Below are 287,493 nucleotides of genomic sequence, written 5' to 3'. Positions count from 1 at the left end.
GCTGTGAACCGCAGACACTAGTGGTGATAATATTTTTTACATTATTCTATTTGGTGCACAGACTAAATATACAAAAAAATACATCATCATCAGTTACACAATTAAAATAACTGCTGACAGAATCTATTTAAAACCACATTGCGGTAAACTCTTGCGCCCCTCTAAGTGGTAGCTAAAAAAAACAACTTTATTATTTAAAGGGCTGGTCCGAAGCTAAAATTAATTTTAATCCTAAATCTCTATTCAATGCTAACAGTTAATCTTTTTTTTCTAATGTACTTTTATTAAAAATTCCCTCACTGCGCTGTCTAGCTGCACAGTGACAATGCACTCCCTCGTCGGCTCTGATGAGAAGTGACAGAGCTGGTAAGAGAGTGCACTGTCAGTGTGCATTTTAAGGAGAAAAGTCGATGTGCAGGAAACGCAGAGACCAGCGCCACCACCGCAAGTTACATTCTCTTCTTATAATGCACAGTGCGTTCTCTTGAGGGCTCATCATTTCTTATCAGAGCCGGTGATGGAGCGCACTGTCACTATGCACTGAGAAGAATATTGCACTGAGACAAGATTATAATGAGCATCCATTGGAATTGACACCGGACATATGCTCAGTACAGCAGCCCCTGAAACGGACATTACTAATGACGGTTGTTTTAGAGTGAGGGGAAGAGGCTGCATCAGTGATTGCAGCCTTTGCACCCTCATGTTGACTCGTTTGATTATCCCAGCATGCACTGGGATTCTCAAGCAAACCGTTATCATACAGTAGTAAAAAAAAAAAATTTTAGAATTATTTTCAGTAACAGCACGGTTATCTGCTCAGGTTCCCCTATACCCATGATGAGGGTTCACCACCATAGATGTAAATATGGTGACCTATTTAGGGGCCCACTCAGATGTTTCCCCCTCTCTCATCCCAAACTGAACCCTTAGCTGCGCCTCTGCCTGTCCCCTAGTGTTATAAGCCAAGCACCTCATTCCCCTCATACAGGCCTGGTTTTATAGCCTAAGTTCCAAGAACAAACTAGTGGAATGTACAACAGTCTTCTATAATTAAAAATATTAATTGCTTCCAATATTAATGAGCTCCGGGCCATCGGGGGACATTGACATTCATCATGTACTTTGAAATGTTAACCGAGTCGCACTCTTCTGTAAAATTGCTTTGCGTTAAATCAAGCTGTGACCGCTGATGGAGCAGAAGAGACATCTCGGAGATGCTCAGCCTTCTGTGAGATTATTAATGTATTTTCCATAGATGTTGGAGGCAACAGGTGGAACTAGAAATGACAATGTGCCCATGTTTCTAGGTGTGTCTGTAGGATACTTATGATAGACCGCATTGTGCAGGCAGCGATATAAAAGGCAACTGAAGAGAAGCTAAAATTATATCTGATCCATGTACTTTTAGATAGGGACAACTATTGACCGCTGCAGTCAATCAGTGGCTGCAGCATTGACATTTTCTCTACCGTTCAGGCAAATGATTGATTGTAAATCGCTACAGAAGATCTGTAGGTGAGTATGGATTGTTTTATTTTCTGTGGGTGAGTATAGATTTTATTTATCATCTGTAGGTGAGTATAGATTTTTTATCATCTGTGGGTGAATATAGATTTTTTATCATCTGTAGGGGAGTATAGATTTTTTTATCATCTGTAGGTGAGTATAGATTTTTTATCATCTGTGGGTGAGTATAGATTTTTTTTATCATGTGTGGGTGAGTATAGATTTTTTATCATCTGTTGGTGAGTATAGATTTTTTTATTATCTGTAGGTGAGTATAGATTTTTTTATCATGTGTGGGTGAGTATAGATTTTTTATCATCTGTTGGTGAGTATAGATTTTTTTATTATCTGTAGGTGAGTATAGATTTTTTTCATGTGTGGGTGAGTATAGATTTTTTATCATCTGTAGGTGAGTATAGATTATTTTTTCATGTGTGGGTGAGTATAGATTTTTTATCATCTGTTGGTGAGTATAGATTTTTTTATTATCTGTAGGTGAGTATAGATTTTTTTCATGTGTGGGTGAGTATAGATTTTTTATCATCTGTAGGTGAGTATAGATTTTTTTTTCATGTGTGGGTGAGTATAGATTTTTTATCATCTGTAGGTGAGTATAGATTTTTTTATCATCTGTGGGTGAGTATAGATATTTTATCATCTGTGGGTGAGTATAGATTTTTTATCAACTGTAGGTGAGTATAGATTTTTTTTATCATCTGTGGGTGAGTATAGATTTTTTTCCCTCTATCGCTTCATTGGGTATAGATTTTTTTATTGCAGCCCTTTAGAGAGGACCTGTCCCTTGCGATGTTTTTCTTCTGTAGCTGTACCTCTTTATTCCTGAGATATGGCCCCTTCTTCCCTGAATATAAATTTTATCTTGTTAGCGAAGTGGGCGTGATCATCAACTCTTCTCTTTGGGAGTCTTCTTGAAGTCCAGGCACACTTGATTAAAAAACAGACTGGATTTACGTACAGGGAAGATAACGCCATATCCCAGGAATGGAGAGATCCAGGAGCAGAAAGAAAATAATGCCAGATTCAGGAGAACGTCATTTACACCAGGTAAAAAATTATATATTTATGGCAAGTGACAGGACCTCTCTAAGCCCCTTCACGACATATGACGTACATGTACATCATATGCAGTATCCCTGTTGTTAACACACAGAGCCCATATCTTTCCCGGTAGATGATGCCTGAATTATTCAGCCATCATCTGCCTTTATCAGCCATCGGTGGAGCAGAGAATGCAATAAGAATGCAAAACATTGTTTCTACACCATAATTGTATCAGTAAAAACGTAAGCTCAGGTTACAAAAATAAGACTTCACAATGCACTACATCCAGAAAATTACGGGTCTCGTAAAATGGCGACATAAACAAAGGTGGGAAGTTTGTTTTACAATTTTCTGTATTTTTTTCACCATTTAAATTCCAAAAAAAACTATTCATGTTTGGTATATGTGTACTCGTACCGACCTGGAGAATCATATCGCAAGGTCAGTTTTACCATACAGTAAAAATGGTAAATAAACAAAAAAAAATTGTGAAATTGCAACGTACTTGGACTTTTTTTTTTCCACTTTCCAGTGCATCAAATGATAAAATGAATGATGTCATTCGAAAGTACAACTCGTCCTACATAAAACAAGTCCTCATACAGCTATATGGACGGAAAAATAAAAAAAAGTTATGGCTTTTGGAAGAATGGGAGGAATAAAACAAAAATGAAAAAAAGAAAATTTTAAATTGCCCGGTGAAGAGGTTAAACTGCAATAACAGTTTTTCTAATTTCATAAATACCCTAAAAGGAATATCTGAAAGTGATCAAAATTAGGATAAACTTATAAAAAAAAAAACATTTCTCACCAAATAAGCTCCTCTGATCCGGCATCGCTGCTCTGGTGGTCCCCAATGGTCCTGTAGCGATGGTGTCATGTCAATCGTTTTTTTTTTATCACTGCAGCCAATCATTGGTGCAGTGCTCACGAACGCTATGGGGATGCTACGGCAATTGATTTTCTGCCGCAATCAAATAAATGATAGACATGATTTCATTGTTGCAGGACAGCCGCACAAGAACAACCTAGGATTGACTAGTTAAACTATTTATTTTTTATGCTATTCACGGCGTTTACTCCGGTTTTGAAAAATCTCGGAATATCAAACTAGTAGAAAAACGGAATTTTCTTTCCATATACTTCATATATGAGTTTTGGATGACTGCTTTGGATCTTCTGATTTCCTTCCACTGCTTGTTGTGTATTTTCTCTATTTCTCCATCAGGATATAAGAGGATTGAAGATTACCGTCCAGCTGTTGCAGACAACCTAAGAGATTCATGAATTGCAGCGTAGCAAGAGCTTACCGTGATGCTGGAAGTGTGAAATGTGCATTATGAGACATGAATCCATCTCTTGGTTCGAGCACGTTGAACTCAGCCTGGGGCAGATACTCCGTCCAGCAGAAACCTTTGTAAGCATCATTAAATATATATTCTACAGTGTGGAAAGTAGACAGGGCTTGAGGCTGAAAGCCATGGCTGACAACTTGCCAAAAATCTCCAATATATTTCATTTGATTTGGACACCATGATCAAGGCCGTAAGGAAAATGAACCATATAGGACGGTACGGGGTACTTGGAGATGTAACGTCCAACATTGGAACGGGTGGCCACCTCGCTGGACTAGGTTGTCTCCATCAGTAAACAAAGCTATTAGACAATTTGCATGGAACAGAATTCAATATTTCCAGTCTTTCCTTAGCAGAGTACAGTTAAACGTTTAGTCAACAGCTCAACACTTGGATTAAATTCGATCGTCCACTACTTATGGTTGTCTCAAAGTAAAACTATATATACTCGCCTACTAGAGCCCAACTGCTGACCATGCACCGCAGCAGCCTCCTCGCTTCCTCTTTCAGTGGGAGACGTCGAGTGAGCACTGCGACTAATCAACAGCTACTGATTGGCAGCAATGGTCATGTACTATCTGAGCTGGAAGAAACAGTCACCTGTAACTTCCAGTTTGGACAAAACGTGATCACTGGGGTCAAGTAGTGGACACTAACTGGTCACATCTGTCACATGAGAGCTCCCACCAGTGAGGAAGTGAGGAGACTAGCGGGGGACACATGCATTCGTATAGAATAATCGCAGGGGTCCAATAGGTAAGAATATGTGTGTTTTTTATAACTTTAAGCCCACTTTTAAAAAGTAGCAGACAACCGTCTTAAGATTGGAGTAAGTTTCTCTTTGCATGGCTCTAAACAATAGGCAACACTAAAACTTAGAGTGCTTTCACATAGCATTTGTGGGTCCCGTCCGGGCATATGTCTGAACCACCCGTGTGGCACCCCAGGAGTTCAGGTACCACAGTGGTATTGGCTTCCTCTTGGGGAGGGTGATGCCATGCCTGGAGACGAGGAGGATCCCTTTGACAGGTAACCTGTACATGCAACATGTTCTGACTCCAGGCCAGAAGGGGGAGCTCTGAACCCGGTTTTAGGGGAGCTTCCCTGAATATACATTCTGGTCTGGAGGACAAGTTAGTTAGTCCGTAGAGACAGGGAAAGAGGAAGGAGCAGAGGAGAAGTGAGGAGCTGGAGGAGAGCTGCTATTGGGCTCCCTCCAAGCCGAAGCGCAGAAACCAGGCACCGGGAGCCTGAGGCTGTGTGGAACTGCATGTCCCACGGCAGAACCGGAGGGCAGGAAACTGAAAGTGACTTGCCCACATATACACCCTGAGGTATGGCAACATCCAGAGCCCGGAGTCACCGTGGATAGAGACCACTATGAAACAGCTCGCGTTGCCTACCATGCAGGTACTGTCCCAGGACAGAGAGTGAGAGAGGACCTTGAAGGAAGCCATAGGAAGCAAGGGACTATTATTCAGCGCCTAGTGGAAGGCTCCCAATCTGACCTGCAAAGGGAATTAAACTCGTCCTCAGGCTGCCTGGACTCCATCGTCACCTGTTGCTGGTACCCTGGACTGTGGCTGTCTACTGTCATGATTCCCAATGGCAGGGACTTAGGCAAAAAACGGACAAGCTCTAGGAAGGATGGTATCTTAGGTAACCGCGATACTGAACCTAACACGCAACTAAAAGTAGCCAGGGGGTGTGCCTACGTTGTCTCTAGACACCTCGCGCCAGCCGGAGATCTAACTACCCCTAATAGAGGAATACACAGACCTGACTTGCCTCCAGGGAAACCCCAAAGGTTATAGTAGCCCCCCACATGTAATAACGGTTAGGTAAGAGGAAAACACAAACGCAGTATGAATATAGATTCAGCAAAGCGAGGCCCTCTGACTAGATAGCGGAATATACAAAAGAGGACTTCGCGGTCACCTCAAAACCCTGAACAGCCATCCTGGAATTACCTTAACTCCGTTGTCAACTCATGACACTGGAGTAGCAATTCCAGATCACTAGAGTTTCCAGCCGCACGAGATATGTAAATGCATGCTGGACAAAACAAACACAAAAAGCCAAAGATTCAACTTAGCTGACTTGCAGACTTGGAGCAGGAAGCAAGCAACAAGGTGCTCTGATAACATTGATTGCCGGCACTACAATGACTGGGAAGCCAGACTAAATAGGAGACTCCCAATTTCCTAATGGAAACAGGTGCACTGGAAAAAACAAGACACCAGTCAACCAGTACCACCAGTAACCACCAGAGGGAGCCCAAAAACAGAATTCACAACAGTACACCCCCCATAAAGAGGGGGCACCGAACCCTCATGAGAACCACCAGGGCGATCTGGATGCGCCCTATGAAAGGCGCGAACCAAATCAGAAGCATGAACATCAGAGGCAGTCACCCAAGAATTATCCTCCTGACCGTATCCCTTCCATTTAACCAAATACTGAAGTCTCCGTCTGGAAATGCGAGAGTCCAAAATCTTCTCCACAACATACTCCAATTCACCCTCCACCAGCACAGGAGCAGGAGGCTCAACAGAAGGAACAACCGGTACCTCGTACCTCCGCAACAACGACCGATGGAAGACATTATGAATGGTGAAAGATGCTGGTAGATCCAAACGAAAAGATACAGGATTAAGAATCTCCAAAATCTTATAAGGACCTATAAACCGAGGCTTAAACTTAGGAGAGGAGACCTTCATAGGGACAAAACGAGAAGACAACCACACCAAGTCCCCAACACGGAGATGATGACCCACACGACGATGACGATTAGCAAACTGCTGAGTCCTCTCCTGAGACAGCTTCAAATTGTCCACCACATGACTCCAAATCTGGTGCAGTCTATCCACCACAGTGTCCACTCCAGGACAATCCGAAGATTCCACCTGGCCAGATGAAAAACGAGGGTGAAACCCTGAATTGCAAAAGAAAGGAGAAACCAGAGTGGCAGAACTGGCCCGATTATTGAGGGCAAACTCTGCCAATGGCAAAAAGGCGACCCAATCATCCTGATCAGCAGACACAAAACACCTCAAATAAGTCTCCAAGGTCTGATTAGTTCGCTCCGTCTGGCCATTAGTCTGGGGATGGAACGCAGACGAAAAAGACAAATCAATGCCCATCCTGGCACAGAACGCTCGCCAGAACCTGGACACAAATTGAGATCCCCTGTCAGAAACGATGTTTTCCGGGATACCATGTAAACGAACCACATTCTGAAAAAACAAAGGAACCAACTCCGAGGAAGAAGGCAATTTGGGCAAGGGTACCAAATGAACCATCTTAGAAAAACGGTCACACACCACCCAAATAACAGACATTTTCTGAGAAACCGGGAGATCCGAGATAAAGTCCATAGAGATGTGCGTCCACGGCCTCTTCGGAATAGGCAAGGACAACAACAATCCACTAGCCCGAGAACAGCAAGGCTTGGCCCGAGCACAAACATCACAAGACTGCACAAAGGTACGCACATCCCGAGACAAGGAAGGCCACCAGAAGGATCTGGCCACCAAATCTCTGGTACCAAAAATTCCAGGGTGGCCTGCCAACACAGAAGAATGAACCTCTGAGATGACTCTACTGGTCCACTCATCTGGAACGAAAAATCTCCCAGGCGGACAACGATCAGGCCTATCAGTCTGAAACTCCTGCAAAGCACGCCGCAAGTCTGGGGAGACAGCAGACAAAATCACTCCATCCTTAAGGATACCCGTAGGCTCAGAATCACCAGAGGAGTCAGGCTCAAAACTCCTAGAAAGAGCATCTGCCTTCACATTTTTCGAGCCCGGCAAGTATGAAACCACAAAATTAAACCGGGAGAAATACAAAGACCAGCGCGCCTGTCTAGGATTCAGACGCCTGGCAGACTCAAGGTAAATCAGATTCTTGTGATCAGTCAAGACCACCACCTGATGTCTAGCACCCTCAAGCCAATGACGCCACTCCTCAAATGCCCACTTCATAGCCAAGAGCTCCCGATTACCGACATCATAATTTCGCTCGGCGGGCGAAAACTTTCGAGAGAAGAATGCACATGGTCTCATCACTGAGCAATCGGGACCTTTCTGCGACAAAACCGCCCCTGCTCCAATCTCGGAAGCATCAACCTCAACCTGAAAAGGGAGCGAAACATCAGGCTGACGCAACACAGGGGCAGAAGAAAAGCGGCGCTTAAGCTCCCGAAAGGCCTCCACAGCCGCAGAGGACCAATTGGCAACATCAGCACCCTTCTTAGTCAAATCAGTCAGAGGTCTAACCACACTTGAAAACCCAGTTATAAATCGACGATAGAAATTAGCAAAGCCCAAGAACTTCTGAAGACTCTTCAGGGAAGTAGGCTGCGTCCAATCACAAATAGCCCGAACCTTGACAGGATCCATCTCAACAGAAGAAGGGGAAAAAATATACCCCAAAAAGGAGATCTTCTGAACCCCAAAAATGCACTTTGAACCCTTTACAAACAAAGAATTGGACCGCAAAACCTGAAAAACCTTCCTAACCTGTTGAACATGCGACTCCCAGTCATCCGAAAAAATCAAAATATCATCCAAATACACAATCATAAATTTATCCAGGTATTTACGGAAAATATCGTGCATAAAGGACTGAAAGACTGAAGGAGCATTAGAAAGACCAAAAGGCATTACCAAATACTCAAAATGGCCCTCGGGCGTATTAAATGCAGTTTTCCACTCATCTCCCTGCTTAATCCGCACCAAATTATACGCACCCCGAAGATCAACCTTAGAGAACCACTTTGCCCCTTTAATACGAGCAAATAAATCAGTCAATAGTGGCAAAGGATACTGATATTTGACTGTAATCTTATTCAACAAGCGATAATCAATACAGGGCCTCAGGGAGCCATCTTTTTTACCCACGAAAAAAAAAACCTGCTCCTAAAGGGGATGAGGATGGACGGATATGTCCCTTTTCCAAGGACTCCTTAATATACTCTCGCATAGCAGCATGCTCAGGCACAGACAGATTGAACAAACGACCCTTGGGAAACTTGCTGCCAGGAATCAATTCTATAGCGCAATCACAATCCCGGTGAGGGGGAAGAGAACCAAGTTTAGGCTCCTCAAAAACATCACAAAAATCAGACAAAAATGCCGGAATTTCAGAGGGAGTAGATGAAGCAATGGAAACCAAAGGTACGTCCCCATGAGCCCCCCGACATCCCCAGCTTAACACAGACATTGTTTTCCAGTCGAGGACTGGATTATGAGTTTGCAACCATGGCAATCCAAGCACTAAGACATCATGCAAGTTATGCAACACAAGGAAGCGAATCACCTCCCGATGGTCAGGAGTCATACACATAGTCACTTGTGTCCAGTATTGTGGTTTATTCCTAGCCAATGGTGTGGAGTCGATACCCTTCAGAGGGATAGGAACTTCCAAAGGCTCTAGGCTAAACCCACAGCGTCTGGCAAAGGACAAATCCATAAGACTCAAGGAAGCGCCAGAATCCACATAGGCATCCACAGTAATAGATGATAATGAACAGATCAAAGTTACAGACAAAATAAACTTAGACTGTAAGGTGCCAATTGAAAAAGACTTATCAACCTTTTTTGTGCGTTTAGAGCATGCTGATATAACATGAGCAGAATCACCACAGTAGAAGCACAACCCATTTTTGCGCCTATAATTCTGCCGTTCACCTCTGGACAGAATTCTATCACATTGCATAATCTCTGGTGCCTGCTCAGAAGACACCGCCAAATGGTGCACAGGTTTGCGCTCCCGTAAACGCCGATCAATCTGAATAGCCATAGTCATGGATTCATTCAGACCTGTGGGCGTAGGAAACCCCACCATGACATCTTTAACGGCGTCGGAGAGACCTTCTCTGAAATTCGCCGCCAGGGCGCACTCATTCCACTGAGTAAGCACAGACCATTTTCGAAATTTTTGACAATATATTTCAGCTTCATCATGCCCTTGAGAGAGGGCTATCAAGGCCTTTTCAGCCTAAATCTCCAAATTAGGTTCCTCATAGAGCAACCCCAGTGCCAGAAAAAACGCATCCACACTGAGCAGCGCAGGATCCCCTGGTGCCAATGCAAATGCCCAATTCTGGGGGTCACCCCGCAACAAGGAAATAACAATTTTAACCTGCTGAGCGGAATCTCCAGCGGAGCGAGATCTCAGAGAAAGATACAATTTACAATTGTGCTTAAAATTCAAAAAACGAGATCTATCTCCAGAAAAGAACTCAGGTATAGGAATCTTGGGTTCAGACACAGGAGCATGCATAACATAGTCTTGGATATTTTGAACCTTAGAAGCGAGAGCATTTAGGTTTGAAGCTAAACTCTGGATATCCATTTTTCAACAGCAGAGATCTGAGCCATTCAGGGGTTAAGAGGAGAGAAAAAAAAAAAACAGCAGACTGCAATTATGGCTAGACAGAACTTCTGAGTTAAAAAAAAAAAATGTCAGAAACTTCTTTTTTTTTCTCTCTTTCTTCAGCCAATACTCTCAATACATTGGGCCGGCAATACTGTCATGATTCCCAATGGCAGGGACTTAGGCAAAAAACGGACAAGCTCTAGGAAGGATGGTATCTTAGGTAACCGCGATACTGAACCTAACACGCAACTAAAAGTAGCCAGGGGGTGTGCCTACGTTGTCTCTAGACACCTTGCGCCAGCCGGAGATCTAACTACCCCTAATAGAGGAATACACAGACCTGACTTGCCTCCAGGGAAACCCCAAAGGTTATAGTAGCCCCCCACATGTAATAACGGTTAGGTAAGAGGAAAACACAAACGCAGTATGAATATAGATTCAGCAAAGCGAGGCCCTCTGACTAGATAGCGGAATATACAAAAGAGGACTTCGCGGTCACCTCAAAACCCTGAACAGCCATCCTGGAATTACCTTAACTCCGTTGTCAACTCATGACACTGGAGTAGCAATTCCAGATCACTAGAGCTTCCAGCCGCACGAGATATGTAAATGCATGCTGGACAAAACAAACACAAAAAGCCAAAGATTCAACTTAGCTGACTTGCAGACTTGGAGCAGGAAGCAAGCAACAAGGTGCTCTGATAACATTGATTGCCGGCACTACAATGACTGGGAAGCCAGACTAAATAGGAGACTCCCAATTTCCTAATGGAAACAGGTGCACTGGAAAAAACAAGACACCAGTCAACCAGTACCACCAGTAACCACCAGAGGGAGCCCAAAAACAGAATTCACAACAGTCTACCATCAGTAAACCAGGTAAAGAGACTGCAACCTTGAGTCATCTATTTATTTCTGGCACCACACCATCTTTGCCAAACACACCAGGACCCCTGGGGACCCCAGTTTCACCTGTGGGAAGCCATACCATCTTTGCTGCAGTGCCATCACTCCACAGAGGACCCCTTTCAGGAGCGTCGGTCACCTCTGACCGAATACCACAGGTGGCATCACGAACATTTATTATTTTACAAACCCCTTTAAAGACATTCCCTTTAACTTGGGAGCCCAGGGCCATGGACCGGGTCGCTGCCACTGTGACAACCTCTTTAATGACAACCGGACCCGGTACCGAGTAACCCCCTAGGCCCTGGCGGGTGTTCCACCCACAAAACGGGGTTTGGACATATACGCCGGTGGGCCATAGACTGTAATGGTGAAGACAGAGAGAATGTGCGCTCTGACATGCACCATTTTCTGGAGTGTACGCCTGCAGGTGGCGGACACTCAGACATTGTAGACTGCGTCAGGGTGTCCAACTCCTGTAGCCGTACACTCCAGAAAATGGTGCATGTCAGAGCGCACGTTCTCTCTTCCTTCACCATAAGGGCTCATGCTTACTTGCGATGAAATCAGACGAATTCAATCAGAAAAAAAATCGGATTGAATTTGGACCAATGTTAATCTATGATGTTGTGTTCATCTGCGTTTTTTTGTAGCACCTGGTAGCCGCCCGTACCCTAAGGGACTGCCTTTACCCATGCTACCCCAATAGAACAAAGGAAATTTGAAAATGACTGTAAATAGTTCACTATTAAACTCTTTTCTGCTAAAGTTTATTGAACCCTGCCAGGGTTATTCCTTAAAGGGGTCCTCAGTTTTTAAGAGGATCCTAAGTTTGAACAAGTTGTCTGTTGCTTTAAAGACACTGGAGTCATGGACTGTGAAATGCTCACAAACTGTCTTGTAAATAGTTTGCACCTTCTTAAAGGTGCTTCCTACTGGTTTTACAAAAAGTAGCTTTAAAAGAGACTGCTTCTAAAGAGACTGTTTTTAATGTTGCTAGAAAATGTTTTGTTTTCCAGAGACCTGAAGAAAAACCCATTTGGCGCAGCAGGATTTCAGGTCTGGATACACGCCTTGTAGCCCGCCCAAGGCCAACGATGGGGGTTAATGACGGGTCCCTCGCATCGTTCCTGCTGTTCTAAACTTTTGATTGACTTGAATATTAATGTGATTGATACATTTGCACTACCTCAGTATTAAAACAAAAGGACTCGAATATTGGTTGAACCCTTAAAGGGAATGTTTAATCGTTGCACTTTGATAGAATATATTAAAGAGTCAATATAGTTGATAGTAATGAAAGCTGAGATTTCACTTTAGGTAGGATCGTGTTTTAGGTAGTTGATATCCTGATGCACTTTTGATAAAATGGAGAGAATAAAATAACCCGCGGGGGTTGGACGAAGACTTTGCACTTAAGAGATAGTATACCTGTGAGGGTCATGGCACTTAATAGTTAGTTAACAATCATATTGTTTATTAAAGTTTCCTATCCGTGAAAGCAGGCCTACAATGTAAATAGTTAATGCAACGTTCAAGTGTCCTCACCTCCCATAAAGGGAAGCTTTAGCTATAGTAATAATAATTATTATTATTAATGTTTTATAAGTTTATAGCATTTCAAAAATTTGTATGTCTTTTGCTAACCTGTAACTGTTGTTTTTCTTTTCCCAGTCCGGGAGTACTGGATTTAACGGGGGGGGGGGGGAGTGCGGCGCCCCAGGGTCCTGGTCATCGCAGTGGTATTGCTTTTGCTCTTGGGGAGAGTAATGCAACGTTTGGAGGCAAGAAAGGATAACTGCATCCAGGTATCACAAACATGCAACACATTCACACTCCAGGCCACCAGGGGGAGCTTCTGCTCCTACTTATTAGGTCACTCCCCATATATATATATATAAAACTGGTAGTCTGTAGGGAAAGTTAGCCAGTTCCTGGCAGAGCTCCAGACAGGAGTTCTGTTAGTTCCAGACCAGAGGACAGAAGGTTAAAGGAGCTGTGCATGCCCTCAGAGCTACAGCTTTCAGAGCCATTGAAAGGCAGAACTGTATTGCAGCGAGCGTGAAGGAAGTAGAAGCAAAGGAGAGGATACCAGAAGGGGACCAGCCCCGCTCAGGCTGCCTCCTTCTGAGGCGCAAAATCCGGGTAGCCGGAACACCGAGAGAGCAAGGACCTTTACGCCTTATTTCCGAGACCGGCAGGACAGCTAATTGCAGGTTACCTGTCCGCACCTACACCCAGGAGGCACAGTGACACCCACAGAGCCGGGTTATCTTAGAGACCCTATAAACAGGCTCAAGTCACCGTCATACGGGTTTTGCCTATCCTATATGGGGGACAGAGAGAACGAAATACCACATTTGTGAGACCCTTATGTGAAGCCATAGGCAGTAAGGGACTACACCACTGCAGCACAAAGGCTACTGATTTCCACCTGGACAAGGGAACTCTGGACTTGCCTCCAAACCGGCCAGACTCTGCCTACCCTGTGATCTGGTGCCCTGGACTGGGGATGCTGAAGTCTTCAGTAAAGGTAAAGAGACTGCAACCTTGTGTCCTCGTTCTTCTCTGCGCCTCTCATCATACCACCATCTATACACCGTTAAGCCCTGGGGACATACTTCACCTGTGGGAAGGTATACCATCTATCTGCCATAACATCACCCCGGCGGACAACTTAAAGCAGCGTCGGTCACCCTGACCAAATACCACAGGTGACGTCACGAACATAAACTCTATCCCTTTAAAGACCTTTCCCTTTTGCACGGATGTCCCAGGGCCACAGACCGGGTCAGCCACCGTGACATTCCCCTGTGAACTGCAGGACCCGGTACCGAGTACCCCACGGCCCTTGGGGGGCGATTCATATATATATAGACACTGCTCAAAAAAATAAAGGGAACACTTAAACAACAGAATCTAACTCCAAGTAAATCAAACTTCTGTGAAATCAAAACTGTCCACTTAGGAAGCAACACTGATTGACAATCAATTTCACATGCTGTTGTGCAACTGGAATAGACAACAGATGGAAATTATTGGCAATTATCAAGACACCCTCAATAAAGGAGTGGTTCTGCAGGTGGGGACCACAGACCACATCTCAGTACCAATGCTTTCTGGCTGATGTTTTGGTCACTTTTGAATGTTGGTTGTGCTTTAACCCTCGTGGTAGCATGAGACGGACTCTACAACCCACACAAGTGGCTCAGGTAGTGCAGCTCCTCCAGGATGGCACATCAATGCGAGCTGTGGCAAGAAGGTTTGCTGTGTCTGTCAGCGTAGTGACCAGAGGCTGGAGACGCTACCAGGAGACAGGTCAGTACACCAGGAGACATGGAGGGGGGCGTAGGAGGGCAACAACCCAGCAGCAGGACCGCTACCTTTGCCTTTGTGCAAGGAGGAACAGGAGGAGCACTGCCACAGCCCTACAAAATGACCTCCAGCAGGCCACAAATGTGTATGTGTCTGCATAAACAGTTAGAAACCGACTCCATGAGGATGGTCTGAGGGCCCGACGTCCACAGATGGGGGTTGTGCTCACAGCCCAACACTGTGCAGAATGCTTGGCATTTGCCACAGAACACCAGCATTGGCAAATTCGCCACTGGCACCCTGTGCTCTTCACAGATGAAAACAGGTTCACACTGAGCACATGTAACAGACATGACAGAGTCTGGAGATGCTGTGAAGAGCGATATGCTGCCTGCAGCATGACCGGTTTGGCAGTGGGTCAGTAATGGTGTGGGGTGGCATTTCTTTGGAGGGCCGCACAGCCCTCCATGTGCTCGCCAGAGGTAGTCTGACTGCCATTAGGTACCGAGATGAGATCCTCAGACCCCTTGTGGACCATATGCTGGTGCGGTTGGCCCTGGGTTCCTCCTAATGCAGGACAATGCCAGACCTCATGTGGCTAGAGTGTGTCAGCAGTTCCTGCAAGATGAAGGCATTGAAGCTATCAGGGCCGGCGTCAGCACCCGGCGTACCCGGGCAACTGCCGGGGCCCTGAACAAATGGGGGGCCCACTGGTGGCCGGGACAGGACACCAGGGAGCCCTGGCTGCTCCCCCAGCAGCTTCGGCACCACTTGAGCTCAGCCATCACTTAAACAAACATGGTCGCGCACAGTGCACTCTGCAGCTGTAGTAATGACACGGCTGGGCAGACACACAAGCAAAGTTAAAGGCACAGTGCCAGCCCAACTGCATCATTTACTAGCAGACACAGCTGTAGGGTGCACTGTGTGCGGCCATGTCTGACTGCCATAAAACAGCGTGCTCTCCATAGCCACATGCCAGAGCAGCCTGATGAGCGACAAGCCAGGGGGAGGTGAGTGAGGCTTGTGTCTGTCTGTGTATGCATGTGTGATGTGCAGATCAGTGTGTATGACTGTATACATTTATGTATTTTTGTGTATTTGTCTTCAAATATATGTATGTAAATATCTGCGTTTTGTGTGTGTGTGCATGTCTGCGTATTGTATGTGTATATCTGCGTATTTTACTGTATGTGTGTGCTGTGCATGTCTCTGTATTGTGCGTGTGTGCATGTCTGCGTACTGTGTGTGTGCATGTCTGCGTACTGTGTGTGTGCATGTCTGCATACTGTGTGTGTGCATGTCTGCATACTGTGTGTGTGTGCATGTCTGCGTACTGTGTGTGTGCATGTCTGCGTACTGTGTGTGTGCATGTCTGCGTACTGTGTGTGTGTGCATGCCTGCGTACTGTGTGTGTGCATGTCTGCGTACTGTGTGTGTGCATGTCTGCGTACTGTGTGTGTGTGCATGTCTGCGTACTGTGTGTGTGCATGTCTGCGTACTGTGTGTGTGTGCATGTCTGCGTACTGTGTGTGTGTGCATGTCTGCGTACTGTGTGTGCATGTCTGCGTACTGTGTGTGTGCATGTCTGCGTACTGTGTGTGTGTGCATGTCTGCGTACTGTGTGTGTGTGCATGTCTGCGTACTGTGTGTGTGTGCATGTCTGCGTACTGTGTGTGTGCATGTCTGCGTACTGTGTGTGTGTGCATGTCTGCGTACTGTGTGTGCGCATGTCTGCGTACTGTATGTGTGTGCATGTCTACGTACTGTAAGTGTGTGTATGTCTGAGTACCATATGTGTGTATGCGTACTTTGTGTGTGCGAATGTATGAGTACTGTATGTGTGTGCATGTCTGCTTATTGTATGTTTGTGCATGTCTGCGCACTGTATGTATGTGTATGTTTGTGTATGTTTTTATGTATGTCTGCGTATTTTGTGTGTGCAGATCTGCCTATGTGAAGGATGAGGGGGAAGGCTAGGCCCTGTGTAGTATATCTATATTTCTGCTCCGTATCTGTGCATCATGAATCGTGGTATGTGGGCCCACTGAGACTCTTTTGCCCGGGGCCCACAAAAACCTGGAGCCGGCCCTGGAAGCTATGGACTGGCCCGCCCGTTCCCCAGACTTGAATCCGATTGATCACATCTGGGACATCATGTCTCGCTCCATCTACCAACGTCACGTTGCACCACAGACTGTCCAGGAGTTGGCAGATGCTTTAGTCAAGGTCTGGGAGGAGATCACTCAGGAGAACATCCGCTGCCTCATCAGGAGCATGTCCAGACGTTGTAGGGAGGTCAAACAGGCACATGGGGGCCACACACAATACTGAGCATCTTTTCCTTGTCATGAGGCATTTCCACTGAAGTTGGATCAGCCTGTAATTTGATTTTCCACCTTGATTTTGAGTATCATTCCAAATCCTGACCTCCATGGGATATTCATTTTGATTTACATTGATAATTGTTACGTTTTATTGTTATGAACACATTCCACTATGCAATGAATACAAATTTCCAACTGGAATATTTCATTCAGAGATATCTAGGATGCGGTATTTTAGTGTCCCCTTTATTTTTTGGAGCAGTGTATTTTGTGTGTGCGTGTTTTGAAGAACATTTAGTTTGAAAACGATGTATAAATGACATAGAGAACTGCTATATGTAAACGCTCACGTTAAATTCTCATTGCAATCAGATAGCAATCACACTGCATTCTGATGTAAATCGGATGCTAAGTGTGAAAAATCGGATTGTACTCGCAGAAAAAAACGCATGACACTTGCATTACACTCGTCCGACTCTCCTGCATCAAAATCGGACCGATTTTTAAATCGCTAGTGTGTCTCCAGCCTTACAATTTATGGCCATGTCGCCGCATACTGTATGTCCGGACCCTGTTTTGCCGGGGATTTCATACATATGCCCTGACAGGGACACAGAACGCAATGTGACAGCACCTGAAGTCTCAGCAGCATGCAAATTTTCAATCCTTTCTTCAGGTCACCATAAAGGCAACAGGTGGAACCTGGCACAACTGATCCCAATTCTCATGGTTGCAGAACAATTTGGGAGTCAATTCTCACTTCTCTGGCAGTAATATCTTTTGCCTCCTACAGCTACCTCTCCACGTAAATGGCGCATGGGTCAAATGTCCATTGAAAACGCCCCATTATTCTATGTACATTATTTCCATTGTCATCGTAAATGGATCCTTTGTGTAAGTTTAAGTAAAACAAAAATGAAAAAGAAATTCCAAAATAACTGAAAATATCTGACAAAATATAGATTTGAGTTGGAACATTTTGTAAATAGATGATCATGTGAATGATTGGGGATAAAGACGAGCTCACCTTATTGTGAAGGTTGTGTGCCGTGTTCCCTAGTGCAGGGCCCGTTACCCACCTACTGTACAATACACTGTAATATTGCAATGGATTGTAAAATGATTTACCTCCTATGAAGCCAAGACCACAAGCTTCGATTAATAGGTATACAAACATGGCAGATGAAAATATGAGTTGCTCTTGATCTTGTATTGGGTGAAAAATCACCTATTCCTAAGGAAAGAAGAGCCAGCTGGGAGGTGACAGAATATCTATTCTACATAAACTACTTAGTAATTCAATCACGGTACCTCTTTCCATCATTTAATGAATAACAGACAGTCTCATAATAATATATGAGGAAGGTTACCTTTTTGTCCGCATTCTCTCCATCACAGTTCAGACTGGTTAGGAATAATCTTGTGCAATTTAGTTGGTACGTAATACCATTTTGTTAATGTTTTGTAGTATGATTCATGATGGCTTGCATTGGAAGAGTTTGTGTAGGAAGTTTTATTGCTTTTTTACCATTTGTCAAGTGGAAGTTGAGTATCCCATTATTTTTCCCAATTAATCATAAAATTCTGCTTAGAAAATGTATGCTCTTTGTTAACAAGGGAATAAATTTGCTTGGTATCGAAAAGTACAAATGCTCATTACTCAATTTCCCATAGAGTGCTGGGGTATGCACCGAGAATCACGGGTGACATGTTCGAGTCCCCGCAGCCGCATGTTTCAAGGCTGTTAGACAGACACAAAACATACGGGGATTGCCAATGAATGTAAGGCAATCCCTGAATGTATTGGTGCTGTCTAACAGACGCAAAATACGTCACCCCCGATACTTGGTGCATACCCGAGCACCCTAGGGAAACTTAAGTAACGAAAACTTGCGCTCATCACTAATACTTGGTGTTACAAATGGCTTTATTTTCAGGATTATCAATATGGTAAATTATTTTTCCCGGTAATTAACTTCTAAGATATTACTTTATTTCCAGATATGTACAGTATATATATATATATATATATATATATATATATATATATATATATATATATATATATATACATTTTTTTTTTTGAAGATTATATTTTAGTATAAGATATTGAAACAAGAAGAAGTCTTCTTTATTTTATTTTTTTCAATATTGTAGCCAAGTCTCCAATTCCATTTCTTTCCCATAATTTAGAATCAAAATGAGGACTAGCCATTTTCAGAATAGAAATAGGGATTTTTTCCAATATAGCTGGATTAATTTGGAGTTTAGTGGCTTAAACTTATATAAAATTTTCCATGTTAGGAATACAGAGTTAGTTATCAAGTAAGATGGAAGATTTAATGACCGGTCCAAAAGATGGCTATTATTAATTAGTTTATTATTATTATTATTATTTATTTATATAGCACCATTAATTTCATGGTGCTGTACATGAGAAAAGGCGTTACGTACCGGGTTATAGATAACGTTTACAGTAAATAAATTTATGGGTGTGTTTTTGTTGATAGAACTCTTTAATTCGGTCCAACAAGGGTGGACCTAAATTGGTGCACGTATAGTTAGGAAATTTCCACGATCAAACATGTAGGGATATATGTTATTGGCAGTTTATTCATACACTTCCAGGAGGAATATCATAGGAAAAGCTCAAAGCAAAGGAAGATTTATCAAAAGTGTCTGTTTGTTGCTCATAGCAACCAATCACGGCACAGCATTCATTTTATCAGAGCAGGTTACGGAATGAAAGCTGAGCTCTGATTGGTTGCTAAGGGCAACAAAGATTGTTTTGAAAAATGAGGCCTAAAATACTAAGATAAGATTTGTTATTTTATGGGAAAGGCAAGTGTTTAGTGAAGGAGGAAGGAATGAGGAAGGAATTGCAATATATGCACCATTTCTTAACAAGTGACCGACCATAAGTTCAATTTTGGTTTTCCAAATATGAACTTATATTTTATGAACGTGAATGTACAACTTGTGAACCCTCTTTGGCCTTATGAAATGTCCAGACATATGATTCAGGGCTGTCAAGCTGTGCACAAAATCAATGTCATGCTAGAAGAAAATACAAGCTGATGTACCTACTGCTAACTAGGGCTGAAGAGATCTGTCACAAGAATATCGAAAATCTAATAACAACCTTCTTAGGAGGAGATCGATGAGAATTATTAAAAGCCTTCACTTGCCTCCATTGTTACAAGAGCTACAATCTGAGCTCAGGTCCTTCTAGATGTAATCCATGTCTACTTTTCTGAAATTGTGACTTAGACATTTATGGCATATCTATCACCTATACAAAAAAAACTCCTCGTGATATCTTAAAAAACAACATCCCCAACCTAAATACAGAGCCAAAGTACCTGACTCAAGATATCGATCAAAAAACACCACCCCAACCTACAGTAAATACAGAGCCAACGTTCCTGATTCAGGATATCTAACACCTTCCTAAAACAATAAAAATAAGAGATGAACATCTCAGAGTCAAATATATAAATCATACAAAATGTCCTGAATTTATAATGGATAGCCAGTTACAAAAAAATTATACCAGTAAGGGCATGACCAAAAAAGATGGCAAATGGTTAAAAAACAACCTAAGGTTTCATTCTGACGTTCGTGTACATCGGTCCAAGATCAGATCTCTAATGTACAAAGTGGACGAAGCCCTCCCGAACCAAGCGTAATAGTTTCATTTATTTATGAGGCTAGCACTTCCGGGCCAGGAGAGCTGCGGCAAGTCTGCAAACCAATTTGCATGGACGTCTGAATGAGACCTTACTGTGTAGCAATACCCCTCTGTAAATGCTCTGAGTCTTATAATAATACTGGTATCAGGGGCAGACAAAGACAGAAGAGGGCTCATGTGCAAGAGCAATATATGGGGGCTCTTTGCAGCCCAATATGTAAATCATAATGCACAATGCCACCTGCTTTGGCGGTGGAAGTGGGGCTCCTTATATCAGGGCCGGACTGGGACTAAAATTCAGCCCTGGCATTTGAAGTTACACAGGCCCACTTGTCACATGGTGACTGTATAATATCTTTGTACACTTGTAGGCAGGACCGGTTTTAGGCAAAGTGGGGCCCTAGACAAAGTTTAAAATGGGTCCCCAAATGCTAACATATTGCACATCACACAGAAGCCTTTCTGTTGTATTTACGTGCGCTGAGTTCAGGCCGCTAAACGAGTTTGATCGACAATACTGAAGTTGTTCAACGCTTGTTTCCCGGCCTCTTTCCACCAGCTGAGTAATAATGATGAGACAGAACGATCACTAATAGATCACTAACAGATCACCATACAGTATCATGTTTTCAGCAGCACATCTACAGTTTACACTGGCAATGTGCTGCTGACAACAAGGCTTTTTGTTCCAGCAAAAACAATCCGAATATGCAGCATTTTACTTGTTTAGTAAAATACACCCCATAGTCCTCCATATATTATAATGTGCTCCATAGTCCTCCATATAGTATAATACACTCCCTATAGTCCTCCATATATTAAAATACACTGCTCAGTCCTCCACATAGTATAATACACTCCTCATAGTCCTCCATATAGCATAATACAATCCTCATAGTGCTCCATATAGTATAATGCACCGCCACAGTCATCCATGTAGTACAATTCACTTCCCATAGTATAATGCACCCCATAGTTCTTCATATAGTATAACGTATTCCCCATAGTCCTCGATACAGTATAATGCAGCCCACATATAGTATAATGCAGCCACCCCAGAGTATAATGCAGCCACCCCAGAGTATAATACACCAACCCCAGAGTATAATGCAGCCACCCCAGAGTATAATGCAGCCACCCCACAGAGTATAATGCAGCCACCCCAGAGTATGTAACCCCCATAGAATATAATACAGCCCACCTCCCCATAATATATAATGTAGCCCCCCATAGAATATAATGCAGCCCCCCATAGTATATAACGCAGCCTCCCCCATAGAATATAATATACCCCCACAATAGTATATAACACAGCCACATAGTACATAACATGGCCTCCCCCATAGAATATAATATACTCCCCATAGTATATAGCAAAGCCCGCATATTATATAGCACAAACCGCATAGTATACAGCACAGCCTGCATACTATAGCACAGCTCGCGTAGTAGATAACACAGCCCACACAGCAGTATTCAGCACAGACCACACAGTAGTATACAGCACAGACCACACAGTAGTATACAGCACAGCCCACGTAGAAGTATACAGCACAGCCCACGTAGAAGTATACAGCACAGTCCACACAGTAGTATACAGCACAGCCCACAGAGTAGTATACAGCACAGACCACACAGTAGTATACAGCACAGCCCACGTAGAAGTATACAGCACAGCCCACGTAGAAGTATACAGCACAGTCCACACAGTAGTATACAGCACAGCCCACAGAGTAATATATACAGCACAGCCCACAAAGTAATATATACAGCACAGCCCACAAAGTAATATATACAGCACAGCCCAGAGAACTATATACAGCACAGCCCACAGAGAACTATATACAGCACAGCCTACAGAGAACTATATACAGCACAGCCCAGAGTACTATATACAGCACAGCCCAGAGTACTATATAAAGCACAGCCCAGAGTACTATATACAGCACAGCCCAGAGAGTACTATATACAGCACAGCCCACAGAGTACTATATACAGCACAGCCCACAGAGAACTATATACAGCACACAGTAGTATACAGCACAGAGCACAGCCCACAGTAGTATACAGCACAGAGCACAGCCCACAGAGAACTATATACAGCACACAGTAGTATACAGCACAGAGCACAGCCCACAGAGAACTATATACAGCCCACAGTATACAGCACAGAGCACAGCCCACAGAGAGCTATATACAGCCCACAGTAGCATACAACACAGAGAACAGCCCACAGAGAGCTATATACAGCCCACAGTAGTATACAGCACAGAGCACAGCCCACAGAGAACTATATACAGCCCACAGTAGCATACAGCACAGAGCACAGCCCACAGAGAACTATATACAGCCCACAGTAGCATACAACACAGAGAACAGCCCACAGAGAGCTATATACAGCCCACAGTAGTATACAGCACAGAGCACAGCCCACAGAGAACTATATACAGCCCACAGTAGCATACAACACAGAGAACAGCCCACAGAGAGCTATATACAGCCCACAGCAGTATACAGCACAGAGCACAGCCCACAGAGAACTATATATAGCACACAGTAGTATACAGCACAGAGCACAGCCCACAGAGTACTATATATAGCACACAGCCCACGGTAGTATACAGCACAGAGCACAGCCCACAGAGTACTATATATAGCACAGAGCACACAGTAGTATACAGCACAGAGCACAGCCCACAGAGAGCTATATACAGCCCACAGTAGTATACAGCACAGAGCACAGCCCACAGAGAACTATATACAGCACACAGTAGCATACAGCACAGAGCACAGCCCACAGAGAACTATATACAGCCCACAGTAGTATACAGCACAGAGCACAGCCCACAGAGAACTATATACAGCCCACAGTAGTATACAGCACAGAGCACAGCCCACAGAGAACTATATACAGCCCACAGTAGTATACAGCACAGAGCACAGCCCACAGTAGTATACAGCACAGAGCACAGCCCTCAGAGAACTATATACAGCCCACAGTAGCATACAGCACAGAGCACAGCCCACAGAGAACTATATACAGCACACAGTAGTATACAGCACAGAGCACAGCCCACAGAGTACTATATATAGCACACAGCCCACGGTAGTATACAGCACAGAGCACAGCCCGCAGAGTACTATATATAGCACAGAGCACACAGTAGTATACAGCACAGAGCACAGCCCACAGAGAGCTATATACAGCCCACAGTAGTATACAGCACAGAGCACAGCCCACAGAGAACTATATACAGCCCACAGTAGTATACAGCACAGAGCACAGCCCACAGAGAACTATATACAGCCCACAGCAGTATACAGCACAGAGCACAGCCCACAGAGAACTATATACAGCCCACAGCAGTATACAGCACAGAGCACAGCCCACAGAGAACTATATACAGCCCACATCTCTTCTCTTCCTCCCCTCCCCTCCTCCGAGAATGGCCCCACAGTCCAGAAAAAAAACCAAACTCTCCTCACCTCTCCTCTTGCCAGCGTTGCTTCCGCCTTCCTGCTCCTGTCTCAGCAGCGTGCAGTCTGCCCGGGACACAGCAGGTGCGCGATGATATGATGTCATCGCGCACCCGCAGTGTCAGAGGCAGAGCGGGGAATGATGGGAGAGGAGCGTCTGTAGACGCTCTCTCCTCCATCATTGCATTCAACTGTACCGGCGTCTATACGCCGGTATAGTTGAATGCGACGGCGGGGGCGGTGGATCGAGCGGCCCACCACTGGCACCGGCCCTTCTGGCATTTGCCAGAAGTGCCCGATGGCCAGTCCGGCCCTGCCTTATATGATGGTCCTTGGCCGGCTGCACAGGTTGCACCAATGGTTTGTCCGTCCCTGACTGGTGCTATTATGAACCTTCAGGATGCGCCATAAGTAACTAGTAGATACAAGATTGTCTGTAGGACCTGTCTTCAGAGCAGGGCCCCATGCAATGCAGCCAAGAATGGAGAAGTACATTCCCCCTATAACGTCCTGTATCCAGTGGCACAGTCACAGATTTGGAGGCTGTCCCACTTTAAACTATCTAGCTGTATACTAATTTTGCATGAATTTTTTTTATAGAGCCAGGAAGAGCTTAAAATAAGAAAAAAAAGTATTATATTCACCTATCTTAGGCGTTCACTCTTTACACCGCCAGTAGTGATGGGCGAGTGTACTCGTTGCTTGGGTTTTCCCGAGCACGCTCGGGTGATCTCCGAGTATTTGTAACTGCTCGGAGATTTAGTTTTTGTTGACGCAGCTGCATGATTTACAGCTGATAGACAGCTTGAATACATGTGGGGATTCCCTAGCAACCAGGCAACCCTCACATGTACTCAGGCTGGCTAGCAGCCGTAAAATCATGCAACTGTGTCAACAAAAACTAAATCTGCAAGCAGTTACAAATACTCGGAGACCACCCGAGCATGCTCGGGAAAACCAGAGCTCATCACTAACCGCCAGTACTCCATGTGAGTCTCCGATTCTTCGGCCACTGAAGTTGCTGCATTCACATAGGAGAAGAACTACGGTACATCATTGATTTCAATGTTGTGTGTCAGTCCACACCCATATGACCGCCAGCTCATGTGACTTGACGTAGTAATGGTAAAAACAATTATAGAATTGTAAAAATAAAAAGTTTATCCAATTACTTTGAATTTGGAACCTCCTGTAATGGGGGCATGTTTTGTCTCTATAGGATTCCTTGGTCATAGTTCATTGAGTTGCCAACAATTGGTAGCAGTATGCTGTAGGAATGTTTAGATAGAAATTGGAGTAGAAATGAACCAAGGGGACATAACCAGATAATGAGCCAGGGGTGGAAACCTGCTGGTCAATCTACAAGTATCAAGTGAAAAATTTGAAAGGTGCAGAAAGTTAAAATGCGGAAGTCAAAACACATTTTAACCTATAAAGTGCCTTAACTCACAGGCAAGGGTTTATTTAGCCACATCTTCACTTTAAAGTCAGACGATTGCATGACCAGAGATGACCTGTCATGAATCCTGACATGAGCCATGGTTCTGTGCATAGAGCCAGCGACCACAAGCAAAAGAGGATATCGAGGGTCGAGGTGAAATGGGTAACAGTCATAATTTAATTTCCATTTATCCAGGGAAATTACATCCATTTTGCCCCTTACTTAAGAATACAAACATGAATGTTGCTTTCTGCAATCATTAATTCTAAACATTCTCTTTTGCTAAAAATAAATAAATAAATAAATAAAAACCATCTTTCCGTGGATCAATACAAGTAATCAGGATTTTCTCCCGCTAGATCAGTCTTAGGCCGGCGTCACACTGGCGAGTTTTACGGACGTAAGAGCGCAGAAATTACGTCCGTAAAACTCGCAAAATAAACGGCACAATTATTCTCAATGGGGCTGCTCCTATCAGCCGTATATTACGGTTCAGTATTATACGGCTTTCTACGGCCGTACAAAATCGCAGCATGCTGCGTTTGTCAGCGTATTGCGCAAAAAAATCGCCAATGAAAGTCTATGGGGGCGAGAAAAATACGGATTCCACACGGACCAGCAGTGTGACTTGCGAGAAATACGCAGCGGTGTTAGTGAAAAGTCGGTAATTCAATTGCCGGCTTTTCATTTCTCCTGCCTAAACCCAACAGGATATGAGACATGGTTTACATATAGTAAACCATCTCATATCCCCCTTTTTTTGCATATTCCACACTACTAATGTTAGTAGTGTGTATGTGCAAAATTTCAGCTCTGTAGCTGCTAAAATAAAGGGTTAAATGGCGGAAATAATTGGCGTGGGCTCCCGCGCAATTTTCTCCGCCAGAATGGTAAAGCCAGTGACTGAGGGCAGATATTAATAGCCAGGAGAGGGTCCATGGTTATTGGCCCCCCCGTGGCTAAAAACATCTGCCCCCAGCCACCCCAGAAAAGGCACATCTGGAAGATGCGCCTATTCTGGCACTTGGCCACTCTCTTCCCACTCCCTGTAGCGGTGGGATATGGGGTAATGAAGGGTTAATGCCACCTTGCTATTGTAAGGTGACATTAAGCCAGATTAATAATGGAGAGGCGTCAATTATGACACCTATCCATTATTAATCCAATTGTAGGAAAGGGTTAAAAAACACACACACATGATTTAAAAGTATTTTAATGAAATAAACACAGCGGTTGTTGTAATATTTTATTGCTCTCTCAATCCATTTGCAGGCCCTCGCTTGGCAACATAATAAACGCACAAGATACATACCCTCAGCTGAACCGTCACGTCCCACGATGTAATCCATCTGAAGGAGTTAAAATTATTTACAAGCAGGAGCCCTGCTAATGCAGCTGTGTGCTCGTGCTTGTAATTCCCCGGCGAATGAATGAAATGTAGATCATTGACCTACATTTCCTTCAGTCGCGGTGATGCGCCCCCTGGTGGATGTCCTCATATGACCTGGAGCGTGGGAAAAAGTTCCCAGGCTGCAGTTCATGAGAACATCCAGCAGGGGCGCATCACCGCGACTCAATGTAAGTACAGATCCAGCTTTCCTTTCAGCACCCGGGGATTACAGGCACCAGCGAGTGGTTTATCGCAGCTCGTGCCTGTAATATTAGTTAACCCCTTCAGATGGATTACCTCGTGGGACGAGACGGTTCAGCTGAGGGTATGTATCTTGTGCGTTTATTATTTTGCCAAGCGAGGGCCTGCAAATGGATTGAGAGAGCAATAAAATATTAAAACAACCTGTGTGTTTATTTCATTAAAATACTTTTAAATCATGTGTGTGTGTGTTTTATTAACCCTTTCAAACAATTGGATTAATAATGGATAGGTGTCATAATTGACGCCTCTCCATTATTAATCTGGCTTAATGTCACCTTACAATAGCAAGGTGGCATTAACCCTTCATTACCCCATATCCCACCGTTACACGGGAGTGGGAAGAGAGTGGCCAAGTGCCAGAATAGGCGCATCTTCCAGATGTGCCTTTTCTGGGGTGGCTGGGGGCAGATGTTTGTAGCCAGGGGGGCCAATAACCATGGACCCTCTCCTGGCTATTAATATCTGCCCTCAGTCACTGGCTTTACCATTCTGGCGGAGAAAATTGCGCGGGAGCCCACGCCAATTTTTTCCGCCATTTAACCCTTTATTTTAGCAGCTACAGCGCTGAAATTTTGCACATACACACTACTAACATTAGTAGTGTGGAATATGCAAAAAAAAGGGGGATATGAGATGGTTTACTATATGTAAACCATGTCTCATATCCTGTTGGGTTTGTGCAGGAGAAATGAAAAGCCGGCAATTGAATTACCGGCTTTTCAGATATCGCGCTGAAAGAAATCTAAATACAGAATATATATATATATATATGTGTCTCAATGACATATATATATATATATATATATATATATATATATATATATATATATATATATACTGTATATATGTTTTCCTGAACATTTGAGCACATAAATCCATTAGATGTCGGTTTTGCAAGCCTGCGTGAAAATCTCGCAGTACGGATGCCATACGGATTACATACGGAGGATGCCATGCGCAAAATACGCTGACACACCCTGACTACGGATCAATATTTTGGGAACATTTCTCCGTATTACGGCCGTAGTACGGACGTATAATACGTGGCGTATTGTCTTACGCCGAGTGTGACGCCGGCCTCATAATGAGCCGTACTGGAGAAATCTGTCTAATAATACAACTAATTCGTTCAAATAAAAATAGACTAAAACATGCCTATTTGCTCCTAGTTAAAAATGTACATATAGTAACATATGTGACACTGTGATTAATTAAGGAATAATATCATACTAGACCCTAGATTTATAGCAGTGTCATCCGATGGGAAATCTATGGCTTATTAAAAATCAGTCACGGAAAGAGAAATTGCGATGAACAGAAAATATTACATCCAACCCCTAACCCTACCATCATGACACCAGTATTTTTCTATTTTCCTTCATGTCACACTACTTAGGGTCATAATTTTAAAATATGCATGCACATGCAGACTTGTTTCTTTTCAAGTTGTTTTTTCCCATTAATTTATGCCACTCATCTTTCTGTGTAAAATTGGAATAAAACTTGAAATGGGGAAAAAAGCAAAGGTGAACATATCCTCAATGTGCTGAAATCAAGCACGGATAGAACAGATTTTTTAATAGCCATTTTGTAGTAGTTGTAGTTTCATTTCTCCCAGAAACCATTCACACCCTGAGATATAATGGTGACAAGTCATTGAGTTATTGCATTGTGAGAGGATTACACATTATTGTTAGAATGACAGGACTCAGAAAAAAAATGGAAGGGAAGCTTAGAAGAAGAAAGCAAAACAACCCGGCTCAAAAAAGGGATGGGACATGCACAGGCTCGGACTGGTCCATAGCGTAACAGGGGGATCCCCCGGTAGACCCTTGTGAAGATCTGAGCTCCCAACCCCACCGTATGGGGAGTACTTGGAATAATTCTACCCAGTTTGTTTTTATACTAGATGGTGGCCCGATTCTAGCTCATCGGGTATTGTAAAATATGTATGTATGTATGTATGCCGTGCTTAGCACAGCCACGTAGTATATAGCACAGCCACGTAGTGTATAGCACAGCCACGTAGTATATAGCAGCCACATAGCATATAGCAGCCACATAGTATATAGCAGCCACATAGTAATAGCACAGCCACGTAGTATATAGCAGCCACATAGTATATAGCAGCCACATAGTATATAGCAGCCACATAGTATATAGCACAGCCCACGTAACACAGACAGCCACGTAGTATATAGCAGCCACATAGCATATAGCAGCCACATAGTATATAGCAGCCACATAGTAATAGCACAGCCACGTAGTATATAGCAGCCACATAGTATATAGCAGCCACATGGTAATAGCACAGCCACGTAGTATATAGCAGCCACATAGTATATAGCAGCCACATAGTAATAGCACAGCCACGTAGTATATAGCAGCCACATAGCATATAGCAGCCACATAGTAATAGCACAGCCACGTAGTATATAGCAGCCACATAGTATATGGCAGCCACATAGTATATAGCAGCCACATAGTATATAGCACAGCCCACGTAACACAGACAGCCACGTAGTATATAGCACAGCCACGTAGTATATAGCAGCCAAGTAGTATATAGCAGCCACGTAGTATATAACACAGCCCACGTAATATATAGCACAGCCCACATAATATATAGCACAGCCCATGTAGTATATAACACAGGCCACGTAGTATATAACACAGCCCACGTAGTATATAACACAGGCCACGCAGTATATAACACAGCCCACGCAGTATATAACACAGCCCATGCAGTATATAACACAGCCCACGTAGTATATAGCAGTGTGGGCACCATATCCCTGTTAAAAAAATTAAAATGAAAAATAGTTATATACTCACCCTCTGGCATCCACCGAAGCTGTCCTGATGCGCGCGATGCTGCCGCCAGCTTCCGTTCCCAGTGATGCATTGCGAAATTACCTAGATGACTTAGCGGTCTCCGCTAAGTCATCTGGGTAATTTCGCAATGCATCACTGGGAACGGAATCTGGTGGCAGCATCGCACGCATCGGTGCACGGCGGAAGGTGAGAATAGCACTATTTTTTTTTTTTTTATTATTTTTAACATTATATCTTTTTACTATTGATGCTGCATAGGCAGCATCAATAGTAAAAAGTTGGTCCGGGGTGGGGCGACACACTGGCGCTGTAGTAGGGAAGGGGGGGCACTGATTGGAGGAGAGTAGGGAGGGGACAATTGGCGGCCGGACTAAGCCTGTCGCTGATTCAGATTTCCGTTACAGACAAACAGACGGAAGTACCCCTTAGACGATTATATAGATAGATAGAGATATAGTTAAATTTGTGAATGAGGGTCGTGTAAAAAGTGGGTGAAAAGTGGGTGAAAAGGTGAAAAGTGGGCCCCCCAAAGTCAATGTCACTGGTGGGTCTTTGGCACCCAAGTGCGACACTGGACATGCAAGTAGACTATATATATATTCAGACATTCGAAGAGCCCTACATACATCTTTAGGAATAAAACAAGAGAAGGAAATTTCATAAAACTACTGACAGTGAACCAGGAAAAAATTGGAAAAGCTAAGGGGATACCAAATACAAAAACTTTCACTTTAACACTGCTATGTGCAGTATGGCCCATTAGGCAGTATTTATTCAAAAGTGCATAGTGCTTGATAATTTATCCTAAGAGCAAAATCATACTGATTCCTTGCAGCCAGTTATAAAATAAAGTGTCTAGTGCAGAAAGAATGCTTCAATCAGCATTACCCCCTAGCCCATGTAACTTCTTACTCACATAAGCATATGTCCTGTCCTGGATACTTGTCAGTGACCCCGACAGCGCCATTTCGCCAGATTGGCTTCCTCTGTATAATTTCTGCTACACATTGCAGGGCTGAAACACTGCTATGTATAGCGCAGGAGATCGGACGATTGCAGCTCGAAGTCTCCTAAGGGGACTATTAAATAAAGTTAAAAAAAAGTTTTTAAAAATCTGAAAAAACCCTCAAAAGTTCAAATCACCTCCCTTTTGCCCCACTGAAAATAAAACAAATATATATACACTCACCGGCCACTTTATTAGGTACACCATGCTAGTAACGGGTTGGACCCCTTTTGCCTTCAGAACTGCCTCAATTCTTCGTGGCATAGATTCAACAAGGTGCTGGAAGCATTCCTCAGAGATTTTGGTCCATATTGACATGATGGCATCACACAGTTGCCGCAGATTTGTCGGCTGCACATCCCAAAGATGCTCCATACAAGGCAGGATGGATCCATGCTTTCATGTTGTTTACGCCAAATTCTGACCCTACCATCCGAATGTCGCAGCAGAAATCGAGACTCATCAGACCAAGCAACGTTTTTCCAATCTTCTACTGTCCAATTTCGATGAGCTTGTACAAATTGTAGCCTCAGTTTCCTGTTCTTAGCTGAAAGGAGTGGTACCCGGTGTGGTCTTCTGCTGCTGTAGCCCATCTGCCTCAAAGTTCGACGCACTGTGCGTTCAGAGATGCTCTTAGGCCTACCTTGGTTGTAACGGGTGGCGATTTGAGTCACTGTTGCCTTTCTATCAGCTCGAACCAGTCTGCCCATTCTCCTCTGACCTCTGGCATCAACAAGGCATTTCCGCCCACAGAACTGCCGCTCACTGGATTTTTTTTCTTTTTCGGACCATTCTCTGTAAACCCCAGAGATGGTTGTGCGTGAAAATCCCAGTAGATCAGCAGTTTCTGAAATACTCAGACCAGCCCTTCTGGCACCAACAACCATGCCACGTTCAAAGGCACTCAAATCACCTTTCTTCCCCATACTGATGCTCGGTTTGAACTGCAGGAGATTGTCTTGACCATGTCTACATGCCTAAATGCACTGAGTTGCCGCCATGTGATTGGCTGATTAGAAATTAAGTGGTAACAAGAAGTTGGACAGGTGTACCTAATAAAGTGGCCAGTGAGTGTATATATATATATATATATATATATATATATATATATATATATATATTTACACATATATTTGCTATCGCTGCATTCAGAAATGTCCAATCTATTAAAATATAAAATAAAGAGAAAAAAAAATCAAAACCCCAGAATTACCTTTTTTGGCAGCCGCAATATTGCAATAAGAGGTAATCAAAACATTGTAACTACCTCAAAATTGTATCAATAAAAACATCAGCTCAGGGAGCACAAAACAAATCTTCATCTAGTCCCATATCCCCAAAAATGAAAACATTACAGGTGTTGGTAAATAGCATCAAAAACAAATTATTATTATTTTTTTTTACAAATTTCCACATTTTTTTTAACCACCTAAGTAAAAGAAAAAAATATATATACATGCTTGGTATCTGCGTACTCGTACTGACCTATAGAATCATAATGTCAGATCAGTTTTACCATACAGTGAACATGGTAAAAAAAAATCCAAAAAACAATTGTGGAATTGCACTTTTTTGCAATTTCAACGCACTTGGATTTTTTTTCCAGTTTTCCAGGACATTATATGGTAACATGAATGGAATCGTTCAAAAGTACAACTCGTCCTGCAAACAACAAGCCATCATACGGCTATATTGACAGAACAGTAAAACAAAATTATGTCTCTTGGAAGAAGGGGAGGAAAAAAGAAAAGAAAAAGAAAAACAGAAGATCACTGGGTAGAGAAGGGGTTAATGATTATGAATTTTGATCCTTGATTAATATAAAAAAAATCCTGTTTTCCGCTGCCATTGATCCTTTTGCTACACTTTAAGAATATGTCACTCAATATTCTCCCTCTCGGATGTTTAGAGCCTGCACTAAAACAAGTTCTAATTCTGCTTATCATGCAGTGAGCTAACGGGTATTTTCACATGAAAATGCACTTGAAGAATTGGTTTACACTTTTGACAATAGCCCCAGAACTCGCCTACAGAGATTTGTTTGTCTGTTGGTTCTTCACCATCTGCTTTGATATTTAGATACGTGTAGAATAAACCCTTATCACTTACTTTCAGATTTCCTTCAGAAATTGCGCCATCCCCTGGGTAGAGCCGGAGATATTTATATAATGTTGTCTTAATTAGTTTATCATTTATAGACATATGTTAGTTCCAGTTATAATTAACTGCAAATAAAATGCTGCCTGCGAATCCTGGATGAAGAATAGATTTCTCCAAGGAATCTCACACTTGAGTAAATTATGTCATTTCTAAGACGGAAATTGAAAGCTTCTTTGAGATATTCCCCTTTGATGAATACGTCTATCATCAATGTCAATTCGTGTTCTTATACCGATACTGCTGATTTTGGCATATCTAAGCCTTAATGAAAAGACGATCTTCCAATTCTAGGAACGCAAATATGATATGCTCAGGCTTTAGAGGACGTCAAGCAACCGTGCATTACACAAGCCGTCATTGACTTTCTGCCTATTGTTTAAAAAGATACCAAAGTTTATAGAAAGTATAAGTATATCTAGATAGTACATAAATTTGTCTTAAAGGGAATCTGTCAGCAGGTTTTTGCTATGGAATCTGATAGCAGCATGATGTAGGGGCAGAGACCCTGATTCTAACGATGTACCACTTACTGGGCTGCTTAGTGCAGTTCTGCTGTTGATGTAACAGTGCTATGAATGCTGAGCTGTGTGCAATGCAAGCTACCAAGCAGTGCTGGGGTCGGGGTCTTATAGATTAGCTGGACTGTCTGGCATGTGACAACCAGTCCTGCAGTGATAATCTCCAGCTGATAAAACGCTGATTGAAAGTTGTCATTGGTGTGTCAGGTGTGACAGTCATCCTGGATCCGGCTGTAGAAGGTCATTGTGATTAGCTCTACAAGCACCTTCTTGATTTTTGCATCTCTGTTATGGAGGGATATCCTTCTCCCTCTAGGACCCAATAGTTACCTCCACTTTCTGCTGCTAATTAACTCACCCTTGCTGAAGGTTTAAATGCCTTCAGTCTCTTCAGCAAGGTGCTGGTGTTAGCTCAATTTCCCTCTGTCTGGTTGGAAGTACTAGCAGTCGGCTAGTGTTTCCTTGTAGTACCCTTAATTGGCAGAAACATTGCTGATAGATTCCATTTAATGCTTGCAGATGATGCCACCACTATGTTTTAACCTCTTAGTGACCAGGCCTTAAAGGGCCATAATGACCCGGCATTATTTTAATTTTTGACACTCCTCTTTTTAACAGCCATACTTTATTATTATTATTATTATTATTATTATTATTATTATTTTATTGACATGGCTACATGAAGCTTTGTTTCATTCTTTTGTTCCCCCATCCCCTTTATTAGTTTTGTTGCCCTCCTTTGCACTCACTCTAGTTATATTATATCCTTCCTGAGCACCGGTGCCCAAAACTGGACACAGTACTCCATATGATGTCTAACCAGGAATTTGTACAGAGGCAGTATAATGCTCTCATCGTGTGTATCCAGACCTCTTTTAATGCACCCCATGATCCTGTTTGCCATGGCAGCGGCTGCCTGGTACTGGCTGCTCCAGGTAAGCTTAGCATTAACTAGGATCCCCAAGTCGATCTCCATGTCAGATTTATCCAATGGCTTCCCGTTCAGTGTGTAATGGTGATATTGATTCCTTCTTCCCATATGTATAACCTTACATTTATCATTGTTAAACCGTATCTGCCACCTCTCGGCCCAAGTTTCCAACTTATCCAGATCCATCTGTAGCAATGTAGCTGGCAAAGGAGAAGACAGAAGTGGTATCTTCAATTCAGGGTCCCTGACTGTATCTAACAACCAAGATCTGCAGTAGCTTTAACCATGAACTGTAAATTTACAATGTGTTGGGGGTTAAAACCCTGGACGAAAAACCATTTAGGTCGCTTAGTCATAAACTGATTAATGATACAAAGTTTTGCTCTGGTAGTGTTCTAATTCTGAAGGGTTACAATTTCAATACTTCTTCTGCCTATTTACGTTGAATTTCATGCCCTTTTTTAACAACGTAATTGCTCATTGTCTTCACACACTATACAGATCTGCTACTGAAACATTTCCCCATTAAATTAAAACTGCTGCCCAGCATGTGAAACATGATACCTCATTGGGAAGGAGAAAGCCAGCAGACAGTGAAGATAAGGAATATGTAATTTGTTGTGAATCTGGAGTCTGGAGATAACCATATGTTCACAGTAGAGGACATTATACAAGCAGGAGATAAACTCCAGGAGTGTTGTCATATGGCAGCAAGTCTCTTTTGTAAGAGACTCTGCTGAGCCACAGCAGTTTACCTAGCTGTCTGAGTGCTGATTACCTTTTGCCTTTGTCCATTCATTTTGAACAGCAGGTGTTTAATTTGTTAATTAGCCTGTCCTATCACACCGCGGGTGCAATTATTTAAACAGTCAACCATCAGAGGTTATCTCCGTTGACTTGAAGCCGCCAGGTCCTGCGTTACTGGATACTAGTCTGTACAGGAACCGGGTGGAGTTTGTGCTTTCATAGTTAGATCCTTTTACCCCATGCTTACTGACATGTGTGCATAACATTATCACCAGCCCATCTCAATTTTGTGTGTGCTGAGACATTTTTATGAATGTTATGGACACCTTGGCCATGGAGCTACAGTCTCGAGCCTTGGAGGTGGCGGCTATCAAATAAAAACAGCAACTGACCATCTCCACCATTGCTGAGGATTCAGTCATTTCAAAGTATCCTCCCAAACCTAAGGTAACATTTCTGGATTGCTTTGACGGGGACAGAAGTAAGTTTTAAATTTTTCATTCATCAAGTAAGCTGTATTTTCGCCTCCGTCCTGTTTCCTTCAGAGGAGAGAGTCAACGAATGGGTATTGCTATGTCCTTGATCCATGGGAATCCTCAGACTTGGGCATTTTCTTTACCTGGGGATTCTCCAGTGTTTCTTCAGTTGCTACTTTTTTTCTGCTTTTGGATCCATTTATGATGATCCTGATACGGTCGCGGTTGCTGAGTCCATGATTCGTAGGTTCAGGGTAATCGTAAAGTGTAGGTTTTCTGCTCGCAATTCAGATGTTGGGCAGTGGAGATATCATGGACTGACCGAGTATCCGCATACAGGAAAGAAATATATCTTGGTACCGTGTTAGCCAGTAGATAGAAACTAGATTTAGTCTTTGCCTGATGAAGAGACGTATGTAGTCTCGAAAGCTTGCAATTTGTTACCATCTTTTCAGTTAGCCATTAAAAGGTATCAACCACTGAGGACACTCAATTCTAAATATTTTTCGAGTATCCGCAGACAGTTTTGCCAGGGACTTTCTAATTAGCTTAGAGACGTGATAGTTTACAGCCCTTCTTTGATGTCCATGGAGGAGGCAATGTCACTGGCTGTCCGTTTAGACAGATGTCTGATTGGTAAAGACACATTTAATCCTGTGTCAGTTACTTCTTCTTTCTCCTTGGTAGACATGGGCGAACCTTAGTAAATTGATGTAAATCACCGAAAAACTATATGAAATTAGTGTATAATATTCAGTACACATTCACAGGATATACACTTCTAAAAACATTTCTTTAATATTATTCATTAAAAAAAACTAATGTTGTACCCCAATAAGTGAAGACAATAAGAACAAACAGTGATATAAAATATAAATTTATAACAGGTAGTCGACAATATGCTAGTGGGTAGTCACCTTGTTTTACCAGTTAGTCTTGTTCCTACCTGGTCATGGAGGTTAGCACCCTACAATTGCGCAAATGGTGCCCCCCGCTCACCGTCGACTTACCCTGGTATTCCCTGTTGTACGCTGTAGGAGTGACAGCTTAAATGATCTAATAATTTATACAAATAGATATATCATAATCCAGAAAACTTGTCACGGGACACAAATAATAATTGGTTCAACAGCCCCTAGTTTCCTCAACCGGTAAGGTTGCTACATGCCTAGGTATCAGCCATCGTAACCCTAAATAAAGTCAATAATGGACTATCTGTATATTAGACTGGTGTTCAGGAGAACTCATAATCAATCTGGAATATAATAAACAGGGTACTCTAGATAATTCTACCAGTTAAATACCAACACCATAGGTAGTAGTATTACCACAGAGTTTGCCAAATATATCATTAAGCAAATTATTATCAGACTGATGAGTACCGTATAACTGATATCAGAATAAATCCGAAAGTTAATGAATGTATAAAATATGTTGGGACTCAAAAAGTTTTCATATTGTGTCCCAAAGTAGATATGTTTGTTCTTATTGTCTTCACCTATTGGGGCACATAAGAGATTAGTTCATTACAGCCAACATTAAGTTTTCACAAATAATAATAAAGAAATGTTTTTAGGAGTACCGTATCCTGCGACTGTATAAAAATTGGTGCTTGCCGATATCCCAATGAAGGAATTGAACACCTGCTCGTTTTTGTTTGTACGGTGGTCATTCGGTTCACATTATAATTCAGTGCTTCAAATATAAAAAGGATAAAAAAAAAATTGAAGGTGTAACGACGTGAGTTCCAAGAGTCTGAAATTATCTCTCACACATGCATGAACTGTTTTTTTTTCCTACAAGTATCTTTGGAGATTCTGGATCTGCCTGAGATCTCAGCGACTGTGAGTTTGCTATTGAATGTGGTTACAGTCTTTCTACACTTGGCTATTCTCGTATTCAAGTATCAGCAATTGACAAATCTCCCCTTGCCGAAAGTCATGTTACCGTACATCTAAGGTTGAGAAAATATGCACGAGAGTGGGGGAATTACACACAGAATCCATTTCATTAATGGCTAAACACAAACCTACCATTGATTGGGAGACTCATGGGATTACATCTTGGGGAAGTTTTTGCTAATCTACTTACTTATCGAAATCCTTGGCGTCTGTGAGAGCTCATCTTCCAGGGTTTATTCGGGATTTTGAGGATGTGTTTTCTGAGACCGAGTGTGAAGTCCTTCCTCCACATAGAGCGTATGATTGCGAGATCAAATTGATACCTTTTGCCAAAATGTCTACGTCTCGTCTGTTTAACCTTTCTCTTCTAGAAAGAAATGCATTAAAAGGGTATATTCAAAAGCTACTGAAAGTTCATTAATAATTTTGAAGTCATCGTTAAACCCCTTACCGATATGACCAGGAAGGGGACTGACTTTTCCCTTTGGTCTAATGAGTCTGTGAATGCTTTCACTGCTCTGAAGGCAGCCTTCTCAAAGGCAGTGTCCTGTCCTCAGTCAACCCGAGGTTGACTTGCAGTTTATGGTGGAGGTAGACGCCTCTTCTGTGAGGATGGGTGCCGTTCCCTCACCAACGATAGATAGTCACTTGCATCCTTGTGATTTATTTTCTCAGACATTTTCACAAGCCGAGTCTAAATATGATATTGGGAACTGAAAACTCTTGGCGGTCAAGAGAACATTTGAGGAATGGAGACATTGGTTGGAGGGGGCCATATATAAGGTAAAGGTCTTTATGGATCTTAAAAACCTGTTGTATATTGACACCACAAAAAAAAGCCTTAATACTAGACAAACCCGATGGGCTCTTTTCTTTGCTCGGTTTGACGTTTCAGTGACTTATTTCCCTGGATCTAAGCATATCAAAGCTGATGCTTTGTTCTGGAGTTGAGGGACAAGAATCCTGTTAAAATTCTTAGTGCAAGGATGGTGGTGGGTGCTTTGGAGATCGAGCTCAGACAACACATTCAAAATGCTCAGGGTGGTACCCCAAAGGACTTACCTTTGAATGAACTTTTTGTACCATCTTCGTTAAGGACAGATATTGTTAATGAAGTACATGATTCTGGGTTGTCTGGACACCCGGGTTCTTCAGCCACCTGGAGAGTTATAGCTAAGTCCTTTTGGTGGTAAAAGACTGGTAAAGATGTAAACAATTATGTCTGGAAGTGCAGAGTTTGTGCCAGAGCCTCTTGTTAAGCCACGGCTGGTTTTCTCTTGCCTAACGAGATTTCGTCTCAGTACTTGTCCATGGACTTCGTCACCAATCTGTCTAGTTCGGGGTAATACAGTAGTGTGGGTGGTGGTCGAACGCTTCAATAAAATGGTGCATTTGGTCCCGCTGAAGAAATGGCTGACGGCTAAAAGTCTGGCTGCAATGTTCATCTCGCACATCTTTAAATTACATGGTGTTCCTAAGAACATTATTTCTGACAGGTCCAGCTTCTGGAGTAGTTTTTGCTCCAGATTAGGTTTAGTTCTCCTCAGGTTACCACCCAGAGATTAATGGTCTGATGGAGAGAGCGAGTCAAGAGTTTGAACAGTACTTAAGATGATTTGTTGCATCTAATTAGAAGGATTGGGTTACATTTCTACCTCTTGCTGCATTTGCTCTCAATAATCGCACCTCTACAGCTACAGGTACCTCGCCTTTTTATTGTTGTGGAGGTTTTTATCCTGTTCTTGGCAATTTCAGGGTTTCAGTCCTCTGTATCAGAGGAGGAGAAATTTTCTTCATGCTTAATTAAGGTATGGAAGAAGGTTGAAAATGGTCTTTTGGTGACTTGTGACGGTGCCAAGAGAGCTGCTACCTGTAGCCGTAGGAGGGCTCCTGTTTTTAAGGTAGGAGAATTTGTGAGGTTATCCACCAAAAATGTAAGGCTCATAGAACCATCTAGAAAATTTGCTCCCAAGTTTGTTGATCTGTATAAAATAATTAAAATCCTTAACCCGTGATGGTCAAATTCTAGCTCCCGGGTGCATAGATGATCAATAATTCCTTTCCTTCCACTCTGCATAAAAGGTTTGATGGGACGCCAAAGCCTCAGGACACTATTGAGATGGATTTAGAGGAAGATCAGTAGAGCAACATTTTTGAAGTAGAGCAAGCTTTGGGTTCCAGATGTGTCAGATGCCGGCTGCAGCACTTGGTTACGTGGAAGAGTTATGACCCGGAAGAAGTAGAAGATCTGCATGCTGATCATCTAATAAAGGAGTTCTGGTGGAGACGTCGGAGGTGGGGGTCTCAGCGTTTCCAGTGGCTCCTCGTGGATGGGTGGTAGTGTCATGCCTCGGATTCGACCCGGCGGCCCTGTGCTCTTCTGTTGGAGTCTCTGTCTGCTGAAAAAGTTTCTAATCTCACTGCATGTGAGCCGTTTGCCCATGTTATTTTAGGATCAAAAAAATATTTAAGGTACCGTATGTACACACGTTGAGTTTTAGCAGCAGATTTTTCTGCACCAAAAAAAGCCTCAGCACATTTTACAGACCAGTGACCGGAGGGAAAGCTGCAAGATTTCAAGAATAAAAGGAAAAAAGTAGCATATACCGCAAATTTAAAGAAAACACTGCCTTTGCAATGGGATGTTTTCTGACAATAGATTCCCTTTAAAGGAGGCACAAACAAGTTTTAAGTAAAAAAACGAAAACAGCAAATGACACGTAACCAACATAAAATAATATCTGAGCTCTCCACCAAAACAAAGCAAGGGAAACATTTTAATGTATTTTATTGGAAAAGGTTCTTATGGGCATTTCTTTTGCAGTGATCATAGAAAATTTTCTAAAAATTCTAGTAGAAAAAAAGGAGAAGGTAGAAAATTAATTATTGTAGAAATATCCAGCAAAGTGTCATTTACACCCATGAAAATGACAAGGGAGGTGACACACATGGCTTACACTTGTCTTCCTTGATAGATTCCTTATTGCAGCATCTTGGGAAATCATGAGGTCATGCCCCGTGTTTCTGAACGTTTTATTATGAGGGATGGTGACATCTGATAGGAATTACTCATGTGTATGTGTAGGTTTCTATGTCATCAGTACCAGCCTTATTCATTTATTCCAACAGTGAAAATGTCCTTTACGCAAATGTTCTGATAAGTCGATATTACCTTATTATGTTCAATAAAAACCCTGCCCCATTCCCTGAGCTGCCAAGTTCTGGTCATTGATATTGCTTCATCATAACTCCTCTTTTTTCTTCAAGATCAGTTTCCTCACCAGCTCCGTAACATGAGGCTTCACCTCTTCTACCGACACAGTGGGACCCCACGCATTCACAACTTTTCCATCAGGTCCTACAAGAAATTTCCAGAAGTTCCAATCCGGCTCTTGACCAAAGGATTCTAACAAGTAGGAAAAAAGTTGCAAAGATGAACATAAAAATAAAAAAATAAGTATATCAGGCAAAAAAAAAACAACTAGATACAATACATTGTTATTTTTTCATTTTGTTAATGGGCCGGAAAAACATTTAAATAAATATAAATAAAAAAAATTAAAAAAAATCTTATTCCCGAGAAATCCTCTTTTTTCTTAATATGTAATTGAGCTGTTAAGATCTACGGGCCGGACATAGATCTCCCTGAGAATCTGCCTCCAGAGCTCATTTTAAATTTTAGGGGCGTTACAGGTAATGACTGACAGTCTGCTCCCCTGATATACATGTTTCACACTAACGCCACCTTTCATTTATAATAAGCTCTGGAGGCAGATTCTCAGGGAGATCTTTGTCCCTCCCATAGATCTTAACAGCTAATTTACATATTAAGAAAAACATGGATTTCTCTGGATTAAGACATCAGATTGCAGATCTCAAGGTATCTTTGTTTTCAGCTTCCTATGACCTACGTGCCCATATAGACGGCTTATGGGGCTTGATCCCACTGAAAGCTTCCCTTTAAATCAAGAATGGCTGACATCAAAATTGACATATTGGACTTTGTAGGGATGGAGTTCCAGATATTTACCCTCTGCTCATCTTAAAAGAAAAATGTCATCAGAAAAAAAGACCTGTTTAACCCCTTAAGGATTGGGCATATTTCATTTTTTTTTGTGATTTTGTTATTGTTTCTTTTTCTACTCCAAGAGTCATAGCTTCTTTTATTTTTTTATTTTTTGTCAAACTATGTCAGGGCTTGTTTTTTTAAGAGCAGTGAGACTAAGGATTCTGTAATGTAAGAGCAGTGAGACAATGGATTGTCTACTGTAAGAGCAGTGAGATTATGGATTCTCTACTGTAAGAGGAGTGAGACTGGATTCTTTACTGTAAGAGCAGTGAGATTATGGATTCTCTACTTTAAAAGCAGTGAGACTATGGATTCTTTACTGTAAGAGGAGTCTATGTATTCTCTACTGTAAGAGTAGTGAGACTATGGATTCTTTACTGTAAGAGCAGTGAGATTATGGATTCTCTACTTTAAAAGCAGTGAGACTATGGATTCTTTACTGTAAGAGGAGTCTATGGATTCTCTACTGTAAGAGTAGTGAGACTATGGATTCTTTACTGTAAGAGCAGTGAGGCTATGGATTCTCTACTGTAAGAGCAGTGAGACTATGGCTTCTCTACTGTAAAAGCAGTGAGACTATGGATTCTTTACTGTAAGAGCAGTGAGACTATGGATTCTCTTCTGTAAGTGCAGTGAGACTATGGATTCTCTACTGTAAGAGCAGTGAGACTATGGCTTCTCTACTGTAAGAGCAGTGAGACTATGGATTATCTACTGTAAGAGCAGTGAGACTATGGATTCTCTACTGTAAGAGCAGTGAGATTATGGATTTTTTTACTGTAAGAGCCGTGAGACTATGGATTCTCTACTGTAAGAGGAGTGAGACTGGATTCTTTACTGTAAGAGCAGTGAGACTATGGATTCTCTACTTTGAAAGCAGTGAGACTATGGATTCTTTACTGCAAGAGGAGTCTATGGATTCTCTACTGTAAGAGTAGTGAGACTATGGATTCTTTACTGTAAGAGCAGTGAGGCTATGGATTCTCTACTGTAAGAGGAGTGAGACTATGGATTCTTTACTGTAAGAGCAGTGAGACTATGGATTCTCTACTGTAAGAGCAGTGAGACTATGGCTTCTCTACTGTAAAAGCAGTGAGACTATGGATTCTTTACTGTAAGAGCAGTGAGACTATGGATTCTCTTCTGTAAGTGCAGTGAGACTATGGATTCTCTACTGTAAGAGCAGTGGGACTATGGATTCTCTACTGTAAGAGCAGTGAGACAATGGATTCTCTACTGTAAGAGCAGTGAGACAATGGATTCTCTACTGTAAGAGCAGTGAGACAATGGATTCTCTACTGTAAGAGCAGTGAGACAAAGGATTCTCTACTGTAAGAGCAGTGAGACTATGGATTCTCTACTGTAAGAGCAGTGAGACTATGGAACGCTCTGCCGCATGATGTTGTAATCGTTGATTCACAACTAAAATTCAAGAGGGATGTGGATGTATTTCTTGATAAATGTAATATGACAGATTAAGGGCACTAGATTCTATCATGGGGAATTGATGCTGGGAACTAGTCTGATTGCTGTATGGAGTCGGGAGGGAATTTTTCCCTTAATATGGACATATTGGTTTTGGCCCCATGGGCTTTTTGCCTTCCACTGGATCAACATGTTAGGCTATAGGTTAAACTCAGTGGACCTAAGAGACATTTGAGAATAAAAATTGGTTTTGTGTCTCCAATTATTACCATTATGTCGCACATACAACAATTTGACCACTTTGTTTTTCATTTTTCAAGGGGACTGAAAAACACCTATTCTGGCTTTTCAATGTTTTCCTGTTTCAGTGTTCATCGCACGGAAGAAATATTTGTATATTTAATTTGTTTGGACAAATATACACGCAGCATTACCAAATATATATATTTTTTTTACATGTCGCTATTTATGTTTGGAGAAAAACTTTTTGAGAAAATATATTTTTTTAATAATTTTTCATTTGTAATTAGTTTCCTTTAGGGGAGTTGAACCGGCGATCGTTTGATTACTTCTGCAATACTCTGCAGTATTATAGGACTGCAGAATGATGTGAAATAGACGATGTCTTATGAATCACTGAGATCCGGTTGGGCTTCTTAGGTCTTAGGACTTTTTTTTTTACAAGGCATGAAGGTCTTCAGAATGATGCTCTGGGCTGCCAGATGCAACCGATCAGCGCCCCGTCACTGTGTCGTGCCGGGTGCCCTTGGCCATCAAATATGATGACTGCCATCTTGAAGACTATTAAATGCCACCGTCATGTATCACAGTAGCATTTAACTTGATATGATCGGACCTTACTCCAAGTGCATCATTTACTGTCAGGCGCCGGCAGTGTAACACAGCCGGCACCTGCAGTGTATTTCACAGTAAAACATGGATAATTGTAATGTCCGACTTGTCACGACAATGGGGATCTATGGGAGTGATGGACGTATCCTAGTACATTTCTGATTCAGGGTGTAACCCTGAAACCATTAGTAGATACAACCTTATAGTCATGCCACCCTTTCCTCACCTGTCAGATATTTATAGGCAGCGTTGGCTCCGACACCAGTCACCGCAATCTTGCTGAACATGGGGAAGGTAACGCTGTAATTCTTTTTGACAAAAGAGTCAATTTCACGCTCACTGGTCGGCTCCTGATGCCCAAACTGGTTACAGGGGAAGCCCAAAACGTTGAAGTGGTAAGGTCCCAGGTCCCGCTGGAGCTTCTGTAATGCCTTGTAGTGGCCATCGGTGAAGCCACACTGACTGGCCACATTCACAACCAACGCCACCTAGAAAGAGAGAGCAAGGAAATGGTGCAGCGATCAGTTATAATATTATCACAGCATATAAATCTGTATGGCAGGAAGGTAGAGGGCTTGTTAGCTAATAAACTGCATGTAGCAGGATACAGCCTGACTGGAAGCCATAGGGGCAGAACGTTCGCTGCAGCATGGCAGCCCATACAGAATAAACATTCTACAACTTTCCATCATACTTTTTGCTTTAATTCCTTAACATTTCCAAGACATCTGCTTACTTGTATTCAGTCTAGACCAGAAGTGGGCGATTCATTTTATCTCGTGAAGTCACGTAAGAGACCATGGCTTTTGTGGAGGGCTGAACAAATGGGCTGAAATTAATTCTGCTCAATATTAATATTGATTGTGTCAGGTAATATTGAGCAGATTTAAGTATGCTGACACCCCATATATACAGTATGATCCCACACACAGCCCCACTATATACAGTGTGAGCCCCCACATAACCCCCAATATACAGTATAAGCCCCACATAGTCCTCCTATATACAGTATAACCCCCACACATAAGCCTCACATAGCCTCTTTATACAGTATGAATCCCACAAACCCTCCATATATACAGTATGAGATACCACAAAGCCCTCTATATACAGTATGAGCCCCCACATAGCCTCCTTATACAGTGTGAGCCCCACTTAAATACCACTTAGATACAGTATGAGCGCTCACATAGCCTCCCTATATAAGTATGAGCCTGCATTTAGGCCAATTAAATACAGTATAATCCCCCACATAGCCTTCTATATACAGTATGAGCCCCCACATAGCCTCCTTATACAGTGTGAGCCCCACTTAAATACCACTTAGATACAGTATGAGCGCTCACATAGCCTCCCTATATAAGTATGAGCCTGCATTTAGGCCAATTAAATACAGTATAATCCCCCACATAGCCTTCTATATACAGTATGAGCCCCCACATAGCCTCCTTATACAGTGTGAGCCCCACTTAAATACCACTTAGATACAGTATGAGCGCTCACATAGCCTCCCTATATAAGTATGAGCCTGCATTTAGGCCAATTAAATACAGTATAATCCCCCACATAGCCTTCTATATACAGTATGAGCCCCCACATAGCCTCCTTATACAGTGTGAGCCCCACTTAAATACCACTTAGATACAGTATGAGCGCTCACATAGCCTCCCTATATAAGTATGAGCCTGCATTTAGGCCAATTAAATACAGTATAATCCCCCACATAGCCTTCTATATACAATATGAGCCCCCACATAGCCCACTTATATACAGTATGAGGCCCCACATAGCCGCCATATAAACAGTGAGCCCTCACATAGTCCTTCTATATACAGTATGAGCCCCCACATAACCTCCATATATACAGTATGAGCCCCTATATACCGTATGAGCCCCCACATAGCCCACTTATATACAGTATGAGCCCTCACATATCCACCATACAGTATGGACCCCCACATAGCCTCCTATACAGTATGAGCCCTCACATATCCACCACACAGTATGAGCCCTCACATAGCCCTCCTATACAGTATAAGCCCCCACATAGCCCAATATATACAGTATGAGCCCTCACATAGCCCTCCTATACAGTATAAGCCCCCACATAGCCCAATATATACAGTTTGAGCCCCCACATAGCCTCCTATATAAAGACACACATTCACACATCTAAAAAAAATATAACTTGCTCTACTAAGTTTACCAGTACTCGGGCTGACACATTGTAGCAAACTATTACAACATGATAGATACATCTGGAGGTAGCTCACAGAAGATTGCTAAAACTTGAAGCCATTGATACAAATTCTCAGCTGTGACAAGTACTGGTCTTGAACAGGACTTTTATGTCTCTGGATATAAACAAGCTTGTTCCCTTATGCTGACAGCAAACAGAGATGAAAATAGGAGAGAAATGAAGTGCAAAGTATATACTGTATCAACCTTTAATCAAAAAATGGTGTGATCCAAAAGTACTTTATGCCGAACACTAAACATTTAAATCCGAATTCCTCTACTTCAAGAGGGAAGTGCAGAAAAGCACAAAAATAATTAATCTTAAAATACAAGCTGCAATTTTTATTAAATATACACACATTAAGAAATTAAACAATAGCATAAAAACAAATGCCTCCAATGTGAGGAACTGGCTAGTGGCCAAGGACACCATTACACACATTTTACTGATCTTTATACATAGTAAATTATTGTGAAGGACATGACTATATCTCATCCAAATATATAAAGCAAGGAGGAAAAAGCAGCTTGCCTAGAAAGGCCCATATATAATGCCTAAGGGGATGTGCTGAAAAAAATAAAGTGAGTAGAGCTAGAATGGCTGCCCACGTGTTATATGTTGTATGTCAATATATCAAGTGCAGGGCACCTTACTCCAATTTCCACTAGTCTACTATGATAACAGTTTTAACAGTGATTCCTCATTAAGAGCTATACATGATGATCACATGCCATTTCCTACATAATTAGACATAGGCTAAAAGTCTATACATCACGACTTACAATGTGTGTGACGTCCGAGCTGTGTTCCTCCACCCCGACGCACGTTTCTTCCACACTTCTTCACATCTTCTTGAAGTAGAGGAATTCAGTGACAGACGGGATTTAACTGTATCAACCTTGCAGAACTTTTTATTATATGATCATATAAACTTTGCGGTGGCGCTCAGGTTAGTGCATGGCCCCCTCTCTCACTCAAACAACGGGGCAGAACCATTTCGCTTATGCATGAGTGTGCATGGTGATGTGTAGACTCTATGGGTCCTTATACCACTGTGAGTGTGCTTGTTCATAAGCTTCTTCTCCATCTAATGCCTGGGAGGGAGATAACGCTGATCTTGACCATTCAGTCCCTTAGATGACACCGACAACAACAATTGCAGCATCTAGGGGGTTAGACAAAGTGAAGGGGCTCCCTTTGTCAATCCATCATTACCCCATTATTTGCAGTCCTGTTGGCATAACTTTTTAAACAAAATGTCCTTAAAATCATAACTATATACAATAAGTCATTAAAGGGGTTTTCTAATATAAATACTAGATCAGTGGGGGCCGTGATGTAACTTGAAGCTTGTGGGCCCAAATGCCAGATCTCCAACAAGGCCTCGAACTATCACAGGTCTTTAACAGCATTGTTCACATATGGGCCGAAGGGAATTTATGGACCCAGGGTTGGACTGCAACACCTGAACCCCCTATAGTTACGCCTGTCAAATTGCTAATTAATTGGGGTGTCAAGAATCTATTGATTGCCAGAAGTCACAGGGGTCCTGACCCTCAAATCAATGTTGTGGTGAGATAACTCCTATGAGATTAGGACAGGGTAAGGAGAGTCCTTTTCTACATACTGGGCATCCCAGTGATCATTCTGTATATCTGTTTTAACACCTATAAACATCCTGTTACAGGGGTCTCTCCATCGATTATCTAATGACCTTATGATTGAGATCACCAGGGATCCAGCTTCTGGGATCACTATCAGTCCTTAGGCTGGCATCCCACATACTGCTGCACACAGCCACCGCCATGATTGAGATCACCAGGGATCCAGCTTCTGGGATCACTACCAGTCCTTAGGCTGGCATCCCACATACTGCTGCACACAGCCACCGCCATGATTGAGATCACCAGGTATCCAGCTTCTGGGATCACTACCAGTCCTTAGGCTCGCATCCCACATACTGCTGCACACAGCTACCGCCATGATTGAGATCACCAGGGATCCAGCTTCTGGGATCACTACCAGTCCTTAGGCTGGCATCCCACATACTGCTGCACACAGCCACCGCCATGATTGAGATCACCAGGGATCCAGCTTCTGGGATCACTACCAGTCCTTAGGCTGGCATCCCACATACTGCTGCACACAGCCACCGCCATGATTGAGATCACCAGGGATCCAGCTTCTGGGATCACTACCAGTCCTTAGGCTTGCATCCCAGATACTGCTGCACACAGCTACCGCCATGATTGAGATCACCAGGGATCCAGCTTCTGGGATCACTACCAGTCCTTAGGCTGGCATCCCACATACTGCTGCACACAGCCACCGCCATGATTGAGATCACCAGGGATCCAGCTTCTGGGATCACTACCAGTCCTTAGGCTGGCATCCCACATACTGCTGCACACAGCCACCGCCATGATTGAGATCACCAGGGATCCAGCTTCTGGGATCACTACCAGTCCTTAGGCTGGCATCCCACATACTGCTGCACACAGCCACCGCCATGATTGAGATCACCAGGTATCCAGCTTCTGGGATCACTACCAGTCCTTAGGTTAGCATCCCACATACTGCTGCACACAGCCACCGCCATGATTGAGATCACCAGGGATCCAGCTTCTGGGATCACTACCAGTTCTTAGGCTCGCATCCCACAGAATATGGACTGCAATCTCAGGACTGCCAAGGGGTGTCCTGACCTGAATTTACAGCCTCATAAATACCTACAAGGCTGAAAAATTCAGTTTAGGAGACTTGCAGTCAATCCGTGCAATCCGTTCTTTACAAGGACTGTGAATTATGGCGCTTTCACGTGTTTTTTTTTCAGCATCTTTCATGAATATAACTCCATAGTCTATGGGGCTGTTCACATGGCCATGCTGTTTTGTGGCCCGTGTGTTTGAAAAAGAAAGATGGAGTAATGACGGATTTTAAATGTAATCACAGATTTTACTCGCTGATCCAAGTCTATGGGTTTGTGAAAATAATATAAGCAGCACTTGGACGCCATTTGAGGGTTTCCCATTTTTTAATGTTCAATGGGCAGGAGAAAAAAATCGACTCACATGAGAAAAGCAGATGCCGCAAAAATGGATGTAAATTCGGTCCAGCAGACTGTTGAAATCGTTTTCTCTTCTTTTCATGTACCAGTCCCTATAGAGGTCTACCGGGACCAAAATCCACTCATTATTAGGATTGGGGGGGTCTCATCAGTTTTTTTTTTTAATGCTCCTATTAAGAATAAAGGGTATGTGCCCACGATCCGGACGGAATAGCAGCGTTTTGGACGCAGCTCACCTGTGCTGTGTCCTAAAAAAAACGCTGCGTTCTACGATAGGATATAGGACTTATAGAAATCCCATGCCCGCTCTGCTTCTATTTGACGAAAATGCGCTGCGTCCACAGCCCTGCTATTTCCTGATCGTGGGCACATACCCTGATGAGTCTGATCAAAAAAAAAAACCAGATCAGACAAGGGCATGCTGCAATGGTCCGCGTGTAAAAATGTTCACATGCACTACACCACCATCGTGCACTGGTCCACGGGCTGTCTGCACACTATGCGCTCTGCACATTGATCGATCATACGTTTGTCTGAACACAAACACATATATGTAAATATTTACAACTAAATGACATTTTGTATGATACAGGATCATTTATACATGTTGCAGTGCTGGCAGCTAGCCCTTTGATTAGACTACATGCCACGTCCGCAGCCCCCTTGTAAGGAGCTAATAAGGGGAGGGAGGCTTCATTCCATTGCGAGTTAACCCCTGTGCGTCCAAACAAGAGCAGACACGCTTCCTCTGTCCGCCATGCCATGTCTGACTGTTTTCTAAAATATTTAGAATTGAGAGTCCTCAGTGGTTGATACCTTTTAATGGCTAACTGAAAAGATGGTAACATATTGCAAGCTTTCGAGACTACTCAGGTCTGTTCATCAGGCACAGACTAAAAGAAATTCTGGAGAAGAAACCTTTGTAGCCATGTAGATGGAATATATTGGTGTTAGTTGACATGATTGTGTGATCGGTTACATGTAAAGAGCCGGCTATGACTATAGGGCGGAATACACACAACTGGTTACTAGGAAACAGCGAGATGTCACATTTATAGGCAGTAAAATACTCCCAGAATGATTACTATAGCAACACAAAGCAGTAAGTCACATCCAGGTTCTAGCTAATTACAGGAACCCTCTATGTCGCTATTAGAAGATTAACTCATGGAGATATGAGGCTCATTACTATTTGTCAGAAACTTCTAAGGACTCGCTGATTTAGACGTCTGCTTTTTATTTTTACATTAAAAAAATTGTTTCGATCAGGTTGACGAATCCGAAAAAAAGAATTATTCTTTGCTTCTCCTTACCATAAAACAGTAAAAACAGACAACATACTGATGCCCCCTACCCATTCTGTCTCACTGACCTATTGATTTGAAGGTGTAAATTTGATTCAGAAATCGGATCAAAAAATGGACAAATCTCAGTATTTGCTCTCTTTATTTATTTTTCAATTTTTGGTGACACTCTGCCTGCAAAAAATAAAACAAGCATGTGAACAGTCCCATAGACGGTACTGGGGATGTTTTCTATCTGTGAAAAAAGGCAAGGCGAACACATACAGGGAAAAGGAACGACTGAATGAGGCCTAAGGAGTAGACGGTCTGTGCAGAGTTCAGCTGGCCGTACACATTAAACTTATGTTGGCCGAAGTCGCCCGTATCGACGGGTTTGGCTGATGGTCTAATGTGCACGGGAGCGCCGGCCAAATGATGGTTGGGATAGATGTCGGTCATGCATGTTTAATTTCAGACTGCCGACCAAATTGTTCTCCCTGAGATAAGTCGTGGTGTTCCGAAAAAGTTCTAGATGCGGTAGGAAAGATATATGCACTGATCTGGAAGTTACATAATATTCTATGCCACGATTAGAGGTTCTGTGCAGGTAATATGTCAGTTCTGTAGGGTACACGTAAGGTTACATAAGGTTCTAGGACGTTACAGAAATGTTCTATACCGTGATTAGAGGTTCTATACAGGTAATATGTCAGTTCTGTAGGGTACACGCAAGGTTACATAAGGTTCTAGGACGTTACAGAAATGTTCTATACCGTGATTAGAGGTTCTATACAGGTAATATGTCAGTTCTGTAGGGTACATGTAAGGTTACATAAGGTTCTAGGACGTTACAGAAATGTTCTATACCGTGATTAGAGGTTATATACAGGTAATATGTCAGTTCTGTAGGGTACACGTAAGGTTACATAAGGTTCTAGGACGTTACAGAAATGTTCTATGACGCTATTACAGGTTCTATAAAGGTAACATGTCAATTCTGTAGGGTACATGTAAGGTTACATAAGGTTCTAGCATGTTACAGAAATGTTCTATGACGTTATTACAGGTTCTATAAAGGTAACATGTCAGTTCTGTAGGGTACACGCAAGGTTACATAAGGTTCTAGGACGTTACAGAAATGTTCTATACCGTGATTAGAGGTTCTATACAGGTAATGTCAGTTCTGTAGGGTACATGTAAGGTTACATAAGGTTCTAGCACGTTACAGAAATGTTCTATGACGCTATTACAGGTTCTATAAAGGTAACATGTCAGTTTTGTAGGGTACACGGAAGGTTACATAAGGTTCTAGAACGTTACAGAAATGTTCTATACCGTGATTAGAGGTTCTATACAGGTAATATGTCAGTTCTGTAGGGTACACGCAAGGTTACATAAGGTTCTAGGACGTTACAGAAATGTTCTATACCGTGATTAGAGGTTCTATACAGGTAATATGTCAGTTCTGTAGGGTACATGTAAGGTTACATAAGGTTCTAGGACGTTACAGAAATGTTCTATACCGTGATTAGAGGTTCTATACAGGTAATATGTCAGTTCTGTAGGGTACATGTAAGGTTACATAAGGTTCTAGGACGTTACAGAAATGTTCTATGACGCTATTACAGGTTCTATAAAGGTAACATGTCAATTCTGTAGGGTACATGTAAGGTTACATAAGGTTCTAGCATGTTACAGAAATGTTCTATGACGTTATTACAGGTTCTATAAAGGTAACATGTCAGTTCTGTAGGGTACACGCAAGGTTACATAAGGTTCTAGGACGTTACAGAAATGTTCTATACCGTGATTAGAGGTTCTATACAGGTAATATGTCAGTTCTGTAGGGTACATGTAAGGTTACATAAGGTTCTAGCATGTTACAGAAATGTTCTATGCCGCTATTACAGGTTCTATAAAGGTAACATGTCAATTCTGTAGGGTACATGTAAGGTTACATAAGGTTCTAGCATGTTACAGAAATGTTCTATGACGCTATTACAGGTTCTATACAGGTAGTATATCAGTTCTGTAGGGTACATGTAAGGTTACATAAGGTTCTAGGACGTTACAGAAATGTTCTATACCGTGATTAGAGGTTCTATACAGGTAATATGTCAGTTCTGTAGGGTACATGTAAGGTTACATAAGGTTCTAGCATGTTACAGAAATGTTCTATGCCGCTATTACAGGTTCTATACAGGTAATATGTCAGTTCTGTAGGGTACATGTAAGGTTACATAAGGTTCTAGCATGTTACAGAAATGTTCTATGACGCTATTACAGGTTCTATACAGGTAGTATATCAGTTCTGTAGGGTACATGTAAGGTTACATAAGGTTCTAGGACGTTACAGAAATGTTCTATGACGTTATTACAGGATCTATACAGGTAATATGTCAGTTCTGCAGGGTACATGTAAGGTTACATAAGGTTCTAGGACGTTACAGAAATGTTCTATGACGTTATTACAGGATCTATACAGGTAATATGTCAGTTCTGCAGGGTACATGTAAGGTTACATAAGGTTCTAGGACATTACAGAAATGTTCTATCCCGTGATTAGAGGTTCTATACAGGTAATATGTCAGTTTTGTAGGGTGCACATAAGGTTACATCGAGGTTTTCGCTCGGTTTAGGAAAGTTTTCTGCATGTAGATACAGATCTAGTGGAAGTTGTAATTCCAGGAAAGTTCTGTGCTGCAGATGTGTCAGTTGGATGTCACTCACCGAGCCCCTGTATTTTTCCAGAGAGACCAGTTTGCCCCTGATGTTGATCACTTTGAAGGTGTAGAAGTCCCTGTTCTTCTGCAGGGAGGGAGCCAGGAAGAGCAGCAGGAGCAGCAGCACATAGGAGGACATGGTGCAGTCACTGCTGCCAGCTGCACAGGAACTCTGCGATTAACTCTCTGTGAGCTGGGCAGCAACACTACTTCACACATGGAAGACCCCCGGATGCAGACATCACCCCTCCTCCAAATATCAGGAATAGGAGGAGTGTGCTAGTACTTAGGCTGCAGAAACCCCCCAGTCCTCAGCGCAGGCTGGTGTGATGGCGCCCCCTGTCCTGCAGTACTGCTCTTCCATAAATATAGGGACGTTTACTTTAGGCAATTTAAGAACTTCAATCTACAAATAAGGTTATAATATTCTAAGACTAGCAAGAACCTTATATCCAAAGGATAATGATAGATAAAATATTTCATTTTTATTTGACATTTATTAAAACCTTTAACCACACAGCAAAAAATACACACAACCGTGCTCACTGCAACTTACCCTGCCTATACAGCGGAGGTTGGCACCCTAATCAAATTACGAGAGAGGCGCCCCCGCTCCTCGACGACCGATCCTAATGCTCCTACTCAATTCACTGGGAAAAGTGATACAACTACACCCCAGTCTCACGCGGCAGGAAAGTGGAAAATAGGCATGGTAGTTGCTTGATGGAGCATTTCATGAACAGTGTGAAGTAAAGTGATGCCGTTCCTTAAGGTGCAGACATACAGTGCATAAAATACAAAAACCTGACTAGAACTGATCCCTGTTCTGTAACAACCTACCTAGCTGTGGAGGTTGGCACCCTACTGTACAGCGGAAGTGGCGCCACCACCCAACCTAAAAGCGCCAAAGTTACGTGGCCCCTGATTATTGCAAATCTTTAATAGTAATGATCCTTTCATAAAGGTCAAAGTGACCTCTTGGGCCCCCTAGGCTCCAGGGCCCGAATGCGATGGCAACTCCTGCACCTATTTGTGCCCTGTTCCTAGGCAGTCACTGGTATTCAGAACCATTGAAGTGAATAGGACTGAGCTGCAATACCAGATTCACACCACAGAGTGGCGCTGTTTCTTTATGACATCTCCTACCACTCCCTTATGCTTACATCTCACATAGGGGGGAACTTTCAAAAATTGGGGGGTAGAAAATTGGTCTTGTTTCGAGTACTTTATTCACGTCTGCTATTTTATAGAGTGGTTTGAGCCTGCTTTAAAGCATTCTTGCCATTTTCTTTGCCATTGTGGGTGTACTGTGAACATAATTTTTTCAAACAGATTTAAGTCTTGCAAATTTTTAAGCCCTTAAAGGGGTTGTCCAGGACTTAAAGGTGCTGTCCCATTTCAGAAAATTTTGGTCCCAGGGTTATACAAAAACAAACCTTGCTTTACTCACCATAACTGGGTGCAGCGCTGAGCCTCCGATGTTTCTCCCGCTGTCCGGTATTGGATGCAACACACTGACAGCGCAGCAGCCAATCAATGAGCTCAGCAGCTCTGTCGGTGTAGATGGAATGCCGCGCTCTGAGCCGATAAACCCACTGATTGGCTGGCCACATTCCAAGTAGACATGTGCCTGCAATAGTTAAATGCCAGTCAAACGCTGACAGCGGCATTAAACGCGCGCTTCTGGCCATCGGGACGGATATATGCGCACCGCTGACCCCTGTCACGTGATCGGGGATCAGCGGTGCACAAGCATGACAACCAGAGGTCTCCTGGAGACCTCTATGGTTGTTGATGCCAGATTGCTGTGAGCGCCACCCTGTGGTCGGCGCTCATAGCAATGCTGCAATTCAGCTACATAGCAGAGATCTGAGCCTCGTCTCTATGTAGCAGAGCCGATCAGGCTATGCCAGCTTCTAGCCTCCCATGGAGGCTATTGAAGCATGCCAAAAGATTAAAAAAAAGTGTTTAAAAATATGAAAAATATAAAAAAAACATAAAAATTCAAATCACCCCCCCTTTTGCCCCATTCAAAATAAAACAATAAAAAAAAATGAAACCTACACACATTTGGTATTGCCGTGTTCAGAATCGTCCGATCTATCAATAAAAAAAATGATTAATCTGATCGCTAAATGGCGTAGCGATAAAAAAATCAAAACGCCAGAATTACGTTTTATTGGTCGTCGCGACATTACATTAAAATCTTATCTGCACAAAAGTGGTATCATTAAAAACGTCAGCTCGGCACGCAAAATATAAGCCCTCACCCGACCCCCAGATCATGAAAAATGGAGATGCTACGGGTATCGGAAAATGGCACAAAATTTTTTTTTAGCAAACTTTGGAATTTTTTTTTCACGACCTAGATAAAAAAGAACCTTGACATGTTTGTTGTCTATAAACTCATAATGACCTGGAGAATCATAATGGCAGGTCAGTTTTAGCATTTATTGAACCTAGCAAAAAAGCCAAACAAAAAACAAGTGTGGGATTGCACTTTTTTTGCAATTTCACCGCAATTGGAATTTTTTCCCGTTTTTTTAGTACATGACATGGTAAAACCAATGGTGTTGTTCAAAAGTACAACTCGTCTTGCAAAAAATAAGCCCTCACATGGCCATATTGACGGAAAAATAAAAAAATGTTATGGCTCTGGAAAGAAGGGGAGCGAAAAACGAAAACAGCTCCGGTCATAAAGGGGTTAACCACTTGCAGTTTTTAGAAACCTGAAATGGTTAATAGATGCTCAAGAGCCTGAACATAAGAACAGCGAGTGGTTTTTCCATAGAGATGTATACATTCATTCTTCGGAGCGGTTTTTCAGGCGGCTTTTGGAGAACTTTGAAAGTCATCCCTGTATCGCCCGGGTGCTGTCTAATCGTCACGAGCAGCTTGGAAATGTGAGTTACTTTTTTTTTTGTATACAAGAAAATGGTAAAAATGGATCCAAAGGAAAAATGGATTAAAATCAGCACGCTGCCTAAAACAGACATTTTTTTTCTTATACACAGTAAAAAAAAAAATGAATGTGTGGAACAGGAATTGGGCCTAAAATGTTTCATGTTTAACCCTTTTGTGACCAGGCTATTTTTAATTTTTACTGTTTTCTTTTTTTTTCTGACGAGGTGTCACGAACAGTTTCCATATGACTCGGATGTGACTGCAAAGAAGGATTCCGCTTCTTACACTCACTCACCCACTCACCTATCGCGATAGGCATATCCAACTTTCCCTAGTACCTGATAGGTACTTTTCTTGGACTCTGGATTACGCAGCGTAACACAATGAACCTCTACTTTCCCTCTTTGAGGTTGTGGGTACGTTTAGAGCAACAAGGAACAAACTTATTAAGTTTTAGATTTAATATACAAAAAAGGTACAGTGTTTACAAAAGTTACAAAAAGATGAAATAACAAAAAGACGCAGAAGGCAAAAACAGCATAAAACAGAAAGGTATAAAAACGGCTCTTACGATCAGAGCGTGGAGTAATTATTTGCGGAGGAGATAACAGAAATTAGGACACATCTACAATTCACATTGTCTCTCCTAGATCTGACCATGAGTTGTTTTTTTTGGATGAGATAATATAAAGGGTCTTATCTACACTCCTCCTCCTGGTCAGGTAAGAGGGCGATGGTTTATTGTATGCAAGGAAAGATGGTGCATGTTATCATTCCAATTTACGGCACATTTTCACTCAGTGGAATAAAATGACCGCCATGTTTTGGAGCATATTTGTACTATCCTAGACACACCAAACACGACTATGATATATGCATACATAATTTGGGATGATACATTTCTGGGTTTCCCAATGCCCGAAAACCTTTGCGCTTGCAGCCATAGAAGTGATTATGTTCCCTGAAGACAGATCTATCCATGGATTGTTTGGACTTATTATTATTGATATGGCAGGCAAATTTGTCATTTCTATTTCTGCCATGTGATGTCCCTGGTTGAGTGTGGAGAGAAGACCTGAATAGGTCGGACTGGGGCGCCAAGGGCCCACCAGTAAGGCCGGGGTCACACTTTCGAGTTCAATGCGCGAGTCTCTCGCATCAGGTCCTGGCACTGCCGCCGGCACTCGGGACCGGAGGATAGAAATACATGCGGCAGTGCCGGGTATTTTTGAACTCACAAGTGTGACCCCGGCCCAACAGTCTCAGTATTTCCCGTTCCTCTGTTGCATGGCTCTATTTTGCAGATTGCAGCAGTGACCACTAGAGGGCGATCCTTAACCAACTATGATAATTTCCTCTTCAGCTTTGCTGAGGGTTTTGATGCAGTCACATTTTTTACAGGTTTTACCAGTGAACGCCACCTTACCATCATTCTGAATGGCGGGACTGCTTACTAAAAAACACATAAAGAACGTGCAGATTTACCAGAGACTCGGATTTGCAAAGCCGCTTTTGGCCACACGATTTTACAGGTGAAAAAAGTTCATTTTACACTTTTCACTTGTAATAACCACACGGCTGAAACTCGTATCACTGAACCCACCAATGCTCACAACTCCCTGTACTAACATCATATTCTCTGTACTCACTGAGCCTCCTCATACACTACACCCTGTACTCACTGAGCCTCTTCATACACTACACCCTGAACTCACTGAGCCTTCTCATACACTACACTTGTACTCACTGAGCCTCCTCATACACTACACCCTGTACTCACTGAGCCTCCTCATACACTACACCTGTACTCACTGAGCCTCCTCATACACTACACCCTGTACTCACTGAGCCTCCTCATACACTACACACTGTACTCACTGAGCCTTCTCATACACTATTATTATTATTATTATTATTTATTGTTATAGCGCCATTTATTCCATGGCGCTTTACAAGTGAGGAGGGGTATACATAATAAAAACAAGTACAATAATCTTAAACAATACAAGTCATAACTGGTACAGTAGGATAGAGGACCCTGCCCGTGAAGGCTCACAATCTACAAGGGATAGGTGAACACACTTGTACTCACTGAGCCTCCTCATGCACTACACCCTGTACTCACTGAGCCTCCTCATACACTACACCCTGAACTCACTGAGCCTTCTCATACACTACACTTGTACTCACTGAGCCTCCTCATACACTACACCCTGTACTCACTGAGCCTCCTCATACACTACACCTGTACTCACTGAGCCTCCTCATACACTACACCCTGTACTCACTGAGCCTCCTCATACACTACACCCTGTACTCACTGAGCCTCCTCATACACTACACCTGTACTCACTGAGCCTCCTCATACACTACACCCTGTACTCACTGAGCCTCCTCATACACTACACCTGTACTCACTGAGCCTCCTTATACACTACACCCTGTACTCACTGAGCCTCCTCATACACTACACCCTGTACTCACTGAGCCTCCTCATACACTACACCTGTACTCACTGAGCCTCCTCATACACTACACCCTGTACTCACTGAGCCTTCTCATACACTACACGTGTACTCACTGAGCCTTCTCATACACTACACCTGTACTGACTGAGCCTTCTCATACGCTACACCTGTACTGACTGAGCCTTCTCATACACTACACCCTGTACTCACTGAGCCTTCTCATACACTACACTTGTACTCACTGAGCCTCCTCATACACTACACCCTGTACTCACTGAGCCTCCTCATACACTACACCTGTACTCACTGAGCCTCCTCATACACTACACCCTGTACTCACTGAGCCTCCTCATACACTACAGACTGTACTCACTGAGCCTTCTCATACACTACACGTGTACTCACTGAGCCTTCTCATACACTACACCTGTACTGACTGAGCCTTCTCATACGCTACACCTGTACTGACTGAGCCTTCTCATACACTACACCTGTAGTCACTGAGCCTTCTCATACACTACACGTGTACTCACTGAGCCTTCTCATACACTACACCTGTACTGACTGAGCCTTCTCATACACTACACCTGTACTGACTGAGCCTTCTCATACACTACACCTGTACTCACTGAGCCTTCTCATACACTACACCTGTACTCACTCAGCCTCCTCATACACTACACCTGTAGTCACTGAGCCTTCTCATACACTACATGTGTACTCACTAAGCCTTCTCATACACTACACCTGTACTGACTGAGCCTTCTCATACACTACACCTGTACTCACTGAGCCTTCTCATACCGACACCCTGTACTCACTGAGCCTCCTCATACAGAACACCTTGTACTCAATGAACCTCCTCATAAAATATTCTGTGCATTCTTAATATTCACTGTACTCTCTGCGCCGTTTAGACAGGGACAACACTCTCTGTCCTTTTACTACACCGTGTTCCAAATTATTATGCACATTGTTTTTCAAATAAACTCATGGATGGTAATGTGTCTCAGGGCTCAATGGATCACTGAAATCAATCTTAAACACGTGATAATTAGCTTTCCAGGTGATTCTAATTAAAGGAAAACTACTTCAAAATGATGTTCCACATTATAAAGCAGGCCACAGGTTTCAAGCAATATGGGAAATAAAAAGGATCTCTCTGCTGCTGAAAAGCGTTAAGTAGTGCAATGCCTTGGATAAGGTATGAAAACATTAGATATTTCACAAAAACTTGAGTGATCATCATACTGTGAAGAGATTTGTGGCTGAAACAGAGCACAGACAGAGTTCATGCAGATAAAGGCATAATGAGGAAGGTTTCTGCCAGACAAATTCATTGGATTAAGAGAGCAGCTGCCAAAATACCATTACAAACCAGCAAACAGATATTTGAAGCTGCTGGTGCCTCTTGAATCCCTCGAACCTCAAGGTGTAGGATCCTTCAAAGGCTTGCTGTGGTGCATAAACCTACTATTCGGCCACCCCTAAACAGTGTTCACAAGTAGAAACGGTTGCAGTGGGCCCAGACATACATGAAAACTAATTTTCAAACAGACTTGTTTACTGATGAGTGTCGAGCAACCCTGGATGGTCCAGATGGATGGAGTAGTGGATGGTTGGTGGATGGCACCATGTCCCAACAAGGCTGTGACGTCAGCAAGGAGATGGAGGAGTCATGTTTTGGGCCGGAATCATGGAGAAACAGCTGGTAGGGCCCTTTAAGGTTCCTGAAGATGTGAAAATGACCTCTGCAAAGTATATACAGTTTCTGACTGACAACTTTCTTGACCATGGTATAAAAAGCAGAAACGTGCCTTCAGGAGCAAAATCCTCTTCATGCTGACAATGCACCATCTCATGCTGCAAAGAATACCTCTGAGTCATTGGCTGCTCTGGGCATAAAAGGAGATAAACTCATGGTGTGGCCACCATCTTCCCCTGACCTTAACCCTATAGAGAACCTTTGGAATATCATCAAGCAAAAGATCTATGCGGGTGGGAGGCAGTTCACATCAAAACAGCAGCTCTGGGAGGCTATTCTGACTTCATGCAAAAAAATACAAGCAGAAACTCTGCAAAAACGCACAAGTTCAATGGATGCAAGAATTGTGAAGGTGATATCAAAGGAGGGTCCTATGTCAACATGTAACTTGGCCTGTTAGGATGTTTTGGAGTTAAATAGCTTTTTTGTTCAGTGAATGTGACCTCCTAATGCTGCAAATTCCACAAATGAGCAGTTTCAGTTCTTTAAAACAGATCAAATGTTTAGAAATTCTACTGTGCCTAATAATTTTGAGCAGTGCATTTTGAGTTTTTATTCATTTTGGAGTTTAAACTATCATTGGGAGGTTTCTTCAATATAATTTGATGTATAATCTAACGGGTGAAGACTTTTATTAGACTGACTGTCACTTGCACCGAACATTTGGGAAAATCCGAGAAAAAAGAGATTTTTGTGTACTCACCATAAAATCTCTTTCTCTTAGCCTCTAATTGGGGGACACAGGACCATGGGTGTTATGCTGCTGTCCACTAGGAGGCGACACTATGCATAATCTGAAAAAGATTAACCGTGGCTCCTCCTCTGCAGTATACACCCCTGGACGGCGTCAGCCTTCTCCAGTTTTGTGCAAAAGCATTAGGTGGAACGTAACATGAATAACATAACCATGCCTGTAAGAAGGCAACTATGTATGAGCTCAAGAAAACAATATGAGAACTCAACAGTAACAACGGCCCAGAAAGGGCAACAGGGTGGGAGCTGTGTCCCCCAATTAGAGGCTAAGAGAAAGAGATTTTACGTTGAGTACACAAAAATCTCCTTTACTCTGTCGCCTCATTGGGGGACACAGGACCATGGGACGTCCCAAAGCAGTCCCTGGGTGGGAAGCAATGGACGACTATTGTGTAGACAGGCCCCTACACTTGGGGCACTGCCGCCTGCAGAACACATCTACCCAGGCTCGCATCCGCAGAGGACTGGGTATGAACTCTGTAGTGTTTAGTAAACGTATGCAGGATAGTCCAAGTGGCCGCCTTACACACTTGTTGTGCCGAAGCCTGGTGCCGAATGGCCCAGGAGGCCCCTACCGCCCGTGTAGAGTGTGCCGTAATACCGGCTGGAAGAGGAGAATTCTTAAGGCGGTAGGCCTCTTGTATGGTGGATTTGATCCACCTGGCAAGGGTAGCTTTGGAAGCTGGCAGACCCTTGCGGCCGCCTTCCGGAAGAAGGAAAAGAGAATCAGACCTCCGGAAGGACGCAGTCCGAGACACATATATATATGCAATGCCCGGACAATGTCAAGCGTATGCAGAGCCTTCTCCACTCTATGAACCGGGACCGGACAAAGGGAAGGCAGAGTAATGTCCTCATTGAGGTGGAAGTTGGACACAACCTTCGGAAGGAAGAGACCGTACGGAGGACTACCTTGTCCTGGTGAAAAAGCCAGAAATGGCCGTCTGCAGGAGAGTGCTGTCAGTTCAGACACCCTGCGTAGCAAGGTGATTGCCACCAGGAAAAAAACACCTTCTGGGATAGAAGGCAGAGTGGGACCTCCTTAAGGGGTTTGAAGGGTGGTTCCTGCAATGCTGTCAGGACCAGGTTGAGGTCCCACGTTTCTAGTGGTCTTCTGTAGGGGGGAACCAATCGGGAAACCCCCTGAAGGAATGTCCTTACTTGCGGCTTGGTAGCAATGCGCCTTTGAAAAAAACACTGAGACGGCTGACACCTGACTCTTAAGCGAGCCCAGAGACAGCCTGGCCTCCAGACCCGATTGGAGAAAACCAAGTAGTTTGGGGAGGGAATAAGGGAATGGGGTCTGGCCACAAGATTCGCACCAGGTAAAGAAAGCTTTCCAGGTACGGTAATAGATCTTGGCAGAGGCTGGCTTCCGTGCCCTGATCATGGTCCTAATGACGTCCGTCGAGAGCCCTGCCTGGGTTAGAACCCAGGTTTCAAGGGCCACACCGTCAAATTGAGGGCCCCTGAGTTCTGGTAGTAGAACGGGCCTTGTGATAGAAGATCCAGGCGGTCGGGGAGGTGCCAGGGGGCATCTGCTGTAAGTTGTACGATGTCGGCGTACCATGTACGTCTGGGCCAGTCCGGGGTGATTAGGATGGTTGGAACTCCCTCTTGCTTGATCTTCCTCACCACTCTGGATATCAGGGGGAGAGGTGGAAAAATGTACAGAAGCTGGAACTGGGTCCAGTCCTGAACCAGAGCATCTGCTCCGAGCGACTGCGGATCGTGTGTTCTGGCCATGAAGTTGGAGACCTTGGCATTTAAGTGGGATGCCATTAGGTCCACATCTGGGGTCCCCCAGCGATGGCAGATCTGGCGAAAAATTTTGGGATGGAGAGACCACTCTCCCGAGTCTATTCCTTGTCGGCTGAGGAAGTCTGCTTCCCAGTTGTCAACACTTGGAATGTGGACCGCCGAGAGAACCGACCCAGTGGAGGATGTGTGACACTTCTCGCATCGTCTGGGTACTGCGGGACCCCCTTGGTGATTCACATATGCCACAGCTGTGGCATTGTCCGACTGTATTCTGATGTGAGGCTGCCAGTAAGTGATGGAAGGCCCTCATTGCCAGGAGGATGGCACGAATTTCCAGGATGTTGATGGGCATGGTCGCTTCCACTGGGGACCACTTACCCTGTGTAGGTGCACCGCACCCCAACCCGTCAGGCTCGCATCGGTGGTCAGAGCCTTCCATTGACCTGTGAGAAAGGATTTTCCCTTTGCTAGGGAGGTTGGCTTGAGCCACCAGTGCAGGGACCTCCTGGTTGACGTTAGCTGGAACTCCCTGTCGAGAGAAAAAGGATTCCTGTCCCAGGACATGAGAATGGCTAGTTGGAGAGGCCTGAGGTGAGACTGGGCAAATGGGACCGCTTCTATTGCAGCTCCTATCCTGCCGAGGACTCTCATGGCAAACCGGAGAGATCGAGGGGGTTTGCGGAGGAGGGTGCAAACTCCTAGGCGGAGAGCCAGTGCCTTGTCCTTGGGAAGGAGCACTAGACTCCTGGAGGTGTTGAATAGCATTCCCAGGAAGGTCAAAGACGGAGTCGGGGATGGTGATGGCTTTCGTAGGTTGACTAACCAGCCAATGCGACTCAAGAGTGTCGGTTGTGATTGAGACGCTGAGGTTGACTAACCCGTGTCGGTTGTGATTGAGACGCTGAGCTCGCAGTCCTTGAATTAGGGAGCCTTGATGAGTAGATCGTCCAGGTATGGAACGACTACTATGCCTCTGTAGTGCAGGACGTCCATGGTGGCTGCCGTGACTTTGGTAAACTCTCTGGGAGATGTGGCAAGTCCGAACGGGAGAGCCACGAACTGGTAGTGGTCCTGGTTGATTGCGAACCTGAGAAATCTCTGATGGGCGGGTGCAATAGGTATATGCAGGTATGCGTCTTGTATGTCTATGGAGGCGAGATATTCTCCTTTCTCCATGGACGCAATAATGGACCGAAGGGACTCCATGCGGAAGTGACGGACCCGTACATATTTGTTGAGCTGTTTTAGGTCCAGTATGGGCCGTACGCTGCCTCATTTCTTGGGGACTACGAATAGATTGGAGTAGAACCCTCGGAAGAGCTCGGCCGTGGAGACCGGTACTATGACTCCTGCTTGAAGAAGCGAGGAGACCGCTTGGTGGAAGGCACGAGCCTTGGCTGGTGGTTTTGGGGGGGACAGAGAGGAAGAATCGGTCCGGTGGGTTGGAGGTGAACTTTATCTTGCATCCGGAAGACACTAGTTCCCTGACCCACCTGTCTTCTGTAGTAGGCAGCCAGACTTGATGAAAGATCAAAAGTTGGCCGCCTACCGGTGTGGTGTCTTCCGGAGTCCGTGAGTCATGATGAGGAGAAAGTCTGAGATCTTCCTCCTCTGGGCTTAGACTGGCCTGCTTTTGACTGCCAGGTCTTGTCCGACCTTTGCGTCGATCGTGAGTTGTCCGTGCGTGGGGAACAGTTACGATTTTGTGCTGGACGCGAGATGGACCAGCCCGAGGAGTTCTGAAAGGATCGGAATCGAGTTTGGTTACGCTTCTTGTAAGTCTGTTTAGGTTTCAGTTGGGGAAGAGAGGTACTCTTACCCCCGGTGGCGTTGGATATCATCGTGTGCAACTGTTCACCGAAAAGTCGCCCACTGAGGTAGGGAAGGTGCGTGAGGGACTTCTTTGAGGCTGCGTCCGCTTTCCATTCCCGCAGCCAGAGGATACGCCGAATTGTGATGGCGTTTGATGCTAACCCCGCTACACCCCTTGCTGAATCCAGAGCTGCATAAAGCATGTAATCTGCTACAACTGCTATTTGAACCGCTTGGTCCGACAGCTCATGAGTGGATGCTTGGAGGCCAGCTTGTACATTTTTGGCCCAGGCCAGAATGGCCTTGGCAGCCCAAACTAAAGCGAACGCGGGAGCCAGGGATGACCCTGCAGCCTCGAAAATTGAACGAGCCATGCGTTCTACCTGCCGGTCTGCTGCGTCCCTGAGGGTTGAGCTATCTGGCAGTGAAAGGAGGGACTGTGCTGCTAGCCTAGAGACTGGGGAGTCCACTTCAGGTGGATCTGTCCATTCCATGGTGTCCTTCTGTGAGAAGGGGTACCTTGCCACCAGATATTTGCGATTAGCAAATTTTTTCTCAGGCTGTGAGAGTTGCTTTTTAAGGATCGCCTTGAACTCTGGGTGGTTAGAGAAAACCTTAGGCTGGAAGAGATTATGTCCTCAACTAGCGCTGTATTGCTAGGGGGGATTGGGATCAGGGACCCCTCCGTTTCCTTGTCTGAGTCGGAGTCACAGATGCCTTCCGACTCCTGTGTATCACTGAGGCGTCCCCTGCTGTGTGAGCTGGGGCGGAGGCCTTCTCTGGTTGGGGACTGCGGAGATCTGCATTGTCTGCCTCTGGAAGGGGACGGTCTAGATGACCTGGAACTACGGTGTCTCTCCCTAGAAGGGGATGACCGTGTGCTATGGGATAACGCAGATGGACTTGACCTATGGGTCCGCTTGCATCCTGACCTAGACGTGAATGTGCCAAGGTCCTCTTGAGTCAACCTCTCCCTTTGCTAGGTAACGGTCGTAGCTGAGGCATGACTCTGCAGAGCCTGAAGCAATGTGGAGGTTATCTATAGACTGCATCATAGATAGCGACATCTGAGTGACCCATTCCTTTGTGGTATTAGACACCGAAGCATTGGCAGGGGCTTCTTGGGGCTCTGACACAGTAGTCTGGATGCAGTCTTGGCAGTGCGGGTACGTGCTGCCACTGGGGAGAGCAGTCCTGCCGGCTGTGCAGAATGCATAATAGCAGTCCTGCCTGGTTCTCTTGGACGTTGAGCCCGGCATAGTGCACAGAGTGCAGAAGGGCTGGCTATGCAGAGGACCCTACAGGGGTGGCTATGCAGAGGAACCTATAGTGGAGCCTTATAGGGAATATGGATTCACAGCCGAGTAAAAAACCCAGCTGTGATCTTACCCCACCAGTTTGCCCCTAGGTCCAGCGCCGAAGATCCATAGTCCTGTGCCCCCTGGTGATTGGCTCGCCTGGTCCTGCTGACCGGGAGATGCAGGGTTAATCGTTATACTGCAGCAGAAATGGCTGCCGAGAAGAAGAAGAAGAGGGAGAAGGGGGCGGAGAGCTAAAAAAGGCGGCAGGGCTGTGTAAAAAACATGCCCTTTCTGTCTCGATCTGCCCCCTCTATGACACTTCAGCTAGGCCGAAGCCGCAGCCTAAATTAGATGTCTGATGCCCAGAAAGGCTCCAGGCAAGTGCGAAAGTCCGGGAGGGGGTCAGATCTGAACCGGACCCCCCACGGATTTAAAAGCAGGATAGCGGTGGGGCTATAAGCGGAAGGGGGCCCTGTGAAGGGTCCCCCTGAGGCACTATAGAGCTGGTGCTGCTGCAAAGACAGGGGTGCAGGGAGCCCTGTGTCTCTATTGTGCAATGCCTGCACTCCCCCCGGCCCCGACAGGAGCCTGCAGTTGGGCTCAGTCCCTGGATGTAGCCGCAGTGGGCTGGCCCATGCTGGGAGCTGGAGAGCGCTGCCTGTACAGGCCCTACCTGAGGCGTCTCAACCTAATGCCCCTAGAAGGGGATTAGGGAGGGTGCTGCTGTCGCCATTAGGGGGCTTTATCCTCGCCTCGACCTCAACCCAGAAACCAAAAGGAATTGGGGAACGAGGGGGGTCTCGACTTTGAACCAGCACCCGAGGGACTGGGGAAGGAGCGACATGGGGAATAGCCATCTCTACTTCAACCGGGCACCCCGTAATAGGGGGCCGAGGAAGCAGCCATGCCGGGAGTCTCACAGGAGACCCACTTTTCATCATCTGTAATCCCGTCGGGAAAAAAAGGAGTAAAAAATTTTTTAGGTGTGCCTCTTATGCGACACTAAGCAAAAACTGGAGAAGGCTGACGCCGTCCAGGGGTGATACTGCAAATGAGGAGCCACGGTTAATCTTTTTCAGATTATGCATAGTGTCGCCTCCTAGTGGACAGCAGCATAACACCCATGGTCCTGTGTCCCCCAATGAGGCGACAGAGTAAATATAATTTGCATAATAATTTGGAACATGGTGTACTCACTCATCCTCTCTACACACAGAACTCACCAAAACTCCCAGTCCCCCTAGTTTTCTCCCCTGTAACACCTGATCCTCATAGACTACTCTGTAACTCCCGGTCCTCGCAGTTTTCTCTCCTGTGATCTCTGATCCTCAGTCTTTTCTCCTGCCTGTAACCGACCGTACTTGCAGACTTTTCTCCAGTAACCCCCTGTCCTAGCAGTCTTTTCTCCTGTAACCCCCGGTCCCCGCAGTCTTCTCTCTTGTCTTGTGACCCCCGGTCCCAGCAGTCTTCTCTTCTGTAACCCCTGGTCTCCGCAGTCTTCTGTCCTGTAACCGCAGGTCCCCGCAGTCTTCTCTCCTGTAAACCCCGACCCCGCAGTCTTCTCTCTTGTCTTGTAACCCCCGGTCCCTGCAGTCTTCTCTCCTGTAACCCCCGGTCCCTGCAGTCTTCTCCCTTGTCTTGTGACCCCTGGTCTCCGCAGTCTTCTCTCCTGTGACCCCCGGTCCCCGCAGTCTTCTCTCCTGTAACCCCCGGTCCCTGCAGTCTTCTCTCCTGTAACCCCCGACCCCACAGTCTTCTCTCGTCTTGTGACCCCTGGTCTCCGCAGTCTTCTCTCCTGTAACCCCCGGTCCCCGCAGTCTTCTCCTGTAACCCCCGGTCCCCGCAGTCTTCTCTCCTGTGACCCCCGGTCCCCGCAGTCTTCTCTCCTGTAACCCCCGACCCCGCAGTCTTCTCTCGTCTTGTGACCCCTGGTCTCCCCAGTCTTCTCTCCTTTAACCCTCGGTCCCTGCAGTCTTCTCTCTTGTCTTGTGACCCCTGGTCTCCGCAGTCTTCTCTCCTGTAACCCCCGACCCCTCAGTCTTCTCTCGTCTTGTGACCCCTGGTCTCCGCAGTCTTCTCTCCTGTGACCCCCGCAGTCTTCTCTCCTCTAACCCTCGGTCCCCACAGTCTTCTCTCCTGTAACCCCCGGTCCCCACAGTCTTCTCTCCTGTAACCCCCGACCCCGCAGTCTTCTCTCCTGTAACCCCCGACCCCGCAGTCTTCTCTCCTGTAACCCCCGACCCCGCAGTCTTCTCTCTTGTCTTGTGACCCCCGGTCCCTGCAGTCTTCTCTCCTGTAACCCCCGTCTCACAGTCTTCTCTCCTGTTATCCCGGTCCCCGCAGTCTTCTCCCTTGTCTTGTGACCCCTGGTCTCACAGTCTTCACTCCTGTAACCCCCGACCCCGCAGTCCTCTCGTCTTGTGACCCCCGGTCCTTGCAGTCTTCTCTCCTGTAATCCCTGGTCTCCGCAGTCTTCTCTCCTGTAACCCCCCGTCTCACAGTCTTCTCTCCTGTTATCCCGGTCCCCGCAGTCTTCTCCCTTGTCTTGTGACCCCTGGTCTCACAGTCTTCTCTCCTGTGACCCCCGGTCCCCGCAGTCTTCTCTCCTGTAACCCCCGGTCCCTACAGTCTTCTCTCCTGTAACCCCCGACCCCACAGTCTTCTCTCGTCTTGTGACCCCTGGTCTCCGCAGTCTTCTCTCCTGTAACCCCCGGTCCCCGCAGTCTTCTCCTGTAACCCCTGGTCCCCGCAGTCTTCTCTCCTGTGACCCCCGGTCCCCGCAGTCTTCTCTCCTGTAACCCCCGACCCCGCAGTCTTCTCTCGTCTTGTGACCCCTGGTCTCCCCAGTCTTCTCTCCTTTAACCCTCGGTCCCTGCAGTCTTCTCTCTTGTCTTGTGACCCCTGGTCTCCGCAGTCTTCTCTCCTGTAACCCCCGACCCCTCAGTCTTCTCTCGTCTTGTGACCCCTGGTCTCCGCAGTCTTCTCTCCTGTGACCCCCGCAGTCTTCTCTCCTCTAACCCTCGGTCCCCACAGTCTTCTCTCCTGTAACCCCCGGTCCCCACAGTCTTCTCTCCTGTAACCCCCGACCCCGCAGTCTTCTCTCCTGTAACCCCCGACCCCGCAGTCTTCTCTCCTGTAACCCCCGACCCCGCAGTCTTCTCTCTTGTCTTGTGACCCCCGGTCCCTGCAGTCTTCTCTCCTGTAACCCCCGTCTCACAGTCTTCTCTCCTGTTATCCCGGTCCCCGCAGTCTTCTCCCTTGTCTTGTGACCCCTGGTCTCACAGTCTTCACTCCTGTAACCCCCGACCCCGCAGTCCTCTCTTGTCTTGTGACCCCCGGTCCTTGCAGTCTTCTCTCCTGTAACCCCTGGTCTCCGCAGTCTTCTCTCCTGTAACCCCCTGTCTCACAGTCTTCTCTCCTGTTATCCCAGTCCCCGCAGTCTTCTCCCTTGTCTTGTGACCCCTGGTCTCACAGTCTTCTCTCCTGTGACCCCCGGTCCCCGCAGTCTTCTCTCCTGTAACCCCCGGTCCCTACAGTCTTCTCTCCTGTAACCCCGACCCCGCAGTCTTCTCTCGTCTTGTGACCCCTGGTCTCCGCAGTCTTCTCTCCTGTAACCCCCGGTCCCCACAGTCTTCTCCTGTAACCCCCGGTCCCCGCAGTCTTCTCTCCTGTGACCCCCGGTCCCCGCAGTCTTCTCTCCTGTAACCCCTGACCCCGCAGTCTTCTCTCGTCTTGTGACCCCTGGTCTCCGCAGTCTTCTCTCCTTTAACCCCCGGTCCCTGCAGTCTTCTCTCTTGTCTTGTGACCCCTGGTCTCCGCAGTCTTCTCTCCTGTAACCCCCGACCCCTCAGTCTTCTCTCGTCTTGTGACCCCTGGTCTCCTCTGTCTTCTCTCCTGTGACCCCCGCAGTCTTCTCTCCTTTAACCCTCGGTCCCCACAGTCTGCAACCCCCGGCCCCCACAGTCTTCTCTCCTGTAACCCCCGACCCCGCAGTCTTCTCTCTTGTCTTGTGACCCCCGGTCCCCGCTGTCTTCTCTCTTGTCTTGTGAACCCCAGTCTCCGCAGTATTCTCTCCTGTAACCCCGGGTCCCAGCAGTCTTCTCTCCTGTAACCCCCGACCTTGCAGTCTTCTCTCTTGTCTTGTGACCCCTGGTCCCCGCAGTCTTCTCTCTTGTCTTGTGACCCCCGGTCCCCGCAGTCTTCTCTCTTGTCTTGTGACCCCCGGTCCCCGCAGTCCTCTCTCGTCTTGTGACCCCTGGTCTCCGCAGTCTTCTCTCCTGTTTTCCCCGGTCCCTGCAGTCTTCTCTCTTGTCTTGTGACCCCTGGTCACCGCAGTCTTCTCTCCTCTGACCCCCGGTCCCCGCAGTCTTCTCTCCTGTAACCCCGGTCTCAGTCTTCTCTCCTGTTATCCCGGTCCCCGCAGTCTTTTCTCTTGTCTTGTGACCCCTGGTCTTACAGTCTTCTCTCCTGTAACCCCCGGTCCCTGCAGTCTTCTCTCTTGTCTTGTGACCCCCGGTCCCCGCAGTCTTCTCTCCTGTGACCCCCGCAGTCTTCTTTCCTGTAACCCCCGGTCCCCACAGTCTTCTCTCCTGTAACCCCCGGTCTCCGTAGTCTTATCCCGTTTTCCCCCGGTCTCGGCAGTCTTCTCTCTTGTTTCCCCCCAGTCTTTTCTCCTGTTTCCCCCCGGTCCCCGCACTTCTCTCCTGTTTCCCCCCCGGTCCCCACAGTCTTCTCTCCTGTTTTCCCCCGGTCCCCACAGTCTTCTCTCCTGTTTCCCCCCGGTCCCTGCAGTCTTCTCTCCTGTTTCCCCCCCGGTCCCCACAGTCTTCTCTCCTGTTTCCCCCCCGGTCCCCACAGTCTTCTCTCCTGTTTCCCCCCCGGTCCCCACAGTCTTCTCTCCTGTTTCCCCCCGGTCCCCGCAGTCTTCTCTCCTGTTTCCCCCCGGTCCCCGCAGTCTTCTCTCCTGCTTCCTCCCGGTCCCCGCGGTCTTTCCTCCTGTTTCCCCCGGTCCCCGCACTTCTCTCCTGTTTCCCCCCGGTCCCCGCACTTCTCTCCTGTTTCCCCCCGGTCCCCGCACTTCTCTCTTATTTCCCCCCAGTCCCCACAGTCTGCTCTCCTGTTTCCCCCCCGGTCCCCGCACTTCTCTCCTGTTACCCCCCCCCCCCCCCCGGTCCCCGCACTTCTCTCCTGTTTCCCCTCGGTCCCCGCACTTCTCTCCTGTTTCCCCCCTGTCCCCGCAGTCTTCTCTCCTGTTTCCCCCGGTCCCCGCAGTCTTCTCTCCTGTGACCCCCGCAGTCTTCTTTCCTGTAACCCCCGGTCCCCACAGTCTTCTCTCCTGTAACCCCCGGTCTCCGTAGTCTTATCCCGTTTTCCCCCGGTCTCGGCAGTCTTCTCTCTTGTTTCCCCCCAGTCTTTTCTCCTGTTTCCCCCCGGTCCCCGCACTTCTCTCCTGTTTCCCCCCCGGTCCCCACAGTCTTCTCTCCTGTTTTCCCCCGGTCCCCACAGTCTTCTCTCCTGTTTCCCCCCGGCCCTGCAGTCTTCTCTCCTGTTTCCCCCCCGGTCCCCACAGTCTTCTCTCCTGTTTCCCCCCGGTCCCCGCAGTCTTCTCTCCTGTTTCCCCCCGGTCCCCGCAGTCTTCTCTCCTGTTTCCCCCCAGTCCCCGCAGTCTTCTCTCCTGCTTCCTCCCGGTCCCCGCGGTCTTTCCTCCTGTTTCCCCCCGGTCCCCGCACTTCTCTCCTGTTTCCCCCCCGGTCCCCACAGTCTTCTCTCCTGTTTCCCCCCCGGTCCCCACAGTCTTCTCTCCTGTTTCCCCCCGGTCCCCGCAGTCTTCTCTCCTGTTTCCCCCCGGTCCCCGCAGTCTTCTCTCCTGCTTCCTCCCGGTCCCCGCGGTCTTTCCTCCTGTTTCCCCCGGTCCCCGCACTTCTCTCCTGTTTCCCCCCGGTCCCCGCACTTCTCTCCTGTTTCCCCCCGGTCCCCGCACTTCTCTCTTATTTCCCCCCGGTCCCCACAGTCTTCTCTCCTGTTTCCCCCCGGTCCCCGCACTTCTCTCCTGTTACCCCCCCCCCCGGTCCCCGCACTTCTCTCCGGTTTCCCCTCGGTCCCCGCACTTCTCTCCTGTTTCCCCCCTGTCCCCGCAGTCTTCTCTCCTGTTTCCCCCGGTCCCCGCACTTCTCTCCTGTTTCCCCTCGGTCCCCGCACTTCTCTCCTGTTTCCCCCCGGTCCCCGCAGTCTTCTCTCCTGTTTCCCCCCGGTCCCCGCAGTCTTCTCTCCTGTTTCCCCCGGTCCCCGCACTTCTCTCCTGTTTCCCCTCGGTCCCCGCACTTCTCTCCTGTTTCCCCCCGGTCCCCGCAGTCTTCTCTCCTGTTTCCCCCCGGTCCCCGCAGTCTTCTCTCCTGTTTCCCCCCAGTCCCCGCAGTCTTCTCTCCTGTTTCCCCCCGGTCCCCACAGTCTTCTCTCCTGTTTCCCCCCGGTCCCCACAGTCTTCTCTCCTGTTTCCCCCCGGTCCCCACAGTCTTCTCTCCTGTTTCCCCCCGGTCTCCGCAGTCTTTTCTCCTGTTTCCCCCGGTCCCCGCACTTCTCTCCTGTTTCCCCCCGGTCCCCGCACTTCTCTCCTGTTTCCCCCAGTCCCCGCACTTCTCTCCTGTTTCCCCCCGGTCCCCGCACTTCTCTCCTGTTTCCCCCCGGTACCCCCACTTCTCTCCTGTAACCCCTGACCCCGCAGTCTTCTCTCCTGTTTCCCCCCGGTCCCCGCAGTCTTCTCTCCTGTTTCCCCCGGTCCCCGCAGTCTTCTCTCCTGTTTCCCCCCCGGTCCCCGCAGTCTTCTCTCCTGTTTCCCCCGGTCCCCGCAGTCTTCTCTCCTGTTTCCCCCCCGGTCCCCGCAGTCTTCTCTCCTGTTTCCCCCGGTCCCCGCACTTCTCTCCTTTGACCCCCGGCCACAGTCTTCTCTCCTGTTCCCCCGGTCCCCGCAGTCTTCTCTCCTGTTTCCCCTGGTCCCCGCACTTCTCTCCTGTTTCCCCCCGGTCCCCGCACTTCTCTCCTGTTTCCCCCCGGTCCCCGCACTTCTCTCCTGTTTCCCCCGGTCCCCGCACTTCTCTCCTGTTTCCCCCGGTCCCCGCAGTCTTCTCTCCTGTTTCCCCCGGTCCCCGCAGTCTTCTCTCCTGTTTCCCCCGGTCCCCGCAGTCTTCTCTCCTGTTTCCCCCCGGTCCCCACAGTCTGCTCTCCTGTTTCCCCCGGTCCCCGCACTTCTCTCCTGTTCCCCCGGTCCCCGCACTTCTCTCCTGTTTCCCCCGGTCCCCGCAGTCTTCTCTCCTGTTTCCCCCCGGTCCCCACAGTCTGCTCTCCTGTTTCCCCCCGGTCCCCACAGTCTGCTCTCCTGTTTCCCCCGGTCCCCGCACTTCTCTCCTGTTCCCCCGGTCCCCGCAGTCTTCTCTCCTGTTTCCCCCCGGTCCCCGCACTTCTCTCCTGTTTCCCCCCCCCCGGTCCCCGCACTTCTCTCCTGTTTCCCCCGGTCCCCGCACTTCTCTCCTGTTCCCCCCGGTCCCCGCACTTCTCTCCTGTTTCCCCCCGGTCCCCGCACTTCTCTCCTGTTTCCCCCCCCCCCGGTCCCCGCACTTCTGTCCTGTTTCCCCCCGGTCCCCACACTTCTCTCCTGTTTCCCCCCGGTCCCCGCACTTCTCTCCCTTTCCCCCCCGGTCCCCGCACTTCTCTCCTGTTTCCCCCCGGTCCCCACACTTCTCTCCTGTTTCCCCACGGTCCCCACACTTCTCTCCTGTTTCCCCCCGGTCCCCGCACTTCTCTCCCTTTCCCCCCGGTCCCAGCACTTCTCTCCTGTTTCCCCCCGGTCCCCACACTTCTCTCCTGTTTCCCCCCGGTCCCCACACTTCTCTCCTGTTTCCCCCCGGTCCCCACACTTCTCTCCTGTTTCCCCACGGTCCCCACACTTCTCTCCTGTTTCCCCCCCGGTCCCCGCACTTCTCTCCCTTTCCCCCCGGTCCCAGCACTTCTCTCCTGTTTCCCCCCGGTCCCCACACTTCTCTCCTGTTTCCCCCCGGTCCCCACACTTCTCTCCTGTTTCCCCCCGGTCCCCGCACTTCTCTCCCTTTCCCCCCGGTCCCCGCACTTCTCTCCTGTTTCTCCCCGGTCCCCGCACTTCTCTCCTGTAACCCCTGACCCCGCAGTCTTCTCTCCCTTTCCCCCCGGTCCCCGCACTTCTCTCCTGTTTCCCCTCGGTCCCCACACTTCTCTCCTGTTTCTCCCCGGTCCCCGCACTTCTCTCCTGTTTCCCCCCGGTCCCCGCAGTCTTCTCTCCTGTTTCCCCCGGTCCCCGCACTTCTCTCCTGTTCCCCCCGGTCTCCGTAGTCCTCAGCCTACTCCTCAGTGTCTGACAGCCGCGGACATCCCCCTCCCCCTCAGTGACAGTCGCGGCCACGCCCCCGCCCCACAATGCAATGCGCGCTGGACATGGCGGCGGTGTGAGCTGTGTGTTCGGGGCCTGCACACTGGTAGGAGCCGAACATGGCGCTCCCCTCGCAGCGACCTCTGGAGTAAGGGCCACAGAAGGCAGCGCATCCCTGCCGGGGCCTCCGGGCGCCACTCTGCGCAGGGACCTCAGGTAGGTGACCCCCGCGTCCTTCGGGGTCCGGGGCCTGGACTGTGTGAGGAGAGGGTCGGCCCGGAGCGGTGTCACTGTGTCGGGTGTGTGACAGCAGAAGACTGCGAGGACTGCAGCAGAGCGGGGTGCGCTCCGAGTGTGGCAGGGGGTGTGTCTATGACGTTACCATGTTTACATTCCTTCTGTGACGTCACCGGTGATGTGACAGGTGCTGCCTGCTCTGCACTGTCTGCACTATGCTCTGCGTTGTCTTCAGTGCACTGTGTTCTGCGCTGTCTGCAGTGTGCTCTGCGCTGTCTGCAGTGTGCTCTGCGCTGTCTGCAGTGTGCTCTGCGCTGTCTGCAGTGTGCTCTGCGCTGTCTGCAGTGTGCTCTGCGCTGTCTGCAGTGTGCCCTGCGCTGTCTGCAGTGTGCCCTGCGCTGTCTGCAGTGTGCCCTGCGCTGTCTGCAGTGTGCCCTGCGCTGTCTGCAGTGTGCCCTGCGCTGTCTGCAGTGTGCCCTGCGCTGTCTGCAGTGTGCTCTGCGCTGTCTGCAGTGTGCTCTGCGCTGTCTGCACTGTGCTCTGCGCTGTCTGCACTGTGCTCTGCGCTGTCTGCACTGTGCTCTGCGCTGTCTGCACTGTGCTCTGCGCTGTCTGCACTGTGCTCTGCGCTGTCTGCACTGTGCTCTGCGCTGTCTGCACTGTGCTCTGCGCTGTCTGCACTGTGCTCTGCGCTGTCTGCACTGTGCTCTGCGCTGTCTGCACTGTGCTCTGCGCTGTCTGCACTGTGCTCTGCGCTGTCTGCACTGTGCTCTGCGCTGTCTGCACTGTGCCCTGCGCTGTCTGCACTGTGCGCTGTCTGCACTGTGCGCTGTCTGCACTGTGCGCTGTCTGCACTGTGCGCTGTCTGCACTGTGCGCTGTCTGCACTGTGCCCTGTCTGCACTGTGCCCTGTCTGCACTGTGCCCTGCGCTGTCTGCACTGTGCCCTGCGCTGTCTGCACTGTGCCCTGCGCTGTCTGCACTGTGCCCTGCGCTGTCTGCACTGTGCCCTGCGCTGTCTGCACTGTGCCCTGCGCTGTCTGCACTGTGCCCTGCGCTGTCTGCACTGTGCCCTGCGCTGTCTGCACTGTGCCCTGCGCTGTCTGCACTGTTCTCTGGCTACTTGTTCTCCTTTATGGCCTCCACGTTGATCTCCTGTACATTTTCTAGGCTGCTCCAGTATGTGGCTGTCTTGTGCACCGCCTCTTACAACTCTTATAAGTTGAGGATTGCACCCCTGACATGTAGGATGGGGAATAATGTGCTGATTTTGCCAGGGGTTTTGCCAACTAGGAGACCCTAAGATCGGGACTCTCCAACCACGGCTGCTGAGTTCCAAATATTGGAATCGCTGGCGGTCCCGTCTGTCGGACCCCCAGCGGTCAGCAAGCTGTTCCTTTTTGTACTCATAGCAATCATCTTTTTTGTAGAGGTGGGGTGGAAATACATTTCCAGGAGTAATAACAGATGAATGTCTTGACTCAAGAGTTATAAGGAAAGATTTTCCAGAAATAGCCCCGTTAACAATTTGGGGTGGAGGTGTCCCTGAACATATTGATATTGTCCAATCAAAGATGACCCATAACTGACATAGAAAGGCACGGCACCACCCAGTTGTCAATTTATTCAGACATCTCCAGGAAAATAGCCAAGTCACGGCCCAATGCAGAATTCTCTCTATGACCACAGAGAGTGAAAATCGGGTCCCACGCTCTAAAAACAGAAGACTGTAATGTAATCCTAATTGAGATTGTTGGGTTCATACCAACTTCATGGTTTTCGGAACCAAGAGAGGGATGTCTGATCTGTTCTCATCATCTTTCTTGCACATCCTCATATTTGCGTGGAGTTATACTTGGTGCTTAGGATCTGTATTGCACTGACAATTTTTTAAAAATTTTGTTTATGAATATAACTATTTTCTTCCTGACCATAGTTATTGTTATGGCACTTGTGCAACATTGCACTTTATGTGGACGGATCTGACCATTTTTGATTGATGATTCTGTATTATTGGGATCATGGTGGTTATTAGGTTTGATCCATGCTTGTGAGTGTCACAGAGCTGCGACACATGCAGTGCCGAACAGCTGATTATCAGGAGCGCTCCAGGTTACCGAGGCAGCTATTCGGGAAGCGCTATAACTATTCGGATAAACAGTTATCCGAAGGTATTCGATCAACCCTAGTGGTTATCTATTTAGTGTCCTTGTCTGTTGTGATAGAGCATCCTGTAAATATTATGCACATTTGTGTACTTTTATGTTTTTAAACCTGGTTTTTGTGGCAATAAAATTGTTAATTTATTCTGAAATCCTCGCCATTTTTATCACATTTTTTTCCCTCTTCGTGTATTATGTATTTTTGATTCGATGCGTACGGTTTTAGTGCATTTTCTATGGTTTGCAAGACCCAATTTTTTTTTTCTTACCTTGGATGGAAATGATGTTCAGAGTGGGAATTGCACAGCTCTGTGTAGTTATTCACGTCTCATTCACTTCATAAGAAGCTGAGCAGCGTTATCCGTGAATGGCAGCTAGGGATGGTGCTCCTGCTGCCCTGTAAACAGCTAATTGATGGCGTGCCGGGTGTCGAACCCATATGATCTGATAATGATGACCTGTTCTTAAACTAAGTAATCATTAGACAAGTCCGGATAATCACCTTGATAAGTCTTCTTCATCCCCCACCGCCTCCCTCTCCCAGGCTCACACAGATCCTGCAGCTCCATCCCCCTCCTCTGTTTACTGATTATTAACATTAGAAGAACTTTCCTTTTAGCCACATTCTGATGAATATTGCAGGCAATAACAAATCAATCATAGAAATGTCTCCTCGCTATTTGCTGTCTTTTAAAGTTGATTGCAGAACGCTAGCACTGTTGATAAATTTGACAAGCGGGCGTGGTCACACCCCATCCTGGCTCCACCCATTATGCCGAGGCTGATTCTAACTGGTGTGAAACCACCAAAAGTTGCAATTTTTTTTTTTGTGCAACTCTGTGTTGTGCAGACATTTTGCAACTTTATAAAGCTTTTATGACACTTTTCTGGCAGAAAAGCTATAATGAATTTGGCCCAAACAGGAAGTGAAAATAAAAATTCTATTAAACTAGCCTTCTTCACCCCAGGTTCTGCCAGGTTCCTCTTTGCAAAAATCTGGTTTCTGTGGCCAACAACGTCCTAGGAATCTTCATTGAGTTTATCAGCAGCCAAGTGTTTGGGATTGTGTATTCTTCATTGCAGAGGAATGTTTGGCAGTGGGGACAAGGCTGCCGTCATACAACACAATTGTGTAATCATAAATTAATTTAAAAAAAAAAGAATCTCTGATTGACTCCAGACCAGTTATGGATCTATACGAGTATTGGCTCCATGCTGCCCCTTGACGATTGGAGGGTCAATAAAGGCTCCGTTCGTTCTCGCTCCATATTTACTCTGCTGCAGCCATAAACGTTTTGATGGCCATCTGTGACAGCAGCGGCCGTCATATTAAAGGGGTTGTCAAGGCAGAATCTATTGATAACTTGTCCTCGGGTTGGCTGTCATACGTTTGGAAGTGTTGGCACCCTTGAAATTGTTTCAGACAAAGAAGTATTTCTCCCAGAAAATTGTTACAATTACACGTTTTGTTTTACACATGTTTATTTCTTTTGTGTGTATTGAGATATCACAAAAAACAAAGAAACAAAAAGACTAATTGGACAAACGATAATTTCATACACAACCCCAAAAATGGGCCGGACAAAATAGTTGGCACCCTCAACTTAATATTTGGTTCACACTCTCTGGAATAGATAACTGCAATCAATCGCTTCCAATAACCATTAACGAGCTTCTTACATCTCTCAGCTGGAATCTTGGACGACTCTTCTTTTGCAAACTGCTCCAGGTCTCTCATATGTGAAGGTGCCTTCTCCCAACAGCAATCTTAAAAGAGTTCTCCTGGGACATAAAAAAATATCATAGTGCTCCTACCATCATAGACTATTAGGATAACATGAATAGTGCTGTTTTCCATCCTCACAGTAGCTGTAATTCTGGAGCTGCTCCTCGGTGCTCCCTCTCCCTTATGGGACGTTACGTCACACATCGGGGGCGTGGCCTGCTAGCAGAGCTCCGCCCCTTTATACTATCTGCCTGTATTCAGCTTGATATCAGGGGGCGTGTTGTGGGTGTGGCCTGCGCCCCACTGCTAGCAGCAGCCAGCCCCCTGATAATATCTCCTTCCGTGCAGTCCTAGATCATGGAGCAGGCCACACCCCTGGATCTAGAACTAAATACAAGCGGATATTATCAGGGAACTGGCAGTAGCAGGCCAGCCCCCTGATATCGGACTGAATAGAAGATCATCAGGGACTGTCAGCAATTAGCAGGGAGCAGGCCACACCCACGCCACGTGCCCCGATATCGGACATATGAGCATTAGGATAGTTTGGATCTTCTTGGAGTGTCACTTTCAGATTCAGATCCGGACTCATTGCTGCCACTTCAGAACGCTCCAGAGCTTTGTTTCCATCCATTTCTTTGGGCTTCTTGAAGTATGTTTGGGGTCATTATCCTGCTGGAAGACCTAGGATGCAAACCCAGCTTTCTCACCTGATCCTGGGCACTACATTGCGACCCAAAATCCTTTGGCAATCTTAAGAGTTTATGATTACTTGCACACAGTCAAGGCACCCAGTAGCCGCAAAATAACCCAAAACATATTAGAACCTCCACCATATTTTACAGTAGGTACTGTGTTTTTTTTTGTAGGCCTCATTCTGTTTTTGGTAAACAGTAGAATGATGTGCTTTACGAAAAAGCTCTACCTTAGTCTCACTTGTCCACAAGACTCTTTCCTAGAAGGATTTTGGCTTACTCATGTACATTTTGGCAAACTGCAGTCTAGCTTTTTTATGTCTGTTAGCAGTGGAGTCCTCCTTGCTATAGAGTTTCATTTAATTCAAATGTAGACAGATAGTTCACGCTGACACTGATGCACCTTGAGCCTGCAGGACAGCTTGAATTTCTTTGGAACTTGACTGGGGCTGCTTATCCACCATCCAGACTGTTCTGCGTTGCAACCTTTCATCAATTTTTATCTGCCGTCCACACCCATGGAGATTAGCTACATTGCCATGGGTTGTAAATATCTTTTTTATGTTGTGCACCATGTACAAAGGAACATCAAGATCTCTGGAGATGGATTTGTAATCTGGAGATTGTTGATCAACAGTTTTGGTTCTCAAATCCTCTTTCTGTTCTCCATGCTTAGTTTGGCACAGACAGATACACAATGCAAAGATTGAGTCAACTTCTCCCCTTTTTTATCTGATTTCAGGTATGATTTTCATGTTGTCCACACTTGTTACTTGCCACAGGCGAGTTTGTTTGAGCATCACATGCTTGAAACAATTATTACAATTATTTTGGAAAGGTGAAAGCAATTTTGTTCATCTCATTTTTGGGGTTTTGTGTGAAATTATGTCCAATTTGCCTTTTTTGTGTGTTTTTTTTTGTGTTGTTCCAATACACACAAAAGGGAATTACACATGTATTGTTATATACATTTAATTGGTGTGTGAACCATTACGGCACCTTCTTATTTCGAAGAAGGGGTCCGGTTCCCAATATCCTTGGCTAGGAAGTTATTTTTTTCTTTGAATTGTCGCTACAGAGAAAATGTAGTAGTACGTGGCAAGCATTCAGACAACTGTGGCCTGAGCGCCTATCCATTCTAGCTCATGGAGGGTACCCCAAAAGGAGAGATGTCGCTCTTGACATTCATAAGACAGTATCTGCACCCTCTATCTGCCTAGCTATTGTCAAACAACAAGTCCTGCATGCATTTTATGCAAACTATTAAGGAAAAAAATAATAAAGTGCAATACACGTGGTTGGGGTTTTTCATAAAACCCGCACAGACTTTTTCAGGTTGCAGAATTGCTGCTAGACTCACTGCAGAATTTGTGAAATCTTTTGTAAATTTGCAAAAAATAAAATTGAAGCAGAAAAACAAACTGTGCCATGCAAAGCATAATCTGTCTGTGAAGATAAGTATAATTTTTGGCATGAAGAAAGGCCTGAACGTAAGATTCAGGAAGCTCGGTGGTTTCGCGTCGTCTGCAGTTTGGAGAGTTGAGTTTCATTTCTGTCACATGAGTTGTCACCAGCTGATAGAGGAGGTTGTGTGTGTGTCACAGTGTTTTTCCACCCTGGTCCTCTGCAACTGTGGATGTTAAATCGCCAAGTTATTGTACTTTTTTTATTTGTCAGCTTTTTTTTTTTTAGTTAACCTTATTACAAATACAGTGAGTATATGAATCCGAGGAAGGTGCGGGACCAGCACCGAATCACAATGCTGTCTGAGCATGTTATTAAGGGTATGTGCACACGTTGCAGATTCATTTGTGGATTTTTCTGCGCGGATTTTGCAGAATCCGCAGGTAAAATGACCTGCGTTTTACCTGTGGATTCCCTGTGGGTTTCCTGCGGATCTTGCTGATTTTGTGCCGATTTCACCTGCATTTTCACACCTGCGGATTCCTATAATGGATTAGGTGTAAAACGCTGCGGAATCCACACAAAGAATTGACATGCTGCAGAAAATAATCCGCAGCATTTCTGCCCGGAATTTTCTGCAGCATGTGCACTGCGGATTTGGTTTTCCATAGGTTTACATAGTACTGTACAACGCATGGAAAACTGGGCCAAATCCGCTGCGGATCCACCGTTAAATCCGCAACGTGTGCACATAGCCTTAAAGTTTGTAGGATGAATGGCCGGTCTTGTACTTTTAGTATAGGGTATGTGCTTGGCAGAGAGGTCACAATATGGCAGACAGACGTAGAACAGATTTGTTGTGTGATGCCCCTGATTGCTTGGAGATCGGCTTATTTGGCTGATACCAGAGAGTATAGAATACAATCTGGTGGCTCTTCACAAAGCAACTTCTGTTGATTTTGACAAAAAAGAAGGGATTATCCAATACCTTCCACAGCTGATGACTTCTGGATCGGATGTTAGACCTCCGCACACCTGCCAAGCTGCATGCAGGATCAGCAGATGTCGCTTGTCTTGTTCATTACTATAGGACATGTGGCTGAAACCTGACTGTTGTGCTCTTGTCTCTGTACGGGCGTGCAAGTTGTTAAGCCATCACTTTTGAGGAGCACGTGAGTGGCCCTGGAGTAAAATGTGGCAAATTTTTTACATGGTGCAGTCGTCTTAATAAATTTGGTGCATCTTTCCTCCAAAAATTGAAATCTACACCTAATAAGAATTTTAATACACCTCCCCAATAAATCCTTACACATGGTATTATTGTGCAGTGTTTGTTTATTAATGTGGATAGGGGGTATTACGAACCTCCCCCCCCCAACAGTAGACATCGAAGCAGAGAATTGGGCATATTGAATCCCAACATGCCTCATCCTATAAGGCTGGGGCTACATATTGACTTTAGCTGATACACAAGTTGCGCAGGCAAAGATTGTTGAATAATGCTGCATAATGTGAGTGTATGAGGACCCGATTGCCTGTTTGTTAGGCAATCCCTGCATGTGTTACGGCTGTCGAACCGCCACGAGACATGAAGCCACAGGGTCCTAACATATTATTCGAGCACGCCGAGGTCACTCGGTTAGCACCAGAACATTCTCAGATAACACCTTATCAGAGAACGTTCGCTCATCACTAATGTACATATATTATGAAGTTTAAGCCCTTTTTTTTGGTGAAAAATTAAAGCTCTCCATTGCTTTGCTTATTCGTGATTGATATGATTGGATCATGATGATGTAAATTGATTGATCTCCTGTCTTCAGGCAGAGCATCAGCGCCCTCATCTGACGTGGAGGACTGAAACCCCTGCAGTGAGTTATCCAATGGTGTGAGAACAATTGTGGAATAATGGATGGTCTCTCCAAACCTGTGAACCACGAGTCAAGGAAACCACTGACCCGCACTGGTCGCGTGCGTGTGGTGAACAACCAGAAGCATAAGCATCGGGGGGACGGTAAACCAGTGAGAGATAATGATGGCAGCTCTACAATTATTGTGAAGAAGGGTAAATCGGCAGAGCCCTGTGGGGGGATCGCAGACGATGCAAAGATCTGTAAAGAGAACTCAACTAATTGCACTAGTAAGACGGGAGACTTGGGACCGGGCCTCCAAGACTTGGGTCACACAAGAGCTAAGAGGTCATCTCCGCTGCTAGCAGGAAGCGGTAAATCATCCCGAGCAAACAAGCAAGAGAAAAGCGGTCCAAAATCCAAAGATGCTGGAGACACCATTGGGAATCGGGACACTGCTCGTCCCAAGGGCTCTTCAGAAACGAATGCAGAACGTGCCCGCTCAGAGGTCGTACATCAGAGGTCACCTGGAGATCCGCAGACATCTGCTGCAGTAAGACCACCAGGTGAGCGTGCTAGAACTTACTTGCACAAGTGGGAGAGGTGACAGCATCCAGCTCCATGCACTTGGTGCATAATGTGAACTGTTCCCTCTGGACAGGGTTTCGTCTGCAGAAGTACACAGTTTGGACCAGTGGCAATGTCATGCCGCTGGCCTGATCTGTGTGCTCTCCAATGTTTGACGCACAAGCCACTTTGCTTCTGCAGCATCGGAGAAGACAAAGCTGGCTGGATCCAACTTCACATGGTGCTTACAAGTGGAGTTGGGTGGATCAATTCGTGAGACTCCGGTCCGTCAGCCAGGTCGGTACTCTCTTACCTTAAGGAAAATAGAAAAAATTGGAGTCCGTATCAACAGGACTGGATTTTCCTTTTCTTTTTCAAAAGAAAATATAGTGCTTACAAAAGAAAAATTTACGTGGTCGACATGACCCAGTCGACGTGTTTCGACTGCACTAGGCAGTCTTAATCATGACTTATGAGCAAGATTCATGAGTAGGACTGTCTAGTGCAGTCGAAATGCATCGACTGGGTCATGTCGACCATGTAAATTTTTCTTTTGTATGCACTATATTTTCTTTTGAAAAAGAAAAGGAAAATCCAGTCCTGTTGAGCCGGACTCCAATTTTTCTATTTTCCTTGATGTGAGGCCAGGGCGAGGCCGGTGTCTGAACCCCAGGTGGTTGAGCATTGAGCAACTGGTTGAGCTGGAAATAAGTTTTTATAACTCTTACCTTCTCGGATCCCCGACACGGCCTTTGATTACCTGTGCTGGCACAACGTCATCTGTGCGCCAAACCACAATGATGGCATCACCCCAGCCTGGCTAATCAAAGGCCACGGATCCCGGAAGGTAAGATCACATTCGATTAGGATTAGCCGATGTATCTATCCACTATAGTAACCCCACACGCCTTAGATAAAAGTCAACCGACCATCTAGCGAGTATAAGGACTTCCTGGCTCCCCTTACCACCTACAGAAGATGGCCCTGACAGATGATGTCGGGGGACAAGAAGGTTCAGCTGTTGGAATTTCAGCACCTGATCCTTTTGTTCTCCAGGATTCGGGCGATTCTGGTAGCGACTCAAAGAGTAGACGAGTGCTCAAGTGAACGTTTCCGTGTATGGGGAATTCGGGAGAGATAGTGGTCATCTGGACAATAGTTTGGCTGACAGCTGTCTATCTTATATGAGCAGATTTACTCTCCGGCTCGTTCCTTGTCCCCCAGAGCATCATTAGTGGCGTTCAGGATGCATCATTAGTGGCGTTCAGGATGCTCAGGCGTAACGAGCAGTCTCTCCTTTATGAGGTCGGGGGACACGACTTCTGGATGTCTTTTTGGCCAACATCGGGATTATTTACCGTGCTTGGATACCTTACATCTCCTTACTAAGACCCATTTGCTAACCCTTTTATCTGCTTTTGGCAAATTTACAGAGAACGGTCCTACCACAGAGCCAGCGACACCAGACAGGACATCTACAGAGGACGACAACCTAGCAGACCAAGAACTTGGCCTGAAACAAGCAGAAGAGCGTCTGGAGAGGGATTATATCCACCGCTTGGAGAAGGTATCGCGTCTGACTATAGTGTCTACATGATTGTGAACGCTTGTCCGGCTGACAGCTACGGTATTTTTCCAAACTTCTGCATGCAAACCAACGTTCTGCTCAGCCAAATATTCATGTTGTCCTCTGTGGGGAGAGAGGAGATGGGCGCTGCATGACCCTCCTGATGTATATATGCAGCTGTGTGCCCAGATTGGTATTAAAGCGTAACGTGTATGACCAGCTATATAGAAAAGAAGGTTATTAAGACTGTAATGGGAACTCATTGACAGTCTGCAGAATTTTTCCTTTTCAGAGCAGATTTTTTTTTTACCCTAATATTAGTAAATTGCTAAATTTGAAACATTTTTGCAGCTTTGTACAATCCCTATAATGCAGAGACCCCCCAGCTGTAACCTTTAGGGAAACCTGGCAGTAAGTTTTTCATTTCCCTGCAGCGCCACCACAGGAGAAATGAGGCATTGCACAATACTCATTCATATCAATGGGTTGCCTGTGTAATAAAGGACAGGTCTTCCAGAGTAAGAAACACTTTCGATTGTTTCTAAGGTCTTTTTTTTATCAAAATGTTCCATAGAAACTGATCTCCTCTATCAAGCAGGGTGGAGAGGGGAGTGGACTGCTTAAATAAAGAAGCCCAAGGCCACCAAATGTAAAACAATGTACTTGATATGACTCTGTTGTCATTGTCATTTTGCCTTCTCACGCTTCTTCCAGAGATCTCCGGACTTCTCCAACTGCCTGTACCTATGCAAGCTGTGCTCCGTACACATCGAGAACGTCCAAGGAGCCCACAAGCATATAAAGGAGAAACGACACAAAAAGAACATACTGGTAAATTATCCTATGTAGCCTTGGTAATCTATCTTTGTTGATGGTTTAGGTCTAGCAGTATCTGATTGTTCTCTCTCTGTTACATTCGTCTTGTATCAGTCTTGCATGCAAGTTGCTGCTTGGAAAAGTTATGGCTGCAGTTCTATCTGATCGAGGGCAACATGTACAAGGAGTTTATATGTTTTCCTTAGGTTACTGGGTTTTCTCTGGGTAATCGGATCTCCTTTTACCTTCCGAAATACTACTGATAACTGAGTTCTTTAACCCCTTCCCAACGAGGCAATTGTTCTCCCCTTCTTTGAAGAGCCATAACTTTTTTTTTTCATTTTCCATCCAGTATATCCATTGGAGGTTTTGTTTTTTGCTGAGTGAGATCATCCATTTCATTATTTATTGTACTAGTAAACAGGAAAAAAACATTCAAGTGCAGTGAAATTACAAAAAAATAAAAATAAATAAATAACTATGTATTGTATATATATTTTTGTGGGTGGTTATTTTTACAGCATTTATTATATTGGTAAAAGTGACCTGGTAATTTGATTCTCCAGGTCTGTATGATTACAGTGATACCAAAAATGAATAATTTTGTATTTTTTTTTTTTTATTAATGCAGAAATGATGTCGCCAATTTCCGAGACATGTATTGGTTTCATTTTTCATTTGATGGAGCTGCTTTTTTTGCTCCCTGAACTGATGTTTTTATTGATTCCAATTTTATGTAGATAACATGCATTGTTCTCTTCTTACTGCATTTTTTGCAGTCTGGCAAAAACAAAAAACAAAAACACAATTCTGGTGTTTTGATTTTTTATTCTCATTACTGTGTTTACCGATTGGGTTGAATCATTTTATATCTTGCTAGATCAGAATTTTAGAGGTGTATTTTTTTTTAATATGGGGAAAGAAGGCGAGTTAAATTTTTAATATATATATTTTTTTTCCATATTTATAAAACACTTTACTGTGTTTTATTTTTCCTTATGGAACCTGATCCTGTGATCATCTGATATCATGCTATAGACATCAATACCCCAGTACCACTGTGTATAGCAAAAATCAGTCTCCTATGAGCATCAGCCCCAGGCTGGCTAGCATAGGAGTGCCGTCATGATATGCACAGACCACCAGCTGTCATGGCATCCCATTGGCACCCTGAGATTGCATCATGTGGGCATCAATGGGGGTATCTCCCGATTTCAGACTTCAGATTCTTTTGTCTGTCTTCCGACAACTTTGTAAAGTATGCGTTGGCGGTAATCGGCAGTTTTCTCAGAGAGAACACAGGAGCTCAGACAACCGAGTTCTCCTGTGTATGGGAGAGATATCTGGCTGTCGACAGAACAATCGGCTGAAGCATTCTTCTGTCAACAGCGATCTAACGTGTTTGTCCGGCCTTAAGGCCCCGATCCACATAGCGATTAACCAACGATCACGACCAGCGATACGACCTGGCCGTGATCGTTGGTAAGTCGTTGTGTGGTCGCTGGGGAGCTGTCACACAGACAGCTCTCTCCAGCGACCAACGATCAGGGGAACCTCTTCGGCATCGTTGAAACTGTCTTCAACGATGCCGAAGTCCCCCTGCAGCACCCGGGTAACCAGGGTAAACATCGGGTTACTAAGCGCAGGGCTGCGCTTAGTAACCCGATGTTTACCCTGGTTACCAAAAAAAACAAACAGTACATACTCGCCTTTCGGTGTCCCTTGCCGTCTGCTTCCTGCTCTGACTGAGCCGCCGTACAGTGAGAGCGCAGCGGTGACGTCACTGCTGTGCTGTGCTCTCACTGTACGGCGGCTCAGTCAGAGCAGGAAGCAGACGGCAAGGGACACCGAAAGGCGAGTATGTACTGTTTGTTTTTTTTGGTAACCAGGGTAAACATCGGGTTACTAAGCGCGGCCCTGCGCTTAGTAACCCGATGTTTACCCTGGTTACCAGTGAAGACATCGCTGGATCGGTGTCACACACACCGATTCAGCGATGTCAGCGGGACCTCAACGACCAAAAAAAGGTCCAGGCCATTCCGACACGACCAGCGATCTCGCAGCAGGGGCCTGATCGCTGGTACGTGTCACACATAGCGAGATCGCTATGGAGGTCGCTGTTGCGTCACAAAACTTGTGACTCAGCAGCGATCTCGCTAGCGATCTCGCTATGTGAGACGGGGCCTTTAGTCTGACCTGTATATAAGAAGGGATGAATGATTTGCTTAAGGGTCATCCTAAGGCCAAGAAATTAGGTGGTTATTGTACTCTAAGGAGAGCAGATATCCAAAAGCAGACTGGAGCCTGGTCCCAACCTGAGCGGCAGGATCAATGTTCACCATACTGGGAGACAATGGCGTTTGTTGATCCATGGCTGTACAGTGGTAAATAAAGGATCAAAGGTCTCCGGTTGGGACCAGATCTTTTTGCATCCTTTATTTACCATTGTACAGCCGTGGATCAACAAACGCCATTGTCTCCCAGTTTGGTGAACATTGATCCTGCCGCTCAGCTCTCCACCGTTTCAAGGTCTTAGGTAGACGCCAGCACTTGGCTCTTGTGCCAGATAGCTGGCACAAGGGTTTAATATCAATGCATTAAACCCATTCTTGTGTACCCTCAATTTGAGGATTTTGCAGGTGCATGATGTACGAGGGCACAGATGTCATTACTTACTAATGTGAATTAATTTGCAGGAGAAGCAGGAGGAGAATGAATTGCGTTCGCTTCCACCTCCGTCAGCGGCTCAGATCGAAGCGTTGGGTGCGGCTTTGGTGAATGCAGCAAAGGAGCATGGGATATCTCAGGAGGACTTCCTGTCTAGGAAGGAAATCGTTATCGAGATGGAGAAAATTTTACAGATTAAATTGCCCGGTACGTATTTTTTAAATGGTGCCACCGGTGGAAAATGTAACTTAATTTCCCTCTTGGGTTGGGAGATGACATGGAAGTGATCTTTTTGTTTTAAAAGAAATGTGTCGTCAAAAAATTACGTATTGTTTAAATAAGGCTTTTGTGTTCTATGGATTTAAAAAAAAAAAAAAACAAACTTATTTTTGCCATTTTTTTTTTTCCTATCACAATCTAGATTAAAAACATTAGGTTTGCCGTATATGTCAAAGGCATTCCTGAAAAAGATTTCCCTCCACTTCCGGCACTGGCACTCCAGGTCCTTGTGTGACAGGGTTGTGCCACATGAACACTGCAGTCAATCAGTGTATACAGACATATACAAAGGAGTATACAGACATTACAGCACGGGACCACAGCTGATTCTTCCTGTGGGGTAAAACATTTCACTGCCTGTTTATAAGCAATGTTTTACCTGAAAGAAAGAATCAGGTGTGCTCCCGTACTGTCCTGTCTGTATACTCTGTTTTGTTTCCTCCCCTGCCCATGAGCTGTGGTATGATCAGACCATGTTCCTGCATGGTCGGACACGACCATTACACAGTACACAGCAGGGGCACATACAGTGGGGCAAAAAAGTATTTAGTCATTCAGCAATAGTGCAAGTTCCACCACTTAAAAAGATGAGAGGCGTCTGTAATTTACATCATAGGTAGACCTCAACTATGGGAGACAAACTGAGAAAAAAAAATCCAGAAAATCACATTGTCTGTTTTTTTATCATTTTATTTGCATATTATGGTGGAAAATAAGTATTTGGTCAGAAACAAAATTTCATCTTAATACTTTGTAATATATCCTTTGTTGGCAATGACAGAGGTCAAACGTTTTCTGTAAGTCTTCACAAGGTTGCCACACACTGTTGTTGGTATGTTGGCCCATTCCTCCATGCAGATCTCCTCTAGAGCAGTGATGTTTTTGGCTTTTCGCTTGGCAACACGGACTTTGAACTCCCTCCAAAGGTTTTCTATAGGGTTGAGATCTGGAGACTGGCTAGGCCACTCCAGGACCTTGAAATGCTTCTTACGAAGCCACTCCTTCGTTGCCCTGGCGGTGTGCTTTGGATCATTGTCATGTTGAAAGACCCAGCCACGTTTCATCTTCAATGCCCTTGCTGATGGAAGGAGGTTTGCACTCAAAATCTCACGATACATGGCCCCATTCATTCTTTCATGTACCCGGATCAGTCGTCCTGGCCCCTTTGCAGAGAAACAGCCCCAAAGCATGATGTTTCCACCACCATGCTTTACAGTAGGTATGGTGTTTGATGGATGCAACTCAGTATTCTTTTTCCTCCAAACACGACAAGTTGTGTTTCTACCAAACAGTTCCAGTTTGGTTTCATCAGACCATAGGACATTCTCCGAAAACTCCTCTGGATCATCCAAATGCTCTCTAGCAAACTTCAGACGGGCCCGGACATGTACTGGCTTAAGCAGTGGGACACGTCTGGCACTGCAGGATCTGAGTCCATGGTGGCGTAGTGTGTTACTTATGGTAGGCCTTGTTACATTGGTCCCAGCTCTCTGCAGTTCATTCACTAGGTCCCCCCGCGTGGTTCTGGGATTTTTGCTCACCGTTCTTGTGATCATTCTGACCCCACGGGGTGGGATTTTGCGTGGAGCCCCAGATCGAGGGAGATTATCAGTGGTCTTGAATGTCTTCCATTTTCTAATTATTGCTCCCACTGTTGATTTCTTCACTCCAAGCTGGTTGGCTATTGCAGATTCAGTCTTCCCAGCCTGGTGCAGGGCTACAATTTTGTTTCTGGTGTCATTTGACAGCTCTTTGGTCTTCACCATAGTGGAGTTTGGAGTCAGACTGTTTGAGGGTGTGCACAGGTGTCTTTTTATACTGATAACAAGTTTAAACAGGTGCCATTACTACAGGTAATGAGTGGAGGAAAGAGGAGACTCTTAAAGAAGAAGTTACAGGTCAGTGAGAGCCAGAAATCTTGATTGTTTGTTTCTGACCAAATACTTATTTTCCACCATAATATGCAAATAAAATGATAAAAAAACAGACAATGTGATTTTCTGGATTTTTTTTTCTCAGTTTGTCTCCCATAGTTGAGGTCTACCTATGATGTAAATTACAGACGCCTCTCATCTTTTTAAGTGGTGGAACTTGCACTATTGCTGACTGACTAAATACGTTTTTGCCCCACTGTATATAAGATAATCTCAGCACTGGAACATTTTATTTAATCACATCCAATTGTGGAAATTATTATTATTCCAAGATCTATTGATTAAAAATGTTGATTAAAATTAACTTTGTTCATGGGAAAACCTCTTTAAATTTCCTAAATGTTTTGTTTTAGAAATATTCAATAGATATTGATGACTTATTTGTAAAACTGTTTCCTGCATCCTCTCCTTCTCGTTTCTAGAGTGCTCGCTGAGATTGTACGGATCTTCACTAACTAGATTTGCATTCAAAACAAGCGATATTAACATAGATGTAAAGATTCCGCCTAAGGTATGTGTGATGGTAAATGGAAATAATGTCAGTTCATAGATAATTGCATTCCTCATCTTCAGAATGGAAGCCCTATTGAATAAAGGCCAGTTTTAGAGGGGTTGTCTGATGAGGATAAATCCCAGCCATAGACACTATTAGCCCAGCCTTTGAGCCAGAGCAGAACATTTTGTATTTATTAGGTACTTAAAGGGATGTTTTTGTAAATTAGCTTTAAAGTAGGGAATGTGATAAAAATACCTGTATTCACCTGGTAATTCCTCCCACCGCTTTTGTGGTCCAGCTGGTCTCTGTGTGCTATACCCATTTGTCCACTGCTGCAAATCACTGGTCTCAGCTGTTTATCTTTTAAGTTCTAAATGAGTGTTATCAGATAGTTTTCAATGGGGTCGTGCACTTCTTCTCCCTGTATGACGTTGCCCAATCATAAGCAGACAGCAACACAGCAGAAAAAGAACATGCCCCCACTATCTCTCAGATTTCTCATTGTGTAAGATGTAATGATACGGCTCTGATCTCTTGGTCTAAAGGCCCCGTCTCACTAAGCGAGATCGCTAGCGAGATCGCTGCTGAGTCACAAGTTTTGTGACGCAACAGCGACCTCCATAGCGATCTCGCTATGTGTGACACGTACCAGCGATCAGGCCCCTGCTGCGAGATCGCTGGTCGTGTCGGAATGGCCTGGACCTTTTTTTGGTCGTTGAGGCCCCGCTGACATCGCTGAATCGGTGTGTGTGACACCGATCCAGCGATGTCTTCACTGGTAACCAGGGTAAACATCGGGTTACTAAGCGCAGGGCCGCGCTTAGTAACCCGATGTTTACCCTGGTTACCAGCGTAAATGTAAAAAAAAACAAACACTACATACTCGCCATCTGATGTCCGTCAGGTCCCTTGCCGTCTGCTTCCTGCTCTCACTGACTGCCGGCCGTACAGTGAGAAGTGAGAGCACAGCAGTGACGTCACCGCTGCGCTCTGCTCTCACTGTACGGCCGGATCTCAGTCAGAGCAGGAAGCAGACGGCAAGAGACCTGGACACCGAAAGGCGAGTATGTAGTGTTTGTTTTTTTTGGTAACCAGGGTAAACATCGGGTTACTAAGCGCGGCCCTGCGCTTAGTAACCCGATGTTTACCCTGGTTACCCGGGTGCTGCAGGGGGACTTCGGCATCGTTGAAGACAGTTTCAACGATGCCGAAGTCGTTCCCCTGATCGTTGGTCGCTGGAGAGAGCTGTCTGTGTGACAGCTCCCCAGCGACCACACAACGACTTACCAACGATCACGGCCAGGTCGTATCGCTGGTCGTGATCGTTGGTAAATCGCTTAGTGAGACGGGGCCTTAACCTCCTGCATAATTAGAAGGTTCAGGGAGATTAGAGCACAGATGACTGGCATCTTTCAGATAAGGTCCCTGCGAGGACAGGGGCAGCACAGCTGAGTTTACCTCTGTCACGTTACAAATCCTTATTCTACTGAACATGTAATCCTTTTTGTTTCAGATGAGCCAGCCAGACGTTTTAATCAAGGTTCTAGATATTCTGAAAAACTGCTGTAAGTCATTTTATCTTTCTTGATTAATTTGTTGTCTCTGTGGGCTCTATTTAGGATGAGAATGAGATCTTCTCTTTTAGACTACTGTTAGGGTACCGTCTCACAGTGGCACTTTGGTCGCTACGACGGCACGATCCGTGACGTTCCAGCGATATACATACGATCTTGCTGTGTCTGACACGCAGCAGCGATCAGGGACCCCGCTGAGAATCGTACGTCGTAGCAGATCGTTTGAAACTTTATTTCGTCGCTGGATCACCCGCTGTCATCGCTGGATCGGTGTGTTCGCTTGTAACCAGGGTAAACATCGGGTTACTAAGCGCAGGGCCGCGCTTAGTAACCCGATGTTTACCCTGGTTACCATTGTAAATGTAAAAAAAACCACTACATACTCACCTTCTGATGTCTGTCACGTCCCACGCCATCAGCTTCCCGCACTGACTGTGAGGGCCGGCCGTAAAGTAAAAGCAGAGCACAGCGGTGACGTCACCGCTGACGTCACCGCTGTGCTCTGCTTTACGGCCGGCACTGACACAGTCAGTGCGGGAAGCTGTCGGCGAGGGACGTGGCAGTCACCGGAATGTGAGTATGTAGTGTTTTTGGTTTTTTTACATTTACAATGGTAACCAGGGTAAACATCGGGTTACTAAGCGCCCCCTGCGCTTAGTAACCCGATGTTTACCCTGGTTACCCGGGGACTTCGGCGTCGTTGGTCGCTGGAGAGCTGTCTATGTGACAGCTCTCCAGCGACCACACAACGACTTACCAACGATCACGGCCAGGTCGTATCGCTGGACGTGATCGTTAGTAAATCGTTTAGTGTAACGGTACCCTTATATTTATGCTTAAAGGGGTCATACAGCATCTCGCATTTATGCACCCGGAGGCTGCTCATGTTGCATTGACTCCTATCTTGCCCCATCTCGTGCACAGTTTACAGATACTATGCATTTGTGCTATTATAATTAATAGGTGCAACAGGTGCATGATGCCTGGCAGGCTTGCATCAGACTTGCCATAGACGCCACGTGGACAGGCCCTCTCGCCTCCTGGGGCGGAAGTAAGAGGTGCTGGATGATCCCTTTAAACTGTGTGTAAATCAGGATGCCATTTTCTCATGTCATGTTTTTCCTCTCGCTGATTCCAGCTGACTTTGTAGAAGTTGAATCTGATTTCCATGCAAAGGTTCCTGTTGTGTTTTGCAAAGACAAGAAGAGGTATGTTTCTGCCCCTGATGATTGATGCATACCATTAATTAATGTTACTTTAACATCATTTTGCTTTTGGTTCCAAAATGCTGTGCTCTGTAGACATATATTTATGGTAGTGGGAACATTTTTTGTTTTGCTATTCAGTTACGTGTATTTTCCGCAGCAGAATCAGGTTTAACCTGTCATTTTAACTGCTGAAAATACACCTCAGATGTGTAAATCCGCCCAGTGATTAACGCTACTGCTATTCAATGAGACCATTTGTTATGGTTTTCTCTCCACTGGCAGATAAAGGCAGATACAATTTTGAAGCGAATCCATCAGAATACAAGCTGAGTCTTGTATTCCTAGGTCTGATATGGATGCTACATTTACTTTGAATGTCCATGCCACAATAGCTGAATATTCCTATATGAAAGTTTAGCTCAATGTCTTTCCACCTAGTCTGATTGACAGCCCCTCAGTGTCCCTCCTCCCTGCTGCTGCTAAAATCTCACACTGCTCAGTATGCTCAGCTGAAGCCTTTAGTCAGGCTGGGCAGGTGGGCGGGCGGAGACTGCATACATTAGGACTCACAAGCAATTTTTTTGTATGGCAGAACTAATAAAATGTTTTCATCTTAATCCCTTCCTATCCCATGATGTGCTTGTACTTCTGAGGACGGATATATGGAGCAGGCTCAGGAGCTGAGACTGCGCTTCAAAAAAGGCAAATGCCGGCTATGTCATACAGCCAGCACTTACCTGAGACAGCTCCAGTCATTGCTGTTTAACCATTTAAATGCCTCTGTAAGAGGCACGATAACAGACTGCCGTGGGTTGATAAATGTCCCCATTGCCAGTCTCAGGCTGGACTTCATAGGAAATCTTGAATTTTTATTTTATACCATCTACTGCACTACTACAGCAATGGATGACATATAACAAATGATCACAGGTTCAAGTTCCCTAGGAGGGACTAAAAAAAAAATAGATTGAACAGAAATGTAAAATACATTTAATATGTATGTATGTGTTTCCATCACCCACCTTATCCCAAATCGAAAATAAAAAATTTAGCATGCTTGTCTTTGCATTGTGATATGTGTATCTATGTGTGCGTATATATAATATTGATGATATATATATATATATATATATATATATATATATATATATATATATATATATATATATATATATATATATATATATATATATATATATAATTTTTTTTCCACCCCCAGTGGATTATTTTGCAAAGTGAGTGCCGGAAATGACACAGCGTGCCTTACCACTGAATTATTGGCAGCAGTGGGCAGACTGGAGCCTGCCCTCATCCCATTGGTGTTGTCTTTCCGCTATTGGGCAAGGGTAAGTAATAATCTCAGGACATTGTAGAAACGATAGAATTGCAGGATCAGGATTCATATTTATATGTGATGTCCCTCGTCTTTTACAGCTATGCCACATTGACTGCCAAGCAGAAGGTGGGATCCCATCTTACTCTTTTGCCTTAATGGTGGTATTTTTTCTCCAGAAAAGACAGCCACCAATCCTTCCAGCATACTTAGGATCCTGGGTAAGCACTCAGTATATATGTATACATTCCTTATACTACACCATGTGCAGTTGTGATATCCCCATCTCTATCGGTTCTCAATAGGTAGATGGCTTTGAGACCAAGAGGCTTGATGATTACCACTTAAAGGGGGTATCTGACGAGAAATACGCGGAATGGGAATACAGACCGGGAAGCAGCGACGGCAAAAATATGGGAATGGATGGACGGGGAAGGACTGAGAACCACAGGAGGAATGCAGGATCTGAAGCCGAGAACAGGAGGAATAAAGAGAAGCATGGAAAGGCAAGTGGTGCTGCAAAGGGGAGTGAGTTAAATGGACGGCCTTTTGATCTGTAGCTCATTTACGTCCACATTTGATGGCAGCGACACACAGCGTGAATGGCTTATCAAAGAATTGAAAGGGTTGTTGGGCTCTCTGGAGCAGCACAGCTCCACCTTTGTGTATTCAGATGCAGTGGCTTGTAGGATAACTCATAGATGTCCAGTAGATGTGGGTCCCACCACTGGGACCTGCATCCATGTTGAGAATTTGTCTCGTCTCTGGTCATTGGGGACAGAGAGTTTGGCCTCACAAAAAGCTCCAAAAATTTTTGAGCATGCTTACCGTACAATTTTTTGAGCATTGCATCCAGACATAGGATACACCTTTTCCCTACCCTCGATTGCAGAGCACAGGAGCTATGAAAGCCGGTCTTTCTGCAAATAATGCAATATGTGCTGTAGTTCTCGATGGTGTTGATGGGGGGAGGTAATTCAGAGGATGGAAGACCTGTTTAAGCTATATATATGTTAATGTTTAGAGAATGCTCTTGGATCCATCCTACAGTGTAGATGATGTCTAGACTAGGTGATCACTTCAAGATGCACGATCTATTTTGACTTTTCTTAATGCTTTTTGTCTAGAGCCGCTTGGTGTTTGAACAGTCTCACCAGGTATCTCTCGGGCAGCTGTGGTTGGAGTTGCTTAAATTTTACACATTGGAGTTTGCAATGGAAGAATATGTGATCAGCATGCGAGTACAAAGCATGCTAAGCAGGGAAAACAAGAACTGGCCAAAAAGACGGATAGCCATAGAAGGTAAATACTCATCATCTCATGTCTTGGTCTTTCAGTTTATTGGTTCACATCATGTTGGATCCTACATTGGCGGTACATGTCGGGAGACTCTCCAGACTTATACCTCTAAGGCCAGGTTCACACAACCATGTTCCACTTTCTGAGTACGGACCACAGTGTTCGGACGGGCAACAATCAACTCAACATCCTTATATATTTGGCTGTTTAGTTTGGGTCAGGAGACCCGTGGGCAGTCCGTACATAGTTATCTCTACTTGGACTATGAAAAACAGATGTGTGCAACCAGGGTAACAAGCATTTTCCTGCATATACAACAAGACCCAGGCTCCAAGTATGATGTGAAAGTAGCATAAGATTGATTGCCTTTTATTTCTTTTCCCTTAAAGGAACAATGCAGGTTGCAGTCACCCTGGCTGAAGTGAAGATTTAGAAAGGGAGGTTGTGCAGACATATCTCTGCTTTAAAAAAGTTGTACCAAGTTTATAACGTATTTCCTATTGATAGGTTATCTATAGCCACGTGTCGGACCGCCGGGATCCCATCAGTATCATTCATTGACACCAATCAGACATCTTGAAAATGGCGAGGAACTGAAACACAAAATACAGTATAAAATTGCAGAAAATTTTCTTTATACAATGAGACAACTTATTGTACCTTTACTTGCTAGCCAGGAAAATTGGCAGCATTTTTTTTATTTTTAAACCACATGACCCCATCCTCAGCCATGGTTCCCTGGAAGTTATTCATGGCCACTGCAGATTATGACTCCAGCACTATTTTCACATAAGCTCAGCATGAGGCAAACCGATGCCGTAGATGACAAAACTTCATACATTTCTGTTTTCTTTAGATCCTTTTGCAGTAAAGAGGAACGTCGCAAGGAGTCTCAACAGCCAGATGGTATACGAGTACATACTGGAGCGTTTCCGTGCAGCCTACAGATATTTTGCTCGTCCACAAAGAAATGAGAAGAGCAAATCCAAAACCGAGACTAGAAAGAGAGGAAAGTCTCACAGCCAGAAATCTGAGGATCCCGTGGATAATGGTAGTCTCCAGGAGGGTGAAAGTGATGGAGGTGAGGTAGAAAGCAATGACTCGGAGACCAAGGGTTGCAATAATTCTGAAAAGGACATCAGGGACACCATGGAAGGACTACTTGTGAGTGACGAGGAGGGAGATCATTCCACCTCTTCTCAGGAGCTGGGTATGGATTTGCTTTGTTTGTCAGAGACAGACCAGATATCTGAAGCTTTAGGGGTTACGGGAAGCAGAAAATATAATGGAAAAGACTCCCCAGCAGTTATGGATGGTGATGATGATGATACTACTACTACTGAAGGAAATTGTGCATCAGAAGCGGCATGTTCTCTGCAAAACGGGCTTGATGAGTGCACCTCAGCTACCTCACTTCATCACGAAACCTTGAAGAATGAAGGAAACATTGCTGACGACGAATTGCATTATATCTTTGATAAGCTTATATTAACTTCTGGAAAGGTAAGAAAGTGTAAACAAAACAAAAAAAGCCGTACAGTCCACAGAAGCGGGTGCAAAAAAAAAAAAAAAAATCCTTCAAAGATATTAGTCAGACAAAATCCACCTCGTATGCGAAAAATAGAGGCAATATTATAGGGGTCACTTATGCAAAGTGTTCATAGTCAGAAGAATATTGAAAAAAAATGCAAAAAAAAAAAATATAGTTACTGGCCAGAACAACCTACAGAGGCAAGTATGCTGCGTCTGCACTACATACCTATAGCTACCAATTGATAAAAATGAAATACCTTGTTTCAGAGGGGGATGGACACATTGGTGTTAATAAAAGTCTGTATTTGTAAAGCTACACAACATATGGATTATATCTGTGTGCGAAGTGGGTAGATTCACCCCCGGTACAATCCGCCTGTCGGAGTATGAGTTGCTCACCCTGCATATGGGGTATGGTGTCAGACGAGTATGATAACATTTCAGGAACCTGTTGCGCTCCGATGCCTATAAAAATAGGGATAATAGTAGTTAGTCAGACTCCTGTTATTATACGAGGCTGGGATGTCACTCTGACATACACCCAGCCGACATCAGCGGACAGTCGGAGTGGTGCAATACATGAGCCATCCTTATGGGAAGTGGTAGGAACTCAATAAGTAGATTGTTTATTGTGTTTTTATGCTGTTTTGTAGTAATTTTCGCTGTAGACATTTTTTACTTTTTCTTTTTTAAACATCTAGGCCTTCTAGTTATGCCAGATTTGCTGTGACTTGTGATTGACCCTATTCACATCACATTCATGACACACACACTAAACATTTCCATAGGGCTGTATTGCCAGGTGAAGGACTCCATCAGTACACTGTAAAAACAACCATAAACATAGAATTACATAGCAGACCATATTATTGCATTACATGTTTTACCTATGCCATAGCCTCCAGTAGCCATCACGGCAATGAAGGTGGAGGTCTCAAGTGGCCTGGTGCCTGCAGGGTCCCTGCCCTCCTTCTTTTGCTGATGCCCAATGTCCGGGGGTGATCGGGTACCGTGAATGTCTGGTGGTGTTCGGTTTTATGCTTTGTGAGGTTGATGCCCACCAGTGCCAAGAGGGAGCTGAATATATTGACATCTTAGTACTGCTCCATTCATTGTATGTGGGACAGATGGATATGGCCAAGTACAGCTCTCAGCTACGGCCGAGTCCCATTGACAGTGAACGGAGCGGAGGCCGAGCATGCATAATTCTGCCCCACTAAAGACGGGAGAGAGTCCCATTCTCAGGTTCACTGGGGGTCCACTATACTATCTACAATTGGTTTGCTAACTATATAGACAATAATGGAAATAGTTGGGGTTAGTGAGCTCTTACTTCCACAGGTGGGACGTCTGAGCTCTCGGGACCCCCACCAGTGTCACACGCCAGATAAAGTTATTTCTGACCAATGGGATGCTTGCTTCTAGTGTCCATACGCTGGGCAGTGACAGTTGGCAGCCAATTCTGCCGCTGCAGGCAGTCGTCTTTACTAGGGAGAATACACGTGATAGGTGTCCAACACTTTTGTTTTCGTCCGCCTCTTAGTGGCAAGAGTCTGTACCCCACCAGTGTCATCTCCCCCCCTATGACACCAACGAGAAACCTCAAAAAAGTGATATCTGTTATAATCTAACTGGCAAATGGTTTCCTGAACTGTAGGATGTGACTGGGCGAATATGTCTGGACAGTCAGACTTTGTAGCTTAGCACGCTACATGAATTATATATATATATATATATATAATTTTACTATATCCTTCTAATCACAGCCGCCCACCATCGTCTGCAGCATCTGCAAGCGCGACGGGCACTCCAAAGATGACTGTCCTGAAGATTTCAAGAAGATCGACCTAAAGCCTTTGCCCACCATGACCGCCAGGTTTCGGGATATATTAGACCGAGTGTGCAAGAAGTGTTACGGTGGGTTTCTAATTCATAACTAAGTATCACTGCACTTTGGAGATAGTATCTGGGATCGGCAAAGTTTACACCTGCGTTTCTTAAAGGGGTTGTATCCTTCTCGTACTGATGATCGATCTTTAGGATAGCCCAGCAATACGAGATCAGTGGATGTTTGACCTTGGCATTACAACCGATCAGCTTTTATCACCTCCATCAGCAGTCAGATGTAACTAGTGTATGGAGCGGTACAGCACAGCCTTGAACAGGGTTTACCTGCCGCTGCTGGGTACTGCTGATCATCTATGGAAGCGAATGGGAACTGAGCTGCAGAGCCAGAGAACGGCTCCCAAACAACATACAGGCCTGTGTTTTTCCGCTCCGCACACTGTTTGCATCTGATGACGCCAGAGGGGATACCAGCTAATCAGTAAGGAGTTTGGGGGTCTGACCCGCACTTGATGACCTATTCTAAGGATAAGCTATCAGTAGATAGGTAGTAGACAACCCCTTAAATTCTGTTGCAGGAGTACAACATTTAGACAAGATGACTCCATTAACTACAATGGTGCATTTTGCTAAACATGTTGGAAACTTTTCTATTTTCAGCTTCGCTTTATACCAGTGTTTTAACCAAATTAATGACACATTTCACTAATAAATCTGCTGCGTTTTCTTTTCCTAGTCATGCTGCCTTTTCTAGACCTTTTTAAAAAGTGAGGATCTAAAAACGCACAATAAATCTGGATGAGCAGCACATATTCTAATTATTTGCTCAATTTGAGCCGGGATTCTGGTGCATTTTGCTTAAACGGCTCATATTGTGATGTATTCTCACGTCCGCGTCGCTGCTTACAAACCTGATAGAAAAGAGCTTGTAAGCACTGAGCATGTTCTGCTGTTTAGCAGCGGTGGTCGAACGAAAGGGTAAAAAAAAAAGGTAAATATCTCCAGAACGGCTGACAATTTTAATAAATAGTTTTTATTTGCAAGCACCAATTTCTAAAGCTGGGAATAACCCTTCAATAACTCTTACCCATTGTGTATTCTGCACGGCTTTCCTTACATTGGTATATTTTAGAATCCAAGGTGGAAATGTTTCTTACGGAAAGTTATCATTTTTTTTTTGCAGATGAATTATCTCCTAGTCCTGCAGAGCAACACAACCGGGAGCAAATTCTTATTTATCTAGAGAGATTTATCCGAAAAGAGTTCAACGGTGAGGCTACCAAACTGCATGTAGGGCCCTTACCTACTTGTTCTGTTGATCGGTGGGGAATGCCATGTTTGAGACCCCCAGCACTGATTATATGTTGATAGGTCTTTCCTATTGATAAGGCACAATGTTCAGTAAAATCTTCTGTTTTCATTTATCATAAGATGTAAAAGTATACCCAAAGACCAAATACAAGTTTACTGATCAACTAAATCTTCCATATAGGTAATGCCAGACTGTGCTTGTTTGGGTCATCCAAGAACGGATTTGGGTTTCGAGACAGCGATCTTGACATTTGTATGACCTTAGAAGGCCACGAGAATGCGGAGGTAAGACTCCTTGGTACTAATGAAGGCGTTTGCAGTCACACACCTACTAATGAAACACATGGCAAATTGTAATCAATGTGTCATAACTGTATAGCTGTATCCCTTGACATTTTTACTTCAAGAAAATGGGCCAGAAATGAACTACTAAAAAATTCAGATTCAGAGGTTTTCTGCTCTGCAGCATTGCGTGCATTTGCAGCAGTTCTGTATACATATATTTTCTGTACTGTACTTTGTGTATGTCATGGAAGCTAAGGTGCCTTTCAGATGTCAACTGTGTAGGCGTATTTTACCATTTTGGTCTGATATGAGACCTGGACCCCCAGTGGTTCTACTGTAGGAAACTTAGATTACCTGTGATGCCTCATCACAGAATGACCTATTGTTTAAATCAGGCTTTTATCACAGGGCACTAGGCCTGATAATGGACACATGCTTCATTTTTTGTGCATAATACTTTTCAGCTGTCTCATTATCATCACAGGCAGGATTACAATGAAAGAGAACAACTCTATATACAGTAGATAACACAGGATCCACCATTCTCAATAGGTGATGTCACAGATCACCTCCTCCTCCTGTACAATGACTGATAACACCTCTATATACACTAGATAACACAGAATCCACCATTCACAATAGGTGATGTCACAGCTCACCTCCTCCTCCTGTACAATGACTGATAACACCTCTATATACAGTATATAACAAATGATCCACCATTCACAATAGGTGGTGTCACAGCTCAGCTCCTCCTCCTGTACAATGACTGATAACACCTCTATATACACTAGATAACACAAAATCCACCATTCACAATAGGTGATGTCACAGCTCACCTCCTCCTCCTGTACAATGACTGATAACACCTCTATATACAGTAGATAACACAGGATCCACCATTCACAATAGGTGATGTCACAGCTCACCACCTCCTCCTGTACAATGACTGATAACACCTCTATATACAGTAGATAACACAGGATCCACCATTCACAATAGGTGATGTCACAGCTCACCTCCTCCTCCTGTACAATGACTGATAACACCTCTATATACAGTATATAACAAATGATCCACCATTCACAATAGGTGGTGTCACAGCTCAGCTCCTCCTCCTGTACAATGACTGATAACACCTCTATATACAGTAGATAACACAGGATCCACCATTCACAATAGGTGATGTCACAGCTCACCTTCTCCTCCTGTACAATGACTGATAACACCTCTATATACAGTAGATAACACAGGATCCACCATTCACAATAGGTGATATCACAGCTCACCTCCTCCTCCTGTACAATGACTGATGACACCTCTATATACAGTAGATAACACAGAATCCACCATTCTCAGTAGGCGATGTCACAGCTCACCTCCTCCTCCTGACTTTACAGAGTACAGTGAAAAGAATGGAAATTAATTTGTATTTTTATCATTTTCATTATTTGCAGAAACTTAATTGCAAAGAAATAATTGAAGGATTAGCAAAGGTTTTAAAAAGACATCCAGGTACGTATGTACATATGTATGTAGACTGTGTACAGTAACCTTTTTACATCATTTATAGAGTCATAATTGTTTTTTTCAGGCCTAAAGAACATTTTGCCAATAACCACAGCCAAGGTGCCCATTGTGAAGTTTGAGCACAGGGAGAGTGCAGTAGAAGGAGACATCAGTTTGTATAACACTTTGGTATGTGGTGGTGGTCGTTCTTCTCTATAGATATAGGGGTATTACCAGCATAGCCATGTGGGAGTGTAGAACAGCTGCAGGCTTGTGCTGAGTGAACTAAATGGTGCTGTGTTCACTGTGTATAGTTGCATTTAGTTCCCCACCATGCTGTGTGGTATGGCCTCTCTGGTTTGTATAAGTTCTCCTGTAATCCTCCATGTTATTGATGATGAAGATAACAGCTGCTGTATGTAAGTGCCAAGTAATCTGGTTCATTCTCCCACAAAGTCTGACAGTTATCAGCAATGGAAGTTTAAAGGGGAAATATTACTGACCAGAGATGACTTATGGGAGAGACCAAAGATTAGCGATGGGACAAGAAAAATGGAGACAAGAATAGCCATTATAGTCTGATTTAATGTGGGATGACCATCTCTAAAAGCATGCGAGGTACAATGCAAAAACTGCATGTGAGATCTAGTGTGCACAGCAAGTTATTTCTGCTAAGTAAACTACAAAATGAGACTCGGCCAAGCAAAGGGTATGCAATGCTGCAAGTCTTCACACAGCTGGAATAAGTGGGTGAGGATATAAACAATAAAAAAAGACACAGCCCAGAATGTTAAAACAATGCGCTACATTGCTGGTATTGTAAAAAAAAATACAAGAAGCGTGTGCAGATCATGTATTTCAGAAAATATTATCAACTTTATTAGATATAACACATGAACAAGTCGCATGCCAAGCGATAGAAGCTTTCTCACAAAACTTGACTTAACTAACAAGGAAGTAAATTATCTTGTTAATGGAAAGCGAATAAATGTAAAAGTTACCGGTGTGCCCCTGTAAAATGGACCAAATTTAGCCATACCAGTCAAAGACGTGTAAACCTTTTATATATGTTGTGTCCTTTCCAGGCTCAGCATAACACCCGGATGCTAGCTACATATGCTGCCATTGACCCAAGGGTAAAATACTTAGGATACACAGTCAAGTTCTTTGCTAAGGTGAGTGATCCTGAGTGATACTGTTTGCAACCTACTTACCTCTGCGTCGGTGGCGATTACACGCCAGGACACATGCGCGCATCCTCAGGCTGAACCCGGTGTGATTAGCGCCTCTCACCTGCCGATGCTGTTCTGTTATTGTCTTATGTGTATGCAGAGAGCGCCCTCTGGTGGTGGCTAAAGGCAGACAGAATCTTATACAATTACCTATGCAGGGGATTTGTGGCTGTGTTGTATAAACATGGAGCAAGAATGATGATATATTGGTCACCCAGGTGTCCTCTCTTCTATGGTATCTCCCAGCCACAGAGAGGGGGGATTCATATGTTTAGAGCTATCTATCTTGTGGATCTCTCAAGTCAAAATAAAAAAATTAACTCTAATTCTTGCTTTGTTTTTTCTTTTATCTCCAGCGCTGCGATATAGGTGACGCATCAAGGGGAAGTTTGTCCTCCTATGCTTACATTCTTATGGTCCTGTATTTCCTCCAGCAGAGAAATCCACCCGTCATACCGGTGCTACAAGAGGTAAGAATTGGCCGAGATCTAGGTAAACACAAGTCTAAGATGGGGATATGAAGATTAATTTATGACCATTCTGACCCTGCACTGATCACTGGGAGCAACTACAATCACGACGAATAGGGCGGCAAGTGCTCAATTTCCCTGCAGTGCCCCCAATGGGCAAATAGAGAATTGTACCATTTTCTAATAGATTTGAACCATGTAAATGAAACACATGAACGTGTCAGGTGCCATACAACCCTTTTTAGCCAATCTAAATGTGGGGCGCCTTCATCTATAAACTGTGACTTATCTACTAAAATATTAAATAGAGTTTTCTGGTTTAGGAATTCTATTTTATAAGGGGCTTCTTTCTGTATTTCTCAGATTTATGACGGGCATATTATTCCACGGAGGATGGTGGACGGCTGGAACGCCTTTTTCTTTGATAACACAGAAGAATTGGTGAGTGCTCCAATCCATAGATGTCTAGGTCATACTGTTAGGCTGTGTTCACACTTTCGCTGGAGCCTTTGTTGCAGATTTCATCACACTTGGCATTACTATGGCCAGATTATCACTATGTTTTAAGGCTATGTTGTTTTGGAAGCACGTCTTTCCTGGCATAAGTAATGCTGAATTTCTGACAGTTTTTTTTTTAATTTTCTTTATTTTTCTTTGCAGAGAAGCCGTTTTCCATCTCTGGGACAGAATAATGAATCTGTAGGGGAGCTGTGGCTCGGCTTCCTTAGATTTTACACAGAAGAGTTTGACTTTAAGGAGTACGTCATCAGCATCAGGCAGAAAATATTGCTTACGACATTTGAGAAGCAGTGGACGTCCAAGTGCATCGCCATCGAAGGTTTGTATTATACAGCATCTCAAAGATTCTATCACGAATGTCCCAAAATCGTATAACTGGCACTTCTAAATACACTATAATCACCAATAGTCACCCTAAGAGTAACCACCATGAAGAGATCCAGAGTATCAATAATTAAAGCTTTTATTGGAAAAATATATAAAATGCATAAAAATGCCCAAGCACCCTAACATAAGGTGGAGGCTAGGTGCAGTATATCGTATCAATTACATCAATTGCCAGGTAGTGATATCATCATAATATACCTATCTCCGTACACATAAGCTGCCTAAGCATGCTAATAGTATTTAAACAATACCAATGTACATGACAAACAATCCTAGTAATATATACCTGTAGGTTGCACCGCTCTCCACCTCAGGGGTGAGGTGGAGAGCGGTGCAACCTACAGGTATATATTACTAGGATTGTTTGTCATGTACATTGGTATTGTTTAAATACTATTAGCATGCTTAGGCAGCTTATGTGTACGGAGATAGGTATATTATGATGATATCACTACCTGGCAATTGATGTAATTGATACGATATACTGCACCTAGCCTCCACCTTATGTTAGGGTGCTTGGGCATTTTTATGCATTTTATATATTTTTCCAATAAAAGCTTTAATTATTGATACTCTGGATCTCTTCATGGTGGTTACTCTTAGGGTGACTATTGGTGATTATAGCATCTCAAAGATAGGTAATAAATTATTATTTATTTTGTTCTCACGTAACAAGATAACTGGATGTTTCTCACTCCCCGTTTGCTTTGTTTAGATCCATTTGATCTTAATCATAATCTTGGAGCTGGAGTCTCAAGAAAAAGTGAGTATATTATTTTGGGAAGCTGTTTTAATTTATTCCTGCATTTTCTTTACTTTCTATTTTATTGTTTTTTTACTAAAGTTCTTAAAAATGATTCCCATGAGATTTTTGCAAATAGAGACCTAAAACGCATCATTAAATGTCTGCACCCACCTTCCTTCATCACTAAAGTCTTGAAAGGGGTATTAGCAGCTTAGACTTTGGCAGATCTGCTAAATGCGGGTCCCTGGGAAAGGCGCTTGCTTGTAACTATCATAGCAGTCTAGATACAACAGATGGCTGTCGGCATTGGGGACCACGGTTATTCAGATAGATCTGTGCCCCACAACTAGTATTCAATTATGGGATATTCTGTATATCCGTATGGCGTATCCTGTCTTTGTTGACATTTTCCCTTTCATATTAGCTTCCCATAATATCTGCAGTGTCACAAGTGAAGGTGTAGAGGCAGTGATGGCCACAAGAACATTGGTGATGATCGCAGGAGTCCAAATAAAACATTGTACCTTGTCAGCAGCAGAGATGTGTGAGCTCGATATTACTTGTGTGGGGTTCACACATTCCAAGTACGGATCTCGGTGACCGACCCGGATTCAGGTCAGGAGACCCATCTTCTGGTCCTTGCATCATGATCCGTACTTGGACTGCAAAACACAGATCTGTGAATTCGGCCTTAGTGGTTCATCCACCTGAAGTCCTAATTTGCTGTCCCTTATTTTTTTTTAAAGGAGGTGTCTCAAGTTCATAAATGGGTAAAATTGCAAATTGTTTGTAAATACAAGCAACTTTGTAATTAACCTTTTTATTAAAAATCTTGGGGGAGCATCCAGTTTGGACCAGCAGCATGATCATCTTAATGGCTCTGGGTTCCTCCTGGTCAAGGATAATGCCTAACCTCATGTGGATGATAAAGTAATTGATGCCACTGACCGCTCCTCACATTTTCCAGATCTCCTGGACATTATGCATCCAGGAGCTCACTGATATCCTGCTCCAGATCTGGGAGGTGATCCCTAAGATCCCATCTGTTGTCTCATCAGTTGCATGGCCAGACATATTTGGGAGTATATACAGGCACGTGGGGGCCATGTACACTACTTGGTCATATTATGAGTTGCTATGATAAAGTTCACGCTAATTGGACCCAACTGTGATTTCAGTTTTTCTCCTACGCCTCATTGGGGGACACAGGACCATGGGTGTTATGCTGCTGCCACTAGGAGGACACTAAGTAAACAGAAAGATTAACTCCTCCTCTGCAGTATACACCCCTTCACTGGATACAATTTCAACCAGTTCTTGCTTAGTGTCTGTAGGAGGCACTTGGGTCTGTTTTCAGGCCCCAACTTTCTTATTTTAATTTTTATTTTAAAGTTTTTAGTTTTCTGTAAATTTTTAATTTTTTACTTAACGGAGTGAAGGGGGCGACGGGTTCCTTTTTTTTATAGGGTCCGCTCTCCCCCGAACCATCAACAGGCGAGCACGGCGAGTATACCTCCCCGTCCCTCTCCTGCGACGTATGGGGCACGCCTAATCTACGCTAGGGCGACGGTTCCTATACAGTCCCGATCTCCCCCCTGTAAGATGGCGAGCACATGGAGTTTACCTCTTATGTGCATCTCCCGGGCTCCACCGCACTCAAGCCCTCATCTTGGCGTCTCGTAGTCCCCACAGTAGCCGTAAGCCCCCTGTGGCAGGCGCAGAAGAACCCTGCAAAAATCTCCATGCGGCAGGCACAGCTGTAAGTCCCCTGAGAAGGCAAGCATGCTTCAGGAGGCTCTCCGTCCCCCGACACAGGGAGGATCGATTGAGCTGGAGGTGGTCCCTCCTTTGGTGAGTACTATCTTCCTCACACTACCGGCGTGGAAAGAAGCGGTCCGGGTCCCTGGGGAGAGGTACCGCTGGCTAGATGCCAGCGACGAACGTTAGGCGCGGCGTCGCGGCCGCCAGAGCGCTTCGTCGGCCGGCTCCACTAATTTAGTCCCCGGCTTCTCCAGCCGGACTAGGCCGCAGTTCAAAAAACCCGCCCACGCCGGAGCCCCGCCCACTGTTCAGGCGCTTCTCGTTTTGAATGAGAAGAGCCCTGAAAATCTCGGGCGCCATCTTGGGACTCCACTGCTACAGGGAAATACAGCCGAAAACGCTACCTCCCTCTCTTCCTCCCTGGAGACACCAGTTCAGGACCGTGGGTAAGCTGCTCCGCTACATAGGGAAAAGCTTAACCCCTTCCCTGCTCACATAACTGCTACTGCGGTTTATCGGAGATAGACATTCACTATGTCTCAATCTATGGAAAAAAGGGGACAAAAAAGCACACTGTATTTTTTACCATTTGTGCCACTTGCAAGTCTGCCTTGCCAAGTACCCACAGTCCCCCCTTGTGCCAGAACTGTGACCTGGCCAGCGCGCAGCCGCCTTCTGCCGCCACTTCCTATGTCGTCTCCTGAGTGGGCCGCGCACGTTCAGTGGAATCCTGGGTCCTCCTTAAACCAGAATTCACCTCCGTCGGCTGCGACGGAATCTGATAACGGCGCGGGGCTGTCCGACCACAGGGGGCGCACCGTTGTACGGGACTCCCGGAGTTCCAGGAAAAGGACCTTTTCCCCATCTCCCGTACACGCTTCAGCTTCTGCAAGCTCGTTTTCTCGCTCCCCCTCCCCTGAGGGTCGCAGCGTACAGGGCTCAGTATATGAGTCGGAGGAATCTTTAACCCAGACTTCTCTATTGGTCAGGCATTAATGGTGGACGATGAATCTGCTTCCTCTCAGGAACACGTTGTATCTTTTAAGAAGTCTCCATAATCACCCTGAGTTTCAGGATATTATCCAAAACACAGGGAGCAGAAAAGCGCTTTACGGCTCAAAAAGCCACGGAAGCTAAATATCCTTTCTCAAGGGATCTGGTGAAGGGCTTACTTCTTTCTCCTTCTGGATCCTGCCGTGTCGCGGCTTGCATCCAAAACAATCTTCTCTCTGTCAGACGATTCATCAGTCAAAAAACCTTCGGACCGCCAGATTGATTATTTGGCTCGCTCAGTCTTTGAAGTCTCAGGAGCAGCCCTCCTTCCATCCTTTGCAGCTACCTGGGTAGCTAAGGCAATGGTGACCTGGGCTGAGGTGTTGAGTAATCTTCCCCCAGAGACGGCCAGACTAGCTAACCAGTTTGCTCAGGCCGGAGATTTTGTCGTTAGCGCCTCCATAGATGCGGCTAATTGCGCAGCGCAAGCGGCTGCTAACGCAGTTTCCATCGGGGGGGGGGGCCCTATGGCTCCGCGATTGGCGAGCAGACTCTGCTTCCAAAAAGTCGCTGACCTCTCTTCCTTACCAAGCGGGTCGTTTAATTTGGGGGAAAACCTAGACCAAATCATTTCTGACGCTACCGGATTTAAAAAAAAAAAAAGTGAATTTCTTCCCCAGCACGGAATCAGCAGCAGTTTCGATTCCAGTCATTTCGTAACAACTCCAGTTTGTCGTACTCTTCCCCTGGTTCGGGACGTCGGGACAACAGAACTTCCCAGGTCTCATACAGACCAAACCGTTCCTGGAAACCCAGACCCAGGCCGTCTGCCCCTGAGCCGTCCGCATCCCTTAAACCTTCACAATGACTCGTTGGCGTGTCCGGCTGACACCGACAACGTAGGCTGACGCCTTCTTTCGTTCCGTCAACAGTGGCTCTCGGTCGTTCACGACGAGTGGGTCAGAGAGCTCGTGTCTTCCTGATACAAAATCGAGTTTTTTCTCTTCACGCCATACAGGCGCTTCAAAAGGACGGTGTCATCACTCCAGTCCCTCGTGACCAAAGGTTCACGTGGTTTTACTCCAACCTTTTCGTGGTCCCAAAGAAGGACGGGACTCTACGGCCCATACTGGATCTCAAAATGCTAAAACAAATTCGTACGGGTCCGACACTTTAGGATGGACCGCCTCCGTTCCGTTGTCGCGTCCCTGGAAAAAGGAGAGTGCCTTGCATTCATAGACATCAAAAGATGCCTATCTACACATCCCAATTTTTCCCTCTCATCAGCAGTTCCTGCTCTTTGCAGCCCAAGAAGTACACTTCCAGTCTGTGGCCTTGCCCTTCGGACTTGCCACCGCCCCCAGAGTCTTCACAAAGGTCATGGCGGCTGTCATGGCCATTCTTCACGCTCGGGGAGTGGTAGTCCTGCCATATCTGGACGACCTATTAATCAAAGGTCCGTCCCAGTCTACCTGCGAGGAGTCGGTGAACATCACCGTGGATTCTCCTTCTCGCCAGGGTAGTAAGATCAACTTCGAGAAATCATCTCCAGTGCCGGCCCAGCAAATCTGCTTCCTGGGCATGATTTTGAACTCTTCCCGTGGGCTGGTCATTCTCCCTCCAGAGAAGGTTCTATCCTTACAACAGGGAGCGCGCAGGCTCTTCCGCCCAGTCCCTCACTCCATTCGCTTTGCGATGCGCATCCTCAAAAAAAAAAAAAAAATGGTTGCGGCGATGGAAGCCATTCTGTTTGCGCAGTGCCATCCCCGTCCCTTGCAACAGGCGCTCCTTTTAGCCTGAGACAGAAGCCCGGTTCCTCTCGACTGTCGCTTTCATCTACCCCCACAGGTCAGGCAGACCCTCAGGTGGTGGACACTACAGTCTTCCTTGAACCAAGGGAAATCCTTTCTTCCTGTGCGCTGGTTAGTGGTGACTACCGATGCCAGCCTTTTTGGCTGGGGTGCAATTTTTATTTACCACACGGCACAGGGTCGTTGGTCCACGAGATAGTCACGTCTCCCAATCAAAATCCTGGAAATTTGAGCGATCATTCTCGCTTTACACAACTTTCACCAACCTTCTCGCAGGTCATCCCATCAGAATTCAATCCCACAACGCCACAGCCGTGGCGTACATCAACCACAAGGGGGAACCCGCAGCAGAGCAGCCATGCGCGAAGTCTCCCACATCCTGCGCTTGGCAGAGACCAATCACTCGCTCATATCGGCGATCCACATACCGGGCGTGGAGAATTGGGAAGCGGACTTCCTCAGTCGCCAAAGTCTTGCTTCGGGCGAGTGGTCCCTCCATCCGGAAGTTTTCCAGCAGATTTGCCTTCGCTGGCTGATGCCGGATGTGGATCTCATGACCTTGAGGTTCATTGCCCGTTCCCACGATCCTCGCGCCATCGGGGTAGATGCCCTGGTTCTGTCGTGGCATCCGTTCCAGCTGCCATACATTTTTCCGCCCCTTCCTCTGCTTCCGAGAGTCATCAAAAAGATCAGAGCAGAGGGGAGACCGGTGATTCTCGTCGCGCCCGACTGGCCGCGCCGAGCATGGTACGCGGAACTCGTCCAAATGGTCGCCGACACCCCCTGGCGCCTTCCAGATCGCACGGACCTTGTCTTCCAGGGCCCAATTTGCCATCAGAACTCTGGGACCCTGTCTTTGACGGCGTGGCCATTGAATCCTGGATTTTAGCCCAAGCCGGATTCTCTCCGGGGGTCCTTCTACCATGATTCGCGCTAGGAAACCCATATCCATGCGCATTTATCATCGCACCTGGCGTATCTTCTTTTCATAGTGCAATACCCATGGACGTTTGCCCTTAGTCTTTTCCATCCATTCTGGAGTTTCTCCAATCAAGTTTAGAGTCAGGCCTTGCCCTAAGCTCGCTCAAGGGACAAGTGTCCGCCTTGCCTGTTCTATTCCAACGAAGGATCGCTTCCAGACTGCCGGTTAAGATGTTCATCCAAGGAGTCTCCCGGGTGGTCCCTCCCTATAGAATGCTTTTGGCGTCATGGGATCTTAACTTGGTTCTCGGAGTTCTTCAGGAGGCCTCTTTCGAACCATTGCAGGACATCTCTCTCACCCTCCTCTCATCGAAGGTGGTCTTTCTAGTGGCAATTACGTCAATTAGGAGAGTTTCTGAGTTGGCGGCTCTCTCTTGCCGACCCCCCTCCCCCCCCTTTTCTGAATTTTTTTACCCAGATAAGGTGGTTTTGAGAACCTCTCCCGAGGACATTGTCTTGCCGTCTTTCTGTCCTGCACCTACTCATTGTATCGAGAAAGCTCTCCATACTCTGGATCTGGTTTGAGCTCTTCGGAGGTACATATCTCGCACGGCTCCCTTCCGTAAGTCAGATGTCCTCTTCGTGCTTCCGGAGGGACATAGGAAGGGTCTACCTGCCTCAAAGGCCACTCTAGCCAAGTAGATTTGTTCCGCTATTCAGGAATCCTATCGTGTCAGGAACACTCCTATCCCACCTGGGATTCAGGCGCATTCCACCCGGTCGGTCGGTGCTTCTTGGGCCATTCGGCACCAGGCGTCCGCACATCAGCTTGTAAAGCTACGACTTAGTCCAGTCTGCATACTTTCACGAAGCACTACCTCATCCATACTCAGGCTTCGGCAGACGCTGCCCTCGGCAGGCGCATTCTGCACACATCGGTACCTCAGTAAGCTGGTGGTACATGGGGTATTAGCATATTGCTCCCCACCCAGGGACTGCTTTTGTACGTCCCATGGTCCTGTGTCCCCCAATGAGGCGTAGGAGAAAAGGAGATTTTTGTGTACTCACCGTAAAATCTTTTTCTCTGAGCCACTCATTGGGGGACACAGCACCCACCCTGTTAGCCTGTTTTGGCTTGTTGTTACTTCTTTGGTTTTGACATAGTTTGTCTTTGTTCATGCTCCTACTGCTTTACTACCGAACTGGTTGAAATTGTATCCAGTGAAGGGGTGTATACTGCAGAGGAGGAGTTAATCTTTCTGTTTACTTAGTGTCCTCCTAGTGGCAGCAGCATAACACCCATGGTCCTGTGTCCCCCAATGAGTGGCTCGGAGAAAAAGATTTTACGGTGAGTACACAAAAATCTCCTTTTCTATTGATGTATTTTATACAGTCATGGCCAAAAGTATTAACACCCCTGCAATTCTGTCAGATAATACTCAGTTTCTTCCTGAAAATGATTGCAAACACAAATTATTTGTTATTATTATCTTCATTTAATTTGTCTTAAATGAAAAAACACAAAAAGAATTGTTCTAAAGCCAAATTGCATATAATTCCACACCAAACATAAAAAAGGGGGTGGACAAAAGTATTGGCACCGTTCGAAAAATCATGTGATGCTTCTCTAATTAGTGTAATTAACAGCACCTGTAACTTACCTGTGGCACCTAACAGGTGTTGGCAATAACTAAATCACACTTGCAGCCAGTTGACATGGATTAAAGTTGACTCAACCTCTGTCCTGTGTCCTTGTGTGCACCACATTGAGCATGGAGAAAAGAAAGAAGACCAAAGAACTGTCTGAGGACTTGAGAAACCAAATTGTGAGGAAGCATGAGCAATCTCAAGGCTACAAGTCCATCTCCAAAGACCTGAATGTTCCTGTGTCTACCGTGCACAGTGTCATCAAGAAGTTTAAAGCCCATGGCACTGTGGCTAACCTCTCTAGATGTAAATGGAAAAGAAAAATTGACAAGAGATTTCAACGCAAGATTGTGCGGATGTTGGATAAAGAACCTCGACTAACATCCAAACAAGTTCAAGCTGCCCTGCAGTCCGAGGGTACAACAGTGTCAACCCGTACTATCCGTCGGCGTCTGAATGAAAAGGGACCGTGTGGTAGGAGACCCAGGAAGACCCCACTTCTTACCCCGAGACATAAAAAAGCCAGGCTGGAGTTTGCCAAAACTTACCTGAAAAAGCCTAAAATCTGTTGGAAGAATGTTCTCTGGTCAGGTGAGAGAAAAGTAGAGCTTTTTGGGCAAAGGCATCAACATAGAGTTTACAGGAGAAAAAAAGAGGCATTCAAAGAAAAGAACACGGTCCCTACAGTCAAACATGGCGGAGGTTCCCTGATGTTTTGGGGTTGCTTTGCTGCCTCTGGCACTGGACTGCTTGACTGTGTGCATGGCATTATAAAGTCTGAAGACTACCAACAAATTTTGCAGCATAATGTAGGGCCCAGTGTGAGAAAGCTGCGTCTCCCTCAGAGGTCATGGGTCTTCCAGCAGGACAATGACCCAAAACACACTTCAAAAAGCACTAGAAAATGGTTTGAGAGAAAGCACTGGAGACTTCTAAGGTGGCCAGCAATGAGTCCAGACCTGAATCCCATAGAACACCTGTGGAGAGATCTAAAAATGGCAGTTTGGAGAAGGCACCCTTCAAATATCAGGGACCTGGAGCAGTTTGCCAAAGAAGAATGGTCTAAAATTCCAGCAGAGCATTGTAAGAAACTCATTGATGTTTACCGGAAGCGGTTGGTCGCAGTTATTTTTGCTAAAGGTTGTGCAACCAAGTATTAGGCTGAGGGTGCCAATACTTTTGTCTGGCCCATTTTTGGAATTTTGTGTGAAACGATCAATGTTTTGCTTTTTGCTTCATTCTCTTTTGTGTTTTTTCATTTAAGACAAATTAAATGAAGATAATAATACCAAATAATTTGTGATTGCAATCATTTTTAGGAAGAAACGGAGTATTATCTGACAGAATTGCAGGGGTGTCAATACTTTTGGCCATGACTGTGTATATATCTTATATAATTTTTTTTTTTTCATTATTCTTATTTTTGCATAAGTATCTGCCTCAGTAGATAGAAGGATCAGTAACGCTTTTCTTGTGTGTTTTTTTTTTCCACTCTCCCTCAGTGACTAATTTCATCATGAAGGCGTTCATTAACGGACGGAAGTTGTTTGGGACCCCGTTCTATCCACAGCCTGGTCTTGAAGCAGTAAGTTTTGTAAACTCTTTTCATAAAATCACAGGATTCAATACAATATTTTAATGCCATTAAAAAAAGATTATGGTCATTGCATTTCCAAGCCGTAATTGAGAAAAATGTACAGCAGCTTGGGTTCATACTGCAGAAAATAAAAAAACATTGTTCCCCCCTGTCATGAATCCAGAAATAGTTCCTGACAAGTTTGGGGGATTTGCTGGCTTCTCACCCAGTTTTATTCCATCCATCAGTATTACCGGACCCCTGTTCACATGCACGGCCTGACCCCAGTTACTTTAGATGCCATAGCTTAGCCTTTTGGCATATAATATGGGGGGTCGCCACTATAGAAAGTTTCTTGGAAGTGGTAAAGTTTGTTGAGTTGTGCTGACACCACTTCACTTTCTTGGTCTTCTTGCAAGCTGCTAGTTATGGCTGCCCACGACTTCTGCAGTCAATCATTGGCCTCAGTAGTCACACGGTTTGATACTGGCAGAGAAAAGAATAGTAGAGGGTGAAGGATGCCTTGTAAAAAGTTTTGAACATGAGGGAAGAATAATCTTCTGGACCTTTTTAGCCTGACACTGAAAAGTGAAGGCGAAGTGGGTCTTTACTTTGTATAGAACTTGTCTTAAGTTTGTTTTGTTTTGTTTTTTTGGCAGGAATATTTTTTTGATTCCAAAGTCCTGACAGATGGGGAGCTGGCTCCTAATGATAGATGTTGTCGTGTATGTGGGAAGATTGGCCATTACATGAAGGATTGTCCCAAACGAAGGAGGTAAGAACCACATAGTCTTGTGTTTGTGTCTTCTTGCAATCAAACAAAGGTGCTCCAGGACTGACGTATTGATGGCCCCTGTCCTTGGGGTAGATCAGTATGAGATCTGTGGGGCTCTGACCCCGCCACCGTACAGCTGATATATTCTCTGATAATGCCCACATGTAAGGAGTGGAAAATCGCAGCTCCGTACATTTAGTAGTGGCTGCTAATAAAGATTGGCTCCTATTCACTTCAATGGGTGATAAACTGCAGTACATGGCAGCAGCCACAAAATGTACAAAGCCAATGCCGGAGCAGATATCCGCTGATTCAGTGGGGCGTCAGGTGTCAGACCCCCATTCATCTTATATTGATGATCTCTCTGTCCCAGATAACATCTTTAATGTGATAACATTTTAGTACAGAACACACAGGGTTAATTCCTAAAAGGGACCATGTATATCCACATCAAGCTTTCAGATATTCACTCCCATTTCAGAGTAGTTTTGTATCCTTTCCGAGTATTTATATACACCGTCACAATTAAATTTGCTTTTGTAAAAATAAAAAACAAAGTACTCTGTATTAAAAATTGGCCGCCGTTTATGTCTCCATCTCTGGTGCTGTGTCCAAAGTAACAAACCCCTTTGTAGGTCAGGTTTTTGCAATCGCGCTCCTTCTTACTACCGTATTTATCCCCTACTTATATGTTATAATTCTCCATGGTTTGGATTTTAGGGTGAAGAAGAAGGAGAACGAGAAGGACGATGAAAAGGACAATAAGGACGACGAGCGGGAGATCAGAGAGAAGAGGTGCTTTACCTGCGGGGATGTGGGCCACGTACGGAGAGACTGTCCTGAACACAACGCCGCCCGGCAGAACAATAACAGCATTCTCGGTAATAATGGACACAATAGATAATGCTGTAACTCCGTAATACCTGCAGAGATGGATTATGACTTCAGGAAGAAGGAGTGTCAGTACCATTTGCTGTGTAAAGAAAATGTTGATACACAAAAGTAGAAAACTATACAACAGATACTTCACTTATCAGGAATTAATGGTTTGGGGTTTTTTGTTTTTGTTTTGTTTTTAAGCATCTCAGATCTTGAGCCTCATTGTCCCTCAGCCCGTTCTCACTCCATTACAACAGATGGAGCGGCCCACGCGCACACGACAGGCCTCAGAATCGGTACGTAAGAGAATATAGAAATATGAAATGTAGTAAGGGGGTAGCACTCACCGGTAAAGCAAAAACCTTTATTATCGTCAAAAAAGTGTAACACAAACAGAGACGGTGCAGGTTGGGGGTTGCACAGATTGGCTTCGTAGGGCCACAGGATGATCGAGAACTTTAGACTTTAATTTGTGGCTCTTCAGCTGCTGGGAAACCACAAGGCCCAGCATGTCATGACAGCAACAAAAAAAGTCATAGGTTGGAGTCCACAGGTCCAAGAGCAATACAGTAAATGCCTGAAATTCACATATGCTTTTGTATCTAATACAAGGGACTGTATACTGTATTTGAATTTTCAGCATACTAGAAGAAATGAAAACTTACAGGGGTTTTCCATTTTGTTTAATTAGCAATTTGTTTAAAAAATAAAAATAATAATAATTAAAAAGACAATTTGCGCCTTATTCACCCTCTCTCGGTCCAGTGTTGCTCCATTGTCCAACAGCTCAGCACAAAGTGAGAGCACGAGCCATCAGAGCCGCTGAACTCAGTAATTGGCAGCAGCTCTGTCAATATGACGTCACCACTGCAGACAATGACAGACATTTAGAGCTGCGGCAGAGACTCAGTCTGGACCTGGGGAGGATGAGTAATGCAAAATTATGTTTAACAAAATGCTGTTGCAGAACAGGAGTTTTCTGAAACCAGAAAAACTTCTTTAGTAAATGCTATCAACTGTTTCATTACATCGTCTTTATTAAAATGGATTGACCAGTTTGCGAGAAACTGCACCACTGTTGGTCTTGGGCTGCATACAGTACTGCATCATATTGCCAATCACCACTTCCCATTCACTCCAATGGGGCAGAGTTGTAATACCATACATAACCTAAGGACAAGGGTGGCGCTGTTTGTAGAAATAGAGAAACTTTTATGTTAAGTAACCCCTTTTAAACACTAGTGACCAATAAGTTGACACTTGGATCTCTGAAATGGAAACTTGTAGATGGTAACTGGACATTATTTTCAGTATATACATGCTCATCCCTAGTTTTATCTTCGGTTATAAAGCACATTGTTCCTCTCTTTACAGTCTGAATCCCATCACTCATCGTATTCACCGCAACCTCAGCCGTTTCCACAAAACATTGGCCAGACGCAGCCTCCGACCAAGCTGAACCAGCCGTCTACGCAGCCAGCACCGAATCCGCACCAGGTTCAGCGGCCCATGTTTAACTTTCCACACTCTCCCCCCACTCACTTTTCTCCTCTGCACAATCTGGGGTTACTCCCGCTGCCTCCACAGATCCCTATTCCCAACAACTCTTGGCCCATCCACGGGCAGATAATCCGCTCTTCTGGGAATCCCTCTCACTCTAGTGGTGTCGCCTATCCAGCCAGACCTGGCAGCAGCAGCGGCGGCGGCAGCAACGCTTCCACCACTAATCAAAGTGCAGTTAATCTGAACGACCCCAGCATCATCTTTGCAGGGCCTGCTGCCAGGTCTGTAGGCATTGCTAACTCTTCTCACGATGGACATTGGCACAATTCTCCGGCACCTAACGCACTGGTGAACAATGGAAGCGTGGGTGGCACAGGTAAAATTCTCAATTGTTTTAGAAGGTTAAAATGCATGCTCGTGTCATGGGAGAAGCTTGTAGATACAGACATTGCCCGGGTTTAGGAAGAAAAACTATTTTACTTAACACTTTTTTTCAGGTGTGGCACTCTTTTTGGAACAGCAGTTTATTTTTTTAATCCTGGATACCCTTTTAACCCCTTCCCGAAATGCGCCGTGTATATGAGGCACCGCGGAAGCTGCGTTCTCACAAACCGCCGTGTGTGTATGTATGTATATATATATATATATATATATGTATGTATATATGTATGTATGTGTATATATATATATATATATATATATATATATATATATATATATATATATATATATATATATATATACTCTGCTCAAAAAAAAATAAAGGAACACTTAAACAACAGAATATAACTCCAAGTAAATCAAACTTCCGTGAAATGACACTGTCCACTTAGGAAGCAACCCTATTTGACAATCAATTTCACATGCTGTTGTAAAAATGGAATAGACAACAGATGGAAATTATTGGCAATTATAAAGACACCCTCAATAAAGGAGTGGTTCTGCAGGTGGGGACCACAGACCACATCTCGGTACCAATGCTTTCTGGCTGATGTTTTGGTCACTTTTGAATGTTGGTTGTGCTTTCACACTCGTGGTAGCATGAGGCGGACTCTACAACCCACACAAGTGGCTCAGGTAGTGCAGCTCATCCAGGATGGCACATCAATGCGAGCAAGAAGGTTTGCTGTGTCTGTCAGCGTAGTGTCCAGAGTCTGGAGGCGCTACCAGGAGACAGGCCAGTACACCAGGAGATGTGGAGGGGGCCGTAGGAGGGCAACAACCCAACAGCAGGACCGCTACCTCAGCCTTTGTGCAAGGAGGAACAGAAGCACTGCCAGAGCCCTGCAAAATGACCTCCAGCAGGCCACAAATGTGCATTTGTCTGTACAAACGGTTAGAAACCGACTCAATGAGGATGGTCTGAGTGCCTGATGTCCACAGATGGGGGTTGTGCTCACAACCCAACACCGTGCAGGACGCTTGGCATTTGCCACATAACACCAGGATTGGCAAATTCGCCACTGGCGCCCTGTGCTCTACATAGATGAAAGCAGGTTCACACTGAGCACATGTGACAGACGTGACAGAGTCTGGAGATGCTATGGAGAGCTATCTGCTGCCTGCAGCATCTTTCAGTATGACCGGTTTGGCAGTGGGTCAGTAATAATGTGGAGTGGCATTTCTTTGGAGGGCCGCACAGCCCTCCATATGCTCGCCAGAGGTAGCATAATTGCCATTAGGTACCGAGATGAGATCCTCAAATCCCTTGTGAGACCATATGCTGGTGCGGTTGGCCCTGTGTTCCTCCTAATGCAGGACAATGCTAGACCTCATGTGGCTGGAGTGTGTGAGCAGTTCCTGCAAGATGAAGGCATTGAAGCTACGGACTGGCCTGCCCGTTCCCCAGACCTGAATCCGATTGAACACATCTGGGACATCATGTCTCGCACCATCCACAAACGTCACGTTGCACCACAGACTGTCCAGGAGTTGGCGGATGCTTTAGTCCAGGTCTGGGAGGAGATCCCTCGGGAGACCATCCGCCACCTCATCAGGAGCATGCCCAGGCATTGTAGGGAGGTCATACAGGCACGTGGAGGCCATACACACTACTGAGCATCATTTCCTTGTCTTGAGGCATTTCCACTGAAGTTGGATCAGCCTGCAATTTGATTTTCCACTTTGATTTTGTGCATCATTCTAACTCCAGACCTCCGTGGGATATTAGTTGTGATTTACATTGATCATTTTTAGGTTTTACTGTTCTCAACGCATTCCACTATATAATGGATAAAGATTTACAACTGGAATATTTTATTCAGTGATATCTAGGATGTGGGATTTTAGTGTTCCCTATATTTTTTTGAGCAGTGTACATACATACATACAAAACCAGATCGCGCGGGCTAACTCCTTTGATGCCGCTGTCAATAGTGACAGCGACATTGCACAGGGAGGGAGCTCCCTCTGTGCTCCCATCTGCACAAAGGGATGCAATAGCGTTAATGATATCCAAAAGATGGCCATGGGGTCACCCAGGGACGGCCTGTCAGTTCATTTTCAGAGCATGAGCTGGCACTCCTCCCTGCATGTCAGACACTGCTCTGATGCCCTGCGGTGCAGAAGCATTGCAGAGTATTAGATTAGTTATATGTCAGTTTGTAGTTGATGTCCCAACCTGGGACAATGTTAAAAAGAAATAAAAAAGTTAATTAAAATTGTATAAATATTTTTTAAAAAAATCGCAAAGAAGCAAAAAAAAAAAAGCAAAATATGAATTCACTAAATACATTTATTTGTGTAAAAAAAGAAGTACACGTATTTGGTATTGCCGCGTCCGGAACAACGCAACCTAAAAAACTGTCCTAGTAGCTAACCCCTTCACCGTTAAAAATAAATAAATAAATAATTAATGAATGAGGCAAAGAACTATGCTTTATCATCATACCATCGAGTAGAAAGTGGAATAAACGCGATAAAAAAACAAAAGTTGTTAAAAATGGTATCTCTGAAAACAAGCCCCATACAGCTCAATCAGCGGAAAAATAAAGTTTTAACTCTCAATACAAAAATAACAATTTTTTTCTATAAAAGGTTTTTCTTGTGAAAACATAAAAAACTATATAAATGTGGCATCGCTGTAATTATACTGACACGAAGAATAAAGCTGCCTTATCAGTTTTACCACAAGCAGAATGGCATAAGATGAAAAAAAAAATCCCTGAATTGCTGGTTTTTGTTCAATCTGCCTTCCAAAAATCGGAATAGTAAGCAATCAAAAAAGAGGGATTTTTGGTTCTCCCTGTAAAATCTCTTTCTTGAAGCCTTCATTGGGCTCACCGGTAACCATGGGTGTATGCTGCTGTCACTAGGAGGCTGACACTAGGCAGAAAAGGAAAATCGCTCCTCGTCAGCAGTATACACCCACCGACAGGCACCAAGTACCTCAGTTAGTGTTAAAGCAGTAGGAGAAGCAACCAAAACTCAACATATGTACCAACTCAACAACAAAGGCAATTAGGCCCAAAAAGCGGTACAAACAGTTAGGGAGGGTGCTGTGTCCACCAATTAAGGCTCCAAGAAAGAGACGTACAAACAGTTAGGGAGGCTGCTGTGTCCCCCAATGAGAAGGCTCTAAGAAAGAGATTTTATGGTGAATACCAAAAATCCCGCTTCATTGGGGGACACAGGTAACTATGGGACGTCCCAAAGCAGTCCCTAGGGCGGAAAACAAAGAATGCAAAGAAAAACCGGACTCAGGTCGGCCGGTGCGCAACCACTGCCTGCAGTACCTTCTTACCCAGGCCCGCATCAGACGAAGCATTGGTATGAACTCTGTAAAACCTCACGAAGGTGTTCAAAGAAGACTAGGTCGTGGCTTTACAAATCTGTAAAGTTGTGGTCTGGTGACGAACTGCAAAGGAAGCTCCCACCGCCCGGGAGGAGTGAGCCATTAGCCCTTTATTAGAATGCTTCTAATATTGCGGAACGAATCCAACGGGCAATAGTGGATTTGGAAGCCTCTTACGACAACCTTCACAGATGACAAATAGGGCATCAGAGAGATGAAAGGAACCGGTCCTTGAGAGGTAGACTCGGATAGCGCTGACCAGATCCAACTTGTGGAGGGACGTCTCCAGGAGATGGACTGGAGGGGGACATAGAGAAGGAAGGACAATGTCTTCATTAATGTGAAATTAAGAGACCACCTAAGAAAGAAAGGAAGGAACGGGTCTGAGAACTACCTTGTCCTTATGTAGAATCAGGAACAGGGAAAGGCAGGATAATGCCGCTTACTCAAAACTCTCCTGATGGACGGAATGGCAACTAAGGCAACTTTCCATGGCTGGAGAGAAAATGGAATATCTTGAATGGGTTCAAAAGGAGGGCGCTGTAATGCACCAAGAAAAAGTTTAAGATCCCATGGATCTATCGGAGGACGGTAAGGAGGAGCCAAGTGGGCGACTCCTTGAAGAAAAGTCTTTACCTGAAAATGAGAAGCCAGATTTCATTGGAAAAGAACTGACAGAGCGGAAACCTGACCCTTTAGGGTACTGAGAGACAGACCAGCATCAAGACCCGCTTGTAGAAAGCCCAGGATGGAAGGAATGGAAAAAGACAGGGACCAAATTGTTGTGCTCGCTCCACCGAAAGAAGGCCTTCCAGTATGTGTTATAGATACTCGAGGAAGCTGGTTTTCTCGCTCTAATCATGGTCTGAATGACCTGCTGGGAAAAACTGGCATCCTTTAGGATTGTGGCCTCAATGACCATGCTGTTAAACTCAGAGACTGTGAACTCTGGAGGAAGAGGGGACCTTGTGAGAAGAGATCTGGACGGTTTGGAAGCCTCCCGGGAGCGTCCATGAGCATGTTCACCAGCTCCACGAACCAGGCTCTTCTTGGCCAATCTGGAGCTACGAGAATTTCCTCCGCCTTTATCTTTTTTACGACTCTCGGAATTAAGGGGAGAGGCGGAAAAAGATAAGGCAGCTGGAATTGAGACCACGGGATCACCAGAGCATCGAAGCCGATAGCTAGTGGATCTCGAGAAATGGCCACGAACCTTGTGGTTCATCCAAGACACCATTAGGTCAACGTCCGGGGTGCCCCACCTTTGACATCTGATTGACGACGGCGGGGTTGAGAGACCACTCGCCCGATGCGAGGCCCTGACAATTCAGAAAATTAGCTGCTCAATTTTCCACCCCTGGAATGTGCATGGCTGATATGACTGGAACGTGATTCTCCGTCCATCACAGAATTCTTGATACCTCTGCCAACACCTGTTTGCTGCCAGGGCGGTGGCATTGTCTGACTGTATGCGGACCGGCTGTCCCGCGAGGAGGGACTGGCAGTGGCAAAGGGCCAAGAAAATTGTTCTGATCTCCAGGAGATTGATGGGGAGAGCTGCTTCTAGGGAGTTTCAGCGACCCTGCGCTGTGTGATGGAGACTGGCACCGGTGTAAAAACCTGCCAAAGAGGAAGGAAGGATCTTCTGCGCAGGACGGAGGCAGAGAGCGTCCACCAAGTCAGGGACGGTCTCACCTTGAGAGACAGTAGAATGGGTTGGTCCAGGGAAGCGGTCCTCTTGTCCCATGCAGACAAGAGGGCCAGCTGAAGGGGATGGGTATGGAAATGGGAAAAAGGCATGGTTTCCATGGCGGCAATCTTCTTCCCTAGAACTCTCATGCAGGACTGTAGGGGGAGAGGAGTTGGTCACTTTAGAACACGGATCCCCTGGTGGAGAGAGAGAAACTTTTCCTTTGTAGGGGGAGAGGAGTTAGTCACTTTAGAACACGGATCACCTGGTGGAGAGAGAGAAACTTTTCCTTTGGGAGAAAGACATGGGCTCGGGCCGTGTCGAACCTCATGCCCAGATATACCAGGTGCTGAGCTGGGGTCAGAGAGGACTTCTCTCAGTTGACAATCCAGCCGAGAAGGACCAGAATGTCCAAGGTGATCTGAAGACTCAGGTGGCAGTCTCGGCGGGACAGCCCCTTGATTAGAAGATTGTCCAAGTAAGGGATTATGAGAATCGCCTTGGAACGAAGGATGGCCATGACTACTGTCAAGACCTTTGTGAATACTCTGGGTGCAGAGGCCAAGCTAAAAGGGAAGGGCTGTGAACTGATAGTGGTTCTCCTGGATCGCAAACCGTAGGAATCTCTGATACTGAACACAAATTGGGATGTAAAGATAAGCATCCCGAATATCTACAGAGCAAAGAAATTCTCCCGATTCCATGGAGGCAATTACCAAAAGTAAGAACTCCATCCTGAAATGATGGATCCGAATGTGATGGTTCAGATGCTTGAGGTCCAAAATCGGATGGAGCCATCCTTCTTTCTTCGGGACTACGAAAAGATTGGAGTAGAACCCTGAAAAGCGTTTGTTCCGGAGAACGGGCACAATTACTCCTATGCGTAGTAGGTAAGAGACGGCCTGAAGAATCCCTGGGCCCTGAGACGGGAGTCTTGGCGGGCAAGACAAAAAGAAACATCTTCCTGGGGGAAATAAAAGTCGATTTTGTAACCGAATGTAACTATCTCTCTGACCCAGGCATCGTCGACCACCGACAACCATGCGTCCCGGAAGAGAAGAAGCCTGCCTCCCATCCTGGAGAAAATTCCAAGTGGGGGTAACCCGTCATGCTGAGGAGAGCCTGTTGGCATGTGACCCTGAAGGCCTGGAAGAACAACCCTTTGGGCGGAAGAGCGGTCCTGTTGGGAGGAGGTCCCCGAAGAGGAGAAGGGTCAAAAGTAACTAAATTGAAGCAATCTTTTCCTATTGAAAAGACATTTAGATTTGGACTGAGGAAGAGAGGTACTTTTCCCGCCGGGAGCATCAGAAATGATTTGATCCAGTTTGGACCCAAAAAGTCTAGAGCCTTCAAAGGCAAGGGTAAGTGAGAGACTTCTTTGAGGGTGGATCTGCATTCCACGCTTTCATCCATAGAATACGGCGTATAGCAATGATGTTGCTGTCTGCCCTGGTGGAACAACCGGTCGCATCCAAGGAAGCGGTCAGAAGATATTTGTCGGCTTGGGCAATCTGGTCTGCCAAATCTGCCAGCTCATCAGGAGGAGCTGCTGCCAGGATACCTTGGCAAAGTATTTTTTCCCAAGCCGACATGGACTTTGCACCCAAGTGGAGGCAAAAATGGGGCAGAGGAAGGCACCAGCTGCTTCAAAAGCTGATTTAGCTAAGGATTCAATCTGCCTATCTGTAATGTCCTTAAGAAATGCACCATCCGGTAGAGACAAGACTGTCTTGCAAGACAGGCGAGAAACCAGCGGGTCCACCTTAGGGGACTCTGCCCATCTACGAACAAGGTCTGAGCTAAAGGGATAAAGAATGTCAAGCTGCTTCCTTCCCAGAAAGCGCTTTTCGGGATGTCCCAGTGTTTAGCCAAAATCGCTTCAAATTCCCTTTGATTGGGAAAAGTCCGGGAAGGACGTTTTTCCCATTTGAAGAAAGCAGAGTGCTCCTGAGCAGGAGCCTCGTCCTCCTTTAGGTTAAGAGTTTGGGTAATAGCCAAGATAAGGCTATTGACCATATCCTGCATTTTTGAGATCTGGTCCGCATCCGACCCAAAAGCTGCCTCCGAGGAGGGGCATGGGGAGAGGAGGGCATCCTGGATGATGCAGAGGGACTCGGGAAACTGGATGAGGAACTAAAAAGCCTGCTTCCTTTGCTTTGTACCCGATCTGTCCCTGCAAAGGTCGTGGTTAGGTGCGTGTGAATCACTGTGAGAGTCGTTTTGAGCACTGGTGGCGGTAGATAGATATGGAAGACGCTTCAGGACCTGGAGCAGGAACTGTGATACCTTAGTCAGGTCAGAGACTGACTGTGACATGGCAACAGCCCACTCCGGAGGAAGGAGTGTGCTATCATCCCTGGCATTAGGGTGCTCCTGTGAGGCAGACATGGTGGAAGGACTGCAGGATGGACAGAAAGGGGAAGACTGGCCTGAAGACAACTTTGTTTTGCAGAGGGCATAGGCATAATGAATCACAGTAGGCTTAGAGGGAAGACGACAAGCTTCTGCAGGGTTGGGCATAAGTCGAGCCTTGGTGATACTGCTGAAAAGGGCTTTATAGGGGAACAGAAGAAAGGAAGGAGAGAGGGTAGAGCCTATCCGATGTCAGCGACGGTCAGCAGATGAGGTTAGCTGTGTCCCCCTTGCCAGATGTCCGCAGGTAGATGCAGTGAGGTCTGATGCTGAATGCGCAGGAAATGAGCAGATAAAGGCAGCGTCTCAGACTGGACTCACGATCTGCTGAGGCACAAGATCCGAAATAGCATCGGCTCTGCTGAACACAGCAAGCACGATGCAGTGAGGGGGTCATGGCTAAACTGCCAGCAGGTGATACAGAAAGTATTGCTCTGATTGGCTGACACGCCAGGGGGCATGAACAGCCAGGAGGATCTGCCGGCCGGGAAGAAACAGAAAGCGCCCCTCTGATTGGAGAATCGCCAGGGGACGTACACTGACAGGGAGAGGGAGCTCCATGATAGGAGCAGAGAAAAGGGTGCAAATCGGGGGGCATGTCTCTGATCCGGCAAGACCTCCTATTGGCTCAAAAGAGCGTGAAATTCAAACGCGTGGTGGTAAGTGGCCGGGAAAGCCGGAGAGGAAGTGTGGCCAGGAAGAAAGGAGGTTGTCCCAAGGTCTGGGACCGGTCACATGGGAAAAATGGCCGCTACTGTGCAGGGAATAATGCCTCATGCCGCCCTGTCCCCTGTTAAGAGACTGAAATGCTGACTAGTCCTGCCATGTGCTGCTGCGGGGGAGGAAACATACTGTACCTACCTGCAGGGTGGGTCCACTGTTCCTCTTCACTGATGAGGATCACATCAGGAGCCCTCAGGTGGGTGAGGGTCGCTGGAATCAGGGATCCTCCTTCCCGCACCGGTTCCAGACTGTGCAGAAGACGGCGTCAGCCCCTTACGAGAAGGGGGGAGGTCACCACGGGATTTTGGAATATTTAGCTTGCAAACAAGAAGACTGAGAGGAGACTTAATAGCTGTCTACAAATATCTCAAGGGCTATCACATTGAAGAAGGATCATCTTTATTCTCATTTGCACAAGGAAAAACTTGAAGCAATGGAATGAAACTGAATGGGAGGAGACCCAGATTAGATATTAGAAAAACGTTTTGACAGTGAGGGTGATCAATGAGTGGAACAGGCGGCCACGAGAGGTGGTGAGTTCTCCTTCAGTGAAAGACTTCAAACAGAGGATGGACTGACATCTATCTGGGATGATTTAGTGAATCGTGCTTTGAGCAGGAGGTTGGACCAGATGACCCAGGAGGTCCCTTCCAACTCTACCATTCTATGATTACTCCCAGCCCTCCCTGAGGAGAGGGGTGGGGAGAAAAAAAGGCTAGGACCGGCCACCGGGAATCAGCCTGAAGCACCCGTAAGGGTGACAGAGGATTAGGTCCTGCCTTCGGGTCTGAGAGTGGGTGATGTGGGTGACACCACATTGCTCTATCAGTCGCATAAGTACGGGAACACAGGGTGAGAAATTACACCCTGTTACCCTAAGGAAGAAGAACCTAAAAGAGAAAAGATTAATAAAAACACACAAGATTACCTGAAAAGGAAAATGCGGATCTGGGATCAGATCCAGGTCCAGCTCCTACAGACACTAAGCTTAACCTGAGGTACTATTTTCCTTCTTTGCCTGGGTTCAGCCTCCTAGCAACAGTAGCATGCACCCATGGTTACCTGTGTCACCTAATGAAGCGATAAAGAAATGTCTTGTGCCCAAAAATGATACCAATAAAAATGGCAACTCGTACTGCAAAAAACAAGCCCTCACATGACTGTGGGCCAAAATATGGGAAAATTATAGCTATTAAAATATGGCATCTTTTGGTTTGTAACAGCTGCCAAATATAAAAAAAAAACGCAATAAATCAGGTATCGCTGTAATAGAATCAACCCGAAGAATAAAAGCTGCCTAATAACTTATACCGCACGAGGAACAGTGTAAAAAAAATAATAAAACCAATTCTTCACCTGCTGTTGATTTGTTCATTCTGCCACCCAAAGATCGCAGTATGGCTCGGTGCACATTTATCCTGCACTCTACGCTAAGCGCTTACATCGAGGTTTCCGTATAAATCTTTGAAAAACGTGATTCAGACGGAACCGCCCGGCGGAACATTCCCTTTAATGAGGCTGATGGAGTCACTGCGGAAGCTGTCTGGCCTATGATCCAGCAGTGTCCGTCTTTTTAGACGTTCATAAAAGCGGTCGACCACATTTGGTTTTTTTTTGTGTGTTTTTTTTTACAAAGAAAAATGGTCAAAATTAAAAAAACCCACAGTGCTTTCACACCTCAAATAATGCAAAGAAAATAAGATCATAATCATTTTGAAACAACAATACTAATGTTTTAACTGAGGAAGAGTTCAGAAATCAATATTTTGTGGAATAACCATGATTTTTAATCACAGCTTTCATGCGTCTTGGCATGCTTTCCACCAGTCTTTCACACTGCTTCTAGTGCAAAAGTGTAAGCAGTTCTTCTTTGTTTGATGGCTTGTGACTATCCTTCATCCTCTTGATTACATTCCAGAGGTTTTCAATGGGGTTCAAGTCTGTAGATTGGGCTGCCCATGACAGAGTTTTGATGTGGTGGTTTCTTAATTTTCGCCAGAGCTGTATATTAATAGGCACAAAATTGAAGCCCCTAAATGGGGAAATAAATGGTTGTAAAGGGTAGACATTCTTATAGGTTAAGCATGTTGTAAAATAATACGGCAAGATGACTGATATTTAAGTGGAGTAGTAATGCAAAATTACTGCAGTAAATATTGCTCCTGTGAAGGTGACTATTGCAGGATATCCATATGGATGTAAGAAGCTTTATGTGGATACATTTAATAATTGGACCATATGTTTTATGATTGTTTTGTGAACTAGAGCCGGGATTTCAAGGACAGTTTGGGAAGCCCTCTCTTCCCTGGGAGCGCGCTGCGCCTACTCATTATCCATTGATTCCTGGATCATGGCCTTACAGCTTACACCAGAATTTCCTGCAACAGGCACCGGCCGGCTTTCATTCCAAAACCTACTATCCTCCAGGTAATGTTATGGGCTAGTTTTAGGAAATCTGTATATTGGATAAATTAGAATATGTTTCCTATATGTTCTCGCATGAACAAAAGTAACCAGAGATTATGTATTCATGAGTATTAAAGGGGCCATCATGTCAGGGACTTGTAGAGCTCAGCGAGGGGAAGCCACACACTTTTGGCATTTTGCGGTGTCCACATTCATATGAATGGGCAACTAATAACTGAATTGGTTGTATTACGTCCTTCTAAGTGATTGTGACAGATCTCTTATACATCTATTAATGTCCTGAAGAAACCATGCCATTAACAGAAGAACTAAGAAAGCAAGGATCCAAAGAGACTGAACAGTCAGAACATCAAAACTCCATTGAGCTGAAACCCCTTTGGCTCTACTAACACTTCTATTTCCGAATACCTGGCAATATTCAAAGCAAACATCCATTCATATCAATGACATTGCTCCAAATGGTGAGACAGATTTTCTGTACTCTATAGGCAGTGCCAAAAAAAAAATTCAATTTTTTCGTTAATAGCATTGGGTGAAACAGGACCGTGGGACATCCTAGACTAGTCCCAGAGGGTGCATAATAACTTACCGTAATGGACCCCCTGTGCATGGTGGCCCGCATTACCTACAAAACCGACTGTTTTCTGCAGAAACCCTGGTGAGAACAGGGGTCTAGGTGGTAACCGTGTAGAGCTGGGGAAGGAAAAATGACAATGCCCCACAGACAAACTCAAACTAGAAAGAAATAGCTCACAAAAAATGTCACGATCCAGGAAGAGATTAGAAAGGGCAACACATAGTACTTTAAGGCCATGTGCACACGTTCAGGATTTTTAGCGTTTTTTTCGCGTTTTCTCGCTATAAAAACGTGATAAAAACGCGAAAAAAACGCTAACATATGCCTCCTATTATTTACAAGGTATTCCGCATTTTTTGTGCAAATGTTGCGATTTTTTCAGCGAAAAAATCGCATAGCGGAAAAAAAAGCAACATGTTCATTAAAAATGCGGAATTGCAGGGATTCCGCACACCTAGGAGTCCATTGATCTGCTTACTTCCCGCACGGAGCTGTGCACACCATGCGGGAAGTAAGCAGATTATGTGCGGTTGGTACCCAGGGTGGAGGAGAGGAGACTCTCCTCCACGCACTGGGCACCATATAAGTGGTCAAAAAATAAGAAATAAAATAAAAAATAGTCCTATACTCACCCTCGATGTCCCGCGCAGTGTTCCCGCCTCACCGCTGCACGCTGCCGTTCGGTTCCTGTAGCTGATGTGCGGCGAAGGACCTTGCCGATGACGTCACTGTCCTGTGATTGGTCGTGAGCGGTCATGTGACCGCTCACGTGACCGTGACGTCACGCTAGGTCCTGTGCGCACAGACCAGCTATAGGAAGACGAACGGACGCCGCTGATGAGATGTCTGGGTGAGTATAAGCATTTTTTTATTTTTTTTATTATTTTTAAACATTCTATCTTTTACTATAGATGCTGCATAAGCTGCATCTATAGTAAAAAGTTGGTCACACTTGTCAAACAGTATGTTTGACAAGTGTGACCAACTTGTCAGTCAGTTTTCCAAGCGATGCTACAGATCGCTTGGAAAACTTTAGCATTCTGCAAGCTAATTACGCTTGCAGAATGCTAAAAAAACGCAAAAAAAAACGCAAAAAAAAAATGCGGATTTCTTGCAGAAAATTTCCGGTTTTCTTCAGGAAATTTCTGCAAGAAATCCGCAACGTGTGCACATACCCTAAAGGAAAACCTGCAGCTTAGCGTAAACTAAGATAGGGACCTTAGCGTTATCCCTGGAAGATGGTATAACTTACTCATAGAAGAGATCACTGGAAGAGGCTACGAAAGACCCTACTCTAGCCCTTAAGCCTGAGGATTAAATCAATCCAAACCTTTAAAAGAAGAGAAAATTCCAAGTGAAGATCTTGATGCACACATCAAGAAGTGAAGAGACATTAAGCGAGGGGGCAAACATCTGATGTACTGAGGTCCATGATTTGGAAGATGGTCTGGATAACAACAGGAAAAGACACAACTTCAATGTCCTGGTCTGAATAGTTACAGAGGAATGAGGTCCATGGAGTGACTATGACAAATGGAAGAGCTTCACAATCTGTCAACAGGTCTGGGGCCAATAGAGTGGTCAGGAGCAGACCTTCCAAGAAGACCAGTCTGCATCACGAACGGTTGCAAGTTCTGTATCTACAACAAAGGCTAAAGACAGGACACAAGGTGGGCCACACCAGGAGTGTCTCCAGGACAGAACTCGGGAAGATTCCTGAAAAATACCACCCGCTAAGATTTGAGAGTGAGACACAGTTTATCACAGTGGAGGATTTAACCTACGGGCTCCAGAATGTCCAAATAATTGTCATGAACAGGGCCTTTCCTAGAAGACCAATTAGATGGGGGATTACCGCCATCTCCTTGGCACAGAGAAGTACCCTGAGAGGAGCGTGGATCGGATATTGGACCTTGAAGGCTGTTGCGAGCCCCCAGACTGCAGCATGGTGTCAACCTCCTATGGACACTGGGCTAAAACTGGGGATAAAGTTTGGCATTTTTTTTTCTACCTAGTGCTAGGGCCTACACCCATGGTACTATGTCCCGCAATGCTATTAAAGGGAACCTGTCACCCCAAAAATCGAAGATGAGCTGCGGCCACTGGCATCAGAGGCTTATCTACAGCATTCTGTAATGCTGTAGATAAGCCCCCGATGTAACCTGCAAGATAAGAAAAACAGGTTAGATTATACTCACTCAGGGGCGGTCCGGGTCCGATGGGCGTCCCGGTCCGGGGCCTCCTATCTTCTTCTTGTCTTCACGCCGCAACTCCGGCGCAGGCGTACTTTGTCTGCCCTGTTGAGGGCAGAACAAATACTGCAGTGCGCAGGCGCCGGGAAGGGTCAGAGAGGCCCAGCACCTGCGCACTGCAGTACTTTGCTCTGCCCTCAACAGGGCAGACAAAGTACGCCTGCGCCGGAGCTGCGGTGTGAAGACAAGAAGAGGACGTCATCATAAGAAGATAGGAGGCCCCGGACGCATCTGCTAGCTCTATCTGCGCTGGCGCGATGGCATGTCGGCACTTGCGTTAACGCAGCCCGTTTAACGCATGTGTTGAACGGGCTGCTGTTAACGCAATGTGAACCTAGCCTTACAGAATGCTGTAGATAAGCCCCTGATGCCGGTGGCCGCAGCTCATCTTCGATTTTTGGGGTGACAGGTTCCCTTTAACTAGAAATATTCAAATAAAACAAGCCCTCACAGGACAGTGTTGTTGAAAAAATAAAAGTGAGAACTGTTAGAAAAAGGAGCAAAGTAAAAAATAAAAAAATTGGGCTGCGACAGGAAGGGGTTAAAAATCTGCTGAATGCCTATACTTTCGAGTCTTATTAGAACTGATTCAAAGTGAACTACCAATGTATTGGTCCACTCCTAACCTTCATTTTTTTTTCAGCTCCCTCATTAATCCAGAACGGACCCCATTTCCCAGTTTTATCACAAGGACACCCCCACCTGAACTCCAGCTACATCCAGCAAAAGAAATGAAAAGCAAAAAAACTTTGCGGCCATCGTTTTTAAGACTTTATTTCCAGGAGACGCTAGAACTTTTATGATGTAACATTTGTAAATATACAGCTTTAGTTGTACTGGAATCATTCCTCTGAGTGATGCAAATTTCTTTTATTTCATTGCCCCATTTTGAGGGGAGCCTTGAGTTCTATCCAAGTAAAATGTTCAAATGAAGAAAAAAATATTTTTTTTTAATTTTTTTTTTTTTAAAGCAAAATTAGTAAAAATTAAGTTCTTTATTTTCTACAAAAAAGTGGCTGCTTCAAGCTCTGTAAATGGATATATATTTTAGTTATAAACAGATGATTTTAAGAGAAAGGAATGTAATTTTTTAAATGTCTTATTATTTGAGCCTGAAGCAGGTGCCAAAAATCTTTTAAAGCTAAAGTTACTTCTTATTTTTGGTACCAATAAAAAAAAGGCCATTTAATCAATTTGTGTGTCCCATGAAGTGTAAAGAACTTTTTTTTAAAATAATAATTATTGAAATTCTCAAACTGAAACTGTTATTTGATAAGTTGGTTTCTTCATTTTTAATAAAATTAAGAAGACCAAATCAAGTGGTTAAGTTCTAAATGATTCTACTAAAGAATATAGAAGTTATCTGTTGCTAGAAAGCTATTTTCTGGCCCTTTTTTATATTGATGTGCAAATGGTGCGCTACTCCGTTTAAAAGGAAGTTCAGCACATAATGACTGTTCAAACCAAGCACAGGCACTTAGTGCACCCTTGATGTGGCAAAGCAGTTTAGTGCACCTTTCCACCTGCTTGTTTTGCATCTATCCTTACTTTCGTCTGGATCCTGTAAAGCCAAAGCTGTCAATCAAGAAATAAAATGGCGGAAATAAATGGGAAACATAATGGGTAACGTCATGCACTGAACTATTCGGCCACACTATGGGTGCATGGAGCACCTGTGCTTGGTTTTAAGTCATTCTGCACTGACTGACCCCCTTTGAGATACATGCCATTGTGGCGCATATGCTCTTTGCATTACACGGCCGGCCATCCTCCAAAATAAATGATCTCTTACACCGTACAGTGTATGTGGGCTGTGCGAACAACTTACCTTACCAGGGATGTCAGGGTAAGTTGCTTTATGTTATCATGACGATGCAATAAAAAGCTGGAAGGAAAGTAAATGCGCATTAGGGTCTTTTCTGGGTATTAATAGATACCTCTAATCAGATTTTACTCACTAGATAGAGCCCAAACACAGGCTCACAGAAATATTAGCTGCTGCAGATCCACCGATCTCCTCGTGGCCAGCCAGAGTAAGAAAAAAAAAAATGGGATAAATAGGTGGATTAACTCTGCACTGCTTGAAAGATAGAACTCGGATATTCGCCAATCCAGGTGGGCCCACTACTTCTTCCCAAGACAGGCTAGATCTCAAGGATCTAGGATCCAAATAAAAGGACAGGAAAAGTAAGACCAATCCTGGACCTCAAACTTCTAACAAATTTGTCAACATTTTCATAGGGGGGTCCTTCCATTTCATCATTACCTCAATGAAAAAAGGGTGGTGTTGCTAGCATTCGCCTACATTCGGGCTGCTTACCTCCACTTTCTGATGTTTTCCCCCTCGCCAAAAATTCCTGCGCTTCGCCACTCAGGAACAGCATTGTCTGTTCACGATTTTGCCTTTAGACCTTGCTACCACTCCCAGAGTGTTCAAGAGTCATGACGGCCGTCATGTCCATTTCATACTCTCGGGGCGTAGTCGTCCTGCCCTTTCTGGACGACTTTCTAGTCAAGGGACCGTCCTTCCAGGACTGCGCTGAGTCCGTCTGTATCACTTGCGATACCCTTTTTCGCCTGGGCTGGCTGATAAACTTAAGCAAGTCTTCTCCTTTTCCAGCCCAGCGGATATCCTTTTGAGGATGGATACTGAACAACTCCAGAGGCTTGCTGTTATAAGGCCTTGGCCCTCCAACAGGGAGCTTGCACACTTTGTCACTCGTCCCCTCATTTCATCCGATTTGCTATAAGGGTTCTGGAAAAATGGCGGCAATGGAAGCAGTCACATTTGCTTCGCTTGGTTCTGTGGTCAGACAGGCTCTCAGACGATGGACTGACCCCCTCCCTCAACCAGGGGAGCTCCTTTATTCTGGTTTAACAGTTAGTAGTGACTACCGATTCCAGTCCTCTGGGCTGGGGAGCGTCACCGCACTGCTCAAAGCCACCGGTCAACTCGGGAACTCCCGATCAATGTTTCTGGAGATTCGAGCACTACGGCTAGCCCTATGGCAGTTCACAGTCTTCTGGCGGGTCACCCTATCCTAATTCAATGGGATAGTGCCACGGCCGCGGTGTACATCAATCATCAAGGGGGTACCCGCAGCTAGGCGGCCATGGCCGACGTCGATCACATTCTCCGATGGGCAGAGATCAATCACTCGGTGATCTTGGCGGTGCAGTAAAACTGAGTGGCAGACTTCGTCAGCAGCCAGGGGTTTGCCTCTGGCGAGTGGGAACTTAATCCGGAAGTCTTCCAACAGATCTGATTTCACTGAGGAACTCCGGATGTAGATCAAATGGCGTTCAGACTGAATGCCAAAGCACTCGAGTTCACAGATGGCGTTCAGACTGAATGCCAAAGTACTCAAGTTCATAGTTCGGTCTCCAGATCCAAAAGCCAACGCAATGCATGCTCTGGTTCTCCCTGTGGTGCTTCCGGTTCCCCTCTTCCGCTATTTCCAAGAGCCTTTAAGAAGCAGAAAGGATCCCAAGGGCGATCCGGACTGACCACGTCAGGCATTGTTTGTGGAGCTAGTACAATTCGTCGCCATCTTTCTCTGTCGATTGTTGGATCGTCTAGATCTGCTCTCCAAGGACCGTTTTGTCACTAGATCCCAGTGGTCCTGTGTTTCTCAACTTGGCCTTTGAATCCTGGGTTCTGACCCAGGTGGGACTAGTGCTTGTAAGCCCGCCTCAGTACACATTTTGCTTGGGGCAGGGATTTCGGACGCCTTCTCCATTTTTTAGTTTCAAAACAATCTGGGTTCAAGCAGGGGGCTCAGCTCGCTGAAAGTCCAGATTTTGGCCTTATCGGTCTTATTGCAACAAAATGGCAACTAAGGAGTTTCACATGTGGTACTTCCCTATCGTATACCGCTAGATCTTGGGGACCTTAACTGTCCCTGGGGATCTTACAGGAGTCTCTTTTTGATCCATTTAATGTTGCTGACTTTACGGTCATAGGAGGTCGCCTTTTTTTGCGGCAGTCACGTCATTCAGGCGAGTTGTCGGAGCTAGCCGCTGTGTCCTTTCAGATGCTTTTCCTTTTTTCTGTCAAGACAAGGTTGTCCTCAGCCGTTCCAGTCCCTTGTTGCCAAGGTGGTATCGTACTTCCACTGTTAAGAGGACATTGTTCTTCCTCGTCTTGTTCGGCTCCAGTCCACAAGGTGGAACGAGTTCTCCATGCTCTGGACGAGGTGAGAGCTCTGAGAAGGTACGTCTCGAGGACGGCATCCTTCCGAGGGTCGGACGCTTTAACCGGGTTTTCTGATGGTTACAGGAAGGGTTTAGCCGCTTTATCAGCTATGATAGCTAGGTGGATTTGTTCCAACATCCAGGACTCCTTCCGTGTCAGAGGTCAGCCTATTCCAGCGGGGATCAGGGCACACTCCACTCGGTCAATTGAGGTTTCTTGGGCCATTAGGCACTAGGCATCGGCAGAGCATGCCTACAAGGTTGCGGTTTCGTCCAGTCCGCACGCATTCTTGAAACACTATAATTTTCACACCCAGACTTCCGCAGAAGTGAGTCTGGGCAGGCAGACTCTGCAGACCGCGGTAGCGCACTTTTAAGTAGCGGTTACGCATGGCCTGATCTGTTATGTTGTCCCCACCCAGGGACTGCTTTGGGATGCCCCATGGTCTGTGTCCCCCAATGAGGCGAAGGAGAAATAGGGATTTTTGTGTGCTCACTGTAATATCCTTTTCTCCGAGCCAATCATTGGGAGACACAGCACCCACCCTCTTAATAGCTTTGTTCTTGTTGTGTAATTTGACAGGTTATACTTTATATGTTGTTATTGATCTCCTACTGCTTTTGAACTGGTTCTCTGGGAGCCAGCAGGAGGGTGTATACTGCAGGGGAGGAGCTAACTTTCTTTGTAATTCTTTCTTTGTGATACTAATGTCAGCCTCCTGGTGGCAGCAGCATACACCCACAGTCTGTGTCACCCAATGATTGGCTTGGAGAAAAGGATTTTACGGTCTGTACACAAAAATCCCTATTTTTTTTTTTTCTTATAACGAAGATGCAGACAAAAAGATTCAGGACTTGAATTAAGTCCATTAACTCAAGGTTCATGTCTTCTCTGATTTAATTGTTCACTTTCTTTTTCCGTTCGTCATAGAGCTACAGACATTATCAAATTGACATCCTTGGCTCCATCCTTCTACAGCATATGACCAGTCTCTGGTGGCTCCAACTTCTACTCCCTCCACAATGGTTTTATAAAGAGACAATACCAATAATGTGTACAGAGCCTCCGGCTGGAGCGTCCCCACCCCATGTACAGAGCCTCCGGCCAGAGCGTCCCCACCCCGTGTACATCGTGCCAGTCAGAGTGTCCTCACTCCGTGTAAAAGGCACAAGCCAGAGCGTCCCCACCCAGTGTATAACTCTCCAGCTTGAGCATCCCTACATTTTGTACAACATATCAAACAAAGGCAACAAAGGGATGCTTACTGGTGGCAGGGTGTCTATAGGTCTATAGTACTTAGGTGAGATTACAGTGTAGAATCGAATAGAAGTAATTTCCCTGCGACCAAGAAGCCGGACCTCAGTGATAATATGTGGACAGTCGGAAAGATACAGGGAGAGTAAAAAAGCCACCATACAGTCCAAGGTGTTGTAAAGAGAAAAATCAATTTATTAAGTTAATCAGGTAAAAAAAATAACAGAAAAAAAAAATGAATTGGGTAAAATTTTCCAACAAGGACGCACACCTGTTGTATTCCACCTGATGGAGCCATGGTGCCTTGGGCTGTTTCTGATGAGACACTTGGGAGAGGGAGCCAGAGACTTCATACCCATAGCTCCCATTCAGAACATTCCTCCACATGATTGGGGAAAGGTGGAGGGAGGTAATCATTCACTGTTCAACTAACCTGCATATTTCTCCTAAATTGTGTAGATTTGTAAACTACAGTGATGCAATACGTACTCAGCAGGCATTTACAAATTAACATACAACAGTCAATGTGCAGTCTCGTGAAACAATAAAAAACAGAGCAAGGGGGGGCGCTCCTCGGATTACACCTGATGGTCAAGAGGACGGTACAATAAATCGGAGATCCACTCACCTGTCCGGGTTGTGCACCCCTGCACAACCACAGGAGGAGCCTGCGGTGAGTAGAGAGCCGTCCGTCAAGCTGTGGGGCGTGGAATCCAAGCTGACATGTGACATGACCACAGGTCCCGCGGATCTCCAAATGGTAATGCCTGTGCTGCTCCATCCGCAACTCACAACCGAGTGTAGGTAAATGAAGGAAAGAATGTGCGGTCAGGCGGAGCGCTGGGCATATGGATAAGGACAGAAGGTTATAAAATGTACAAACCTTTATTAAAATGCTGATCACAACGCGTATCGGCGGCTGAATGCCGCCTTCATCAGGCCCATCACCTGATGAAGGCGGCATTCTGCCGCCGATACGCGTTGTGTGTTCAGCATTTTAATAAAGGTTTGTACATTTTATAACCATCTGTCCTTATCCATATGCCCAGCGCTCCGCCTGACCGCTCATTCTTTCCTTCATGTGAAACAATGGCTCAATTTACGCTTCTGAGACACTAACAGGAGTAATGGAATGATTGCTTTACCCAATTACTAGTCTCGTGTCTGGCCTTACGCATGTGTGCATATATAAGATCCAGCCTGCACGTCTTACTCTGCTTACTGCCGCTGAATGGAAACCACAATACCTGAGGCTGAACACTCTCCAGGAGAGACCTGTGCACTCCAATCTGACGAGCAAGCAAATCTCCAATAAAAACACAAGAAGATCGACATAACCAGTACTCTGTGTTGGATAAAATCAGCATCCCTTAGAGCTGTGGACTCTGCTCTACGTCCAGTGGTAAAATAGTCTTTAGTCCATGGCGAGCTCCTCCACAGTCCTCCACAGACCCCCTTCCCATGCAGATGTTTTCCAAGCTATTTCCTCACTTCTCCTGTCAGGTGCCATTGTTACAGTTCCCTCTCAAGAATGATTCAAAGGTTTTTAATCAAACCTTTTTGTCATCCCCAAGGACAGTTCTGTTTGTCCCATTATGGACCTAAAATTGCTGAACAGTTGTGTACGGCTTCACCAGTTCAGAATAGAGAGTCCCTTTGCTCAGTTGTTTCCTCCATGGAACCAGGAGAATTTATTTTCTCTGTGGACATTCAGGATGCATATTTCCACATCCCTATTTTTCCAGCGCACCAGAAGTTTCTCTGTTTTGCTGTGAATCAGTCCTATTTTCAGTTTGTGGCTCTACCCATTTGGTTGGCCTGGCCCGCAGGGTGTTCACAAAGGCCATGGATGCAGTCATGGCTCTTCTGAGTGCCAGTGGATAGTGGTCATCCTGCTTCGGATGGATAGCCAAAGTCGACTCTGATCCCTGCTAAGCGAATCATCTTCCTGGGAATCCTTTTCAACATTAGCAAAAGTGAAAGTTTTTCTTTTAGGACAAAATGTTGGCTTTACAAACCAGCATTCCATCTCTGAGCTGTCCATCTCCCCTTCTGCACAAGAGTTCTAGGCAAGATGATGGTGGTCATCGAGGCAATCCCATTTGTTCAGTTCCATACCAGGCCTCTACAGCAGGCTCCGCTTTCTGATTGGAACAAGTCTGTCCTCGTACACATTCACCCTATTCTTTTGACCCCCACCACCTCCTCCAAGTCAGACAGACAATCTCTGATCTGGTGGCGAGACTTTCCCCTCATTTTCTTCTCGGTCATTCCTTCCTCCTGATTCATTGGCAGAGTGTAATGACAGACACTAGTCTTCTATGCTGAGGAACAGTCCTCCGAAAACTTACAGTGCATAGTTGGTGAAAGAGTATCAAAGTCCTTTTTCCTCCATTAATGTTCTAGAACTCAGAGCAATTTGTCTCTTTTACATTAGCATTTGGGTCTCTGTAAATTTTTATTTTTTAATTAACGGAGTGAAGTGGGCGACGGATCCTTTCAAGGTTCCGATCTCCCCCGAATCATCAACAGGCGAGCACGCAGAGTATACCTCCCCGTACCCTCTCCTGCGATGTGGGAAGCCATGCCTGAGCTCACATCAGGGGCGACGGTTCCTTCGTGTCCCGATCTCCCCACACCAGCAGCAGGCGACCACATGGAGTGTCACCTCCATGTATCCTCTCCTGGAGCCAGGCCGAATGCCGGAGAACTGGCCCTGTCCACCCGAGTGCTTGAACTCCGTGAATGTACAGAGGCCCCTTTCTATGGCGTCCGAGCAGCCCCCACTGTCCCACCACTGTGAAAGCGGATGGCACAAGGAGGCGGACGGTTCCTCTCCACCTCCCTAACAAAGGGATGGTGGATTGAGGTTTATCCCTGTATCCCTGCACCTGCAGCAGAACAGTAGAGTGCGTGCGCTTTCCTCGGCGCTGAAACCCAGTCATCGCTGCGGCTCCATGCCGGGACGTGCACAGATGGTGAGTGGATCCAGTCAGCGATGGGCCTCTGCAGGGGGATATTCACATGCTGACAACCTCAGCTTCCCTGTGGCCCACCTCCCTGAGGTAACGCTCCGGCCGGCTGCAAAAATTTAGCCCCTGGCTTCGGCCAATGTGTAGGCCGCATCCCGGAAGCCGCGCCCGCACTATGGCGCCGCTAAGGCAGCTTCGCACACCTTTTCTGGCGCTTCTTCCCTGGCACGGGAGTGATCGCTTCCCTTGGCAACGCTGATATTGCTCACGCCGGCTGCAGAAATTTAGGCCTCAGCTTGGGCCTATTCATGAGTCATGAGGCTCTGCCCACATAGCGTATGTGGCTCCGCCCCCAAATTGGCACCTCTCGCTCTCTGCGAGACTTTACCACCTCTGCAACTCCCGGTGGCCATCTTGGTCCACCCTGCCGGCACACACATACACACACAGGGGATATGGTTTTTGCATTAAAGGGGCACAACAACTCTGCAACCGAGTAAGGAAGTACTGCACTATTATTATTATTTATTGTTATAGCGCCATTTATTCCATGGCGCTTTACATGTGAGGAGGGGTATACATAATAAAAACAAGTACAATAATCTTGAACAATACAAGTCATAACTGGTACAGGAGGAGAGAGGACCCTGCCCGCGAAGGCTCACAATCTACAAGGGATGGGTGAGGATACAGTAGGCGAGGATAGAGCTGGTCATACAGCGGTTTGGTCGATCGGTGGTTACTGCAGGTTGTAGGCTTGTCGGAAGAGGTGGGTCTTCAGGCTCTTTTTGAAGGTTTCGATGGTAGGCGAGAGTCTGATGTGTTGTGGTAGAGGGTTCCAGAGTAGAGGTGATACGCGAGAGAAATCTTGTATACGATTGTGGGAAGAGGAGATAAGAGGGGAGTAGAGAAGGAGATCTTGTGAGGATCGGAGGTTGCGTGTAGGTAAGTACTGGGAGACGAGGTCACAGATGTATGGAGGAGACAGGTTGTGGATGGCTTTATACGTCATGGTTAGGGTTTTGTAGTGGAGTCTCTGGGCAATGGGGATCCAGTGAAGGGATTGACAGATAGGAGAGGCTAGAGAATAGCGAGGGGACAGGTGGATTAGTCGGGCAGCAGAGTTTAGAATAGATTGGAGGGGTGCGAGAGTGTTCGAGGGGAGGCCACAGAGCAGGAGGTTGCAGTAGTCAAGGCGAGAGATGATGAGGGCATGGACTAGGGTTTTTGCAGATTCTTGGTTGAGGAATGTACGGATTTGTGAAATATTTTTGAGTTGAAGTCGGCAGGAAGTGGAAAGGGCTTGGATATGTGGTTTGAAGGATTACCCCGAGGCAGCGAGCTTGTGGGACTGGGGAGAGTGGGTAGCCATTTACTGTAATGGATAGGTTTGTTGGGGGGGTCGCGTGAGATGGGGGAAAGATGATGAATTCTGTTTTGTCCATGGAAAAATATTTAGAATTGAGAGTCCTCAGTGGTTGATACCTTTTAATGGCTAACTGAAAAGATGGTAACAAATTGCAAGCTTTCGAGACTACATACGTCTCTTCATCAGGCAAAGACTAAAACAAATTCTGAAGAATCACATATTTATGCACAACATAGTATAGAAAAAAAAAAGGGAGAGGGGAAAAAAACCATGGATAAGCCAGGTGACATGAAGCAGAATTACCATGGGTGATAAACAGCTACGTCCATAAATATTGGGCCAATTCTTAGATAAGGATTGTTTTATTGTCCTGTGATTAGGGTCTCTGTTGTGATGACCCCACATGGTCTGATGGGCAAGTTCCTTAGTTGTAGTTAGTTGATGTAAAAAGACATAAATCCGTGTGACACATTCATTCCTGCATTTAGAGTGTCAAAGGTCGTCATCAGTTTATATTCCCAGACTCTCCTGTCTTTCTGCGATTTGAAGTTACCATTTAATACAAGTAATTTCATGTCCATAATGTTATGATTTGGGAGACAGAAATGTATTGCCACAGGTATATCCATTCTTTTTTCTCTTATTGTATGGTGGTTTTGTCCATGTTAAGTTTCAGAAATCTAGCGGAGAAGAAGGATGAAATAGCGGACAGACATTGAGGGATTCTGGTTAGTAGGGAGGTGATATCTGGTCCAGAGATGTAGATCTGTGTGTCATCAGCATAGAGGTGATACTGAAAGCCATGAGATTCTATGAGCTGTCCCAGGCCAAAGGTGTAAATGGAGAAGAGCAGGGGCCCTAGAACTGAACCTTGTGGGACTCCGACAGATAGGGGGCGAGGTGAGGAGGTGGTGTGTGAGTGGGAGACGCTGAATGTCCGGTCTGTTAGGTATGACGAGATCCAGGATAGGGCCAGGTCTGTGATGCCAAGGGATGAGAGGGTCTGTAATAATAGGGAATGGTCCACTGTGTCAAAGGCAGCCGACAGGTCGAGGAGGAGGAGGACAGAGTAGTGTCGCTTGCTCTTGGCGGTTAAGAGGTCGTTGGTGACCTTAGTTAGGGCAGTTTCAGTGGAGTGGTGTGACCGGAAGCCAGATTGTAAGCGGTCAAAGAGGGAGCAAGAAGAGAGATGGGAGGACAGTTCAAGGTAGACGTGTTGTTCCAGTAGTTTGGAGGCATAAGGGAGAAGTGATATAGGGCGATAGCTAGATACAGAGGATGGGTCAAGAGAGGGCTTTTTGAGGATAGGTGTGATGGAGGCATGTTTAAAGCTTGAGGGGGAAACACCAGTTGTTAGTGATAGGTTGAAAAGGTGGGTTAGGGTTGGGATGAAGACTGTGGTGAGGTTTGGGATGAGGTGGGATGGGAGCGGGTCAAGCGCACAGGTGGTGAGATGCAATCTTGAGAGTAGAGTGTTCCCCTGCATCTTCCCCCTACCTGCCTGGTCTTAAAGGTACATGACAAGTATTCCCTAGTCTTAAAGGCACATGACCCGTATTCCCTGGTCTTAAAGGCACAGGACCAATATTCCCTGGTCTTAAAGGCACAGGACCCGTATTCCCTGGTCTTAAAGGCACAGGACCAGTATTACCTTTTCTTAGGGGCGCATGACCAATATTTCCTGGTCCTAAAGCCGCATGACCAATATTCCCTGGTCTTAATGGCACATGACCAGTATTCCCTGGTCTTAAGGGTAGATGACCCGTATTCCCTGGTCTTAAAGGCACAGGATCAGTATTCCCTGGTCTCAAGGGCACATGACCAGTATTCCCTTGTCTTAAAGGCACATGACCAGTCCGAAGCTGGTCACCCTAAATGAGCTCAGGAGCTTTCCGCTGCCGATCCCAGCTTATCCAAGAGTACCTAGTTCCCCGAGTGGGCTTCGTCACTGCCGCAACCCATGGATTCTCTGACAAGAGATTGAATCCCTCCGTGAACCCTCTGTGGCTCGGAGTGCTCGCAGGACCAATATAGATGTCCCTTTCCTTCATGCGAGCCGTCGGCTAGCAGGAGCCCCAAGTTTTCTAGAAACGTACAGGCATCTAGAAACGTACACGCACCTAGAAAACGGAAGTTTCATTTCGTGATCCCTCACCAATGATTTGCTGAGAACAAGTCTCTGAATATGGATCAGATATTGCCTTGGTTCTGGACTCACCAAAACTTCAGAAAAGGATGGATTCGCCTATTTATATCAATCATTTTCTGTAGATTAACGAGGACTTCGGTTCTACTCTAGGTTACGCAGTGTCTCTCATGAGGAAACTAAACTCCCTCGCAGAGCATTTGCCATTCACCCGGACAGGTAGCGTCCTGATAAGCGATCCACTGGACAGAAACCTCTGCAAGCGCGGTATCCTTTTTTTCAGCCAATATGCAAACACGCGAGGTGTCCACTCCACGTATACCCACCTAAGACTTGAGATGTCATGCTTGGTCTGATTCTTAAGGGCGACGGGTCCTTTTAAAGGGCACCGATCTCCCCACACCATCGATAGACGAGCACATGGAGTGTCGCCTCCATGTATCCTCTTCTACAGCCAGGCCTAATGCCGGACAACCAGCCCTGTCCACCCAGGGACCTTAATATGTGCACACTTGCGGATTCTCTGCGGATCCGCAGCGTTTCTGGCAGTGCAGAAATGCTGCAGATCCGCAATTGATTTACAGTACAATGTAAATCAATGAGAAAAAAAAAAATGCTGTGCACACTTTGCGGAAAATCCGCTGCGGAAACACTGCGGTTTAAAAGAAGTAGCATGTCACTTTTATTGTGAATCTGCAGCGTTTTTGTACCCATTCCATTATAGAAAACCGCAGGGGTAAAAACCGCAGCAAATCCGCAAGAAAACCGCAGCAAAAACGCACAAAAAAACCGTTGCGGAACCGCACAAAAAACCGCAGGTGCGTTTTCTACCAGGAAAGGCAGAATCCACACCAGAAATTCCTAAGCCTTACACCTGCGGTTTTCTATAATGGAATGGGTACAAAAACAATGCAGATTCACAAAAAAAGAAGTGACATGCTACTACTTTTAAAACGCAGCGTTTACGCAGCGGATTTTCCGCAAAGTGTGCACAGCATTTTTTTTTTCTCTCATTGATTTACATTGTACTGTAAATCAATTGCGGATCTGCAGCGTTTCTGCACTGCAAAAACCGCTGCGGATCCGCAGAGAATCCGCAACGTGTGCACATACCCTAAGAGGATGGTGGATCGAGAGTTCATTTTATCTCCGCACCGTCAAAAGAGAGCGGCGACAGTAAGAGACTGTTTTTTCCTTACCTTCTGCATGCAGCCGTGCATTCTGCCACTTGGCATATTAACCAGGTAGAATCTCCTGTAATATACCTACCAGTATCCCTACCCGATGGGTCATCAATTAAAAATACAACGGACTGTCAGATAGCAAATCTAGTTTGTTCCGTCTTGCGGCCTCCAGTTCAGCGCTCTACCCTTCCTTAGCCGCCACATGTGTTGCTAGAGCAATGGTCTCTTGGTCAGAGACCTTAACTATCTTGATTTCCTATAGACTCAACCAGCAGTGGATCAGTTGTCCAGGACGGTCTAGATCTAAGGGATCTTGGTTCCAAAATGGGGACCGAAAAGTAAGACCGACCCTGAACCTCAAAATTCTACCAAGCTTGACAAGGTCCCCCTTCTTTGGATGGAGTTCCTCCACTCAGCCATTACTTCAACGGAAAAAGGAGGAGTTTCTGGCATCTGACATTTGGGATGTTTACCTTCACATTCCTATGTTTTCCCCTCTTCAAAAATTCCTTCACTTTCCCTTTCGCAAACCGCATTTTCAAATCACGACCTTGTCCTTCGACCTTGCTACCGCACCCAGAGTGTTCGCAGGGGTTATGGCGGCTGTCACGTTCCTCTTGCACCTAGAGGCATGGTCGTCCTGCCCTATCTGGTCAACTTTCTAGCCGCTCTTCCAGCCCTGCGCTGAGTAGTCTATATCTCTTGCTATACCCATTCTCTCTCCTGGGCTGGCACCTAAACTTAGACAAGTTTTTTCCTCATTTCCAGCCCAGCAGATATCCTTTTTGAGGATGATCCTGGAATCTTCCAGAAGGTTGGTGATTCTCCCTTGAGACAAGGCCGTGGCCCTTCAACAGGGAGCTTGCGCACTTGTCCACTCATCCCCTCATTCCATTCAATTTGCTAGGAGGGTTCTGAGAAAAATTGGTGACGACAATGGAAGTGTTTTTCCTTCGCTCCTCTTGTTTTCTGCAGGTCATTCAGGCTTTCAGAGGGTAGACTCAGAGCTCCTTCATCCAGGGGAGATCCTTTCTCCCGGTTCAATGGTTATTAGTGACTACCGATTCCAGTCCTCTTCTCCTGATCATTGTTCTGGGAATCGGAACGGTACGGCTAGTTCTACGGCAGGTCCACTGCCTTCTGGCGGGTCACCCCATCCGTTTCAATCGGACAATCCCATGTCTGTCCCATACGTCAATCATCTAGCAGGTGCTCACGGTCAGGCGTCATGGCCGAGGTACCTCACATTCTCTGTTGGGCCACGATCTATCATCTGGTGATCTCGGCACTACACATCTCAGAAGCAGAACTCTGGGCGGCAGACGCCGTCAGGGTCCCGCCTCATGCGAGTGGCAACTTCACCCGGAAGTCTTCCATCAGATCCGTCTTCTCTGGAGCACTCCAGATGTAGGTCGGATGGCATCCAGACTGAACGCCAATGTACTCTAAGTTCATGGTTCGGCCTCCAAGTCCAAAAGCCTTCGCAGTGCAAGCTCTGGTTCTTCCATGGTACCAGTTTCCTTCACCCCCTTCCACTACTTCCGAGATCTTTTCGGAAGCAGGAAGGGCCCCAGTGATCCTGGGAGATCCGCACTGACCATGTCAGGTTTTTCTCGTTTGCGGAACTAGTATTTTTCCGTCTTATTGCAACAAAACTGCAAATATGGAGTTCGTCGCAAGGAGTTTTCACATGTGGTTCTTCCCGATCGCATACCGTTAGATCTTTGGGACCTTAATGATCCTGGGAGTCTTACAGTAGACTCCTTTTGATCTGAACAGACTTTACTATCAGGGAAGGTCGCCCCTTTTTTCTCTGCTATCTCCTCATTCTGACGAGTCTTTGGACCTAGCCACTCTTTTCTTTCAGACCTTTTTCCCTTATTACCATCAAGGCAAGGTTGCCCTCAGGCCATCCCCGTCCCTTGTTACCAAGGTGGTATTGTATTTCCACATTTGAGGGCATTGTTCTTCCCTCATCTCTTTCAGCACCAGTCCACATAACGGAATGGGTTCCCCATATTCTGAACGTGGTGAGTGCTCTGAGTAGGTACGTCTCGAGGACGGCATCCTGCCGAAGGTTGGACACTTGATTTGGGCTACCTCACTGTAAGAGGACGGCTTTCTGACAGTTACAGGAAGGGTTTAGCCGTTTCATCAGCCATGTTAGCCTGGTGGATTCGTTACACCATCCAGGAGTCCTTCCGTGTTAGATGTCAGCCTATCTCCCGGTCTATTGAGGTTTCTTGGATTCTAGGCACCAAGCGTCGGCACAACACGCCTGCAAGGTCGTCCAGTCCACATGCATTCCTGAAGCACTATAATTCCCAGACTTCCACAGATGAGAGTCTGGACAGGCGGACTCTGCAGGCCGCAGTGTCGCACTTGTAAGTAGCGTTACACACGGCCTGATCTGATGTTGTCCACACCCAGGGACTGCTTTGGGACATCTCACGGTCTGTGTCCCCCAATGAGGCGTAGGAGAAATAGGGATTTTTGTCTACTCACCGTAAAATCCTTTTCTCCGAGACATTCATTGGGGGGGACACAGCTCCCACCCTATTATTAGGTTGTGCTTGTTTTATAATTTGACATGCTATACTCATATATAATGTGACATGCTATACGCTCATATGTTTATTCATCTCCTACTGCTTTTGCACCGAACTGGTTAGCTGAGAGCCAGCAGGAGGGTGTATACTGCAGAGGAGGAGCTAACTTTCTTTGTATCACTTAGTGTCAGCCTCCTAGTAGCAGCAGCATACACCCACGGTCTGTGTCCCCCAATGAATGGAGAAAAGGATTTTACGGTGAGTACACAAAATCCCTATTTTTCTTTAGGGTGCGGCCCATTCCCACATCTTATAGGCCTCCCTTACCCTGGGACCTTAACTGGGGCTTAGCGCATTACACCGTCATCACTTAGCACCAATCCACAGTATTTACCAACTCTGGCTTTCCTGGAAGGTGGCATTCCTTATTGTCATGACATCCATCAGTCAAGTATCAACTTGTGGCCTTAGGCTACTTTCACATTTCCGTCTTTCTGCTACCGTCGCAATGCGTAGATTTTTGAAAATGCAGGATCTGCATTTTCCCATAGACTTGTATTAGCAACGTGTGGACTCACGTTTTGTCCGCCGTGCACTGGATCCTGCAAAATGTGACGGCCCGTCTTTTGCAAAAAAATGTTCAAGGGAACATTTTTCTGTACGTTGTATCCTGTGTTTCCGACTGCGCATGCCCGGCATGAAATCTCGCTCGCTCTCTCTCCTCCCCGGGACTTTAGACTGGACAGCGGACCCCGTGAAAAACTGTGTCCGCTGCTCACGACATACACTATTTCTCAAACGTCCGTCGGTACGTCGCACCGACGCTTTGTGACGGCCACTTTCCTTTTCTTGCCTTCATTCTTTCCACAGTAATGAATAATCATTCTGCATTTGCTCTGTCCTTCTCATTCTAATTTGGTGAAGAAATTCTTACACTTCCTTCAGACGGTCAGATTTCCCATTTGTCATTTCAGAAAGACCTTGTCGAGAACTCCAAAACAGCCATTGCCCGCTGCTTTCAGTCTGCCATTCTAAAAACTTATATAGCCAAGAACAAAGTGACCCCTATGGGTGTCAAGACTCATTCCACTTGGAGAGTGGGAGCTTCTGGGTTGTCCACCATAATGCCTCGACTTGGCAGTTTTGTTAAGCTGCTACTTGGTCTTCCGTTCAGTCAAAAAAAAACAAAAAACAACTTTCTAAATAACTCCGTAAAGTGAGGAAAAAAGTACATGAAATACCACAAGGCTGAGAATATACCCAATGTCAGGGTATGACAAAGCTAATTGAGAATCAAGGCTCTAGAGCAGAGGTCCCCAACCTTTCTGACATTGAGAGCCACATCCACCTATGAAAGAGGGTGGTGAGCCACATTCAGCTCAGAGAGGGTCGCGAGCCACAACCAGCTCCCTCCCCACTCTCAGTAGAGACACCAAGAGCCTCCATTACTGGTATAATGACAGCCAAAGATTTTCCACTGAAATCACACCAAGGCAGTATGCCAAGCTCCACGGTTTTCTATCTCACCCCCATTCAGATCTGGTCTTCTGTACAGGGCTACACACAAAAGTCACCATTTAGATTTCTGCTCTTAATAGTTATTTACACCTGGAGCTAATGCACCAAGCTGGCAAGCAGCCGCAAGCCACACATCACGGGCTCGCGAGCCACATGTGACTCCCGAGCTACAGGTTGGGGATCCCTGCTCTAGAGCATGTATGTGCTGAAGGACCATATATTTTTCTCATGCCATGTGCAGTGACCTCAGAAGTCTTTGCTAAACAGAATTTGCTTGTTTTCCTAGTTTGGGATTTCTTTAACCCCTTCACCCCCATGACTTTTTTCGTTTTAGCTCCCCTTCTTTCCAGAGCCATAACTTTTTTATTTTTCCGTCAATATGGCCATGTGGGGACTTATTTTTTTGTGGGACGAGATGTACTTTGGAACGATACCATTGGTTTTACCATGTCGTGTAACAGAAAATGGGAAAAAAATTCCAAGTGCAAAAAAAGTGCAATCCCACACTTTTGTGGTTTGGCTTTTTTGCTAGGTTCACTAAATGCTAAAACTGACCTGCCATTATGATTCTCCAGGTCATTACATAGACACCAAACATGTGTAGGTTCTCTTATCTAAGTGTTAAAAGCGCAATTTTCTAATAAGGGTAGCGTCTCCATTTTTCATGATCTGGGGTCGGTTGAGGGCTTATTTTTTGGTGCCGAGCTGACGTTTTTAATACCGTTTTAGTGCAGACACGTTCTTTTGATCGCCCGTTATTGCATTTTAATGCAATGTCGCACGACCAAAAAACAATTTTGGCGTTCTGCTTTTTTTTTTTTCGCTACGCCGTTTAGTGATCAGGTTAACTTTTTTTTTTTTTTTTTAAATTGATCGGGCGATTCTGAACGCAGCGATACCAAATATGTGTAGGTTTGATTTTTTATTGTTTTATTTTGATTGGGGCAAAAGGGGGGTGATTTAGACTTTTATATATATTTTTTATATTTTTAAACACTTTTTTTAATTTTGGCATGCTTCAATAGCCTCCATGGGAGGCTAGAAGCATGCACTACATGATGGCCTCTGCTACATAGAGGTGATGCACACATCACCTCTATGCAGTAGAATTGTAGGCTTGCTATGACCGCCGACCACAGGGTGGCGCTCATAGCAATCTGCCATCGACAACCATAGAGGTCTCGAGGAGACCTCTGGTTGTGATGGCAACGCACCGATAACCCCCGATCAAGTGATGGGGATCAGCGGTGCCAGTACTTCCGGCCACGCGAGCGGCAGCGCTTGTTAAATGCCGCTGTCAGAGTTTGACAGCAGCATTTAACTAGTTAATGGATGCAGGCAGATCGCGATTGCGCTCGCACCCACTGCGCGCACATGTCAGCTGTTGAAAACAGTGACATGTCGCGGCTTTGAGGTGGGCTCACCGCCGGAGCCCACCTCAAAGCGGGGGATACTGCGAGCTGACGTACTATTCCGTCAGCTGGCAGAAAAGGGTTAATGCTAAATTCTGTAGATATGTACATTTTAGCAATTTTTTTTTTTTAATTGCTCCAATAAAATGAAGAAACTTTGCAAATGTACTACAACTAATTTACCACCTTACATCTCCAGCTTCTGTGCAGACCGGTGTCCGGAATTAAGCCCCGTGTAGTCTGAACTTACAGTCTGGAGTCACTCCTGTACTTATTTTAAAGACTATAGAAGAGGGGGCAGATGGAAAAGTAACATGACTGGAGAACCAGACTAAAGGAAGGGTTAGATTTGAAGCCTGTAACCATAGATCTGCACAAGAGCTGTAGGTACAAAACATTTTTTTTAAAGGGGCATCTTCTTGTCTATACGACTTTTTAGGACATATGGACGCTGAAGGCTTAGAGCACAGCGGTGCTTGCTTCGGAGACTCAGCCACACTGGTAGTTAGATCTCTTCTCACCTCCTGCATTGATGACAACTGTACAATTTATGGAACAGTGAAAACAATTTTTTATTAAAAATTCCTTAAGAAAACAATTGAATGAATGAATGACATTTGACATAAGGATAGGCTTCTAGTATATACAAAAAGTCCTGGATAATAGAACAATGCGATTCCAATGTCCTTTGGTCACTCATTCCCACGTCTGCTTTTTTTGTGACTCTTCTTTGACCTACGGAAAAACACAAGAAAACATTGAAAAATCAACCTGTGTGTTACTGAGTGGTCCTGGTCGCAAGATTCTCCAGCTGTGATGGCCGAATTATCAAAAAAGAAAACCACATTAAACTTAAATTTACCAAAAATATTCATTTCTCTATTAAAAATCCTGAAATTGGTCACGGGAACAGCAAATCCATGTTTAAATTGGCATGTCACAGGTTTCTCTAGAGCCACTGTGGATCAAAGACCCCTGACAAACCGAGCACCATGTATATTTTGTCTTATTTCACAGCTGAGCAACCGTCTAAAATTATTTGCTCGGAAAGAAGCAGCATCCGATCAGAATTAGTCGATATTAGGATAGACTACACCAGTGATGGCGAACCTATGACACGCGTGTCAGTGCTGACACGCGTAGTCATTTTCAGTGACACGCCGGCCGCGGCCCCATAGAAATTGCTTCTTTCCCAGGGTCTGAAGGAGAGGAAACTCTCCTTCAGGCCCTGGGAACCATATTAATATGTAAAATAAAGAATTAAAATAAAAAATATTGCTATACTCACCTCTCCGACGCAGCCTGGACGTCCGCGAGGGAACCGGCAGCGTTGTTTGCTTAAAAATCGCGGTTTTCCTTCCTTCCTTGAAGTCCCGGCTTGTGATTGGTTGCGTGCCGCCCATGTGACCGAGACGCGACCAATCACAGCAAGCCGTGACGTAATTTTAGGTCCTTCAGGATTTTAAAATTACGTTCCGGCGTTGTGATTGGTTGCGTCGCCCATGTGACCGCACGCAACCAATCACAACGCCGGAACGTAATTTTAAAATCCTGAAGGACCTAAAATTACGTCACGGCTTGCTGTGATTGGTCGCGTCTCGGTCACATGGGCGGCACGCAACCAATCACAAGCCGGGACTTCAAGTAAGGAAGGAAAACCGCGATTTTTAAGCAAACAACGCTGCCGGTTCCCTCGCGGACGTCCAGGCTGCGTCGGACAGGTGAGTATAGCAATATTTTTTATTTTAATTCTTTATTTTACACACATTAATGTTGTTTCGATACCGATACCACAAAAGTATCGGATCTCGGTATCGGAATTCCGATACAGCAAATATCGGCCGATACCCGATACTTGCGGTATCGGAATACTAAACAATGGCATCCGATCCGATTTTTTATCGGATCGGATGCCATGCAGGAGGTCTGTGGGTCCAAACAACAGAGCTCCGGTGCAGAGCGTCTAGGCCTGGGTCTTCCGGTAGGCCAGGCGCAGCTCCCGGAAGTCCCAGGCCTCTGCGTCGGATCTGTGTTGTTTGGGCGACATTGCGCTGCTCCCTGCTGCGCCGACCAGAAGTCCCAGGCTGCACTTCTGAGGCCTGAGGTGATAGCTGTCTGGACTCAGGCCCTGTGATAGCTGTCTGGACTCAGGCCCTGTGATAGCTGTCTGGACTCAGGCCCTGTGATAGCTGTCTGGACTCAGGCCCTGTGATAGCTGTCTGGACTCAGGCCCTGTGATAGCTGTCTGGACTCAGGCCCTGTGATAGCTGTCTGGACTCAGGCCCTGTGATAGCTGTCTGGACTCAGGCCCTGTGATAGCTGTCTGGACTCAGGCCCTGTGATAGCTGTCTGGACTCAGGCCCTGTGATAGCTGTCTGGACTCAGGCCCTGTGATAGCTGTCTGGACTCAGGCCCTGTGATAGCTGTCTGGACTCAGGCCCTGTGATAGCTGTCTGGACTCAGGCCCTGTGATAGCTGTCTGGACTCAGGCCCTGTGATAGCTGTCTGGACTCAGGCCCTGTGATAGCTGTCTGGACTCAGGCCCTGTGATAGCTGTCTGGACTCAGGCCCTGTGATAGCTGTCTGGACTCAGGCCCTGTGATAGCTGTCTGGACTCAGGCCCTGTGATAGCTGTCTGGACTCAGGCCCTGTGATAGCTGTCTGGACTCAGGCCCTGTGATAGCTGTCTGGACTCAGGCCCTGTGATAGCTGTCTGGACTCAGGCCCTGTGATAGCTGTCTGGACTCAGGCCCTGTGATAGCTGTCTGGACTCAGGCCCTGTGATAGCTGTCTGGACTCAGGCCCTGTGATAGCTGTCTGGACTCAGGCCCTGTGATAGCTGTCTGGACTCAGGCCCTGTGATAGCTGTCTGGACTCAGGCCCTGTGATAGCTGTCTGGACTCAGGCCCTGTGATAGCTGTCTGGACTCAGGCCCTGTGATAGCTGTCTGGACTCAGGCCCTGTGATAGCTGTCTGGACTCAGGCCCTGTGATAGCTGTCTGGACTCAGGCCCTGTGATAGCTGTCTGGACTCAGGCCCTGTGATAGCTGTCTGGACTCAGGCCCTGTGATAGCTGTCTGGACTCAGGCCCTGTGATAGCTGTCTGGACTCAGGCCCTGTGATAGCTGTCTGGACTCAGGCCCTGTGATAGCTGTCTGGACTCAGGCCCTGTGATAGCTGTCTGGACTCAGGCCCTGTGATAGCTGTCTGGACTCAGGCCCTGTGATAGCTGTCTGGACTCAGGCCCTGTGATAGCTGTCTGGACTCAGGCCCTGTGATAGCTGTCTGGACTCAGGCCCTGTGATAGCTGTCTGGACTCAGGCCCTGTGATAGCTGTCTGGACTCAGGCCCTGTGATAGCTGTCTGGACTCAGGCCCTGTGATAGCTGTCTGGACTCAGGCCCTGTGATAGCTGTCTGGACTCAGGCCCTGTGATAGCTGTCTGGACTCAGGCCCTGTGATAGCTGTCTGGACTCAGGCCCTGTGATAGCTGTCTGGACTCAGGCCCTGTGATAGCTGTCTGGACTCAGGCCCTGTGATAGCTGTCTGGACTCAGGCCCTGTGATAGCTGTCTGGACTCAGGCCCTGTGATAGCTGTCTGGACTCAGGCCCTGTGATAGCTGTCTGGACTCAGGCCCTGTGATAGCTGTCTGGACTCAGGCCCTGTGATAGCTGTCTGGACTCAGGCCCTGTGATAGCTGTCTGGACTCAGGCCCTGTGATAGCTGTCTGGACTCAGGCCCTGTGATAGCTGTCTGGACTCAGGCCCTGTGATAGCTGTCTGGACTCAGGCCCTGTGATAGCTGTCTGGACTCAGGCCCTGTGATAGCTGTCTGGACTCAGGCCCTGTGATAGCTGTCTGGACTCAGGCCCTGTGATAGCTGTCTGGACTCAGGCCCTGTGATAGCTGTCTGGACTCAGGCCCTGTGATAGCTGTCTGGACTCAGGCCCTGTGATAGCTGTCTGGACTCAGGCCCTGTGATAGCTGTCTGGACTCAGGCCCTGTGATAGCTGTCTGGACTCAGGCCCTGTGATAGCTGTCTGGACTCAGGCCCTGTGATAGCTGTCTGGACTCAGGCCCTGTGATAGCTGTCTGGACTCAGGCCCTGTGATAGCTGTCTGGACTCAGGCCCTGTGATAGCTGTCTGGACTCAGGCCCTGTGATAGCTGTCTGGACTCAGGCCCTGTGATAGCTGTCTGGACTCAGGCCCTGTGATAGCTGTCTGGACTCAGGCCCTGTGATAGCTGTCTGGACTCAGGCCCTGTGATAGCTGTCTGGACTCAGGCCCTGTGATAGCTGTCTGGACTCAGGCCCTGTGATAGCTGTCTGGACTCAGGCCCTGTGATAGCTGTCTGGACTCAGGCCCTGTGATAGCTGTCTGGACTCAGGCCCTGTGATAGCTGTCTGGACTCAGGCCCTGTGATAGCTGTCTGGACTCAGGCCCTGTGATAGCTGTCTGGACTCAGGCCCTGTGATAGCTGTCTGGACTCAGGCCCTGTGATAGCTGTCTGGACTCAGGCCCTGTGATAGCTGTCTGGACTCAGGCCCTGTGATAGCTGTCTGGACTCAGGCCCTGTGATAGCTGTCTGGACTCAGGCCCTGTGATAGCTGTCTGGACTCAGGCCCTGTGATAGCTGTCTGGACTCAGGCCCTGTGATAGCTGTCTGGACTCAGGCCCTGTGATAGCTGTCTGGACTCAGGCCCTGTGATAGCTGTCTGGACTCAGGCCCTGTGATAGCTGTCTGGACTCAGGCCCTGTGATAGCTGTCTGGACTCAGGCCCTGTGATAGCTGTCTGGACTCAGGCCCTGTGATAGCTGTCTGGACTCAGGCCCTGTGATAGCTGTCTGGACTCAGGCCCTGTGATAGCTGTCTGGACTCAGGCCCTGTGATAGCTGTCTGGACTCAGGCCCTGTGATAGCTGTCTGGACTCAGGCCCTGTGATAGCTGTCTGGACTCAGGCCCTGTGATAGCTGTCTGGACTCAGGCCCTGTGATAGCTGTCTGGACTCAGGCCCTGTGATAGCTGTCTGGACTCAGGCCCTGTGATAGCTGTCTGGACTCAGGCCCTGTGATAGCTGTCTGGACTCAGGCCCTGTGATAGCTGTCTGGACTCAGGCCCTGTGATAGCTGTCTGGACTCAGGCCCTGTGATAGCTGTCTGGACTCAGGCCCTGTGATAGCTGTCTGGACTCAGGCCCTGTGACTACTACAGCAACCATCATCCAGTGAACTGTGGGGTGTCATTGGCCATTACTGAGATAAGTGAGAGGGAGGCATCAGTGATGGCGAACCTGTGGCAGTCCAGCTGTTGCAAAACTACAATTCCCATCATGGCTGGCCATTCAAAGCAAAGGCTTTGGCTGTAAAGACATGATGGGAATTGTAGTTTTGCAACAGCTGGAGTGCCACAGGTTCGCCATCACTGGAAGAATTCCCCCTCCCCCTCACTTATCTTAGTTCACGGCACCCCACACAAGTTAAATAATAGCAAGACCAACAAAAGAAACCAACTGACAGATGAACAAAGAAGTCACTAAGCAGGTAAGTTAATTCTAATTATACATATTTGTTATTTAAACTATACATGTCGCAAAATTATGTTTTTTTATCAAGGTGACACCACCCAAGTTATGCTCGGTTTTTTGGCGAATTTTGACACACCGAGCTCAAAAGGTTGCCCATCACTGGACTACACTTGTCCCATTTACCTCTCTGGAGATTTTGAGTGGCTTCTGTGTCTGTGACTTCGATGATGCCCTGTTGATAAGATTTAAAAAAAAACAACCTTAATTTCTTAAGTAATTTTTTTTCAAGAGCAGAAACCATACAGCAAATCATTTCTATGTGGAAATAGACCAGCGGATATTTCAATAAGCAACATCCATTATTTCTGCAGATTTTACTTTGGATTTCATCCTTTACAATTCAGATATTGAAATCTGCAACAAATCTAAATTGATTCACTCCATCACGTGTGAACACTCCCTAGGTGATTCCTTACATAAAGATTAAAAATAAAAATAATAAACCTGGAGATTTAGATTTTGATCGATGTCGTCTCTCTCTTGATCTGCTGCGGTGTCTCCTTGGACTCTTGCTTCGGTGCCGTTCTCTGTAGGGTAGAGAAAGACAAATTACATACTATCCCGGCTTGTTCGTGTGGGTATATAAGATATATTTTTTTCTTTTAGGGGAGGATCATTCATGTGCTAAAGGAAAATACATTCTTATTTAGGCCTATGAACTTTTGAGTCCTGGGCCATTTAGCTATTTCTACAATCTTGCAATGGAAAGAATCATGCCGTTCCGAATGTACCTTCTTCTCTTAGGGGAACGGCTTCTCCTGAAAAAAAATAAAAAAAATATTCAATATCTTTTTAAGGTTCCTCTTTGTAGAATCTACTTTGTGGCTCAATATCCAACCATTACCAATCAATGATCTGCTTTGCATTACCTTCTTGGAGAACGGCTGCGGCTCCTCCTGTATCGGGGTGAAGGAGATCTCCTTGGTCTGTCTAGGTCTCTGTAGCTTCGTCTGTGATGATCTGGAGTAGGATCTCTGCCCTAAAGCCAAAAGAGGCATTAAAAAAAATAAATAAAAAAAAAAAAAAGCTGCTTACTGATAAACTTATATAACAACTCAGCAACCACTTATATAGCTCAAATGTATTTTCCCACCAAACATCTTTTGCAGCACTTTTCAGCCTTGGACAATCACATCCTGATAGATGTATTCCCAGACTATGAACTGATAAAAACTTGGGTGTAAAGTTAATATTTTAATCTTGCATTTCTTCATTACCAGCATCGTGTCTCACATACCTTTTCGTCGTCGTCATCATCTTCCTCGCTAGACTCAACGTCATCCATATCTTCCTCCAAAGCGCTGACACGAGGATCCAGCTGCTCAGTTTCCTCGAGCACATAGCGTTTCTAATGAGAATTAAAATGTAATTTATAGTGTTAAAAATGGACCCTAAAAATGGAGGCAAATGATCATTAATGTCTGCAAAATATAAAAGGAGAATGGCTGTACTCTGCCATCGCCGACAGTCCCATAGAGAATAAAGAGTAGAGGTGCACATGCTCTGCTTCATTTAGCGATTGACAGCAGAATTCAAGTGGTTCCCAGCTGCAGCCGCTGCAATTAGAAGCAGATCCAGGCTGTGTGGCACCCATTATCTGCCAGCAATGATGCAAGCTCAGTTTCTGGGAACATAACATATGACGTGACAGTGTGTCAAGTGTCAGGAAGGGGTTAACACTCGATGTATAAAATTAGTTAACTTTTATGGTTAAATTCTGTACTGAAAAAGGAAAAAAAAAAAAAGATTTTTGGTACTCACCATAAAATTTGTTTCTTGAAGCCTTCATTGGGGGACAGGCAACCATTGGTGTGTGCTGCTGCTGTCACGAGGCAAAAAAAGTCAGCTCTTTCTCAGCAGTATACATCCACCAACCGGCACAAAGCACCTCAGTTAGTGAAAAGCAGTAGGAGAAGTAACAACAAATAACTATAACTAGGCCCAACCAAGGCACGAAACAAGGGTGGGTGCTGTGTCCACCAATGAAGGCTCCAAGAAATAAATTTTACGGTGAGTAACCAAAAATCCTTCTTTAATCACTTCATTGGGGTACATCGGTACCCATGGGACGTCCTAAAGCAGTCCTAAGGGAGGGAACAGACTATCGTGCTCAAATCAAGTCGGGCGACCGCTGCTTGCGGCACCCTTCTACCTAGTCCGGCATCAGCCGAGGTGTAGGTATGTACCTTGTAGAATCTTGTGAAAGTATAAAGGGATGACCAGGTAGCAGCCTTGCAAATTTCAGTTGCAGAGGCCTGGTGGCGAATGGTCCAAGAGGCCCCCACTGCACAGGAGGAGTGAGCCCTCACTCAAGGAGGGTATAGTCTATTCTTAACTCCAGTATAGCCAAGTGGATCCAGCGGGCAATAGACTTGGAGGCAGGGAGTCCCTCACAACAACCTTCAGGAATGTCAAACAAGGCATCTAAAAGTCTGAAGGATGCTGTCCTTGAGAGGTACAGATGTAAGTATCTGACTAGATCCAGCTTGTGGAGACTTTTCCAGGGAAAGGACAGAGGACAGGCAGAAGGAAGGAGAGACAATGTCGTCGTTGATATGGAATGGAGAGACTACCTTAGGCAGGAATGAAGGAACTGGTTGTAGGATCAAGAACGAGGAAAGGAGAGCTGCTTAGTCCTCTCGAGCTGAGCAGTAAACCGGTCTTGCTGAGAGGAGGTCCCAGGGGATGAGAAATGCAAAAAGGACGAAACTGAAGAGAGCATCTCCTGGTGAATGAATGTTTAGGCTTAGGCTGAGAAAGAGAGGTACAATCACCACCGATGGCGTCAGATGAACTGGTCCAGTTTAGACTCAAATAGTCGTGATTCTTGGAAGGGAAGACTGGTAATGGACTTTTTGGAATTCTGCATATGGCCACAATATTGCTAGTAACACGGGCGGAACAGCTGGCGACATAAAGAGACGCAGCGAGTAGATATTTACCTGCATGGGCAAATTCGTTGGGCGAGGCCGCTGATAAGATGCCCTGCCAAAGGAGTCTTCTCCAGGCGGAAACAGACTTGGCTATCTATGTGGATGTGAAGGCGGGACAGAGAGAACGGCCCCAGCAGCCTCAAAGGCGGACTTGACTAAGGCCTCAATCTGTCTGTCAGTGGAATCCTTGAGAGAGGAACCATCAGGGACTGACAGGACCATTTTAGCAGACAGGTGTGAGACTGGCGGGTCCAAGGCCGGTGATTCTACCCATTTGAGAGAGCAAGAGCATATAAAATATTCAACTGCTTTCTACCTGGGATACGCTTTTCCAGGTGCTCTCACGTGTGGTGGAAAACACCCGGGCGGGGGCTGCTTTACCTTTTGAATGAGACAGTGATCCGGAGGAAAACACTCCTCCTCCTTAATATAGAGGGTCTGATTGATGGCAGATATGAGACTGTCGATCATATCCTGGAGTTTAGAAGTTTGGTCAGTGTCAGGATCAGATTCTGACTCGATATCAAGGTCGGATCCTGGGGCCACCTCAGGGAAGGAGGAGTGGGATACCGAGGGCATCCTGAAGGATGTGGAGGGAGACGGGCGGGTGACGGCGATTTGTTCTGAGAAACGATCGGAGCACTGGTGGCGGCTGAAAGGTTAGGTAAATGTTCAACAACCTGCACCAGGGACTGGGACACCTTGGTTAGTTCAGATACTGATTAAGAAATAGCAACAGCCCACTCCGAGAAAGGGGGGCTCCAGTGAGGTCTGCTTGATGCAATTTGGGCAGTAATCCGAGGGCTGACCTGTGGGCCACTTTTTGCAGAGGGCACAGGCGTAATGAATGACAGTGGGGAAAGGATGGAAGGGAGACTCCCTAGGTCTGGGCATATGTGTAGTTCTGGGGCTGCGGGGGTGGGCTATGCGTAGGAAGAAAAAAAAAACCCACAGTCTGGACAGAGCCTAACCAATCTTGGCTGGATGCGGTGAACCTAGTCTGAGCGGTCTGGATGCCTTTTATTTAGTATTAAGAAGCAGGTAATGCAGAAAATGACGGCATGGAGCTGCGGCTGGAGATGTAACACCCCTGAAGGAGAAGGAAGGGGCGGGCTGTGGAAATTGAAACAAGAGCTCCCATAGGAGGGATAGTGCTCGGGCGCTGACTGCCTGGTGCGCATGAGGGGGCGTGAACAAGGCAGTCATGCAAAGAAACAAGCGCTCCCATAGGAAAGAAAGCGTGCGTGCAACCCCTCGCGCTGACTGGCTTCCGTGCAAGAGTCGGAGATGAACAAAGGGTGGAGGCCTTAGAAAGCCGGGGACTATATGTAGTTTTCGGTGGGCTGGAAATCTCGGGCTGTAAAGAGGAGATGAGCTGGGTGCTCCTCCTCCTTTAAGCAGGAATGCTGAGAAAGAGGGACAGTACCTGCTCTGGTCGAAGTCCCGACTCAATCTCCATCCAGAGGATGGATAGCATCAGGAGACCCCAGGTGAGGAGAGAGGACCCTGGGAAAAGGTGCCCTCCTTCCCAAGGAGGGCACAAACTGCCCTGAGACACTTCAAGTGTCAGGGTGCAAAGTCCTGCTCCGCAGACCAGGGAGGGTACGATGTGGACGGCACCACACTGTTCTCTCAGTCGCTTAATTTGGGAAAACAAAGTGAGATATTACACTCAGTTACCCTGAAGAGAAGAACCTGAAATACAAAGGGAGGAGTAATAAACACAACAAGGTGACCTACGGAGAAAAAGACGGATCTGGGATCAGATCCAGGTCTGCCTCCTACTGACACCAAGCTAAAACTGATGAGCTTTGTGCCGATCGGTGGGGTGTACACTGCTGAGGAGGAGCTAACTTTTTTTGCATAGTGTCAGCCTCCTAGTGGCAGCATACACCCATGGTTACCAGTGTCCCCCAATGAAGCGATAAAGAAAATGAACTATCGAAAAAAAATACCAAAATTGCACTATTTTTTTCCCAGTACATCATGTGGTAAAGTGAATGATATCACTCAAAATTACAACTTGTCCTGCAAAACTCAAGCCTGCATATGGCTGGGATAATAGAAAAAAATAAAAGTTCTGGCTCTAGAAAAATTAGGATAACTTAAAAAAAACAAAAAACCTTAAAGCCCCAAAACAAATACATTGTCTTGTCATGAAGGGTTTAAAATGGATTTATCCATTCGATCGGACCTAATGACCTGATCAGGGACTGGGAGACCCCTCTGCAGTCAGCCCAGGGGATGTATACAGGACCCCGGGGATGACTCTCCTGTAAGCATGATGATGGAGCACATTAAGTGCTGCCCGCGTGATACAGGTTCAGTGCTATGCTTATACATGGTCAGCCATTATTCTTGGCTATTCATATGCGGTTTTTGAAACAGCTGCATTAGAAAACGCATTACAGCCAGAGAACAATCCAAGATCATTTACAATCATCCCACATTAATGAGTAAAACAAGGGAATGAAAACATGAGAATGAAAAACAGAAGCAGCCCCTGCAGTACAGACATACACGGTCCAAGAAGTAATGGATAAATACCTGTAAGCGAGGTAAGATGACGTCACAGAGGCGTTCGCTGTGGAGGAGCTCGTCTATGAATTCATCTACATGCATCAGCTCAAATTCTAGGCCAAATGATAGAAAATAGATCATCATCCCTCTGAGAATTGTCCGTCTCACACTACTAAGACACAATGTCGCGCTTCATGCAACTATTACAACCAAAGATGGAAGATTGGGACACGAAAGCCTCTGAATGGCTGCACGTGACTAGAAGAGTCAGTTATCGACTGTTTTCTGGTCCTGGTGCCTTGTAAATTGAATATACATTGCGTGGACTAGCTGTACAGACCTCTGGTGGATTCGCGGAGGTGTCTGTTTATTGGTTCAAGACCTTTTATGCTTTTTAGCATCAGACAACCCCTTTAACACTCACCCTGTCACCCCTCCCCTCCATACATATGCTTGTATGTGATCTCATAAAAAGAAATAAGCAGCTGACAGCATTCATTCACTTTTATAGCCCCCCGATATGCAGTTTGCAGCCTGATCCAAGTTTCAGATATATTTTATGAGAGAGTGTCCCTCCCTGTAATACAGGCTGGATGTGAGCGCCGTGTATATTGCAGTCTTCATTAGCCCATATATCCGCTGAACTTCTATGCTGCCTCTTCATGGGCCTTCATCCTTTTCCACAGCCTGGTTTCTCTGCCGTCCCCAAGATGCTTTCTCCCCTCTCCATATAACCGCTACCTTCTGCTATCTTTTACACTAAGAAGGGGTGCAGCATTAGCTCTGATGTTTTGTATGTTTTCTTGTCGCTCAGATAAAGGATTTACACACTGCACACTGGTTTTCCACAAAGCTTCCTGTATTGACACAATGAAATACAAATCTGTCACTACTAGGGGGCCCTCACTACATACTGCATTTTTTAGCTCAATCTAAATGCAGTCAGCTCCCTCTAGTGGTGACAGAATGGTATCTGTTGGTGCTATAACTGTGCAAAGGATTCAGGCTTGTTGAAGAAAGCATTGATAAAGATAGAAAGTCATGTCAAAATTGACTGACTATCCTCTCCCCACTAACTACTGTTGTAGGCAAAATATGTCAAGCGATATTATACTGTGAACTCATAATACATTTCATCACAACACAGAAACAATGGCTACAGACACATTGTGCACACATTCATCCCATAAGGAAAACTAGAATGGGCAACAGTGTACTACACCATAAATCCGGATTTTATACTACACATATGGACGATTATCGACAGTACAACAGCTACAGATTTAAACTAAAAACACTGCAAGAAAATTACCCCCGTTCCGATTCTGAGTCTTGATCTTGCGGTAATCGTTATACAGCGGCTCCAGATATTTGTAGCAGTCACTGGCCGTACCAGTCAGTCGCATGTAGAGAGCGCCCAATGCTCGCACATATCTGCGAAGAAGGATAGTGATAGCACCAGTGTTAAAGTCAAGCACGGAGCCAGAGAGCCCCGCTTGTGCCGGCCCGCACGGAGCCAGAGAGCCCCGCTCGTGCCGGCCCGCACGGAGCCAGAGAGCCCCGCTCGTGCCGGCCCGCACGGAGCCAGAGAGCCCCGCTCGTGCCGGCCCGCACGGAGCCAGAGAGCCCCGCTCGTGCCGGCCCGCACGGAGCCAGAGAGCCCCGCTCGTGCCGGCCCGCACGGAGCCAGAGAGCCCCGCTCGTGCCGGCCCGCACGGAGCCAGAGAGCCCCGCTCGTGCCGGCCCGCACGGAGCCAGAGAGCCCCGCTCGTGCCGGCCCGCACGGAGCCAGAGAGCCCCGCTCGTGCCGGCCCGCACGGAGCCAGAGAGCCCCGCTCGTGCCGGCCCGCACGGAGCCAGAGAGCCCCGCTCGTGCCGGCCCGCACGGAGCCAGAGAGCCCCGCTCGTGCCGGCCCGCACGGAGCCAGAGCCCCGCTCGTGCCGGCCCGCACGGAGCCAGAGAGCCCCGCTCCTGCCGGCCCGCACGGAGCCAGAGAGCCCTGCTCGTGCCGGCCCGCACGGAGCCAGAGAGCCCCGCTCCTGCCGGCCCGCACGGAGCCAGAGAGCCCCGCTCCTGCCTTTTTATATGAAGGAAAACTATATATCCTCGGGCTCCGAGACTTCTCCACCATTATTAGGAGTTTTTAATCCTCTATCTCCCTGCTGTACCTTTATTTTCCCCAAACCTTTTACTCACATAGGCTATAAGCTTCTTTGTAACTCAATTCCACCTCATACTGCTATCACAGGTGAAGGGGATTAAGGTGAACAAACTTCAACTCATCCCCAGCCCTCATGAATGACATCAGAAGATCTCAGCCAGAAGACTGCTTGAGTTGTGACACCAGAGCTGATGGAGAAACATTCAGTGACCAGGCCGCCCACAAAACCCTTTCAATCACAGCGTAAAGGGGATCTTCTTCTAGAGCAGGGGTCTCAAACTGTATTCCTTGAGGGCTGCAAACTGTGCATGTCAAGATTTCCTTAGCATTGCACAAGGTGCTGGAATCATTATCTGTGCAGGTGATTATCACCTGTGCAATACAAGGAAATCCGGAAAACCTGACCTGTGCGCAGCCCTTGAGGAATGCAGTTTGAGACCCCTGTTCTAGAAAGTCCTAGAGCTCGGACCAGTTTCTATCAGACATTTATGGCACATCCAATGATTGCAGCAGAACGCCTTGAATCCTTATTCCAACACTTGATATCTGATCAGTCATCCATAGCGCCCCCCCCCCCCCAAAAAAAAAAAAGGGATTTTTGTGTACTTACCGTAAAATCCTTTTCTCCGAGCCATTCATTGGGGGACACAGACCATGGGTGTATGCTGCTGCCACCAGGAGGCTGACACTAAGTATTACAAAGAAAGTTAGCTCCTCCCCTGCAGTATACACCCCTCTGCTGGCTCCCAGCTAACCAGTTCGGTGCAAAAGCAGTAGGAGATCAATAACATATAAGCGTATAGCATGTCACATTATATATGAGAGTATAACATATCAAATGATAAAAACAAATACAACTAATAATAGGGAGGGAGCTGTGTCCCCCAATGAATGGCTCGGAGAAAAGGATTTTACGGTAAGTACACAAAAATCCCTATTTCTCCTTCGCCTCATTGGGGGACACAGACCATGGGACGTCCCAAAGCAGTCCCTGGGTGGGGACAACATCAGATCAGGCCGTGTAACCGCTACTTACAAGTGCGCCAAGGCGGCCTGCAAAGTCCGCCTGCCCAGACTCACATCTGAGGAAGTGTGTGAATTATAGTGCTTCAAGAATGCATGCGGACCTGAGACAGGGAGATAGGCTGACATCTAGCACGGAAGGACTCCTGGATGGTGAAAAGAATCCACCAGGCTAACGTGGCCGATGAACCCGGCTAAACCCTTCCTGTGACCATCGGGAAGCCTACTTACCATCGAGAAGCCCAAGCAAAGTGTCCAACCTTTGGAAGGACGCCGTCCTCGATACGTACCCACTTGGAGCACTCACTTCTTCCAGATTATGGAGAACCCATTCCGTTGTGTGGACTGGAGCCGAAAGATGAGAGGACGATGCCCCTGCAACAGTGGGAATACAAAACCACCTTGGCAACGAGGGAATGGGATGGCTTGAGGGCAACTATGCATAGATGGTAATAAGGAAAAAAGACTGAAAGGAACAGAGTGGGAAGCTCTGAAGACTCATCAGGATGACAAGAACGCATAGAAGAAAGGGGAGTGACGTTCCCTTATCGTAAAGTCTTTCTGGATCGAAAAAGGAGTGTACTGTAAGATCCCCAGGACCATTAAGGTCCCCCAGATCTAACGGTACGCGGTAGGGAAGAACTACAGGTGGAAACTCCCTGCGAGAAGGTCCATATTTCCAATTTTGACGAAATAAGACGGAGAAATACTAGTACCGCAAGCGAGAAAACCTGACATGGTCAGTGCGGGTCTCCCAGGATCACTGGGGGCCTTTTCCGCTTCCAAAAAGGTCTCAGACGTAGTGGAAGAGGAGTTATGGAAATTGGTACCGTGGAAGAAACGGAGTATGCACTGCGATGGACTTGGATCTTGCAGCCAAACCATGAACTGGAGTACATAGGCGTTCAGCTTGGACGCCATCCAACCTACATCTGGAGTACTCCAGTGAAGGCAGATGTGAAGGAAGACTTCCGAGTGAAGTTCCCACTCACTTGAGGAGAAAACCCTGACAGCTGAATATGTCAGCCGCCCAGTGTTCTACTCCAGGGACATGTACTGTTGAGATCACCGAATGATAGATCTCGGCCCATCAGAGAGTGCGAGGTACCTCGGCCATGGCGCTTGACTGTGGGTACCTGCGAGATGATTGACGTATGGCACAGCTGTGGCATTATCCAAATTGAAGACGGATGGTTGACCCGCCTAAGGGCAGTGGGCCTGCTGTGGGATTGGCCGTACTGTTCAGATCCCCAGAGAAATGATCGGGAGAAGAAGACGGGCATTGGTATCCCTAATAACCATTGGACCAGAAGAAGGCTCTGGATGAGGAAGGAGCTTAGAAACTACCTTTTGAAAGCCTGATTGACTTGCTGAAAACGAGCGGAGCAAAAGAAAACTACTTCCGTTTTCATCTTATTGCTCGGAACCCTCCTAGCTAATTGAATGAACCGAGGGAATGAGTGATCAAGTGCACAAGCTCCGTGTTGAAGGGCCACGACCTTGACTCGAGAGAGAGAATTACCATCCTTCTTGTGCAGGATCATCGTCAAAGAGGATCTGCTGGGCTGGGAATGAGGAAAAAACTTGTCTAAGTTTAGCTGCTAGCCCAAGAGAGAGGGTATTGCAAGTGATATAGACGACTTAGCGTAGTCCTTGTAGAGCGGCTAGAGAGTCGACCGAGTAGGGCAGGACGACCATGTTTCTAAGGTGCAGGAAGCGCATGACAACCGTCATGACCCTTGCGACCACTCTGGTGTGGTAGCCAGGCAGAAGGGCCAGGTCGTGAAAATACTGTTCGCGAATGGAAAGGCGAAGAGATTATAGTAGAGAGGAGAAATAGGTATGTGAGGGAAGAATCCCGGATGACGATGGATGCCAGAAAACAACCACGTTTCTCTGTTGAAGTAGTGGCTGAGCGGAGGAACTCCATCCGAAAAAAGAGAGGGCCCTGTCAAAGGTTGTTAGAAGTTTGGGGTCCAGAAATGGAGATACTTTTCATTCCCTCCATTTTGGAACCAAGATCCCTTAGATCTAGACTGTCCTGGCCAATGCTTCCACTGCTGGTTGAGCTTGAAGAAGAGATACGATCCCTTGCTAGTCTCCCGCTCAGAAGATTTGATTGGCCAGCTATACTGTGGAACGAAGTAGATAAGGTCTGGGACCCGGAGACTTTCATTCTCTCCCTTTGGTCAAGCAACCTATGTGGCGGCTAAGGAAGGGTAGAGCGCTAAACCCGAAACCACAGGACGGAACTAACTAGACCTGCTATCCGACCGTCTGTGGAATCTTAATTGATGATACACCGGCCAGGATACTGGTAGGAATACCGCAAGAAATTCTGCCCGGCGAGTCTGTCAAGTGACAGAATGCGGGACTGTAACCAGCAGGTCTCTGCCATCGTGCAGAGAAGAAAATAAGGAAAAAATAAAAATAAAAAATAAAAAACCTCGAACCACCATATCTTAACAGGGAAGTGGAGAGGAATCGTCCACTTTCTTGCATCTGATACAAAGGGGGGAAAAACCTCCTTGTTGGGACGCCACAAATGTGTGCCTCAATACATCCCCAGAATTGAGGTTTCCGAGTGGACAGGGCAGGTTGTGGCGATAGACCTGGATGCAGAAGAAGATACATGGAGGCGACACTCCGTGTGCTCGTCTGTTGAAGGTGTGGGGGGAAATCGGAGCCCTTAAAGGGACCCGTCGCCCATAAAATTCCGACCAGGTATGGTATCCTACTTAGAGGTCTTCCAGTGCATCACCGTCAAATGTTGATGGAGATTTTCTAGAACCTGTACGTTTTTCTAGAATACTTGCGGCCCCTGCTAGCCGACGGCTCCCATTGTAGGAGAGGGAGCATGTGAGTGCTCCAGAGCTCAGTTAGGGTGACCAGCTTAGGATAGATGATGTGCCCTTAAGACCAGTAAATACTGGTCATGCGCTTTTAAGGCTAGGGGTTACTGGCCATGAGCCTTTAAGACCAGGGAATACTGGTCTTGTGCCTTTTGTAAGATGAAATACTGTTCATGTGCCTTTAAAAGCAGGGCATGCTGAAATCCAAGAGATAATGGTCATGTGCCCTTAAAACCAGGGTATGCTGGTCATTTGCGTTTAAGACCAGGGCGTACTGGTCCTGAGCCTTTAAGTCCAGGGCATAATGGTCACGTGCCTTAAAGACCTGGGCATACTGGTCGTGTGCCTTTAAAAGCCAGGGCGTACTGGACATGAGCCTTTAAGACCAGGGCATACTGGTCATGTGCCTAGAAAACCAGGACGTACTAGTCATGTGCCTTTAAGACCAGGGCATACTGGATATTGCGTTTAAGACCAGGGGATACTGGTCACGTGCCCTTAAGACCAGGGCATACTGGTCATGGCCTTGAAAAACCAGGACGTACTAGTCATGTGCCTATAAGACCGGGGCATACTGATTATAGCATTTAAGACCAGGGGATACTGGTCACGTGCCTTTAAGACCAGGGCATACTGGTCATGTGCTTTTAAGACCAGGGTATACTGGACACGTGTCTTTAAGACCAGGGAATACTGGTCACGAGTCTATAAGACCAGGGCATGCTGGTCACGTGCCTTTAAGACCAGGAATACTGGTCATGAGAGGAATGTAGGAACAAGTGCCTTAAAGACCAGCAAAGCTGGTAATGTGCCTTTAAGAACAAAAAAAGCTGGTCATGCTCCTTTAAGACCAGGGATGCTGGTCATGTGTCTTTAAGACGAGGGCACACTTGCCATGTGCCTTTAAGACCAGTGCCTACTGGCCCTGTGCCTTTAAGACCAGGGCATACTGGCCTGATTAAGTACTAAGGAAAAAGAGACCGGCTTCTGGCAGAGCAGAGAATGCTGGGGATGTGACCCTTTTAAAACTAGGGGACCCTTAAGACCAGGGAATGCTGGTCCTGGGTTTAATAAAAAGGCATGGAAAGCTGGGGATGCACCTATGGGCCCAGCGACTACCGAGGCAGAGTAGCAAATACCAGGGAATGAGTCACCAGGGAATGAGGCACCAGGGAATGAGTCATGAGTAGTGTTGAGCATTCCGATACTGCAAGTATCGGGTATCGGCCGATACTTGCTGTATCGGAATTCCGATACCGAGATCCGATATTTTTGTGATATCGGGTATCGGTATCGAAACAACATTAATGTAAAAATGTGTAAAAAGAGAGAATTAAAATAAAAAATATTGCTATACTCACCTCTCCGACGCAGCCTGCACCTTACCGAGGGAAGCGGCAGCGTTCTTTGTTTAAAATTCGCGCTTTTCTTTCCTTTACGTGAGTCCCGGCTTGTGATTGGTTGCGTGCCGACCATGTGGCCGGGACGCAACCAATCACAGCAAGCCGTGACGTAATTTCAGGTCCTTCAGGATTTTAAAATTACGTTCCGGCGTTGTGATTGGTTGCGTCGCAGTCACATGGGCGACGCAACCAATCACAGCAAGCCGTGACGTAATTTCAGGTCCTTAAGGATTTTAAAATTACGTCCCGGCTTTGTGATTGGTTGCGTCGCAGTCACATGGGAGACGCAACCAATCACAAGCCGTGACGTCACGGGAGGCTGGACACGCGCGCATTTTAAAATGGGCGCGTGTCCAGCCTCCCGGCTTGTGATTGGTTGACCGCGGCGCAACCAATCACAAGCCGGGACGTCACAGGAGGCTGGACACGCGCCCATTTTAAAAAGCGCGCGTGTCCAGCCTCCCGTGACGTCACGGCTTGTGATTGGTTAATGGCGGCCATGTTGCCGGGACGCGGACCAATCACAGCAAGCCGTGACGAAATTACGTCACGGCTTGCTGTGATTGGTCACGGCGCCATGTTGCCGGGACGCGGACCAATCATAAGCCGGGACGTCACTGGCGGCTGGACACGCGCGCTTTTTAAAAAGCGCGCGTGTCCAGCCTCCCGTGACGTCACGGCTTGTGATTGGTTAATGGCGGCCATGTTGCCGGGACGCGGACCAATCACAGCAAGCCGTGACGTAATTTCGTCACGGCTTGCTGTGATTGGTCCGCGTCCCGGCAACATGGCCGCCCTGATCAATCACAAGCCGGGACTTCACGTAACCAAGTAAAAGCGCGAATTTTAAACAAACAACGCTGCCGGTTCCCTCGCTGAGGTCCAGGCTGCGTCGGACAGGTGAGTATAGCGATATTTTTTATTTTAATTCTTTCTTTTACACATTTATATGGATCCCAGGGCCTGAAGGAGAGTTTCCTCTCCTTCAGACCCTGGGAACCATCAGGGATACCGTCCGATACTTGAGTCCCATTGACTTGTATTGGTATCGGGTATCGGTATCGGATTGGATCCGATACTTTGCCGGTATCGGCCGATACTTTCCGATACCGATACTTTCAAGTATCGGACGGTATCGCTCAACACTAGTCATGAGAGCTTCGTTGCTGGGAACTCACAGCTCTCCGTTTGCAAGCCTGCATACTGTACTATACATTCTGTAGTGTGCAGGAGCACCAGAAAATTGCAGCCTTAAGTATATAAAAAAACAGGGAAAGCTAGTCCCTAATGCTGCCGGGATGCGTGCCGGGGGGGGGGGGGGGGGGGGGGGCGGGGGGTTGGGGGCCGATTCACCTTACTCAGGTTCTGAGTCCCCCGACTGGAATAGCGCTGACTACAGCGCTGAAAAACCGCCGGCCGCAGCCCCCTCCAGAAGAAATAGTGACCGCAATGGAGGAGGAGGAAGATGGCCGCCGAGATCTCGTCTGGAACGAGAAGCGCCTGAATAGGGGGGCCGAGCCGCTAGAAGGGAGCAAGCGGTGGGCGGGGCCTCCCGGGCTGCGGCCTAAACAGGGCCGAAGCCGGGGACTAAAGTTATGGCTTCGGCCGGCGCGCACCCGCAGACTGAGGGGAAAAGTGCCGCGAAGCTCTGTGGGGACCCAGTCGCTATGGAGCCCTCCTCTGACCGTCGGAACACCCAAATCTCACGGAGCACTTACCCCAATATGGAGGGGGACCATGGCAGATGCTGCAGGTAGGAGCTGTGCCCGGGTAGATAGGCCGATGCAGGGTTGGGGAGCCTCCATCCACCATCCCTGCAGAAGAGGGGTGGAGAGGAACCGTCTGCCTCCTTCCATCATCCGCTTTTTCAGTGGTGATGCAGTGGGGGCTGCTCGGACGCCACGCTGGAAGGTGCCTCTGTACAGCCGAGGGTAAAACCTGGTGGACAGGGCTGAATGTCCGGCAATAGGCCTGGCTGCAGAAGAGGATACTGAAGGTAAAACTCCAGTGCTCGTCTGATAAGGGAGGGGGGAGATCGGTGCCCTTGAAGGGGCCCGTCGCCCCTAGAATCAGCTCAGGCAGTGGCTTCCCACGTCGCAGGAGAGGATACGGAGAGGTAAAACTCCCGTGCTCGCCTGTTGATGGTTCGAGGAGATCGGAACATGAAAGAATCCGTCGCCCCATTCGACCGTAGTAAAAAGTAAAAAACGGAAAAAAAGAGTTCTTTGGGTCTGAATAGCAGACCCGTCCGTGTGCCTCCTACGGACACTAAGCAAGAACTGGTTAGCTGGGAGCCAGCAGAGGGGTGTATACTGCAGGGGAGGAGCTAACTTTCTTTGTAATACTTAGTGTCAGCCTCCTGGTGGCAGCAGCATACACCCATGGTCTGTGTCCCCCAATGAGGCGAAGGAGAAAAATGGCTTTAAAGTGCTAATGCAAAACATTGATTAAATCTGTAGTGAGTGAATAAGACCCAATACGTAGTCTCTGCAAGTCAGGAGATCACTACCACATGTACACATACAACATATAAAGTGTTTGTCCTATCCCTAGGCTGCATGGCCAATGAATCCACTCCATTTCACACTTTTTAAGACCACTATGATTATCGCTTTACACTCTAAGTTTATGTTCCCCCAAAATATAAAAACAGAAGTGTCTGCCAGTCCCAAGTTCTGGAAATGGAGGTACCCTTTAAATGAACTCTTGCTACTTGTTACTCACTTGAAGTCTTCATTCTTTATGAACTCCACAATGATGTCCTTTTCTGGTTGGATCTGCAGCATTTTCAATGCCAAACACAAGAACGGTGTGGGCTTAATGTTGCCTCCATAAACTCCTCCAATATATTTCAGCTCCATGGCCTTATCCACCACCAGCTCAGCTGAAAAATAAAACACATTTGGGATTTAATGTTATGTTTGCTGAAGACTTCAATAAGCTTAAAAACTTTTAACAATCAATTGTCATAGTACAACAGCAAAGAATAAGACAATCTCATATCATACATTGTTTAAACCTCAGACTAAAGCTACTTTCACAGTTTTTGAGGCATCAAAATCAGCGCGTTTTTCAAACATAAAAGAAGCCGCCCTCCTCCTCCTATCAAAATGTGGATCCTTTTAATATATTGCAGCCATCATATTATAGAGCACTGAGTACTTACAATTGCTCATTTTTCCTTTCTACCCAATTAATTCTTCTGTTTTTCTTTACATCTATGACATCACCTGTTTAAAAACTGAATCCTTCTAAGCTCTATGCTCAGAAACAGGAGGTCAATTTTCCCTGTATGAGTCAAAAGTCGCTGCAAAAGTTCCTGGCAGGGGAGAGAATGGAACAGACGGGTCAGGAGGTGAAGAGGGGAATTATAAATGAAGGAACAGGAGACTTCCTGTTTCTACATAGAGCAGAGAAAAGAAGAATTCGCTGGGTAGAAAGGCAAAATGAGCAATTGTAAGTACACAACGCTGTATAATATGATGACTGCAATATATTAAGAGAATGCTGTGAGAAGTGCTTCTTTAAGAAAATGCTCTTGTTTTGCAAAGTTTTTCTGAGTCAAACTTTTTTCTTTTTTATTGGACAGTGCTTAGTTTGGAGAGAATGTCTTCAAGACCCACCTAAAAAAAAAACAAAACAAAAAAAACAGCGACATGCACTTTTTTTTCTATCAGATAGTTTCCAAAAATGTAACGGAAAAAAATAATAACACTCACATGAACAGAAAACTGAAATAAAGGGGAAATGGTTTTTTTGAGGAGGATGTTAGGGCAAATCTTTTTTTTTTTTTTAAAAAGCAATGGCCATTAATAAAGCGTCCGTCAGCCACCAGGACGGTAAGATGGCATTATCTGTCCTTTCTGAGCTCCTCTCAGCTGACTTATGATCACAGACCACATTAAAGGGAACCTATCACCCCGTTTTTTTCGGTATGAGATAAAAATACTGTTAAATAGGGCCTGAGCTGTGCATTACAATAGTGTAGTTTGTGGACCCCGATTCCCCACCTATGCTGCCGAAATACGTTACCAAAGTAGTCATTTTCGCCTGTCAATCAGGCTGGTCAGGTCGGATGGGCGTGGCTTCTTCCCCCAGATATTGCGTAGTTTTCCGTTGGTGGCGTAGTGGTGTGCGCATGTCCAAGGTCCCCAATCCTGCACGGGGGGGGTGAAAATAGCAGCGATGTCCGTTATTCCATTGGTGGTCGGTGGGCGCGGCCATCTTCCTTTGGCCGCGCGTGCGCAGAAGCGGCGCTCTGCTGGCCGCGGCTTCAGGAAAATGGCCGCGGGATGCCGCGCGTGCGCAGATGAAGATCGCGGCGGCCATTTTCCTGAAGCCGCGGCCAGCAGAGCGCCGCTTCTGCGCATGCGCGGCCAAAGGAAGATGGCCGCGCCCACCGACCACCAATGGAATAACGGACATCGCTGCTATTTTCACCCCCCCGTGCAGGATTGGGGACGTTGGACATGCGCACACCACTACGCCACCAACGGAAAACTACGCAATATCTGGGGGAAGAAGCCACGCCCATCCGACCTGACCAGCCTGATTGACAGGCGAAAATGACTACTTTGGTAACGTATTTCGGCAGCATAGGTGGGGAATCGGGGTCCACAAACTACACTATTGTAATGCACAGCTCAGGCCCTATTTAACAGTATTTTTATCTCATACCGAAAAAAACGGGGTGATAGGTTCCCTTTAAAGCTGAACGTGCCGGGAACAAAGAGCCTGGAAAAGCCAAACACGACTAAATATTTAATTAATCCCAATTGCAAAACTGATATTAGTCCCAGTTACAGGCATTTAAGTAAAAAAAAGAGTCTCCAAAAATGGACAATCCCTTTAAAAGTAGAAATCCACTATCAGAACCAGACAAAGGAATGGACGCCTCCCTCCCACTCACCAGTGAGGCCAAAACACTCCTCCTTCCAGTACTTGGACTCATAGATGCGGGTTCGGATGATTTTCTCCACCAGGTATTGCGGGTTGGTGCCGTGGACGCTATGAGCGTCTTTCACAGTGCGGTTCGCCATATTGCGCGGCGCTTTCCGTACTTCCGCTTCCGGTGGGCAACGTCATCAGTCTACGCTAAACTCACTTCCGGGTTACATTATTGCTCCTCCCACCTGGTGACGTCAGTGGCGGGAAAGTTCTAGCTGAGTTTGTCTTTGAGACAGGAGAGAGTGTTGCTGAGGAGCTGAGCGCCGGGAGCGGTGAGTGCAGGGAGAGAACCAGAAGTCCCAGCAAGCCTCGCCTATTGATAAGCCTTATCCTTCCACAGCTTCTGACCGTAGACCTGCATTCAGCTTCACAATTGGTCCATCTTATTTATTTGCAATGGGGTTCAACCAGCTGAATTGACCTAAAAAGTGATTATTTATTTATTTTTTTTTACTATTTTTTTTTCTTTTTGTTTACTTTTTTTGTACTTTTTTCTTTTTTTTTAATCTTTATTCACCATAAGGGTTAAATAATTTTCTATTTTCATACATCGGACCATTACGAGTGCAGTGATGATAAATACATTTATTTTGTTTCTTTTCTTATTTTTACCTGGGGAAAAGCCGGGCGAGTGCCATTCTTATCTTTATTTTTTAAAACTTTTTTTTTTTTCATTTTATTTTTGGTCTGATTATATATATATATATATATATATATATATATATATATATATATATATATATATATATATTAGAAGGAATTGTGGTCTCCTGTGAAGCTCTCCCTGTGTGCGCCAAGGTGGTGGTAACGGGAGGGTGAAGGTGCCCCCCCGATTGTATAGATAAGACGCTGGGCAGTGATTGACAAGTGACAGCGATCTGAGCGCAGCTCCTCTCGCTGCTGTTAGAGGCAGGTGCTGTGGGTATAAAACAGCCGGCACCTGAGTTCCCGCCATGACAGATATATGCTATTTAGAGCTTAAAGGGGTTGTCCATTAGGAATAAGTTGAAACCTATCCACAGGGGAGGTTATAACTTTTAGATCGGTGGGGGGGGGGGTCCGACTGCTGGGGGACCCCATTGAACTGCAATAAGGACACTTAGAGTGAAGCTGAAGTGCGACCATCGCTCCATAAGGAATGAATGGAGCAGCGTTTCAGCAGACGCACTACCGCTCCATTCGAACAGGGATAAATGTGCTCCGCTTTGACGATCTGTGGGGCTTCCACTGTTCGGACCCCCACAGATCAACAAGTTATCACATATCTTACTGATAGGTGATAACTTCCTCCTGCCGGATCACTCCTTTATAGTTATATGCAGCGACGTTTGTCTTTTCTTACCTTACTGTTATTTTTCTTTTATGTCAATAATTTGCATCCTATTGCTTTTTTTCCCTCTATTTTGCGGCACGCAGAAGTCATGACAAAGTATTACACCCGTGTGAATCGGCGACGTCTGTACTCCTGGGATGGGAGACCTGCCATGAAGGACAGAAAAGTTTTCCATCTTCAGTATAGGTGAGTGTTCTTGAATGTGTGACCGGGTCATTGCTGTGCTCGTCTGCCACTGTCATCAGTTTACCCTCTAGAGCTTTTCCTGATCTGTCAAGAGTTTGAGTGATCAATCCGCATTCAGACTCCTTACGGATATGGTGATGTGAGTACGGCCGGGATCAGACATTCATCCATACGGCTTGCGTTTTTGTTTTTTTTTACATATTAACAAAAATGTTTTAATTGGCAGAATATGGTTTCTGTGTTAGTAATTACAGGGGAACCATGAAAAACTGATGCTGTGCAGAGGATGCCCATAGGGCAGCTGCTTGTAGTTTTAATGGCGATTCTGATATGAAAAGCTGATCAAAATAGTGCAAAGGTCCACAGGTAAAAGCGTGCATCTGGACCAGCATTGCTCCATTTGGTACAAGGACATCATTCAGATAGTGATGAACGAACATGTTTGGATAAGGTGTTATCTGAGCATGCTCAGGTGCTATATGAGTGTCTTCGGCGTGCTCGAAAAATATGTTCAAGTCCCGGCGGCTGCATGTCACCCAGCTGTTCAACAGCCGCAACACATGCAGGGATTGCCTGTTTGTTAGGACTCAAACATATTTTTTTGAGCACGCCAAAGACACTCGGTTAGCACACGAGCATGCCCCGGTAACCTTATCTGAGCATGTTCACTCATCACTAAATTGATGCTTGTCTGAATGAATTCTAAGGCCGGGTTTAGACAAGCACAGAAGTCGCTTTTAACTTAGAAAGCTCTGACTATTTTTCATCCACCTGGTGCTCTATATATCTATTTTTCGCATCCACATATCACCCGTATGTGCTCTCTTTGACTTTTTTTTTTTTTTATGTGCTTGAGTTTAATTTTCCAGTCTGATAAGGGATAATAATTAGACTACTGCACATTGCATCCTCCCCACACACAGGTACTCATTCCCCAATTTTTTTTTTGTTAAATGCTCCTGAATTAGTCCATTCACATATGATTACCCATGTACTATCTACTTTGAACAAGGTCCGAAAAAAACAAACAAAAAAAACTGTTTTTTGAATTCCCAACTGGTGTCATGTCCTAAACAAACAGCCTCACATGCATTGACCTGTAAAATACAGTTGTACCAATGCACCCTAATGTGGATTTGTCTCTCTTTCAGTGCGCTTGTCATGAAGTCAAGTGACACTGAAGAAGTCACAATAAATCCCGGAGACTTTGTTCTGATTGAAGGCGAAGTTGAAGATAGACCTTTTGTAGCAAGACTGAAAGAACTGTATGATGATGGTAAGAAGAGCAAAGTATCTGTACAGAGGAGGTGGCGTCTCATCCAGCAGATATATGGGTTGGCGCCAGTGATGATTAGATGGATAGATATAATCTCCATCTTTTCAATCCTTCAATAGAGATAAAGGCTGAATCTCCTAATTAATTATAGAATTAAACTGACCTCAGATATTTTTTTTTTTTTCAGGTGCAAAAAAAGATGCAAGCAAGCATGCCATTGTTCAGTGGTTTCTGCGCTACGAAGAAGTCCCCTACAACAAACGGAAGTTGCTTGGTAGAGATCCACATCCCCAGGAGATCTTCTTGTATGACTTCAAGGACTGTGAAAATGACATTGATGCTGAGACAATTATTGGGACTGTTCAGGTAATCGCCTCTTACATGATGTCTTTTTAGCCATGCTTACAGCCCATTGTACACTGGCTGATTACTCCGTTTCCTAAGCAGCCGACTAAATGCTGTAAATTTTCAGTGCGCCATTAGCAAATTGTCAGTTATATTGGAATCATGCTAAATGGCAAGAACGTAAAGAGTTACTGTCTGTGACTGTACTTTTACTGGAAATGTTAAATTCCATGAAAGCGGTACTGAAATGCCTCTCTTGAACAGAACGGTGGCCGGGCGTGCGTCTCCACTTTATTCTATAGTGGTCAGCTGAAGATAGCAGCAGAGTACAACACTCGTTTTTTTTCCTGTGCAGTCTTGCAGTGGAGACATGCACAACGGGAGATATTGGAGCCCAATTTTCAGCATCGGTGGAGATCGCAGTGGTCAGAGCCACAATAATCCACATTGAATAGCTTGTCCGTTTGATAGGTGTGAACTATTGATCCCGTTTTCCTCCACTGTGTATCGGAGCCTTATAAGGGGATTCCAGTGCTGCTCGCTTCCACTTTGGAGGTGAACGATGCTGATGGTGTTACAACCTCACATACATATATGCAGATGTGTAGAGTTGCAATGTCATCAACACTGCTCCTCTCCAATGTGTAAGTTGGGGTCTCCGGAGTACCCCTGGTGATTGAATGGAGCGGTGGACAAGCATGCACCCAACTGCTCTGGGCACAGTTAGTGACTGCGCTGTACTTGACCGCTGCTACTACTCGCTGTAAAGAATGTGGGGGCTTTAGACTCCCGGTGGTTGTGGTGGTCCCCATCTTTCGCACATTGGATAAGCGATGTTGCTTGTGGGGGAACCCTCTGATTATAAGCCACTTTATAGTAATGTAAAACGTTTTTCTTTAGATAACTCAGCTAACGCCTGAAGATCCTTTTCCTCAAGGAAAGAAGTCATCAGGGAATGCCCTGTATGTGAAGTTATCATGGGATGGAAAGACTTTCAAACCATTATCCTCCAGCCTCTTTGAAAGGAAAGGCAACAAGATTGTGCATAACGGACCCCTGTCTGAAAAAATGTTACCGAAGCCCCAGTTCTACTCTCAGAAAGGAGATGCAGGTGAAAACAGACAGATCACACGTAGTGCAACCAGGGCCCAAAAAAAGGAAGCCGAAATAGAGTCTCGACACTCGTCGTCAAAAAACTCACTTTCCAAAGAGAGAGGGGCACAGAGGATTCCCAATGGGACGGGCACACCCGGTGCCAGGAAGAAGCTGCAACTGAACAGTAGGTATTTTGGGGGTCAGATTGACTCGTGCCTATTGGGTGGTTTTCGTTTTTGGCTTCCTGTGGTCAATGAAGTTCTAAAATGTACCTGTACCACTTCCTTTTGCGGTTTTCTATCCCTTGGTTGAACTTGAGGGGCGCAAGCTTTTGGTCACATTGCAGTTAATTTCTCGGTCGCTATTTTTGCTGAAGGAGCACAAACTTTATTTTATTGTTTTTATCAGTGCATAGTTTATTGTAAAATGTAGCTGATTTAGGTTTCTCAGATTACAAGCTTGCTTTCTTTTCTTAGGCCCACCAAACTCTCAGTGCAGGCTAGCGATGGATTCTCTGGATGAATTTAAGGCTCTAGAACCAGCTGCTCCCAAACGTAGAGTCGCTTTCTCTGGACTCCAGGACTCCCCTCCCAAAAAGATGCTGACTGATGAAGATTGGTCTTTGCGGGGCTTAAGTGAAACAAAGCACGGATCTAGATACAGTATTAAAGTGACCCCTGTGAAACCTTCACCATTCAATGAGCGAAAGTCAAGCAAATATCGGTAAGTCCCAACTTCCGGACAAAACTCTAAATGTGATTTTTCAACTTTAGATTAATTTCATTTCAAATCTTAAACCATAATTTCCGTGTTTTTTTTTTTTTTAAATTTCTTGCAGAACCGAAGTAAACAACGGAAGAAAACTTTCAGAGAAGAGTGAAAAGGTGAAGCCTAAAACGCCAGAGAAAGCGAATATCACACCAGAGAAAGTTACAAACTCTTCTAGAAGGTGATTTGATATTAATGTTATACTTACGCTGAGGATATATGGAGACAATACTGCTCTCCGGTTTATTTGGTGTTTTAGCTGAGGATATGTTACGCGAGATCGCAGTGTCCCATTACTACATTATTGCATCTGAGCTCCTTTTTTGCTGCCATTGTTTCAGCACCTTATCCTATATTTTTAAAATATTTTAAACAATTTTGAAATAGTCTTCTTATTCTTATTATTGTCGGTCACTTCTCTTTCTATACCAGAATTATGTGGTTGTTTTGGTATTAATTTTGTTTCAGTATTATTGCATCTGATGGCTGCAGTGTGGCATTGCTGCATTGCATCTGATGACTTGCAACCTGCTGCAACACAATCGCAACAGTTCCCAAATGTGTTGAATTTCCTATCGCTTGCCTCAGGTTGCATGGGACTCACTTGCTTTAGGTGTCAATGCAAACTGCAAGCGACTTGTCTGCAATGTATCCGTTTTTGTAGTGTTTTTTTTGTTGTTGTTTTACGTCTACACTGTGGCACTAAAATAGTCATAGAATACCAAGTTGCCCAAATGCTTTGGGTGATATGACTTGTCTCGCGACTCTCATTCATCTTCTGGCATCCAGCGCAGGACCCTCCGGTGATCGGTAACGGAAGCAATGATATCTCTGTTCTTCTGTCACCGGACCACTGAGGTTATTAGAGAGGCGCATGATCAGAGGAACTTCTGATGACGTGCCCTTCTAGCCACCTAAGCGCTGCAACCAGTCACAGGCATTAGCATCCCTGTAATGGAAGAACGGCGATGCCATAATTTCCTTTGCCGGCGTAGACCACCGAAGCAACGTACGCTGGAACCATGGGGGTGACAACAGGTGAGTATGCCAGATTTTGACATTTCAATCCCTCTCGACTCTGAGCAACATCCGCATAGAGTCTGGACAATGCCTTGAAAGTTGCGCGAGAAACATTTTCTAGTGATTTTCATACTTGAGTGACTTGTCTTTATTTGGAACATAAGTGATATTTTACTTAAATCTTGTTTATATTCATAACCTTATCTTTTGCGTCAGGGCACTAGAAGAGCACAATGGTGGAGGGCCTGAAACTCCGCGTTCACGCAGGAAGTCTGCACAGGCAACTGTTAGTTTAATCCGCAAACAGATTAGGTAAGTAATGCTGTAAAGTTTCAGAAGTGTCATCTTGGATTGAATCGGGGTTCCTTGATTGAGTACTTTCTTATTAAAGCAAGCATGTCAAACTCAAATATACACAGGGCCAAAATTAAAAGCTCAAAGTCGTGGCCAACCTTGATATTTATTTGTTGACTTTTTTTTTTTCTTTAATTTGAGGAAGTTTTTCCTTATCTTCACATAAAACGAACTTTTTCATATGGAAACAAACTTAAAGGGGTTGTCCAACAAAGTACATTTTAATAGATCTTAGACTAAAATATTGGAATATGTTACGTAAGAGCAGTAAAAAGCATATGGCCTAATTTAAAGTGAACCTGTCAGCAGGATTGTGCGGAGTATTGTATACTGGGCCCCCGCATAGCGCTCCGCGCAGTATACTGGGCTCCCGCATTAAAAAATAAACTGTCCATTCCTAAGTTCTATGGCAAAGAGCTTGTTAGATTTTGATCTCCCTGCCCCAGGATCATGTCCGATGAAGATTTTGAGGATCTGGATGAAGATAAAGAATTTGTACCAGAGAAAAAGTCTACAGTGTCGAGTAGCAGTGAAGATGAGGAGGAGGATGATGATGAAGAAGCAGAAATGGAAGATAAGAAGTCACCAAAGAGAGTTGCAAGGAAAAGATGTACGCCTAGGACGCCAACATCCTCTAGGAAATCCTCAGCTAGGACACCAAACAAAACAGTGAGCGGTATTGACTAGCGGAGACAGCTTTTCTGTTGATTGCTGTTCAGTTCTCTTACACCTCACTCATGTTGATGGATGTGAGAAGTAGAGCGCAGCTCCCTTTTGGGCCAATAATAATGGAGTTCTTGTTTAATTTTCCCAGCCGGGCTCTAAAGCCGCTCGTGTTGCGACACCCAAAATCCCAGAACGGAACCAGCCGGTACAGAAGCCTTCTAATGTGCTGGAGGAGGCTCGCATAAGGTGAGGAGCCCGGTACACGCTGACTGCGATGTCTTGGCTATTCAACATCTTATGTCCAACTTTTATTTTGAGATGCACCCATAGCAATAAAATTATAGGGTAGGGTTACAACAAATCTGATTTTAACTACCTGGAGTGGTGACCATTTTTTTGCATTTATATTGCTTTTGTCACGTTCCATGAGCAATGGCTTTTTTTTTTTTCTCATCAACGTAACCGTAGCGGGGCTTAATTTTTGTAGTTTTGAGATGACTCCTATAGGACGAGTTGTCATTTTGAATGACACCATTTATTTCACCATATAATGTACTGAAAAGTGGGTTAAGTACTTTGATCATTGTTTTTTGTTTGTTTTATGTCTTTGGCTGTCATATTCTAAGAGCCATAAGTCTATTTTTCTTTGGGTGCATAGTTCTATGATTACTTAGTTGTTTGGTTTTTTTTCTGGGGGTGAGCTGTAGTTTTTTTAGCCCCATTTTGGCTTCCATGCAACTTTCCGATCTTTCTTTAATTTGGACTCTTATGCGACGATGCCAATTTTTTAAAGATTTTGCCATTTACTTTTAACAGGCTTCATGTCTCTGCTGTGCCAGAGTCTCTGCCCTGCAGGGAGCAGGAGTACCAAGACGTATACAACTTTGTAGAAAGTAAATTGCTGGATGGGACTGGAGGGTAAGTTGATATCCGCATATAGCGAATGCATATTGTTGGGTTCCCAGCATGAAAGTGCTTTTCCCGGTGCTGCTGGTGTGAACTGTGTTCTGTTTCCATCTTTGCTTCTGCGGCAGAGACTGAAGCTGTCCGGATCTAGCGATGTGGACAGGTTCAGAGCCGTGCCTGCAAACTGCCTGCAAGTGCATGCTCTTTACCTATCAGACCAGCCACCACGGATGGACTGCAGCGGTGACTGATAACCTTTTACAGTGCATTTTGTATACTTTTCTAGCTGCATGTACATATCTGGCGTACCAGGCACAGGGAAAACCGCAACCGTACATGAAGTGATCCGCAGTCTGCAGACCGCTGTTGAGGACGATGATTTGCCAACTTTCCAATTCATAGAAATCAATGGCATGAAGCTGACAGACCCTCATCAGGCCTATGTGCAAGTATTAAAGGTGGGAAAACCTGTAGCACTTCACAGCCCCATTTATAGAAATGTCAGTAATAATGTTGTGTAAAAGGCGGATAAAGATTATACCATTGTACGTGCAACATATAATATGTACATGGATATTGGATATGCTGTGACGTTCCTTTTTTTTTGTATAATTTCAGCTTTTAACAGGACAGAAGGCGACTGCAGACCACGCGGCTGCACTCTTGGAGAAAAGATTCAGTACAGCCGCCTGCAATAGAGAAACCACAGTATTGCTGGTAGATGAGGTGAGGATATGTGTTTTATAATCAATTGAGTCTTGGGAGGGGGGTAAAGAAGTTCTGCACCAGTTTCCTGTTTTAAGGCCAGTTTTACACGGCCATATTTATATATACACACCGTATGTTTCAGACTATACGATGCACTCTTATGTGCATCTTATAGTCCGGATGTTATATGTTTGCCCTTTTTAAGTTTTGTACAAAAAAAAAATGTCGGTGTTAAATCTTTTAACTTTTTTTTTCCAAGGCATTGACAGAAATAAACTTAATATGCCAAGGAACAGGTTGTATGTGTCTGACCTCTAATATTTCTCCCCAGTTGGACTTGCTTTGGACCAGGAAGCAAAACGTTATGTACAGTTTATTTGACTGGCCTACAAGAAAACGAGCAAAACTCATTGTCCTTGCAATTGCTAACACAATGGATCTGCCGGAAAGAATGATGATGAATCGGGTTGCCAGCAGACTGGTAGGAAATGTTACTTGTGTTTTCTTATAATGCTCTTCATAATGTCATGCATTCAGATTTTATTGTCTTGCAACAACGGTTAAATTCACAGCATATAAAGTGGCGCAGATTGTGTCTATATAAATGCATCTGTTTTCATAAAGGTACAGATGGTGACTCCCTACGGAGGAAATATGGGTTCCAATTTTGGCATCGCATCAGCCGCTGCAGGGAAGATGTAATATTACATGGCCGTAGTGATAAGGAAAGGCGTTATCTGAGCATGCTCGGGTACTAGCCAAGTGTCTACGGCGTGGTCGAATAATATGTAAGGACCCTGCGGCTGCTTGTCTCACGGCTGTTGACAGCCATAACATATGCAGGGATTGTCTAACAAACAGGGAATTCCTGCAAGTGTTGGGGCTGTCGAAAAGCCACGAGACATGCGGCCGCAGGGACTCAAGCATATTATTCGAGCTCGCCAAAGAGACACTGTTAGAAGCCGAGCATGCTCAGATAACACCTTATTCGAGCACGCATGCTCATCAATACACGACAGTCATTCAGATAAATGGCGATCCTGGTGTTAGAAGGGTGGTGAACATCATTCAGAATGAGAGCTGCTGCTGCAGAAATTCTCTCCATACACTGGGGGATTCAAATGATGAACCCCGCCAATGTGATACTCGTATGCCCTGATAGGACATATACAGAGGCTTTGTCATGATGACCTAATAGTTTTCTTCTTTCATTGTATCTTTATAGACTGTGCTCATTGGGATATTTTGTGTTTTTCTGGGGAAAAAAATGAAATCTTATTATTAATATATAATGTTCGTTTTTAGGGTCTTACCCGAATGTCTTTCCAGCCTTATACGCACAAACAGCTCCAGCAGATCATAACTTCAAGGCTAAATCACGTCAAGGCGTTTGAGGATGATGCCATCCAACTAGTGTCAAGAAAGGTTTGTGCACTACAGTACCTTCGGGTACCGTTCATTTACTTTCTGGAGCCTTTTCTGTTCATTTATGGAGTAAACTTGGAAATAAATTCCTCAACAAATGATAATGTAAGTAATATTTGATTATAAAGCGGTGATGCTGTATCACTAGGATAATTGGGGGTTCGCCCTCGGTGATTCCCACCTATCTTGATTTAGTGGAGTGGACCCTTTATACTTTCCCCGGTCGTTCATTCAAGTGAGCAGAGTTGTTCTGCCTTTCTTTGGCGCAGCCTTGTGCAGGAAAATGTTAAGTAGCACTGCTTCCCCCTTCATTCTCTTGACTAGCGGGGGCCCTAAATGTGATGCCATGTACTAGCAATATGCTATCTCTTTGCTCTTATACACGTGTGTGCATGACAAGGAGTACGGTATCTTTGGTTGCGGGTGGCTTGGCCAAGGATTGGCTTGTGCCGCCGTTACATCACCGCATAATGTCGGTTGAACAGAGCCACATTGTATTGTAACATGCCCCTTGGAAAAAGTCGTGACGTCACATTTGCAGGGACACGGTGCGGCTACTTAGCGATTACAACAACTACATGTAACCTCATTATTCCTCAGGTGGCTGCCCTGTCTGGCGATGCTCGCCGATGTCTGGACATCTGTCGTAGAGCAACAGAGATCTGCGAGTTCTCGAGCAAGAAGGGCGAATTGTCCCTGGTGAAGATGCTTCACGTCATAGAGGCCCTGGATGAGATGTTCTCCTCTCCCTACGTCATGGCCATTAGGTAGGATCGCGTCCAGTGGTGGAAAAATCTCATAGCCTTAAATTTCTTTTTATTGCGTAAATGTATGATCGCCGAAGATCCAACCAATCCTAAGAAGAGGTCCCAAAGTTCACTGTGTGACTGTAGCATTAGTGAGCACCACTAGAGGACTTGAGTCCCCCATTCTCTTGATCGGTGGGATTCTCAGTAGCCGGACCCCCAGCGATAATACAGTTATCATCTATCCTACAGACGGCCGATGTGTTAATTATATGACAACCCCTTCTTTAAAGTTGTCAGAGCAGAAGATGCAACAGTAACCCGGTCTGCATGTCTCTCCGCAGGAGCGCCTCTGTGCAGGAGCAGGCATTCTTAAAAGCAGTGATTGCAGAATTTAGAAGATCTGGGCTGGAAGAATCTACTTTGCAACAGGTGATTTTATATATGGACTTAATATTTTGTAAAAACATCCAGCCATTCATCAGTATTTGCTTCTGAGCTGAGCAGGGTCATCTGTCCATGTCCACTGCACACAGGGGGTTTGTAGCGCAACACTGGAATGATATTTACAAAATTTTAAGGGACAATTTACTTTTCTCTATTGCTTCATTGGGGACACAGGAAAAAAGAGGCGTATGCCATTGCTATGAGGCGTAGGCGCTTACTCTGGTGTTTTTTGCAGGTATATCATCAGTACGTCGCATTATGCAGGATAGAAGGGATTACGCCTCCTTCCATGTCTGAGACTATGGCCGTCTGTTTAAGACTTGGAGCCTCCCGTCTTCTTTTGGTGGAATCCAGCCGGAATGACCTGTACCTACGAGTGCGGATGAATGTGAGCCAGGATGATGTCATGTACGCCCTTCGGGAGGAGTGAGCTGTATTCTTACCATGCTGATTAGTAATGTATATATTTTAAGTCTGTGACCTATATTTACCCCAGTTTATGGTTATTTATAATAAAGCTTTATATGTGTTTTATTTTTGCTGTTTATTTTTCTTCTGCATTTCTTAAGATACAAACATTTTTTCTGAAAGTATGTGAACTCTTATTTCCCATTAACTAGATGCAAAAAAAAACAAAAACCCACAGAACTCTTAAGGCCCCAATGTACATTAGAATATGATTGGCTGCACCGACCGTCTCTGTATGGGGTTTCTGGGATGACTAGGATCAGACAAGCTCAATAATGTCCCATTTCTTTTTTTTTTTTTTTTTTTTTCTCTTATGGGTGATATTTTGCCACCAAAGGTATCTGGCAGCGTATTCCACCCTTTCCATTGAGAACATACTTGCTTATTTTAAGGTATATCTCTTCATTTGGGGCTATACTGCCCACGTACAGGCAGCGCTCACACACAAGTGTGATCTCATTCCACAGCAATTCTGTGGGTCCACTCGCACTCACATTTATCAACTGACTGATGAAGGTCCGGATGTAGGACCGAAACGTTTCTGTTATTTTGTGGACACCATTAAATCACCTGTCTTACATTGAGTGCCGAGTTTTTGCTATATACTACGGTGTGGGAACCTACTCTGGCACCTCTTTATGGCTGTGCACACTTCTACCTTTTTCATCCTTATAGGCTGACACCTGGCTTTTCTGTTCTGTGCGAGGTCGTGGGGAGAAGCCGCCCGGTGCAAACTTCTCCCAAAGTCCAGTGAATGACCTTGAGGGAGATATACAGGTCCTTCTCAAAAAATTAGCATATAGTGTTAAATTTCATTATTTACCATAATGTAATGATTCCAATTAAACTTTCATATATTATAGATTCATTATCCACCAACTGAAATTTGTCAGGTCTTTTATTGTTTTAATACTGATGATTTTGGCCTACAACTCCTGATAACCCAAAAAACCTGTCTCAATAAATTAGCATATTTCACCCGTCCAATCAAATAAAAGTGTTTTTTAATAACAAACAAAAAAAACATCAAATAATAATGTTCAGTTATGCACTCAATACTTGGTCGGGAATCCTTTGGCAGAAATGACTGCTTCAATGCGGCGTGGCATGGAGGCAATCAGCCTGTGACACTGCTGAGATGTTATGGAGGCCCAGGATGCTTCAATAGCGGCCTTAAGCTCATCCAGAGTGTTGGGTCTTGCGTCTCTCAACTTTCTCTTCACAATATCCCACAGATTCTCTATGGGGTTCAAGTCAGGAGAGTTGGCAGGCCAATTGAGCACAGTAATACCATGGTCAGTAAACCATTTACCAGTGGTTTTGGCACTGTGAGCAGGTGCCAGGTCGTGCTGAAAAATGAAATCTTCATCTCCATAAAGCATTTCAGCCGATGGAAGCATGAAGTGCTCCAAAATCTCCTGATAGCTAGCTGCATTGACCCTGCCCTTGATGAAACACAGTGGACCATCACCAGCAGCTGACATGGCACCCCACACCATCACTGACTGTGGGTACTTGACACTGGACTTCAGGCATTTTGGCATTTCCTTCTCCCCAGTCTTCCTCCAGACTCTGGCACCTTGATTTCCGAATGACATGCAAAATTTGCTTTCATCAGAAAAAAGTACCAGGTCAGGCGCTTCTGCCGCTGTTTATGGTTCAAAAGTGGCTTTACCTGGGGAATGCGGCACCTGTAGCCCATTTCCTGCACACGCCTGTGCACGGTGGCTCTGGATGTTTCCACACCAGACTCAGTCCACTGCTTCCTCAGGGTCCCCAAGGTCTGGAATCGGTCCTTCTCCACAATCTTCCTCAGGGTCCGGTCACCTCTTCTCGTTGTACAGCGTTTTCTGCCACATTGTTTCCTTCCAACAGACTTACCATTGAGGTGCCTTGATACAGCACTCTGGGAACAGCCTATTTGTTGAGAAATTTCTTTCTGGGTCTTACCCTCTTGCTTGAGGGTGTCAATGATGGCCTTCTTGACATCTGTCAGGTCGCTAGTCTTACCCATGATGGGGGTTTTGAGTAATGAACCAGGCAGGGAGTTTTTAAAAGCCTCAGGTATCTTTTGCATGTGTTTAGAGTTAATTAGTTGATTCAGAAGATTAGGGTAATAGGTCGTTTAGAGAACCTTTTCTTGATATGCTAATTTATTGAGACAGGTTTTTTGGGTTATCAGGAGTTGTAGGCCAAAATCATCAGTATTAAAACAATAAAAGACCTGACAAATTTCAGTTGGTGGATAATGAATCTATAATATATGAAAGTTTAATTGTAATCATTACATTATGGTAAATAATGAAATTTAACACTATATGCTAATTTTTTGAGAAGGACCTGTACAAGAACTATGGAAGTGACACATTCCTGCAGCATGATGTGTGCTCCGGAGCGTGCTCATTGCAGCCGTTAGGTTCCTAGTGCTTACCACGTCTTTTACACACACCCGCATCTTTTTTTAATCTGAAGAATGGTCAGGTCCCTTCTTTTAGCCATTTATAAAGCTCAAAAAGGATGAACGTGTGCTCAAGTCATCTGAATATTTCAGTGTATATGTTCATTCGTCTTTGCATGGTTTTTAAGTGCTTTTTCAGGTGGAATCCAAGATCAGTGGTGTCTGTTATCTACACACTCTGCTGCACACGCACTAACTATACGCACACGCGATACGCATACGCTCTGCTGCGTACGCACTTTCTATACGTACGCACTAACTGTACGCACACTTCTGAGCACACACTATACACATACGCTCTGCTGTGCATGCACTTTCGATACGCATATGCTCTGCTGCGTACGCACTTTCGGTATGCATGCTCTCTGCTGCGAAAGCACTTTCTATACGCACACGCTCCTCTGAGCACACACTACGCACACGCACTCTACGCACGCCATGAACGTACACATTTGGCTCTGCTACACACACACACACACACACACACACACTATATGCACTCTCGGCTCTGCCACACACTATACGCATACACTCGGCTCTGCCACATACGCAGATGCTTGGTTCTGCTACACACGCACTATACGCACATGCTTGGCCGCACATGTACTAGACACGCGCACGGCTCTTCTACATGTGCACTATAAGCACAGGCTCTGCTACACATGCATTATATGCACACACTCAGCTCTACTGCATGATTCACTATACGAACACACTCTGCTCTGCCACACACGCACTATACGCAAACGCTTGGCCACACGCACTACACACACACATGGCTCTGTCATACAGGCACTATACATACACACTCTGCTCTGCCACACACGCTCATTTCTGCCACATGCACTATACGCACACACGGCTCTGTCACACACGCACTATACACACACGGCTCTGTCACACAGGCACTACGCACACACTCGGCTCTGCTGCATGATGTACTATACGCACACGCTCGGCTGCATGAAGCACTATATGCACACGTTCGGCTCTGCTGCATGAAGCACTATACGCACACGCTTGGCTCTGCTGCGTGATGCACTACGCACACGCTCGGCTCTGCTGCATGATGCACTATACACACACGCTCTGCTGCATGATGCACTATACACACACGCTCTGCTGCATGATGCACTATACGCACACGCTCTGCTGCATGATGCACTATACGCACACGCTCGGCACTGCTGCATGAAGCACTATACGCTTGGCTCTGCTGCGTGATGCACTATACGCACACGCTCGGCTCTGCTGCGTGATGCACTACGCACAGGCTCGGCTCTGCTGCATGAAGCACTATACGCGCACACTTGGCTCTGCTGCGTGATGCACTATACGCACACGCTCGACTCTGCTGCATGATGCACTATACGCGCACACTTGGCTCTGCTGCGTGATGCACTATACGCACATGCTCGGCTCTGCTGCGTGATGCACTTTACGCTCGGCTCTGCTGCGTGATGCACTTTACGCTCGGCTCTGCTGCGTGATGCACTACGCACAGGCTCGGCTCTGCTGCATGAAGCACTATACGCACACACTTGGCTCTGCTGCGTGATGCACTATACGCACACGCTCGACTCTGCTGCATGATGCACTATACGCGCACACTTGGCTCTGCTGCGTGATGCACTATACGCACATGCTCGGCTCTGCTGCGTGATGCACTTTACGCTCGGCTCTGCTGCGTGATGCACTATACGCTCGGCTCTGCTGCGTGATGCACTATATGCACACGCTCGGCTCTGCTACACAGCACACACACTATACACGCACGCTCAGCTACACATGATGCACTATACGCACACGCTCGGCTCTGCTGCGTGATGCACTACGCACAGGCTCGGCTCTGCTGCATGAAGCACTATACGCGCACACTTGGCTCTGCTGCGTGATGCACTTTACGCTCGGCTCTGCTGCGTGATGCACTTTACGCTCGGCTCTGCTGCGTGATGCACTATATGCACACGCTCGGCTCTGCTACACAGCACACACTCACTATACACGCACGCTCAGCTACACATGATGCACTATTTGCACACGCTCTCCTACTACACACGCTCCACTTCCCTTCCGTGCTGACATCAGCGTGGCATTCCCCAAATTGCATCACAATCTCCTCCCCTTCATGTGACAGGTCACGTGCTCCTGCCACAGGACGGCTCCCACAGCTGCTGCTGGCAGTCACGTGCTGTGTGACAGCGGCTCCTACTTCCGGGATCGCTCCTCCTCCCAGCATCCCCCGCTCCTGTCCTCCACTGACTCTGAGGACCTCTCCCCCGGTGCTGTGCGCCCCGCAGCCGCCTCCTCCAGCTTCTCCTCCCGGCACCGGACAGCCCCGAAGCCGCCATCATTAATTAACCCTGCACTTACCATACTAAAGTATAAGCCTGTCCCTGCAGAGCATCACATGACAGGAGCCGGCTGTGCCCCCCGCTGGTGCTGTGCCCCCCGCTGGTGCTGTGCCCCCCGCTGGTGCTGTGCCCCCCGCTGGTGCTGAGCCCCCCGCTGGTGCTGAGCCCTGCACCCTGGTGCCCGTGTGACCCCCAGGTGAGTGTGTGATGTAGCGTCCAGTGTGCTGCCTCAGGGCATGCTGGCACTTGTAGTCCCACAGCAGCTGGAGAGACACAAAGTTCTAAGCTGCTGCTGTAGTGATTTCTCTCTTCTGAAGCTGCAGACACTACAACTCTCGACCCTCCGCCCCTCATCACTGGGTTTCCTGTACACACGGCTAAACACAGAAATGCCGCCAGCCCTATGGACTATAATGGGGCAATGTGTTAAAGGGGTGGTGTCATAAATGCCACCCCAGCCTGTACGGTCTATTGGGACAGATGAACCTTCTAGATGCGGCATAGTGACCCCCACCGTGTATTATATGGGCAGCCATTAGTGCGTCCTGTCGCCTCACCTGACCCGTCCAGTTTAGTCAGTAATTTATCTTCTTTTTTTTAGGGGAAATACAAATATTTAATCATACAGAGCAGAGGGATTTCTAATGGCATTGTTTTCGGCTTGTTGTCTGGGTTACCAGCCACTTCTTCAGCCTGTCAGCAGTGGCACATTCTAATAGAGCCTCAGTGCTCCTCTAGTGCTTGAGAGGTAAAGCTACTTCTGTTTGCAGCATCAGAAAGCGTACAGATTGGATCACTAGTGCAATAATGCTGCTGGTCTGAACTGTTAATCACGCAGGAGCGTAGCCCCCCAACAAGCAGGGAACTGTGCAGGACTGAAAACAAATGATGAAATAACCCCTTTAAAAGTCACTTTGCATGATTCACCACTGCACGGACCACGTTTCCTCCAGAGTCCAGTGGTGGCGGCTTTACACCACTCCATCCGATGCTCAGCATTGTGCTTGGTGATGTAAGGCAATAGCAGCTGCTCAGCCATGAAGCTCCTGGTGGGGGCGCAGTGTTTGTGCTGATGTTATACCAGAGGAGGTCTGGACTCTGTAGTTATGGAGTCAGCAGAGAGCTGGTGACTTTTCTGCACCTCAGCACTCGGCCCCCCGCTCTGTAACATTATGGGGTCTCCACTTCATGGCTGAGTTGCTGCGGTTTCTTCCACTTCTCAATAATATCAGTCACAGGTGATGGGAGAAGATTTAGGAGGAAGACATGTCATGACCGGACTTGTTACCCCGGTGGCTCCTACTCCAGAACCGCGCTGGTATCAGTGAGCTCTGCACCACCGGCCGTTGTGTCACATGTTAGTAAGGGGAGACGGCATGGTGGGGGGGGGGGGATGTTGGTGATTAAACCCTGGGACACAAATGAAACACCAGACTTCAATGATGGACATGTCCCAATACTTTTTTTCTGTAGACTATGTTCAGACATGGTACCGCCAATTGCAGAGTTTTTGCTGTGGATTTTGGAGATTGCAGGAAAAATAAACAGTGACCACAATGTGAACACAGCCTAATAGTATAATATGGGGTAAACCTGTCTCGAAACCCCTGTGATGAGTCAGAGCAGAAATTACCCTTGTGTTTGTAATGAGATTACATTTCGGAGGCTTCCTGGTGCAGGTCACAGATGTGTTGTGCAAATCCACAGCGTCCAGACCCATCTTTGACCTCATTTCATGTGACTGTCGGATAAGCCGCCTGGCCGTCTGTCTACAGGAACCCGGAGAGTCTATAATCCAGGCCTCTGTTCGAGGGCTTTTCTAGGACATGTCGTCTATATCAGATCAGTGGCGGTCGAGTTCCTGCACCCCCATTGATCTGCTATTTGTAGGAGTCCCCTTGTTTGCCAGGTGGAACGCCAGACATTTTGCGGTGGTTATTACAACTATTACAACTCATTGCTGCTTAGTCGCAATCATGAGACTGGGACTCATCTGCAGTACCAGGTGCAGCCACTACCAAATGTATGGCGCTGTGTCTGGTTAACATGGGGCGGTGGTATTTGGCCCTTCTGTGGGCTGACCACTGGGAGTGTTGGTAGTCGCCCCCCCAATCTGGTATTGATGATAGGAAAAATATATTCAAGTCCCGGGGTACATTTTTTAATTATGTGCATTTAGGATCAGGAACGCCTGTAATTTGTTTTTTTTTAAGTATCTTCATCCAGTCTTGTGCCTTTATCAACCTCCATACATTAAATAATTGCTTTTTAATAGACCAGTGTAATGCCTAATTTTCCCTGTGGGGGTGCTATAGGGAAATCAAACTCTTACTACTGGTTACATCCTAGCCGATCGCTGAGATCTCAGCAGCAGATTCACATGCTAGTTTATTTTTTGCATCAGAAAAGATTGTACAAAGTAGATAACTGTCCAGGTCTCATTTTGTAGCTCCGATCAGAAAACTCTTATATTCAATGCTGATGTGAACATTGGCCAACGATGAGTAACGTTCGGAGGATTCTGGTAGAAGTGGACGGTGATCCAGTGATGATTATTCTGACGTTACATGTACTGAAGCTCCCGTGTCGTCTTCCTTCCAGCTTTCTATTGCTGATGTTCTCCTTGCTGCTTCCCTTTCATCAGTCGATGACTATTTCTCTTCTTAGGGATTCTTGATTGGCAGTAATCCATACACTTGGACCAGGAGTAGCGCTTCCATGAGCCGAAATGCTGGGCAGGAGACCCGGCAAAAAGACTGCCCAAGCCAAGGGCAGGGGGGCAGCCGCAGCAAAGGAGGTAAGGAGACGCTCCGTCGCTGTAGAAATGGCGCTCTGCTAGTGTTTCAGGGTGGGAACTATCCGAGCACCTGACACACCTTGTAGTGCCGTACTTGCCTATTGTATATAAGCTGAAGAAACCGCCAGGTTCACAGGGCTCAGGTCCGGCAGCCACGGACTACGGGGATGTGGCTGCTGAACCCATGTCCGGTGACAACTCTACAGGACCTCATACATCACAACACATGGTTTTCCATAGACGCCTCGTGAACAATTAGTGACCGGTAATTCTTTAAAGGGGATGTATTGGATTAGAAAATATCGCCACTCTCAGGCTGTGCCTGGTATTACAGTCCATGAATAAAGCTGAACTTCATTTACTGCTTAGCACCTGAACAGAAGTGATGTTTTTTTTTTGGCACTATGTGCAATCAGTCTACTTATAATTCTTTTGTCTGGTTTGTAGCTCGGGCTCTTTATAGACTTCAACCCCGAGGACATGATGATGGGTATCCCAGATGACCCGGACGACGGAGATCTTGAGGCAGAATTGGCTGCACTTACTGGTGGCAAGGTTGCACCTAAGGCCAAGCCTAAAGGAAAAGGTGAGAAAGCCGGCCATACACATCAGATGTTTGCTGAATGCTTCTTAGGCTGACGGATATCTCTCCCGACCTCACGTGTACACAGCACGAACAAGCATTCATATATTTTCAGTGGGGTGAGAGAATTTGAGCTTTATTTCCTATCCAAAGGGAATAACTTGCTAATCGCTACCGGGGACCTCCAGCTATCTGATGTGTCCATGCTCAACTTTCACTCCATTCATTGTCTATGGGACTGCTGGTGAGAGCATAGCGCTCCTCTATTTTCGGCAGTCTCATAGATGATAGAGCATGCGCACCTCCACTCCATTCAATATGAGTGTGCAGAGCTGCATTCTTGGGATTTCTAGGGGTTCCAGCAGTCGGACCCCCAACAATCAACAAGTTATGTTCCATCCAACGGAGAAGGGATAACTTTTTTTGTTTTTGGATTAACTTTTTAAGCAGCTAACAGGCATGTCACTTCTGCTGTACCGCAGCATGTCTCGCAATTCCATATAGAAGTATAACCATGCAAGTTACGAACTTCGGAGAGAAAGAGTCACAAAATGGAAATAATCCAATGTGTTTGAATTATGACAAGGCTTTAGCATTCATTCATGAATTGTGACACATAACTTCTGCAGCGCTTTGTCCTATCATCGCATCACTGACGACTTTGACATAAAGGATCAATTGACGTCCGTTTGTTAGGCTAGTGCTACATTACAAATTAGCACTTACAACCAAAAGAAAATGTTAAATACATTTAAAAAAAATCATCAGGTCATCAACACAGTGAAAAAGCCCTGCAAAAAACCCAATGATAATAATAAAAAAGTAAAATCAGAATATAATTAAATACATTTATTAAAGGGAACCTGTCACCACGTTTTTGGAAGATGGGATAAAAATAGCGTTAAATAGGGGCAGAGGTGGGCGTTACATTAGTGTGTGTGTTATGCGTTTATTACCCACCTAAGTTGCCGAAATAACTTTGCAAAGTCTCCGTTTTCGCCTGTCAATCAGGCTGGTCAGGTCGCATGGGCGTTGTCTTCCCCCAGATTTAGCGTAGTTTTCCGTTGGTGGCGTAGTGGTGTGCGCATGCCCAAAGTCCGGAATCCTCTTCCAGGGGATTTAAAATAGCGCGGTGTTCGTTATTGCATTGGTGATCGGTGGGCGCGGCCATCTTCCTTTGGCCGCGCGTGCGCAGAAGCGGCGCTCTGCTGGCCGCGGCTTCAGGAAAATGGCCGCCGCGATATCCATCTGCGCACGCGCGGCATCCCGCGGCCATTTTCCTGAAGCCGCGGCCAGCAGAGCGCCGCTTCTGCGCACGCGCGGCCAAAGGAAGATGGCCGCGCCCACCGATCACCAATGCAATAACGAACACCGCGCTATTTTAAATCCCCTGGAAGAGGATTCCGGACTTTGGGCATGCGCACACCACTACGCCACCAACGGAAAACTACGCCAAATCTGGGTGAAGACACCACGCCCATGTGACCTGACCAGCCTGATTGACAGGCGAAAACGGAGACTTTGCAAAGTTATTTCGGCAACTTAGGTGGGTAATAAACGCATAACACACACACTAATGTAACGCCCACCTCTGCCCCTATTTAACGCTATTTTTATCCCATCTTCCAAAAACGTGGTGACAGGTTCCCTTTAATTTACAAATTGGTTGGGCATTATCTCCTATAAAAAAAACACACAAGTACACCAGAAAAGGGCATCATAAAAACCAAAGAAGGGGGAGGAACACAGCATAATTAGTGGATGGGTCAAAGGTCTTTTAGGTAATAACATAAATAGAAAAGAGAACGACCATGCTAAAGTACATATTGGTGAGACTGCCAAAGGTTATAGATAATCACATGATTAGATAAAATGGCTCAGACCTTAAAGAAAAAAAAAAATAAAAAAATTAATGTATTATACATTTAATATGTCAAGGAGGTCCAAAAATAACCACCATAAATAACCAGAAGAGTTTGGAATATGATGTAAAATAATCAGTCAGGGAAATAGTGGTACATAAATCTCAATCCACTCCAGCATAGTATGGCAGAACTAACAAGCAAAAGTCAATAATGATAGTAACAACCTGAGACATTCATACAGTAAATCTAGCTGTGTAAGTTCCAGATCGCGTTTCGCTACGATTCTTCAGCGGGTGCTTACATAATTATATTCTGATTGTTGTTTAGGAATTTTTCACAGTGTTGATTATTACAGCAGCTCTCAGACAAATTGCGCAACCAAAAACATTGTGTAAAATGTCTGCAGCTTGCTGTCACATGACTATTTTAGAGCGACCTTTTGTCTTGAAAAAAAAAAAAAAATTACAGACCTGTTGTATGAGAGTCAGTTTTTTGCAACCTATATCAAAATGCAATTTGTGACCTGCAACCTGTGTTGGATTTTACATGACAGTCTCATCGTAATCGCAGTAGGTGACAACATGACCCCATTGACAATAATTAGAGGCGATTTCGCAATGGACATGTCTCCATGTAATCACAGCCCAAACTTTGCTGCTAGTAACCGATGGCTCATTTCTCTGTCTCGATAGCTCCTCTCCCTATGGATCATATCGAGAAGATGGCGCAAGAATGCATGAAAGACTTGGATGCAGAAGACGGAGATGGTGATGATGATGACAATGACCTGGAAGATGATGATGACTTGCTGGTAAATATTAACAGTACAGTATCACTTCTGTGATATTTTGCAAATCAAGTATCAGAAATATCTGAAACTTTGTTTAGGGAATGAAAGTTGTAGAAATCTCCAACTTAACTTTTGCTGCAACTTCTGAGATCAGGGGTGCCGCACTGTATGGACTTATGCATGCACATTGATACAGTGAAGGTTGTGGGTGCAGTATATCTATGCTTTCTCCTACTCATTGGGGGACACAGGACCATGGGTGTTATGCTGCTGCATACAGCCCCACTGTTTTCACATTGCAATCTACTGTTTCTTTATCGCCTCTCATTGGGGGACACAGGAACCATGGGGTGTATGCTGCTGCCACTAGGAGGCTGACACTATGCAAATAAAAAAGTTAGCTCCTCCTCTGCAGTGTACACCCCACCGACTGGCATTATACTCTTCAGTTTAGCTGTGTGTCAGTAGGAGGTGGACACGGGTCTTTCATTAGACCCTTTTCTACCTCAATGTGCGTCGTTTCTTTTCAGGTTTTCCGGAAGGGATACAGGGTGAACAGTCACACCTGTAGTCCCACAAGGCGGACTATGAGTACGGCGTGTACTGCCACCCCGTATCCTCATAGATCCCTATCCAGGACCATGATCCTAGCACACAAGCGTGCTCAGAAGTCCGGTCCTGGCCCCGTCCCCCACCCACTCGCCCACCAGAGCCTGTCGGTCGGAGGAGACGAGGACGTCCATCACAGAGCCGTGGACGTCTCATTCCCCCCAGGTTAGTAGCGGACGACGTGGGATGTTTAGGTGAGTATTTCCCTAAACTTCCCAGATTTTCCCCTGTCCTCCCCCGCACTGTGGGGGAATAGAAGTCCCTTAATGCGCGGGGGGCTCCCAAGCAAGACTGGATTCATGACGGCGTTAACTTTATTCTAATAGGGATCCCAAGGCCAAGACGAAAATCGTTTCGCGCGGTGTATTCCGCCGCGCTTCCTCCTGTGCTAGGCAGATCCCCTTTATCCTTACAGGGGCATCGCTTCCTCCTGCGGCTGCTAGTATCCTGTGCCTGCGCGGCGGCCTTGGCTGGCTGCCGCGCTACTTACTATCTGCGGGCTCGGTACTGCGATCCTCCAGCGGCGCCGCTTTTTTACTTTAGGTCCCGGCTTCGGCCGGGGCCTACTTCGGCGCCGGGACTCTATTATTCTGTCCCCTCTGGCGGCCCTGTCAGGCTCCCGCGCTGCTCTGCGGCACTTCTCCGGAGCCGCGGCCTCTTTTCCAGCAGCGCCGGCCTCTAATTTAGGTCCCGGCTTCGGCCGGGGCCTACTTCCGGTACGCGCTCCTTCACTTCCGGTTTCGGCGGGCAGGTTTTTTCCCGCCCGACATACAGTGCCCTGCCCACCGGCGCCTCTTTCTGTCTCCGCCCCCTTCCTCAGTGCCGGGAACATTCCAGGCGCCTTGCGTTCACAGAGCAGAGGTGCTCACGCAGCGCTCCCTCATCTGTTCTGCACAGCACGATCTGCGCAGAATACAGCACCTCAGGGCAGGACTTCTCCATCGACAAGTGGGACTTCTTCCAGGACCGGGTCTGTGAGTAGCTGCTCTGCAGACTGACACCCCCCTCTGCCCCACTGTCCCCTAACCCGCTGGCATTTTCTTCAGGGACCTCTCAAGATGTCTAACTCTAAAGGGGGCCGCTCTCGTCCTCCTACTTCTTCAGCTTCTGTCTTAGTCAAGTACTTTGCATGTTCGTCCTGTAACAGCAAACTTCCCTCAGGTCAGTCCTCTCCGCTCTGTCAGGCCTGCAGCAACCCAATTGTTCCCACCGCCCAGGTTCCCCCGGCCGATTTAACACGGGTGTCTCAAACCCTGGTGTCCGTGCTGGATCGATTACCTCTGCAGACCCCCGCAGTAGCCAGCGGGTCCCAGGAACCACCGCCCGAGCCCTCCTTGATACGCCACAAAAGGTCCAGGCAGGACTGTCGGTCTGAGTCCTCTTCGCGTTCCATCTCGCCACACGGCCCGCCCCTGCGGTCGGTGTCCCCCCGATCCTCCTCCCCTGAGTCAGGCGAGGCTCTCTCTGATGCGCCCTCGGAGGATATTTCGGAGCTGGATTCTAACCAAATCGCCACTATGAGGGATATGGTCCAGAATCTCATTGGGGCTATAAACCAAACCTGTGGCATCAAGGATCCCTCTACGGAACCCGCAGATCAGGCGGTTTCGTTTAGACGGGCCAAACCACCTTCCAAGTTTTTTGCTCCTCATCCTGAATTCGTGGAAATCTTGTCCAGAGAGAGAGAGAACCCGACCAGACGTTTTCAGAGGGGAAAACGCCTGGGTGTGTTATATCCTTTTCCTCCAGAACTTACCGCCAATTGGACGGTCTCTCCCTCGGTGGATCCCCCTGTTTCCAGGCTGTCCACCAACACGGTGCTTCCACTGTCCGGCGGAGCATCTCTGAAGGACTCTAACGATAGAGTTGTAGAATCCTTTGCGAAGTCAGCCTTTGAAGCGGCTGCGGCAGCGCTATGCCCAGCTTTTGCTTCTACTTGGGTTTCTAAATCTATTTCCAAATGGGCCAAAGATCTCCGTCGAGGTATCCTGGACGGGGCGCCTCCCGCGCAACTAGCGGAGCTTGCCAACCAAATTTCCCACGCTGGTGAATACCTGGTCTCCGCCTCCCTGGATACCGCGTCTTGTGCGGCTCAGGCTTCCAGCAATGCTGTTGCCATCCGCCGGACCGTTTGGCTCAAGGCCTGGCAGGCGGACTTATCTTCCAAGAAGTCCCTTACCAGTCTGCCCTTCCAGGGCTCTTGTCTATTTGGTTCCCAGCTGGATCAAATCATTAAGGACGCCACCGGAGGTACAAGTTCTCTTCTCCCCCAGGCTAAGCCTCGTCGCCCTCCTAGACGGCAGTTTCGTCCCTTCCGGCCTTTTCGCCGTTTCGCGGCGTCTAGCTCCTTTTCCCAGCAGCAACAGAGGCCACAGACACGTCAAGAGAAGAAGGCGGTGTCCTTTAGACCCACTCCGTCCTGGCGTCCTCGCTATTCCCAGGGTAGATCCTCCAGGCCCAGGACTGGAAGATCCACCTCTGCATGACTCTCGGCAAGACTCCAGCCCAACTCCCAGGTTGGGCGGCCGTCTTCTCTTTTTCAGGGACGTCTGGCTTTCCGCAGTAGAGGACGCATGGGTCAGGGAAGTTGTATCTTCGGGATACAAGATCGAGTTCGTTTCACGACCCCGGGATCGTTTCTTCGAATCCCGTCCTCCAAGAGATCCCGCTTTAGTTCCGGGCTTCTTTGCAGCCATCGCTTCTCTCCTCAAAGCCGGGGTTATCGTTCCCGTACCAGAAAAAGAACGTTTCACGGGTTTCTACTCGAACCTTTTTGTGGTACCGAAAAAGGACGGCAAGGTTCGTCCCATTCTGGACCTCAAATTGCTGAACAGGAGAGTTCATCTGAGACGCTTCAGGATGGAATCTCTTCGTTCAGTAATTGCTTCCATGGAGGCCCAGGAATTTCTGTGCTCAATCGACATCCAGGACGCCTACCTACATGTCCCGATTTTTCCTGGACATCACCGTTTCCTGCGCTTTGCAGTGCTCCGGGAACATTTTCAGTTCGTCGCCCTGCCGTTCGGCCTCGCAACCGCGCCAAGGGTGTTCACAAAGATCATGGCAGCACTGATGGCCATCTTGAGGGTCAGAGGCCTGGTCCTTTTTCCTTACCTCGACGACATCCTCATCAAGGCTCCGTCCTTTGCTCAGGCCCTCGAAAGCCTGTCTATTCTTATCGACACCTTAGTCCGTTTCGGGTGGCTGGTCAACCGGAAGAAGTCCTGCCTTATCCCTTCTCAGCGCATCATCTTTCTGGGCATGCTCTTCGACACTCGCCAGTCCAGAGTCTTCCTTCCCAAAGACAAGAAATCCACTCTTTGTCGGGACATACGCTTGCTCCAGGGTCCTCGGCCTCTCTCTCTCTCCGTTCGGCCATGAGGGCTCTGGGGAGGATGGTAGCAACATTGGAAGCGATTCCCTTCGCCCAATTTCACTCGCGGCCCCTCCAGCAAGCCATTCTGTCTCAATGGGACAGGTCTGTCTTCTCCCTGGATCGGCCAATCCGTCTCTCTTCTCGGGTCAAACAGTCTCTCAACTGGTGGCTGACGTCTCCTCTTGTCTCCCAGGGCAGGTCCTTCCTTCCAGTTCACTGGCAGGTGGTGACGACGGACGCCAGCCTGCTCGGCTGGGGTGCGGTGTTTCGCCACCTGACGGTCCAGGGCCGTTGGTCGTCGCAGGAGTCGTCTCTGCCAATCAATGTCCTCGAAATTCGGGCCATTTTTCTGTCCCTCCGCCACTGGGAAACTATTCTCAGGGGCCTGCCAGTCCGGGTCCAGACGGACAACGCCACGGCCGTGGCATATGTCAACCATCAGGGGGGGACCCGGAGCTCCCTAGCCCTTGCCGAGGTCTCCAGGATCCTCCTTTGGGCAGAGTCTACAGTTCCAGTGATATCGGCGGTGCATATCCCCGGCGTGGACAACTGGGCCGCCGACTTCCTCAGCCGCGAGGGCCTCGCGGCAGGGGAATGGTCCTTGCATCCGGAGGTCTTCCATCAGATTTGTCTTCGATGGGGGACTCCGGACGTGGACCTCACGGCGTCTCGAATGAACAGGAAGGTTCCGCAGTTCGTCTCCAGGTCTCGCGATCCTCTCGCAGTGGGCGTCGATGCTCTGGCCATCCCTTGGTCACAGTTCGGGCTGCCTTACCTGTTTCCACCCCTTCCACTTCTTCCCAAACTGTTGAAGAAGATCAAAGCGGAAGGAGTGCCGGTCATCCTGATCGCCCCGGATTGGCCCAGGAGAGCTTGGTTCGCAGAGCTCGTCAACCTTCTCGCGGACGCCCCCTGGCGCCTTCCAGACAGGCCCGATCTGCTGTCTCAGGGTCCGATCTGCCACCCGAATTCTCGGTCGCTCAGTTTAACGGCGTGGCTGTTGAGACCGCGGTTCTAAGAGCGTCCGGCCTTTCAGACCGGGTGATTCATACCATGATTCAGGCTCGGAAGCCTTCGTCTTCCAGGATCTACTACCGTACCTGGAAGGCTTACTTCCGTTGGTGCGAGTCCAACCGCGTTCCATCCATGACCTTTTCCCTGCCTTCTCTTTTGGCCGTCCTTCAAGGAAGGACTGGATTCGGGCCTGGCTCTTAGCTCCCTGAAGGGCCAGGTTTCTGCGCTTTCCATCCTCTTTCAGAAGACTTTAGCTTCTCGGCCACAGGTTAAGACCTTCCTTCAAGGAGTGGCCCACACTGTCCCGCCGTACAGGGCCCCTGTGGATGCATGGGATTTGAACCTGGTACTGGACGTCCTGAGGGTTTCTCCCTTTGAGCCCCTTCGGGAGATTCCTCTATCAGTTCTATCTTGGAAGGTGTCCTTTCTTGTGGCCATCACGTCTATTCGCCGCGTTTCCGAGTTGGCGGCTCTGTCTTGCCGACCTCCGTTTTTGGTCATTCACCAGGATAAGGTGGTCTTCCGACCTCCACCTTCTTTTCTTCCTAAGGTGGTTTCAACCTTCCACCTCAACGAGGACATCATTTTACCTTCCTTTTGTCCAGCTCCGACTCATCCTCTGGAGCGCTCTTTGAACAAGCTGGACCTTGTCAGGGCTGTGAGGATCTACCTGGATAGAACCTCCACTTTTCGAAAGACTGATTCCTTTTTCGTCATTCCTGATGGCACGCGCAGAGGCCAACCGGCTTCTAAGGCGACTATTGCTCGCTGGATCAGAATGGCAATTTTGGAGGCTTACCGGGTCAAGAACAGAGTGCCCCCTCCTGGGATTAAGGCTCACTCTACCCGGGCAGTCGGCGCCTCCTGGGCGGTGCGCCACAGGGCTTCCGCCCTACAGCTTTGCAAAGCGGCAACTTGGTCTTCCATCCACACGTTCGCCAAATTTTACAAGGTCCATACCTACACTTCGGCGGATGCCAGCCTAGGCAGAAGGATCTTGCAGGCGGCAGTGGTGAGTCCTCTGACCTGATGGAAGTCTGTTTTTCCCGCCCTTGGGACTGCTTTGGGACGTCCCATGGTTCCTGTGTCCCCCAATGAGAGGCGATAAAGAAAACAGGATTTTTGGTTGCTTACCGTAAAATCTGTTTCTTGGAGCCTCCATTGGGGGACACAGCTCCCTCCCAATGTTTCTGTTATATGTTTTTATGACTGTTCTTATGTTTACAATTCTCAAGTTTGTGGTTATGGTTTTTCAACCTTGTTTCTTATCTCCTACTGCTTTCTCACTAACTGAAGAGTATAATGTCAGTCGGTGGGGTGTACACTGCAGAGGAGGAGCTAACTTTTTTATTTGCATAGTGTCAGCCTCCTAGTGGCAGCAGCATACACCCCATGGTTCCTGTGTCCCCCAATGGAGGCTCCAAGAAACAGATTTTATGGTAAGCAACCAAAAATCCTGTTTTTCACATTGCAATCTGCTGTTTTCTGTAAGGTCACAGAGTCCGGGTCCTGGGATTTGCACCCATTCTCTTAGCACAGTGCTGCTTTTTCACTTATTATCCATCTATCTTGCTGCAGAATGTAAATGATAAATTCTCCACCCTTTCTAACCTTGCTAAAATGTCAACATATGAAAAAAATGTTATTTTTTTTGTGGTTTTCGTAATAGGCTGAGCTCCAGGAAGTGGTGGGAGAGGATGAAGAGGAAGAGACATCAACCTCTTCAGATGTTGTAGAATTAGCCGCACCTCAGCAGGTGGAAGATACAGACCCTGCACCTCTCCTCACCTCCACCCTGAAAAGCCCATCTCAGGTAACTGCCCCAGAACTGAGCAGCGCCCCCTACTGTTCTCACATTTGTATGTATGTGTAACTGGAGGTTTCCAGAACTGGAGATTTATCAGATGACAATTTTGGAAGTTTATTTTTTTCTGGATTTCATTTTCTGCTTGTTCCATCTTTAGTTTTTCGGTCCAGGGTGCAGTCAGAATTGCAAAGACCTGCACAGAGTATTGCATTATTTACAGTGCAAGTGCTGTAGGAACCTTGGGGTGACATCTGGCCTCAACATCAAAGCAGACATGTATGTTGGCACCCCTGATGATCAAGAATCCCAAGCAATTCTTGATGGGAGGGATTGACTTAAAAAAAAAAAAAAATGGTGGTCACAAACTTGTTTGATATGTAAAAATGTTTTGGAAGCAGCATCAGATCTAACATGTCCCTTTGAGGAGAAACTGATGATCAGGGATTCTCATTGCCTCTTAATTGCAGTTGCCATTGATTTTTAATTTTCGGGGGAAGGATGGATTAGGATTGGGAGTGGGGAGATCTGGCGAGTTAGGTGACACATCGGGGCAGATTTATCAATACTTTCTAACTTATAGAAAATGCAAAATTAGATTAGAAAGTCTTACAATGCGTCAGATTTATCATAGTGGTGCAAGCACAATATCTGATGCATCTTTGGACTATCTACTCTGAGTATACACCGCCTATTATTTGGCTTTCTTTGTGAGAGAAATATGCACCAAAATGATGGTGTCATGTGTAATCTACGTCCCTTTTCTCCATAACTCGCCTCCCCAGGGCGTCTAATGCCCATAGCAAAAGACCAAATTGTAAATATCAAGAGCAAAGTTTTTGAACAAAGTTTCTAAAAAATAAATGTTCTGACATCATTGCACTGTTAATCAGTGGGAAACATGCACACACAGTATGGCCATCAGCCTCTTCTGGTCGCACTGAGACTTGGCGGTATTATTTTTTTTTTTCCGTTTTGTTAGTTTTAACTACAGAAGCACATGGAATATGTATAAGGATCAGCCTCACTTTCTAACGGATATTTGCTGGAAGAACCCCTCCCTCGGCTGACACAGAGGCCGCACTGTTCCCTCTCCCGGCCCTGTGTCCCTGTTTTTTTTATTTCCACCAGTAACTCTTTCCACTCGCTCCTGCAGTGGAATGCATGGGCATCGTCCCTATGACGAGAAGCTCGACGCTAAGCATAAAGCTTTTACTGGTCTGATCCTAAACCCCAGACAGAGATGACATTTACGATCTTGTCCCTGGGGTCACTTGTCATCTTCCAGCGTGCTTCAGTATAGGACTAATCTCAGGCTTGCTCACCATGCCAGTTAGAACTGGAGAAGATGCAGATATGATGGTGAGTACGAGAGATCCCCTTACTATATGATGGCGAGTACTAGAGGAAGAGAGGAGTAAGCAACTGATAGACACCTCTGGTGCCAGCTTATCTCCTAAAGAATCAGAAGGATGGGGCATGATAATGCAATATGCCTGCTCTTTCCGTTCCCAGATATCATATGTTGTAGGGGGATAATTTTAAGGCTTTATACACCTTGTATTGTTGGGCAATATTGCTGAAATCCATTGATTTGGTCAACATTAAAGGGGTTGTCCGGGCCGGGTACAACATATTGTAGGTTATCAATATGGGATCATCAAGGGTCTGGCACCCCCAAGAATAAGTTATTTCCTCTAATGGGTAAAAACACTTTGTAAGATGATGCAAAGTGCAGCTCTATTCTGTGTGTAGCAGCTGCTGCTGGGTACTGCAGAGCTGCCTCTATAGTAAAGTGCAGCTCTATTCTGTGTGTAGCAGCTGCTCCTGGGTACTGCAGAACAGCCTCTATAGTAAAGTGCAGCTCTATTGTGTGTAGCAGCTGCTGCTGGGTACTGCAAAACACCCTTTATAGTAAAGTGCAGCTCTATTCTGTGTGTAGCAGCTGTTCCTGGGTACTGCAGAACAGCCTCTATAGTAAAGTGCAGCTCTATTCTGTGTGTAGCAGCCGCTGCTGGGTACTGCAGAGCAGCCTCTATAGTAAAGTGCAGCTCTATTCTGTGTGTAGCAGCTGCTCCCTGGGTACTGCAGAACAGCCTCTATAGTAAAGTGCAACTCTATTCTGTGTGTAGTAGCTGCTGCTGGGTACTGCAGAACAGCCTTTATAGTAAAGTGCAGCTCTATTCTGTGTGTAGCAGCCGCTGCTGGGTACTACAGAACAGCCTTTATAGTAAAGTGCAGCTCTATTCTGTGTGTAGCAGCCGCTGCTGGGTACTACAGAACAGCCTTTATAGTAAAGTGCAGCTCTATTCTGTGTGTAGCAGCCGCTGCTGGGTACTACAGAACAGCCTTTATAGTAAGGTGCAGCTCTATTCTGTGTGTAGCAGCCGCTGCTGGGTACTGCAGAACAGCCTCTATAGTAAAGTGCAGCTCTATTCTGTGTGTAGCAGCCGCTGCTGGGTACTGCAGAACAGCCTCTATAGTAAAGTGCAGCTCTATTCTGTGTGTAGCAGCTGCTGCTGGGTACTGCAGAACAGCCTCTATAGTAAAGTGCAGCTCTATTCTGTGTGTAGCAGCCGCTGCTGGGTACTGCAGAACAGCCTCTATAGTAAAGTGCAGCTCTATTCTGTGTGTAGCAGCCGCTGCTGGGTACTACAGAACAGCCCCTGTAAAAGGAATAGGAGCTTTTTTGCAGTACCCTGCAGCAGTTAATACACACTGAATGGAGTTGCACTTTGCAGCTCCTTACAAAATTGTTTCCATCCAGCAGCCACTGAAGCAAATAACAGCTGATCAGTGGGACCACCACCGATCTCACAATTATGACCTATTTGATGGATAGGACATCAATATACTGAAGCCAGACAACCCCTTTTAACCCCTTTTTGTACTGGGGTCTTAAAATAGTCAAAAAATGAAATGTTTTGAAAGGCGTAGCATGAGATTGGGAAAGAAAATTCTATTTTCTTGCAAGAAGAGAACAGCACCACTCTTGGCCAAAGGTTATGTCTGGTATTGCACGTCATTTTAACGTTGGTTAGCTATAATACCAAAAACGTTAGAATTTGAATAGATTATCACAAAATGTATCTGGGGGTACAAGATGGTTTAGGGGCGCCCACTACCGGTCCTATATTGATCTCCCTGTCACTTCTCATCAGTTCATGTAGTGTTTCCATGCTCCTTACCAGTAAAAGGGCGTATTTATGAGATATAAGCCCAGATCCAGGTGAATGCAGTAGCACCTGGGACTAGGGGAAGACTCGCAGAACAGAAGCTCTGAAGGGCATGTCACAATTGTAGGTAGCAGAATAGGTCATTGTCTAGAGGTTCAGCTCTTTTAGCATCTGAAAAGGTAAGGCCTGAGCCACAAAGATCTGACCGGGGTAGATCAATCTGCCCTTTCCTGCATAGGACCCCCAAGTGTTGCAGACCACACCATAAGGGCCTGCCTGAGAATTGGGTATCGAACGGAGACTCGTGGGCTCCTCATAGAGGAGCAAAGTAGCACCTGTAGTGGATGTGAGATCTCTGGTTTGTAGGGATGGACTATAAGATGAGGCCATCAAACGGCTTGGTGTTTACGTATATTGGTTTTTGTAGGACGTATTGCAGCTTTGGCATAACAATAGTGGATATCGGCTGTGCTATACCCAGATTGCTGCTGCTAGCTAACTAGATACTGCTGTCAATCAAAAATGGAAAATAAAAACAAAAATTATAAAACTTGGGGGGGGGGGGGGGGAGAAAGGTAAAAAAAAACAAAGTGCCAATATGTACTCTAATTATGTAATCTCATACTGGGTATTAAAGGTCGTGCACTGATCTCACACAAGGTCACTGTGATTTATAATTAGTTATTTTCGTCTTTATTCCTATCGGAATGAAAGGTTTTTGTCTCAGTAAATGCTTTGTGTTTTCTGCGCTTCATTATCTAATTAATGCATATTGTGATATGACCCACTTTTTTGTGTACTCCGCAGGCGAGCGCCGGGGGACTCGTCCAAACGCTAGAGGAACGGATCTGCAACTACAAGATGGCAATTACCAATGCAAAACAGAGCAACGAGGGCTCCAAAGCCCGGCGCTACGAGCGGGGGCTGAAGGTCAGACCCTCTTGTTACAGTATTTCCTGCTTTGGGGCATCATGACATCCGTATTTAGGTGCTAACCTCTGCACATTTCCTTTTATTCCAGTGCTTTGGGTCCTATACCTCAGTATGGCACAGATTGCAGCACAGCTCACCATTATTTGTGCATCTGTGCTATTTTTGCCCATCTAAAATTGGCACCACTTTTTAGAAGTATGTCCCTCCTGTGACCAGATTGCTATGCCATATGGCAATAAAATCCATTAAAGCAGGGCTTGTATCTCTCCAGACACGTTTTAGTTAACTCAGATCTCATAAACTTACAATTCCGGGGCACGTTTTCCTGGATTATTGTTACGTTCCTCCTGTTAAAGGGGTTGTCCACTACCTGGATGTAGATAGAAGACTATAGCTCCATACACTGTGTCGTGGCCGTTCCTGGTTACTACAGCTCAGCTCCTAGCCACTTCAATGGGAGCTGTACTGCTGCTGGGGAGAACGGACACTACACAGGTTAGGGAGCCATGCTGCGTCGAGTCAGTGCTCCTGTTACCGGCTGATTAGTGGGTGTGCTGGGTCTTGGACCCCCACTGGTCATAAGCATAGGCCATCAATATCTAAATAGTGGACAGCACTTTTAACAGTCATCACATCAATTGTCTCTCCATCTTGCAGACACTGGAGTCTATGTTTAAGGCAGCCAAACAAGGGAAACCAGTGATAGAGGAAGAAATGCCACCTCCAGTGGCCTGTGGGACGTCTACGACACCTGCCGAAGCCGCAGTGGTGGCCACAGAGGAAGAGCACCCTAGCCAAACTGAAACCCTTCCCACAGGATCTGCCAGCAGCCAAGACCAGCCAGAGAGGACAGAAGTGTCAGCTCCGGGGGCCGAGGAGCAAAGTGAAGACGGTAGGACTCCTCCTAACCCATACATGGTCTCGGTGCTTTCTTAGTTCGGTTCCCTGCCACCCCCCGATCATACACCATAGCCATATACGACAGTATGTCCGCCCTATGTCACCACCACTGTAATGTTATTAATTCACAGAAACAAAAACTGTGCTGACATCGAGACAGAGGGAGTACAAGATGGCGGCTCTGAGAGCGAAACAGAGCGGAGATCTGGAGAAAGCCAAGGAATACATGAAGATTGTTAAGGTATTTATTGGGTGCATGCAGTGGATCACACATGGTTACAAGCCGCTATACTACAAAGGAATGCAGGCTCATCATCCACACGTAGGGATGAAGAATATTAATACTGTTACATGATCAATATTGATTTCACAAAAAAAGTCCCCACGTAATATTACATTCCTGTAATATAAGAAAAAGTTTTCAAACTTCCTCATCTCGGATCTTAAAGGGATTGTCCACTATCGGACCGGTGTCTTGCCTCTCCTCTGTACTCGGAGTTGGGTTCCCCACCAGTATACTAGTATCAAAATCCGGTGGCCACTGATCGGTTGCAGTGTTCACATTTTGTCTGACAACGAGGAAGCATTTAAATGTCGCTGCCAGGCAGCGCCAATCGCTGTTTTTAAAGGCAGGTGCACAGATTTCATCTGCCCTTTAAGGTGTGGGCTCAACTCCTGTGCCTACTCCACTTCAGCATACATTAGTTTTATCATACATCCGGGTACAGGAAGTGGATAATAAGGAGGTTTCTAGTAGCGGACAACCCTTTAAAAGTTGTATCCTCTCTTAAATATGTCCTCAAGGTTCTGTTTTTTATTTCAGAAATTCAGCAATGTTCTGGAAGCTCTGGAGAGCGGTCAACCTGTGGATATTAGCCAAATGCCTCCTGCTCCAAATGGTATGTAAGGGCAAAAGCAACAGAAAAACCTGCAGACATCATGGATTTTTCTACCATTTTTTTTCTCTTGATTCTTAGACCACAATGTAAAGACCCCAGAAGTTGCAGTAGCTCCAGAACCTCAACCATCCGTCCCTGTAACTGCACAAGGTGAGAGTGGACACAAAGTGAGTTTAGAATATTACTGGGGGTGTCCTGCAAAACTGGTCCATAGGATAGGTTGATAAGAACCTCATCTCTGGGGGGGGTTCACAGTTAGGACCGCCACTGACCATGAGAACTTGGGAAGTGACCATCGAGTGTGCTTCTGTTTCGTTGACAGAGATACCTTCATCAGTCCCATAGTCAATGAACTTGAGCAACAGCACAAATGTGCGACCACTGCTCCATTCAAAGGGACCGTGCAATTTCTTTTCATTTTTGCAAAGAGCGAGGGTCCCAGCACTGTGATTGACATTTATCAATCACAAAACCGCTAGTGGTGCTGTGTGACCAGTGGAAGAGAATCTGATTTTCCTGACCCTGCTCTTCCTTATATAAATGGGTGTTTATAATAAAGGTATATTGGTAAATTGCTTCGAAGGGGGAGGGATGTAAGTGAGCAGGGCAGAAATAAAGCTGGTATTGACCATGTCCTGTCTTTTGTGGTATAGCAGCCCCGGCCAGTTCTGTGTTACAAGGTCTACAACAGAGAATGGAGAGATACAAAACTGCAGCACAGCAAGCCAAAGGCAATGGCGATGACAGAAAAGCAAGAATGCATGAAAGGATTGTGAAGGTATGAAGGAAGGTCCATAATATGTCTTTATCATTTCCATACGCCAAGGAGTTTTCTGTTGGAAGTGATGGGTTGTGCACAGTGACGCTTCCAGCTACCACCGGTGCAGGACACTACGATGGGGACCCATTCACTCGGAGCGAGATGTTTTGCCGATCCCTGCTCAACGGGAGTGCAGGAATTTACTGGGGTCCTAAAAGTTGGCCACCCCCCACCGATCATAAAGGCACATGCTTGTGATATGATATAACATTGTTTTATTTTACCCCAGCTGGTAGGTGCGCTCTCATTCAGAGTTAGGCAAACGACAAGTAAAGTCGTGTTCACCGCAGCTCGGGGCCAACATTGTGTTTCTATGCAGAGGGCTGCACCTTTATTTTATGGTCCACAGGGTATTAAAAAGAATGTCTCAGTTATGTAAAAAATGCTTATGAATCAGCACAAATGTTATTTCTGCTATGATCTGCTGCTGAGAAAACTTTGTCTACTTTCATAGAAAGCCAATTAACCCTTAGTATGTTTACCTGCAGCAATACCAGGATGCCATCCGAGCACATAAAGCCGGGAGACAGGTGAATCTGGCCGAGCTTCCTGTTCCTCCAGGTAAACCATGTATATTGATATAAAGCAAGAAGGCGAATGTCGTAGACTACGACAGGCTTTCAAGTGTAAAGATCTCGGTTTTTTATATAGGCTTCCCTCCGTTTCCTGGTATGGAGGACACAGAAGGTGAGGGGAGCATGGAGAAAGCGCTGGAGGCTGCCCACAAACTGGCAAATGCCAAGGAAGATGAAGAGGCCGAGGATGAAGATGAGGAGGTTAGATAATGTCTCCTTTAAATGTTACTTTGCTATCCATGTATAAATGAATTTTTTTATTTTTTTACAAATCACAAGAGACTGTACAAGATTGTACCGTGACACTAGAGGAAGGGAGCTCAAATACTTGTGACGGCACAGGACGCATCTCGTGAATGCTCCATACAAGATCTTATGATTTATAAGGAAATTTGCTGATTTTTATGGCTAAATTAGTAAACCTAGTTATCTTTTAGTTAAAATACAGATCCAATGCAAAAGAGTGCTTCTCTTGTTTGTGCATTACAGGGACAGATTATTGAGGAACTCTCATGCTCTATTTCTCCTGCGATGGCGCGGTCAGGTCCCTCGCAGATTACAACTTGCAATTTGTTTGTGATAGAGTTTGTAGGCTCTGGCCTGATTACTGGATCTGTAGCCGGCGCTCCTCTGATGCTGCAGACGCTGCCTGTGCTTGTAGCATTGGAGGACGCACCGTTCAGACCAGCAGAGCGACCATGCTGCCAGTCTGAACTGTCAATCTTCAGGAGGTCTCCGCAAACGAGAAGCCAGGAGATAGCAGAGTGGTGCGCTCCTGAAGACAGAAGATCAACTCATGCTTTTTAATATTTTCATTATTAATTATCGTTAAGAAAGGATTTTTCAAAAAAATTTTTTTACGTGTGCAAGATTGATGTCTTTAGAGGGAGTTTGTCAGCAGTATAGACCCCTCAGAAGGGAAAAATATCTAGACAAGCAAGGTTCAAAGCCGTTTAAACATACTTATGTCAATGGGCACTTCTACTGAAACTGAATGGGAGGAGACACAGATATTAGAAAAAAAATTTTGACAGTAAGGGTGATCAATGAGTGGAACAGGTTGCCACGAGAAGTGGTGAGTTCTCCTTCAATGGAAGTCTTCAAACAGAGGCTGGACAGACATCTGTCTGGGATGATTTAGTGAATCCTGCTTTGAGCAGGGGGTCGGACCAGATGACCCAGGAGGTCCCTTCCAACTCTACCATTCTGTGATTCTACTACATTAATGACCAAGAAAAAGAAGTTTCTCCTACGCCTCATTGGGGGACACAGGACCATGGGTGTTATGCTGCTGCCACTAGGGGGACACTAAGTAAACACAGAAGGAATAGCTCCTCCCCTGCAGTATACACCGTCCTGCTGGCTCTCAGTGAACCAGTTCTTGCTTAGTGTCCGTAGGAGGCACTTGGGTCTGTTTTCAGACCCCACCGTTTTTATTTTAGCTTTTTACTTTTTATTCTATTTTTCCTTAACGGAGCGAATGGGGGAGACGGTTCCTTTCTAGGCTCCGATCTCCCCCGAACCATCAACAGGCGAGAACGTGGAGCGTCCCTCCCGTATCCTTTCCTGCAACGTTGGATGCCAGCCCTGAGCTCATATTATGGGCGACGGTTCCTTCGCGTTCCGATCTCCCCCCCTCCATAGCAGGCGACCACATGGAGTAGCCCTCCATCTACCTCTCCTGGAGCCAGGTGCGTAGCCGGACATGATACTGTATATATGGCGCCCGTGCAGCCCCCCTCTGCATCACCACTGATATAGCGGATGACGCATGGTGGCAGAAGCTCTCCACCCCCTCCCTGACTATGGCGACGGTGGATTGAGCACCGGCCCACCGCATCTACCGTGAGTACACTGCGGGGGCCGAGGCGCTGGGGGGTCCTGGTCCCCGGGGTATGGGAGGTCCGCACCTTAAGCCTGTCTCCGTGGGTGGTCCGTAGTGCGGCAACCCCACGAAGGAGTGCAGCTAATGATGGCGCTAATAGCGGTCGCGGCGCTGCAGGCTGCAACCACAGAAGAAAGAAGAAAAAAAAAAATCGCTCAATACAGGCTGGAGTTTTGGCCACGCCCACCAGCAGATAGCCCCACCCACTTTTCCTGGCGCTTCTCGTTCCCTGTGATGAGCTCCCACTTCCTGGTCTTGGCGGCCATCTTGGGACACCCACAGCCCTGATGCTGCAGCACTGCTCCAGCATTTCCAATCACAGCCCTCAGGACTAGCGTTTTTCTCTGCCTACACTGCGGACCTGCCCTGGGGACTCAAGACACAGGACCTGGGTAAGTTGCAGACACATAGCTTAACCCTTCCCCTGCTAGTAAGCGCTTTCCTCCAGGCTTTACTATGTCTCAACCAAAGCCTCACAAAAAGTCTGGGAAAACCCACACTGTATTTTTCGCTGCATGTACCTCTTGTAAGGTATCATTACCCCGGGGTCACAATACTGCATTGTGCACAGCTTGTGAACGGGTGACGGCTCAGGAACCAGCTGTGGCTGATACTGAACCCAGTGAGCCTAGTCCCCCTGAGTGGGCTACCTTCCTTTCCTGGTCTATGGCATCCCTGGCAAAAGCGTTAGACTCGTTCCGAGACGCTTCCTCTAACCAGGGCACTAATACGGACGACGCTTCCGATGGTCAGAACCCCTCGTACTCCTGGGGTCGTACTTTGCCAAGGAGTTCTCACTCTTCCAGGAAAAGGACTCATGCCATATCCCCAGACCATCACCAGCTTTCGGGTTCTGAGAGCTCCATTTCTCGCTCCCCTTCCATTGGGGCTAGTAGAGAACCTGTTTCAGAGGACGATTCTGATACGTCCCTAGATCAGGAATTTCATCACGATCAGGAGACTCTTGACTCTCTAATTGAGTCAGTGAATAAGGCTTTGAGACTTGAGGAGGAACCCTTATCTAAAACGGATCATGCCGTGTCCTTTAAGAGGACCAAACGAGCTCACAGAGTGTTCGCCACTCATCCCGAGTTTAAGCAAATTGTTGAATCTCACAGGATCATGGGCAGAAGCCCATGGAGTCCAAATATCCCTTTGCCCAGGATCTAAGAAAAGATTGGTCACAATCTCCCCCAGTAGATCCTCCGGTATCGCGCCTGGCTACGAAATCTGTTTTATCCTCCTCAGAGGGCGCCTCTATTAAAAATCCAACCGATCGTCAGATCGACAATATGGCGCATTCAGCCTTTGAAGCCTCGGAGACTGCACTCTTTTCATCTTTTGCCGCTACGTGGGTGGCTAAGGCTATGACCCACTGGGCTGAGGTCTTGTCTTCAGCAGTACTGGATACCAATCTTCCCCCCCGAGATAGCAGACCTCGCTACTTAGATAGCCGGAGCTGGAGATTTTGTAGTGACCGCGTCCCTGGATGCCGCTGACTGCACTTCTCAAGCAGCAGCAAATGCCATCACCATCCGGAGGTCCTTATGGCTCAGGGACTGGCGTGCGGATTCTACTTCCAAAAAGTTATTGACTTCTCTCCCATATCAGAGCGGTCACCTTTTTGGCGAAAAGCTCGACCAGTTAATTTCTGACGCCACTGGAGGGAAGAGTAAATTTCTTCCACAACAGAGACCCTCTCAGCCCTTTCTGAACCTGCAACCACAGGCGCGGTCACGATTTTTTCGTTACAACTCAAACTCAAATAGATTTCTTATTGTGTCCTCCAAATCGTTTTTTCCTGTCTTCTCCCAGGGCAAAAGCATCAGAGTTCTTCAAAGCTATAAGCTCTCTGAGAAAAGACGGAGTTATTATTCCAGTCCCTCAAAGCGAAAGGTTTCAAGGTTTTTATTCAAAGCTCTTCATTGTTCCAAAGAAGGACGGTACAGTACGGCCCATACTGGACCTAAAACTGCTGAACAAGTTTGTCAGGGTACGACGGTTCCGGATGGAATCGCTTCGCTCTGTCATCGCCTATATGGAAAAAGGCGAGTTCCTGGCGTCTATAGACATCCAGGACGCATACCTCCACATTCCTATTTTACCTTCTCACCAAAGGTTTCTTCGCTTCGCAGTTCAGGAAGATCACTTCCAATTCGTTGCTCTGCCCTTCGGCCTCGCCACCGCTCCCAGGGTATTCACCAAGGTCATGGCGGCTGCCGTGGCCATACTCCACACCCGAGGAGTGGTGGCGCTCGCTCCCGTATTTAGACGATATCCTCATCAAAGGCCCCTCTTTCCGCTCCTGCAAGGAAGCCGTGGTCATCACAATAGATACCCTTTCTCGCCTGGGTTGGAAGATAAACTTCAAAAAATCTTCCCCAGTGCCGGCTCAGCGAATTTCCTTTCTAGGAATGATACTCAACTCGTCCCAGGGGTTGGTTCTTCTTCCCCCGGAAAAGATCTGTCTTACAGCGAGAAGCTCAGAAGCTCTCTCAGCCTCGCTCTCACTCTCTGCGCTTCAGTATGAGAGTCCTCGGCAGGATGGTAGCAGCTATGGAGGCGGTTCCATTTGCCCAACTACACCTCCGTCCTTTACAGCATGCCCTCCTGGCTGTTTGGGACAGGAACCCGTTCTCCCTATACCGTCGGTTCCTCCTTCCCCAGCGAGTCAGACAGTCTCTCAGGTGGTGGACATTGAAATCCTCCCTGAATCAAGGGAAGTCCTTTCTTCCAGTACACTGGCTGGTTGTGACGACAGACGCCAGTCATCTAGGCTGGGGAGCGGTGTTCCTTCATCACACTGCTCAGGGCCGCTGGTCCCCCCAGGAATCACGCCTTCCAATCAACATCTTGGAAATCCGGGCGATCAGGCTGGCACTTCTCCAGTTCCATCCCTTCCTAGCAGGTCGCCCAATCAGGATTCAGTCCGACAACGCCACTGCAGTGGCATACATCAACCGCCAAGGGGGAACCTGCAGCAGGGCAGCCATGACAGAGGTAGGTCACATCCTCCGATGGGCCGAGGAAAACCGCTCAATGATCTCTGCGGTTCACATCCCGGGAGTGGACAATTGGGAGGCAGACTTCCTCAGTCGGCAATGTCTCGACTCCGGGGAGTGGTCTCACCATCTGGAGATCTTCCACCAGATCTGCTGTCGTTGGGGAACCCCTGATGTGGATCTGATGGCCTCACGGCTGAATTCCAAGGTTCCCGACTTCATGGCTCGGTCCCACGATCCGGCAGCCATCGGGGCAGACGCTCTTGTACTCCCGTGGCATCATTTTCGGCTTCTGTACATATTTCCCCCGCTTCCTCTCCTGCCGAGAGTCATCGAGAAAATCAGAGTGGAGAGGGTACCGGTAATCCTGATTGCGCCAGATTGGCCTCGCCGGGCGTAGTACGCGGAACTATTTCAACTAGTTGCCGACGTTCCCTGGCGATTACCGAATCGCGCAGATCTGCTATCTCAAGGCCCCTTTTACCACCTGAACTCAGAGGCCCTGTGTTTGACGGCATGGCCATTGAGTCCTGGGTCCTAACCCAGGCAGGTTTCTCTCCAGAAGTCATAGCTACCGTGATCAACGCTAGAAAGCCTACGTCTATGCGTATCTATCATCGCACTTGGAAGACTTTCTTTTCATGGTGTAGCAACCGAGGACGTTCTCCTCTACATTTTTCCATCCCTTCCATTCTCGAGTTCTTACAAACGGGTTTGGACTTGGGTCTCGCCCTTAGTTCTCTCAAGGGGCAGATCTCAGCCCTGTCTGTTCTCTTCCAATGCAGGATTGCCAACAGATTACAGGTCAAGACGTTTATTCAGGGAGTCTCCCATCGGGCGCCCCCCTATAGGATGCCGTTGGAACCATGGGACCTTAATCTGGTCCTCGGAGTCTTGCAACAGGCTCCTTTCGAACCTCTACAGGAGGTTTCCCTGTCTCTTCTTTCATGGAAAGTTGCTTTTCTAATTGCGGTCACCTTTATAAGACGAGTCTCCGAGCTGGCGGCTCTGTCCTCTCAAGTTCCGTTCCTGAATTTTCATCAGGATAAGGTGGTTTTAAGGACATCCCCCTCTTTTCTACTGAAAGTTGTATCCTCTTTTCATCTCAATGAGGAGATTGTCTTACCGTCACTCTGTCCGGCACCAGTCCATCGCATCAAGAAGGCCCTTCACACACTGGATTTAGTGAGAGCTCTTAGGAGATACATCTCGCGGACAGCGTCTTTCCGCAGGTCAGATGCCCTATTCGTGTTCCCGGAAGGACCGAGGAAAGGGTTATTCAAGAGTCCTACCGAGTCAGAGGTCTTCCTGTCCCAGCAGGGATTAAGGCTCACTCCACTCGGTCAGTGGGTGCGTCTTGGGCCATCCGGTACCAAGCTTCGGCAGCACAAGTTTGTAAGGCTGCGACTTGGTCCAGCCTGCATACCTTTACAAAACATTACCACATTCACTCTCAAGCCTCGGCAGATGTGACCGTCGGCAGACGAATTCTGCAGGCGGCTGTGCCGCATCTGTAACTTGTGGGTGCAAGTAGCAATTGCAGTTAATTGTTTCCCACTCAGGGACTGCTTTAGGACGTCCCATGGTCCTGTGTCCCCCAATGAGGCGTAGGAGAAAAGGAGATTTTTGTGTACTCACCGTAAAATCGTTTTCTCCGAGCCAATCATTGGGGGACACAGCACCCACCCTGTTAGCCTATTGGCTTTGTTTTTTTAAGTTAACTTGGTTTTGACATAGTTCATCCTTGTTAAATAATTAAGCTCCTACTGCTTTGTTACTGAACTGGTTCACTGAGAGCCAGCAGGAGGGTGTATACTGCAGGGGAGGAGCTATTCTTTCTGTGTTTTCTTAGTGTCCTCCTAGTGGCAGCAGCATAACACCCATGGTCCTGTCCCCCCCCAATGATTGGCTCGGAGAAAAGGATTTTAGGGTGAGTACACACAAATCTCCTTTTTATTCTGACTCGTGACGTGATGTAAAGTGTCCAGTGGGCGTTCCCTTTACCATGACTTGTCCTGGAGTTTCTGCAGTAAATGCCACAACCCTGCCCCTCTTCTCAGAGTGGCGAGACTCGCATCCATCCAGTAGACCGCTGAAATGGTTACACAAGACCAAAGGGGAATAGATTGGGAATTGTTTTGTGCAGAGGGTCTACGTTAACTGCTGCTCTGGTTGTGAGCTGTGTACAATGACCATAGAATTATGTAAAAAGTTATACCATCGCTCGTTTGCAAAAATGTCCGTTCAGAGCAAAAACTTACCAGTAAACTGATAAAATATAACTCCAGTCACATGTATATGATGACATCTGTCAGCAGTATGGGAATAATGAAATGCGAAACTCTAATATTGTTATATTTCATTATATTTTATTTTTCAGGGTGAACAGCCGGCAAAGAAACCCGTCCCTCAAAAACCCACCCAAGTTGTAAGGCCGCAGGTGTCGCCAGCTGCACAACCACAAGATGAGATGCTCAAAACCAAAGGTGCGGATACGGCGGGATCTCCGGAAAGTCTCCCCCCTGCAGGTATTCTTTGCAAACGTTCACAGTATGATCCAGTGCAGGACGCTTCGCACTACATCGGTGCCACGGCCAACACTAATCCTGGTTTTGTATTTCAGTGCAAGAGCAGATGGAGTTCTTGGAGAATCGGAAAAGACAATACAGAAAAGCCGCTCTACAAGCCAAGCAGAACAACGACCTGGAACTGGCCAAACAGCACATGAGAGTGGCCCATGTTCTCCAAGCCTCTATCGACAAACTCAAGAGCGGAAACCTGGTGGACATTTCCAAGGTGGGAGCGATGTTCAGATTTGGAACAACATTGCATCGTTTTTATCCCTTCATGTCGTTAGTATTTGCAAAAACCGCATCCACAGACTCATCTAAGTGATGCAATGTGTCCACACACGTAGATTATTCTCTGTGGATAAATCTTGCATTCACTGGTCTGAATTCCAAATCTCCCAGGTTCCTCCTCCTCCACCTGCGGATGAAGACACTGACTTTGTCGTGGTGGAACATGAGGACGGCCGGCAAGCACAGAACTCGGATGAGGTTTATGCTCAATTGACAAAGATTCTTCAGGAGCAACATGAGGTACATGACACGAATCCCCAAACTATTTCACCAGTTCGCTCACTGCAAAGTGAAGTTCTGCACTTGGTGCCACATGTGGGAATTGCATAAATCCGGTTTGTAAAATAAATGTCCTGATTGGAAATGTTCCCTGTATAGATGTAGTTTGTAAAGCAGGACCCATTTATTTCATGGGGTAGATTAAAGGGGCTTTCCATTTTCAAAAAATCTGTTTGTAGTAAGAAAAACAAACACTCGCCCTCCCCGGGTCCAGCGCTGAGCCTGCGCCTCTACCCTTTGTCTGTTATTGTGTGCAGCCCTAGCGAAGTGTCGACAATACTGCTGCCAATCCATGAGCACTTGTGTAGGCTACACGGACCGTGCCACTGGGCTCATCGATTGGCTACAGACAACTACAAATATCAGGAGCAGCAGCGGAAACTCTGTGCTGGACACGTGGAGAATGGGGAAAAAAAACAAGTCTGTGTTTTCACTACAAACTGCGCCTGGGGTCACAACATTCGCAAAAACAGAAAATCCCCTTCCCGATACATGGTGTACTATTACGTCATATAGTGTGGTCAAATATATGGAGGGGGGGCCCGAGCTATTCCACACTTGGTAGGAGCCGGCTGTGTTATATAGCCAGCATCTACCACCAACGGCAGCAATTGGAGTATGCTCCGATCACTGCAGTATACCTCCTCAAATGTCAATCACTGTCAGCAACATTTAAAGGGATACTTCAGGGGAATTAAAAAATATATATATATATATATATATATATATATATATATATATATATACACTCACTGGCCACTTTATTAGGTACACCTGTCCAACTTCTTGTTAACACTTAATTTCTAATCAGCCAATCACATGGCGGCAACTCAGTGCATTTAGGCATGTAGACATGGTCAAGACAATCTCCTGCAGTTCAAACCGAGCATCAGTATGGGGAAGAAAGGTGATTTGAGTGCCTTTGAACATGGCATGGTGGTTGGTGCCAGAAGGGCTGGTCTGAGTATTTCAGAAACTGCTGATCTACTGGGATTTTCACGCACAACCATCTCTAGGGTTTACAGAGAATGGTCCGAAAAAGAAAAAAAATCCAGTGAGCGGCAGTTCTGTGGGCGGAAATGCCTTGTTGATGCCAGAGGTCAGAGGAGAATGGGCAGACTGGTTCGAGCTGATAGAAAGGCAACAGTGACTCAAATCGCCACCCGTTACAACCAAGGTAGGCCTAAGAGCATCTCTGAACGCACAGTGCGTCGAACTTTGAGGCAGATGGGCTACAGCAGCAGAAGACCACACCGGGTACCACTCCTTTCAGCTAAGAACAGGAAACTGAGGCTACAATTTGTACAAGCTCATCGAAATTGGACAGTAGAAGATTGGAAAAACGTTGCTTGGTCTGATGAGTCTCGATTTCTGCTGCGACATTCGGATGGTAGGGTCAGAATTTGGCGTAAACAACATGAAAGCATGGATCCATCCTGCCTTGTATGGAGCATCTTTGGGATGTGCAGCCGACAAATCTGCGGCAACTGTGTGATGCCATCATGTCAATATGGACCAAAATCTCTGAGGAATGCTTCCAGCACCTTGTTGAATCTATGCCACGAAGAATTGAGGCAGTTCTGAAGGCAAAAGGGGGTCCAACCCGTTACTAGCATGGTGTACCTAATAAAGTGGCCGGTGAGTGTGTATATATGTGTATATATATATATATATATATATATATATATATATATATATATATTTGAATGGACATACCTTCGTAAGCTATAGAGCTAGCATCCATAGTGTTGTTTCTAATACTGACAGTTCCTGCTTTTGAATGTGATGGTCGATCTGCTCCTCACTGTTCCCCCTCCCTTCTGGGGCTTTATGTCCTGCTCCTTCCATTAGCCAAAATCAAGGGGCATAGCCAAACTGCAGTCACTCTATTTGTACTCTTCCTGCCTTCACCTCCCCTCCGGGTCCATGTCTGCTATTTTCACAGCTCCTTTATTACACTCATAGCTCCCTCTACACTGCTGGACAGGTCATAAAGAAGCTGCAAATACAAGATGTGATCAACTGCAGAACAAGCCACTCTATTTGTACTCTTCCTGCCTGCCAGGTCTGCCTGCCAGGTCTTAAAGAAGCTGCAATCCACTGCACAACAAGCCATGACAATGTGTAATGTGCACTGTCATGTGTCAGGCAGGGAGCAGAGGTGCCGCGCTGATCGAGGCATCGGTGCCGCGCTGATCGAGGCATCGGTGCCGCGCTGATCGAGGCATCGGTGCCGCGCTGATCGAGGCATCGGTGCCGCGCTGATCGAGGCATCGGTGCCGCGCTGATCGAGGCATCGGTGCCGCGTTGTGTGTGGATCAGCGCTCTACCTCTGCTCCCTGCCTGACACAGGACAGTGCACATTACACATTGTCATGGCTTGTTGTGCAGTGGATTGCAGCTTCTTTAAGACCTGGCAGGCAGACCTGGCAGGCAGGAAGAGTACAAATAGAGTGGCTTGTTCTGCAGTTGATCACATCTTGTATTTGCAGCTTCTTTATGACCTGTCCAGGAGTGTAGAGGGAGCAATGACTGAAATAAAGGAGCTGTGAAACTAGTGGGCATGGATCCCGAGGGGAGAGGAAAGAAAACGTTCTTTGTTAGTAGATCTCCACTCTTGATTATACGGGGCACCGAGTTGTGTGACCCTTATCTTATGTCTATATGATTTAATTCAGAATATAGAAAGGGTATGTAACCATGAAACGGCCTCTGTAATGGGCCTGAAGCTTAACATTTTTATCATTTTGAAGACCAATTAACATTGAATTTCATCTTTTTTTTTAAATTTAGAAATGTATGAGATATTCTAAGCAGTTCACACACATGGGTAACGTTGCAGAGACTACAAGGTAAGCGTCCTAAATCTTCACATTTCTATCAGTATATAAAAATGCTGGCGGCTGCTGCCATTCTGAAGAATACTGGATATTTCTATCAATGAATGGCTTCAGTCAGGGTCTCGCCTGCAGATGTCTGAATGAGGCCTGATAGAAAGATAATCACGATCAGGGGATAGAGTCGCGGAAGAATCCTTCGTGTTCAGGCAGTCTCTGTTACATTGGTTGCTTTTTTTATTCAGGTTTGAGAAAATGGCGGAGGACTGCAAGAAAAACTGTGAGATTCTACACTTATCGCAAGCTCAGGGCCTGGATCCTCCTCCTTATCATTTTGAGGACAAGACGCTGAAAATAGTCAGGTATCGCCTTATGTTACTCCATAGACTGCTGACTAGAGAAATAGATGAATAGTAGCAAGCTGTCCCCGGCGATGACCCCTTTAGTCAGCTGGTCTGAGGGGGCTGTGTTCAGAGTCGGACCCTCGCCAATCGAAGGGCCTTTGACTTTATAGTACTGGAAATCTTTAATATTGGAATATGTGTATTCCGCTTCTTGTACAGTTGTATTAGAAATCCCTGTGTACAGGCTGCACTTGATCAGCATGGATTCCTGCACTGTATGAGTCCCGTGTGCTTCCATAGGAGATGCATATGGCTTTACATATGGAGTAATGTATGAATTATAACATTTTTTTGCATCAAACTTGCCATCCTCGTTTAGAGGGGAAAGGATTGTAGCCGGCTTTGTAAGCAGTGAGGACAACGGATTAGCAGACAGATTTTTAGACCACCGCAGACTCCCATTAGAGAGTGCAGCTGAGCTGGAGCTAGTGATTATGGCTACTGATTGTTACATAGATTGGAAAAAAGACCTTGGTCCATCAAATTCAGCCTTTCTCCCCCAATTTTACATTTTGTCACTAAATGAACTATAACCAGCAATGTTATGTGTATTAAGGAAAATAGTCAGCTCTTTTTTGAAAGCTGTTATAGTGTCTGCCGTTACTACCTCTTGTGGTTGAGCATTCCACAGTCTGACTGCTCTAACCGTAAAGAACCCTTCCACTTTTAAGACCAAAAATCCCTTTAATGCCTAGCTGTTTTGTTTTTTCAGATCACGGGATGATAAAATTGCTTTCTCTCCTTTCCACAGGGTTTTCTCAGAACTAAGTAGCACAGAGATGCTGCTTATTATAGTTCGAGGCATTAACCTTCCCGCTCCTTCAGGTGAGAATCGAGCCAGAGCTCAGTCTCTAGTCACTAAGTATCTGGTTACTATTTAGGTTTCATGCTTTCTGCTTATTTTCTTGGTTAAAACATTAACTCTTGGTAGCTGTATGCACTACCTTTATGGAGCGACCATAGTTGCTGAGCCCATTCCATGCAGTGCTGGCGTCGGCTGTGTTACACAGCAAGCACCCGAGAGTGACTGCTGCAGTCAAGCTTGACATCGGCATTTAATCATAATAAGGCCAAGCTCAATTATTGTTTTTTCTTTGTATTTTTGCATTATATGCAAGCCAGGGTGTGGCCTCCCTCTCCTGAGCTGGCAATTACATTTTAAGGCTTCCCCAGACTGGTGTCCATAGGTCGTGACCCGGTCCTTTTGTCTGCTCTTATTCACACACTGAGGTCATCTCTTGACACATGGTAAGGTTTGTAATATTAGTGTATGACTGTCCCAATCAGGGTCACCTTGTCGACGGTGGGATGGCTTTTATGCTTTTTTTTTTTTTTTTTAAATCAAAAACCGTATTACCAAGAACCCCGTGTTATTTAAATGCACTTTTGCTTTTTACTTATTTAGTTAAAGCAGTCTTTTTGCCCATTTTGTTTCTTGTAGGCTTTGTAGCATTTAATCATAATATATTTTTTTATTTTTACAGAGGCAACATATTTCTCAGCACTTTGGGCATTCCCGTTTCTGAAAACCTCTATTCCCGAGTTGCAGTTAATTAAAAAAAAAATAATAATCCTTTACTCACCCTTCTCGGGTCCAGCTCGGAGTCTCCATCTTTGCTTCCAGTGTTTATTAATGTCTGCAGCGCTGATGTCACATTGACGTTGCTGTGGCTAATGCTATCAACTTGTGCAGAGCTGTTGAGCTTAGTGATTGGCTGCAGCGATGTCGATGCGACATCAGCGCTGCAAACAATAAGACACCTGGAGCAGCAAAGGACCTGGGGAGAGTGGGAAAAGGTTTATTGTTTCATTTTTATTTTTTTAAATGCATCTGGGGGTCAGGGAATTCCAAAACTGGAAAAACCCTTTTGAAAGTTTTTCAACCTGGTGGAAACATTGATGCATTATTAATCGATGCTGTATTTGTCTTCCATACAGGACTGGCCCCCAGTGATCTGCAGGCGTTTGTAAAGTTTGACTTTCCTTATCCCAGCACGGTAAGAGTTGTGGAACGTCACCACAAGATTCCATTGCTATGGAGTCCCTTTATCTCTGCTGTAACTTTTCCTGTGTCGGTCCGTTATATGTGCAGGACAGTGGTAAGAGACCGTGGACACGTGCACAATATGGCAGCTATCAGGCTGCAGTAATAGAACATTTCCCTACTTGTGTTTTGCAGGAACAGCCTCAAAAGAATAAAACCTATGTTGTAAAGAACACTAACTCTCCAGGTCAGTTTTCACCTTAACTTTAAGGGACACAATTTACCAATGTAAAAATTTATATTTGAAAATGGGGCTGTATTAAATCAGTTGGTCAACCACTAAAATATCATATTTATTGTTAAGAAAAAAAAAAGAGAAAAATGGCATTTGTAAACATAGTACTGCGCTACCTAGTGTGCAGTAGATGAGCAAAAAGATTCTAGTCCAGCAGCCACGTCTGTAGCCCGGCCCAGTGAAACTCCCCATATGACATCGCATAAGACGCCAGAGGTGGTAGGTAGGAGTAGGTTTGCACCCTTGGCAGAAAAAAAGATTCCCCTCCCCTGGTGTATACCAATGTGTATGTCAATATACTGCCGATTACCGTTGTGGTATGTTCAGTCACTCTCCCCATTGAGTGTTCACTGCATTGTGAACCTCTACTCACTAGAGGGCCGGCAATAGAAAGGGTTTACTGTCACAGAAGGAGAAGAAAATTTGCAGGATCATATTGTTAATACTGCTTAGGGGAACTCGGGACTTTAATTTCGGCTTCCAGAGGGGGGAGGAGACTGATTCCGTTCAGAGTCATAGCAGCAGCGCACATGAGTGCAAAGAATATTTGTATTGTTTATGCAGCTATTAACAGTATCCCAAGGATTTTGGAATGAAAATCATTACTTGCATAACCCTATTTTAATACATGTATGGCCGGGTCCCGCTAATCGTGGCTGCTGGATGATAAATAGTGTACAGAAGAGTGAAGGCGAGCACCAAGCCTCGAATCTGTCATACTCTGCTCCCTTCGCCCTCGGCCTGGTCATAGCGCCGTTATCAGGTTCCATGGGGTTGTTGACCATTTCATTACTTGATTGATTTTTCTTACTTTCCCTTAGAATATGAACAGTCGTTTAAACTGAACATTAACCGCAACCACCGAGGCTTCAAGAGAGTGGTTCAGGCTAAAGGCATCAAGTTTGAGATCTTCCATAAGGGGTGAGTGTGTGATTGCAATATATGCCATTTTCTGAGCGCAGGGTTCTCTTCTGCACAAGGACATCACCGAGGACCCATAGATGTGCTCCAATTGGGGGACTGTCCTACATCAGGCCACATGGATAGAGTGGCTCACATTGCTGTGCAGGCACGATTCTAGGAGATCATCATGATTTCTAATGTCTGTAGGGATCATTCTTATTCCAGGTGTTCCCAACAAATAGGTTTATGTATGGTTGTATTCCTTACTCTTAGTTTCTTATCTTTTACAGAGTGTTTTTGCTAAGGAGCGATAAACAGATCGGTACAGCCAGTGTGAAACTGGACAAACTGGAGACGCAGTGTGAAATCCGGGAGATTGTGGAGGTAACTGTGAAATCTTACTTGTGTAATATATATTTTAAATAACTAATGCATATTGATCTCCCATTCCTGCAGTAAAAGGATATGAGATTAGAAAAAGTGTCAGCAACATTGTATCTGTAGAGAAAAGCGCCATCCATAGCTGCCTCTGGTATTGCAGATCAATCTTTCAATGGAGTGTTTGGCCAAAATATCAGCTGTTGAAGATGACTGTTCTCATTTCAGGTATTTGATGGGAGAAAACCAACAGGGGGGAAGCTGGAAGTTAAAATCAGGCTCCGAGAACCCCTTAATGGACAAGACCTTCAGACTGTGACAGAGAAATGGCTGGTGATGGATCCAGTTACAAGGAAGGTAATGATTATAATTGATATCCTTTAGTGCAGTAATGGGGAGAGGGGAGTAAATTGTTTCCAGACCCTTTTAGGGGGTGTCTAAACCATACCCATCAGTAGTTTATAACCCAATCTACTGATGGATCCCTGTTATGATCCCAGTGGCTGAGGATCACTAGAAATACTAACTAAGTTACTGAACAAAGAACAAGCTCTAGGGAGGTGGTAACTGGACTGACCGCAATCCTGATCCTATCCAAACACACTAAAGGTAGCCGGTGAACGTGCCTAAAATCCTGGATGTCTCGATGCAGCCTGAGAAACTGACTACCCCTAAAGAGAAAGCAAGACCTCACTTGCCTCAAGAGAAATAACCCCAAATATATAGGAAGCCCCCAACAAATAATAACGGTGAGGTAAGGAGAAAAGACACACGTAGGAATGAAAACAGATTCAGCAAATGAGGCCCGCAAATACTAGATAGCAGAAGACAGATAGTGAGCTGTGCGGTCAGCAGAAAACCCTACAAAATATCCACGCTGAGAATTCAAGAACCCCCACACCAACTAACGGTGTGGGGGGAGCTACCAGCAAGCAGGGAATCACATATTACCAAGCTGGACAAGAAACATATTGAACACTGATGATCAAAAAATGAACAAAACGGAAACTTAGCTTCTCTTGAAGAGACTGGTAGCAAGGTAGACAGAAGGAATCAGAATAGCACTGAATACATTGACAGCAGGCATAGACTGAGAGTCCAAGTGAGCTTAAATAGAAAACCAGCCCACAGATAACGAGACAGCTGATGCCTGTCACAAACCTGCAGAAAGACAGCACTCACACAGTACCACTTGTGCCCACAAGAGGGAGCCCAGAAATAGAGTTCACAACAGATCCCATTCCCTCTGCACCTCAAGCTCACTTTGCATTGGCTTCTTCTCACCCTACCAGCTGCACCAACGACCCCCTAAAGGATCAGTTGTTAAAATTCAACGTGTTAATCCTTATTCAGCAGACGGAGAGGTCTGCATAATCTCATCAATTATCAATGTAAATCAAAATGAATATCCCATAGAGGTCTGGATTTGGAATGATATTCCAAATCAAAGTGGAAAATCAAATTACAGGCTGATCCAACTTCAGTGGAAATGCCTCATGACAAGGAAATGATGCTCAGTAGTGTGTGTGGCCTCCATGTGCCTGTATGGCCTCCCTACAATGCCTGTGCATGCTCCTGATGAGGCGGCGGATGGTCTCCTGAGGGATCTCCACCCAGACCTGGACTAAAGCATCTGCCAACTCCTGGACACTCTGTGGTGCAACATGACGTTGGTGGATGGAGCGAGATATGATGTCCCAGATGTGTTCAATCGGATTCAGGTCTGGGGAATGGGTGGGCCAGTCCATAGCTTCAATGCCTTCATCTTGCAGGAACTGCTGACACACTCCAGCCACATGAGGTCTGGCATTGTCCTGCATTAGGAGGAACCCAGGGCCAACTGCACCAGCATATGATCTTATCTCGGTACCTAATGGCAGTCAGGCTACCTCTGGCGAGCACATGGAGGGCTGTGCGGCCCTCCAAAGAAATGCCACCCAACACCATTACTGACCCACTGCCAAACCGGTCATGCTGAAGGATGTTGCAGGCAGATCTCTCTCCACGGCGTCTCCAGACTCTGTCACATGTGCTCAGTGTGAACCTGCTTTCATCTGTGAGGAGCACAGGGCGCCAGTGGTGAATTTGCCAATCCTGGTGTTCTGTGGCAAATGCCAAGCATCCTGCACAGTGTTGGGCTGTGAGCACAACCCACATCTGTGGACGTCGGGCACTCGGACCATCCTCGTGGAGTCGGTTTCTAACCGCTTGTGCAGACACATGCACATTTGTGGCCTGCTGGAGGTCATTTTGCAGGGCTCTGGCAGTGCTCCTCCTGTTCCTCCTTGCAGAAAGGCGGAGGTAGCGGTCCTGCTGCTGGGTTGTTGCCCTCCTACAGCCCCCGCCACGTCTCCTGGTGTACTGGCCTGTCTCCTGGTAGCGCCTCCAGCCTCTGGACACTACACTGACAGACACCGCAAACCTTCTTGCCACAGCTCGCATTGATGTGCCATCCTGGATGAGCTGCACTACCTGAGCCACTTGTGTGGGTTGTAGAGTCTGTCTCATGCTACCACGAGTGAGTGTGAAAGCACAACCAACATTCAAAAGTGACCAAAACATCAGCCAGAAAGCATTGGTACTGAGATGTGGTCTGTGGTCCCCACCTGTAGAACCACTCCTTTATTGAGGGTGTCTTGATAATTGCCAATAATTTCCATCTGTTGTCTATTCCATTTGCACAACAGCATGTGAAATTGATTGTCAATCAGTGTTGCTAAGTAGACAGTTTGATTTCACAGAAGTTTGATGTACTTGGAGTTAGATTCAGTTGTTAAGTTTTTGAGCTGTGTGTGTGTGTATATATATACACTAGATGGTGGCCCGATTCTAACGCATCGGGTATTCTAGAATATGTATGTCCACATAATATATTGGCCAGCGACATAGTATATTGCCCAGCCACATATGTCACAGGTTAAAAAATAAACATACTCGCCTTCCGATCCGAGGGCCCCTTGTAGTTCTAACATACTCACCATACTTGTAGTTCTGTCGCCTGTGCGCGGTACAGGCGGCAGCTTCCGGTCCCAGGGTGTGATGACGTCACAGTCACATGACCGTGACGTCATGGCAGGTCCTTCTGCCATACGATCCTTGGTACCGGAACCTGCTGCTTGCACAGAGCGGTTACCGGAGAGTGGCGAGGAGCGGGAAAGGCAGCGGAAGGTGAATAAATAATTTTTTATTTTTTTAAATTATTTTTAACATTAGATCCTTTTACTATTGATGCTGCATAGGCAGCGTCAATAGTAAAAACTTGGTCACACAGGGTTAATAGCGGCGGTAACAGAGTGAGTTACCCGCGGCACTACGCGGTCCGTTACCGCTGGCATTAACCCTGTGTGAGCGGTGACTGCGGGGAGTATGGAGCGGGCGCCGGGCACTGACTGCAGGGGAGTAGGGAGGGACTAATCGGACTGTGGCCGTTGCTGATTGGTCGCGGCAGCCATGACAGGCAGCTGGCGAGACCAATCAGCGAATGAATAACCGTGACGGAAGTTGCTGACAGACAGAAAGACGGAAGTACCCCTTAGACAATTATATATACGGTATAGATATATAATATTCTTTATTTTTATGTAGCGCTAACATCTCCTGCAGTGCTTTACAGTTTGCACACATTATCATCGCTGTCCCCAATGGGGCTCACAATCTAAATTCCCTATCAGGGGTCTTTGGAATGTGGGAGAACCCGAGAGAACATACAAACTCTTCGCAGATGTTGTCCTGGGTGGGATTTGAACCCAGGACTCCAGCGCTGCAAGGCTATATATATGGTTTTTTTTTGCAAATATATATACCTTTAGAGTTCAGTTTGCCAAGAGTTTACTAGTGTAAAACTGCTTGACATTTGGCAAAAAAAATCTTTTTCACTTGGGTGCTTCAGTATATGAGCACAGAGGAAGGAATTGTGTCTGCCATACTGACTCTTAAAATGGCTTTTTTTTTTTTTTTTCTTAACTCAGTGAGATGCGGTGGAGGAAGACAGTATGTGCAATGAAGATGCTGCCCTTTCACGCCCGAGACAACATGTCCTGCAGGCCGAGAGAGGAGTTACATACCAAAGGATCTTCCACAGCATCAAAGCACGTTGGAGGAACGCTGTCATTTATCGGTGCAGACTGGCAGCCGTGCTGGTCGCCTCTATGGCCCCTAGACCACGCCGGCCGCTATACCTTACTGACAATATAACTTGGTGTCACCCTTGCGTAACCTCTGGCTTTTTTTTTTTTTTCATGTGTTGAATGTAAATCAGGATCTATATTCCAATTTATCAAAAATCAGTGGACAAGCGTGATAAAAAAAAAAAAAGCGAATGTAAGCCAACAAAGCTACCAACGACTAACCTGTACTTTGTTGCAAACTTCTCCTTCCCCCAAATCGGGTTTCTCAATGAGCCCCTCTAGAATGCAGTAGAAAGCCTCGGGATGGGGGGACTTGAGTATGGATTTGCCTCTGGTGCTCAAATGCTAGTTCTTGCAATCTGCACAGCCGCGCGTGCGTACATAGCTGTAATGATCAAACGTTTCCAGCTCTTCTTGGAAATTGACATGGGTGTGTGCCTGGAAGAAGGGGCAGCACTGAGACCCCATCCTATGTATGAAATGGTGTTTAATCACCCTGACTAGGGGGCCGCAGTCCACTTCTTCATCCACCACGGTGGCTTCAGTGAGGACTATGTACCTTTTTTAGGGATCACCCAAGCATGACTACTCTGGCAAGGAGAGGTTTGGTCCTGCAACCTTTCCCTGTAAGTGCCTTTAACCAATTCAGTCTGTAGACTGCGGGGTCATTGGGGTCTGTCACCTACGTTTTCAGCTTTGTCTGTTCTGTGTGCCCTTTTATTTTATTTTTTTTTATGCCTGGGTGTATCACTCTGAATGGGGTCTCCAACCGGTAGCCATTGCAGAACTACAACTCCCAGCATGCACTGACAGCAACAGACTGTAGGACATGCTGAGAGCGTTTAGTTTTGCATTGCAGACTACAGTAGTGTCATATGCAGATTAACCCTTTGGGGCCAAACGCGACTCCACTTTGCAGGTGTCTGCCATAAGAGTTGTCAACTTATTTTATTTTTCTTTTCTCCCCCATAGTTGAAATGTTTGTGCCATGTGTAAATGAATGTTCAGACTGTTAAAGGAAGCCATTTTTGTTATTTATTATCTTCCTGGATGGTTCTATATGGAGATGTTGTATTTACTTGTATAGTAAAAATAAAATAAATTGAAATGGGGCACCTTTTAGGTCAGTCTGCTTTTTTTATTTCCCCCCTCCTTGTTGCAGCAGAAAATACAATATTAATCTTGGCATTACAAAATAAAATTTGTTTTATTAAAAGAAAAATACATTTTATAGTCAAAACAACAAAAAAAAAAGTTACATAATGATTGTATTCGACCAATGGAGCAAGCAAAATAACTTTGCATCAGAACAAGTGAGGTATCATAGGATCTTCCTGGAGAGCTTATAAAATGCCGTGATAGCAGGCTACGGTGCCATGCAGTATTGTCACATGCTAATATACCCTCTAAAAGCATTGTACATGGGGGGGATTGTGGATCACAGCTACTTGTCAAGTCTCCCCGGACACTTGCATAAGTTAAAGCAGTTCTATATTGTGATTTAAAGGGATTGTACAGGTTTAGAAAATAAGGTTTGTCCTTTGTTTCTGACTACTAGCCGTACCTGGTATTGCAGCACAAATGGAGATTGGCTGCAATACCAGATGTGGCCATGGGCATGAGTGGTGGCGCTGTTTCTGTAAATAAGAAGCAAATTCTGTTCTCAACATCTTAAGACAACCCCTTTAAGAAACTAGTGAGGATGTTGTCCCAACGTGCCATCTAATATGTGAATTTTATACAGAAAACTCGTAACAAAATGAACCAATCCATGCTTAACAGGAGGCACGGGAGCATCAACCTCCCTAAAAAATACTCATATACCGTAATTTGTGACACTAACATCCTTTTTAATCTGGAAGGGCAATGTTTCTCCTAAACTTTATGTTGAATCACATGCAGGAGAATCCATTTTTTGGAGGCAATTTTGTAGGAAATGTCAAACCTAAGAATACCATATGCTGTGTAGTACTATACGAGAAAAGGTCCCGCTGTGATTTATGTTGTTCCAAAAGGGTGTGTGATACGTCTCACAGTGATTAAAATGGCAATATTAATAATAAAAAGGTTGGGCAACAAGAATATGATCCAATTTAAAAGGCATGTTGGCAAAAAAAAACAAAAAAACTGTTCAAACCAAGCACATGCGCTCAGTGCACCCTTGGTGTGGCCGAGCGGTTCGCTGCTTCTTCCTGCCTACTTGCATCTATCTTTGCCGTCCACTTCCTTGACTGTCGGCTCTCGCTAAGAGGATAGATGGAAAACAAGTAGGTGTGAAGATGCACCGGATGGCTCGGCTACACCAAGGGTGCTCCGAGCGCCTGTGCTTGGTTTGAACAGTCATTCTGTTCTGACAGCACTTTAAATTGATGTTTTTGGCAGAAAAAACGGTGATATTATGGACAAGAAACAAACGCTGGGTAAAAAAAATTAACAAAACAGGATTCAAGACACACAAGACAGATGGCATGTTTAATTGTCCAACATCAGACATTATCAGAGTTACAAAGGCAGAGGAGATTTCTTATGTCCCAGATTTACAGCATTGTAAAAATTCTTATTTACACACGAGGAGCTATTATATTAAGGAGCAGTGACTGGGTAGGGGGACGATGAGGGAGCTCAGGGAAGGAGAAGTCGATAGGAATTACTATTCATTATGCACATTGAGAATATTAACTATCCCAACACCCAGCCTGTCTGTGAACATTCTAATACTTGGTCCAGGGTTCTAAAGCCAGCCCCCTCCCATCTATAAAGGGACTGCATCAGCCCCAGCTATTGCTACATTACTTATTGGATATAAAAACTGTGCATTGCAGCCAGATCCAACATCATCATCCGCTGCTGCAAAGCAATTCAAGCACTACAGAGGAATAGCATTAGGATGTAACACTGACATGGAACGTAACCCCGGATGTATAAATCTGCACAATGTGCTGCCGACCTACGGCAAGAAACCACACACCAGGTACAACACTGCGCTCCCTGTGAGAGGAGAACATAAGGGACGCCTCTATGGGAGGCACGATCAGTCAGAGTCACCTACGGATCGTCACACAATATACTTCCCAAATCTATTTCTAGTTTAAGATCTCTGCTTGCTGTTTGTAAATGGGAGTCTTCACTGATTATTTCCATCGGATGACAACCTTTCTGGATTGGATAGTCTTGTGATGGTAATCGGGTCAGGACAGGATTGTATACACTATAAATTAATGTAGGCCCCTAGTAAAACATACAGGAAGCAGAGATACTGCAGCCATACAAGCATATTGGGGTCAGTAGTGATGGTCTGTGGGGGTCTGGGGGCTAGAGAGAAGTGCAGTGGGGTGCAGGGACCCACAGACTCACTATTGAGCCCATACATCACACTACTTATGCTTGAGGATGAGCCGAGAGCTTGACAATCATTGTGGTCTCCGGGAACCAAGGCCCACACCGATCAACATTAAAATAAAGGCTAAAAAAAAAAAGAAAAAATATTAAAAGTTTAGTCACAAACTTTCTATGAAATTAATTTTTACAACTTTTGATCTGCTCTCCAAGCAGAATAGAGTAGATCAGAAAATGGGCAAAATGCTCAGCTGAGCGCTTCTGCACCTTTATTTCAGCCATCTGTATCAGTATCCAGATCACTGACACTCACTACTTTTGACATGTCACTTTATAACCACAGTAAGGGAATTATTTTTTTATATCACAATCTGCATTTAAAAATGATAAAACTCTTGCAATTTTCACAGCGGACACTGGGGTGTTTGTTTTTTTTAGACACTTTTTCCTTCAGGAAATTTACATGCACATTAGCAGCAACAAGTGGCCTGACCTTCTAGTTTGCAATGAAAGATCTAATGAGCATGTGCAAAGGTCTTTGTGTAGGCGGGGTGGGGGGGAAGTGAGCTGTGACATCACTTGTTGTGAATGGTGGATCCTGTGTTATCTACTGTATATAGAGGTGTTATCAGTCATTGTACAGGAGGAGGAGGTGAGCTGTGCCATCACCTATTGTGAATGGTGGATCCTGTGTTATCTACTGTACATAGAGGTGTTATCAGTCATTGTACAGGAGGAGGAGGTGAGCTGTGACATCACCTATTGTGAATGGTGGATCCTGTGTTATCTACTCTACATAGAAGTGTTATCAGTCATTGTACATTCTTTCCCCGAAGAAGCAAGTGTGCGAAACACGCGTTGGGGTCCTTCTTTACACGTTCAGGATCAGGTTGGTTCACTATACCATGTCACTTACACTTTTTGGTATAATTTCTTCCCAAACTTGAATATTTAGAGTGCAATGGGATTTCTCTTATATGCCTCTTTTATATGCTTCACTGTATTATTTCAGTACATACTATTACTTGTATTTTTCCCAGTAAGGTACTAACCTGAATGGATCAATAACCACCACCTCTCAGCCCAAAACGCCGAATAGTACAGACTGAGCATCCTACATCTGGTGACGCAGAGTATCTCCTTGAAGGAATTCTTACTTACCCCAGAGAACCATCAGGTCTGCGGAGTCTGCATCCATCTCCGGAAAAATGTCATTAGTCCTGTTACTGCATCGAATGTAACTACAATGCATCACTGCAAAAGATTTGGCCAGAATTTGAGAAAATGCAAAACCTCCCTAAAGGACCAAAATTCAGGAGAAAGCTTTGCAGGATCCTGGTCCATGGCAGCTGTGACCCTTCTTGTACCTTGCTGGCGTCCCCACCGTGTCTTCAGATTAGTAGGCTTGGTGCATCATTGTTGTGGTAAGACACACGTCAGTGATCCCAGCAGGTAGCAGGAGGTTTCCAGGACTCTAGTCCAGCACCCGCGGACTACCAAAGTGGCCACTGGTCCAGGGTTCTGCGAATCATTCACTCAACTCCTGGTGCCTCTGCCTTGTTTTTACCAATAAAATGACAATTCTGCAGCATCTTTGCTTAAAACTCTGGAATGTGTTGTTCCTCTGTTATTACTCCTGGAAACAGTTACGTGCTTTGAAGATCAAGGTGTCACAGTGCAAGGTCACCTTTTATGAGGTTGTGTTGCCACCATGCGACTTTATTCCTGTAGACTCCGATGAAAATATCCTTGCAACTCTAAAATTGTTGTCCGATTTGTTCTCGAATGTCCAGTGTCACCATGCAAGCCCCAATTTAAGTTGACAACTGGGTGTTACATTGCGGTGGCTTAGTGGTTAGCACTCTATGGTGGCTCAGTGGTTAGCACTGCAGCCTTGCAGCGCTGGAGTCCTGGGTTCAAACCCTCTAAGAACATCTGCACTGACTTTGTATGTTCTCCCATGTCTTCGTGGGTTTCCTCCGGGTTCTCCGGTTTCCTCCCACATTCCAAACACATACTGATGGAGAATCTAGATTGTGAGCCCCCAATAGGGACAATAATGATGACTGTAGAGCGCTACGGCATTAATGGCGCTATATACAAGTGTACATTTGCTACATTGTCTGACCATATCAAGGACGATGGAGGCAGGAATAATCCCTGCTGACAAGAATGGCAACAGTTGTCCAAGAGGAAGAACAGAGGAACAGCACAATGCAAAGATGTCCTCAAAAAGAAGTGTCAGGAAAGGTCTCTTTTATGAGCTGCCAGTAATAACCATATCATGAGCAGAACATATACTATAAGCACCGGGAATCTCTTTTTCAGGTTTTTAGTAAAAGATTCTATTTGCATGAAGCCATAAAGATGTGACTAATTAGGCAATTATTGTAATGACACAGTAATAAAAAAAAAAACAACATTATGAAAAGACAGACAAATACCAGAACACAAACGATGTGAATAAATATGAGTTTGATCACAGATGATCTGGGGGAAGAGGGAGGCCCCATATCGCCCCCCAAAAGCTGAATAAAATGTACATAAATTAAAGCGGTTTATTTGGTGTATTGAACAATGGCCGCATTGTACTCTGCGGATAGTGTTATACCGACTCCGACCTAAGAGGGAATAAATACTGTGATAGTTTCCGCGAGGACTACAAATGCCAGAAGTATCGCACGGCAATGCGTAGATAACTGTAGAATGCAGCATATGGTCTCAAAGACGAACATGTATTGTAAACGTCACCTCATTACCGTCCACCGGTGAAGCTGCGTGGATGGGTTTGGTTAATCAATTGTTTAACGCATTGTCTCAGATTTGCTCGCCTCTCGGTGGTCTTCTATTTTCCACGTGGTGCCACGAATGAACGACAAAGTGGATTAAAAATAAATACAAATAAAAACTTGTGCGCTCCTGAATAGTATAAAATAATATTGCTGCCCTTGCAAATAAGAACCGATGCGAGCGATCGGCATCTGGTTTCATGCACTTGTGCTGGGAAGTGTGATATCAACACTACAGGCTGTGTATCTCGGTCTCCATTGCCATGCATCGTACATAAGGATACAAACCAAAAAACAGGTGAGGAGGGTCAGGCTGGTCTGTAACAGTGTAAACTTGGATAGGGCGAAACGGTGAGAGAGAACGCGAGCAGAGACGTTTGCAGCGATGATGTCAATGAGGTCAGAGTGAGATATTCCTGATTGTATATCGGATATTCGTTTTGTTGCACTTATGAGGGTCTTTGTTCCATCTCCCACCTAAGTCACACGATTCTTCAGTTTTTGTTTGTTTTTAGCCCGCAGATTTCGACTTTACAGAGCGCCCTCTTTGCAATGCGACACTCTCCACGGGCTATGCATAGAAGGTTTAAAGCATTCTTGTGTCCGCCTCTCGCACCCTGACCTAGTACTAGTGTTAGCAAAAGAAAAGAAACATGAATCTTCCATGATTAAAGTGCAAATGGTTCAGCCAGCGGCAGTTTGTTTGTTTTTTTTTCTTTCTTTGAGGACACGCTCATAACATCCCTATGAGATGTTTTCCAAGATATAAAAAATGAGTTCCATGGTTACTGGGCCCTCATTTATCTGGCACGTGCCCCCATGTATCACTGGCACCAAGGCACTGTCCAAATCATGGGTGTAGCGAGAAGGCAGCGGTTGCCCGTTACTTCCTGCTTGGTATCCGACCTGAAAAACACATGTGCAAACAATTGTTAGAGATCAGCCATTCAATCTGGCGTGCAGTTTGGTCCTCCGTGGCAGCCAGTTTTCACTTCTGAGTGCTTCTTTGGCATTGTGACTAGTGATGAGCGAACATGCTGGAATATAGGGATTTTTGTGTACTCACCGTAAAATCCTTTTCTCCGAGCCATTCATTGGGGGACACAGACCATGGGTGTATGCTGCTGCCACCAGGAGGCTGACACTAAGTAATACAAAGAAAGTTAGCTCCTCCCCTGCAGTATACACCCTCCTGCTGGCTCCCAACTAACCAGTTCGGTGCAAAAGCAGTAGGAGATCAATTATAACATATAAGCATATAGCATGTCACATTATAAAGGAGAGTATAACATATCAAATGATAAAAACAAGTACAAACTAATAATAGGGAGGGAGCTGTGTCCCCCAATGAATGGCTCGGAGAAAAGGATTTTACGGTGAGTACACAAAAATCCCTATTTCTCCTTCGCCTCATTGGGAGACACAGACCATGGGACGTCCCAAAGCAGTCCCTGGGTGGGGACAACATCAGATCAGGTCGTGTAACCGCTACTGACAAGTGCGCCACCGCGGCCTGCAAAGTCCGCCTGCCCAGACTCACATCTATGGGAATGTGTGAATTATAGTGCTTCAAGAATGCATGCGGACTGGAGGAATTTGTAAGCTTGTGGTCGTGCTTGCCGACGTCTGGTGCCTAGAGCCCTCAGACAGGGAGATAGGCTGACATCTAGCACGGAAGGACTCCTGGATGGTGAAAAGAATCCACCAGGCTAACATGGCCGATGAAACAGCTAAACCCTTCCTGTGACCATCAGGAAGCCTACTTACCATCGAGAAGCCCAAGCAAAGTGTCCAACCTTCGGAAGGACGCCGTCCTCGATACGTACCCGCTCGGAGCTCTCACTTCTTCCAGATTATGGAGAACCCCCTTCTGTTTTGTGGACTGAAGCCGAAAGAGATGAGAGGACGATGCCCCTGCAACAGTGGGAATACAAACCCACCTTGGCAACGAGGGAAGGGGATGGCTTGAGGGCAACCTTGCTTTGATGGTAATAAGGAAAAAAGACTGAAAGAAACAGCGGCGAGCTCTGAAGACTCATCAGGATGACAAGAACGCAGAGAAAAAAGGGGGAGTGACCTTCCCTGATAGTAAAGTCTTTCTGGATCGAAAAAGGAGTCTACTGTAAGATCTCCAGGACCATTAAGGTCCCACAGATGTAACGGTACGCGGTAGGGAAGAACTACAGGTGAAGGCTCTCTGCGAGAAAGACCATGTTTCCAGTTTTGTTGAAATAAGACGGAAAAATACTAGCACCGCAAGCGAGAAAACCTGACATGGTCAGAGCGGGTTTCCCGGGATCACTGGGGCCCTTTCTGCTTCCAAAAAGATCTCAGACATAGTGGAAGAGGGGTTATAGAAATTGGTACCATGGAAGAACAGAGGATGCACTGCGATGGTCTTGGATCTCGAGGCCAAACCATGAACTGGAGTACATTGGCGTTCAGCTTGGACGCCATCCGACCTACATCTGGAGTACTCCAGTGAAGGCAGATCTGAAGGAAGACTTCCGAGTGAAGTTCCCACTCACTTGAGGAGAAACCCTGATGGCTGAATATGTCAGCCGCCCAGTGTTCTACTCCAGGGACATGTACTGTTGAGATCACCGAATGATAGATCTCGGCCCATCAGAGAGTGCGAGGTACCTCGGCCATGGCGCCTGACTGTGGGTACCTGCTAGATGATTGACGTATGGCACAGCCGTGGCATTATCCAATTGAAGACGGATGGTTGACCCGCCTGAAGGCAGTGGACCTGCTGTAGGATTAGCCGTACCGTTCGGATTCCCAGAGAAATGATCGGGAGAAGAAGACTGGCATTGGTATTCCCTAATAACCATTGGACCAGGAGAAGGCTCTGGATGAGGAAGGAGCTTAGAGACTACCTTTGAAAGTCTGATTCACTTGCTGAAAACGAGCGGAGCGAAAGAAACTTCTTCCATTGTCGTCTTTTTCCTCAGAACCCTCCTAGCGAATTGAATGAACCGAGGGAATGAGTGATCAAGTGCACAAGCTCCATGTTGAAGGGCCACGACCTTGACTCGTGAGAGAATTATCATCCTTCTTGTGCAGGATCATCCTCAAAGAGGATCTGCTGGGCTGGGAATGAGGAAAAAAACTTGTCTAAGTTTAGCTGCTAGCCCAAGTGAGAGGGTATTGCAAGTGATATAGACGACTCAGCGTAGTCCTTGAAGAGCGGCTAGAAAGTCGACCCAGAAGGGCAGGATGACCATGCTTCTAGGGTGCAAGAAGCACATGACAACCGCTATGACCCTTGCGACCACTCTGGTGTGGTAGCTAGGCCGAAGGGCAAGTTCGTGACTTGAAAATGCTGTTCGCGAATGGAAGGGCGAAGAGATTATTGTAGAGGGGAAAAAATAGGCATGTGAGGGCAAGAACCCCGAATGTCGATGGATGCCAGAAACTCCACATTTTTCTGTTGAAGTAATGGCTGAGCGCAGGAACCCCATCTGGAAAAGGAGGACCTTGTGAAAGGTTGTTAGAAGTTTGAGGTCCAGGAATGATCTTACTTTTCATTCCCTCCTTTTTGAAACCAAGATTCCTTAGATCTAGACTGTCCTGGACAACGCTTCCACTGCTGGATGGGTCTGTAGAAAAAATACGATCCCTTGATATTCTCCCGCTCAGAAGATTTGATTTGAATCGAAGTAGATAAGGTCTCTGACCAGGAGACTATTGGTCAAGCAACCATGTGGCGGCTAAAGAAGGGTAGAGCGCTGAACCCGAAACCACAAGACGGAACGAACCAGATTTGCTATCCAATGTCTGTGGTATTTTAATTGATGATACATCGGGCAGGGATACTGGTAGGTATACCACAAGAAATTCTACCTGGTTAGTCTGCCAAGTGGCAGAATGCGGGGCTGCTTCCAGCAGGTCTCTTGCCATCGTCGTGCAGAGTAGAAAATTAGGAACCCTCGATCCACCATCCTCTTAACAGGGACGTGGAGAGGAATCGTCCACTTTCTTGCATCATCCGCTAAATAGTGGTGATACAAAGGGGGGGGGGGTGTGCTCGGACGCCAAAAATATGTGCCTCTGTACATCCCCAGAGTTGAGGTCCCCGGGTGGACAGGGCAGGTTGTCTGGCGTTAGGCCTGGATGCAGAAGAGGATACATGGAGGCGACGCTGCATGCGTTCGTCTGTTGAAGATGGGGGGGGGGGGGGGGGGGGAAATCGGTGCCCTTTAAAGGATCCGTCGCCCATAAAAAAACAGACCAGGTATGGCAACCTACTTAGAGGCTTCTATCCAGTGAATCGCTCGTCAATTTGTTGATGGTATAAATAGGAGAGTCCCTCTTTTGCTGAAGCACTGGCAATCCAAGGCAATATGCGATCCCTATTCAGCGTTGTTCTCAACAATTCATGGGGGAGAGATCAGGAAATGAAAACTTCCGTTTTCTAGACGCCTGTACGTTTTCCTAGAACACTTGCGGCCCCTGCTAGCCGACGGCTCCCATGTAGGAGAGGGACCATATATATCGGTCCTGCGAGCACTCCGAGCCACAGAGGGTTCACAGAGGGATTCAATCTCTTGGTCAGAGAAACCATGGGTTGTGGTTAGGGGATGAGTGACGGAAGGCTCCAGAGCTCCGTTAGGATGACCAGCTTCGGACTGATGATGCGCCCCTAAGACCAGTAAATACTAGTCATGCGCCTTTAAGACTAGGGAATACTGGTCTTGTGCCTTTAGGAGGAGGGCATACTGGTCATGTGCCTTTAAGAACCAGGGCCTACTGGTCATGTGCCTTTAAGAACCAGGACATACTTGTCATGTACCTTTAAATCCAGGACATACTGGTCATGTGCCTTTAAGACCAGGGCATACTGGTCATGTGCCTTTAAGACCGGGGCATACTGGTCATGTGCCTTTAAGACCAGGGCATACTGGTCATGTGCGTTTAAGACCAGAGCATACTGGTCATGTTCCTTTAAGACCAGGGCATACTAGTCATGTGCCTTTAAAACCAGGGCATGCTGGTCATGTGCCTTTAAAACCAGGGCATACTGGTCATGTGCCTTTAAGACCAGGGCCTACTGGTCACGTGCCTTTAAGACCAGGGCGTACTGGTCATGTGCCTTTAAGACCAGGTAATACTGGTCATGCGCCCTTAAGACCAAGGAATACTGGTCATGCGCCTTTAAGACCAGGGAATACTGGTCACGTGTCTTTAAGACCAGGAATACTGGTCATGCGCCTTTAAGACCAGGGCATACTAGTCATGTGCGTTTAAGACCAGGGCATACTGGTCACGTGCCCTTAAGACCAGGGCATACTAGTCATGTGCGTTTAAGACCAGGGCATTTTTCAAGGATTACGCCAGAGGTGAAGCCCCTTGAGGGGAACTAAGTACTCTGGGGAAGGTGACCGGCTCCTGGCTGGTCATGGCTTAAAGAGCAGAGAATGCTGGTAATGTGCCCCTTTTTAAAACTAGGGAACCTTTAAGACCAGGGAATGCTGCTCATGTGTTAAAGCCAGGGAAAGCTGGACATGTACCTATAAGGGGCATGTGTCTTTAAGACCAGGGAATGCGGTCATGTACCCTTAAGACCCGTGCCTTTAAGACCGGAGCTTGCTGGACAACCAGAGATTGCAGGTCTTAAGTATTAAAAACAGGGAACGCTAGTCCCTTTATGCTGCCGGTGCGTGCGGGGGAGGGGTGTGGAGGGAGGATTCTCCTTACCGAGATTCTGAGTCCCCCGTCTGGAATAGCGCTGTCTTCAGCGCTGAGTACCGCCGGGGCGATGCAGCAGCTACTTCCGGATGAGCTCGTGTCTGGAAATGGCAGGAGGATGAAGATGGCCGCCGAGAATAGAGCTCTCGTCCTGAATGAGAGGCGCCTGAATAGGGGGGCGGAGCCTGAAGTGCGGCCTAGCAGGGGCTGGAGTTCCAGGTTGTGGCCTACACAAACACGAAGCCGGGGGCTAAATTTTGAAGCCAGCCGGCGCCGAACGGGGGAAAACGTGCAGAGCCCTCCAACCGCTCGAGTCCCGGCACTTACCCCACTATGCAGCTCTGTTCAGCAGGTCAGAAGGTAGAAAAAAAAGATGCTGTGCTGTTGCTGCTGTTTGGACGGTGCTGGGATAAGAGAAGTCCTCAATCCATCGTCCCTTTAGCAGGGAGGAGCAGAGGAACCGTCCGCCTCCTTGTACCATCCGCTCTTAATAGTGGTGGTGCAGTGGGGGCTGCTCGGACGCCACACTGGATTGTGCCTCTGAACAGCCGAGGGTAAAACCTGGTGGTCAGGGCTGAATGTCCGGCAATAGGCCTGGCTGCAGAAGAGGATACTGAAGGTGACACTCCAGTGCTCGTCTGATAAGGGAGGGGGGAGATCGCCCCTAGAATCAGCTCAGGCAGTGGCTTCCCACGTCGCAGGAGAGGATACGGAGAGGTGAAACTCCCGTGCTCGCCTGTTGTTGGTTCGGGGGAGATCGGAACATGAAAGAATCCGTCGCCCCCTTCATCCGGTAAAAGGTAAAAGTAAAAAGATTCTTTGGGTCTGAATAGCAGACCCGTCCGTGTGCCTCCTACGGACACTAAGCAAGAACTGGTTAGCTGGGAGCCAGCAGAGGGGTGTATACTGCAGGGGAGGAGCTGAGAGCCAGCAGGAGGGTGTATACTGCAGGGGAGGAGCCGAGAGCCAGCAGGAGGGTGTATACTGCAGGGGAGGAGCTGAGAGCCAGCAGGAGGGTGTATACTGCAGGGGAGGAGCTGAGAGCCAGCAGGAGAGTGTATACTGCAGGGGAGGAGCTGAGAGCCAGCAGGAGGGTGTATACTGCAGGGGAGGAGCTGAGAGCCAGCAGGAGGGTGTATACTGCAGGGGAGGAGCTGAGAGCCAGCAGGAGGGTGTATACTGCAGGGGAGGAGCTGAGAGCCAGCAGGAGGGTGTATACTGCAGGGGAGGAGCTGAGAGCCAGCAGGAGGGTGTATACTGCAGGGGAGGAGCTGAGAGCCAGCAGGAGGGTGTATACTGCAGGGGAGGAGCTGAGAGCCAGCAGGAGGGTGTATACTGCAGGGGAGGAGCTGAGAGCCAGCAGGAGGGTGTATACTGCAGGGGAGGAGCTGAGAGCCAGCAGGAGGGTGTATACTGCAGGGGAGGAGCTGAGAGCCAGCAGGAGGGTGTATACTGCAGGGGAGGAGCCGAGAGCCAGCAGGAGGGTGTATACTGCAGGGGAGGAGCTGAGAGCCAGCAGGAGGGTGTATACTGCAGGGGAGGAGCCGAGAGCCAGCAGGAGGGTGTATACTGCAGGGGAGGAGCTGAGAGCCAGCAGGAGGGTGTATACTGCAGGGGAGGAGCTGAGAGCCAGCAGGAGAGTGTATACTGCAGGGGAGGAGCTGAGAGCCAGCAGGAGGGTGTATACTGCAGGGGAGGAGCTGAGAGCCAGCAGGAGGGTGTATACTGCAGGGGAGGAGCTGAGAGCCAGCAGGAGGGTGTATACTGCAGGGGAGGAGCTGAGAGCCAGCAGGAGGGTGTATAATGCAGGGGAGGAGCTGAGAGCCAGCAGGAGGGTGTATACTGCAGGGGAGGAGCCGAGAGCCAGCAGGAGGGTGTATACTGCAGGGGAGGAGCTGAGAGCCAGCAGGAGGGTGTATACTGCAGGGGAGGAGCTGAGAGCCAGCAGGAGGGTGTATACTGCAGGGGAGGAGCTGAGAGCCAGCAGGAGGGTGTATACTGCAGGGGAGGAGCCGAGAGCCAGCAGGAGGGTGTATACTGCAGGGGAGGAGCTGAGAGCCAGCAGGAGGGTGTATACTGCAGGGGAGGAGCTGAGAGCCAGCAGGAGGGTGTATACTGCAGGGGAGGAGCTGAGAGCCAGGAGGGTGTATACTGCAGGGGAGGAGCTGAGAGCCAGCAGGAGGGTGTATACTGCAGGGGAGGAGCTGAGAGCCAGCAGGAGGGTGTATACTGCAGGGGAGGAGCTGAGAGCCAGCAGGAGGGTGTATACTGCAGGGGAGGAGCTGAGAGCCAGCAGGAGGGTGTATACTGCAGGGGAGGAGCGAACTTTCTTTGTAATACTTAGTGTCAGCCTCCTGGTGGCAGCAGCATACACCCATGGTCTGTGTCCCCCAATGAGGCGAAGGAGAAAAGCTGTTATCTGAGCATGCTCAGGTGCTAACAGTCTTAGTCGTGCTTGAATAACAACAGCCACAACACAAGCACTGATTTCTTGTTTGTTAGGCAATCTCTGCATGTGTTGCGTCTGTGAAACAACCACGATAAGACCAGCTCCCAAAGAGGACAGGACTGGACACCGGCCCAGTGCGAATCTCCATGTACAATCATCACACCTACAATCCAAAATCTCACCTGGTCAGAGTCCAGCGTGACCCGCAATCCCAGTCGGGTCATCCCATCTTCTTTTAGTAGCTTGAGATGTGGACAAAGTGCAAGACAGAAAGCTTTGGCCACATTTTCGGTCAGTCTACTGTGGTCAGCAGGATCACTAAGGCCGCTCTGCTGTTCCTCAGTGTCCAGGAAAAATACCTGCGAGATGTGAAAGGCAGAATGTGATTGCAAGTAAATGGAGACGTGGAAACCTATGCCGTACACTTATGACCGAAAGCCGTGATCCTGAAATCACTTATTAGAACATTTCAGGATCTTTCCTCCCTCTGCGTCGTCATCTTATTACCCGTACCTCAGTCCAACGAATGATTTTGCCGTTAGCTTTGTATTCGGAGCCATGAGAAATCTTGACACTGGTTACAGACTCCAATGTTTTGCCATCAATTGGGCTGGAAATACTAGAGAGAGAGGACAGGAGAGATCCAACAAGCCATAGAGAACAGAATCACAAAGTAAACTTCAATACATGACCGTTCTGCACAATTATCGGCTCATTTACCCCTTGTTAAAGTTTTTGTCATCTTCCACCCATTGTACATAGACATGTTCCTGTGTCTCCTCAGCGTCTGCCTTCCCACAAGTGATGGTGAAGTCTTTCATATCCTTTAAGGCTTGTCTTAGGGCATCCATACTGTCCGCCGTGATCTGGACCATCACACCATCTATACATAGAGACGGCACATGTATAATACCCTTTCATTAAAGGGGTGCTGCGAGGAGATAAAAATTGTATTTCAATCTACTTTCTGTCCAAAACTTTAAAGGCATGAGCCTTCGTCCTGTTCTTATACGATTTTACTACTGCTCCACTCGTCACACACTGCTGCTCCTGATTGCTCGCCCTCCCTTTTGGGGTGCCATTTAAGAGACCAGTGGAGTATCTTCCATTGTGGTCCTTATCTAAGCCAGCCCCCTCACCCAGGCTCATCTCTGCAGTCACAGATCGGGTGGTGGTCTGTGATCAGCCTTTGTCTGGGGTTTGCTTAGCATAAAAATCAAGAGGCAAACAATACCTCATTGATCTCTGAGGAAGAGTCCCAGAAGGAAGGGCCAGCACCCAGAAGCCGCAGCAATACTGTGACATCAGGTCATAGTGAGTAGTAGTAAGATCACAGGAAAAGAGTTATGAGCCTTTACTGCGTTAGACAGAAAGAGGATTAAAATACATTCTTACCTCCCTTTAAATAATGAGCAGAGATCAGATAAGGATATTATAAGGCTCATTTAATAATAAGGACATTAAATGTCATATAGCGGTTAGATGACTTCACTATCCCACAGGATCCCAGAGGACATCTTAGGAACGTAGGCCGTTTTGTGTTCTCAATTCACCAATACACTGGTTTTAGCACTTATCTGGGCACCTCCTTACCTTCTACAATGCTGGACTTTGCCAGGAACCCAGAAGATGGTTTTAGTGCTCCACTGAAGACAAAGAAGCTGGCACCGGTCACTGCCGAAATAAAGAAAAGTGATTATTATGGACTTCATCCAACATACAAGATAAATCTATGACAGTCCCCCAAAGATACATATTGTTTTTCTTGTGTCACAGTTCATAGCAGCTATTTCCTGAAGATCAAGTACAACACCTGAGAGAGCACCGAGGATGCGAAACAAGGAGTCAGAGAAAGCGCCTGAGGATGCGAGATGCCACGTGTTGTGCCTGATCCCGCTTTGCAGTGTGCTATAAAATACATTCTGCACAATGAAATTGCAACGCCAAGAAGGAAAAGTCGTGGAATTATGAAAATCACAGGATGGACAGACAGGTTACTAATCAGTAAGTGATGAAGAAGGGAAATGGCCGTACCACCGATTCCATGACCTCAAGCATGTAACGCTGTTGGGGCACCTGGAATGAAGACTAAAGACGTCCGACTAATGTACATCATCATCCCAGGAGTTGTACCAAGGTCACATTTCCTTTCTGAAAGCTTCTTCATGATGGTCTCCAGATCAACATTCATCCAAAACATAAGTGGGATAATCTGGGTTTTATAACCTCCAACGTGTCATGGATTGGAGCCAAGTGCTTGAAAATGTTCATCATTTTCAAACCGTCTACTTATTTGATTTGCATACATTTTTGGCTTGTCCTTCTTGTTGTTGCAATTCCAGCACCCGATTCTACTTATCGTGGATTGTATGACAGCCATCATGCCGCTCCGACGTATCGCAGATATACATAGTCCTTGTAATTACCTTTGCGTGGCTGCTTATGGATGCTGATGGCTTGTGTCTGGTAGTTGCCGTCGTCATTCTGCACGCACACCAAGTGGGAATCGGCCTTCTGGTTGAAGCACGTGCCCCCAGCCAGGACGTGTTCGTTAGATTTGTACATGGCTTTCAACATCTGATAATCATGAAGCAAGAAAGAAACAAAGGGAAGATAAAGTGAATGGAACAAACAACCTTCGCCTTATAGCTCCTCATTAAAACAGGACAGATACGCTTTACAAACAAAGCAAAGGTCCGTTTTACACAGGTAAACCTGGGGCACGAAACGACCGACGAGCACCTGCTTGTTTACATGGATAATAGTTGGATTGGTTTGCACAGGCTTCCATGGTTCTCAGCAGCGCAGGTTTTGTTTGTGCTGTCGAGAAATATGACCCTTTATGAAAAACCTAAAGATCATTTCACCTGACGAATTAGCATCTCGTTATTTTGTAGGGTGATCATCAGACTGTTTAGACTACAAAATTATCATCAAACAATTCGTCATCGATAATCTTCCAGTGTGAATGAACCTTTAGAATAAAAAATAACCTGGCTACATACAGTGCCAGCGAGCGCCACATCAACAAGGCGAAATGTCTAGATTGACAAGAGTTTTCGAGCTCTGATTGGTTGAGTCTTGCTGCAGCAGCCCTGGAGGGATCGATCATACACCCCCACACATTATATTTCCTTACCTCCCTCCTAGCAGCCCCCCGAAGATCACAAAGTGCAAGGATCAGAGACGTTACTGTGATCTTCAGGAGCTGCACAAAGGTGTAAAAGAGAAATCTCGCTCTACAATATGGAACGATACGGCTGCATTCAGACCACTATAAAGCTGCTATGTACGGAAGACGTATGGAAGCACTCCACAAACTGTACGTATGATGTGACAGCGCAGAAAGGAAGAACAGTTACCATCCATTTACCCACAGACATATGTGGCGGTCATTTGGACATCGCTAGGGCATTGTTGGCATTAAATAAACTGAAAGGGGTAAGATACAGCCCTAGGAGACCTCAGAGTGTTACACACGTCGTGTCAGGGAAGATGAAGACTTTGGACAGCTTTTAGTTCGTAATCAATCAATTTGCTACAAATCGAATTTCTTGGCAAAGTTTGTGAATTCAAATATGAAAAGATTTGTTCATCTCTCATTGGTCGAAGCCTAAGTTTAGAGACCCCCTGGCGATAAAGCAGTTATCCCTGGGGGTCTCTCAAGCCTGGCTGATCAAAAGGTCAGGTGTAAAAATTGCAGAAATGCAAATATGATAGTAACCTCATTGTAGCGATTGCTGGGAATCTTGATGCTGGTTTTTCTGACTTCCATATCCACTACCAAGCCCTGGACGACTGGCAGCGTGTACTGGTAATTTCGAAAATCCTACCAAATACAGAAAAAAATAAGACGAGTAATCTGGAATGATTATTATTAGTGAAGAGGGAGTGTGCTTGTATAAGGTGTTATCAGAGCATGCTCGTGCGCTAATAGAGTATTTTCATCATGCTCGAATATTATATTCAAGTCCCCGCGGCTGCATGTCTCACGGCTGCTCGACAGCCACAACACATGCAGGGATTGTCTGTTAGAACCGCTGTGAGACATGCAGCCTCAGGGACTTAAAGTATTCGAGAACGCCAAAGATACTCTATTAACGCAAGAGCATGATCTGATAACACCTTATACGAGCACGTCCGCTCATCACTTATTACTATCGACATTTTTTCTGTTTTATTAAACCGATAAACATCAACCTATACAATGTATATAATTATATATTACTAATCCAAAAAACATAAAAAAATGAAAAAGTGCAGAAAAAAAAATGGGATACTTACAGCCAAGACATTAATGATTGTGTGGCCAGTCTCCCCAAACAGCGGCTTCCTGAATCTGACACTGAACAGCGGACAGGGATACACTACACAGAAAGAAAGTCAGGATTACAGGCCTTTAGGAAACTTTTAGCAGTGAAATATGCAGAAAAGATGAAAAAAAATTATTCTGAATTTCACCATAAAGGTTTTGATATATAAAGTATTACAATACTACAGTAATGTTATCAAATGCTATTTCAAGAGTTAGTGAAAATAGTTAAAGGGGTTGTCTGGTTGCTGGGGGTCTCACCGCTGGGTCCTGCCCAGTTAGGGCTTTTATCCGAATTACAAGATGGCACAGCAAGTCAGACGCCTGACCACTAGTGATGAGCAAGTATACTCGTTGTTCGGGTTCTCCAGAGCACGCTCAGGTGGTCGCCGAGTATTTGTGACTACTCGGAGATTTAGTTTTCCTTGCAGCAGCTGGATGATTTGTGGCTACTAGCCATCCTGAGTACATGTGGGGATTCCCTAGCAACCAGGCAACCCCCACATGTACTCAGGCTGGCTAGTAGCTGTAAATCACTCAGCTAAAGCAAGGAAAACTAAATCTCAGTCATAAATATTCGGAGATCACCCGAGCGTGCTCTGGAGAACCCGAGCAACGAGAACACTCGCTCATCACTACTGACCACCCTTTAAAGGGAGCCTGTCACCCCCAAAATCGAAGGTGATGTAAGCCCACCAGCATCAGGGGCTTATCTACAGCATTCTGTAATGCTGTAGATAAGCCCCCGATGTATCCTGAAAGATGAGAAAAAGAGGTTAGATTATACTCACCCAGGGGTAGTCCCGCTGCGATGGGTGTTGCGGTTCTGGGGGCCTTCCATCTTCATAGGATGACGTGCTGTAGATAAGCCCCTGATGCCGGTGGGCTTAGCTCACCTCCGATTTTGGGGGTGACAGGTTCCCTTTAATTTATTCTGTATGGGGATGCCGGAAAAAGCCGAGTGCAGTGCTCAGCAGCACCATACTTAAAAATGGAGCGACAGTTGAGCATGCGCACTCCCATTCTTAAGTTCCCCGTTCTATCGATTAGTGCGTGTCCCAGTGGTCAGACCCTTAACGATCAACAAGTCACTCATATCTTGTGGATAGGTGATAACTTATTTTCTCCAACAACCCCTATAAAAAAAGTGTTTGAGCAAAGAGCAAAGAAAAATATGAATAACCTATATCCCATCATTAGAATTTGGGCACTCGCTACACAAAGCTCTTTCTTGGAGCCTTCACTGGGGGACACAGGTAACCATGGGCTGCAAAAAGGGGGACTAACGTCAGAGATGAGGCTGTCAACCATGTCCTGAAATTTTAAGGTTTGATCCGGGTCAACATCAGAGTCTAACTCGGAATATGGGTCAGACCCTGGAGCTACCTGATGGTCAGGAGAGGAGGAGTGGGATTCCGAGGCCATCCTGGAGTGTGTGGAAGGGAAGGGGATCCAGACGAGGAGCGAGCTGTAATGTGCCTGATTCTTGAAGCCTATGTGTCCCCCATTGAAGCAATAGAGAAAAGAACATTTTGGATACTGGATACTCACCATAAAATCTCTCTCGGAGCCTTCATAGGGAGACACAGGAAGCCAGTGGTGAGAAAGATTTTACGGTGAGTACCAAAAATCTTCTTTTCTCTATCGCTTCATTGGGGACACAGGAGACCATGGAACGTCCTAAAGCAGTCCCTAGTGTGGGAAAAAAACAGCTACTCATGGATCTAAGGCCGGTCCATTGCTGCACACAGAGCTTTCCTCTGCAGGCTGGCACCAGTTGAAGCTTAAGTGTGAACCATGTAGAACTTGGAGAAGGTAAGGACCGAAGACCAGGAAGCGGCCTTGCAGAGCTGGAAGGCAGAAATGTGATGACGGAACAGCCCAGGAAGCCCCCACTGCAAGTGCGGATTGAGCAGTTCCCATGAGCGGCACTATCTTCACTTGGTACCCTTTTCTTATGGGAAAACTAATCCACCGGGCAACAGTGGTCTTGGAAGCGGGAAGACATCTCTGAAGACCTTTAGGAACCACAAAAGAAAATCCGAACACCTGTAGAATGAGGGCCTGGAAATGTTGAGGCGCAGAGTTCTGACAAGATCCAGCTTGATAACGGACCTCTCCAGAGGATGAGAGGAAGGAAATACGATGCCTTTATCAAGATGAATAGGAGAAACCACCTTAGGAAGAAGTCCAATATAGACCCACCTTATCCTAGTGGGACCCCAGGAAAGGCAAACGATAGGAAAGAATAGTAAGCTTGGAGACAAGCCTGATGGAGGTGATCGCTACAAGGAGCGAGACCTTCCAGGAAAGAGAGGAATATACCGAATGGGTTCATGGGGTGAGCCCCGAAGAACGATCAAGACCAATTGAGATTCCATGGCTTTGGGGAGCCAAAAGGAGGGACGGAGTAAGCAACTCTCTGTAATAAAGGTCACGTAGGAAGAACTCGTGGATAAGGACTTATGATCTGCCCTTAGGGACCAATGGGGGGGTATGTTGTGGACCATCGGGTCTGAGACATCCAATCAGAGAGAGGGAAGAGCAAAGGTTGAGTACTCTGTGGATGGCAATATGTAACCCGAGGTCAGGATATCCAGCGGGAATCATAAAGACTACTTGCCATAGATATCAGGAGTGGGAGGGGAGCGCAGCTGAGGGTTTCCAGAAGACAACCTACCCAAACCTGTGAAAAAGGATGAGGATGCGACCAGGACACCAGGCAGAAGGATGAGATCGCTGGCACCACTGGTGGCGGGCAAGCGAGAACTGCTGTATGCACTGTAGAGTCTACAAAAAAAAAAAGTGGTGCCAAGCCGACAAGAAGGGGCGAGCCCAGACCTAGCACAAGAAGAGAGCCTGAGCGCAAGACTGATGGGCTGACAAAAATAAGGGGCGTAGCAGAGAAGTCTGCAAAAGAAGTTGGGTGTAAATTTAGAGCACAAGTCCCGGGTAGCACCGGAGTGAGAGCGCACCATGGGAAGCGGGCAGGAAACAGCAACAGAAAAAAGCAGCAAACACTACGTGCAGAGAATGCACTATGAGGAGGGTACCCATGAACAAACCAAACTTGATTGGCTGCCGGGCAGGGGCGTGGCCCGGAGAAGATGTGGCCGAGATTAGAAGTTCGGCCGGGGAAGGGAATCAGGAGCGGCGGGCTGCTGTGAACTCCCGGGGGCTGCTGTGAACTCCCGGGGGCTGCTGTGAACTCCCGGGGGCTGCTGTGAACTCCCGGGGGCTGCTGTGAACTCCCGGGGGCTGCTGTGAACTCCCGGGGGCTGCTGTGAACTCCCGGGGGCTGCTGTGAACTCCCGGGGGCTGCTGTGAACTCCCGGGGGCTGCTGTGAACTCCCGGGGGCTGCTGTGAACTCCCGGGGGCTGCTGTGAAATCCCGGGGCTGCTGTGAACTCCCCGCCGCGACTGGAATTAGGGAGCCCTATAAAGAAGGACCCCCAACAGAAAAAGTGCCCCCGCGTGGAGCAATGGAGGTGAGCAGTGCTCCGAAAGGGGGAAAAATTGAAAAAAGACAGTACTGTGCCCAGGAGTCACTCTTTTTTCTCTCCCTTTCTTCCTGATCTTGTTCTTTTTCTTATGAAATAACAGGAATATCTGTTCCAGGTGAGATCCCGACTCCTGCACAGAGTAGAAGATGGTCTTCAGCCCTGGGGAGATGGGTCACTGGGAATAGGTTCGTCTTCCCCCCGGCGGGGTCTCATTATGGTGGGTAGGCGGTCTGGGGAAAGATGACAAGGTCCGTCCTCCTGGCCGCCCCGAGACACTCTTTATGTGTTAGGGGGTAGGGTCCTGCCACATAGACACGAGAGAATACGATGTGGAGACCACACTGTTCTCTCTGGCTCTAAGTGGGACATCAGGGCGAGCTGTTATACCTTGTTGCTCGTGGTAAGCTGAGCCTGGCAAAAAAAAAAAGAGAAAGATTAATTAATAAAAACACAACAAGGCCCTAAGGTAGAAGCCGATGTGAGCGCAGAGCTGTGTCTGCCTCCTTCTGACACTGAGCTGGAGCTGATCCTTGCCGGTAGGTGGTGAACACAGCTGCGGAGGCCTTAGCCTTTTTGTCTGCCTAGTGGCAGCAGCATACACCCACGGATTCCTGTGTCCCCCAATGAAGCGATAAAGACCAAGTTATACAGAAAATTTCAGTTGTTTTGGTTGCCAAAGATTTCAGACATTAACAGGGTAAATTCTGGCTCGCCTCACTTCTGCATTGGGAAGTGAATGGGGTCGGTGACGTCACGTCTGCAAGCATCTCTGCTAATCACTAGAACAGGTCAAATGTTTGACACTTGTTGCATCCACACACACCAACCTGTTAGACAACTGAAAACGTAATGTCACCTCCCAATACAGAAATTAAGTGAGGAGGATTACCCCTTTAAGGAAAACTCTTGCAAAATCCTTATATAAACAGTCTTCTGGGATTTATTATTCCACATGGACAATGGACAACAATAGACCCAACTCCACTACTTAAAGGGGTATTCTTATCTCCAAGGTTCTATCTCAATATCTAGTAGATATAATAATAATATTAGCAAATACATCCAATTAGAAATGTTGTATAGTTCTTCTGATTAGCTATGTCACTTACCCCATGTGCAGAGCATTGCAGTAGCTTAGATATCCTTGGTTACGACCGCTAACAGCCAACTGTTACTATATGAATGGTCGCAACCATGACTACCTAAAGCTACTGCAATGCCCTGCACATAGGGTAAGCAATAGTTCATCAGAAGAACTATACATTTCTAACTGGAGGCATTTTCTAGTATTATTACTGTTACACATACTACTTATTGGGATAGGATCTTGGAGATGGAAATAGCCGGTTTTCTAGCACTCGCTTTATCTCCACTTACATCTGTACTCTGCTCCCAGGCGAAGCATGAGCCGCATGGGGAAAACTTTGGCCCATGGGGTTTCCCATTTCTGAATGAGGATTCCAAAAAGGTAGGGCTGTGCGGGTAGCACCAGGTCCTGGAGGGACTGGTACGTGGGTGTAACGTACAGGAATCCTCCATGTTCCTTACTGCCGAGGAAGCTTTGACTGACAAACGAGTGTCCCAAGTTTGTGATCATGTTACCTAAAATGAGCGCAAATACAGATATGTTAAACAACGTCATCTATTTAGAAAAAAAAAAAAAGTTTGAAGAGCACTTTATAGCACAGAGAGGGGGCGCGGGGTCCAAAAGGTTGTGTCAATATTGGGATAGTGATCAGAGCTGCAACAAGTTCTACCACTCACTCCGGCCGCTTCATTTCCGGCTTGTGCAGACCACAAAGCAAAGCTTCTTCTTGTAGGACTTTGTCAGTGCTGTGAGGGAAGGGGGCTGGCTGAATACTCCTTACAATAGCAAGCCTAACCCCTTTCTATGTCCCTGCATCAGTCATGATAGAGAAGGGGGCTGGCTGACTACTCATTACAACAGCAAGCCTAACCCCTTATTATGACCCTGCATCAGTCATGATAGAGAAAAGGGCAGGCGGGCCACTAATTGCAATAGCAAACCTAACCCCTTTGTAGGTCTCTGCACCAGTCATGATAGAGAAGGGGGCTGGCTGACTGCTCATTACAATAGTAAGCCTAACCCCCCCCTTTATATGTCCCTGCATCAGTCATGATAGAGAAGGGGGCTGGCTGACCGCTCATTTTGATTACTAAGCCAGCACCCTTCTCTGTCAAGGCCAAAGCAGGGGGTTAAACTTGCTGTTGTAATGCATAATCATCCAGCCTCCTTCACACACAGCACTGATAACGTACTGATAGGGGAATGTGTTTAATGTTCTGGACAAGGTAATTATTGAAATGAGCATTCAGCCAGCCCCCTTCACAGATGGAACCGAAGAAATGGCAAAAAAAAAAAAAAGGAAAAGCTATCCTGTGTCTGGAGGAGACTTATTTAAGGCTGGGCATCACTGCCATGCAGTATAAAAGTGTATGATCTAATTATTATTATTTATTTATATAGCACCATTAGTTCCATGGTGCTGTACATGAGAAAGGGTTACATACAGAGTTACAGATATAGTTTACAGTAAACAGGTTTACAGTGACACACTGGTACAGAGGGGAGAGGACCCTGTCCTTGCGGACTTACATTCTATGGGATAATAGTAGAGTTGGTGCAAATCGACGCGGGACCTAAGGGGCAGTTTATAGGGATCATTGACCGCGTCCTGTGAATCAATTCGCACCAACTCTAAATAAAAGTTAAAAAAAAAAAAAAAAAAAAACTATATTAATTGTATAAGTTTATTCATAAACCATTTCCCCTACCTGCCAAGGCTTCCCGGTAAATTTCCACAAAGTGACAGAACACGTCCCTGGGCAGGCATTTCTCGTCGGGCAGACACTGCAGGAGGATGACGAGCTCGGCTTGGCCCACGGCGTGCATTCCTTTAGTGGTGAAACACCAACATTTCCTGTTCACATCTGCAGGAAGCAAACACCGGCGGCACTAAGTGATTCTGCGCTGACACTGCTATATTAGTAGATCACAAAACGACAACCAGTGCCAGGCAGCTGCCGCAAAGGATCCTAATTTTACAGGATGTCTTATATAAATCATTTGAAGGACGCATATCATATTGGGTAGAGTTATAGGTGGCAATAAGACATGAAGGTGGACTCTGGCTTGTAGGTGGCCAACTATAGTACTTAAAGGGATTGTCCACAGCTTCAGCATCACCACTCTTATACCTGATGACTCTAGTGTACTTACTTTGAACATCCGAGTCAGACCGACTATATAATCCTTTTATTAAGGACGGGCATTTCAGGAGTCCAACTAAAGAATAAAATATCTTATGACTCCAAGCGAATTCAGCTGCCACTCACTGAGCCTGACCGACAAATGCGGCTTATACTGAGCGGTGGAATATAGCAACAGCAGCAGGGAGGAGGGACAATGAAGAGCAGGCAATCAGACAAGGTGCAAGATTGCACTTAACCTTCACAAAGGAATATATAGCCATGATGACAAAGATCTTTAAAGTAAATATACCAGCCTCGTCATGTCTAAGTTCTATTAAGTAACGTATACACTCACTGGCCACTTTATTAGGTACACCTGTCCAACTTCTTGTTAACACTTAATTTCTAATCAGCCAATCACATGGCGGCAACTCAGTGCATTTAGGCATGTAGACATGGTCAAGACAATCTCCTGCAGTTCAAACCGAGCATCAGTATGGGGAAGAAAGGTGATTTGAGTGCCTTTGAACGTGGCATGGTTGTTGGTGCCAGAAGGGCTGGTCTGAGTATTTCAGAACCTGCTGATCTACTGGGATTTTCACGCACAACCTTCTCTAGGGTTTACAGAGAATGGTCCGAAAAAGAAAAAAAATCCAGTGAGCGGCAGTTCTGTGGGCGGAAATGCCTTGTTGATGCCAGAGGTCAGAGGAGAATGGGCAGACTGGTTCGAGCTGATAGAAAGGCAACAGTGACTCAAATCGCCACCCGTTACAACCAAGGTAGGCCTAAGAGCATCTCTGAACGCACAGTGCGTCGAACTTTGAGGCAGATGGGCTACAGCAGCAGAAGACCACACCGGGTACCACTCCTTTCAGCTAAGAACAGGAAACTGAGGCTACAATTTGTACAAGCTCATCGAAATTGGACAGTAGAAGATTGGAAAAACGTTGCTTGGTCTGATAAATCTCGATTTCTGCTGCGACATTCGGATGGTAGGGTCAGAATTTGGCGTAAACAACATGAAAGCATGGATCCATCCTGCCTTGTATGGAGCATCTTTGGGATGTGCAGCCGACAAATCTGCGGCAACTGTGTGATGCCATCATGTCAATATGGACCAAAATCTCTGAGGAATGCTTCCAGCACCTTGTTGAATCTATGCCACGAAGAATTGAGGCAGTTCTGAAGGCAAAAGGGGGTCCAACCCGTTACTAGCATGGTGTACCTAATAAAGTGGTCGGTGAGTGTATAGTTTGTACAGTAAACAGATCTGCTTAAAGGGTTTCTCCTAGACTTAAAAATTGATGTTGGTTGCCCGGTCTTGCAGGTCAGACACCCAACTGTGAGAACAATGATGGCCCATCACCCTTTTACAACATGTGTATCCAGAATTATTTCAAAAACTAAGATATTTAGTTAGAGGTTGTTTTCCTGCCCTAAACAGAAACTTTCACAGACCGACCATAAACGCGTTAGTCCCTCATGTATGGTCGGTACCAGGGGCTGGTGTAAAACACTGTCTAAAGATTCACCTGTACCTAGGATCTGTAAATATCGCAATGTCTAAAAGGAAAGAAGGTTTCATCATCACCATGAAACCACCAATAAGAGCGGTAAGACTTTATAACTCTCTGCTGTGAGACATTATGAAGGTTGATTAATTAAAGCGAACTGGTCACCAGATTTTACAACACAAACTGCACACATTAATCAATATGTCTTAGCTCTGATGAGAACAGAAGTCCTGGAAGATAGGAGAAGGGCAAATGCTGTACCCATCTCCAAAAAAAGGAAAATAGATGGAGCCAGGAAATTACAGGACAGTGAGCCTTACTTCTATACCAGGAAAGATATTTGAGCAAATTATTAAACAGCAAGTATGTAAGTACTTGGATAATACAGTAATTAACCAGAGCCAGCATGGATTTGTAGCAAACATGTCATGCCTGACTAATCTATTTTCCTTCTATGATGGTATTACCGACTGGGTGGATCAGGGAAATGCGGTAGATCTAGTAATATCTCGACATAAGCATAGCATTTGACAAAGCATCTCATACTATCCTTATTGAAAAAATGACCAAGTATGGGATTGACAAGGCTACGATTAGGTGGATTCATAACTGGCTCAGTGATCATACTCAGAGAGTGGTGATAAATGGTTGCACATCTAATTGGAAGAGTGTTTCAAGTGGGGTACCACAAGGCTCTGTCATGACCCCAGTGTTGTTCGACATTTTTATAAATGATCTAGATAAGGGAACTGAAGGTAAACTAATCAAATTTGTAGACGATGCAAAGCTAGGAGGGAAAGCTAACACTAGAGAAGACAGAGAAAGGATTCAGAAGGATCTAGATAAGCTTGAACAATGGGCAGCGACTAATAGAAGGGTATTTAACAAGGAGAAATGCAAGGTTCTACATCTGGGCAAGAAAAACAAATTACATTTACAGAATGGGAGGAATAGAACTAAGCAACAGCACGTGTGAAAAAGATTTGGGTATACTAATAGAACACAGACTGCACATAATTCAACAGTGTGATGCAGCATCAAAAAAGGCAAACACAGTTCTAGGATGTATTAGCAGAAGCATACAATCTAGATCATGTGCAGTAAGTATCCCCTCTATTCCTCCTTGGTCAGGCCTCATCTGGAATACTGCGTCCAGTTTTGGGCTTCACATTTTAAAAAAAGACATTGAAAAACTGGAGAAAGTTCAGAGAAGAGCTACAGGATGGTAAGCGGATTGCAAAGTATGTCCTACGAGGAATGGTTAAAGGATGTGGGAATGTTTAGCTTGCAAAAATAAGGATAAGAGGAGACTTACCGTATTTTTCTGACCATAAGACGCACTTTTTTTCCTCCAAATTTGGGCGGAAAGTGTGGGTGCGTCTTATGGTAGGGATGTAGCATGTGGGGAGGGGGGCAGCAGCGAGTGGGATCGCAATGATATCCCACTTCAGGAGGCAGAAAAATGTCCCCACTGCCGGGAATCAGCTGCTGGGGAAGCCATGTGGTCCCGATGATTAAGTGCAGCGAATATTCATTAGCTACTCCCCCGCCCACCTATCAGCTGAGCGGTGAGCCGGGAGCAGCAAATGAATACTGCACTTAAGCAGAGACACACATGGATTCCTCAGCGCTGATTCCTGCAGCAGCTGGGGAGATCCGTGTGTCCGGGGGAGGAGGAGGCAGCAGCAGCAGGGTCCGGGGGAGAGGAGATCGCTGGTACCTTCCTGGGCTGGACGCTGAGTGCTGTGCAGTGTGCACAAGGAGGACCTGTGATGATGTCAGAAGTGGGCGGGCTGGAGCATCACATGGCAGCACAGAGCCCTCCCTCTTCTTGACATCATCACAGGTCCTTCAGACTCCAACACTAGAATCTGCTGGCTTCCATTACCTGTGCTGTGCTGTGGAAAGGCAACAAGAGGGAGGGCTCTGTGTGTGCAGTCATGGGATGCTTTACCTCACCACAGTGGCTGGCTGCCACAATTAAGAGGTTAGTCTTTCCAAAACACAATAAAGCACTCTGCCACTCCTTTAGTGAACTATAACTCCCAGCATGTCATAGGATCTGCAGGACATGCTGGGAGTTATAGTTCTCCCATGGGATTTTAAAGCAGCACTCCAGTGTTATTTTGCAGTGCTGGAGTGGTGCTTTCAATATAAGCCCTGTGCCCCCATTCTTATACTCACCCTCCAGCATCTTCATATAGTACTTCACAGACACCACACTGGTCCCGCAGCTTCCAACATAATAATATACTATTATATATAATAACACCACATATAATAGTATGTTATTAAATATTTTACCACATTTTTTTGCTTCAAATATTTTTTTCCCTATTTTCCACCTCTAAAACCTGGGTGCGCCTTATAGTCCAGTGCGTCTTATAGTCCGAAAAAATACGGTAATATCTGTCTACAAATATCTGAAGGGATGTCACAGTGTCGAGGAATCATCCTTATTTTCATTTTTACATGGAAACACGAGAAGCAATGGAATGAAACTGAAAGGGAGAAGATACAGGCTAAATATTAGAAACACTTTTTGATAGTGAGGGTGATCAATGGAAAGAACAGGAGGCCATGAGAGGTGGTGACTTCTTCAATGGAAGTCTTCTAACAGAAGCTGGACAGACATCTGTCTTAGATGGTTTAGTGAATCCTGCATTGAGCAGGGGGTTGGACCAGATGACCCAGCAGGTCCCTTCAAACCCTACCATTCTATGAGATTGGTGTACATAATGTGAAAAAAAAAAATCAGGGAATCGCCAAATAAGTCTTTATAAAAGTTTCCCTGCTAAGCAACTTTTTTTTTTTTTACTCAAAATGCTAATCTTAATATCTGGATTATGCAGCAATTTTGATGTGGAATTTCAAAGTCAGTACACCTGCCTGAACAGGTCAACGTGATCTATTTAATAGTGTATGTAGTTTGTTGTGTTGTTTTTTTTTTTGTTTACTAAATCTGGTGACATTTTTAGTTACTCAACCTTCAAAATATCCCATGACAGAGCTGTCACGAGGCCGAAGGGAGAGACAGGGCTCAGAACAGAAAAGCGGCACCACTCCAGGAGGCAATTAGACATTGTTTTCCCCATAGGAGGCCCCTTTAAGATCAGAGGTATATTCTGATTTGGCGTCAGGGCGGATTGTCGCTGCTTTTCTTCTGCATAAACAATTCTGACTTAACAACATGACGTACAATTCACAATCTTCACCATTGCCAAAAGATTTGCGTTCAGGACAAAAACGAGGGGATCGGGCCCGCCGTCTTCCAGCTGCTGCATGACGGACATCTGGGAAGGGCGTTCTTCCACAGCATAATCTAAAGGAAAAAAAAGAAGTATGAACAATGCACTGCGGTGATCAAAACCACTGAAGGGTTACACTTCAGCATCGCATACACAATGTAGGTCACAAAATTACTGAGCAGGGCACATGGCCCGATTTATTAGAAAGGAGTCGTCTCTCCGGCACAAACGCCGCTCATATGATCTACAAATATTACAGAGATACTTGAGGATTCACCAAGCCAAGATCAACTGCAAAGACCTGTTCTTCGTTTACCGTATTATCATTGGTTTTGCACAGGACTGCAAATTAAAATTACATCATGGTACAGAGAAGAAACAGCTGACGTTGCAGATCAGCGGCATTATCTTGTGCCCAGTTTGCAACGTCAATCATTCTGGGAGGTTGCAAACTCCCAAATGCATCTTTCGACACCCATAAGCCCTCCCAGAGGCCAGAAGATACCCTTTTTCTGATGTACCCCTGCAATTATATACTGAATGGTAGACTTGATTTAACCCTTATATTGCTGAATAAATTAATAAAATAAATAATTGTAAAAAAATAAAAATTTACTTTAAAACAATACGTCAAACTTTCTTGTTGCTATGAAGACGGACTTACATTTATTACAAACTCACCTCCTTTCACACCGGTGGAGATAAGTATGGGGGGCAGCCCGTCCTCTGGTATCAGGTTCATTGCACTGCCGACCTGAGTTATACTGCCGCAGAACCCAGACGTGTTCTCAGTCTAGGACATTAAAACCAACGGTGAGGAAGAAAACGAATAAAAGAGTATAAAATCATACAAACGTGATTACATACAATGCGGATGCCCAGATCACATTCACAGCGATTCCTGCAGAATGCAGAGTATATTTCTTTCTATAGATTTCCCAGTAAGGTGACCTCACCTCTGACGATGGCGAATTGCTCGGGGAGGATTTATTAGTGTCATGGGATACAGTCAGGTTTCCGGCCGCTGGGGCTGCGCTCACTTTTCCCGCATCAGCAGCTTCGCCGTTCGGTAAAATGCCGTCCGCAAACCAGACCCTCCTCTGCTCCCTAGACTGGGATCCTACATCATAAAACACAGCTGCTTTCATGTACAATTTTTTACGTCTTGTCTTATTTCCAGAGAACGGTCCCGTTTAGTAAAATGCATTTGTACGCAGGTTGCTTAAAAGGAAACTTGTAAGACAATTCCAAACATCTAAGACACAATGGAATTTTAGTGGAATGTTCAGGATTATATTGATTGAAATGCAAAGGCAAACAATGGAGAAGAAGTATTGAGAGGCCTCCGGGGAAAAAAGAATGGAATTTCAGGAAGTGCCAGTAACACACCTCAAAAGGGAGGCCGAAATGACCAGAGCGAGGAGGAAAGAGGCCAAATTCTCAGCACTTACCTGGTTACATAGTTACGGGGTATAATTATTATTATTCACCTGCACAATGAAGCTATATAGGCCGCCTGATGAAGATAACCCTTGTCTATAGGCGACTGCCATATTGTGCAGGTCTGAAAAATGGTGAGACAGTGTCAGGACGGAGGCAAAAAGTGCCCCATTGGCCTCATAATACTGAATGTACGGCAGACATTTCAACAGAGCGACTAGTTCTCTATTAGGTCTTCACCGATTTTAAACGCTAAAGGGGAATTAAATGACCACTATGTTCCCAATTGGTGGAGATCCCAACCGTGGAATAAAATAGATATTCAATTAAAAAAATGGAATTTGTTAGAACACAACTACAACCCAAGTATGCAAGAAAGCAACAAAGCTTTGGCATAAATGTAATACTTTGCAATTTTAGGCCTCACCTTCAGTTCCAGGATGTTTAAGGACTCCAACAGGCACCATGACAGTAGGAGGTGGGGAACTGAGGGCTCCTGAAGCCTGAGCCTGTTGCATTGGGGGTATGGTAGAGCAGTACTCCGCAGGGTTGTTTGGGTTTGGGCTCTGAACTGATGCACTCATCATGTTTTCCCATGCTTGGGCTGAAACAAAAAAAAAAAAAAAAGAATTAAAGGGGGCTGTCTTGTGAAAACAAGTTATCACCTATCCTCAATATAAGTTATTGATCAGCGAGGGGAGAAGGTCGGTCCTGCACTGATCGGCGAGGAGGGGGGGATGGTCCGCTCCGCACTGATCGGCAGGGAATATCAGCCCCCTGCACTTACCGGCTGGGGGGTGTCAGCCCTGCACCGATCACTGCTGATCCATTCTGATGGGGATAACAGTGCCCGGTTGTGCACTCCCTCATCAGTGGGTATACACAGATGCTTTATGTTACGTCATAATCCAAAATATCTCCAGAGAACAGGACGTGCATATTAGGAGAGGTTGCAGAAAACCACGAGGACATCACTTACCATTGATGAGCACCGAGTGGCAGATAACGCACACGCGAGCCTCTTTCTTATCCATGTAGAGCAGTTTGCATTTGAGGCTGCAGCAGGCGGCACAGAAGACCTGGAAGAGGCGGCACTTATTACTGACTATATGCACCAACACATCACTTCTGCATCAATCACAACTTATAAAGAGCGCAAATCCTAATTTGTGGCAGTAAATAGACCCTGATGGTCACTGAAGGGGTGTCATCAATAACACTAGAAGTAATCTATACATTTTTTTTTTTTTTTTTACATAATGCGAAAATCCAACATATCCAATGCTCCTTGCACCTAAAAAGTATCCGGGGACAGTCGTGCTTCCCTAAAAACTTTATATTGTCAGAGCCCAATAAAATTGGATGACTTATTAAATGTTTATGGACAAATTAAAGGGGTTGTCCAGGATTGTGATACTGATGACCTGAATAGGAGCTGCAGCCTACGGGAGCAGCCAAGTGATAAAAACAATTTCTTTATTTCACTTAACCCAATAAAATACATTAATGACAAAACAAAAGACATAAAAAAGACAGTGTCCCAGGAATAGATAGGAACGGTCCTGTTCCGGATCTGTTATAAATATACAGTCCAAGGTAAGTGGATATATATATACTCGCCCAAAATCCTATACTATCAGTTTGCTACTATAGATCAGTGGAATAATATCCATAGGGTAACATTTTTACATCCTGAGCAGGATGTAAAAATGTTACCCTATGGATATTATTCCACTGATCTATAGTAGCAAACTGATAGTATAGGATTTTGGGCGAGTATATATATATATCCACTTACCTTGGACTGTATATTTATAACAGATCCGGAACAGGACCGTTCCTATCTATTCCTGGGACACTTTGTCTTTTTTATGTCTTTTGTTTTGTCATTAATGTATTTTATTGGGTTAAGTGAAATAAAGAAATTGTTTTTATAACTGTTGGTATGGGTCTCTTCATGCGGCCAAGTTTATGTAAGTCCGCAATTGATAATATCTACTTGAGAAGTGCCATAAAATTGAGAATAGTGAGGACTATGTGGTAATTTAGGGAGCAGCCAAGTGTACAGAGACAATCGGTGGGGGTGCCGACTGTCTGCCCACCACCAATCTGCTACAGATGACCGAAACTATGGATACGACAAATATCCTATTAAACAACAATTCCTAATTTGCACATTACTATTAGCCCGCACAGCCTTACCTACCTTTCCGCATGCTCTGCAGTGGTGCCTCCGCTTGGTAAATGTAAACCTGGCCTCACATTTCATGCAGTTAGGGGCTTGAGAGTCCGGGACCCAGACAGGAGCCACCTCCCCTAGGGATGTGAACGGCTTGGCGGCAGGAGACCCATGCTGCCCAGCGAGGAGGTCATTATCGGGGCTGTCTGAAGACACTGCAAGGCACGGACTTTTGGGTCCCCTGAACTCTCCGAACAGGTCGCCGTTTGCATCAAAACCAGGGCTGCGCACCGCAGCTTCGTCACGCAGAGCGTCCGACACGGTAACGTCATTCTGACTGGACTTGTTGAACAGGTCGTTTTTGTTTTTGGAGCTGCAGCCGGCATTGGGGGGAACCACGTCGCACTGTAACATGTCCGATAATGGCTTTGGAATCTGAAGCTTGAGATGAGTCGGCTGCTTCGGGCGCGCTCCACCATAGGGGACACTTAGAGGTTGCACGCCGCCAGCCATTCTGGAAGTCTGCCCCTGCGCAGGCGGTACCTGACTGCCGAGGCCTTGCAAGTGGTTCTTTAGGACATCGCCGCTGACATTTAGCAACAGTCCTCTCCCCTCGGGGACGTCGTCCTCTCTCTGCTCGTAAGCATTAGCGTAATTTTCGGATTTGCACTCCTCGATTTCTTTCTCTTCGGTCACAGAGTCTTCTTTCGACGGTAAACTCTTTGGGTTTTGCGCTACGGTTGGGTTTTGCATTCCATAGGAATCACACCCATTTTGGAGAGACATGAATGGTTCAGTTCCTTCGGCGTTACTTTCCGCATCGTTCATCAGAACTTTGTCTGGGTCACCATGTTCAAACTTTTTGTCCCTTTCCGGTGTCTCTTGATCCTCAAAATCCCCATTTGTCACAAGAAAGTCTGAGAACTGCTCCTCCGCTAGATCGGGAGACCCCGCAGGCGAGAGTCCATCATTAGCCAGTACGTTCTGATCACCATCTGCGAAGGCAATAACTATCTGCGTATCTGTAGATGGAAGAAACGAGGCTTTCAGATGATTTGGACTTAAATCATCACCTACAGTCTGAACACTGATTATATTTGGACCAAATTTATTTTTATTGTCATTTTCCATAATGCTAGGAGAGGGCGGGCAAAGCTCGGACATGGGGGGCAAGGAATGGGGTGGAATATTAAGGTCTTCAGTGCCATTTTCACATGAATGACTATTAATACTACTATCGCTCTGCACTGCGGCACATGTATTACTTTCAATAGCATCATGGACGTTGAAGTCAGGAGCGATCAGACCGGTGTCAGTAACATGTAAGATCTCGTCGGCGTCCACGATAACTTGGCTTATAGGGGCGCTGCAAGGAGATAAACACTCTCCAGGAGCAGAGCCTTTATCACAACTCATATTTAGGGTGACGTCAGCCGACTGCGATTCCTCTTCGCATTGCAAAGTATTTGTACTGCATATGTTTTGTGGCTGGGCTTTCCTGTCCTCAGCCATGCTGGTGTCTTCCGTCACCATAGTGGACAGCTCCGGGGCGACGCATTCAATCTCTCCATTGGAACGTGGGGGCGTCAGGCTGGGCGATCTGTCTTTGAGGTGAGCCTCGATAGCAATGATTGATTTGCTGACATTGTCCAGTGCGGAGTTCTCCGTCAGTCGAGAAGGAGGATTTAAGATGCGATTCCACTTCCCATCCAACAATCGCGGCGAGACGTTCTCATCTGAAAGGCAAAAAGTGTATTGAAAATGATCAAGATAAAAAAAAATAAATAAATGCTTCTAATATACAGCGATAATAGAATAGTTCAATAATACAAATGATATGAACAAAAACAGCAACAAAAAGTTAAACAATAAAGCTACAGACGCCATGTTAAAAGTTACTTCTTCACCTTCGTTCTTTTCAAATTCATCCAACACTTTGTCCAGGTTACACGATTCCTCCTCGAAATAGTTCTCCATTTGTTAAGGACCCTTCAGGCTGAAGTCTCTGCCTATAAAAGTAAAAGGATTCCTTTAGTTATTCGACATAAACAAGTCATTAGGACAAGTCATTATTGATCACGGAGAAAGCCCCCGCAAATGTCACATTTACATATGAATGTAGAGAAAATAAATGAATTCTGCAAGTTATAACATTAAGTGCATGCACTACAAACAAAAAAAGGAGAGGGAAGAAAGAATCTACAGTCTCAGGGAGGGCAGAAAAAAAAGGCTATTGAAAAGGAAGAAAGCTCACGAAGGAAAATAAGTATAGGATAGAAGCTGTGCTGATATATGAGCTAATGAAGACAGCAGAAGACAGATTTGTCATCCAACCTATATTACAGGGAGGGGACACTCCACAAGAGAGAAGGCGCTGCTGGGTTTCCCCACTTCCGTGTGTCAAGGACCGACAGCAGGTCTCCTGACCCTAACTGAAATCAAATTCGGGTCATAAGACCCTTGGCCAATCGGTGTGAATTCGTACTTAAGACAAACACTGAAGATTCAAGCTGTCTATTAAATGGACCGACTACAATGGAGAACTACGGTAGTTTAAATATTAACCTCCTGCTCACATATTCTACGTAAAAGAGACATGTATTCCGCTTCTATGTGACTTGCATACAACAGAACTCACAAGGACACGAAAAAAAAATGGAATAAATATCAAAATGACTGACACTGAGGACAGAGAAACGAGTGCATTCAGTGCTAGGAGCTGTCGGCTGAATTTGCTCTTTCATTATGATGGATTTGGGGAAATGCATTTATATAGAGGCTCTCGGGGCACTCAGACTGCCTGGATGGGAGGTAATCCCAGGGGCTTTTCTATGGCAGAAAGACACAAAATTGCTCCTGTGTCGGAGAACAATTCTTAGGGTGTCTTGTGGATCTGATTACTAGGGGTCACTTTCCCCGCACTTCTCCCGCTGATGCAGGATGAATAACAAGGCAGATACTCTCCTCCCTGCCCTCCTTTCTTCTGTAGGAAAGCAGCGGAAATTAATGCGGAAATTAATGAGTAATTAATGACATTGGCTAAAATTAAACCGTAATCCCATTCGAAATTCTCAGAAGAAATGACACAAATTTTAAAAACGAAGATTTGGGAGGGAAGAAATATAACTGAGTAAATGTAAAGCAAGGAGCCAAGCCTTAGATTACTAAGCGCGCCCCGACAATGCCAGAAGTGCAACGCAGCACCGATGATCGCTTTGGCACAACCCAGAAACTCCCTTTAGCTAATCTCATATCTTTGTCACACTCACAGATCAATATCCATAGTTTGTGCTTTAGAAAAAAAAAATCCTGCAGGTTTTTATTCAATATCATAAATATGTAGAAGTCATTATAAGATGCAGCAATCTCCGTCTGCAGCTATGTCGCCTCTAACCTCTCAAGACGTCAGAACATTAGTAGCAGAGGAGGGATAAATATTCATGACAGGTCCCAATGGACTGTGAAATCTGTGACATTTTATACCACGTGTCAAAGCTCGCTTGTCGATTCCAATTACAGAAGTGGAGCCGGCACGTGGATTTTCTCCTCTTTCGTAATCTCTCCGGCAGAGATGCTGCTCAAATGGCCATCAAAGTCCTCTGGTCCAGCCAAATCGGACCTACTGTTTTGCACTGATGAGGGGAAAACACCCCGAAACACGTGTCTGCAAATGGTTTGTGGCTACTTTCAGCCCAAGGTGACGCGCTGCTATCTGAAAACAAATATACAAGGTATAAATGTAGAGAACGACGTGTTTATTTCACACACTAAAACCAGCGAGAACAGCGTCCATGAAATTCCTGCTATTGCTTGCCACCAATATGGCTGCGGATATCCAGAACCATTTAATGACTGAGGTCACAGTTGGGTTGCCACATGCGGACTTGCTCCATTAAATACGGTTTATTAATCTGCACACCAAAAGAAGTTAAAGGGGTTTTCTTGTTTCGGAAAACCCTTGTACCCCGGCTGCAGTTTGTTGTAGAAAACGAAACTGTGCATTACTCATCCTCCCCAGGTCCGGTGCTGAGTCTCCACCACTGCTCCCAGTGTCCGTTATTGTCTGCAGTGCTGACTCCAGTTTTTCCTTCAGTCCCATTATCTCTTGGTGTATAACATCAGATCCCTCGTCCCATGGTGCATAATGTCCAGCCCTTTGCCCGCCCCCGGAATATAACATCCGGCCTCTCTTCCCCATGTGCACAATGTCCGGCCCTCTGCCCACCCCAGGAGAATAACATCCGGCCCCCCACCATGCCGTCTGCACTTACTCCATAACTGCAGAGTACAGACATCCACTACAGCCCTGCAAGGAGCTTCATGGCCCTGCAGCTGCGTGCAGCCTTACATTACTAAGCACAATGCAAAGCATTGAATGGAGTGGTGTAAAGCCTCCACAAATGGACTCTGGAGGAAATGTGTTAACTCTCTATCTGCACGAGGTCCATAAAGACATGTTTGGGGGTGGAAGACCATGACCTTCGGGATGAACTAGAATGGAGATTGTGAGCCCAGAGCCTCTCCCCAACATCACGGTCTGACCTCACAAATGCTCTTCTGAATGATGGGACAAAAAATTCCCACAGGCCCCTCCAAAACCTTCCCAGAAGAACAGGAGCTGTTATATCTGCAAATGGGGAACAACAGGTGTAATGTGCCGATACTTATGCTCATAAAGGGCATTTGCAACAAATGGAAATCGTCACATACAAGCTGCTCCAATCAGAGCTAATTAGCCAATTCATTACACAAGATTTTAAGCAAGAATGAATAATAATCTCTCATTAAAGTCTGAATAACCAATCAAGCATCATCCATATACCATAAAGAATAACACAGCAGCTGCAGAAGGGACACAACGTCCATCCAGAGCGGGACGAGCGCACGGCTACAGCGAAGCATCATTCACAATCAGCCCGGACGCCGACAATCAGCGCAGCCGCAATCTCTCGGATTGCAGGGTTATTTTATGTATTTAGGAGCAGGAACATCTGGCATCTCTGTATCGTTTTCCATTTCCTGAGCAAACGTATCTAGAATTCAGCTGGTAGGAAAAGTGTCCCGAGAAGACCCAGAGACGTAGCCTCCACCTGCGCGGGTGAGAATCGGAGCCAAAAGCTCCGCTAGGAGCCGCCATTGCAGACTCTGTGGCATCTACATGCAACACTTTATTTTTCACCATGGAGGAACCAGATAGACCCCAATAAACGTCAATATTAGGATTGTTGAACCAGAATCTTGCAAATCTTTCAGCTCAACTCCATGCCTGCATGTTTATAGTGAGATTGGTGGAGACGAATGTCAAATTGCCTAACATTTTGGCTCCACCTTGGGGGATATTTTTTTTCCCCCCATCTTAAATGCATGTATTTGGGTCTAAAAATTATTTTTGCAATTTTCCTTCATTAAAAATTTTGCACTGTTTGACTTTTGCAGGCTCTTTGTTTTCAAGTGGTCTGTGGTGGTAAATCAGCTGGGAGGAGCTCAGAAAAAGACAGATAAATGAGTTACAAATTCTCCGTTCGTTTAATATTAAATGAGCGCACTGACGGAATCTCAGTTGGCTCATTCTGCAGGCAGTGATAAACTGTGCAACACACAGACTATAAAAGGTAAATAGTGCAAAAATGATTTATCAAACCAAACGGAAAAAAAAACAAAACAAATTTAAATGCATTTAACAAAAATAAAATATCCCCAAAAGTACACAACCCATTTAAATCATTTACTATTTCTTCCTATTGCAGCACATTCAGCGTTCATTTCTGGGGCTGAGCTGCGACAGGAGACACAAATCACACACAGGTTTGGCGGTTTTTGGAAATAAGCAGCCGTGCGTTACTAATCTAGGACAGATCTGTCTTTATGAATAGCAAATGATTGAGGGAGGGAAGGGACGACTCGGCCTAAAATACTACTATATTTATTATTTTAGGTCGAGTTGTCCCGTCCCTCAACCATTTGCTAATCGTAAAGATATATATATATTATGAGGAATGCTCGGACCTGACACCCATAATGTGGTGGTGCACCATCTTGGGTGTTAGGTCCGAGAATTCCTACATGAACAGTTTCCTGGAAAGTGGATTAGTCGTCGTGGGCCAGTTGAATGGCCACCAAGGTCTCCCGATCTGACCCCCTTAGACTTTTATCTTTGGGGTCATCTGAAGGCAATTGTCTATGCTGTGAAGATACGAGATGTGCAGCATCTGAAACAAAGGATACTGGAAGCCTGTGCTAGCATTTCTTCTGCGGTGCTGCTATCAGTGTGTCCAGAGTGGGAGAAGAGGGTTGCATTGACAATCCAACACAATGGGCAGCACTTTGGACACATTTTATAAGTGGTCATAAACTTGTAAATAACTCATGAAAGAATAAAGTTACGTTAAAACCAAGCACACCATTGTTTTTCTTGTGAAATTCTCAATAAGTTTGATGTGTCACATGACCCTCTTCCCATTGAAAAAAATAAAGTTGGATCCAAAATGTCCGACTTGAAAATGGCCACCATGGTCACCACCCATCTTGAAAAGTTTTCCCCTCCCATATCCTAATGTGCCACAAACAGGAAGTTGATATCACCAACCATTCCCATTTTATTTAGGAGTATCCATATAAATGGCCATGTGTGTATATATGTGTGTGTGTGTATGTGTGTATATATGTGTATATATGTGTGTATATATGTGTGTGTGTGTGTGTATATGTGTATGTGTGTATATATGTGTGTATATGTGTGTGTGTGTGTGTGTGTGTGTGTGTCTGTGTGTGTGTCTGTGTGTGTGTCTGTGTGTGTGTCTGTGTGTGTGTCTGTGTGTGTGTCTGTGTGTGTGTCTGTATGTGTGTCTGTATGTGTGTCTATATGTGTGTCTATATGTGTGTCTATATGTGTGTCTATATGTGTGTCTATATGTGTGTCTATATGTGTGTCTATATGTGTGTCTATATGTGTGTCTATATGTGTGTCTATATGTGTGTCTATATGTGTGTCTATATGTGTGTCTATATATGTGTCTATATATGTGTCTATATATGTGTCTATATATGTGTCTATATATGTGTCTATATATGTGTCTATATATGTGTCTATATATGTGTCTATATATGTGTCTATATATGTGTCTATATATGTGTCTATATATGTGTCTATATATGTGTCTATATATGTGTCTATATATGTGTCTATATATGTGTCTATATATGTGTCTATATATGTGTCTATATATGTGTCTATATATGTGTCTATATATGTGTCTATATATGTGTCTATATATGTGTCTATATATGTGTCTATATATGTGTCTATATATGTGTCTATATATGTGTCTATATATGTGTCTATATATGTGTCTATATATGTGTCTATATATGTGTCTATATATGTGTCTATATATGTGTCTATATATGTGTCTATATATGTGTCTATATATGTGTCTATATATGTGTCTATATATGTGTCTATATATGTGTCTATATATGTGTCTATATATGTGTCTATATATGTGTCTATATATGTGTCTATATATGTGTCTATATATGTGTCTATATATGTGTCTATATATGTGTCTATATATGTGTCTATATATGTGTCTATATATGTGTCTATATATGTGTCTATATATGTGTCTATATATGTGTCTATATATGTGTCTATATATGTGTCTATATATGTGTCTATATATGTGTCTATATATGTGTCTATATATGTGTCTATATATGTGTCTATATATGTGTCTATATATGTGTCTATATATGTGTCTATATATGTGTCTATATATGTGTCTATATATGTGTCTATATATGTGTCTATATATGTGTCTATATATGTGTCTATATATGTGTCTATATATGTGTCTATATATGTGTCTATATATGTGTCTATATATGTGTCTATATATGTGTCTATATATGTGTCTATATATGTGTCTATATATGTGTCTATATATGTGTCTATATATGTGTCTATATATGTGTCTATATATGTGTCTATATATGTGTCTATATATGTGTCTATATATGTGTCTATATATGTGTCTATATATGTGTCTATATATGTGTCTATATATGTGTCTATATATGTGTCTATATATGTGTCTATATATGTGTCTATATATGTGTCTATATATGTGTCTATATATGTGTCTATATATGTGTCTATATATGTGTCTATATATGTGTCTATATATGTGTCTATATATGTGTCTATATATGTGTCTATATATGTGTCTATATATGTGTCTATATATGTGTCTATATATGTGTCTATATATGTGTCTATATATGTGTCTATATATGTGTCTATATATGTGTCTATATATGTGTCTATATATGTGTCTATATATGTGTCTATATATGTGTCTATATATGTGTCTATATATGTGTCTATATATGTGTCTATATATGTGTCTATATATGTGTCTATATATGTGTCTATATATGTGTCTATATATGTGTCTATATATGTGTCTATATATGTGTCTATATATGTGTCTATATATGTGTCTATATATGTGTCTATATATGTGTCTATATATGTGTCTATATATGTGTCTATATATGTGTCTATATATGTGTCTATATATGTGTCTATATATGTGTCTATATATGTGTCTATATATGTGTCTATATATGTGTCTATATATGTGTCTATATATGTGTCTATATATGTGTCTATATATGTGTCTATATATGTGTCTATATATGTGTCTATATATGTGTCTATATATGTGTCTATATATGTGTCTATATATGTGTCTATATATGTGTCTATATATGTGTCTATATATGTGTCTATATATGTGTCTATATATGTGTCTATATATGTGTCTATATATGTGTCTATATATGTGTCTATATATGTGTCTATATATGTGTCTATATATGTGTCTATATATGTGTCTATATATGTGTCTATATATGTGTCTATATATGTGTCTATATATGTGTCTATATATGTGTCTATATATGTGTCTATATATGTGTCTATATATGTGTCTATATATGTGTCTATATATGTGTCTATATATGTGTCTATATATGTGTCTATATATGTGTCTATATATGTGTCTATATATGTGTCTATATATGTGTCTATATATGTGTCTATATATGTGTCTATATATGTGTCTATATATGTGTCTATATATGTGTCTATATATGTGTCTATATATGTGTCTATATATGTGTCTATATATGTGTGTGTGTATGTGTGTGTATATATGTGTGTGTATATATGTGTGTGTATGTGTGTGTGTATGTGTGTAAATATGTGTGTGTATGTGTGTATATATATGTGTGTATGTGTGTATGTGTGTATATGTGTGTGTATATGTGTGTATATATGTGTGTGTGTATGTGTGTGTATGTGTGTAAATATGTGTGTATGTGTGTATATATATGTGTGTATGTGTGTATGTGTGTATATGTGTGTATATATGTGTGTGTATGTGCGTATGTGCGCGCGTGCGTATGGCCGCCGCGATCTCCATCTGCGCACGCGTGGCATCCCGCGGCCATTTTCCTGAAGCCGTGGGCAGCAGAGCGCCGCTTCTGCGCATGCGTGGCCAAAGGAAGATGGCCGCCCCCACCGATCACCAGGGAAATAGCGCAGATCGTGCTCTTTTCACTCCCCTGTGCAGTGGATTCGGGACCTTGGACATGCGCACACCACTACGCCACCAACGGAAAACTAAGCAAGATCTGGGGGAAGACACCACGCCCATCTGACCAGACCAGCCTGATTGACAGGCGAAAACGACTACTTTGGTAACGTATTTCGGCAGCATAGGTGGGGAATCGGGGTCCACAAAATACACTGTTGCAATGCACAGCTCAGGCCCTATTTAACAGTATTTTTATCTCATACAGAAAAAACGGGGTGACAGGTTCCCTTTAAGAGAAAAAAAATTGGTTTTTTTCTTATGTCATTTTCTGACTTAAAAAAATAATAATTAAGTCAGAAATATAAAGTCTTTTGCTGAAGATACCTTCTCTTTAAAGGACTGGTAGCAGGTTTGATCATGAAGGAATCAGCTCAGAAACCTTTATTATGTTGGCCACAGCACAAAAGAAAAGAGGACAATAAATCCTCATAGATCACAGAGACGAATGGATACAATGTGGATGCTGACGATTCTGCGATAGCGCTGGACAAGGCCCACGGCGGCCATAAGATCCCTACAGTGCAGGACACAACGTGGTGCCGTGGATGTAAAGTCCTGGATGTCGCCTCTACATAATTGCAGGCAGGGTGCAGCCGTGCGGCTGAATGAGCAGTCTGATCACAGAGCTGCTGCAGAACATCACACGTTTCATAGATCACAGTCCCTGTAATCAGAGATTTATCCAACCCAGCCTAAGGGTCCGGAAGAACAATCAGAGCCACCCAGAAGCGGCGGCGGCGGCGGTGGCCCTCCCGCGTAATGATGACCTCATGCAAACAATGACCTACAGAAAGTTGTCATGTGTGCGTTATTCATTAATGGTGAGGCGCACCGACACTGCCCACAACACAGGCGCTGCCTGCTAAATAATGCAATGTCTGCACACACACATCATGGCTTCTATATCGGCTGACTATTTATTATGGGCCTGGCCACATGCACCGACAATAATCTCCTCCGCTCCCCAACTGTATAAATTATACGGTCAGGACAAATCCTCAACAAGCTCCAATGAGGAAACCTCCGCTGGAAGTTTCCTGGAAGATAAATTCTGCACCTTGGGGATCATTCAGACGTCGGGTTTTTTTCCACTGCATATTCCCACTATGAAATCTAACCGTGTACCTTTGATTGCTTTACGGCTGACAATCGAACCTCACTCCCCAAATAAACAGAGGTTAAAGGATTGGGCAGAGTGAAAGCCAACATGTCTGATCTTTCTGTCCTCTAACATTGGGCATCGGGGAAGCGTCAGGACACATCGACATACATAAGAAGGTCAGCGTGTATGGACGACGTTAGTGTAAAGTGTTTATTTGAACTTTCATAATGCAACCCAAAAATGTTTACTACATCAGATGACCGTGGCGTAAAGACTACACGTCCCAGAATACATCAACAAAGCAAGCAACAGACACAGAGCGGAATGAATACTGGAAGATTTCAGCTCTGAAGCCTGCAGAATTGTGAATGCAGCCTTCAATTAGAATTCACAATCAGTACGAGATAAGTAATAGAATATGGGAAAGCTACAACTCTACTATTTACGTCAATTAAAGTGAGTAAAGTGTGTATTGTTCCCTGATATCAGTCATAGTCACCTGGGGAAGGGCTAAATATTATCAAGAAATAGAAATAAACAAACACGGACGGATACTATTTTCCCAAAATATTTTAACAATATTTTCTGACCATTTCTAACAATTTTTATTACCGCACTTATAAGACGAAATTAAAAGTGGATATCAGCCCCTACAGGACTTAGGGGTGCAGCCAAGATCCTCAGCAGTGGTATTAGGGTTACTTCTTAAAAAAAACCTGCAGACAGATTTCCTTTATCTAATCCGACAGCTGCATGATGTAGGGCCAGAGACCCTGATTCCAGCGATATATCACTTAGTTTACTGGATGCAGCCATTGTAATACAATCACAGTTTCCTCTGCTGCAGATCTAGCAGTCCTCTGAAAGCTGAGCCTTGTACAACCCCGCCCACATCACTGATTGGCTTCTCTCCGTGAACACTGAAAAGCAGCCAATCAGTGGTGGGGGTGTGGTTGGACTAGGAGGCACGTGACACCTAGTCCTGTAGTGATAATCTCCTGCAGATAAAACACTAATTTTATTGAAACAGTAAAAGACGGACAGTAATCAGAGTCTCTGTCCTCTCAGATTACGTAGCATGAACTTGGTTACACATTCCTTTTAAATGCCGTACATCATTAATATCTTTTCGCTTTTGTACAGGATCAGGTCGGATTATTCACCGTTAGGTGCCACCTTACCACAACCCATTTTATCTCTAATTGTGTCATCCTGGACCAGCCTGATAAAAAGTACCTTCTTTATGACATTTAAAGGCACAGAGTCTGCGCGAATATCAACATCTGCCGAGCATTGGCACACGTTCCGGCTTTTAATTAAAAAAACATAAGACTTGAGGGAGCCAAGATGAAGCAATAACAAGGTTTGCAACACATGCCAGCACCAGGGAATGGATCACACGGTCGGCCTGGCACACCCTAAGCCCATCATTCTTAGCAATGCAAAAAATAAAAAAATGCAACAACACTTGTGTGTGACCATCACATGTTACAAGTGGAGACGGATCTACCAGTAAATAACCAGAGGAAATAGTGTTCTAAGGTTTCATCAATGGCTGAAGCTTCCGAATTCTGATGTTTAGTTAATGCATGGAGGAAGCCATTATACTCTCCACCCTATAGCATCCTGTGCCAACAATACCAGCCGGCTCGGACTCCTGCCACGAGGGATCTAGGAGGGGGATCCAGCAGTAAAGGGGCAGCATGGTGGCTCAGTGGTTAGCACTGTATGCTGGCTCAATGGTTAGCACTGCACCCTTGCAGCGCTGGGGTCCTGGGTTCAAAGACTTTTCCCTTTAGCATTCCATCTCAGATTGTTTTTAACTGATCCAGTGCTAAGAATCAACGGATAAATACAAGATCGGATAAGTCACCTAACTTAATTTTTTAAAAAGAGACGAGGAGAAAAAAAAAAAAACGAGAAGGCAAAACGGATGATGCTCGAGAGAAAAACTGTCTATTTTGCTTAAATATAAATACAAAGATATGTGTAAGTAAATTCCACATCAATTATTGCAGATCTTTGTGTTTTGTTTTGTTTTTTTACGAGGTTTGATTAATTCTTTTATTTTATTTTTTTTTATTGAACAGCACTTTTTTTATGATTCTTCTTGCTGCTCTGGGATCACATCCTTGATACAGAAAGCTACACCTGCATTTTAACGCGCAGAAATGCATGCAAAACGCATAAAAAAAATAAAGAACATTATACACTAGATTGTTGATGTACAAACTGAGATCCTCTATTGAAGTAGTGGAGAAAAATAATGATGCAATGTTTAAAAACCACACAGAAGGTCATATTTATAAAAAGAAAAAAAAAGCTAAATTTACTGGTGTTCCATTCAGTTGCTTTTTCAGTGTTTTTTTTTTTTCCTGTGCATAATTTCAGTCCCACCAAGTCACGGCGTGTCAATTCTTTAAGCGTTTTTTTGCTGCGTTTTCAACCATTAAAATGAATAAAGTGTAAAAAATGCAAATAAAAATGCTGCAAAAACACACAGAACGCAAGCTTTTTTTTTTTTCCCTGCCACCACTCTGGTTTTGGTGCAGAAAACAAAATTCTGCAGTGTGAACATACCCTAAGTGGTTTGAAGTTAAAGTGGTAGGTTGAGAAAAGAAAAAAAGAAAAAAGAAAAACAGCTTGCAAGTCACAAGACAGTAAGGAAACAGATCCTCTTAAGGCAGTGTGACAAAAGTTTGTCCCTATTTTAACAGAACGGGAGCACTCTGGCACCCATGGGAACGATAGAAAGTAGCTAAATCCAGAATTTGGGGGGGGGGGAAGGCGGACACATTTAGCGAGAGTCACTCAGCTGCTTCATATCTGCCATGGACATCAATGGAAGGAGCTGATTACAAGGACAAATGACCTCTTCCATTAAAGGCAATGCAGCCCACCCCCCCTCCTGTTCTCCCCAATAAATTGGGGTTCCAGAAAGGAGATGGTGGATTCGTAGCTTATGCAATATTCAATGGATAGAGCTGTGCTCCTCTGCTCTGTACAGCCGGAGCTGATAACTTATTTCGGAGGGTGCTGGGTGTCAGCCTTTCCTCCTATCTGATATTGATGACAATTACCATGTGAACTAATGGAACCCCCCTTAAACAGAAGCCAACTGAAGACAGACATGCCAGATACATTAGGAGGCTCATCTTGGGCAAGAAACTGAAATTGAGACTTCTGCTATAATTTCCATCATAATATTGTAAATCTGTCCCCCTTTCTAGTCCACAGACATAAGTTTTATTTTCTTTCATAAAAGTGGTGAAAGCAGAACACAATCTAAATAAAAGGCTCAAACGTTTACAAAGAAACAGACATGTATAAAAATCTGCAACTTTTTTTTTTTTTTACCCCACCAGAAAACTGTGCCAAATAGCGTAATAAATTAACCACCATTTTTCTTTCTATATTCTAGGGACTGCAAAGATAAATAAAAATCTTTAAAAAAAATATCTTTTATCAAATTAATCTTAAAAAATAGTGCCATAAAAACAACAAATGAAATTTAGGAAAAAAATGCAACTTTTGAATCCCCCAGTTGAATCACTGGAGTAGATTTTATTAGTGAGTACGTTGTTGTTTTAGCATACCGGTATTTGCCATGAGGGTTTTTTTGTTTGTTTGTTGTTTTTAAATCCTCAAAAAAAAAAAAACCTTTAGGCTATGTTCACACATTGTGTTTTTGCTGCCTTTTTCCCCCTGCAGGCAAAACCTGCTTGGAGCTGATACAAAAAGAAAAAAGGTTTTACTGCATTTTTGTTGTGTCTTGTGAATGCTGACAAAGTTTAGTGCTGGGTGCAACAACGAGAATGCAATATATCGGAACAAGCTCTGTGCAATACATAGGGACAGCAAGGAATGCTGGGAGATTTCAGCTCTGGAAACTGCAGAATTGTGACAACAGCTCTGGAGTATAAAACAGGCAGGAAGTCAGTACAAGTATTGTAATGTATGTACAGAATTTTGGCCTTTTCATGGCAGTCAGGAGCCTAGTAAAGGACCTCCCTTGTGTCTTATGTTTGTACACCTAGGTGTGTTTTTACAATACACCGCCATATAGTACTACAGTCTATTGTGAAAGTGATGATCACTACAGGAACCAATAATAAACACTATGAAAAAAAAAAAAAGCAAAAGAACTTGTGTATATACATATACTCACCTATTTCTCATTCTTCACACTTTTTTTTATTTACTAATAACTATATATATTTATTTATTTTTATTCCAGAAGAGAAACCTGCACACGTGATTGCAATATGCCGGAATAATTGCACTCATAGGCTATGAGGCGGGTTTTTTGCTCCTTTTTATGCAAATTTTAAGCTGCGTTTTACACTACCAGCAAAGTCTGTGGATTTCTGAAAATCATTGCTAAATAAAACATTATCTTTATTTTCCCGACTGATTTTTGAAACTGCTGCGTTTTTGCAAATGGCAGCACGTCACTTCTGTCAGCGTTTTTGCAGTGTTTTTTTCACCCATCGGAAACAATGGGTGAGTGGAAAAAACGAAGCAAAAAAAAACAAAAAACGCAGGTATCAGGTTTTGATGGGCTTTTACGCTAAAACTTTAAGGAAGTTGCATCATGTTTTTTGGGGGGGCACTAAACTTTACCAACATGCACAAGAGACCACAATAACGCAGAAAAAAACGCTGCTTCTTTACTGCCAAGAGAGCAGATTTTGCCTGCAGAAAAAAAAAACGAAGCAAAAACGCACCATGTGAACAAAGTCTTATACTATTTTTTTCCCGCTTGGTTTGTAGAGCTGCAGCAGCACTTCTTTTTTTTTTGTTAGAGGAGCTGTAGATTTCGTCATCGCCATTTTGGTGCCCGTACAACTTTTTGGGCTCTGTTCCATTCTTTTGGAAGGTGAACAGAGAAAAAAAAAAGAAGGAAAAAAAAAAGTTTTCTATTTTTTTTTTTTTGAGGGGGGGGGGAAGGGCATTTATCACATGGGAGATGGAGACATATAATATTTTATAAGTTCGGGCAGTTACACATGCGGCAATAACAAAGGGTGTAGGAGGGTTTCTTTTGTTCAGACTTTTTAAACTTTTTTCAACATTCTGTGACTAGAAGAAAAAAAACTGAAGAAAAAAATCTAATCAGGAGAGGGAGCTACTGGGACTGAGATGCCCATGGGCCCCATATAGCGCTGCAGCCGGGCCTGTGTGTGACCTATATACAGTACATACCTATACACACATACATATATCACGCACGTACACACATATATCACACATACATACATCACATACATATATCGCACACATACATCACACACATACATATATCACACACATACACACATATCATACATATATCACACACATATCACACATACATACATCACACACATATCACACACGTACATACATATATCACATACATACACACATATATCACACACATATCATACATATATCACATACATACATCACACACATACACACATCACACATGTACATACATATATCACATACATACACACATACATACATACATATATCACATACATATCACACACGTACATACATATATCACATACATATATCACATACATACATATCACACACACACATATATCACACATACACACATACACATATATCACACACGTACATACATATATCACACACATATCACACACGTACATACATATATCACATACATATATCACATACATATATATCACATACATACACACATATCATACATATATCACACATACACACATATCACACACGTACATACATATATCACATACATACACACATCATACATATATCACACATACACACATATATCACACACACATCATACATATATCACACACATATCATACATATATCACACACACATACACACACATCATACATATATCACACATATATCACACACATACATACACACATACATACACACATACATCACACACATACATACACACATATCATACATATATCACACATATATCACACACATACACATATCACACACATACATACACACATATCACACATACATACATATATCACACACATACACACGGTGCGGGCCGCGGGCTCTCAGGCATCGCTAGGATCCGCGCACAGCAGCCCCGGCTCCCCCCGGACTGTGACGCTCCGCCGCTCTCCGCACTTACCGGCGGGCTCCTCTCGTCATGCCGAGCAGGCGGCACAGGCTCCCGGCGTCAGCAGCTCGGCACCCCCGTATCTTCTAATAGCAGCCGCTGAGCGCGGAGGCGCCGGCCCCGGGCATCGTCCTCTTCCCCGGCCTGGTATTGTCCCCAACGTCGGGTTCCTGCCTGGTCTGCGGCCCGGCTCCGTGCGGCCCCAGCTCTGCTGCTGTCACTGCCATGTCCGGCCCGACGAGACAAGAGGAGGCAGGGAGAGAGGACGGAGAGCTGCGCCGGGAACACAGCGCCCCCTGCCTGGGAGGAGAGGCAAGTGCAAGCCAGGGCTCAGGGAAGAGATGATGGATAGAGAGAGGGATAGAGAGAGATAACAGAAAGAGATGGATAAAGAGAGAGACATGGATAGAGCGAAAGAGAGGCACAGAGAGAAGGGGATAGAGAGAGGGGGATACAGAGGAGCGGGATAGAGAGAGAAAGAGAGGGATAGAAAGAGATAGAGAGGGATAGAGAAAGAGAGAGGGAAAGAGAGGGATAGAGAAAGGGATAGATAGAGAGATAGAGAGAGAGATGGATAAAGGGATAGATCGAAAGAGGGATAGAGAGAGGGGGATACAGAGGAGTGGGACAGAGAGAGAAAGAGGGATAAAGAGATCGATAGAGAGAGAGAGATGAATAGAGAGAGCTGGATAGAGAGGGATAGAGACGGATAGAGAGCGAGTGATAGAGTGATGATAGAAAGAGAGCTAGATAGAGAGTTGGATAAAGAGATGGATATATAGAGAGAGCGAAAGATAGAGAGAAGCATACCGGGGATGTCGGCAGGTCGGAGACTTCTAGCAGGGTGTCCCCCTGGCAGCCACGGACTACTAAGGCGGCCATTTTGCTAGATAGAGTCCTACACATGGATTCGCTCATCTCTGATAAGTTCTGATGCGGATACAACCTTTATAAGATTATTTTATGAAATACTGGTCTTGAAGGGATACTCTAGAACACTTTTGGGTAGAAGCTTTGATCACTATAACTGAGTATTCCTTACCGTCCCGAGTCTCCACCTCTGCCCGATCTCTGTTGCTTGGCTGCAGTGACTCGTGCCATCTACACTACATAGGCAGAGCTGCTGAGCTTTGTGATTAGCTGCAGCGCTGGCTACACGATGTCACCGCTGCAGCTAAACAACAGAGATCAAGGCAGTGGCGGGGACTCAGCGCTGAGGCTCAGGAGTGTATTAGTCTATTTTTATAACTACCGAAGTTTATACAACGTTTTCTGAGATGGGACAACCGCTTTAATATATCTACCCCCTTGTGTCCAGAGAAATTTTTCCCTAGAATCATTCGTTTTGTGGAAAAAAAATATGCTAAGACTAGGCCATCAATGTTAATAATAATCTTTATTTTTATATAGCGCTAACATATTCCGCAGCGCTTTACAGTTTGCACACATTATCATCGCTGTCCCCGATAGGGCTCACAATCTAAATGTTAAAGTAGCCCTCCTCCTCCTCCTCCTCCTCCTCTCAAAGTTTTTATCCTCTTAATATAGTGCAGTCATCATATTATATAGCACTGTGTACTTACAATTGCTCATTTTGTCTTTCTACTAAGATAATTCTTCTCTTTTCTCTGCAAGAATAAAAGAGAAGAGGAAGTCTCTAATCCCTGCATTTCTTATTTTTTTTCCATTAGCTCTGTCACATCATGTGATTAAAAACTGACTAGCTGAATCCTTCTAAGCTCATTGTAGAAACAGAAGGTCAATTTTCTCTGTATGAGTCATGAGTCACTGCAAAAGTCCCTGGTAAGGGGAGGATCTGGATCAGGAAGTGAAGAGGGGAATGATAAATGCAGGGACAAGAGACTTCCTGTTTCTACATAGAGCAAACACAAGAATTAACTGGGTAGAAATGGAAAATTACACAGCGCTGTATAACATGATGGCTGCAGTATATTAAGAGGATAAAAATCTTGATGGGAGGAGGAGAAGTGCTTCTTTAAAGTCCCGTAGAAACCACTTTAAAGGTAACGTTACACTAAACGACTTACCAACGATCACGACCAGCGATGCGATTGTTGGTAAGTCGTTGTGTGGTCGCTGGGGAGCTGTCACACAGACAGCTCTCTCCAGCGACCAACGATCAGGGGAACGACTTCGGCATCGTTGAAACTGTCTTCAACGATGCCGAAATCCCCCTGCAGCACCCGGGTAACCAGGGTAAACATCGGGTTACTAAGTGCAGGGCCGCGCTTAGTAACCCGATATTTACCCTGGTTACCATTCTAAAAGTAAAAAAAAAAACACTACATACTCACCTTCTGATGTCTGTCACGTCCCCCGCCGGCGTCCACAGGGTTACGCGCTGCTGCCGAGAGCTTGCTGCACTGACTGAATGTGTCAGCGCCAGCAGTAGCGGTGACGTCGCCGCTGTGCTCTGCTTTACGGCCGGCCGGCGCTGACACATTCAGTGCAGGGAAGCCGCCCTGCTCCCCAGATTCTTCAGATTGCAAAGATGCCAGGGCCTCCGCCCTTGCCTTATCTCCTGAGTTATCTCTCCGTCTGTTCTCTTCTCCCACCCAGGGAAGAGAGGACGGTACTGTGCACCACAGTACACCAACCGACAAGGCAACACAGACAAGGGTTAACAGAAAACTCCAGGCATATAAAATATTCACTCACATGTAACAGAGGAATGCATCGGGGACTGCAGGAAAGGGGAAAAAAAGAAATAGGGAAGGATAAGGAATTACCACGCATATAAACCAAGCAACAGTCTCTAATAAAGTTGTGGCCAAAAGTATTGACACCCCTGCAATTCTGTCAGATAATACTCAGTTTCTTCCTGAAAATGATTGGAATCACAAATTCTTTGGTATTATTATCTTCATTTAATTTGTCTTAAATGAAAAAACACAAAAGAGAATGAGGCAAAAAGCAAAACATTGATCATTTCACACAAGACTCCAAAAATGGGCCAGACAAAAGTATTGGCACCCTCAGCCTAATACTTGGTTGCACAACCTTTAGCCAAAATAACTGCGACCAACCACTTCCGGTAACCATCAATGAGTTTCTTACAATGCTCGGCTGGAGTTTTAGACCATTCTTCTTTGGCAAACTGCTCCAGGTCCCTGATATTTCAAGGGTGCCTTCTCCAAACTGCCATTTTTAGATCTCTCCACAGGTGTTCTATGGGATTCAGGTCTGGACTCATTGCTGGCCACCTTAGAAGTCTCCAGTGCTTTCTCTCAAACCATTTTCTAGTGCTTTTTGAAGTGTGTTTTGGGTCATTGTCCTGCTGGAAGACCCATGACCTCTGAGGGAGACCCAGCTTTCTCACACTGGGCCCTACATTATGCTGCAAAATTTGTTGGTAGTCTTCAGACTTCATAATGCCATGCACAAGGTCAAGCAGTCCAGTGCCAGAGGCAGCAAAGCAACCCCAAAACATCAGGGAACCTCCGCCATGTTTGACTGTAGGGACCGTGTTCTTTTCTTTGAATGCCTCTTTTTTACTCCTGTAAACTCTATGTTGATGCCTTTGCCCAAAAGCTCTACTTTTGTCTCATCTGACCAGAGAACATTCTTCCTAAATGTTTTAGGCTTTTTTCAGGTAAGTTTTGGCAATCTCCAGCCTGGCTTTTTTATGTCTCGGGGTAAGAAGTGGGGTCTTCCTGGGTCTCCTACCATACAGTCCCTTTTCATTCAGACACTGACGGATAGTACGGGTTGACACTGTTGTACCCTCGGACTGCAGGGCAGCTTGAACTTGTTTGGATGTTAGTCGAGGTTCTTTACCCAACATCTGCACATCTTGCGTTGAAATCTCTTGTCAATTTTTCTTTTCCGTCCACATCTAGGGAGGTTAGCCACAGTGCCATGGGCTTTACACTTCTTGATGACATTGCGCACGGTAGACACAGGGACATTCAGGTCTTTGGAGATGGACTTGTAGCCTTGAAATTGCTCATGCTTCCTCACAATTTGGTTTCTCAAGTCCTCAGACAGTTCTTTGGTCTTCTTTCTTTTCTCCATGCTCAATGTGGTACACACAAGGACACAGGACAGAGGTTGAGTCAACTTCAATCCATGTCAACTGGCTGCAAGTGTGATTTAGTTATTGCCAGCACCTGTTAGGTGCCACAGGTAAGTTACAGGTGCTGTTAATTACACAAATTAGAGAAGCATCACATGATTTTTCGAACGGTGTCAATACTTTTGTCCACCCCCTTTTTTATGTTTGGTGTGGAATTATATCCAATTTGGCTTTAGAACAATTCTTTTTGTGTTTTTTCATTTTAGACAAATTAAATGAAGATAATAATAACAAAGAATTTGTGTTTGCAATCATTTTCAGGAAGAAACTGAGTATTAGCTGACAGAATTGCAGGGGTGTCAATACTTTTGGCCACAACTGTAACTCCCCCAACTCTCCTTCTCATACCAACGCCTTTCCCCCCATTAGCCATGCAGCAAATGCTAGATCTGACAAGGATTAGTAACAGAGCCCAGATTATAAAGGGAAAAGAAGCAGCTAACCGAGCTCAACTGAGCACAGGGATTTCCAACATGGCCAATTAACCCCTGTTCTGCCAGAAGGAATAAACACATTTAATATGACGGAGACGTGCGTCTTCTCAGTGCCGGAGTAGAAGCAATCAGATGCTGCTGTCTTCTGGCTCCACACTGTCGCAGTAACCCCGTGATAGGGGGTCTTCATGTGGTGCTCTGATTAGGTATTCATAATGCAGACTGCTGACAGGTCACTGATTCCTCACTGACCGGCCCCCGTAGTTTACATAATAAATATCAATACATACTGAAGAAAAAAACAAAAATCGCTTCTGTAGGCAGGTGCCGGCCGTGTCACCGCGCTGCAGCATAGTCGCATGTTTAGTGTCCAGCTAATAAGTATTCATAATGTTATTGAGCAAGTTTTTAAAAAAAAATCAATATGAAAATGGCACTCGCCGCTCCTGCGCAGTGGCAGCTCTGTGTGACTAGAGATCCGATAGATATTATTGCACAGGGCCGCTGGCGCCATCTTGCTGGAGAATAAAAAAAATGTCCTCCTCCAAGATGGCGCCGCCCGCGCAGTGGCAGCTCTCGGAGATCGCCCAGAGGGATCAGTGACCTGTGAGAATCCATACATATGAATACCTAATCAGAGCACCACATGAAGACCCCCACAGGCCGCCCCGGGGGCACGGGCATATCATTAACTCAAAACTGGAAATAAGGATTAGAAAACAACCACAAGATGGATTTCATCAAGAAAGGAATCAGTGTAATCAGTATAACGGCGCCAACTTGACACTGTCTGTAGGTTACTGTGCACAATCCTGCTGATAGGTTCCCTTTAAATTGTAAAGATCATATTTAAAAAATAAAAAAATAAAACAGTCACTGCAAGGAGAATTAATCAGGCTTCTGTGGCACAATATGCTGCCTTGTATAACGTCTCTCCATAGACTCCTTAGAAAATGTCACAGATCCGGCACAGTTGTCTAATATTGGAACTGGTTAGGGTTTTGCTGTAGTGCGAACTAATTAGTCGGAGGGAAGAGCCGGATCGTCTACAGTAAGTGAACGTGGAATCTCAGTGTTGTGTGAAATATGACATCTGCAACATATGTTCCCGGGCCGGCTACAATGGAACACATCTTGTTAGACTCCACGGGAAAAAAAAGAGATCATCCACTAAGCTAATTTATTTCAGATCTTCAATACAAACAATGAATCTCATATTATACAACACGGGTGGGCAATTAATTTTCCCGAGGGGCCACATGAGAGACCATGACTGTTGTGGAGGGTTGAATAGGCTGCAATTAATTAAGCTCAATATTAATATCAACATAGAATTAACATAATTATAATATTAATCACTCAATATTGAGCAGAATTAAGTATGCCAACATTACCCTATATTCTGTTTGAACCCAAATACAGCCTCTATCGTGAGGCCCACACAGCCTCCCTATGTCCAGCATATGCATGGCCCCCTCATCCCTATCTTGGTATGCATGGCCCCCTCATCCCTATCTTGGTATGCATGGCCCCCTAATCCCTTTCCTGGTACGCATGGCCCCCTCTTCCCTTTCCTGGTACGCATGGCCCCCTCTTCCCTTTCCTGGTACGCATGGCCCCCTCTTCCCTATCTTGGTACGCATGGCCCCCTCATCCCTATCTTGGTATGCATGGCCCCCTCTTCCCTTTCCTGGTACGCATGGCCCCCTCATCCCTATCTTGGTATGCATGGCCCCCTCTTCCCTTTCCTGGTACGCATGGCCCCCTCTTCCCTATCTTGGTACGCATGGCCCCCTCTTCCCTATCTTGGTACGCATGGCCCCCTCATCCCTATCTTGGTACGCATGGCCCCCTCATCCCTATCTTGGTACGCATGGCCCCCTCATCCCTATCTTGGTACGCATGGCCCCCTCATCCCTATCTTGGTACGCATGGCCCCCTCATCCCTCTCCTGGCAGGAATGATCGCCCTCATCCTTATCCTGGTATGCAGGGCCCCCATCTCGTCGTAGTAGGCATGGCCCCATCGCATGGCCCCATCCCTATCCTGGTATGCATGGCCCCATCATCCCTATCTTGGTACGCATGGCCCCCCAATCCCTATCCTGGTACGCATGGCCCCCTCATCCCTATCTTGGTACGCATGGCCCCCTCATCCCTATCTTGGTACGCATGGCCCCCTCATCCCTATTTCGGTATGCATGGCCCAATCATCCTTATGCTGGTAGGAATGGTACCTCTCATCCCTATCCTGGCGTGCATGGTCGCCCCCTCATCCCTCTCCTGGCAGGAATGATCGCCCTCATCCTTATCCTGGTATGCAGGGCCCCATCTCGTCATAGTAGGCATTGCCCCATCCCTATTCTGGTATGATTGACCCCCACCCGGGTATGCATGGCCCTATCAGAAAACATGGCTCCAGACCTCAATCTCATCCAGAGCTAGTAGTGCGGCCTCTTCCAACTTATGGTCTGATATCACAAATGCTTTGCTGGACGGAAGGGCAGAAAATTTCCACCAGCCACCTCCAAAAATTGTGAAACCATGTGCATTATTGTCTATGGACTTACAATGGGAGGTTATGAGAACTCTTGTATGTGTGAATGGGAGGTGTCCATACATTTGTCCAAAATAGTTTCTATAGCACATTAAGGGCAACTTCACACATCGGGTTTTCCTCATCCATGGACTGTCTACGGTAGCTCAAGAAAACCCTTTTTTTTCTTTAATTTGTGTGCATATTTGCACGTCCTTATCCTGATCCATTGTTCAAGGTCAGATTTATTCAAGTCCACAGGGATTTAT

The 287,493-nt window shown here is 45.8% G+C and overlaps 6 protein-coding genes across 8 annotated transcripts; 3 read left to right on the top strand and 3 right to left on the bottom strand.

The window, feature by feature from the left end:
* Positions 1–40,452: 40,452 nt before the first annotated feature.
* Positions 40,453–53,613, bottom strand: GPX7 (glutathione peroxidase 7). The gene is made up of 3 exons (XM_077278059.1): positions 53,361–53,613; positions 44,268–44,529; positions 40,453–41,101 (listed from the first exon to the last, which is right to left on the bottom strand). Exons 1-3 carry the CDS (start codon positions 53,490–53,492, stop codon positions 40,938–40,940), a joined length of 558 nt encoding a protein of 185 aa, XP_077134174.1. The 5' UTR covers positions 53,493–53,613; the 3' UTR covers positions 40,453–40,937.
* Positions 53,614–74,563: 20,950 nt separating this feature from the next.
* TUT4 (terminal uridylyl transferase 4) lies at positions 74,564–132,737 on the top strand. Of its 2 annotated transcripts, none has more exons than XR_013218404.1 (30): positions 74,564–74,728; positions 82,559–83,151; positions 84,586–84,719; positions 85,434–85,550; positions 88,232–88,409; positions 90,838–90,926; positions 92,425–92,476; positions 93,624–93,693; positions 94,913–95,039; positions 95,128–95,247; positions 95,332–95,532; positions 96,154–96,328; positions 97,182–97,828; positions 99,625–99,775; positions 100,887–100,973; positions 101,196–101,299; positions 102,757–102,814; positions 102,894–102,997; positions 103,894–103,983; positions 104,397–104,510; positions 104,874–104,951; positions 105,171–105,348; positions 106,132–106,179; positions 114,797–114,879; positions 115,530–115,645; positions 116,366–116,526; positions 116,726–116,820; positions 117,899–118,021; positions 128,911–129,072; positions 132,545–132,737. XR_013218404.1 is itself a non-coding variant. In XM_077276456.1 (30 exons), the coding sequence occupies exons 2-30, from the start codon at positions 82,644–82,646 to the stop codon at positions 132,634–132,636; spliced, it is 4,644 nt and encodes a 1,547-aa protein (XP_077132571.1). In that variant the 5' UTR covers positions 74,564–74,728; positions 82,559–82,643; the 3' UTR covers positions 132,637–132,737. The 2 variants fall into 2 exon arrangements, 1 of the variants encoding a protein (XP_077132571.1); XM_077276456.1 differs by having other exon boundaries at positions 117,899–118,403.
* An 18,317-nt stretch (positions 132,738–151,054) lies between these two features.
* PRPF38A (pre-mRNA processing factor 38A) lies at positions 151,055–174,283 on the bottom strand. Its single transcript, XM_077277877.1, has 10 exons — positions 173,887–174,283; positions 171,702–171,861; positions 162,850–162,971; positions 161,565–161,650; positions 157,322–157,432; positions 156,954–157,063; positions 156,816–156,842; positions 156,529–156,611; positions 156,208–156,256; positions 151,055–151,235 (listed from the first exon to the last, which is right to left on the bottom strand). Exons 1-10 carry the CDS (start codon positions 174,014–174,016, stop codon positions 151,193–151,195), a joined length of 921 nt encoding a protein of 306 aa, XP_077133992.1. The 5' UTR covers positions 174,017–174,283; the 3' UTR covers positions 151,055–151,192.
* Positions 174,058–185,733, top strand: ORC1 (origin recognition complex subunit 1). 2 transcript variants are annotated; one of them, XM_077277875.1, is made up of 18 exons: positions 174,058–174,196; positions 175,341–175,443; positions 176,595–176,719; positions 176,907–177,085; positions 177,965–178,343; positions 178,636–178,882; positions 178,998–179,108; positions 180,164–180,259; positions 180,748–180,970; positions 181,116–181,213; positions 181,784–181,885; positions 182,160–182,331; positions 182,492–182,599; positions 182,913–183,062; positions 183,887–184,006; positions 184,607–184,773; positions 185,097–185,184; positions 185,435–185,733. In XM_077277875.1, the coding sequence occupies exons 2-18, from the start codon at positions 175,346–175,348 to the stop codon at positions 185,627–185,629; spliced, it is 2,658 nt and encodes an 885-aa protein (XP_077133990.1). In that variant the 5' UTR covers positions 174,058–174,196; positions 175,341–175,345; the 3' UTR covers positions 185,630–185,733. The 2 variants fall into 2 exon arrangements, with proteins under 2 accessions (XP_077133990.1, XP_077133991.1); XM_077277876.1 differs by having other exon boundaries at positions 174,147–174,352.
* Positions 185,734–190,342: 4,609 nt separating this feature from the next.
* CC2D1B (coiled-coil and C2 domain containing 1B) lies at positions 190,343–230,701 on the top strand. The gene is made up of 25 exons (XM_077278048.1): positions 190,343–190,675; positions 193,147–193,276; positions 193,724–193,862; positions 196,417–196,535; positions 203,183–203,326; positions 207,301–207,423; positions 208,084–208,318; positions 208,458–208,567; positions 209,150–209,225; positions 209,304–209,375; positions 209,879–210,003; positions 210,534–210,606; positions 210,697–210,821; positions 217,888–218,035; positions 218,131–218,303; positions 218,480–218,608; positions 221,441–221,499; positions 221,730–221,846; positions 222,640–222,713; positions 223,827–223,885; positions 224,068–224,119; positions 224,989–225,088; positions 225,361–225,454; positions 225,677–225,805; positions 229,417–230,701. The coding sequence occupies exons 2-25, from the start codon at positions 193,208–193,210 to the stop codon at positions 229,417–229,419; spliced, it is 2,547 nt and encodes an 848-aa protein (XP_077134163.1). The 5' UTR covers positions 190,343–190,675; positions 193,147–193,207; the 3' UTR covers positions 229,420–230,701.
* A 4,528-nt stretch (positions 230,702–235,229) lies between these two features.
* ZFYVE9 (zinc finger FYVE-type containing 9) lies at positions 235,230–280,403 on the bottom strand. The gene is made up of 18 exons (XM_077278047.1): positions 280,172–280,403; positions 265,160–265,261; positions 263,280–264,988; positions 262,053–262,152; positions 261,501–261,677; positions 260,590–260,753; positions 260,315–260,426; positions 259,585–259,707; positions 254,455–254,610; positions 253,036–253,260; positions 248,128–248,210; positions 247,568–247,672; positions 246,270–246,420; positions 245,437–245,517; positions 244,564–244,726; positions 244,357–244,462; positions 244,026–244,202; positions 235,230–236,606 (listed from the first exon to the last, which is right to left on the bottom strand). Exons 2-18 carry the CDS (start codon positions 265,227–265,229, stop codon positions 236,445–236,447), a joined length of 3,864 nt encoding a protein of 1,287 aa, XP_077134162.1. The 5' UTR covers positions 265,230–265,261; positions 280,172–280,403; the 3' UTR covers positions 235,230–236,444.
* Positions 280,404–287,493: the final 7,090 nt, after the last annotated feature.

This window comes from Ranitomeya variabilis, chromosome 8 (assembly GCF_051348905.1).
Source record: "Ranitomeya variabilis isolate aRanVar5 chromosome 8, aRanVar5.hap1, whole genome shotgun sequence".
In the NCBI taxonomy this organism is placed as follows: domain Eukaryota; kingdom Metazoa; phylum Chordata; class Amphibia; order Anura; family Dendrobatidae; genus Ranitomeya; species Ranitomeya variabilis.
The sequence above is the reverse complement of the archived record's forward strand: the minus strand, read 5'-3'. Positions and strand labels throughout refer to the sequence as shown.

Excerpts from the sequence above, each read along its gene's own strand:
- ORC1 (XM_077277875.1), top strand. The coding sequence starts at position 175,346 with ATGACAAAGTATTACACCCGTGTGAATCGGCGACGTCTGTACTCCTGG. Across the intron at positions 178,883-178,997 it reads CGAAAGTCAAGCAAATATCG|AACCGAAGTAAACAACGGAA; the intron begins GTAAGTCCCAAC and ends AATTTCTTGCAG. Across the intron at positions 180,260-180,747 it reads TTAATCCGCAAACAGATTAG|GATCATGTCCGATGAAGATT; the intron begins GTAAGTAATGCT and ends TCCCTGCCCCAG.
- GPX7 (XM_077278059.1), bottom strand. The coding sequence starts at position 53,492 with ATGTCCTCCTATGTGCTGCTGCTCCTGCTGCTCTTCCTGGCTCCCTCC. Across the intron at positions 44,530-53,360 it reads TGGAAAAATACAGGGGCTCG|GTGGCGTTGGTTGTGAATGT; the intron begins GTGAGTGACATC and ends CTCTCTTTCTAG. Across the intron at positions 41,102-44,267 it reads TGCCTATAAATATCTGACAG|AATCCTTTGGTCAAGAGCCG; the intron begins GTGAGGAAAGGG and ends CCTACTTGTTAG.
- ZFYVE9 (XM_077278047.1), bottom strand. The coding sequence starts at position 265,229 with ATGGAGAACTATTTCGAGGAGGAATCGTGTAACCTGGACAAAGTGTTG. Across the intron at positions 254,611-259,584 it reads AATGGTGAAGATTGTGAATT|ATGTGAACAGGAAATGTTGG; the intron begins GTACGTCATGTT and ends TGCTTCCTGCAG. Across the intron at positions 236,607-244,025 it reads TCACGCTGGACTCTGACCAG|GTCGGATACCAAGCAGGAAG; the intron begins GTGAGATTTTGG and ends TGTGTTTTTCAG.
- CC2D1B (XM_077278048.1), top strand. The coding sequence starts at position 193,208 with ATGCTGGGCAGGAGACCCGGCAAAAAGACTGCCCAAGCCAAGGGCAGG. Across the intron at positions 208,319-208,457 it reads CGAGGAGCAAAGTGAAGACG|AAACAAAAACTGTGCTGACA; the intron begins GTAGGACTCCTC and ends ATTAATTCACAG. Across the intron at positions 208,568-209,149 it reads AATACATGAAGATTGTTAAG|AAATTCAGCAATGTTCTGGA; the intron begins GTATTTATTGGG and ends TTTTTATTTCAG.
- PRPF38A (XM_077277877.1), bottom strand. The coding sequence starts at position 174,016 with ATGGCGAACCGCACTGTGAAAGACGCTCATAGCGTCCACGGCACCAAC. Across the intron at positions 161,651-162,849 it reads GACTCAGAATCGGAACGGGG|AATTTGAGCTGATGCATGTA; the intron begins GTAATTTTCTTG and ends CATTTGGCCTAG. Across the intron at positions 156,843-156,953 it reads CGCAGCCGTTCTCCAAGAAG|GAGAAGCCGTTCCCCTAAGA; the intron begins GTAATGCAAAGC and ends ATTTTTTTTCAG.
- TUT4 (XM_077276456.1), top strand. The coding sequence starts at position 82,644 with ATGGATGGTCTCTCCAAACCTGTGAACCACGAGTCAAGGAAACCACTG. Across the intron at positions 104,511-104,873 it reads TCATACCGGTGCTACAAGAG|ATTTATGACGGGCATATTAT; the intron begins GTAAGAATTGGC and ends TGTATTTCTCAG. Across the intron at positions 116,527-116,725 it reads GAACAATAACAGCATTCTCG|CATCTCAGATCTTGAGCCTC; the intron begins GTAATAATGGAC and ends TTTGTTTTTAAG.